This window comes from Hyperolius riggenbachi, chromosome 1 (genome assembly GCF_040937935.1).
Source record: "Hyperolius riggenbachi isolate aHypRig1 chromosome 1, aHypRig1.pri, whole genome shotgun sequence".
Taxonomy (NCBI): domain Eukaryota; kingdom Metazoa; phylum Chordata; class Amphibia; order Anura; family Hyperoliidae; genus Hyperolius; species Hyperolius riggenbachi.
This window is the reverse complement of record NC_090646.1, coordinates 500,872,894-501,161,251: the sequence shown is the minus strand read 5'-3', so window position 1 is coordinate 501,161,251 and position 288,358 is coordinate 500,872,894. Positions and strand designations below refer to the sequence as shown.

Genomic DNA, 288,358 nt, shown 5'->3' with positions numbered 1-288,358 from the left:
CATCCATAACCCCCTACCCCATCCTTCCCCCAGCACCAGATCTATATACAAACAGCTATACATAGAGAGCCTGCCTCAGTGAGTGGCTTAGGTGTGCATGCAATGCAATACTGGCTTTTACTGTTTTAATAATTGTTGATTTTAATAATTGTCTGTATATATTAACCCATTCAGGTTCCGTGGTTTTCACGTGAGAAATGTTCACCTCCCATTCATTAGCCTATAACTTTATCACTACTTATCACAATGAACTGATCTATATCTTGTTTTTTCCGCCACCAATTAGGCTTTCTTTGGGGGATACATTTTGCTAAGAGCCACTTTACTGTAAACGCATTTTAACAGGAAGAATAAGAAAAAAATGGAAAAATTCATTATTTCTCAGTTTTCAGCCATTATAGTTTTAAAATAATACATGCCTCCATAATTAAAACTCACGTATTGTATTTGCCCATATGTCCCGGTTATTACACCGTTAAAATTATGTCCCTATCACAATGTATGGCGACAATATTTTATTTGGAAATAAAGGTGCATTTTTTCCATTTTGCATCTATCACTATTAACAAGTTTAAAATACAAAAAATATAGAAATATTTCATCTTTACATTGATATTTCAAAAGTTTAGACCCTTAGGTAAATATTTACATGTTTTTTTTTTTTTATTGTAATGTTTTGTTTTTTTTTTTATAGTAAACATTTTATTTGGGTAGTTTTGGGAGGGTGGGGGTAAACAATAGATTTATAATGTAAATGTCTGTTCATTTTAATTTATTTTTATTTTCAGTTGTAGTATTACTTTTTGGCCACAAGATGGCGGCCATGAGCTTGTTTACATGACGTCACTCTAAGCGTAACACACGCTTAGAGTGGCGCATCGGGGAGGGAACGGCCAGAAAAGGCGCAGCTTCCGAGAGAAGCTGTCGCTTTTTCAGCGGGGGAGAGGAATCAGTGATCGGGCACCATAGCCCAATACATTGATTCCCTGGCTACCGAATCCGCGGCCGGGAGTGCGCGTGCACGCGCGCAATCGGCCGCCGGGGCGCGCGGTACCACGCATGGTTCCTGGACGTAGTTTCTACGTCCAGGAACCAAAATAGGTTAATTATTTATATTGCGTGAATAAAAGACTTTATCAAAGTCATTCACTGTCCGCTACCCTGCTTATCAGCCGCACAACTGAAACAGACCTCAGAAGAGACGCTACTGTTTGTTTGTTGTTGGCTAGACAGAATACAGCGTGTTTTAACCGTTCTTATTCGCAGGATCAGTCAGGCAGTCGGGTCCACGGGCCCCTACCCGTGGTGGTGGCAGTTATACCCTAGAATCATGTGTAAGTTGTAATCACCCATATCTCACAGGCTCCCTTCTGGTTTGTCTGCGGCTAATTCCCAACGGTTCCTGCGCATTGACTGTGACCAGAGTTCGCACGATCTGTGCGCTGGCACCGTTTAGAAGGCCACTTGCAGTCTGACCACGAGGGCTCCTGTGACAGTTGGACTGCTGACATTCAAATCCCTGCACAATCTGGGCCCTGGATACATGGAGGACTTGCTGAAGCTGCACCACACCTCTCACAACCTCAGATCAGCTAGTTCTATAAACTTGGTCACTCCCAGAGTGCACCTCAAAAAATCTGGAGATAGAGCCTTCTGTCATGCTGCCCCTACTCTTTGGAACTCCCTGCCACACCCAGTAAAGACAGCACCATCCCTGGAGCTATGCAAATCCAGACTGAAAAGCCACCTGTTTAGCCTGGCATTTCCGGACTTATAAAATTCTTCCTCTGTACCACAATGGTCTGAGCCATGCTTATGCGCTTTGAGTCCTATGGGAGAAAAGCGCTCTACAAATGTTATTTGTTGTTGTTGTTGTTGTCACATCATATGCTGCTGCTGCATGGATGGCCAATCACTGGCTACTGAAGCTATTATTATTATTATTTAGTAATTATACAGCGCCGACATCTTCCGCAGTGCTGTACAGGGTATATTGTCTTGTCACTTATCTGTCCCTCAGAGGGGCTCACAATTTATTCCCTGCCATAGTCATATGTCTATGTATGTATAAAAATCTATGGTCAATTTAGAGGAAGCCAATTAACTTATCTGTATGTTTTTGGCATGTGGGAGGAAACTAGAGTGCCCGGAGGAAACACGCAGCCACGGGGAGAACATACAAACTCTGTGCAGATAGTGCCCTGGCGGGGATTTGAACCGGGGACACAAAGCACTGAATACTACAGCACTGTGCTGTCCCACTTTTGGCAGGAAGGTGTTTATTGCTATACTATAAAAACAAGGGGGAAGGAGAATGCTGCTCAATCAAAAAAGAGCACTCAATACAAAGCGTTGTACATATCCGTAGCTCACTGTACCACCATAAAATGTTTATTGCTAGTGTAAGCATAGTTAAGGGCTTTGCCTCTGACACAGGAGACCTGGGTTTAAATGTTGTTTTTTCCGGTTTCATAAGCCAGCATCTATTCAGCAAGGAGTCCTTGGGCTAGACTCCTTAACACTGCTACTGCCGACTGAGTGCACCCTAGTGGCTGCCGCTCAAGTGCTTTGAGTTTGTCATGAGAAAAGCGCTATATAAATGTCTCTGCTATTATGGAGGTATTTGTGGGGACTTTGTGCACTTTTCACAAAATGAGGTTGAGCAATGATTTGAAGAATTGGGATTGATTATATATTCACATCAGCAACCTGAAATTACTACCGGTAACCTGTGATGATGTTGTATTTTAGTGTATCTATAGCTTTTCTTGTACAGGATTGTACCAGGTTTGTCGTAAGGAAAGTCCTAAGGCTTTTTTTCTCTGGTCTTAAAATCTGTTAAGTTATTTTTGAAGTGAAGGTTGAGCAATGACTTGGGGAATTGTAATAAATAAATAACAATTAAAGTGTCATCTCCCCAATTATGTGTATTCCTGGTGATGTGCATTAAATTAGCTATAAAAGTTTTAGTGTTATGATGTTCCAGGGTCAAACAATAACACTGAGACTGCTACTTTCATTGCTCACTGTCGTTTAGAGAAAGGGAACGTTAACAAATAGCTGTCAGCACATTAAGTTGTCACTTATTTTAATCCGGATGATATAGTATTTATTTAAAATAGCCTGATCTTGGCTTTACAAAGGGGATATTTAAAATCAAGATAATAGACACTAAAACGGGAATATATATTTGTCTTTAATCACTTGACAATTTAAACAGACTTCATTAAAGTGCAGGGCAGCCAAATACCAGTTATCCTGTAGATAGACATCAACATAGAAAAGGTTCTGAAAATGGAAGAAATGTAAAGTGCACAAGGTGACCCTATTCCATAGTACAGTAAAATCCCTGTTATCCAGAACCAGTTAACCAGAAGTCTCAAACAGCTAGAAAAACAATTCTGGCCTTGCAGGATGCATAAATCTACTTATACACCTTATACAGTAATAAACTTCTGTTACATTAAAGTAATCCCAAGCCAAAGCCCGGATTCAAAATGGTGCATTACCCAGAAGAGAGGAAAGCCTCAGGAGCCTATTGAGGCTTTCCTCTGTAGTCTGAAGCCCCCCGTTGCTGAATGCAGCCTCCCTCCACACCGGGGCTGCGCAGTAGCCACACGAGCCCGTCCATGCATGCGCAGTAGCATGGAGCCCATGGCTCAGGCTTACTGCACATGGGCAGGGGCCGGCTCGCATGGCTGTGTTGCAGGAAGATGAGCTGCGCAACCCTGATATGATTAGCAACAATGCCTTGTCGCTAATCTTCTGGTGGGGGGGGGGCACTCAGCAACGGGAGACATCAGAGCAGCGAGGGAAACCTCAATAGGATCCTGATGCTTCCCTCTCTTTAGGTAAGTATCTCATTTTGTACCTAAGCTTCAGCTCGGGTACACTTTAAATTAACAAAAACCAAGATATGGGGAGCACAAGGCAGGTAAAAAGGTATACATTTAAATATGGCATCTTCAACCGTAATGTGCAAATAGACAGACAATACAGATATAACATATACCCTCCCATAAAAACACTGAGGGAACCAGCGCATGCCCAGTGGCGTAGCAATAGGGGTTGCAGAGGTAACAACCGCATTAGGGCCCTTGGGTCAGAGGGGCCCCAAGACACTGTGGAAATCCTGGGCAGGTTTTGGTGCACGGTATCACTTGTTATTCATAGAGTGCTTGGGGGGCCCCATGTAAAACTTGCACCGGGGCCCATAGCTCCTTAGCTACGGCACTGCGCATGGAGCAAAACAACATCCTTTCTTGGAGTGCACTCCTATTTGATGAACGTATGCATACAAAAATTTCTTCAGGCCCATATGACACACAGCTGTCCCAAGAATCATCCAGAGGAAACCGCTTGATAGCACAGTAGACTCATCCCGTGTGTATATACAATACACGCCTCTGCTGCATAGAGTTTACACCCTCATTACAGACACTAATCAGTGTCTAACCTCTACCCCAATAAAACTCTGCATACACGTTGTATCACTCATGTGGCCTAGACTTGCCAACACTTGGCCAGGTGAATGTGGCGGTGCGGCATCCCCCGCATCCATTCTACATGTAGATCCCAAAGCAGATGGTTTTGACGGTGCGTGGATGGTGCGTTCACGCGCCCATATGACGAGGAAGAGTGGCGGAGGAAGAGTGAGGGAGGAAGAATGGTGGAGGCACGGAAGAGGATGCTTCCTGCGGACTTCCGGATGAACAGCACCTCACGTGAAGCGTTTCATCACAACCCACGTGACTTCTTCAGACGTGACATAGGTAGGGCAGGGACTTCTCTTATGTGCATAGAGTAACGACCCTAAGGGCTGGGTTAATGCAAATTAAAAGCCTTATTGTAAAAGTCCTGTCTCATTGCCATCTACTGGACATTAAGGAAACTGCTTGCAGGAAAACAGAAGGCTTTACAAGAATGATTTAATGTTCATGTCTCGATTGAGGCCCTGTGGATATAGACTTCTACACTCATAAATCCACATAGACTTTTTCCATAAGAGTTGTTTGTCAAAATCTCCCCGACGGGGACAAATATTCAATTTATAAATTCCCATAAATCTCACGCCATTAACATTGGAGTTGTGTGCTGTTTTAAAGTGTAGGGCAAGTGGGTTCATTTTTTTCATATCAATAGTAGTGCTCTTAATGTTGTTCACATGTTCACCTATGCGCACAGTTAGGGGTCTGTGAGTCTTGCAAATATAAATCAAATCGCATGGACATCTAATCTGATAGACCATTCTCGAAGTATTACATGCAATATAGTCATTAATGAGGAACAATTTTGATCTATCATGATTAAAGTGTTGACAAGTCTACAGGTCACGAGTGATACAACCTGTATGCTGAGTTTTATTGGGGTAGAGGTTAGACACTGATTAGTGTCTGTGATGAGGGTGTAAGCTCTATGCAGCAGAGGCATGTATTGTATATACACATGGGATGAGCCTACTGTGCTATCAAGCGGTTTCCTCTGGATGATTCTTGGAAGTTGGGCAGCTGTGTGTCATATGGGCCTGCAGAAATTTTTGTATGCATACGTTCATCAAATAGGAATGCACTCCAAGAAAGGATGTTGTTTTGCTCTAGGCATGCGCTAGTTCCCTCAGTGTTTTTATGGGAGGGTATATGCTATGTCTATAATTGTCTGTCTATTTGCACAGTTGAAGATGCCATATTAAAATTTATACCTGTTTACCTGCCTTGTGCTCCCCATATCTTGGTTTTTGTGAGTTGCAATATATACATGGGTGAAACAGGCTTAATTGGTAGATATCCTGTATTTTTTCTTTATGGAATTTGACACTTTAAATTAAGTCTGTCCTTTGTCCTAATTTGTTTTCAATTACTGTATTTTAACATTATTACAGAATTTATGGTAAGTAAACAGAGTGGAGTATTGTACTGTTTTTTTAGTAGCTAGGCCTATTTTTAATATTGACTCTCAAGCAACCAGAAACTACACTTATCCAGCCTCAGCCAATCCCCATTGGTGCCGGATAATGAGGGTTTTACTGTATTTGCTTTGAATCCTTATCCTTTTCCTGCAGCCACTTAATTGAAATTAAAGGTTCCATAAAATGATCAACCTTGGCAAACTTTTCTGAGAAAAAGTAGCAGCCTCCTGTGCCGAATAAGTTGGCACTGTTTATGTTTGTAGAAGATGTCAGCATCTTAGGTAACATCAACATGATTGCTCAGGTGTTCAGAGAGGGGAGGTTAATGGAATGAGCATTTAGTGAATTCCCAGGTGCAATTCTCCCTATCTAAGCATGATCTCAGTGAGTTTACCCTGAGCAGGGAAGTCGTTTCTGTCTAATATCTTCTGTTTATTGCTGTGATTGTCCCTCAGAGTAAGCTTGTCGCAATGTGGTGTTGTGTAATGTCTGTGAAACATGAGGGATAATAAAGCTAGAACTCTTTCCTGAAACACATGCAAGTTCTCATGTAATTTAACTGATTCCAGATCTGTTATCAATTACAGCAAGGTTTTGCTTGGTTACAGACTAATTCTTTCTGCTGCATACCCAGACCTTTTGGGGCCGGTTCACACTGGCATTAAAAACAGTCCTTTACAAGGCCGGATTAATACTTATTGTACCCCTTGGCCAAGTATATTGTGGCTCCCATTTCTTGTGCAGCAGCGCCCCTCCCATTCCCGGTGCAGTTCCCTCTTCCATGTACAGCAGCCACATTCTTTAACCTCTTGAGGACCACAGTGTTAAACCCCCCTTAAGACCAGGCCATTTTTTTTTTTAAAATGGGCCACTGCAGCATTAAGGCCAAGCTGCAGGGCCGCACAACTCAGCACACAAGTGATTCCCCCCCCTTTTCTCCCCACTAACAGAGCTCTCTGTTGGTGGGGTCTGATCACTCACCCTGTGTTTATTTTATTTATAAATATTTTTGTTATTTATTTTGTAATAAATATAGCTATTTATTATTTTTCCTCCCTGCAGCTGGCCAATTGTGGCGATCAGCTGTCATAGGCTTCTGCCTATGAGAGCCGATCGCTCTCTAGTGTCCCAGGGGGACAGCCGTGTACCCAGTACAGCGCTGCTGCAGATCGCAGCACTGTCCAATGTAATTAGACTGTGGTTTCGCCATCTAACAGTGTCTCCAGAGCGAAACGATAAAGAAAGACACGGCACTCTGGAGCTGTATGCAGCAACAAGCTGTATTGGAGCAGGCGATAACACTACATGTTTCGGGCGGAGGAAGGGCTCCGCCCGAAACATGTAGTGTTATCGCCTGCTCCAATACAGCTTGTTGCTGCATACAGCTCCAGAGTGCCGTGTCTTTCTTTATCGTTTTGTCCATGGTTGTGCAGGAGTGGTGTATCTGCTAGATGCTGAGCACCGGCTGGACGATCAGACAGATACTAACAGACATTCACCAGATTGCAGATTAGTTCTCTCAGAGGAGCTGGCAAGGAGCTAGCTTAACTGGCAGCCAGAAGCTACCCCAGGCCTTTCCAGTGGAACTGGAAAGGTGACACAAGTGACTTAGACCGCTTTGGTTAAACCTTCCAGAGGAGCTGAGAAGGTACCATCAATCACTAAGCTCTACCTCACCAGTGGAGCAGGTGAGGATGGTAAATACATAACAGGTACTCATCAGTGGAGCTGATGAGCCTCAGACACCACGCAGACTAGGCCCCTACAGAGAAGCAGGCTGGCACTAGCTGAAACTAATAAAGGCTAGACCTCTACAGAGGTGCTGGCTGGGACCAGCTACACTGCCCTGTTAAATACGGCCAGACCTCCGGGGCCCTCAGAGAACATACTAACAGATATGATAACAGTATAGTTTGGCAAGGCCTCACCAGAGATGCTGGTGAGGTACTAAAGATACACAAAAAAAGTGGGATCAGCGCATCACCAGGCCGCCTCTGAATGGCCTCAGCTCAGAGATGCGCTGAGCCCCCCCAGAAACTGCAAACGCACCTTGAACCCAAACAGAGGCTCTGCATATACACCAAAGGAAAACTATTAAGTGGGAGCAGCTGACCAGAAATAAATGGGGGGGCTCAGCGCATCTCTGAGCTGAGGCCATTCAGAGGCGGCCTGGTGATGCGCTGATCCCACTTTTTTTGCGCAATTCTCAATTTTACTGGTAGCGCGCCCAGGCTATGCATATGCATAGGTAGAATTTAGTTAGTGTTAGGTCCCCTCCCATGGAGGAAAGACTTCTTCGACAGTGGGAGGGACGAGTACCTAACAAATTGCAAATTGTTAGTGGAAACTAACATCCTCCAAGTGGTAGACAGGTCATGTGTATGCTCATTGTGTATTTGAATCCCATGAGTGGGGTGTGCACTTTTTTGCAGGTAAGCACTCATCTGTTTTTAAGTAGCGCTGTTCATTTCTTTGCTATACTAAAGATACACAGGCCGTCCGTATAATAAAATACAAACCCCAGCAAGCTGGGGAGACCGAAACTGAGATTGAATCTCCCGAGGAGCAGGTGATTCAGACTGTACTGCAGCCTAGGAGCAGGAGATACAAATAGTACTGCATTATTGAATAACTTCACCAGAGGTATCAAACGCAGATAGAACAGAGGCGCCAAAAAGAGTAAAAACACTATTACTTAAAAACAGTAAAAAGAGGGAAGGTAAGGTGGACTTACCTCCCTCTAGCAGTGGACAACAAGACTCTGAGGTAGAGTAGAATGCATTTATTAAACAGTGTAACTCCTAAAGATGCAACGCGTTTCGCGGGCCACAGCACCGCTTCCTCAGGCTATACAGGAGTTCAAAAAAGCTGTATCCAATCCAAATATTGAATGAGCGCCTCAATATTTGGATTGGATACAGCTTTTTTGAACTCCTGTATAGCCTGAGGAAGCGGTGCTGTGGCACGCGAAACGCGTTGCATCTTTAGGAGTTACACTGTTTAATAAATGCATTCTACTCTACCTCAGAGTCTTGTTGTCCACTGCTAGAGGGAGGTAAGTCCACCTTACCTTCCCTCTTTTTACTGTTTTTAAGTAATAGTGTTTTACTCTTTTTGGCGCCTCTGTTCTATCTGCGTTTGATACATATTACTTATCCATCCTTGGTGGAGGGGTACGCCCCCTTTTTTCCTATCTACAGAGAGTGACTTTTATACCCGAGTGGGGTCGGGTACCAATTCTCCCCACCTGCCTTTCAAGTGGTTGCCTGCTGGTGACCCTTTTTTGTGAGTATAATTCTGCACGAACTATCTAGACAGATTTTCTTTGTTAAAACTATATTGCACTATTGGGCTCTCGGTGCCCTGTTTTCTTCTTTTGTTTTACAAGTAACTTCACCAGAGGAGCTGGTGAAGTTATCAACTCACCAGTGGCGAGGGCCCACTGGTGAGTAGGGTGGTCTGACAGGCAAGGTTCGGCAACAGGGAGGCAAGTATCGGTACAGAATCGTGAGACAAAAGAGCAATCGGTAATCAAGCAGAGGTTCAGCAACTAGAAGACAGATAGGCGGAAGCACAGGATCAGAAAGCAGGATCAGAGTCAGAGTAGTTAGCTAAGAGTCATACACAGAAATCCATACAATACAATATCCTAGTCTAGGTGTGAAATCCTTAGCATCACACCTGGGATCTAATCTGACAGATAACAGAAGCAATAGCAATATCCTAGTCTAGGTGTGAAATCCTTAGCATCACACCTGGGATCTAGTCTGACAGATAACAGAAGCAATAGCAATACCCTAGTCTAGGTGTGAAATCCTTATCACACCTGAGATCTAATCTGACAGATAACAGAAGCAATAGCAATATCCTAGTCTAGGTGCGAAATCCTTAGCATCACACCTGGGATCTAATCTCACAGATAACAGAAGCAATAGCAATATCCTAGTCTAGGTGTGAAATCCTTAGCATCACACCTGGGATCTAGTCTAAAGGTCTGAACGCTGACACACAAGCATTCACGACAACAGACAAGGACAGAGTAACAACTCCAGGTTTAAATACTGAAGGCAGATTCAAGCAGCCCCGCCAGAGAGGCTGAACCAACCTGCAAGGTAGATTGGCAGGTAGAAGTCAGCTGACCACAATGTCAGCTGATCTGTCTCCTACGCCCATAAAGGTCCTTTTGCTCCATGCGCAGGCGTGTGGACCTAAGCTGCTGTGCAACAGAAACCCCTGTCCCACCTGAGTCGGGAAGCAATACCCAGGATGGCGTGGCCACAGAGGTGACATCAGGTGTGAAAGCAGCTGCGCTGCTTTCCACCACAGAGGTAACATCTTTGATCGTTACAGACCTAATCCTAACAGATGTGAATGGATCCTATGTTAATCAATAGCATCCATTTACATTGCATTGTTCAAATGGATCAGTTTTTGAAGTTCTGCAGAATGGAGCACAAGTTTGAGGCGGCTGGGAAAAATCCAGATCCATGGATGTTTCACATATATTGCGTGCTAAGGGAACAGAGGGTCACGGATGAAAAACTGATGCTCAATAAAAACACATTGGATCAGTTTTTACATGGATCAGTTTTTGATCTGTGCAGTGTGAACTGGCCCATGGTTACTAGCAAAACTCGCCTGCTGCTTCCCCTGCTCCTGCCTCTGAATTACAATAGTTTGTTTTGTGCCTCTGTCTCTTATCAGCTGCCACTGGTGAGACAAGCCTCAGTCATCACTTACTGCTTGCTGTAAGCACAGAAGATCAACACTAGTTTCAAAACAGCATATTCATACAGATTACAGCATCATAAAGTGACTCATATATATTATAAAAAGTCTCATTATAAAATTCTCTGCAGGCTAATTAACTTGCTATGATCTTTCAGGATTGCTTAAAGAGGAACTGTAACGACAAAACGGCCCCTGGGGGGTACTCACCTCGGGTGGGGGAAGCCTCAGGATCCTAATGAGGCTTCCCACGCCGTCCTGCGTCCCTCGGGGGTCTCGCTGTAGCCCTCCGTACAGCCGTGACGCAATATTTACCTTCCTGGCTCCTGCGCAGGCGCTCTGATGCCTCTCGGCGCCGAAGTAGGCGGAAATACCCGATCACCGTCGGGTCTGCTCTACTGCGCAGGCGCAAGTTTCCGGCGCCTGCGCAGTAGAGCGGACCCGACAGAGATCGGGTATTTCCGTCTATTTCCGTGCAGAAAGTCGCCACAGCGCCCCCGCTGGAGCCAGCAAAGGTAAATATTGAACTGACAGTCGGCACAGTCGCCGGCTGTTCGGAGGGCTGCGGCGAGACCCCCGTGGGACAGAGGACGGCGTGGGAAGCCTCATTAGGATCCGGAGGCTTCCCCCACCCGAGGTGAGTACCCCCCAGGGGATCTTTTTAATGTTACAGAGTCTCTTTAAGGTGCCAGTCAGAAATCTGTACTAAAATCTAGAAATCCTCTACAGAAGACCTTGATTGAGCAATGAGTCCGGTTGGAAATTCTCAGACAGCTGCAGTGGAAAAGCCCCTGTCCTCTCTACTCAAACCTCCATTGCACTGTTCATACAGGACAAAGGTACACACCAATATGGGAATCGCTGTACAGGCTTAAAGGGAACCAGAGATGAACGTTTCACACAAAATAAACATATCAGTCAATAGTTTGTAAAGAATAAATGCTCTACCTGATAATTTTGCCGCTCTTGTGTGCCTTTTTGAGTTTTTTTATCCATTATTGCTCCAGGAAAAATCCGATATGGCCACCGGCACATATCCCTTCTGCTTCCGGGTTATGAGCTGTTCTGGATGTGCTGTCTAGACTCTATGAGACTATAGACAAGCAGAGCTGCAGCAGGCTTTCATCTGTATGCTTTTATTATTCTGTTATGCTATGTGGCTGCCTGTAGGAAGTGTCTCTCATAGGAATGAAACTGCACAGATAATAATAATGATGACTGCACAGTGCACACAGACCACACAGCAGCCACACTTGTCTGTTGTTTCAGAGCTTCTTTCTCAGCAGAGCAGCCCCTCCCATGTCATCAGAGCTCTGAGTATGCAAAGCAGGAAAGCTGAGCCAGGAGGGGGCGGGCTTGAGCTTGAAAAGACTCCACAGAAGACTGACTCAGCTATAATGATTCCAGGTCAAACCTAGACTGAATTCTCAGTTGAGGATTCTTATCAGAGCTGTTAACAGGCAGAATGAGCAGAGAAAGATGAAACTAAAAGCAGGGTAGGTGTTTACTGTCATGTTCCCACTGATAAATGTTGTACAATACATGAGGGTGCTTCGTCTCTGGTTCTTTTTAAAGAGGCACTGTAGTGACACAGAGTAGAATGCAGTAAATTATTCACGATACCCACTTTTATGGTAATTTTCCTGGTTTCAGCATCACAAATACTTCCTATATCTATATATTGCTGTATATTGGTTTGTAGCCCTTCTAGTGATGCTTAGCCAAGACTGTTTAGATATGCTGAATTCTACTCTCAGTGCATTCTGGGAGACCAGGACTAAAGATGTCGCCATCTGTGTTAAATTTCTTTATGTACATCAGGGTGAGGAAAGATTTTACAATGGGCACACACACACTTGATAAATCATTTATACATATTTACTTTCACTGTAGTTCAGATCATGCTAAATTATCATCTTAAGTATTTACACAGCTTAAAGCGGGATTGTCAGCTATGAAATCAAATTCCATTTACCCACTTCTCTGTGTTTATTATGTAGTCCATATCCGGACCCTGCATTGCAAGCATTCCAATATAATCATAAATGTTTCTGCTGTAGTGACTCGTATCTCAGTCAGCCTGGCTCTATTCTGGTACATTGCCGGGGAGAGGGAAGGTTGTTATCTCCCCTCCCACATTCCTGCTCCTTACTGATTGGTTGAGGGCAGTTCAGTGTGACACGAGACTGAGAAGGGAGATACACCTCACACCTCTGTAGAAGCTGCTGAAATACGATCTGTGCTTTGCTCACATGTGTTTACAAAGCAAGCTAGATATGACAGAGCAAATTTCTACAGAGCTCAGTAGAGAGAAGGGCTGGTAATGAACACACCATTTTAGGCAGTAGGAAAAAGAGTAAGGGAGGAAATTACATCAAGATTGGCTTCAGTCACAGACAATAAAAATGGAAAATGCCTGGAACAGTTTTCTTTTTATTTACTATATAAAATTCACTGAAATCAAAACATGAATAGTACAATACATATGTTAGTAGAACAAGTATTTATCTACTTATATATGTGTTTTTTTTCCTGGGATAGTATGGCTGTCACTGCCACTTACCATATTGTATAAATTCTCCCAATGGTGTTATTACATCAAACATGTCTGCAGAAATACTGACAATGGTTTGAATGTATCTGAAACCTAGCACACACCTTTCATTTTGATTGGCTTATCAATGTTACCACTTCCATGTAGTATGAGTGTTTGCCTACACAATCTACTCACAGTATTTAAAAACTGTTGACTCTTACACTAAATGGAGGTGGTAATATTGGCCAATCATTGGACAATATAAATTGAAGGTGTGCACTATGCTTAAGTCTGTCAGTAAGGTTACAACATTACATTCTAAAGCCTGGTACATTTTCAATTATGATTGGCCAATCCCTGACCAATTTTACCACCTCCATGTAGTATAAGGTTTTACCTACACAATCTGCTCAGAGTATTCAATATCTGTTGACCCCATACTACATGGAGGTGGTACAATTGGTCAATGATTGGCCAATCGTTTAGGTGGCCAGGTGTGCTTTAAGAATACTTCTGGTCTTAAAAGTATATTTGAAAGGTAGAAAATGAAGCTGACAGGAATGTGTGGGGTTGGGGTATAGCATATACTCACCTCCTTTCCAAAAGGATGAATGCTTGCAGATCCCTGGATGTTCCCATTCCCCACAGGGACTATATAGTGGCTTTTCTACAGGATCCAGCAAATTTCAGGGACCTGGGACCGCGGCATCCAAAGACGTGTGAGAATTCACACTTTCAACTTTGGTTTGAAGTGAGTATACCATATTTTGAGGTTAATAAGTTAGTATTTTTCTACTTGAAATTAAACTTAAAAAGGAGTACAGTCAGTGGTGCGATTACATCTTAGATTCCTGCAATAAGGCGTCCAAGTGAGATTAAAGCAAAATCTCCTGCCAGTGATGATACAGCATCTAATTCTGCCAGTGACGTTAATGCATCCAAGTCTGCCAGTGATGCGAATCCATCTAAGAAGCCTCCAAAAGAGGACGACAGAAATGTCACCTCATCTAATTTTATCAGTGATGCCACTGCATCTAATTTCTACAGTGATGTTACTACATCTTTTTCTGCCAGTTAGGTAAAGGTATCTAATTCTGCCAATGCTGTCCATGCATCTCAGATGCCTGAAAAGAAGACTACAAATGATGTTACTGAATCTTAATCACTACAGCCAGAAAGTTTGGAATACGGATGATATCATGTATTGGCTAACTTTAAAAGATTTAAAGAGTAAGCTTTCAGTATATAGAGACACCATCTTTATACTGTAACATCCTGTGCACTGTACATACATTAAAAAAATGCATAAAGAGGAACTGTGGTGAAAATAATGTAATGAATTCAATTACTCAATTTTTTTTACAATATTCATGGTGGCCTAATGGCTGCCGGAGGAGAGCCCGACGCAGGAAGAGGTAAGCCCCGACACTACCGCTGCGCTAATCTGGGGGTCGTTAAAGCAGGAGGGACAGCCATACTATCCCAGGAAAAAAAACATATATAAGTAAATACTTGTTCTACTTACATAACATATGTGTTGTACTGTCCACGTTTTGATTTCGGTGAATTTTATATAGTAAATAAAGAGAAGTCTGTTCCTGACATTTTCCATCTTGGTTTCCTCTGACTGAAGCCAATCCGAATGTCATTTCCTCCTTTCATTTTTTTCTCTCCTAGAAGCTGCACTGTCATAGCTAGCTAGCTTTGTAAACACATGTGAGCAGCATAGATCAGATTTCAGCAGCTCACTTAACTGCCCTCAGCTAATCATTGAGGAGCAGGAATGTGGGAATGTGCGGTGATGACAAGCTTCCTTCTCGTTGGCAATGGCAAAAATAGAGCCAGGCTGACTGAGGTAAGATTTATTACAACAGAAACATTTCTGAATAGATTGTAGTGCTTGCACTGCAGGGTGAGGTTCCAGGCTGCATATTAAACACAGAGCAGTGGGTAAATGGAATTTGATTTTGTGGCTGACAATTCTTCTTTAAAGCGAGATGACAGTCAGGGGAGCACACTCGGATGGTGGAGGAGGGAAGGAAGAAGTATGAGTCCCCCACTCTGTTGGCTGATCAGATGTCTATTGTTGTTCCATGAAAGTTTTTGCAGGGAGGCACTGTGATGTGTATTTACACCCCTGAACATCAGGTATATATCAGTTCTTTACCACATGGCTAACTAAATGAATGGGTTAGGCATAGGCTACACTCTGGAGACTAGTTAGCCTGAAATGTACTCTGGGGAGCTGTAAAAGAATGAAAGAATTTGAGCTGGTTAAACTGGTGAAGGGGACAGAGAGCACACAACAGGGGCTGTAGGGAGTCAAAGGCAGGATACATTAAAGAGAACCCGAGGTGGTTTCTAAGAATGATATCCGCACACAGAGGCTGGGTCTGCCTATACAGCCCAGCCTCTGTTGCTATGTAGTGTCCCCCAGAGTCCAATCAGCGGGGAGGGAAGGGACGCGGCTGGGGACCGGAATTATGCAGGAGGCGGGGGGAGCGGCGAAAGTGACACTACATAGGTAAAAACAGCCGGCTGTGACACGCTGCGTGTCAACAGCGCGGCTGCGATTTATGGGGACATAGCAGAGCGCAGGGGGGGCTGGGGGGACACTACATAGCAAAAGAGACTGGGCTGTATAGGCAGACCCAGCCTCTGTGTGCAGATATCATTCTTAGAAACCACCTCAGGTTCTCTTTAATTGTAAATTGTCAACCGCGAGAAAGGAGAACTATCATCTGTAACTGGAGGGGAGGAGGTGCCCCCAAAAATGGCATTGGATGAATAACAAATAATCAAAGATAACTGTTATACCTCAAAAGAAGGGGCAACATCAATATTCAGAATTATATTTAATAATCATCAGACACTTGACACAAGAATTCCTACACTGTTTTATTACTTCAGACACTGTTTTTCATTATCTGAATAAACATACTGCGTTCCACGAAATGCCTTATCATTCAAGTGTCTGTTGATTATTAAATATATTTCTGAATATTGGCATTGCCCCTTCTTTTAAGGTAAGCCGGGTATCTTTGATCATTTGTTATTCACCCAGTACTATTTTTGGGGGTTGTCTCCTTCCTTCCAGTTATAGCTTCTACAGCTTCCAGTGTTTGGGGGGGGGTTGTTCTTTTGTTGTTCTTGTGAACTCCAACAATTGTCTTTTTTTCTGGAGCGCGACCACACGATCAAAGAATAGAGAACCTGAGTGAGGACGGGATTTCCTTAACTGCCTCATACTGTGTTGCAGGTTTGCAACCCACCTTTGCGAGTACCTCTACTACTCGACGAATAGGAATGCACGGCTCACACTAACAGGATCACGGACAGTGCCTGACCACAGACAGCCAGTCCACTAAACAGTATAGTAGAAGATGGACCGCACTTAGCCTAGAATGTCGAAATATTATATAATATGTCCACAATAAAGTTTTCCATTTGGACATTCTGGGCTAAGTGCGGATCTTCTTCTACTGTACCTTTACTACTCCTTATAATTCTGAGCCATTTTTCTGACATACTAAACCATAAGGGTCTCCTGGAGTCTCTGTGTTTTTTTTTTCTTGCTTACTGGCAGGTCCCTGGACTCCTCTGGCCATCACACACACCCTAACTATCATCTGTGTCCAACTCTAGATAGGCATCATACAAGCAGATCTGTCATATCTCCCATGACCAGAGACACTGGAATCCCCCTAGACCATCTCCAGGAGGATACACTTTATTCTACCTGACACAACCAACATACTCATGCAGCACACATCTAATAAAATGATTGTTCCTTTTCAACAATTAAAAAGAAAGCCATTAGCAGCATTCATATGTTATAAATCTCTGTGGGAGATAATGAGCCCTCATTATAACTTCTCTGATGATTTATCATGGCTCTGTTGCAGTAAGTGATGCTTGAATGTATTGCATTGCATGCTATTGCTTTTTTATCCTTTGTGTTGCTTTATTGTATATTCCAGATTAATGTAATTATATCTGAAAAGAATGACTCTGCACATCGATAAGTGTTCCTTTGATATTGAAAAAGGGGGAGATGCAAATGTTGGTGACCCTCCTTAGGGGTCCGGCTTTGGATTAAAGTGGAAAATTGTAAGTTATTATTACTCATTATTATTAACATAATCAAAATCACAACCATTTAAAGTATTGTAATAGTGAATGGATATATTTATTTGTGTCAAAGAATTTGCCTTATTGTAGAGAGGTATAAATGAGCTTTGGATGGAAATCAGTGCTTTAATCTCCCATCATTCATGCTTAGAGAATGCACATTATGGGCTTGATTCACTAAAGGGTGCATAGTACAGTTAGCACGCCTAAAAGCTTTGGACATGCAAACTAGGGTGCTAAGAAGTTTGCACGTCTAAAGCTGTTACTGATCACGCGCAAAGTTTAGCGCGGTGCGCGCAAATTGTCACACCGTTCCTGTGTTAAATAGCTTATCAGGCTATTTACCACACGGACGATGCAACGTTTTATGCGCACCGGTACGACGTTTCGCGCGCAGCTAATACGCATGCAAAGTGCCTTTGCATGTGCTAAGACGCTTTTCACTGGCGTGCTAACACTTAGCACCCATTAGTGAATCAAGCCCTATACATGCATGTGAAATGGAGATTGGGCAACAAAGGGAATTGTTGTCTGCATACAAAGATGGCATTTATAGTATTTAAAAGACCACTATTGGTGAAAACTGTAAAATTGATGTAAACACATACAATAAGAAGTACATTTCTTCCAGAGTAAAATGAGCCATAACTTACTTTTCACCTGTCTTGCTGTCTTTTTTAGTAGGTAGTAGAAATCTGACAAAGCCTATTGCCAAAAAAGTGTAAAGCGTGCAGGGAGGCAGGCCACCATCTTTATATAAATCCTTTTCAAGCAGTGTCTTTATAAAGAATAAAGCTCATGCTGAGACTCCCCTATGAAGAGATGGACTAGACCAAAACTTGTTGGTTCTCTTAGATTTCTACTACCTACTGTAAGTGACAGCAAGATGGGAGAAAAGTAATGTATGGCTGATTTTAATCTAGAAGAAACAGTACTTATTTATATGTGTTTACATGTATTTACATTTTTAATTTTTTCACAACAGTGGCCATTTAAATCTATACAGGGTTTTTAATATTTTATGGAGAACTCATAAACATTGTTAGTTTGGTTAAGAAAAGACTCCTGTCCACCAAGTTCAAACAGCAAGTTCAACCACAGCTAGTGTGTGTGTGTGTGCGTGTGTGCGTGTGTGTGTGTGTGTGTGTGTGTGTGTGTGTGCGTGCGTGTGTGTGCGTGTGTGTGTGTGTGCGTGCGTGATCAGTTTGATCAAGTCATAGATTTATAGGCCTCTAATTTGCTTTGCATCTTGATGTGTTGCGTCTGTTTCCTGTGTCATGTAATGCAAGAAATGATTACAGCAAATTGGAGATTGGAAAAATCAACTGATAAAAATGATCACTACGCAAAAACAACTAAACCACCGTCTCTACATGTGCTTGTGCCGCCACACTCATACAATATTGTTGATGGCCATTAGATGTACTCAAGTGCTATAACTGTATTTCCCAATTACACTGAAACTTTATGTCCGCTATATTCAATTATGTTGCTTCAGAGCTTCATGCACTGATACTCCAAACGGTTCCCCAATGGAAGTATGTGGCTCAATGTTGATCACCACCATACGGTTTGCAAAGTCCATTGAATCAGTACACTTGATGCATGACTTACAGCAGCCTTTGTCTTCGCTCCCCTGGTACTATCAGCATAACACCATTGGCTTGGCAGCCAAACACGTAATGAGGTTAGAGGTGTCTCCTCCCTACTTACGGCACCTCGGATGTCTTCACCTTTCCATGAGGAAGCTTTGCTCAGGGCATGTAGTTCCACCTTATTTGATAAAAATGATCACATTAGTCTTCATGAGTTCTGCAACACAAAAGCAATTATACTTATAAATACACTCAAATGTTACATAGAAGTATGAACACTAAATAAACAGACACGTGGAAAAGAAAAAGTGCACCTCTTTCAGTTCTAAGGTATTGCATATCAAGACATAACACTTAAAGACATAAGACTTAAAATCAGGAAATCATAATCTCAGCTGAACAATAACACATGGCATATTATACCATGTTATTACTTATTTAACAAAGACTAAATGAAAATGCCAAAGCAGTGCGTGAAAAATTAAGTACATATTTTTCCCTTCCATAGGAATTAAGAGAGTAAGTAGCAGCCGAGTGTTGCTAATTAAATCCATTTGATTAACTGATCATCAGCAAGTAAGGCCAAATCTATAAAAGCAAAGGTTTTTAGGTGTGTGTCAACACAATGCAAAGGAGGAAAGACAACCGAAACAAGCTCAGAAAAGTGGGTAGTGGGTGTCAGGACACCTTCTGAAAAAAAAGCCAAGGGAGGCTCCCTTGGCTAAATATTCCATTTAGTTTGGCACTTGTATTGGCCTGAGGAAGCGGGCTTGGACCCGCGAAACGCGTTGCCTGTGCTATAGTAAATCTTTTGTTTATTACAAAGATTTGTCGTCATTGAGGTAAGCTACCTCACGTTTTTGTCAATTTTAAACTGTTTTTAGATGCTTTTATCTAAGATTAGGGCATTTCTTTACAATTGTCTAAAGCTCAGAAAAGCAACTTTTGCTGCCCATCAATCATTCTACAAAGAGAAAAGTTATTCACAAGTGGTAATCATTCAAAGAGAAATTGAAAAAAAAAAACAATAACTGCATCCCGTTGCCAGGAGAAAGCCTCTTCTTTCTAAAAAAGAATACGACAGCACAGTTTATGTTTGCAAAATTGCTTCTGATAAAACCACAAGATGTCTGGAACAATGTCTTTAGACAGGCAAGACTAAAGTGGAGAGATTAGGCATAAGGCACACTCCTACAATGGATAAAAACCCCACACCTCGGGGTCGATTCACTAACTGGTGCTAACCTAGTTAGCACGCCTAGAGGGTTCGGGCGTGCTAACTAGGGTGCTCACCAGTTTGCATGACCACAGATCACGCAATCTGGTTTGCCCTGAAAACGTCACGCGGTGCGATGTTAACGTCGCACCCTCCCCGCGGTAACAGCTTCACGTGAAATGTATCCATCAGTTCCCTAAACGGCACATAGGATGCACCCTAAACGGTGCATTGGGCGCATCCTATGTGCCGTTTTCGTCGCACCGGGGCCTATATGCAATTACCTTTTTCACCCAAGTTTTCTCCTAGGAGATCATTTTTCATCTTCTATTTAAAATAACTGTCCAGCACTTTTCAACTGAAAAAGTACCAAAAAGTGATGAAAAAGTACTATCAAAATTATTTTTAGTACTTTCTTGCTTTCTGGTGGCTTAAAATGCATTTTATTGACAAGTTTAAAATTATCACCTAGGATAAAACTCAAGAGAAAAAGTTAATTGCATATGGGCCCAGGTGCGACGTTTACAGGGCACTGATGGATACATTTCATGTGAAGATTTTACCGCGCGGAGGGTGCGACGTTAACGTCGCACCGCATGACGTTTCAGGGCACACCAGATCGCGTGATCTGTTACTTTACACATGTACGTTTACATGTGTTGTAGGGCTTTTCACAAGCGTGCTAAGACTTAGCACTGCTTTGTGAATCAAGCCCCTCATACCAGTTTTCAATCATGGTGGCAGGGGGGGTCATTATTTGGGCTTGTTTTGCAGCCACAGGACCTGGGCACCATGCAGTCATTCAGGCAGTCATAAATACCTCCGTATACCAAAGTACTGTAGAAACAAATGAAGCAGCCAAGATTGCTCAAGATTTGGTCATGCAACCAGATGATCTCATCAGCAAATCTACAGAAGAATGACTAAAAAACAAAGCATCAAGGTGTTGCTGTGGCCCAGTTAAAGAGAACCCGAGGTGGGTTTGAAGAATATTATCTGCATACAGAGGCTGGATCTGCCTATACAGCCCAGCCTCTGTTGCTATCCCAAACCCCCCTAAGGTCCCCCTGCACACTGCAATCCCTCATAAATCACAGCTACGCTGCTGACAAACAGCTTGTCAGAGCTGGCTGTGTTTATCTCTGTAGTGTCAGTCTGCTGCTCTCCCTGCCTCCTGCAGAACTCCGATCCCCGCCTGCATCCCTTCCCTCCCTGCTGATTGGAGGGAAGGGACGGGGGCAGGGACCGGAGCTATGCAGGAGGCGGGGGAGCAGCTGAGACTGACACTACAGATGTAAACACAGCCTCACAGCACGGCTGTGATTTATGAGGGATTGCAGAGTGCAAGGGGACCTTAGTGGGGTTTGGGATAGCAACAGAGGCTGGGCTGTATAGGCAGATCCAGCCTCTGTATGCAGATAACATTCTTTAAACACACCTCGGGTTCTCTTTAACCTAATGCAAAATGCTTTGGTGGGTGTTTGTTAGAGCTGTGCATAACTGTATGGTCAAACATTGATTACCTGAAGCAATGTAGTAACGATAAGTGGCACAAAATTCCGCCACAATGATGTGAAAAACTGATAAAGTCATATACAAAACAATTACTTCAAGTTATTGCTGCTGAAGTTGTTGCTACAAGCTACTGAATCATAAGTAGTCTTAGTTGTCACACGTGGCTTCCCTATTTTTGGTTTGTTTTTGTAAATAAGTAATGGCACAGTGGAGTTTGTTGCGTGTTGTTCTACACCTGAGGATAGATGTAAATATTTTTACAAGCAGCTAAGGATCCATTGATTTTTTTATTATGTCTTGATGCCTAAAACCTTAGAAATGAAATAGCGTATACTTTCTTTCTCTCATAACTGTATGCTATTGAATACTGGCTGTGACCATGTAACTGTGTGGAAATAAAACTGTTTTGTTTCCTCAATAAATATTAGGCACAAAAGTGTTGAAGTGCTGAAAATAATACATCTCACGTGCATTCATCATTATGGTCCTAACAATCCAAAAGGAGTCAATACTATGTAGTGAAAGTGGAAGGAACAGCAAACAAATCAGCAAGGGAATCTGTAGCCTGTCTAGATAAAGGGAGTCTGTAGCACATGCCCATCCAGCTTTGCCATGAACAACTGGCTTTCTCAGAGGCATTTAACCCTTCCATACCTACCAAATAGCATACATGCAAAAAGGGCGCCCAGTAATTTGGAGGCCCGAATTATCGGCTAGTATAATAGTGGCTAACGAACGAGATAGAGACTGTAGGTTCGTTCTTAACCTGAATCTGTTCTTAAGTCGGAACAATGTGCTATCTCTGTCCCCTGTACCTTCTCTGTGCCTCCAGTGTTCCCCTCTGTGTCACATTTACCCTCTGTGCCTGCTTATACAAGTTTAGAAGCCATTTTTTCTTTTAATTTTTTAAAATCGATTTTCTCAAAAACTACAAGTCATTTTTGAAAAAAATATTTTGCCTTGTGCCCATGGAAACAATCCGAATCCATGCCATTCGTATCGACGGGTCATTCGTAAGTCTGGTAATCGTAAGTCGGGGACTACCTGTATCGGTGTTTTACTATAGTTACCCTCCCTGGCATTCAATTTCTCCAGGATTTCAGTGCAAAAAGTGATCCAATTAAGTTTCATTACCTTTTTTTCCTGCAAGTTACCAAAATGTGTCAAGCAAGGGTCTAATTAACAGTGCAGGGGCATATTGACGTGTATGCATGTCAATACCGTTCGCATCATTTTTTGTATTGACGTGCATACCGCCAGGGAGTTTAAACCTAACCCTCCCTTTACCCTTCCTCTACCTATGCCCAACCCAGACCACCACCCCTGCTGATTTCTAACCCTAACCACCCCCCTCCAACACCTAACCCTCCCCCCCCCCCCAACCACCAGATGCCTAACCCTAATCAACTTACCACCAAGGCCTAACCTTAACCTCCCCCCAGGAAAAAAACTAAATATTGTTTATAGAAAAACCGTTAAATATCCATTATAGCAAAAGGGCTAAATATTGGGTGCTGCCCTAGGCACTCATGCAAATATTGTTTATAGCAGGAAGTTTGGGCGCACTCAAATTTCCAACTAAGAACGATATGTGTAGGGGGCATACGGCAGGGTCAAACTTCTGCGGCTCTCCGGGCGCCCACATTTCCTGTTTCAACCAAATGTACCTTTTTCTGGATGGCCTGTCTCTCTTTTAAAGCCAATGCTCCATCCATCTCTTCTCCTTCTTTTCTCTCTTCTTTTTTTATGTGAACATCTGGACAATTAAATGTGCTATTTAACTTATAAAAATATGAAAACTTAAGGAGTACCTGTCATGACAGGCTCTATCCTAATGATGGAGGATTGGGGGTTGTTAGCCTTAAATACTTACCTGTTCTGACGTCATCCCTCTAGGCAGGTGATTGCTTTGCCCCTTCTGATCTTTTTTCAAAATCACAACAGAGGCCATCCCCATCTGCATTGCTGTAGCCCACCCCCAACTCGGCAGCCAATGCTTAATTGGTGGCTGGAAAGCTGTGGATCCAGCCACAGCAATGCAGGCAGAGGTTTCCAAAGGACTTCGGCAGTGTTTGGAAATATGGCCGCAACTGCATTCCCGGGGCAGCGTTGCCCGTGACCTGATGACTTCGGATCAGGCAAGTATTTAAGCCTGAGGCCAACCCATTCCCCCCCCCCCCGCCCTCATTCTTCATAATTAAACCTGTCATATAATTGTAAATATGGCCCTCTCTGACACTGCATACCTAACAATGGACATGGAGCACCAAGACCTACAAAGGACAGCTGCAGTGTCACAGAGCTGTATTCAATGGGGTGTTAAAAGTTTGATCAAAAGGTGATCATTAGTAGCATGCCACCAATGAAGAGCAGTTGATGGAGGGTCCCACCTGGGCCCCTATGCTCCAGGGGCCCTAGTGCAGTCACAACCTCTGCATTCCCTATAGCTACACCACTACCTATGTGGTTAGCCCTAATCATGGTCCCCTACAGACTGGCACCCTTCTGAAAAAATTAGTCTAGTTTTGCTCAGAGCATTTGTGAAGCCTACACCCGGTTCTGCTAAGAGGAAACTTCAATTCTTATACTTTTATTATTGCTATTATGTTATCTACTGATGTCAGTAATATTTTTTCCAATCTGAAGAAAACTAGACAATATTAATAATTTATTGCTAATTCTGCAGCCTAATGGCTAGTTTACTTTGTACTGAACTCCATCTGTCTTCACAAGCAATGTACCCACGGGCAGATGGATCATGAATGTTCGACAAAAAATCATTCCCCAATTCTTCAGGCTGAATCAGCAAGCATCATTGCAAGCCAACGTAAACGAATGATTGTTTAAATGATCATTTACACAATTGCGGTTAAACCTGCGAAAGTCAATGAGGATTGTAACGAGCCTCCGCAATTCAATCCAGCATGGTGGTCGTTCAAAAACGAATGATTGCCTTCAGTTGTGTGTGACGTGAAACATCATTTAACACATTTTTGTTTAAAGGTGTGGCACAATACAGCAGAAAAAAAATCTTTCATCGCAAAAATCGCTCTGAAAAATCGCATTGTGGGTATATTCCCAATCTCACTGCATTGAGCAAATATAGTGCCAGTCTCCATAGTTTCTAGAATTACTTTATAATTGGTCATTAGAATATGCAAGACAACACACCTTACTGAACAACTGGCATGTGCTTCCATTGAACTCGAAATTGGGATATCCTTCCCCATTATCCTAATCACAGTCAATCGATAAGAGCTATTGAATAAAGGATTAGCAGTAACACAGTGTTTCTCGTGAACACTATCTATGAGCTACAGTAAAATTTCCTATCCCTCCAAGATGTTGATTGGCTTACCCTGGTTTGACAGTTCAATTTTCTATACAACACATCTTTTCTTTTTTGCAAAACAGATACAGGTAAGGCTGTGTTTTACCAGTAACATTACCAGTACATTACATAAAATTACCAATTTTTGCTAAATTATGGTAAATCTGAACACTATCTGGAATTAGTGAATTTAGAATGTACTGTATAGCAATACAGTATTTGGCCTACTAGATTTGAAGGGCCTGTTCATTCAAGAGTTTGCCTGCTTTTTTGGACCAGAACTCACTATGAAAATTGAAAATAAAGGCATATAAAAGTGGCCATACACTAGACGATATTATTTGTTGATATATGGAAGACTTGATTGAGCCTATATCGATTGATTTGGTCGATCGTACCAGGATTTCTCTCGATCGGCAGTGGGTCAGGAACGTGTCACTAGCTGGTCAGAATGGCCTGCATGCATAGCGGCCCTGCCGGTCACAAACAGTGTTATCCAGCTATCTAAAACACCTGGAGTATTGCACAATAGTGCCAGTGTGATTCCAGCACAAGTGAGGAATGGTGCTATCTATGAAAAAAAAAAATCAATACGCACAGCACAAGTGAGTCCTTTGAAATACTGATCAATTTGGTGTGTTGATAAAAAAACAGGGGGTGTGACCAAAAAACAGGGGTGTGGTCAAAGGGGGCGTGTCTATGCACTGGAAAGTGGGCGTGAATAGGTAAAAAAGTTGCCCCAGTATAGGTAGTATAGTTCCCCAGTATAAGTAGTATAGCTGCTCCAGCATGGGTAGCATAGCTGCCCCAGTATGGGTAGTATAGATGCCCCAGCATAGGTAGTATAGCTGCCCCAGTGTAGGTAGTGTAACTGCCCCAGTGTAGGTAGTGTAGCTGCCCCAGTGTAGGTAGTATAGCTGCCCCAGTGTAGGTTTTATAGCTGCCCCAGTGTAGGTAGTGTAGCTGCCCCAGTGTAGGTAGTGTAGCTGCCCCAGTGTAGGTAGTGTAGCTGCCCCAGTGTAGGTAGTGTAGCTGCCCCAGTGTAGGTAGTATAGCTGCCCCAGTGTAGGTAGTGTAGCTGCCCAAATTTAGGTAGTGTAGCTGCCCCAGTGTAGGTAGTGTAGCTGCCCCAGTGTAGTTAGTGTAGCTGCCCCAGTGTAGGTAGTGTAGCTGCCCCAGTGTAGGTAGTGTAGCTGCCCCAGTGTAGGTAGTGTAGCTGCCCCAGTGTAGGTAGTGTAGCTGCCCAAATTTAGGTAGTGTAGCTGCCCCAGTGTAGGTAGTATAGCTGCCCCAGTATAGGTAATATAGCTGCCCCAGTATAGGTAAGTAGCTGCCCCAGTATAGGTAGTATAGCTGCCCCTTCGCGGCCGCCGCTCGTATCCTTCTGAGCTGGCGGCCGCTACCTCTATGCGTGTTCCCGCCGCCGCCTCCTCTCCTGCCGTCTTCTCTGCATCTACCCGCCTCTTCTCCCTCTGTAATGCTGCAAGAAAATGCCCGCCGATGTCCGCATTTGTGGTCAGGGGTGCTTTGAATATTTTTGGGGGTGCTTCAGCATCCTAAAGCACCCCCTGGTGGCACCCATGCACTAGCATGATCTTAGTGAATTGTGGCCAGTGTAGTATAAACAGAATATTGTAATATTTACTGTTCCTAAAGTCTGCAGCCAAACCTGCAGCTAATTTGAATGATGTCATTCACAAGCAACACTAAAGTTTCGAAAGCTTGCAAAGGAATATTGTACAGTTAGTCATTAAAGGTATCACCTAAACAACTTTTGTTGTTATGTCATCGGATTCTCTCCATGACTAATACCGGACCACATGCAACAAGCAACACTTTGTCTACTGTATCTCTGCAGTGGTCCTGCAAAGAGACGAATTGGATTGATCATAGCAATGGAGCCACTGTATCATACTGCCATCTCCACTACATAAGGAAAATAAATGATTATTTGTAAAATGCACAAGGAGATAGGATAGGATTCTATGTAAGATGAAGATACAATAAACCAGCACAGATGAGTAGAAAGATGCCTGACTGGTCACAGTGTACTCTTTTCGGAAGATCTGCACAGAATCACAAAACAGAGGCCATACTTAAACACTGCATAATGCTAATACAAGTATTCTAAATGGCAAACATTCTACTATACAAACATCTGGACTCTGGAAGAATTTACATTCAATAATTTGCCATCTGTCTCCACTGTTTTTTGTAGGCTTTGTTGCTATTTTTTTTAAGTATAGCTGTGTTCAGTCAACTAATTCACATGCATTTTATATCTAAAAGGCAAACACATTTTAATACGCTCAGCTGCACGAGGAGTTAGCAATAGCAACACACAATATAATACATCAATTCATTTGGAACACAGTAAAAATTCTCACTTAGATGTTGCTTCTTTACATATATTTTGTGAGATAGAACAAAATATTGCTAATGTACTGTAGACTACTTGGTAAAAAAATGTTTTATCTTGCTGGGATGTGTACCACATTGCTTCACTTGGGTACTAGAGCTAGCATTAAATAGGAACAAGGATTGAACTGCATTCCAATCAGTAGCTGATACCCCTTTTCCCTTTAGAATTCTTAACCTTTTCCCGATTGCATCATCAGAGGGGTCTGTATAGCTGATATTGAGGTGAAACTCCCACCGTTTGATGTCAGGACCTAGGTCCTGATAGTTTCCTGTCTGTGAACCTTGTTGCTTTGTGGGAGATAATGGCTGTTTCCAACTGCCCAGCAACCAGTATCTCCCCCTGTGCATATGTATATCTATAAAAGAACAACCTTTTAGCCTATCACATTGTTAGGGGGTGTGGTTATAGATCAGGATTTCTCAACCATGGTTCTCTGGAACCCCAAGGATCCTTGAGTACTCTGCATGGGTTCCTTGGCATTTCCCCCCATCATGAGGGAAGTATAATAGAGCACATTATAATAGGAGTACTGTAAAAAGAAGCACTAAAGTGGGGGTCAGAATGATAATGAGCACATTAATGAAAAGCACTAGAATAAGGAGACAGTATAATGAGTGGCACCTGGGCACTGTAACAGCCACACCTACTTTTAAAGACCATGCCTCCTGCAAAATTAATGCAGGAGTTCCTCAAGATCCAAAAATTATTTGAAGGGGTTCCTTGAGATCCAAAAATTATTTGTAGGGTTCTTCCAGGGTAAAAAGGTTGAGAAAGGCTGTTATAGATAATGGCAGTTGGTGCTGTCTGTTTTTTTATGTCTGCCAGTAGTAAAGATGATGACATGCAGGCTGATTGTGGATCAAACAATATGAACAAATTACTGTACTTGACGAATATCAATCATTTCTTGTTCTCTGTTCTATTTTTTTTACTTCTCACTTTTCAATGTATAGATTTAGTTTTTTCCGCTTTTCGCTAAAGTTCCTCTTTAACTACCTTAAAGGGAAGGTCCAAGCAAAAAAAAAAAATGAGTTTTACTTACCTGGGGCTTCTACCAGCCCCATGTAGCCATCCTGTGCCCTTGTAGTCACTCACTGCTGCTCCAGTCCCCCGCTGGCAGCTTTCTGACCTCGGAGGTCTGGGCCACATTGCATAAATTTTTACGCATTCCAGCTAGTGCAGGAACAAAAATTTACGCGTTGCACCACTAACGCGTAAAAATGTATGCGTTAATGTTCCTGCACTAGCGGGAATGTGTAAAAATGTACGCAATTCGGCCCTGACCTCCGAGGTCAGAAAGCTGCCAGCGGGGGACTGGAGCAGCAGTGAGTGACTACGAGGGCACAGGATGGCTGCATGGGGTTGGTAGAAGCCCCAGGTAAGTGAAACTCATTTTTTTTTTTTTGCTTGAACCTTCCCTTTAAGACCGCTCCACGCCCATGGGCGTGGCCGCAGCCCCAGGACCGCCTAACGCCAATTGGCGTCAAGTCCTGGAGCTGCAGTTTGCAGGAGATCGCGCGCAGGCTGCACGTGCATCTCCTGCTTGGGGGGCGGAGCTCCGCCCCCTCTTCAGTCTCCAAGTGGCGATCGCCAATTGGAAGACTGTTAGACGGCGTAATCGCCGTCTATTTACATGTACAGCGCTGCGATCGGCAGCAACGCTTTACTGGGGACAGCCATGTGACACGGCTGTCCCCTCCTGAGGCTGGGGAGTGATCGGCTGTCATAGGCTGAAGCCTATGACAGCTGATCACCCTGATTGGTTGGCAGGGGGAGGGAGGGAGGGAGCAGGGGAATGAAAATTAAAAAAAAGCCATTTTTATTCAAAAATAAATAAAATAAATATTTTTTTTTTTTTAAAAATAAACAACTGTGGAGTGATCAGACCCCCCCAACAGAGAGCTCTGTTGGTGTCGGGAAAAGGGGGGGGGGATTACTTGTGTGCTGTGTTGCATGGCCCTGCAGCTTGGCCTTAAAGCTGCAGTGGCCAATTAATAAAAAAACAGCCTGGTCTTTAGGGGGGTTTAGCACTGTGGTCCTGAAGTGGTTAATCCTAGGAAAACTCCCGAGAAAAAAGGATAGTTTATGTAAGGAAAATCAGCTTCTTTGTTTGGCAGAGAATAATCCACTAATATACTTGTATCATTCATGTAAAAATATAATTGCCGACTTAGTTGCTTAGTCAGCCAATGATCCAAATTGTGAAATCGGACTAGACGCAACTCAACTTGATCACTTAAAGTTCTATTGAGTCTACATAATCACTTAAAAAGAACCTTTGCATCAATATAACCAGTGCCAGGAACTTTATATCAGACAAAACTGCTGTGAGAGGGGCACAATTTGGGAGAGGCCACACTTGTGTCCGCAAAAAACACGGGAGCTTTCGATTGGATGATCTTTCGCATTCCTTATGTGTTTTTCACAAGTGTGTGTTGTCCACTATAAACAGTCAGCCAGCACCTGCTAGCAGTCTTTGGAAATCGAGCATGTGTTGTGATTTTATGCGGCAGGAAATCAGTTTTTTATGCATGCAAATAAGGGCCGGAAAACTAACAAACACCATCACCACTGAAAAGCATTATGTGCGATTTCGTATTGCACGAAATCACGCACTTTTCAGCAAAGCTTTGCTACTTGGTTTTATGAATGGTCAAGTATGGTATAAGCCAGGGGTCACACTTGCAAGGGTGTTTTTCCATGTGATTCCCGCATCTCTGCCACAGTGCGTTCGCTTTTCTGAGCGCGTTTTCCACTAGCGTTTTGTTACGTTTTTCCATTTATGGCATGATACAATATAATTGCAAATGCACATGTCATACCTGAAGAAGCCGAAAAATGTACGAAAAAATGCACTGACAATCACAAACACAAATGGTAAGGACGTGAGGCTATTCACTTCGATAGCCTGTGCAGTCATGTGCGTTTTGCCGTCTGCGGCAAAAGGTGCACAATCTCACCAAGTGTGCACGCTGATTGGTTCAGGGACCCATAATCCCTTGCACCAATCAATACTACCTGGCTGCCTGCTGCCTAGTTTTTATCAATGATCGCTATTACTAGCAGTAATAGAGATCACTGAGGGACTGGGTGAACACTGCTTGGGAAAGGGATCACATGATCCCTTGGACCAATCACTGCAGCCATAGGGGTCAAGGGGTCACATGATCCCTTTGACCAATCACTGCAGCGTTACTGGGCAAATGCACAATCAGACCAGAAAGCTCTGGTAAGTATGTTGTGTGTGTTTTTCAATGATCACTGTTACTTGTAGTAACAGTAATCATTAAGGGTTACTGCAGTGCCGATTAGGTTCAGGGACCATATGATCCCTTGCACCGATCCGTGTTGCGGCAAGCACGTGAGGTGATGGTTTTCATCTTGCATGTAGGTTCTACGTCCTGGTGACATGAGCCGCCACTTTACAAGACGAGGGACCTACGTTCACGCAGAACAACTGGTTAATAATGCTTTGTTAAAAATTATCTTTCCATTTCATTTTGAAACCAGCTATAAATTTATGCATAAATTCATAACTTTGGCAACACTATTTAAAATGCAAATCTAAGAGAAATTTCGATTAGCATCACCGAGCAGAAGCCCTTAGCAAATCAAATCAAATCAAATCAAAGTCAAATCAAAGATAGCTTTATTGGCATGACCAATATTCATTACAGGTATTGCCAAAGCAAGGGGAAATAGGGGACATGGGAGGGGGTGGGGTAGGGGGACAATGGCTAAGCAGTCTGTGGACATTTTTTAGGTTTACAGTTCCGTTATGCTCCTCTCAGTCTGTGGCATGCTGTGACATAGTGTGCAGCGATTGTCACTGTGGATTCCTCTTCTCCCAGTACGATATATGTTTTTCTCTCATCTTCTAGTGTGAGAAAGTCTGGGAATAGTTCCAACAATTTCTTAAAGTAAGTGTCCCTGGTTGCAGTATACTTGGGGCAGTGCAGCAGGAAGTAGCTTTCATCCTCAAGGGTCTTCTGCTCACAGTGTTGGCATAGTCTCTCCTCCCTGGGTTTGTATGTCTGTCTGTGTCTCCCAGACTCTATTTTGAAGTTGTGAGCAATCTGTAGACACTCGGGATTTTCCTCTCTTTGCACACCTCAATTAATGGAGTGATTGGCAGCAGGCTGCGGTAGTGTTGTCTGTCAATGTCTGCTAGGAACACTGTAGGTATGGCTGTGTTCTATATGCATGTAAAATAATCCAAGCAAGCCATTTGCCATTAATCCTGAATTGAAGGGTTTCCCCTTTTTTGCCTTTTCTTAACAAAAGAGAAATGTCCCTTTAAAATTACCCAGTATTATTTCTTTCCCATTTTCATTTACACGCACAGTCAATTCAATAATTAGCACAATTCAATTATATGGTATTTTTATACTAAGTATAGGAACACTACATGTTGAAATGCATAAGAGATAACGATCTGCCTTTGATTTGTTTTATATACACAGAAGCAAGTGATCACCAGGCTCAAGACGTGATAGCCAGTAAACACTGTGATCAAAAGCCACTAGGTACATGTAAAAAACATGAGAACACATTCTCCTGGGGTTTAAACTGCAGACTCTTAATAAGTGGTCTAGTTTCCAATATACAGTCCCTCGGGTGTCTATAGGCTTAACAGAACTGCAGTCTTCCACCTTCAGGAGGCAGTTCATCGATACAGATTAACCTTATTCAATCAGCCATACTCTTTGAGCATCCCACGCTTAAGGTGAACATATTCAAACGGTAAGGTACACACATATGGGTACTGCAAACTGTCACATTACTAGAGAGGAATCTGCTGCTTAGTAGTTTAGAAGCAAACTGTTCTAGAGCTACGAGTGCAACCTGGGCTTTATAGGGGACTAGGTTATGCACCTCACAGTTGCCAGTGAACTGTAATTGTCAGTTAATACAGACTCAGATAAATGGTGGAACTGTATTGCCATAAGACTTGCATCAATATCATGACTTGTGCAATTCAGACAAGTAGGGTCTAAGATCAATTTAATAACAAAAAAACTGAGTTTTGTCTATGATTTGTAAATACTACTGAACCCTGCTAAAGTATTTCTCTTTGAACCTTTTTAATTTCTGCAATATTAGAATCTAAAACTAACTGAATTTCAATTAAATGTTTACCAGTTGAACTATGTAACATTCTTATAGGGCAGTTCCATGAGAACATTTTATTTTACTAATCTCTTCTTCCTTCATACTCAACTTTGAGATCTTTCCAAACAGCCCCATCATTCTGATTGCGCTGTCCTGACTACACCCCCTTCCATGACTCCTTTTCACTCATCCTAAAAACTGCCAACTTGATATCACTGCCTCTTCCTGTTTCCCTGCATTTCATTCCCATAGCCACACCGCAACTACACTGGAAGGGAGATGCAACCCGGCCACTTCTCTCCTGCAATCGGCAATGAAGGTAGTGGGTGAATGGAGTGAACAACAAACCCTTTCCCAGAAAGGACAGTAACTGAAGATCTGTTACCAGAAGCCAATAAAGACCTGTTACCAGAAGCGAAGGAAGACCTACTATCAGAAGCCAATAAAGACCTGTTACCAGAAGCCAAGGAAGACCTACTATCAGAAGCCGATAAAGACCTGCTACCAGAAGTTGATGAAGAACTGCTTCCAGAAGCCTATGAAGACCTGCTACCAGAAGCTCATGGAAATCTGCTACCAGAAGCTGATGAAGACCTACTATCAGAAGCCAATGAAGATCTGCTACCAGAAGCTGATAAACACCTGCTACCAGAAGCTAATGGAAATCTGCTAGCAGAAGCTGATGAAGAGCTTCTGTCGGAAGCCAATGAAGACCTGCTACCAGAAGCTGATGAAAACCTGCTACCTGAAGCCAATGAAGACCTGCTACCAGAAGCTGACGAAGACCTGCTTCCAGAAGCCAATGAAGACCTGCTACCAGAAGCGGATAAACACCTGCTACCAGGAGCTCATGGAAATCTGCTAGCAGAAGCTGATGAAGAGCTTCTGTCAGAAGCCAATGAAGACCTGCTACCAGAAGCTGATGAAAACCTGCTACCTGAAGCAAATGAAGACCTGCTACCAGAAGCTGATGAAGACCTGCTACCTTAAGCCAATAAAGACCTGCTACCAGAAGCTTATGAAGACCTGCTACCAGAAGCTGATGATGACCTGCTACCAGAAGGCAATAAAGACCTGCTACCAGAAGCTCACAGAAATCTGCTACCAGAAGCTGATGAAAAGCTACTATCAGAAGCCAATTAAGACCTGCTACCAGAAGCTGATGAAAACCTGCTACCTAAAGCCAATAAAGACCTGCTTCCAGAAGCTAATGGAGACCTGCTACCAGAAATTGATGAACACCTGCTACCAGAAGCTCATGTAAATCTGCTACCAGAAGCTGATGAAGAGCTTCTATCGGAAACCAATGAAGACCTGCTACCAGAAGCTCATGAAAACCTGCTACCTGAATCCAATGAAGACCTGCTACCAGAAGCTGATAAAGACTGCTACCAGAAGTGGATGAAGACCTGCTACCAGAAGCTGATGAAGACTGCTACCAGAAGCTGATGAAGACTGCTACCAGAAGATTATGAAGACCTGCTACCAGAAGCTGATGACAACTTGCTACCAGAAGGCAATGAAGACTTGCTACCAGAAGTCGATGAAGAATGCTACCAAAAGTTCATGGAGACCTGGACAAAAGTCTAAGCTTGATGTCATCACTGGTGCTCTGGGGGTTTGTGTGATTGTAATTTGGGAGGAGAGAAGGAGCATTCTAAGTGTTAGATGGTCAGGATTGAGAGGGTAAAATAATAATAAAGTGTATATATTGGCTTTAACATTTTTTAAAACACAAAACCTTTCTATTATTGAGGAAAAACTGTTAAACGGAAAAACTGGTTTTTGCTTGTTGCACAAGTATTTATTACCTGGGTGTAAGGTATGGATGAAGAATGAGCTATACTATAAATTCAAGGTGACTCAGACAATGCGGAAAGTAAGTTGACTGTCTGTCCTGTATGCTTTTAAAAACACACGATTGGTTCACACGATGGCCAGGGGCCCCGGACCTCTCTCACTGGCCGGGGCCCCAAGGCCAACACGCGATACCTGGAGGGGAGTGCAGGTGGGCCTGGACCTCTCATACCCAGGCTCTGGACCTCTCACATCCAGAAAACCCACCAACACTGCCTCCATACTGAATGCTAAATTCAACACACACAAGCAATAGAACACAGCAGTACATGCATCCAGCTACATTTGAAATTGGTCAGCAGGTGCTCGTCAGCCAATCAGGATGCACTATCATACACCCTTTACCTGCCATACCACATCTAGCAGCCATTAGCATTCAGGTGGGAGGCTTCAGTTGGACGCCATCGCAAGATTGCGTCGCTAGCAGGACCGCCCCGTGCAGGCATCCCTCCCACAGGGGTCCCTCCCTAACCGCTCACCTGTCCGCCATGTCCTAGAGCTGAAAGAAAACGTTTAAAAACACACGATTGGTTCACACGATGGCCAGGGGCCCCGGACCTCTCTCACTGGCCGGGGCCCCAAGGCCAACACGCGATACCTGGAGGGGAGTGCAGGTGGGCCTGGACCTCTCACACCCAGGCTCTGGACCCCTCACATCCAGAAAACCCACCAACACTGCCTCCATACTGAATGCTAAATTCAACACACACAAGCAATAGAACACAGCAGTACATGCATCCAGCTACATTTGAAATTGGTCAGCAGGTGCTCGTCAGCCAATCAGGATGCACTATCATACACCCTTTACCTGCCATACCACATCTAGCAGCCATTAGCATTCAGGTGGGAGGCTTCAATTGGACGCCATCGCAAGATTGCGTCGCTAGCAGGACCGCCCCGTGCAGGCATCCCTCCCACAGGGGTCCCTCCCTAACCGCTCACCTGTCCGCCATGTCCTAGAGCTGAAAGAAAACGTTTAAAAACACACGATTGGTTCACACGATGGCCAGGGGCCCCGGACCTCTCTCACTGGCCGGGGCCCCAAGGCCAACACACGATACCTGGAGGGGAGTGCAGGTGGGCCTGGACCTCTCACACCCAGGCTCTGGACCTCTCACATCCAGAAAACCCACCAACACTGCCTCCATACTGAATGCTAAATTCAACACACACAAGCAATAGAACACAGCAGTACATGCATCCAGCCAGTGGCGGACATACGGCCGTGCAGGCCGTGCCGCTGCACGAGGGCCCCTGAAGTTCCGTTTTCTTCAGGGGCCCATTAAGTTTTTTTTTTTTTTTTTTTTATAATTTTCTCCCCCCGGGGGGCCCCGACTTCTATCCTCCCTCCCTCCCTCACCTCGGGGGGCCCCCCTCCCGATATGCGCGGCGGGAGAGCGAGCGAGCGACAAATGCAGGAAGTCTTCAGGGCTCTCCAGGCATCCGCTAGAGGGCTCAGCCGCTTGGTCTCCGATATGTTTCCAGTTGGAGACATATTGGAGACTAAGGGGCTGGGCCTCTAGCGTCTGCCTGGAGAGCCCTGAAGACTTCCTGCATTTGCCGCTTGCTCTCCCGCCGCGCATATCGGGAGGGGGCCCCCCGAGGTGAGGAAGGGAGGGAGGGAGGAAGGATAGGAGTCGGGCCCCCCACCCGGATAGCTACCCACCCGGCTACCTAACCACCTACCCACCCACCAGGCTTCCTACCTACCCACCCGACTACCTAACCACCCACCAGGCTTCCTACCTACCTACCCACCCGGCTACCTACCCACCCACCAGGCTTCCTACCTAACCACCCACCCGACTACCTACCCACCCGGCTACCTACCTACCTACCCGGCTACCTACCTACCCACCCGGCTACCTACCTAATGACCCACCTGGCTACCTACCGGGCTAGTTACCAACCCACCCACCAGGCTACCTACCCACCCACCCGGCTACCTACCTACCTACCTACCTACCCACCCACCCACCAGGCTACCCACCCACCAGGCTTCCTACCTACCTACCCACCTGGCTACCTACCTAACCACCCACCCGGCTACCTACCTAACCACCCACCCGGCTACCTACCGGCTAGTTACCAACCCACCCACCAGGCTACCTACCCACCCACCCGGCTACCCACCCACCCACCAGGCTACCTACCTACCTACCTACCTACCCACCCGGCTACCTACCTAACCACCCACCCGGCTACCTACCTAACCACCCACCCGGCTACCTACCTAACCACCCACCCGGCTACCTACCGGGCTAGTTACCAACCCACCCACCAGGCTACCTACCCACCCACCAGGCTACCTACCTAACCACCCACCCGGGTACCTACCGGGCTAGTTACCAACCCACCCACCAGGCTACCTACCTACCCACCCACCAGGCTACCTACCCACCCACCAGGCTACCTACCTAACCACCCACCCGGCTACCTACCGGGCTAGTTACCAACCCACCCACCAGGCTACCTACCTACCTACCCACCCACCCACCCACCAGGCTACCTACCTACCTACCTACCGAGCTAGTTACCCACCCACCAGGCTACCTACCCACCAGGCTACCAACCCACCCACCCACCAGGCTACCAACCCACCCACCCACCAGGCTACCTATCCACCCAACCACCCATGGGAGCTGCGCGCCGGATGGAGGCTGGGACAGGAGGTCTGCTGCTGCAGGTGAGTAAATGTTTTTGTTTTTTTATTTATATTAGCAGGTGTATGTTCTGGGCAGGTCTGCCACATGATTGCATGTATTTTCTGCGCAAATCTGCCGTCATGATTGCATGTATTTTCTGGGCATATCTGCCGACATGATTGCACGTATTTTCTGGGCATATCTGCCGACTTGTTTGCATGTTTTTTCTGGGCATATTTGCCGACTTGTTTGCACGTATTTTCTGGGCATATCTGCCGACTTGATTGCACGTATTTTCTGGGCATATCTGCCGACTTGTTTGCACGTATTTTCTGGGCATATCTGCCGACTTGTTTGCACGTATTTTCTGGGCATATCTGCCGACTTGATTGCACGTATTTTCTGGGCATATCTGCCGACTTGATTGCACGTATTTTCTGGGCATATCTGCCGACTTGATTGCACGTATTTTCTGGGCATATCTGCTGACTTGATTGCACGTATTTTCTGGGCATATCTGCCGACTTGATTGCACGTATTTTCTGGGCATATCTGCCGACATGATTGCACGTATTTTCTGGGCATATCTGCCGACATGATTGCACGTATTTTCTGGGCATATCTGCCTACATGATTGCACGTATTTTCTCGGCATATCTGCCGACTTGATTGCACATATTTTCTGGGCATATCTGCCGACATGATTGCACGTATTTTTTGGGCATATCTGCCGACATGATGTGTATTTTCTTGAGAAAACCTGCACAATTATGTGAATTTTCTGGGGAAAGGGTCACCAAAACTTGGGCCCACTGTCTTTGTGTTGCACTTTTCAAGGGAACCTGAGGTGAGAATAATATTGAGGCTGCCATATTTCTCTCCTTTTAAGCAATACCAGTTGCCTGGCTGCCGTGCTGGTCCTCTGCCTCTTATTCTTTCAACCATAGACCCTGAACAAGCATGCAGCAGGTCAGGGGTTTCTGACAATATTGTCAGAACTGAGAAGATTAGCTGCATGCTTGTTGCTGGTGTAATTCAGTTTATTACTGCAGCCAAATAGATCAGCAGGGCCGCCAGGCAACTAGTATTGTTTAAAAGGAAATAAACCCTCAGTCCGAGTTCGCTTTAAGTTACAGTTAGCTCCGCCCTCATCCGGTCATTGCCACGCCCATTTTTTTGCCGCGGCTCTGTCCACTATTTTGTAGCCACGCCCATATTTTGCCGCCGCGCTACGCGCGCCGCAGGTCGTACGGGGCCCACAATTACAATTTTGCACAGGGGCCCACTGCTGGCTGTGTCCGCCACTGCATCCAGCTACATTTGAAATTGGTCAGCAGGTGCTCGTCAGCCAATCAGGATGCACTATCATACACCCTTTACCTGCCATACCACATCTAGCAGCCATTAGCATTCAGGTGGGAGGCTTCAATTGGACGCCATCGCAAGATTGCGTCGCTAGCAGGACCGCCCCGTGCAGGCATCCCTCCCACAGGGGTCCCTCCCTAACCGCTCACCTGTCCGCCATGTCCTAGAGCTGAAAGAAAACGTTTAAAAACACACGATTGGTTCACACGATGGCCAGGGGCCCCGGACCTCTCTCACTGGCCGGGGCCCCAAGGCCAACACGCGATACCTGGAGGGGAGTGCAGGTGGGCCTGGACCTCTCAGCTCAGTTTTCTTTCAGCTCTAGGACATGGCGGACAGGTGAGCGGTTAGGGAGGGACCCCTGTGGGAGGGATGCCTGCACGGGGCGGTCCTGCTAGTGACGCAATCTTGCGATGGCGTCCAACTGAAGCCTCCCACCTGAATGCTAATGGCTGCTAGATGTGGTATGGCAGGTAAAGGGTGTATGATAGTGCATCCTGATTGGCTGACGAGCACCTGCTGACCAATTTCAAATGTAGCTGGATGCATGTACTGCTGTGTTCTATTGCTTGTGTGTGTTGAATTTAGCATTCAGTATGGAGGCAGTGTTGGTGGGTTTTCTGGATGTGAGAGGTCCAGAGCCTGGGTGTGAGAGGTCCAGGCCCACCTGCACTCCCCTCCAGGTATCGCGTGTTGGCCTTGGGGCCCCGGCCAGTGAGAGAGGTCCGGGGCCCCTGGCCATCGTGTGAACCAATCGTGTGTTTTTAAACGTTTTCTTTCAGCTCTAGGACATGGCAGACAGGTGAGCGGTTAGGGAGGGACCCCTGTGGGAGGGATGCCTGCACGGGGCGGTCCTGCTAGCGACGCAATCTTGCGATGGCGTCCAACTGAAGCCTCCCACCTGAATGCTAATGGCTGCTAGATGTGGTATGGCAGGTAAAGGGTGTATGATAGTGCATCCTGATTGGCTGACGAGCACCTGCTGACCAATTTCAAATGTAGCTGGATGCATGTACTGCTGTGTTCTATTGCTTGTGTGTGTTGAATTTAGCATTCAGTATGGAGGCAGTGTTGGTGGGTTTTCTGGATGTGAGAGGTCCAGAGCCTGGGTGTGAGAGGTCCAGGCCCACCTGCACTCCCCTCCAGGTATCGCGTGTTGGCCTTGGGGCCCCGGCCAGTGAGAGACATCCGGGGCCCCTGGCCATCGTGTGAACCAATCGTGTGTTTCAAAACGTTTTCTTTCAGCTCTAGGACATGGCGGACAGATGAGCGGTTAGGGAGGGACCCCTGTGGGAGGGATGCCTGCACGGGGCGGTCCTGCTAGCGACGCAATCGTGCGATGGCGTCCAACTGAAGCCTCCCACCTGAATGCTAATGGCTGCTAGATGTGGTATGGCAGGTAAAGGGTGTATGATAGTGCATCCTGATTGGCTGACGAGCACCTGCTGACCAATTTCAAATGTAGCTGGATGCATGTACTGCTGTGTTCTATTGCTTGTGTGTGTTGAATTTAGCATTCAGTATGGAGGCAGTGTTGGTGGGTTTTCTGTATGTGAGAGGTCCAGAGCCTGGGTGTGAGAGGTCCAGGCCCACCTGCACTCCCCTCCAGGCAGGGGCGTCTCTAGCCATTTTGTCACTCCAGGCGAGAAATCCTGTGGCACCCCCCCCCCCCCCCCCCCCGTGATTGCCCCCAGTCCCATACCCCGCACCCCTCATGGTGAACACCACTCCTGTGGTGAACCCCACCCCCAAGACCCCCGAAAATCATAATGCAGCAGCGTTTCACCAGAAAATGTACTTATTGCGGCATGGGTTCACCAGAAAATAGTTGTTATGCAGCAGAGCGTTTCACCATAAAATATACTTATTGCGGCATGCACTCACACACACCACACACAGTACACACACACACACTATACACACACACACACACACAGTGTACACACACACACACACACAGTACACACACTGCACACAACATACACACTATACACAGTACACACACACACACACTCTAGACATGCACAGCACAGTACACACACTATACACACACACACACACTGCACACAACATACACACACACACACAGTACACACACTGCACACAACATACACACTATACACAGTACACACACACACACTTTAGACACGCACAGCACAGTACACACACTACACACACACACAGTACACACACTGCACACAACATACACACACACACACACACAGTACACACACTGCACACAACACACACTGCACGCACGCACGCACGCACACACACACACACACACACACACACAGAGCACACTATACACAGCACACAGTAGACATACACTATACACATACAGAGATAGGAGGAGTGGAGTGAGACTGAGAATAGCCTGAGATGGAGCAGTTTATCTGTATTGCAGTCCCACATTACACAGAGACTAGTTGCTGGTAATAGGACTGCTGTCCCTGCCAATCTCTTACACAAGTCAGCAAGCAGCCCTCCTGGAGTCTAGGGACTGTCAAAACTTTTCAACCTGTTTAAGACCTTATCTACACATGCAGTCATTATAACAATGGGGAGAGACCAGACAGATTTTTTCCCACTGACCCTCCAGACGAGTTCTACATCATGCTGTGTATATTTACCAGCTAGCCTGCCCTCTAATTGCACTTTTATCAGCTAGCCTAGTATTTTACATTGCCTTACATCAACAAACCTGAATACAGCAGACACAGGACCAACCCTAAATCATTGACTGAAAGGCGGCCTGGGGGGAAGTCAATGCCTGGCTGCTACACAGTCTCTACATCCACGCAGTTAGCAGTAGCAGAGAGAGAGGGACTGAATTCTCAGGAGTCGGACTCAGGAGCTGATGATGCTGTACTCCTCGGATCCCTGACTAGGATGAGTGCCTTCTCTCACTGACTCATTCATTACTGTGGTTCTTTGAATCATTGAGCTGAAGTCCAGTCAGCCCCGCTGCTGCTGCTGCTGTGTAAACTGACACCTGAGTCAGCTGAGAGGCATTTCTTCTCTCACTACTCAGTGCAGAAGCGCCCTTGCCTCTTCCTGTCACCTTAGGCGAAAATTTATAGCTGCCTAATGGCTCGGACGCCTCTGCCTCCAGGTATCGCGTGTTGGCCTTGGGGCCCCGGCCAGTGAGAGAGCTCCGGGGCCCCTGGCCATCGTGTGAACCAATCGTGTGTTTTTAAACGTTTTCTTTCAGCTCTAGGACATGGTGGACAGGTGAGCGGTTAGCGAGGGACCCCTGTGGGAGGGATGCCTGCACGGGGCGGTCCTGCTAGCGACGCAATCTTGCGATGGCGTCCAACTGAAGCCTCCCACCTGAATGCTAATGGCTGCTAGATGTGGTATGGCAGGTAAAGGGTGTATGATAGTGCATCCTGATTGGCTGACGAGCACCTGCTGACCGATTTCAAATGTAGCTGGATGCATGTACTGCTGTGTTCTATTGCTTGTGTGTGTTGAATTTAGCATTCAGTATGGAGGCAGTGTTGGTGGGTTTTCTGGATGTGAGAGGTCCAGAGCCTGGGTGTGAGAGGTCCAGGCCCACCTGCACTCCCCTCCAGGTATCGCGTGTTGGCCTTGGGGCCCCGGCCAGTGAGAGAGGTCCGGGGCCCCTGGCCATCGTGTGAACCAATCGTGTGTTTTTAAACGTTTTCTTTCAGCTCTAGGACATGGCGGACAGGTGAGCGGTTAGGGAGGGACCCCTGTGGGAGGGATGCCTGCACGGGGCAGTCCTGCTAGTGACGCAATCTTGCGATGGCGTCCAACTGAAGCCTCCCACCTAAATGCTAATGGCTGCTAGATGTGGTATGGCAGGTAAAGGGTGTATGATAGTGCATCCTGATTGGCTGACGAGCACCTGCTGACCAATTTCAAATGTAGCTGGATGCATGTACTGCTGTGTTCTATTGCTTGTGTGTGTTGAATTTAGCATTCAGTATGGAGGCAGTGTTGGTGGGTTTTCTGGATGTGAGAGGTCCAGAGCCTGGGTGTGAGAGGTCCAGGCCCACCTGCACTCCCCTCCAGGTATCGCGTGTTGGCCTTGGGGCCCCGGCCAGTGAGAGACGTCCGGGGCCCCTGGCCATAGTGTGAACCAATCGTGTGTTTCTAAACGTTTTCTTTCAGCTCTAGGACATGGCGGATAGGTGAGCGGTTAGGGAGGGACCCCTGTGGGAGGGATGCCTGCACGGGGCAGTCCTGCTAGCGACGCAATCGTGCGATGGCGTCCAACTGAAGCCTCCCACCTGAATGCTAATGGCTGCTAGATGTGGTATGGCAGGTAAAGGGTGTATGATAGTGCATCCTGATTGGCTGACGAGCACCTGCTGACCAATTTCAAATGTAGCTGGATGCATGTACTGCTGTGTTCTATTGCTTGTGTGTGTTGAATTTAGCATTCAGTATGGAGGCAGTGTTGGTGGGTTTTCTGTATGTGAGAGGTCCAGAGCCTGGGTGTGAGAGGTCCAGGCCCACCTGCACTCCCCTCCAGGTATCGCGTGCTGGCCTTGGGGCCCCGGCCAGTGAGAGAGGTCCGGGGCCCCTGGCCATCGTGTGAACCAATCGTGTGTTTTTAAACGTTTTCTTTCAGCTCTAGGACATGGCGGACAGGTGAGCGGTTAGCGAGGGACCCCTGTGGGAGGGATGCAGCGGTTAGCGAGGGACCCCTGTGGGAGGGATGCCTGCACGGGGCGGTCCTGCTAGCGACGCAATCTTGCGATGGCGTCCAACTGAAGCCTCCCACCTGAATGCTAATGGCTGCTAGATGTGGTATGGCAGGTAAAGGGTGTATGATAGTGCATCCTGATTGGCTGACGAGCACCTGCTGACCAATTTCAAATGTAGCTGGATGCATGTACTGCTGTGTTCTATTGCTTGTGTGTGTTGAATTTAGCATTCAGTATGGAGGCAGTGTTGGTGGGTTTTCTGGATGTGAGAGGTCCAGAGCCTGGGTGTGAGAGGTCCAGGCCCACCTGCACTCCCCTCCAGGTATCACGTGTTGGCCTTGGGGCCCCGGCCAGTGAGAGAGGTCCGGGGCCCCTGGCCATCGTGTGAACCAATCGTGTGTTTTTAAACGTTTTCTTTCAGCTCTAGGACATGGCGGACAGGTGAGCGGTTAGCGAGGGACCCCTGTGGGAGGGATGCCTGCACGGGGCGGTCCTGCTAGCGACGCAATCTTGCGATGGCGTCCAACTGAAGCCTCCCACCTGAATGCTAATGGCTGCTAGATGTGGTATGGCAGGTAAAGGGTGTATGATAGTGCATCCTGATTGGCTGACGAGCACCTGCTGACCAATTTCAAATGTAGCTGGATGCATGTACTGCTGTGTTCTATTGCTTGTGTGTGTTGAATTTAGCATTCAGTATGGAGGCAGTGTTGGTGGGTTTTCTGGATGTGAGAGGTCCAGAGCCTGGGTGTGAGAGGTCCAGGCCCACCTGCACTCCCCTCCAGGTATCGCGTGTTGGCCTTGGGGCCCCGGCCAGTGAGAGAGGTCCGGGGCCCCTGGCCATCGTGTGAACCAATCGTGTGTTTTTAAACGTTTTCTTTCAGCTCTAGGACATGGCAGACAGGTGAGCGGTTAGGGAGGGACCCCTGTGGGAGGGATGCCTGCACGGGGCGGTCCTGCTAGCGACGCAATCTTGCGATGGCGTCCAACTGAAGCCTCCCACCTGAATGCTAATGGCTGCTAGATGTGGTATGGCAGGTAAAGGGTGTATGATAGTGCATCCTGATTGGCTGACGAGCACCTGCTGACCAATTTCAAATGTAGCTGGATGCATGTACTGCTGTGTTCTATTGCTTGTGTGTACTGTATGCTTTTAAACTAGAGTGGATAATTAGAAAGATTGAATTAAATTAAGGTCGGACATCACTAAAATGAACATCACAATTCTTATGATTCAGACTTGTTAAGCAGGACTCAGGAACACTGAAGCTCTGGTCAAAAGCCTTAATCAACCAGACAAAGCTAAGTTATGAATTAAGGTTAAAAAAACTAAATATATGGTAATGACATATTTCAATGATGCACAACAAGAACCTCTTGTAAATAATGTATGAAAGAGTATGAAAGAGTAGCAAGCTTCAAATACTGAGATCTATCATCACAGAATGAAATGAGGTTAGCAAAGAGATAAAAGCATGTAAAAGCTTTGGTAACAGAAGCTATTTTAGCCTACAGGAGCTTCTACGATCAGGTCTCCTGTCAAGATGAACCACAGTAGGTATACACAAAACCATTATTTGTATAGTTGTCAGTTAAGTCAGCAAATTGTGGGTTGTGAAGAGTAGGGATTTGCAAAATCATCGCTGGCAGTTTCACAAGATTTTCATTGAACTTCCCATTGGTCCACGAGAATCTCATAAATAAGCTATGTGAAACTGGCACAATGGATTAGTAATAACAATCATAAATAAAAGTACTGGTTGTAAATCAAAATGAAATGATTAATCAATCACAATCAATCTTTTGGTTGCTAATACTAAGGGCTAAATATCAATCAAAAGATTGCACTAACATTCTACTCCTATTTATGATACATTTTCTTCTATTTACTATTGTTTTTATGAAAATAGCCCTATGGCGTATTTGCCACAGAGATCCATGTTGTATACAGTACAGTCTTATTGCATCTGTACAGCGATCTCTGGCAAAGGCATTGACATTTTCTCTAGGAAACCCCTGCGGCAAAAGCCCAGCAAATTCACTGCTTTTTCAGGGGATATATATGTTATGCTCAAAGCCAGAGTTGTGGCCACTCCAGTTCCCAAATTGACCAGCCAATGTGGGAAGTGGCCAGGAGATGTGGCCAAGATCAGATGTAAGTACCTTGGCTAGTGAGGTGACAAAAAAAAAAAGTTTCTTTTGAATGTGCGACCTGCAGGCCTATGCCTAACACTAACTTTAGTGTCTAACCCTAATCTCCCATCTCCTCTGCCTAACACTAAACTCCTCTCTCCTCTGCTTAAAATTAACCTCCCCTCTCCTGTGCCTAACATTAACCTAATCTCTTCTGTGCTTATCACTAACCTCCCCCTCTCCTCTGCCTAACCCTAACTTTCTCAACTCTCCAGATTCTATCACATCCAAATAGTTAAATGCAAAAGCCATTTTGCACATTGACCAGCCAATATTAGACTTTGAATGGTAATGTTACAACTAAATTGTTCATTTTGAAAAAATGGTCCCACTTTGTCCGACTTCTTCCTTTTGCCAGACATATAATACATAACATATAATAATATAACTGCAATACCAATGGGGTACATTTCATTTAACCACATTCAAAATCCACCGGAAATCTTTTGATCACTATTAAGGGCTAAAACAGATCAAAAGATCGTACTAACATTTTTACTTTTATCTACTGTTTTTACAGAGAATCATTCAAAAAAGAAATCGAGCATGATAATCATATCCACATTAAATAGTACTGATAATCTGCCAATATATGGGGGATATGAAGACTTAGAGGAATGGGTCATCAACCCACAAAGCAACACTGTATTAAGGAAAGAAAACAGATTACGCTACCGTGGCAAGAAAAAAAATAACATCAATAACACAAGAATGTCATCAAATAATCGGTTTATCGAAACACAACAACAACAACTAAAAAATCTATTAAAACCAAGATGTGACCACAGGATGCTCCCTCTGAGATAACTGGTTTATGAACTGGGAAAACAAGTACAGTAACTACAAGTAAAAAGATTGTGCCTCACTGGCCAAAATAAAATATACACTGTTCCTGGTCAATTAATAAGATCAGGAGTGATCGTTACCATGGTTGGACAGTGTATGCGGTACAAGTCTGGTACTAATACATGAAAAGATGTATTTTGCACATGAAATTAAGGTAATAATTGCACTGCACTGGTTAACGTGAAATGGATGCTGCCCCAACATGATCATTTTTATTGGAGAAAACAATACACTGTAGCTGGTCAGAGTATACAATGCAAATCACGCAACATGATTAATATGCATAAATGAATATACATCTAAGGCCAGCAGCAGACTTAAATAAAATGCAAGTGAAAAAAACAATGTATGACGATCATAAGATATAAACAACACAAGATTGGAAATGGGCCCATATGCAATTTGTTTTTTCTCCTGAGTTTTTTCTTGTAAATAACTTGTAAACTTGTAAATAAAATGCCTGAAATTTGTTAATAAAATGCCTTTTAAACTCCCAGCAAGCAAGAAAATATTTAAACTAGTTGTGATAGTACTCTTTTACCTAATTATTGGTACCTTTTCAATTGCTAAGTGCTGGAAAGTTAATTTAATAGAAAATGAAAAATTATCTCCTAAGAGAAAACTCAGGTGAAAAAGTTAATTGTACAGTATATGGGCCAGGATGTTAGTTCAAAAACAATAAAGTGCAAATGCTAATTTGCAAAACAATGCAAGAACCTATCCATTAAGGACCAATACTGGGAAAGTGCAAGTGCATGATCACTGACTCTACCTCTAGCCAACAAACTTGCATGGAGGAACAAAAGGTTAATAATGTTTAGGGATAGGGAGTCATACCCGAGCACGCGCAATTCCATATTAATTTCAGCTGGTTGTACATGAATCCAGGGAAATCCATGATTTCTGAACATCTTGGCCTGGACAGAATGTGCTTGCATTCTGTCCAGCTATCACATCCAAAGCAGATGTAGTAATACAAAAATATTGCAAGTCTCAGTCCATCAGCTTAGTAAATCGTGCCAATTGTTTAGTCCATGGAGAAATGGCTATACAGACAAGCATGCTCAGCTTGACCAGGTGGCATGTATTGAGCTACAGGGAGTGGAATGAGAAGAGAATAAGTGGTTGTCTTACCGCAAAGGCATAAAGTAACAACCGATTGATAAAGAAGCAGCCAAAAGTTTCAGCTTTTCTGAGAGAAAATTCCTATCTTCAGCAAAACAATGCATGCAGTAGAATAATACTTTCACTTGTCTATGTTTATACATTACAATTTGGAGAATCTGTGAACATCTGCTGAGATTCTGGCTTCCTGCCTTTTGCCTCAGCTTTCAGAAAGTGAGTGGAATCCAGTGCTCGTTCTGCAATTTAAACAACCCTAGAACATTTTTTTTTATTCTGAATAGTGTGGAAAATGGTTTTCCCTCAGGAGTTTTTGCTGCTGTCTGAGTCCCCAGTTTGGAATCATGTCACTCATTTATTGTCTAATAAACCTCCATGATTTTCATGGAATAACGATGATCCCAAAGACAGAAAAGGAGGAATCCAACTACTGCCTTCTCAAAAAATAGGTAGTATTTTTTAGCTGTCCTATTTACTTATTTCCTGTCAGGACAGAAAGTGAAAGAAATTCTTCCAAATTGTAATATACGAGGCAGCTGCGGCGAACAGCACCGCCGCCGCAGTTGCCTCCATGCGGCCATCCGTCCGTTCAGAATCAGAATCAGAATCAATTTATTTTGCTATTATGCTTTCTTGACAATAGTGGCACTGTTGTTGTCCCATTTTAAGTCGTTTGAGATCGTGGACCCAAGAAACTTGAATGACTCTACTTGGGTTATTGTGGATCCATTTATGGTTAAGGGGAGGTGCTGGGGGGGAGATCTCCTAAAGTCTATTATCATCTCCATAGTTTTGAGAGCATTTAGTTCCAAGTTGTTGCTGCTGCACCAGGAGGAAAGCTGTCCCACCACATGCCTGTATGCAGACTCATCCCCGTTTTGAATGAGACCAACAACTGTTGTGTTGTCTGCAAACTTCAGAACCTTAACAGATGGATCTGTGAAGGTACAGTCATTGGTGTAAAGTGAGTACAGCAGTGGGGAAAGCACACAGCCCTGGCGCGCAGGACGCCGAGGACGGAACGTTCTCCTGTGCAGGGGGCTGCCATAGCGCTCGGGCGCGCGCATAGATGGGAGCTTTATGCGGGGAGGAAGCCCGTCAGCTGACCTGCCGGTCGGCTGACATCATGGGAGACTCACGGCACCCAGGATTGGCTGATGAGAGGGGGGCGTGCCAGTGAGGTCTCCTCTGCTTCATAAGTCTCCGGGCTGCATTGCTACTCTGTCTGTTGTCGTGAATACTTGCGTGTGAGCGCGCAGACCTTAGGTAGTTCCCTGGTGTTGATGCTACGGATTTCACACCAAGCTTAGGAATTTTGCAGTCTTGTTATTGTTATTTTGTTAGACTAGTTCCGGGGTGTTGTTGCCAAGGATTTCACACCCAGGATAGGATATTATTATTTGTATTGATCTCCTGTGTACGACTCTGGCTAGCACTCTGACTTTGAATCTGTTTTCTGATCCTGTACTTCTGCCCATCTGTCTACCTGTTGCTGAACCTCTGCCTGATTACCGATTACTCTCTTGCCTCACGATTCTATACCGATACGTACCTTCCTGTTGCTGAACCTCTGCCTGATTACTGATTACTCTCTTGTCTCACGATTTTGTATTTACTTACCTCTCTGTTGCCGAACCTTGCCTGCCTGACCATTCTACTCACCAGTGGGCCCTCGCCACTGGTGAGGTACTAGTTACACCAGCCCCTCTGGTGGAACCGTTCTGTTAAAGCTGTAGTTCAGCCCCAATTACCTGCGCTTATAGGGTATCTGTCATTGTAGTATTATTGTATCTCCTAGGTTACTGTTCAGTCTGGGTCACCCGCCCCACTGGTGTTCTCGTGCCTGCAGTACTATCTGAATCACCCGCTCCCCGGGAGATTCAGCCTCTTCATTATTGTACTCTCCAGCCTGCTGGAACTTGTACGCTAGTGCACGTTTAGTGTACTGATAGTACCTCACCAGCCCCTCTGGTGAGGTCTGGTCAAACTATTAAAGTTACTGTTGCACCCAAACACTTACACTTTGCTAGGTGTCCAGAGGTTAGTCCTACTTGATTATTGGTGATTTTGCAGATCATTAATAATCAGGTATACGTCTGTATTGTTGGTGATACTGCGGATCACCAATAATCAGATACTCTCTGTGTGCTGACACCAACCGTTACACAAATAGAGCACTGACAGCAATAAAAAAACCTCAAGAGATGCTTACTCCTTTACACACTTTTCAACACTAAAAAAAACAAACCTTTTTTCCTTGAAATGAAATGACAGATTGGGTTACGTGTTGTGACCTCGGTACACTTATGGGCACCCACCATATTTCATTATTAATGAGGAATTATAGTAGGATAGAAAAGTCTGCCTTCTAAAACTACATAGACACACTAGGTTACACTTAGCCAAAGTGGGCAATAAAGACCGCCTCAGACGAGAATCAAGGGTGCATCTAGTTTGTGTACTGTGGCCGCCAGACATCGCTTAAAGATCTAGCATGCCAGATCCTTAGCAATGCCTGATGCCCAAGCTACTGCCAAGTGCATTGTTCCCCCACTCCCCCCATCCATGGGAAGCCATTCCATTGTGCACGTTATTCGTCCTTCTGCCTCCCTCCATAGTAGTGATGGGCGAACACCTGGATGTTCGGGTTCGGGAAAGTTCGCCGAACATGGCCGAGATGTTCGGCATGTTCGGGCCGAACCCCGAACTTCCCGAACATCCCTATTTTGGGGGCCCTATGGGGTCGCAGGCATAAGGGGGGAGCATGCCCCGATCGCGGGGGGGGGGTCGGAAATTCCCCCCACCCCCTCCGCTAGCGCTCCCCCCTCTGCCCGCTTCCCCATTCAAAAGTTTCAAGAAGTACCTGTATAGCGGATGGCCTGGCAGTGGCACTGTGGAGTGAGGAGGAGGAGGAGTCCGGAGAGTGACGAGTTGAGGGAGGCCGGGCAGCGGGCGTGAGGTCAGAGAAAGGGCGGAACTCGCCCTTTCTCTGACCTCACGCCCGCTGCCCGGCCTCCCTCAACTCGTCACTCTCCGGACTCCTCCTCCTCCTCACTCCACAGTGCCACTGCCAGGCCATCCGCTATACAGGTACTTCTTGAAACTTTTGAATGGGGAAGCGGGCAGAGGGGGGAGCGCTAGCGGAGGGGGTGGGGGGAATTTCCGCCCCCCCCCCCCCCCGCGATCGGGGCATGCTCCCCCCTTATGCCTGCGACCCCATAGGGGGGCCGTATTGCGGCCTGTTCGGCCGAACAGGGCCCTGTTCGCCCGAACAGGGGCCCTGTTCGGCCCTGTTCGGGGGCATACAGAAGTTCGGGGCGAACCCGAACTTAAAAGGCCGAACACCATGAGGTGTTCGGCCGAACTCGAACATCACCCGAACAGGGTGATGTTCTGCAGAACCCGAACAGTGGCGAACACTGTTCGCCCAACACTACTCCATAGCAACAAACCTGTTGCTAGCCTGTAGACTAGCAAGTAGCGATACATTTGTATAGTACTCAGCCACAAACTGTCTCCTGAGGGACTAAGCCCCACTCCATGCCAGGTGACAGAAATTGAATGTGTGTAAGCAAAAAGCTTTGAGTCAGGATGACACCATTTATTGGCTAACTTAAAAGAATAAGAGTAGGCAAGCTTTCGCTGTGCAGCCTTCATTCCTGTTTGCTAACTAAAAAAATACCAGTTGCCTGGTATCCTGTTGATCTATTTGGCTGCAGTAGTGTCTGAATCACACAACTGAGACAAGTATGCAGCTAATCCAGTCAGACTTCAGTCAGAGCACCTGATCTGCATGCTTCTTCGGGGTCTATGGTTAAAGGGACTCAGAGCTGAAAGAATAAAAAGATTTTATACATATCTGGGGCTTCCTCCAGCCCAAACAAACCGAATGGGAGTACAGGTAATATTTACTTCCTCCAGCCCCCTCTGCCTGGATCGCTCCCACGCTGCCGGCCTCTGCTGCCTGCAGCTTTGGGACCAGGTCCCCGCACTTCTGTCATCGTGGCCAGTCTATGCAAGAGAAGTGCGCCAACTATGTATCTCTTCAGCAGCTGCAGGATAGATACGTAAACAGCGCACTTCTCTTCCGACTGACGGAAGTGGGGGGACCTGGTACCGGAGCTGCAGACATCAGAGGACAGCGGGATGGGAGCGATCCAGGCGGATGGGGCTGGAGGAAGCCCCAGGTATGTATAGAATCTTTTTATTTTTGAACGCTGGTACACTTTAAGGCCTCTCAAAACGTACCCCTAACGCAACACCTGGTGGTGTTGGAGGTGGACGCCAGAGTGAGCCGCGTTGTGCGGCTATTAGTGCGCCTTTTTTGTCTGATACTCTGCGGGGACCACGTGATCGGAACACTCCGCATCACGTGGTCCCGCCAGCCAATCAGTGGCCACTCCAGGAAGTAAACACTGCATTAGTGATGGGAAGTCCGGCTCTTTTCAATGAATCAATTCATTGAAAAGAGCCGGACTTCCTATCTCTACTGTTCAGAATCGATTCAGAGGCAGAGCAGCAGGACTGAACCTAGTTATGGGAAGTCCGGCTATTTTCAATGAATCGATTCTGAACAGTAGCGATAGGAAGTCCGGCTCTTTTCAATGAATCGATTGAATGAATCGAGCCGAACTTCCCATCACTACACTGAAGTGCAGTGAACATTAATTAGCCATGTGGCTAACAATAGCGGACTCTCCCCTCCTCCTCTCCTACTCAAAAAAAGAAAAAAAAACACAATACTGAGCATGTGCAAACAGTCTAACTTACAACGCACAGCATGCTGCACTTTCAAATAACGTGCAGCGTTACACTGTAACGCAACATGGGCACTGTGAACAGCCCATTGATTTTTCATTACTGTGCGTTGGGCTGCGTTACAGTCTGCACTAACGTGCGCCTGTAAGTCCCACTGTGAAAGCAGCCTAAAAGTAATATGCTGGGAATACATTATGCGATTTTTTAGCAGATTTACTGTCCAATCGATTTTCAGATCGATTTTCTGATTGTTTTTCTGATCGATTTCCACTCACTTCTATGAGAAATCGATCAGAAAAACAATTGGAAAATCAAATCGGACATGTCGGAAATTATTTATCGAACCATATATCTGCCGAAAAATCTCATGGTGTATTCCTAGCATTAGAGGCAGGTGATCAACTGTAAATGTGTAAATGGAATAAGTATGAAAGTCTCCATATCCCTATCACTTCAGCTGTGCTTTAACCTTTTGACCCTGTTATTCTTGAAATTAGAATCCACACTGGATCTCATTCACTTTGAAAGCAGGTGATTAACTTATAAATGAAATTGTCTGTTGTATGGGGAGATTGTGATTTTTGTGTCTCAGATGCCTAGATAAAGCGACAGACTCACACTCCTGCATGAGTAGTGCACACACATCCAATGCCTTGAAATACATTATTTCCACTTTCATAGGTCTGTGCTTCAGCTACTGCTTTACTTTGTTGTTTTAATAGATTTATAGGAAATGACTGTAAAGCAACTTGCATGCCGAAATGCAGTAATGTATAAAAAGCCTCCCACATTTCTGGAGCACAAAGTGGGACACCCACCCACTCAATAATTTGTGTTTTTATAACAGCTACAAGACGCAATCACTCCACTAGCATTTACACTTTACATTTATTAAAATTCAGAAACTAAAATAACTATAGCATGAGTGACAGTTGGTGTGTGTTATCAACAAGAAGCTTTTGAAAAGCAGCCCTCTGTGATCTCTGAAGCAGCCAAAATTGAATAAGCAAGTGAAAGATTGGCCCTGCGATCCTTGCCTGAGTTAGTATATTGTACATGCAAAAAGAGCAATTCTCCGAGGCTCTGAAGATCAAATTAGATCTTTTCAGACTTGAAGGATTTTGTTGTTGCTTAATCAGAAGAAACATAACTGCGACAACTTTCTGCTATTTGCAGTTACTGTTTTGAGTCTGCAGGAAATCAGTGGTGACAGTAAGCATAATGATCTTGGTGCATTTATGTTTTTCATTGGGAGAATCCTTTGACACCCTTATATATCAGTTATTTGGCACCTGTGACAAGCACAGTGCTGAGAATGTAGTTTATCTACAGCTGTTTCAATTTACCTGAAAATACTTTGCTTCCTTTTTGCTGTTTTGGAATGTGCACACAAGAAGTCTAAAGCTCCGTACACATGCCAGATGAAACTTGGGCAAGGCAGCTCAAAACGACTACCACTGCCGAGAATCCAGTGTGTTTACGGCAGCCCCTGTCCCCTCTTGACCACTTGGCTAGCGGTCCATCCTGGCAGTTCACTTCAGCAGAGCACTATTTTCCCCACTTACCCCGCCTGCCGCGTGACATCAATCACGTGCTGTTCTGACCCCCCACCCCCCCCCACCCCAGTGGAACAGGAGCAAGGAACACAGAGCAGGATTAAAGTGCACCAGACCTCCCAAAAAGAAAAAGTTTGATACATAGCTAGGGCTTCCTCCAGCCCCATAAACTCGGTCACTCCCACGCCGCTGTCCTCCGCTGTCTGCAGCTTTAGTATCGGGTCCCATCACTTCAGCCAGTCTACGCAGGAGAAGTGCGCCCTCTTTGTATCTCTCCAGCGGCTGCTGCAGAGATATGCAAATAGCGCACTTCTTTTATGTCAGACTGGCCGCGACTGACAGAAGTGACGGGACCTGATACCGAAGCTGCAGACATCGGAGAACGGCGGCGTGGGAGTGATCCAAGCTTATGGGGCTAGCTAGAGGAAGTCCCAGGTATGTATAAAACTTTTTTCTTTTTAGGAGCTCTGGTTTCCTTTAAAGCCAAATGGGGCAGTGAGCACAATATCAGATTTGGTAGTGATCGGAGCTGAACGGCTGTATACATGAAGGAGAGCGGTAAGGTTCGGCGTTGGATCGGGCCATGCGAGTATTGCAGAAAGGGGGCCACAGAGGCGGAGAACAAGGCACAGCAGCTAGGTTACCAGGGCTGGACTACCTACTGATTGGGCCCCTTAGACTCTGACGGGGACCCAATCAGCTGCTTGGAATGCTTAGGATAATCATCTGCACAGCCTTTTCCCTGCAATGTCCCCCAAGGGATCGGGTCCAGGAGACATGGAATAAGCATGTGCACGGTCTTAAAGTAACGTACATACATGAGATAAAAGTCTATGGAAAACGAATGATCAATGATCTGCTGATAATCATTATAACATTGCTTGCAAAAGCCTCCAAAGATATTTGTCTCTCAACCTTTCAAATCCATCCTGGCAGATATGGTCTGCCGAGGACTCTTTGTTAAAGGAGGCGTGTACTAGATCTTTCAGATCATCTCGGGGAAAGACCGCACATATGGAGAAATGGGAACTTTTTCAACTGGCTGTGCATTCACATTCAAAGATAATATCTGTGGTTTTGGCTTAAAAAATAATACTTGGTGTGTGTACGCCATCGTTTAAAGGATCGGTCATTGAAACCTTCCTGACGAGCCTATGCGTTAGATTGATTCCTAAGTCTGCAAAGATTTTTTTCTGATGTCAGCATAGGCCTTGTACACACTTTCAGTTATGATTATCCAATCACTAACTAATTTTACCACCTCACTGTAGTATAAGGGTAAACAGATATTGAATACTATGAACAGATTGTGTAGGTAAAACCTTATACCACATGGAGATGGTAAAATTGATCAGTGATTGGCCAATCATAATTGCAAGTGTGTACTAGGCTTTAAAGTTGCAGCCACACACACCCAATAACTGTGGTCCCAAAGAGGTGCATACACACATCCAATTTTGATTGGCCAGTCACTGTTCAATTTTACCACCTCCCTATAGTATGAGTGCCAACAGATTTTGAACACTATGAACAGATTGCATAGGGAAGACCATGTGGAATTAGTAAAACTGGCCAGTCATAATGCAGAACATTGCACTGCAATGTAAAACCTATGTAACATTCACAGTGCGTCCAGTGCAGTGCACTCTAGTGTGTCTACAGAAGCAACCAAGCATTGCCTAAAGACCCAGAGCACCGGAACTGCGATGACAACAACAAACATCTGATTCCCGACCTCACTGTAATGGGTTATAGGGTGGTGTACAGATTGTAGGAATACAATAAGGCAGTTGGGTTCGCATATTTAAATGTTGTCTTGGCTCTGTTTGATAGATAAGCCAATAATTTAAAATGTAGTATTGGAGGCTTACTAACTCCACAAACCATTGTGTCGCCTTTCCTAATGTCTCCACCCCTCTACCCTCGAGATCAGCCTTTTTCAACCCTTTTACAAACACACGATTGGTTCACACGATGGCCAGGGGCCCCAGGACAGCTCTAGGACATGGCGGACAGGTGAGCGGTTAGGGAGGGACCCCTGTGGCAGGGATGCCTGCACGGGGCGGTCCTGCTAGCGACGCAATCTTGCGATGGTGTCCAACTGAAGCCTCCCACCTGAATGCTAATGGCTGCTAGATGTGGTATGGCAGGTAAAGGGTGTATGACAGTGCATCCTGATTGGCTGACGAGCACCTGCTGACCACTTAAATGTAGCTGGATGCATGTACTGCTGTGTTCTATTGCTTGTGTGTGTTGAATTCAACCTTTTTACGCTGGATGAACCCTGCAAATAACTTTTGGATCTCAATAAACCCCTGCAAGTAATTTTTTTGATCTTGAGGAAGCCCTGCATTTATTTTGCAGGTGGCAACTGCCACTACCTCCTATTACACTGCCACTCATTATACTGTCTCCTTATTCTAGTACTTTTTATTCATGTGCTCATAATTATTCTGACCTCCAATTTAGTGCTTCTTTTTCAGTACCCCTATTATAATGTGCTCCATCGTACAGTATTTCCTCCACAATGGGGGAAAATGCCAAGGAACCCCTGCAGAGTCCTCAAGGAACCTTGGGGTTCCTGGCAACCTTAGTTGAGAAAGCCTGCTCTAGATTGTAAGCTCAGAGGGGCAGGGAGCTCCTCCTATTCTTTCTTTTTCTGGTGTAATTTATCATATGAACATGTACCAATTCTAGTGATGTCTCAAACCCCTCATCAACAATGTCTGTATTTGTATTGCTGGATGTCCTGATTGTACAGTCTTTGGAACTTCTCTGTAGCTATGTTCCCCAATATTTGTTATGTACTATGTACAGCACTACGAGAGATGTTGAATCTATATAAAGAACAATAATTATGCCAGTAACACCCACAGGTCTATTAAAGTTTGAGTTAACCTACGTTTGCGCTAATCTACAAGGCACAGGAGGTTGTGCTAGGTATGGCCGCCAACTTTTTGTTATGGCTATAAAAATGGATTCATATGTATTACATCAACATGAATGTTTTTATGAGGTGAAATAGCTTTTTGCCAGTACAATAAAGAGTGTGATATTTATCCTGAATTTGAACTGTATGTTGCGACCCACATGATGTTCATTCCATTACAAAATACCTCTAGCTCCATTAGTGAAAATATACTGTAGTAAGAGAATGTGTGTCATTGTAAGATGCATATTATACCACATTTAGTTGAAGTCTACAGGTAATGGCAGTGAACAGAGAAATGGCAATGAACTTTCACGGTGATCCGGTTGAACATTTAGTAATTTGCAGATGAATTTACAAACCACTGTAACTCTGAACAGCACTGCATAATGAAATGATCACAGACATGTCACTGCTGTTCACAATTTGTCTCCATTATAAAATCACCCCCAATAAAACGGATTGATCAGTAACGGGAGCAGTAAAACCCTGTTCTGATTGTCTGAATATGAGCAAAATGTTGGCCCCTATTTAATTCACTTTTCCGCTTACGTTTTCAGGGTCGAACTCAGGCTTTTCAAGGGGGGATTTCTGATAAAGTTCTCCATGCACAATACAGTATAATAATATGGTAGGACATCATGGTGGGTGCACATAATGCAATTTCCCATCCCACTGACAGGATCTGACAATTATTTCCCAAATGTTCGATCTGCTCCCGATCAATCGATCAGGAGCAGTTTTGGATACAAATAATAATGAGGACAGCCGACATCGCTAATGAAGGAAAAAATGAAGTATTAACACAGCAGGGCACAGGGCTGTGCTCATACCTGGCTCTGTTAAGTTCCCCAGAGCTGCTCCATGCTCTGTACACACGCTGCTGCTCCATCCAAAGACATCGGTAGCCAGGAAAGAAAGGGAGCGGGACGGCACATAGTGCAGGCAGCAGCACGGTGCTGTGAGCTGCAGGATACCTGCAGATACTCTGGTGTCTCCACATGTGGCTGTCCCCAGACACTGCACCAGCCCTGGTCTGAGGGGGGATTCTGGGCAGCTGTAACACCCCCCCCCCCCCCCCCTGCGTTTTCCTATGGTTTTCTCCTAAGTGATATTTTCACACTTTATCAATAAAATGCTTTTAAAGAGAACCCGACCCGGTAGTAAACATACTAACATACTACCTGATCCAGGGGCCAGCCGGATCAGGTAGCGTCCATCACCACCGCCTGTAATGGCTTACTTTCACTTTCAGGGGTCACAATGCTGCATACAAAGCTCTGTGCTCTCATCTGAGATGAATAGAGCTCAGAAAGGCGGGAGCAGGCTGGGTACAGGCGGTGAAAGGCCATTGAGAGGAGGGAGTGGGTGTTCATGAGGCCCAGAAGGGGTGTTTTGCAGGAGTGCCTCTCCTGCAAGAGAAGCCTCTTTCCCGTGAGGTGGTCGACAAGCTGCACATTGGCATTTTTTTTTGGGGGGGGGGGGGGGGGGTCGCGGGAGGGGGGCTGAGAGCAACATGGAGGGGACACAGAGGCATGAAGTGAGCTGAAGTGAGACAATAGCCAGAATACCCCAAGCTATACTTACTGTGCTGGTGTTCATTACGGATGGTCAATGAGTTGATGCAGGATTATGTAAATTTGGCAGGTAAATATATACTACATACAATTGTCAAATATGCATGATCTTGCATCCACATCAAGTTTGTATCACTGTCAGTAGTACATGTTGATATGTGCGTTGTTTTTTTTTTTAGCATAGGGTTAATAGTGATATGTGTGTAATTTGAGCACACTTCTTAGCACCTGTGCCTGTCTATGTTGGGTCTCTGCCGGAAGAGCACAACTCCATTTGTTTGTGGTTTGCAGAGGACCTAGTACAGTATTTGCATCCTGCTGATTTTATCTTCGTATGACGTTGTTTGTAATATGAAAATGATTGCATATGCAGGTGCCCTGGGCGACATCTTAGGATTTGGAAATTTGAGAGCAATGATGATGCCTCTCGGGCTGTGCCCACAGGCTTTACTCTCTGTATTTTCTCTCCAACCACGTCTCCTGCAGGGCTCAACTCTGCCCTCTGTCGTCAGCTATGTATTCTGCAGCCTACAAGCATCAGCCTCGTCTGCTGCCTTTGGATTCAGACGAAATATGAATTAGATCCCCCTCCTTTTCTGCAAGCCTCTCCCAGCTGCCGGCCACTTGGAACTTATAGGTTGCCGAGATTCCCTTCCCACACTCAGCTCCTCCTTCACCCTCCTCAACTCCGCACACTCCCAGCCCAGAATGCACTCCAGCCTGGCAGAGCTCGGGCGATCGAGCAGCCAGTCGATTCAGAACTGAGCTGTGGGGTCACTTGGGCTGGAACATCAGCTCCTGTGAATGATAACAGGCTTCGTGCGCTCTGCATTATCCTGTAGCCTTTCCACGTGTTAGGAACTGTCCGAGGTGCTGAAAGCTGCCACTCTGACCTGTTGTGCGGTATCTCCCAAACTTCCCTGGATGTGGCTGCTGTTGATGGATAGGTGATGGCATACCGATGTACTCCCAGCAGCAGAGCCTGGATTGTGTATGTGAGCTGCTGATGGTGCAGAGGAGATGTGAAGAGGGTGCACATATGAATGTCTCCTTCATTCGCTCAGGGCTGAGGAGGAAGACGAGGGATGTTGTGGATTTCCTCCAAAGAGAGTTGTTGGCCCCGGGAGATGTTTCTGATCGGTCTTTTGATTGCTTTGCGGGAATCTGTTGCAGCACCAACCCCTACAGCTGAGGATATAAATCGTGGAGTTGTAAGTGTGACCAGCTGACATCTGCTTGTAGAATGTCATTGGCATATGGTAGTTTTGATTATTTATTAAGTGTTAATGGTCCTTAAAACTGGTGAGGGTCACTGTAGTGTGTCTTTCCTAGAGGAAACAGTACTCAATGCATCCATTGTGTGCGCTCTGGTGCAAGACTGGCAGCAGTATTTATATAACAATACTCAGGAGAGTATCAGACATAAGTTATAAATTGTCGAATTCCAGCAGAGAACTAGGTAATTGCATGCTAAATGCTCCCTAACCAGTAAACAGTAAAATGACTGGCATTTAGTGGTGTGGAGAAATGATCCTGCATTGGGTAGATGGCAGATGGAAATGGAGGCAGAGGACACACTGGTGAAGTCAGCCCAACTCACTATGACAAGCTGTCGGCTGCAAGTGGCAGTGAGGTTTGGCAGAACACCAAGCGAAGAGCAGAATGTGTTAAACACATGACTACTAATCTGAAGAACCACACAAGGGAAAATATGCCACAATATTGGCTGCTGTTTCTGACACCATTACTATCTAGATTAAAAAAAACTCACTTGACCAGTGAAGCAGTAATGGTAATGATACAACCTTTTATTGTCCACTCTTACCAAATCTAAGTAGTAGTCAGGGGCAAATATACTTTAACTGGATATTTTACTTTAAGTACTCCCTTATATTGCATAGAAATTGTAAGATTGGACAAAAAAGATTGTATCATTAGTGGCCACCTTAAATAACAGTGATATGCAGTTCCCTATGGCAACCAATCAGATGTGAGCTTTTATCAGCTTAGAAGACTTAAAACTACGAATGCCTTAGTGTCAGCAAACAATTGAGCTCTCCTTAGCTTATTTAATAAAACTATCAGCCTTCAGACGTTGCTCTATCGTAATAGATATGAGGAAGCAAATATTACATTCATGCCTGTTGTATATTTAAAGTAAAACTCCATTTTGTGAGCTCTACAGCTGAAGACCATGGTTTGGTGTAGGTGATGCATCGGACATGGGGATATCTGCAGCAGCCCTCGTCCATTAGATACAGTGTGCATTTAAAAGGAAACCTGCATGCTCGTGCAGCATGAAAGGGGTTAACCACGGCATACCAGCATCGGGTGCTCTGGAATGAGTTGCACAGGCTGCCTTGATGCATGTGACTGTGTATTTGATGCAGTAACCCCTTAAAGGATAACTTATGAATATTATTTTTACTCCCATTCTGCGACATATTAGTTAATATTATGATGATTTTACCTCTCCCTTGCATCTGTGGGATTAACTAGAGTGTTTCCAGGTTGTTGGAAAAAAAAACACATTTAGCACTGTCGATTGCTTGGCAACGCGTCTATCATATCCACAGTGTCATTGGTGTGAGGGGGTTAATCTAATGTCTACTGTGAGGTTGTAGATGGGTCAGAATTCCACCTATCAATAAGGAAATCTCTGGGGGTTAATGGACTCTTCCTCTGCTCAGGCGGTCACTGAATCATAAGATGACATACAAGTCATGAAATGCTTGGTAAATAGACCAAGCTAGAGTGCACATTGCTTAAAAAAAGAAATAAAAATGACTGCATCTTTCCCTTTTTTAGTAAATCAGCCTGCCAATAATTGTTTCTTAGTAATTAATCTGCAGCACATTACAAAGGCAGCCTGACTGACTAACAGTGACAGTTAAGGTCAGAAATAGGATGAAGACTTTGAAGGGTCTGGTATGGGGTAGGCAGCCATAGACATAAGATAGAGCGGTTGGGCAATCCCTCTGACCACTGCCTGATCTCTGGTCTGCTAAAGTGCTACCTAAACATCTGTTGTTTGACATAATAATCATGTCTGTCTATCCACTCTGCACACACCCCACCATTTTATTTGGGGGAGGGAAACAAGGTTGCTGTCTGAAAGTCAACCATCCTTTTGGTCCAACCAGCTCTGCTAAGGGTGTCTGCTTTAGTCATCCGTACCCTGTAGACATCTTGACATTTGTCTAATCTGTAGATCTGCAGTTGTCTGTAGAATTTGGCAGGGCCAGGTGAAAGTCATCTAATGTTTCTGTATAGATTTAAAGTGAAACTTTCACTCACACAGAAGAAAGTCAATCCAAGCACAGAATTTATTAGCCTGCCTTCAGTCCCCATATTAACATTTTCAGGGGCTTTGGGGCTTTCGTGATAGATGGACCACATGATAAACATTGATAGGAGAGGACTAAGATTTATACACCTGTCTTTTTCTGAATAAACAATTTTATCTGTCTTATCTGATCAGACCTAGTAAGCTAAAGCTGAGAAAAGTGCTTGTTCAGTTGACTATAGCTAGACTGCTCTTTACTCATTAGTTGACCCTAACTTCTGGCTGCACATTTTGACATGGGAACTGCAGTAAAGGTAAAATACATATCCTGTTTTACAAATCAGAGTGCAGTTCAATAAGTGTAACGTGGTGAAAAGTTCACTTCAAGCAGTTTCTAGAACTCCATCAGTTGTCTTAATATATGATTAACTATTTTGTCTGCCAGCTAAAGGCATGATCTTATGGTTTGCAACTGAGCCAGAAAGCTACATGCTGTTTAGCTGTGCTGCTTGTCACTGCATGCGTCAAACTGAATTAGAGAAAAAAGTATGTTTGATTTATTGTTATCTGACTCATGCATAGGAGGACTGCTTGCACCGAAAGAGAGCTTGAATGTCACTTTATATTCATATTGTTTCATCATTATCTTTTTTTTAAAACTTTTTTTGTTTGTTTTCCATTTTATTATTGGTACTTGTAAAGCTGACTATGAAGGAAGAGCATATTTGTTTGGATTATTTTTACTAGCAGACAGTATTGCAGTATTTTGAGATACAGGTGTTTATAGCACCTTGAGCAGAAAACTCAAAACAGGAGACCATACCTGGGACTGTATGTTATAGACTAAAATGAATTGGCTTTATACATTTCCTAGAGCATGTAATAAGATTATCGATACCCCCTTGCTTAAATTACTTTTCTATGCCCTCTGTTGTGCCAGCCTTCTTCTGTGGTACACAGCAGTGATTCTGGGCATCATTTTAGTGTGTGCCTCCTGCTATAGGTAAGATTATCTCAAGTACTTCTTATATATTTATTAGTAGCACACCTTAAAGCTAAGTACACACATGTGGTAAAACTCATTGTATACGAACATTTCATGACAGTGATTGGCCAGTGATTTGGCACATACCGGTTCTAAACATAACACAACACAAATGTTTTGGAACGCATGTGTACTAAGGTCGATGTTTATTTGTGATGTAATGTTGTTTACATACTCAGTCCGCTACGCATGCATGGTTGTAAAAACATCATGCATGCTGGAACTATATGTGTACACACAGTTTTGCGTGAACAATAATTGCCTGAATGAATCCGGCATGGTGGATCACGCTATATGCCCAAAAAGCATCATGCTTCATCATCTTTTCATGTTGCTTGGCACCTTTTCAATGATAAATTATAATTAATGATAATTGCCCGATTAATTGGAAATCATTTGCTTTGAATGATTTTAATCTAATGCCCCCTTTATTTGTTTTGCTCTCTGTTCCGCCATTCTCCTCCGATCCCTGCAGCAGCTGTGAGCCTCTGAAAGCTACATGTGTGACCCCTAGGTTGTGCACCTCCTCTATCCTGCTCATGTGCGCTGGATGCTCTGAGCTTGTGCAGTCTGTTAAAATTGCAACTGCGCATGCGCCAAATGCTCCAGGCCACAGGAGCAGAATCAAGGAGGTGAGTGGCTGGAGGCGTGCATGTGCAGTAGCCAGCAACTGGCTGAGTCGGATAGCTTTTGGATGAGCGTGGCCGCAGCAAGGATAAGAGCAGAATGACAGTGAGGGACCAGAATGACTACAGGGAGCTAGAAAAAGACCCAAGTAAATTAAACTGGGAAAAATATTTTCACTTAAAGTAATCCTGAGATGGGCTAATAAAAAGATTTGATACTTTCCCTGGGCTTTCTCCAGCCCCATGAGCAGCAATGCATCCCTCACCGTCCTCCTGAGTGCCTCCGTTCTCCTGGTATCAGTCCCTGTAATCAGGCTCAGTCGAGCCAGTCAGCTCTTCTGCGCATGCTTAGCCCCTCCGCGATTGAGCCAGATTACCAGGATCCATACCAGCAATGCATCCCTCGCCATCCTACTGAGTGCCACCGTTCTCCTGGTATCGGTCTGATAACTTGGCTCAGTAGTTACAGTTGGCTCCTCTGTGCATGTTCAGCCCCTCCATGCATGCGCAGAAGAGTGGACTGGCGAGCCAGATTACTGAGACTGACACCAGGAGAATGGAGGCATTTAGGAGGACGGTGAGGGACACATCGCTGCTCATTGGGCTGGAGTAAGCCCCGGGTAAGTATCAATTCTTTTTATTAGCCCATCTCAGGTACACTTTAAGTAACCCTTTAGGCTGCATTTACACTTACCACATTGAGATGTGCTGTGCCGCCTCCACATAACGCACCTCACAGCAGTAGCCATTAAAACCAATAGGACATTACACACTTCCTGCGATGTGGCGGAAGTGCTCTAGCTGACACAGAAGTTGCAGTGCATTGTCATGCATCGCAATCGGCACTGGAAGCAGTTAAAGTCAATGGTAATGGACACATTTTTAATTTGTGGCGCAGATACAGATTTTCAGATGACTTGCTTCCTGTCTAGCAGTATACACATGACTGAAGGGTACGACTCTTTGAAGGTAGGTTGACAACAATATCCTTGTCAACACAATCTGCTGCATATGTTAAAATGTCTGCAATGGTGCAGTACGATGTGGTGTGGTTGCAATTTTAACGTGCACAGAGTGAATTACACCAAGTGTAAAAGCATCCTTATCCACTTCACCCCCCCCCGATAGGTGTCGGAAAGTGGTTGTGCGCGCGTGCACCCAGGGCTGCATACTGATCCTCTGCCCTGCAAAACAGTTTGTTTTAAAACGTCGGTTTTGTACTAGACAGTGCAAAAAACAAATGTTTTAACAAACAAACAAACACAGAACATTTATATAGCGCTTTTCTCCTGGCGGACTCAAAGCGCCAGAGCTGCAGCCACTAGGACGCGCTCTATAGGCAGTAGCAGTGTTAGGTCTCCTACTGAATAGGTGCTGGCTTACTGAACAGGCAGAGCCGAGATTCGAACCCAGGTCTCCTGTGTCAGAGGCAGAGCCCTTAACACTATCCAGCCACCTTTTAAAAGTCAATTTTGCAGGAACTGGTTAATTGTGCATTGTGTATAAGTTCCAAGCATTCCCTATTGCTTTTAATTAACCAAAATACTTAGTTTTAGTTTTGCATGGTAAAGACATTTATACACAGTTTTAACATTTCTAATATTGTGAATGTATTATACTTACTGTAATTAATTTTGCCAAGTCCAAGGATCCCGAAACCAATCAGTATCCCCTAGGGTACCAATACTACCTGTTGAGGATCTATGCCCCATAATAAATCTACTATAATGCTTTTTTTCTTGGACCAAGGCTAAGAAATTGCTTTACCTTATGAGTAAATTAGTCACTGTCTGGCAGGCTGTAGGGTACACACAATCCTGTGTGATGTTGTCAGAATAGAAGGCATGGTTCAGTATTAGCACCCTTGTAGTGAGGTTGCCTCAAGCTATGATTGACTATTTGTCCATGTAGTCTGGCCACAACAGTGTAATGTAGGTCAAGACAAATGTCACCCATGCTGTGGACATGTTCACAGTCCCAGTGTTCATTAATCATTCATCACCTGAGGGACTTGTAGCATACAGAGAACTGGAGCAGCTTCTGACAGCCAGTTTCTTACTCTGTGGTACTATATATCTGTGTTTGTCTACTAGGACATTCAGCTTTTTGAAAAGCCAGCTTTCTGAGTTTGGGGAGATGTATGCATACTGTGGTAGTCTGTGTCATTATCTATGCCGTATGGACCTCTACTGCCATTTTAAAGGGTTCAACTCTTCATTTTGGAGTGTTATGCTTAGTTTACATCATGGAAATGCAGCAAGGAAAGCTAGAAATACATCACCTATAGTATGGGGCCAGCAGGAGAGTAACATGAACCTGGCAGGAGAAAAATATGGATGATGCCATTGCTGAGTTTCTGTGGCATTTCTTGTACAGAATCAAAATCAGAATCACTTTATTTCGCCAAGTATAGCAGAGCTATACTCGGAATTGCTTATGGTACACATCGCATAGACATAGTATAAGAGAACAGACGCACAACACATACAATTTAACACTATATACAGGTTACGAACTGCAGTAGTGTAGATATGGCCTTCTCATATAGCAGTCCCAATGCATCAGTTAGTTCAATAGTGCTGCTATTGTTAATAGTAAGGATGGTGATAATAATGGTGATAAAAACAATGACAATGACAACCCTCCAGACCCTGAGCAGTGGGGGCCAGGGCAGGCAAGTGGCGAGAGCTGGTTGACCGGCCCCGCTAGGGCATGCTAGAAGGCGGCCTTGATGGGGGAAGAAGGAGTTCACCCGCCTGGTGGTTTTGGATGGTAAGGTCCTGTAGCGGCGGCCCAACGGAAGGAGCTCGAAGTAGCGACTGCCTGGGTGGGAGGGGTCCCGGGAGATCATGGTGGCTCTCTTCATCATCCTAGTGGAGTGGAAGAGATCAAGAGGTGGAAGAGGAAACCCGATGATCTTCTCTGCGTCAGTTATGACTCTCTGCAGTTTGTGTTTGTCGCTGGCCGTTGCTCCCGCGTACCAGACAATGACTGAGGAGCAGAGGATGGATTCTATGGTGGCAGTATAGAAGCTGGTTAGCAGTACATCGGGGGAATATCAGTTTTGAATAAGCAGAAAAAGCTAATTAGGAAAGTATAGAACTTACCCAGTTTTAAGCAGAGTGAAGAAAACAGCCAACCATGTATGTATGTCCCACCAGTAACAATATTTAAAGTCTTATCTCTTAAAATGTCACAAATGTATAGCTATTACAGAGCAGTGGGGTTTAATGCATACCTAGTTTACTTTTCTTTCATTTGTACTGCAATGAGATAGGGGGATAGTCAGCAGCATGTAAGCAGAGCTAGACAATCTGGTCTCAGACCAGTATAAGTGCAGCTGGAGTAAAGGTAGAGCAGTTGCCTAGCTCATACACATGCGGAAATCTGCACGATTTTTGATAGATTTTGGTCAGTTGGACAACAATCAGGTGTGTATACGCTTGCCAAACGACTAGATGAGGCCACTGATAACAAGCGGTCTGCCCAATTCATCTGGAAGATTAGCTCACATGATTCTTGGGCTCATATCGTGCAGCAGGCCATATGTGTACAAGTCGTTTGAGCAACATGCGCTTGTTTGAATGCAGCCATATCGTGCGGTCCGTCATTCCACTTGCGCACACAGTATGTATGTCATTTAGTTGGTTTGGCAGTGTGGAAATACAGGCCGTGTCAACAGGTTGTCGTGCGGTTCTTCATGCCCTCGTGTCGGTCGTGCGTTTTGTGTTGGTTGTGCGAAACCTCTCCTCGTGTTGGTCATGCGAAACCTGATTGGTTCTTTTGAGCAACTGCTCAAACTATGAACCAGTTTTCTTTGCACTGGTCACTAAAAAAATCTGCCTTGTTGTGTAGTGTAAAAAAATGACCAAATATCTGAGCATTTTAAAGGGAGGTTTTTCATCACAACACTGTTCACTGCAGTAGGCTCCTCTATGGACAGCAGCTACAAGGTGATGGTATTAGAAATTGTAACTATGGTGAATTTGCTTGCGTACATTTTATTTGACTTGCTTTAAATTTGTGCTCTAAAGCAAAGAGAGAGGTGCCACGTCGATGTAACTCTCACAGCTATGCTAAGTAGTGCTTGAGAACACTTGAGAAGCTTTTGAAGGGCTAGACTGAGGACCTCTAGGTTTAGCCATGATAAATTGCTGTTATGACGCTACTTGTTTGTCTTAGCTATCACCGCTGCAGGAAGGAGTTTCTCCACCAAATGAAAAGTACCGTAATCTTATTTTTCATGTTATGCACAAAGTACAAACTGACCCTGTAACTATAATCTTGGAGAAAAAAGAGGGGGTGTGCTCAGACCAAGTATCCCCTGACATATACTGGATGCCTCATATCTTCTGACTAATTACAATGGCATAACAATTGCAAATTGTATCTGCTTGCCAGAATATGCCAGATCTAAAGCTACCTCACTGTTGTATCCTGCAGGAGCAAAGCAGAGAAACGCAGACAGCACCCCCATCCCCACCCTCGAACGTGACCAATGTCCGGGGCACCATCCACTTTGCTCCCCCCCCCCCCCCCTCCCAAAGCATAGGTTCCTTACCTTTAATGAATTATGCTCCATTGCAAGATTATGTAAATGTACGTCCTGGGAGTGACAACACCATAAAGTGGGGCGGGAGGGGGAGGAGAGTGAAAAAAGACTGGCCCTGTAACTATGTATTTAAATTCAGCTTGTGGAGAGGGGGATGCAGAAGCTGTCACATTTTTCCCATTTTTCAGATGGTGGATATAAGCATTAAACATTACCACCAAAACGAAATATATTCTTTTTGTTTCACATGCATAATGTTTTTTGCAATTAAATATTTTCATTGTGATGTGTCACATTTTATCGCATGCACTGCGCAACATACATTGTGTGGAAGTAGCCTAATACTTTAAGTTATAGACCCATTAGAAGATCACGCCACATGCTTACTTGAGTTGTGTTTACAAAATACTGCTGAAGCAAAAGAATCAGCTGGACTACCAGGCAATTGGCACTGTTTCCAAGCAAATAAATAAGACAATCAACATATTCCTCTCACTACAGGGTCACTTTAAGGAATAAAGCTGGAAATTTTGCAGATATAAGAATTTTGTGCCTATTGTCACTGGAAAGTGACCCAAGCATAACCCTAGATCTGGTAAGAGTTGGCGATGTGACAGTTTTGGTCACTGTTTGATTACGCATGGGGATATTTTCTTCTTACATAAGTGATAATCATAATGCAGATCATAACACATAAACCAGATGCCTGCTTTTTAGCAGTGTGGCACTCAGTGCTGGAGCATCGGGTCACAGCTGGCATAAGCCATTGCGGTTTTTTATGAAGCTGCTTGGCAGAAACCATTGATAGCTTACATCGTAGTGGTAAGACTTGTAAAATTGATGAGTTTTTCCTTCTCCAGAGCTGGGAGGAAAAAAAAACGATAAGCAGGTGACACATCACCGTGCAACATCACACCACCAACTAACAAAAAGTGTCTTTCAGAGTTGTAAAAACTGACAAAATAAGAGGGGCACAGCTGGGCTAAATCAGGACCCCAGTAAATAGGACACTGAAATATTGTTCTGGCAGATTTGGTGACCACACGTTGCTGGAGGCACCTGCTTCCTTCTGTCTTCTGCCAATTGACAGAAAGGGCAGCATGAAAAACACATTCTGCCTGTATTGTACAGCAGCGTTTCCTATGGAGTCTCGGTATCAAGCTGACTCTATCAATACCATGCAGAGCTTCCATGATTTGCTTTTCAGTAACAGATGGGAGTTCATTTTGACAGTGATCAGAGGAAGGCTAGACCTGGTGGGTTCTATCTGATAAAGTGGGGACAGGCAAAAAGATCAACCAAACAAACTGATCTGGCTTTGCAAATCAATCACGGCCCCTGGTAGGCTAAACCGTTAACTCTTAGGATTCAATAAAGATCAGCCGTGGAGTCTAATCCTCATCAGATACAGATGCACAAGGCAGGGGAGGTGTTCTTTGCTATTGTGATCAGCAGGTAGATGGAAACATAATCTTGTTGATGGGGAATCTCAGCTTGTGAAGTGTATAAAGCTGCCTGCATGCCACTGCTCCGCAATGTTCTAAGGCGTGGAAATGATAGCGGTTTCAGGGATTTTCTTAGCGGTGTTTTTATCTTCAGAGCAAATTCCATCAATTCAGAAATCAGTTGTTTTAAGTTAAGACACACTGAGTGTGTATTATGAGCTGGCAGCACCCACGGCTTCTCCCATTCACCTTCAGTTGAGGATGATTTCCTGCCTAGCTGGGTAGCGGCACTTGGCAGGGGCGTATAGATGTCCTGCCGTGTGCTTTAAAGAAATGTGGTGGAATTGGGAGGTACAATCCTCTTTGCAAAAGCTCTTTTCTAATCAGTATCCTATCATGCCCTGATAACAGCTGGTTAAGGCTGCACAGCAGTCCTTCAGTTGTCTTCCAGCTCCTTCTGATATCAATCGCAGTTCATTAAACTCTATTGAAGCCCAAGGGAACGGAGACACATTGGCATCTACTGAAATTATGGGTTTTCTTGTTGCAAAGGGGTTAAATCATTATTATCTTGCAGCGGGAATAATGAAAAAGTACTCACCCACGCAACCCATTCTTTAACACATAATGAGGCAATAATGAAAATTCCAACTTTCAGCCATTTTCTGAGAAGCATGAAAATATACTACTAACATGAAATATCACTGGTATTTATATCTTCCCGAGCAGAACGGCATTCAGAATGAAACACTTTAATAGGCTGACATATAAAAACTGTAGCATCAGTGGAGTAGTTTCCCAATGCAGCAAATTATTATCATTATTATGTATTTGTATAGCACTGACATCTTCCCTAGATCTACAGAGTCTGTAGGTATGTCACTTACTGTCCCTCAGGAGCTCACAATCTAATCCCTACCATAGTCAGAGTCTGCTCTACCTATCATAGTGTTAAGCCAGTTTTTTGGGAGAACCAACTGACTTATCTATATGGTTTTAAGATGTCAGAGGAAACCAGAGTGCCCAGAGGAAATTCACACAAACAGGGGTAGAACATATAAACCCCATGACCTGGCCAAGATTTGACTCAGGGACCCTATTGCCTGAATTTTTTTTATAGTGTTTGCTTGGAGTTCTACTTTAATAACCTTGCAACTCTTCACTAAGGAGTCTATAGCATATAATACAAATGAGAGGTTAATAGTATGCATCCAAAAGGAATTCAAAGGTGAATTAAAGGTGATCCAAAGGTTTTCAAACAGCCCTCGGCACTTGACTTCCTCTGATGCCCAATCAGAATGTAGAAGCATTGTTAGAAACACTTGGAGCTCTCTGTACATGAACATCTTATAAATAGGTATAATTTTCCCGTCTTTTCTCCAGTATGCATGTTTTTTATTAGATATCTGGCAGGATTTTTCTATCATATTTAAATTTTTGAACCATGACTCATACATCATGAGGACTACTACAGAACCAAACCCAGTGGCTGCTGGTTATTTACCTAGCTGCCACATAATTATTATTTTTATTTTTTATTGTGGTGTAGTGAATAGCACTCATGCCTTGCAGCGCTGGGCCCTTGGTTTGTATCCCTGCCAGGGCACTATCTGCAAGGAGTTTGTATGTCCTCCCTGTGTTTGTGTGGTTTTCCTTACCCATCCCAAAAACAGTTAATCGGCTTTCCCCTAAATTGGCTCTAGACCATGATGGACAGTTAGTGACAAAATGTACTCATAACGAATAATAACATGGTAAAAAAACATACAATAATGTAGAGCACAGATACAGTTCAATTCAGCACACTGTACAATCAGGACAATCAGTGACACAAGTACAAATACATACAATTGATGTGTAGTTTGAAAACATCACCAATACTGGTGCATTGACATTTGATAAAATACACAGAAACAGGAAACACAAGAGGGAGGCCCCTTCCCTTGCGAGCTAACAATCAAGAGTAATGGGGTAGAGACATTACGGCAGTAGACAATGGAGTTAGTAGATGAAGCAGTAAGCCTCAACTTTTAGCTATAACAAATTATGAGCTTTTCTGAATAGGTTTGTCTTGAGGGTACGTTTGAAAATTTCTAGGCTTGGAGCATGAGGGACAGGCTGTGCGAGAGAGTTCCAAAGGAGAGGTAACACTCATGAGAAGTCCTGGATGTGAGACTGAGAGGAGGTGACCAAGCTGGACGACAAGAGGGTCTCGTGTGAGTAGTGAAGGTTCTGGGAGGGATGGTATCTGTAAATTAATTAAGAAATGTATGGATGAGATAACTTCTGTAGAGCGTTGTATGATACCGTTTTAAACAAGATGCTTTGGGTAATTGGCAGCCAAAAGAGATATTGGCAGAGGGTGGCTGCATCAGAGGAGCAAGACCAGCTAATTGGTGTGCAGCTGCAGTGTTTGATTAGCTCAGTTTCACTTTCTCAGTCCATGAAAATGTGCATGCTAATTAGCAACGTCAAGCTCATCCCAGGCATCTACAACTCATTAAGCTTACAGAAACCTCAATTTAGGAGCAACATTCTGATTGGCTCTCGTTTTTTACTGTAAACCACTAATTTTGCAACAACATGTGCTCAAGAGTTCAGGTAATTTTACTTAACTGTGCTTAAAATGTCTTTAAAGGGATACTTAAAGAGTACCTAAATTATAAATTACAGTTTGCTTTAAAGAGAATCTGTACTCTAATATTCTTACACTAAAAAGCATACCATTCTATTCCTTATTTTCTCCTGTGCCCCTCTGTGCTGTTTCTGCCACTCTCTGCTGCAATCCTGGCTTGTAATTAACAGTTTTAGGCAATGTTTACAAACAAACTAACCAGCTTCTAATAGGCTCACATAAGCATAGTGTGTGAGTATGCAGGGGGCCTGCAGAGGGTGTGTATCGCTTCTACCAATCACAAGCAGCCCTGCACATTCCACACAATCAATCCTTAGCCCGACAAACAGGACAGAGGAAAGATACATTGATTTATTACAGAGACAGTGTAATTAGGAAGAGCTGCAGTAAGCCCCAGCACATTAGAACAGGCATAGGAACTCATAGGATAGAAGAACTAAGGCTGAAAAAATTGTTACAGAGTCTCTTTAAACCTAGTAAGTTGCCAAGATATATCAAATCACACATGATAAAGTGTGATTTTCTCACCCCCAGGGTCTGTATTCCACATATAGTCTTGAAATCCCTGTCCCTAGTATGAAATTGGGGCCTTGCATTTTTTTTTCTTTCCAAATTATAGGTGCAAAGGATGCTGGGGGATTGATGTCATAACTCCACCTTTTATGTCCATGTGATCTAATCTAGGCAGGCAGACAGACATGCTAAGACAGTCTACAGCAGTTCTCCTGTGTCTCCTCTCTCCTACTCACTGTGAAAAGAGAAGTAATTTGATCCAGGCAGGCGGAGAGCAGGGGAGGAAGGGGCAGGAGAGGGAAAGAGGCTGGAGGGGGAGACACAAAGCTTCAGCATTAGGAGAAATATGGAAGTGCTGCTACAGATATAAATGTGTGGTTGTTCTATCCACTATGATGTACCAGAGGTAAACTTTATATGTTCATTTAACTGTACATAGTGCATAGACCACATACAGTATATGTATTGCCAGTCAGACCTTTTTTTGGATGGAGGTGGTCTTTTTCACGCTCCCGTCGCCGGGAGTGTCCTGCGCAGGCGCAGCATGAGAAAATCTCTACTGCGTCTGCGCAGAATGCTCCCGGAATGAGGACACAGTAGTTGGCGGCAGGCTCAGTCACCGAAACCGAGCCGCAGCGGGGGACCAGAGGATCCTAGCGTACCGGCGCGGGCACAGGGCAACTGCAGGGGGCCCCAGGTAAGTAAAAATGCATTTTTTAACCTGGCATAAATATCCCTTTAAGGCTCTGATTAATCACAGTATACTTACATTATTGGTTTTAGCCCAATTTTAAAACACTGACATGTGCACACCACAAAAGCTGTGCTGATACTGATAGTTTTAAAAGTTTTAACATTTTCCCACTGCTTCTAAAAGGTTTCCTTTCTACTCCCGATTATAAATTGCCCTGTGGTTAGCATCCCTGCCCTGTGCTGATCTGTATCTGCACTTCAGCAAACACTAAGCATGCCAGCGTGGACTAGTCAGGAACCAGTTTGTACTGAAAACAATAGAAGCGACATGTCACTATTTTAAAATAGAGCAAAAAAAAATCAATAAGAAAGTATATTGCATTATCGATCACAGCCTTTCCTTAGACATTTCAATCATAAGAACACTAACACTTTAAATAATATCCATGTGTTTTTGGTAGATATATGCCACTAGCGCTGAGTTGATATACTAATGTAAGTGAAGTATTGCATTTGGAGACATTAAATTATCACAGAAGGATGGCATGTTCTGTTCTGCATGGTAACTGTCAGATAGGAGAAGAAGCATTGTAATAGAGAGCACTTCAATACTGAATGGGTGACACTGTATGTCATTATTTAATATAAGTGATTAGGAGTCTGCCTGGCGCAAACAATGGGCATGAGATTTTTTTCCCAGAGCCCATATGCAGCCATCTATTCACCAAACCGAGCTCTATATCCACTTGTAAACTGCTGTCAATAGTTACACTTAATGACTATTAATAGGAATATGTGGCTGAAAACAAATTAGTGAGATTGTGAAGATGGAAATAGCTCAAATCTGTTGTCAGGGAGAGTTTTGAATTTGAGCAAAAGTGTTTGCGTATTGTAGTCATGTCATTGTCCTGGTCCTGCATTAAACAATACACAGCATGCATTTTGTTCGCTCATAATTTATTTCAGTGCTGTTGATATGGCCTCTTCGAAGCAGAAATTGATTCAAACAAGAGTTAAAATCCACTCTCTATGCAGAGATTTCTTCTCCACTATTTAATGGCTGCACTCAGTGAAGTACAATAGGACATCAGGGCTGGGAACAGTAAAGCCAGTGTTGTTATGATGATATGAAAAGGAAATGTATGCAGTACATACAAATAAGGTCACATTCAACAACAGACTCTTGAGGGATGACTAACATGAATTTAATCAGACACATTTAGAAAAGTAAATAAGGAGCATGTGTTTGTTGTTGTTGTTGTTTTTTCCATTTTGAGATACATAGTGCAAAATGGATCCATAATTGCTAAAGATATACAGATGCAGTTTCAATGCTGTCCTTATTTCTTAACCTGCTTTTATTGAAAAAAAAACTATGCTTACAGGTATTTATGCTTTTCTTACAAGACTAGGCTTATAGTCATTTATCATATTCTTCTCTTTGTTAAAAATAATTGTTGGACCCCCCCCCACCCAAACAAAAACAAAAAAAGCACATGAGATGTGGGCCAGAACTAAGCCAGAGATATGGGCTAAGTTCACATGGATGATTGGTGGGCTTTCCAGTTACCTGTGTAACCACCAGACAGTTGTTGGCAGCCACATTTGGGAATGGTGGTGTGACTCCTGCATGCTCATCTGATTATCTTTCCTGAGCTGCCTGCAGTTAGTGTTGGGCGAACAGTGTTCGCCACTGTTTGGGTTCTGCAGAACATCACCCTGTTCGGGTGATGTTCGAGTTCGGCCGAACACCTGATGGTGCTCGGCCAAACCGTTCGGCCGCATGGCCGAACTAAGAGCGCATGGCCGAACGTTCCCCGAACGTTCGGCTAGCGCTGTGATTGGCCGAACGGGTCACGTGGTTCGGACCCGAACGCGCTCTGATTGGCCGAACAGTCACGTGGTTCGGGTAAATAAATACCCGAACCACGTCATATCTCCGCCATTTCTCTGTGGGTTTAGCTTTGGGTAGGCAGGCAGGGTAGTTCGCTCTCCAGCCACGCTAGCCAGGGTCCCCCACAGTCATTGTGTGTCGCTGCTGGGAACAGTAGTACACCGCTCGCTCAGCCACACTATATATAGCATTGTTTACTGCCACTGTGTACCTCGCTCAGCCACACTATATAGCATTGTTTACTGCCACTCTGTGTACACCGCTCAGCCAGACTATATAGCATTGTGTGTACTGCCACTGTGTACCTCGCTCAGCCAGACTATATACCATTGTTTACTGCCACTCTGTGTACACCGCTCAGCCAGACTATATAGCATTGTGTGTACTGCCACTCTGTGTACACCGCTCAGCCAGACTATATAGCATTGTTTACTGCCACTCTGTGTACACGGCTCAGCCAGACTATATAGCATTGTGTGTACTGCCACTCTGTGTACACCGCTCAGCCAGACTATATAGCATTGTGTGTACTGCCACTCTGTGTACACCGCTCAGCCAGACTATATAGCATTGTGTGTACTGCCACTCTGTGTACACCGCTCAGCCAGACTATATAGCATTGTTTACTGCCACTCTGTGTACACGGCTCAGCCACACTATATAGCATTGTTTACTGCCACTCTGTGTACACCGCTCAGCCAGACTATATAGCATTGTGTGTACTGCCACTGAGTACCTCGCTCAGCCAGACTATATACCATTGTTTACTGCCACTCTGTGTACACCGCTCAGCCAGACTATATAGCATTGTGTGTACTGCCACTCTGTGTACACCGCTCAGCCAGACTATATAGCATTGTTTACTGCCACTCTGTGTACACGGCTCAGCCAGACTATATAGCATTGTGTGTACTGCCACTGTGTACCTCGCTCAGCCAGACTATATAGCATTGTTTACTGCCACTTTGTGTACACGGCTCAGCCAGACTATATAGCATTGTGTGTACTGCCACTCTGTGTACACCGCTCAGCCAGACTATATAGCATTGTGTGTACTGCCACTCTGTGTACACCGCTCAGCCAGACTATATAGCATTGTGTGTACTGCCACTCTGTGTACACCGCTCAGCCAGACTATATAGCATTGTTTACTGCCACTCTGTGTACACGGCTCAGCCACACTATATAGCATTGTTTACTGCCACTCTGTGTACACCGCTCAGCCAGACTATATAGCATTGTGTGTACTGCCACTGTGTACCTCGCTCAGCCAGACTATATACCATTGTTTACTGCCACTCTGTGTACACCGCTCAGCCAGACTATATAGCATTGTGTGTACTGCCACTCTGTGTACACCGCTCAGCCAGACTATATAGCATTGTTTACTGCCACTCTGTGTACACGGCTCAGCCAGACTATATAGCATTGTGTGTACTGCCACTGTGTACCTCGCTCAGCCAGACTATATAGCATTGTTTACTGCCACTCTGTGTACACCGCTCAGCCAGACTACATAGCATTGTGTGTACTGCCACTGTGTACCTCGCTCAGCCAGACTATATAGCATTGTTTACTGCCACTCTGTGTACACCGCTCAGCCAGACTATATAGCATTGTGTGTACTGCCACTCTGTGTACACCGCTCAGCCAGACTATATAGCATTGTGTGTACTGCCACTCTGTGTCTGCTGGGAACAGTAGTACACCGCTCACCCGCCACTGTATATCATTGTGCTCTGTGTCGCTGCTGGCAATAGTGGTACACCGCTCACCCACCACTGTATAGCATTTCTGTACTGCCACTGTACTGCTGCCAGTCAGCGTGTACTGTAAGGATAAGTGAAATGAGGAAGAAATCCGGTGAAAGAGAGAGGGGCAAGGGAAGAGGTGTTTCCCCTGACGGTTCACGTACAGGCCACAGGGGAGCACCCAAGAAAACCCACTCAATACCGCCCATGTTGTCCAGGACAACAACCCTCACAGATCCAAAAGAACAGGACCAGATAATTACTTGGATGACCTCTCAAGCGTCCAGCAGTGGGTTAAGCAGCACCAGCACATCACGCACGAGGTCCGAGTCCTCAGCCAGTTACAAGGAGCCAGTGGGCACAAAGCTGACACAACCGGCAGCGACACCACGCACACAACTGCCAGATAACCAGTCCAATGAATTACCTCAGGACACAATGGGGTATTCGCAGGAGCTATTCCCAGCCCAACAAACTTCCACCTTTCAAAGGTCAATGGAGGAACAGCCAGAAATGTTGTGCCCGGATTCACAACCATTAACTGTGGGAAATGCACCGCGCACTGAAATACAAGGCGAGTCCGAGGAGGACTCGGAAACCCAAATCCCAGAGCAAGTTGGGCAGGAGGGGTTGCAATTGCAGGAGGTCGGCCGACAAGATCTGGAAGACGACGTTGGAGTGAGCTGCGCAGAGGTTGTTCTGGGGAGCTCTACTCCACGGCGGCGGCCCCCCACAATGACATATGACGAGTTTCAGGAGATGGAAGAGGAGGGTATGGACAATGTGGACATAGACCCAGATTTTGTTTGTGAACGAGAACATTGCCGTCGTAGCAGCAGCACAGATGAGTCTGTTGAAGAACCCACTGCTGCACGAGTTCGCCTTGTGCCACAAGGTAGGCGGTGCGCAATTTCAGGCACCACAAGCGTGGAAGTTCAAGTGAGAGGCAAAAGAGGAGCAAACAGAAATCGCCAGCAAGGCAGGTGCTCCAAAGTCTGGGCTTTCTTTGAAGACTGCACTGAGGATGTTACCATGGCGATTTGCAAGGTGTGCAAGACCCGCCTGAGCAGGGGGAAAAGTATTAACAACCTCTCCACCACCAGCATGAGCCGCCACATGCTATCCAAACATCCCACTCTGTGGGCAAACGCGTCAGGACAGGGTACCAGCAACACTGCCTCCCTTGGGTTCACCAGACTCACCACCAGACCCGCCTCAGCAGCAGCAGTAGCCCAGCCATTGCGTGGTTCACAACATTCACAAACATCAGACGACGCTGACACTGTCACTTTCCGGAGTAGTGCTCTTGAGGTCTCCCAGTGTTCATCAAACACAACAACCAACAGCCCTTCCGTGTGCAGCGCTACGGTTCAGTTGTCTGTGTCGGAGATGTTTGAGCGCAAGAGGAAATTGCCAGCAAATGACCCCCGGGCCGTGGCAGTAACAGCCAGCATAGCCAAGCTTCTGGCCTGCGAAATGCTGCCATATCGAGTGGTGGAGACAAACAGCTTCATGGGCATGATGTCAGTGGCCATTCCACGTTACGTGGTTCCCAGCCGCTACCACTTTGCGCGCTCTGCAGTGCCTGAGTTGCATGAGCACGTGGTCAGCAAAATAACCCGAAGCTTGAAGAATGCCGTTGCCTGCAAGGTTCACCTCACCACTGACACCTGGACGAGTGCGTTCGGCCAGGGTCGATACATCTCCCTTACCGCACACTGGGTGAACCTTGTGGAGCCTGGCAGCGATTCCTCACCTGCTACGGCGCGGGTGTTGCCCACGCCGCAAACAGCTGCACCGCCGTCCCTCCCACTGGATAACAACAGCAGCACCTACCTCTCTGACTCCTTCTCCTCCAACGCATCTCAAAGCTGTACCTCATCCGGAAACACTAACCCAGCACCAGCAGCAGTAGGATCGTGGAAGCAGTGCAGCACAGCTGTTGGCATGCGTCAGCAAGCGTTGCTGAAGCTGATCTGCCTTGGGGATAAGCAGCACACAGGGGAGGAAATTTGGAAGGGAATAAAGGAACAGACGGATTTGTGGCTGGCACCGCTGGACCTGAAACCGGGCATGGTTGTGTGTGATAATGGGAGTAATCTCATTCGCGCTTTAAGGTTGGCTAAGCTGACACACATCCCTTGCCTGGCGCACGTGATGAACCTAGTAGTTCAGCGGTTCCTGAGGACATAGGGCCGATCTTCTGTTGAAGGTGCGTCGAGTGGTCAAACATTGTAGAAATTCCACCAATTACTGGGTTTATACCCTTCTGGTTCCACGGTACAAACACAATGTTCCAAAACTGCTTGAAGAAAGAGTCAGACAGGTCAAAATGGCCCTTGTGGAGACTTTAGAGAGGAGATTGACATCCTCCCTCTCCTCTAGCCAGTTGTACGCCGACAGACTGACTTCCGCAAACCCAGGACGACCAGGAGGGCAGCAAACAACGCAAGCCGCAGCTAGTGCCCAAAAGGGAATGGTATCGGCAGTGTCCTTGGAGTGGGAAAATTTTCTGACACCCATGCAGCAGCAGCCCACTGAACAGCAAGCGTGCAGATCCACCTCCAACACCGATCGCCTGGAGAAGATGGTCAAGGACTACATGTCAGATGACGTAGCTGTGTCGAACAATCCATCTGCACCCTTCAACTATTGGGTATCGAAGCTAGACACCTGGCACGAACTGGCAATGTACGCAATAGAGGTGCTGGCTTGCTCGGCAGCCAGCGTTATGTCGGAACGCTGTTTCAATGCTGCCGGAGGCATCGTCACAGATCGGCGTATCCGCCTCTCCACAGAAAATGCAGACCGTCTGACTCAAATTTAAATGAATCAATCCTGGATTGGAAATGACTACGCAACACTCCAGGACCCCAACCAAGTAACATGACCAATGAACATCTGGGATGGTTTAGCGTTTCCGGTCCCTGTTTATTGAACCTCTCATCTGTATTACATTTATGACTGCATGGCGGCAAAAAGCATTGCTGCTATATCCGCACGCTTTTTGTCCTCATGCAAGGCCTGGGTTGTTGTGTCTCAAAAAGCATGGCCTTCTCCTCCTGCGCCTGCTCCTGTTCCATCACGTCTGCTGCTGCTGGGTTAGCGTTGCCGCGTGGTCCCTGTTTATTAAACCACTTATCTTTATTACATTTATGACTGCATGGCGGTACAAAGCATGCTATCCGCACGCTTTTTGTCCTCATGCAAGGCCTGGGTTGTTGTGTCTCACAAAGCGTGGCCTTCTCCTCCTGCGCCTCCTCCTGTTCCATCACGTCTGCTGCTGCTGGGTTAGCGTTGCCGCGTGGTCCCTGTTTATTGAACCACTTATCTTTATTACATTTATGACTGCATGGCGGTACAAAGCATGCTATCCGCACGCTTTTTGTCCTCATGCAAGGCCTGGGTTGTTGTGTCTCAAAAAGCATGGCCTTCTCCTCCTGCGCCTGCTCCTGTTCCATCACGTGTGCTGCTGCTGGGTTAGCGTTGCCGCGTGGTCCCTGTTTATTGAACCACTTATCTTTATTACATTTATGACTGCATGGCAGCAAAAAGCATTGCTGCTATATCCGCACGCTTTTTGTCCTAATGCAAGGCCTGGGTTGTTGTGTCTCAAAAAGCATGGCCTTCTCCTCCTGCGCCTGCTCCTGTTCCATCACGTCTGCTGCTGCTGGGTTAGCGTTACCGCGTTGTCCCTGTTTATTGAACCACTTATCTTTATTACATTTATGACTGCATGGCGGTACAAAGCATGCTATCCGCACGCTTTTTGTCCTCATGCAAGGCCTGGGTTGTTGTGTCTCACAAAGCGTGGCCTTCTCCTCCTGCGCCTCCTCCTGTTCCATCACGTCTGCTGCTGCTGGGTTAGCGTTGCCGTGTGGTCCCTGTTTATTGAACCACTTATCTTTATTACATTTATGACTGCATGGCGGTACAAAGCATGCTATCCGCACGCTTCTTGTCCTCATGCAAGGCCTGGGTTGTTGTGTCTCAAAGCGTGGCCTTCTCCTCCTGCGCCTCCTCCTGTTCCATCACGTGTGCTGCTGCTGCTGCTGCTGCTGGGTTAGCGTTGCCAGTCCCTGTTTATGGAACCTCTTATCTTTATTACATTTATGACTGCATGGCGGTACAAAGCATGCTATCCGCACGCTTCTTGTCCTCATGCAAGGCCTGGGTTGTTGTGTCTCACAAAGCGTGGCCTTCTCCTCCTGCGCCTCCTCCTGTTCCATCACGTCTGCTGCTGCTGGGTTAGCGTTGCCGCGTGGTCCCTGTTTATTGAACCACTTATCTTTATTACATTTATGACTGCATGGCGGTACAAAGCATGCTATCTGCATGCTTCTTGTCCTCATGCAAGGCCTGGGTTGTTGTGTCTCACAAAGCGTGGCCTTCTCCTCCTGCGCCTCCTCCTGTTCCATCACGTCTGCTGCTGCTGGGTTAGCGTTGCTGCGTGGTCCCTGTTTATTGAACCACCTATCTTTATTACATTTATGACTGCATGGCGGTACAAAGCATGCTATCCGCACGCTTCTTGTCCTCATGCAAGGCCTGGGTTGTTGTGTCTCAAAGCGTGGCCTTCTACTCCTGCGCCTCCTCCTGTTCCATCACGTGTGCTGCTGATGGTGCTGGGTTAGCGTTACCGGTCCCTTTTCCTGGAACCTCTTCTCTGTATTACATTTATGACTGCATGGCGACAAAAAGCATGTTACCTGTGCAAAGAAACATGACATTTTCCACATTTAAAAGACAGTTTTTCCTTTGAAACTTTACAATCAATTTTCTCAAAAACTATAAGCTCTTTTTCAAATATTTTTTTTCCTCTTGTACCCACTCCCAAGGTGCACATACCCTGCTAATTTGGGGTATTTAGCATGTAAGGAAGCTTTACAAAGCACGAAAGTTCGGGTCCCCATTGACTTCCATTATGTTCGGAGTTCAGCGCGAACACCCGAACATCGCGGCGATGTTGGGCGAACGTTTGCGAACCCGAACATCTAGGTGTTCGCCCAACACTACCTGCAGTGTCTATCTTCTGCTCGCCAACTGCACTGCTACTGGCTTCAAATGCTATTCATTTGCTATAAATGCCTCATTCAGATGCATTGAGCAGCAGAAATAGCAGCAGATCCCAGTAGAATGATGTCAACTACACAGTTTTGCTTGGTAACCATGTGTGGTAGTGGCTGGATAGTGTACTGGTTAAGGGCTCTGCCTCTGACACATGAGACCTGGGTTTGAATCTTGGCTCTTCCTGATCAGTAAGGAGTCATTGGGCTAGACTCCCTAACACTGCTACTGCCCATAGAGTGCGTCCTAGTGGCTGCAGTTCAAGCGCTTTAAGTCTGCCAGGATAAAAGCGAGATATAAATGTTATTTGTCTTGAATGACCTAAAGATTTGATTCTGATACTTTGTATACACAACTTGACCAAAAACATGCGGACACAAACATCAGAACATGTAATTTGAAAACCGTACGTCTTGGCTTTGGTGCCCTCTTTTTTCCTATGTTTCTGTGTTAGCGTACTTACGTTAAGTGTGCTAAACCTTAAAATGGCTTAAGATAAAGCTCTGATCTGATCGATGATGAGCTCTGCGTCGTACTTGTATTGCTGATTTGAATTCTGCCCTACAACTTAAGCTTGTCACTGTCAATGTTTATGTTACTAAAATGAGTCATTAGCAGCCCTATTCTATGCTCAGTGTTTGCTGGAGATAATAGCACTTCGGTAGAGAAAGGATAAAAAGCATAAAAGTAAAGCTTAAGTACAACTATAGAAAGAGTAGGAACAGTTTTAAAAATACATTTTTAAAGAAGGGATCTACACAAATTGCAGTTTGTTCAGTTTTAATATAAGCATAGAGCTTCAGCTTAAATTATACATATACTGACATGCCTGTATCTAACAAAAAGGGATCAATAAAGAGCCTATGTACTGTATGTATGATATGTATTTGCACAATTGGTGGGTTCTATCCACATCAGGATAATTAACTCCTAGCCGATACCTCTAATCAAAAATATACAGTGTTGTGAAAAACTATTTGCCCCCTTCCTGAATTTCTTATTCTTTTGCATGTTTGTCACACTTAAATGTTTCTGCTCATCAAAAACCGTTAGCTATTAGTCAAAGATAACATAATTGAACACAAAATGCAGTTTTAAATGATGGTTTTTATTATTTAGTGAGAAAAAAAACTCCAAATCTACATGGCTCTGTGTGAAAAAGTGATTGCCCCCCCTTGTTAAAAGATAACTTAACTGTGGTTTATCACACCTGAGTTCAATTTCTGTAGTCACCCCCAGGCCTGATTACTGCCACACCTGTTTCAATCAAAAAATCACTTAAATAGGCGCTATCTGACACAGAGAAGTAGACCAAAAACACCTCAAAAGCTAGACATCATGCTAAGATCCAAAGAAATTCAGGAACAAATGAGAACAAAAGTACAGTAATTGAGATCTATCAGTCTGGTAAAGGTCATAAAGCCGTTTCTAAAGCTTTGGGACTCCAGTGAACCACAGTGAGAGCCATTATCCACAAATGGCAAAAACATGGAACAGTGATGGACCTTCCCAGGAGTGGCCGGCCGACCAAAATTACCCCAAGAGCGCAGAGAAAACTCATCCGAGAGGCCACAAAAGACCCCAGGACAACATCTAAAGAACTGCAGGCCTCACTTGCCTCAATTAAGGTCATTGTTCACGACTCCACCATAAGAAAGAGACTGGGCAAAAACGGCCTGCATGGCAGATATCCAAGGCGCAAACCACTTTTAAGCAAAAAGAACATTAGGCTCGTCTCAATTTTGCTAAAAAAACATCTCAATGATTGCCAAGACTTTTGGGAAAATACCTTGTGGACCGATGAGACAAAAGTCGAACTTTTTGGAAGGTGCGTGTCCCGTTACTAGAGATGAGCGTAATGGCGTAATTACGATTTCGCGAAATTTTGCGTAATTAGTGGAATTACGTTTATGGCCGTAAGTACATAATCGTAATAAAGAAGGATTTCGCGAAATTTCGCGTAAGCGTAATTTTCACATTGCAACGGGTATTACGAAATTAATGCGTATGGCCATGCTCCCGAAGAGGAAAAGTTGACGCATGGATCAATGTTAGGTAGCCGCCGACTTTAAGGGTTAATAGCAAAGCCCCCTTAAATGCTAAGAGCCTCAAATTTGGAGAATATATTAAGGAGATCAGAAGGAATAAGAGGAAAAAATTTTTTTTCAAAAAGACCTTATAGTTTTTGAGAAAATCGATGTTAAAGTTTCAAAGGAAAAATGTAAACATTTAAAAACCCGCCGACTTTAACGGTTAATAGCAAAGCCTGCTTAAAGTTTAGGAACACCAAATTCCCAGGGTATATTAAGGGGATCAGTGGGAATAAGAGGAAAATTTTTTTTTCAAAAAGACCTTATAGTTTTTGAGAAAATCGATTTTTAAGTTTCAAGGGCGAAAATGTCTTTTAAATGCGGAAAATGTCAGTTTTTTTTGCACAGGTAACAATAGTGTATTATTTTCATAGATTCCCCCAAGTGGGAAGAGTTTTACTTACTTCGTTCTGAGTGTGGGAAATATAAAAAAAAAACGACGTGGGGTCCCCCCTCCCAGACCTCTTTAACCCCTTGTCCCCCATGCAGGCTGGGATAGCCAGAATGCGGAGCACCGGCCGCGTGGGGCTCCGCACCCTGACTATACCAGCCCGCATGGTCCATGGATTGGGGGGTCTCGGAAGGGGAGGGGCAGCCAAGCTTTCCCCTCCCCCTTCAAGCCCTTGTCCAATCCAAGGACAAGGGGCTCTTCTCCACCTCCGATGGGCGGTGGAGGTGGAGGCCGCGATTTCCTGGGGGGGGGGGGTTCATGGTGGAATCTGGGAGTCCCCTTTAAAAAGGGGTCCCCCAGATGCCCACCCCCCCTCCCAGGAGAAATGAGTATAGAGGTACTTGTACCCCTTACCCATTTCCTTTAAGAGTTAAAAGTAAATAAACACACAAACACTTAGAAAAAGTATTTTAATTGAACAAAAAACATAACCATGAAAAAAGTCCTTTAATATTCTTAATTAACCATTAATACTTACCTGTCCCTTTAAATAAATGATCCCTCGAAATAGCCTCGGAAATGTTCTATCAGTTACAATGTAACAAAGTTATTACAATGTAACAACTTTGTTACATTGTAAGTACGCGGCACCCGACTAATTATTTGACCAAATAAATGACTGATTCTTGAAGGACTAACTTTCCTTCGATCAGATCCTGAGCATATGGAGTAAACTTTCCAACATTTACATAATATAAGAACACATTATGAATGTGAGGATGTAAATAGGGGGGAGTAGAGAGAAAAGGTCAGGTAAGGGAGGATCAGGAGCAATGGAGGCAGAATCACAGAATCATAATAATGTCAACAAAATAGTTCTGCAGGATGCTAAGGTCAACACTGAGTCCTGTCTGTCTTGTAATAAGCAAGATTATCACCCTCCGGTTCAAAATTCCTCCTAAAAATGTGTTTGATGGCGTTGAAGTATAAGCTGTGTAAGGGTCAGTCAATTTCCTCCAGCACACTCGGTAAACCATTCCTTTATGAGCCTCTTTAGAATCTTAGAACAAAGCTGGAAACACACTGTTCTCTCACTTCACTGAAATGAAATGTAGCACCATCATGTCTGTGGACAGGTAGCATTCTCCCAGCATTGCAGAGGAATGGTAGTCCACTCAATCAAGCTGATAACTAACAGGTGAGGAACTCCAGGAGCTAGGTACAAGTATACAGATCAACATTTAAAGGGACCTCAGCTTGAACTCAGCACTGTCTACACCCAGCTTTGCCACATCATACTGTCTGATGGTAAAGCATCACTCCAAGAAAACATATGTTTTATTCTGTGAGCTTTACTCACCCACTGTTTTATAAATGAGCTGTTCTTCCTACTAAGCCTTTCCACCTCAAAGCAACATAGCCAATGGGTGAACGTGGGAGATCTAGTAAGACCGAAGTGTAACAAACTGAGATGTAGCATCCTATGACATTGCCTTGCTAAATCACTGAACACTTCAATATACCCTATTTTGACCTCCTTCACACCAGAGCGTTTTACTAGTGATTTCAGCTTATCTGTTAATCCCTACCACTTGATAAAGCTCTATGACAATGCAAATCATTGGTAGTGAACACACTGTAATGAACACCAACGATCAGCGATTTGCTAAAATCACAAGCATGGTGCTTGCAGAAGTTTTTAGCCATTTTGGAGCTATTGCATTTCAGTGTTAAAGAATCACAAAAACGTATTCACTCCAGAATTGCTTTCCTGTACAGTAAAAAATCATAGGAAAATAGCTTTGCATAACGCCAGTGATTTTGTAAGCATTTTGCGATTCCTAGTGTAAATGGGGCCAAACTTTGTTTACAGAAACTGCATGGCTGTATGCATGACTTTATGCACGCCGAATACATTAATTAGAACTGTAGTTAATACACTGCTGGCCATGTACTGTTTGCATACACATGTACAGTTTACTAAAATGACAACACAGATATTACATTGATAAGCATTGAATGACAATCGCTAATTAATCAACTGAGCATAAGATGTTGGGATTAATGGTGCAGATTCTGTGTGACATCTCCTACCAATCACTCAGGGTAGGGCTAGGTGAAAGGCTATCAATAGGTCAATTTTTGGTTAACATAGGTCTAACAGTTATTGTTAGGAAAAGTACTAAGTCAGCCTGAAAATATTAATAGATTGTGAGATTGCTTAGGGATTGCTTAACCACTTGATGACCCACCCTTTACCCTCCCCCCCCCCCCCCCTTAACGACCAGCGCTGTTTTTAGTGATCTGTGCTGGGTGGGCTCTGCAGCCCCCAGCACAGATCAGGGTGCAGGCAGAGCGACCAGATCGCCCCCCTTTTCCCCCTACTATGGGGATGATGTGCAGGGGGGGTCTGGTCGCTCCTGCCTGCCTGAGGTTTGCGAGGGGGCACCTCAAAGCCCCCCTCCGCAGCGAAATTCCCCCCCTCCCTCTCCTACCTTTCCCCCCTGGTGATCGGGGCTGCACAGGACGCTATCCGTCCTGTGCAGCCAGTGACAGGCTGTCCTCTGTCCGCTGATTGGCCGGGGATCGCCGATCTGCCTTATGGCGCTGCTGCGCAGCAGCACCGTACAATGTAAACAAAGGAGACATATGTCTCCTACGTTTACATTTAGTCTGCGAGCCGCAATCAGCGGCTCGCAGGCTATTCACGGAGACCCGCTCCGTGATCTAACAGGAAACGGCCGCTCGCGCGAGCGGCCTTTCCTGATTAATTAGGGAGGCACCTGGCGACACAGATGTGCATCGCTGGTCCTCCAGCTACCACTTTGCCGCCGCACGGTATGAGTGTGCGGTCGACAAGTGGTTAAAAGCGTAGAAATAAGTAATAGTTTAATTGAGTTTAGCCTATTCCTAATGTAAGCATATCATTCATTGTCACAAAGCACAACATTACTTTGCTCCTGCCCACTCACCCCATCATTCAACCTGACCTTTATACTTCATGTTGTTTTACTAAAGTTGAAATTCTGAAACTGATGCTAGCCAAATCAAATCTATCTGATTTTTCAGTATAGCTGAAATGACAGTTCCTGGACCACAAACAACTTGGACAAACAAGCAAAGGGCCACCTCTTTGATATTGATCTGGGATGGATGGATGGCATGATAGGAAGCTTCAAGTCTCATTTCTAACTGCCAGGCTCTGCTGACTCTTGGCTGTTATAGGAATTACTAGTATTAGTAGGGTTACAGATTACCCAGCCAGCTCATAGTGAGTCAAAACTCCTAGGAGTGTGTAAGGGGATACAAGAGACCAGAAAGCCTCCTTACTAAAATGCTATGCAAAACAAAACAGACTCACAATGCATCACTACTAAATGTGCAAATCGTCTCTTTGTTGTCCCTGATAGCAAAACACATCTCCAGAACCACTGGAATTCAATGATGTGCCAGCTTGTTAATATTACAGAACCAAACTAATCCAACATGCATACAGACTGTTTCGGATTGGTTGATCCTTAGTGTATGGCATGGATTAATATGGCTCTGTCAGGTGGGACTTGAAACAGCGAGAGTTACAGATTGCTCTGCAAGCTCATGGTGGATCAAAACACCTAGGAGTGTGAGTATTATTAGTAGGGACAGTCTAAGAATGGATTGTTTCACAGACATTACTTTCTGCCGCATGTTGGGAGCTGGCTAAATGGGGGGAGGTGTACTAGAGAAAGAAGCCTCCCTTCCATGTTCCCTAGTAACTTTATAATGCCCCACTACAAACTATGGTGGTGTTTCATATGGTTGAGAAGACCAATCATTCCCAAATGATCCCCCTACAGCCCTCTACTGATCCACAGGCCACACCGCAAATTTCTGCAAAACATATAAATAACCAGGCTGTTTTACTTGTATTTTGCTGCCTGAAAGAGTTAATTTTTAGGCATGGAAGTGACAGCGTCTGTCTGGTTGGTACCTTGTCAGGAATATAGTAAACCTCACTGATAAGCAGGTTACAGCTATAAAAGTTTTCCTGGCAGAATACAACTTCTGAGAGCAGAAGGAGATTAAAAAAAGGTCAATAGTTCATTTTTTTTTACATTTAATAGATGGCCACTGAGCAGAGGCAACAAAACATTCAATCTAATTTGTAAATGTAAACCATGTGATAGATACAAAATGTAGTAGGGTAAATACAATTGTCTATCTTATAAGTTTCACATCGGTTTCACTTTAAATTCAGAGCTTACAAAACAACATGGATTAGTTAGCACGGGCTATTTGAAAAGCATTTGGAATCACTTATAAATAGCATACAGTATGCATCAGTAGATACAAGCGACAAATGCTCTCATTTGCAGGGGTGTTAGTTACTGCAGTCAAAGGCTACATAACACAATAAGGCAGAGAAGCGCTGATCTAGGGCAATCCAGTACAGCTGGTCTTTGTCTGTTTCAGTTGTGTAACTTTGAGTACAGCAGTAGCAGCGTCTGCTGAGCTGTAAATTAGTACATGCTATGCAGTCTCAGGCCTGCTTGTTTATTTCTCATTCAGTCTAACCGCTGATGCACCTGAACGACCTGTTCAGCAGTAACAGGGGACTCTTTAAAGTTTGCCAGTGCTGCACAGTCTCCATTATTTTTATTTATCAGCCAGGAGAAGAGACCGGAGTAAAGCTTGAAAGCTATGTAAAATAGAATCAGGTCATGGACTAATGAAACCACTAATCCACCGCAGGGATTGTTCCGCCACTTTGTTGATGCTTGTTTTCCTTTTCTTTTTCAACTTATTTTACCTTACCTGTTTTCCCTTTTAGCAGTTTTTCACGTACTTGATAATACTTTTGTAGTATGGCGGTTGAAGCAGACCTAAATTGGCGAGATCCAAAATAAAAGGGGGGGCCGGGGGGGGGGATGGGGGTGGACGGAAGAGGAAGGAAAATAGTCCCTAGTTGCCAAAATATCTGCTCCCTTTCCTTCATGATCTAAAAACTACCTAACAAGTCTCACCATACGTTCTTGTAAAGGTGCGTTCACGCCTTTTATGCTGTAGGAGGTATTTCATTACCCTTACAATCAACTATTTCAGTTCAGATGAGGTGAAGGAAATACCCAGTTATTTTAAGACCGTCTTTTAAAAGAACTGAGTAAAGATCATAATGTACCGTAGTATTCTCTGTTGATAATAAAAGGATGTCAAAGTCCATGGCTCAGCATAGAGCTACATTTCTGGAAGGGGCATTGTCTTAAAGATGGCGAGGTGCTCAGAGACGAAATGTTTTTGTTTTTTTTCTTTTAATTAGTATTTATATAGTGCTGACCATAGCCATATGTCCATCATAGTCTAATGGTGCCAATACATGGTACATTAAAAACATTCAATTCACCATGGCTCATGTTCACCAAATGAACATGAGCCAGTGAAACCCAGCGGCTGCTGTTCAGTCAGCTGGCAGCTGGTTAATTAACCAGCAGATAGAGCCTCTACGTGGCTCTTGTTAATTTCCGCTGCATGTTAATATTTGGTGCTTGACTGTGCCTTATCCGATCCAGCAGCAGTAGCCACTCCAGTATGTGTGCAACAAACCTCTGTAATAACTTACAAAGTCTCCTAGTGCGCAAAGCACTATGAATTAAAGTGGACCCAAACTCTTGCACAGTACACAATAAAAAGTATTTTATTCCACATATAGTTTCTGAAGAAATTCACCTCTCTGTGTTCTGTGTTTAGGCAGATAAACCTGTCCAATTAGTTCTTATCAGCAACTGTCAATTGACTGCAGGAGAACTCTGCCAAGGCAGCTCTGGCATACAGGAAACACTGAGGATTAACTCTTTCAGTGCAAAATTGAAACCAAGTAAAACTTCAGTTTTTTAAGGATTTCCATAAACTGTAATAACTATTTTTCCTATTAAAGTGAACCTAAAGGCAAGTAAAAAAAATGAGATCAACTCACCTGGGGCTTCCCTCAGCCCCCTGCAGCCGATCGGTGCCCTCGCAGCTCCGCTCCGATGGTCCAGGACCCGCCGGTGAACCCTTCTGGTTTGGCCGTCACCGGCCGACAGGCATGGGAACGCGAGTGATTCTTCGCGTTCCCAGCCTGTATATCGCCCCCTATGCTGCTATTGCGGCCTCCTGGCCGCAATAGCAGCATAGGGGCGATGTTGTATAAATATTAAAATAATGATAATCTTTGGCATCCAACTGTGAGAACGGCACCATAGTTGCTAAGTGGCTAGCACTCTTGCCTTGCAGCACTAGAGTCTGAGCATCAGTTTATGGCCAGGACAGCTCCTGCATAAAGCTTGCATGCTCTCCCCAAGTTTGTGTAGGATTCCTCTAGGCACTCCAGTTTCCTACCTTCTACAAAAAAAATGTTGGCTAATTAAGTTTTTCCCAAATTTTACCTAGACAACGACATTTGACTATGATAATGGCAGCGCTATTTGATTGTGAGGTCCTCTAAGGGACAGTTATTGACATTAATCATTTAGTGTACTCTGTGAAGTGCTGTGGAGAATGTCAGAGCTATAAAAATGCATAATGATAGTAAAATGAATCTGCTTTACTTCTCTCAGGGGCAGGCTGAGGTTATTCCCTAGCATAGCTCGCCATTTAGGTAAATTCCACCATACTTTGTTCTCACCAATAATTTCCTTGGCCTGGTTCCAGAGCTACTAGATAACTCCTGCATTTAACACATGGGATGTTTGCCCTAGACCTACCCGTGTCTTACAATGGCCGTGGGCCATAATGGTGGTAGAAACACTGGTTTGTCATTTCTCACACAAAAGGACAGCTCCCAGTGGTGTGTCCTGCAAGCTTTAAATAACATCCAGCATCCCTGACCTGTGTTATCGGTGGCACGGCACACTCATTTATTATGCAGTCATGCTTGCCTCGCTAAACTCCCATTGTCCATCTGGGAGAAGATGCTCTTTCCAAACAGGTGCCAGATGTATTGGCTTCCTCTTTGTGTAATTAAATTCATCTGTCAGGCGTTAGTGATGTCTCCTACAGGAGTCACTTCCAATGCAGAGAAACCGAGGCTGGATATTTCATTGTCTCTCGCAGCCAAGGTTGAATGCATTTTTGCTGGCATCATGTCCTCGCACGAGAGAAGGGCAAGACCCAGAGTGTGTTGGGTTTTACAAGCCGGCTGTTGTCCAATTGCGTGATCCTTTCTACGCAGGCAGGGCTTGTTCGGTAACTGCTGATAAACATCCAGAAGGCATTAGCAAGTTGCAACAGCAGTAAACTGGCATGTAATGAGCTCCATCCGGTCAGTTATTCAGCAAAATCCTGGATTGGGAGGAATTGCGCATGTAAGGATTTGCCAGCGTTACTAGTCAATCCAAACCCCAGGGCCGTTGCTTCTCTTGTGTGACTGCAATGATAACATAGCATCTGAGTGAGCGGAATATGCAGTCTGCAGTCCAAGTCTGATTAATGGAAGCATTTATTTTATGAAAGAAAACTCACAGTAATACCAGCGCAAATAGCAGATGGCAGATTTCAGTGCCGTGCCAGCCCTGGTATTGACCTCTTGCCACCTGTGGATGATGGATTTACAAAATCATTATTCACGATTATTTCTCTGTAGATGTTACATTGTCAAGCAATTGCAGGAAGAATTAGACATCTCGGCAATTAAATTATATGCGTAAACACAATTAGTTCAACTCAATTACAGTTAAAGTTGTCTGATACAAGTTGTAGGTTTTATCATCACCTATGTGATTGGGCTCTCAAAGAAGCAGCCATTTCACAAATCGTGGGTCTAATAACAATGATCTCAAAGGAAACCTGTACTGATTAAATACAGAAGCTGACAATTTTTTTTCCCAATCTAAAAATGCTAATTACATGGCCGTCATGACGATCCCAATAGACAGAGGAGCAGTATAGCAACTGACATATCTTGAAAGGGAATGAAAATGTACTGTGCCGTGACGACATCCTCTCCAGTGACCTACCATGTAATGTCTATTGTAGATGTCATAGCAGGACACCTCCTACTTGCCCCTCCCCCCCTTTCTTTTGCATAGAACAGATCAGGGCTGCAATTCCTCTACAATAATCAATGCCAAACTGTCACCTGAAGTGACCATAAACTATTGTTTTGGTTGACAGTGATTTAGTCTGTGTACATAGGGTTACATTTTAAGAATTAATGTTTTTACTGGAAATCTCACCAGCAATATGGTGCACACGTGCAGCAGGCTGACACGTGCTGGTATGGTGGGTTGGCACACGCGGTAGAATGGTGCAATTTCCAGAGTGCTGGCGCACGCATTTCTGCCCTGGGCAACATAGCGCCCTCCACCAACTTGTATGTATATATTACATCATAACTTTGAATAGCTTCAAGTAATTTGACACAGATTTTCACATTTAAAATCAAGTCAGGGTTAAACATATATCATTTGTTTGGTTAGTAAATAGACTATTATTATTTAGTATTTATATAGTGCCAACATCTTCCGCAGCGCTTTACAGAGTATATAGTCTTGTCACTAACTGTCCCTTTGGGTAGCTCACAATCTAATCCGTACCATGGTCCATAGTCATATGTTTGTTTTAGTCTTGGGTCAATTTTTAGGGGAAGACAATTCACTTGGCCATATGTTTTTGGGATATGGGAGGAGACCAGACTGCACGAAGGAAACCCATACAGACATGGGGAGAACATACAATCTCCATGCAGATAGTGCCCTGGCTAGGATTCATACTGGGGACCCAGCAAGACGAGAATACTAGTATCCACTACGCCACCATGGTTCCCCAGAGTACCAAAACACCATGCTGCCCTAGAGTACCAAAACATTACTTCTTTTGTATACTCCCAACAACTAAATTTCTTGAGTTTCAATTGGGCTTTAAATTGTCATTTAACTTTGGTCCTAAGGGCTCTTTTCCACTATGAAATGCGATCGCGATTGCGATCGCGATTACAATCGCGATCGCAATCGCGTTTCAATTTCCACCATGCGATTGCGATTGAGCTACTATACTCATTATAGTCCAGCTTAATCGCATACAAAACGCAGCAGGACGACGATTGCGCTTTGACCAAAATCGCATCGCAATCGGATCGCACTAATGGAAATTGCTGCTGTAGTTTCCATTAGTTTAATGTACCTTGCGATTTGCGATCAGAAGCAAATCGCAAATCGCAGGGTAGTGGAAAAAGGCCCTAAAACTGATTAGTTTAATAAAATTATTGAAATGAAAACACTGGAACTCAGAGATAAGACAGCAGCCACTCTGGGCTCAGAGACCAGGGAAGTGTAACGTGTGGAAACCCGAAATAGGAGTGTCTCTGTAAGTTGACAATTAAGAGATTTCCTCACACCAGGGCTGCTACAACCAGACTCAACTGAAAATAGGAAAGGCGGCAAAAAGGAACGAACATTGCAATTGCCTGTTGCCTAGTGGATAGGTCTCACCTGATGTGGTTTGCTATTTTGCACAAACAGCCATTAACGCTTGCATCAGGGGCAGGGGTCGAGTGGGGCGTGGACACGGGTGGACGACGTCCACCTGCTATTTTCAGAGGGTGGACAACGTCCACCCTAGCATGTGTGGAGGGAGAGAGCGCAGTGAAGAGGGATCGGTGGGCACAGTGGGGAAGGGGGGACGTTCCCCCACCCTCACCTTGGGGCTCCCCCTTCCTCACTCTCTCCCCCCAGAACTAAAATTTGCGGGCGGCTGGCAGAGGGCGGGAGTCAGGACTTATCTCCATCTCTCTTCCAGGCGCTGGGTAAGTAGTAATGTCTGGTTCATTTGAGCCGGTTCTTTCCTTTGAGCAGGGCCGGATTTGTACTTTTTACCGCCCAAGGCCAACTATACGTATCGTTGTTATCTCTATGTGCCCGAGAATTCTACTTACTTTCCATCATTGGATGTCACAGATAATAACCATTTCAGTAATACGCGTAGAGATTATAAGTTATGTTTTCCTTAAGAACTTTTATGATTGCCATCTCGCTAATGATGGACCCATTGAGTCACCATGAGAGTTAGGCTGAAGTATAACTGCAGGATAGAGCTTACAGGTCTTGCAGGGACAACACAAGTACAGGACAGAGAGTTTAAAGGTTAAAGCTGTCCTTGTAGATAGGGATGGCTGCATAGAACAGCTTTACATCCCCTCACTGAGCCGCCCCCAAATTTTTGGTGCCCTAGGCCATGGCCTACGTGGCCTTGCCAGAAATCCGGCCCTGCCTTTGAGTTGAATGATCCGGCTCATCACACTGAACCGAATCAATTCAGTGGATGAGACAGGAACTGCAGCTGAACACAGTCTGCAGCTGCAGTTCCTGTCTCATCCACTCAACTGATTCGGTTCAGTGTGATGAGCCGGATCACTCAAGTCACAGGACAGAACCGGCTCAAATGAACCGGACATCGCTACTTACTCAACGCTTGGAAGAAGGTAAGTCCTGCCGCTGCCAGCCACCTGCAAACTTTAGTTCTGGAGGGGGAGAGGGAGGAAGGGGGAGCCCTGAGGGGGGAGGAGACGTTCCCCGCTGTGCCCACCAATCCCTCTTCTCTGCGCTGCCTCCCCTCCTTGTGGGGACATCTGGCTACCTATTCTGGGGGCACCTATAGACCTGGCTATACTGGGGGCACCTATAGATCTGGCTATACTGGGGGAACCTATAGACCTGGCTACATTTACTGGGGACACCAATACACCTAGCTACATATACTGAGCACATCTATACACCTGGCCACCTTTTCTGGGGACTTTATACACCTGGCTACCTATTCTAGGGACAACTATACTCATGGCTAATTATACTGGGGACACCTATAGGCCTGGCTACCTATGCTGGGGGTACCTATTTTGGGGGAACTGCTGTCAGATTACCTGTATTTTTGAGGAACCGCTGTTAACAGATTACGTGTATTTTGGGGAACCGCTGCCAGATTATGTGTATGTTAGGGGGAACGACTGCTGCCAGATTTTGGGGAACTGCTGCCAGATTGTGTATGTTTGGGGGACCACTGCTGCCAGATTATATGTATTTTGAGTGTTACGTGTATTTTGGGTGATCCGTTGCCAGGTTTCGCATATTTTGGGGAACTGCTTCCAGATTGTGTGTATGTTGGGGGAACTGCTGCTGCCACATTATCTATTTTGGGGAACCACTTCCATATTATCTGTATTTTGGAGAAACTTCTGCCAGATTATGTGTCTTTTTGTTGAAATGCTGTCAGATAACATCTAATTTTGGGGGATACACTACGGCAGAGCTCAAACTTCCCCGACAGACCTTTTACATCACTGCTAAGGTCATGTATATTTGGCCCCACCCATGTCCTCGCTCACAATATGCTTGACCACGCCCATTTTTTGGCGTGCCGCGCATTTTCGGGTGAGTCCACTCACCTCTTTTCCCAGGACTAGACCCCTGATCAGGGGTGTAACTTAGCAAAACTTTGATGGGGCCCCCTCAATGTTCACAACATTTCCCTTGCCTCCCCTTGGTGAGCCTCACAGCCTGGGGGTCCATCATACAGGGTCATTAAACAAGTGTGACCATATGGATCTTCACACCCATAACATACGTTGCTACAAAAACACCTGATCTGAAGTATCAGAGAAAGGGAAGGTTAGTAGTTGGGGCCCTCACACACCTCTGGGCCCCCATACACTTGGTGAGGCTTCTACCTCCTAGTTACGTCCCTAGCTTGCATTCCACTCGGGGTCCAAGCTTGCAAGGATCAGTCAGAATTCTGTGGAGCATTGCTGCAGATGGACATTCTTCTGATCTGAGGTCAGCAAAGGGCATCACTGCGGGCTACTCACACTTCCACTATGCATAGATGCAGGTGAGAACGGGGGACCTATGAAGGCTCACAGGCAACCAACTTTATTAATACCCCAACATAAATCATAAGACAGTCTTACTGTTAGAGCTGCTTGTTGTATAAATGCTAATTTGATATTGAAGAGTTTAGACCCCTTGCCGATGACTGTAATTGTATACAATGTGGCCTCTTGTAGGAACTCTTGTTTGTGAATGTTTCCTGTTGACACTGTCATGCTCTATTTGTAACCCTCTGATACTAGGCCTGTGTTTTACATTTGACTCAGTTTCTACGTGTCTACCCTTCTTTCCTATACCACTGTATGAATGGACTCTGATTGACATATGCAGTCATAATGAATGACTGGCGTTCTATTCTATGGCACTCAATCACACTGCTTTGTGTTCTATTGATAGTGCCGGCAGAAATTCCCAGAGACAACCACACTATGAAAGGGAGATTGTAGTTGTGAGTCCACTGGCTGTGTTTTGGCATTAAATTATATTAATGGCTTACTAGAGGATCGTGAATCACCAGTAGGCCACAGAAAAGCATTATGCTGAATACATACTATTATAGAAACCTCCTACATCCCTCCAGTTCCTCTGGTTGACCTCATGAGCTCATTTTTCCTGAACCCTTTGCAAAGTTTGAACAGCTGTACTGAAAGGAAGGCGCAGGGTGGAATGTGAGCCTATGAATTGATATGTGTAGAGGCTGCCATAGTAAGGCTGCCATAGTAACTTGACTATACTTTTATTCAAACTTTCTGTTATTAGGGAATATTCTGATCTATTTATAATCTTTAAAAGGAACAGAACATAAGACGTCTTTAAAAGAACTGTCTAGGATTTTGGAGCGGAATTCTTGAAAACGCAACATTCATATAGCATCTGGCACTGCAAGCAGACATGTCTCGCTCACATCCTTGTTTTAAGCTTTCTCTCATTTCTGTTTTAATATTATCCTATGGGCCTGATGAAGATGTCAGACTCGCCAGTGTTAAATGCTGGTGAGTGCGATAATCAGGCGATTCAATTGCACTGAGCCCTAGGCAGTGTGTGCCCTATCCTATTGCACTTTTCATGCTGCCGGAAAGCAATGCTTCCGTACAGACATGAACGTCAGCTTAGACCTGAAAAAAGAAAAACGTCTAAACACGTTAACGCACATCTTCCGCCGCTGCATCTGGGAGTCTTCTTTAACAAGGGGACCCCCAGAGCTCCCCATCAGTTTGCCCGTGCAGTACCAACCCCCTCACAGCTGAGCCAGGCATCCCTGGCCCTGCCCCTCTCTGCAACTCCCGTAACTGTACTTGACTTTGAGCCCCGGAAAAACATATTTAAACCTCCCGCCGAGGCTCCCCATTGGTCTAAAACAATTTGGTCCAGACAGGGGACCAATGGGGAGCCCTGGTGGGAGATCAAAGATGGTTTGCTGGAGCTCAAAGGCAATTACAGCAATGAGTTGCTGCAAGAGGTGGCAGATGTTCGTGGGTAAGTGCAGGCTCTCGCAATGGGTGCGCATGCATCTCCTGTGGTAGTGAGGCAGCAGTGCCGTGGTGCTGAAGAACAGCACCACAGCGCAAAACCTTGCTTCCCATCGCCTGGCATATGGAAGTATGTTAAGTTAGCATTCAGAAGTAGGTTTCGTTTGCCAAGTACGTTTACTCTTATGATTTGATTTGGCAGTTGCTCGACAAGCACATATCATTTATCAAACAGTAGTAAAGTAATAGTTAACAGCAGGGCTGGATTTCTGGAAAGGCCAGGGGCTTGGGTGGCTGCTTCCCAAAGGGGGGCTCGCCATGGAAACTGAGTTTCTGAATATGGAAGAGAAGCCTGCAAAGGGAAAAGGGAGGCTGCAAATGTGGAGCAACTGATGGAAGAGGAGTACTGCTGTGCAAGAGAGTTGTACATGAAAGAGGGGGCTGCTGTGCATAGATGTCGCACACGGAAGAGGGGATTACACTTAGAAAGGGAGGGGTGCTGTAGCACATGGATAGGGAGCACCTAGGGGTGCTCCCTATCCATGTGGAAAAACTAGAAATCCAGCCTTGGTTAACAGTTTGTAAAGTGTTCATTTAAAGTGTCCAGCTCTGTTGTGTACTGCGGAGTATTCCAGGAGTTGCAGCATTACTGTCCCCGGTTTCCCAGGTTGTGCTGTGAACCAGGACTTGTTATTGTCATACCAGATGCTTGTTTTGGTGGAGATGCAGATATTTGAACAATTTGTAAATATTTGATGTCACAGCCTCCATATAGTCATTCTGGTTGTTTCCTTAAAGCTAACCTGTGAGGTTTGCAGCTTAACATGTTTGATACCTACCTTGGGAAGGGGAAGGTTTTGATTCTAAAGAGGCTTGCAGCTGTCCTCCTCAGTCCGGCCAATCCAGCGATGAGACCCCGAAGCACGGGCACACTCAGCCTAGGCAGTAGCATGGACCTACTCCTGCATGAAAAGCAGATCCCGATCGGGTCCATGCTACTGGTTCGAGCATGCACGGACCCTATCGGGGTTGGCTTTTTTCCTCTGGAGCCTAAGCAGGTCCACGCTACTTTGCAGGCGTGGGATGGGGAAGCCTCTGGATCCTAAAGAGGCTTCCCCTGTCCTCCTCCGCAGGTCCCAGCACTGTAACAGACCTGCGGAGGACGGGCAAGCCTCTGTAGGATCCAGAGGCTTCCCCCTCCCGCGACTGCACAGTAGCTCAGACCCGCTCAGGCTCTGATCGGGTTCATGCTAATGTGCATGGGTAGATCATCTGCGCCTGCCCAGTAGCATGGACACCCCTCCATAGATGAGTACCCCTAAAGGGAACTTTTTTCCTTCCGATACACTTTAATTACAACAAAGTCTGTTGTGTCAAGGGAGCTCTGTAGCATTTCTACCTCCTAACTCATCCATTGCCTATTTGTAATCAGTACAGGTACAGGTTTGTCTAATTTTTGTCTTGGTGGGATACGGTAAGTTTGATTACAGATTCTCAAAGCTGCTGTGTAGGCAGAGTGGTATGAATGCTTAATTGAAGGGACCATTAGTAAGGAATCAGCATTTCATTGATTTGTTTAGTGATTTTCTGGAGTGCAGATTGCATGCAGGTTTAGGCTGCACGATTTCAGGAAAAAATGTATTTAGATTTGATTCATGATTTTCTTCAAAACAAACTGTAGCACTACATTTACAATGCGCCCAGTATAGTTGCACCAGTATAGGTTAGGCAGGTAGGTTCATCCAGTATAGGTAGCTAGTATATTTGCCCCTGTATAGGCTAGCCTGGTAGGTGCCTCCAGTATAGGTAACCAGTATAGTTGCCCCAGTGTAGGTTAGCTAGGCAGGTGCCTCCAGTGTAGGTAGCCTTAGCCAGTAAAGTTGCCCCCAGTATAGGTTAGCCAGGTGGGTGCCTCCAGTGTAGGTAGCCACAGCCAGTATAGTTGCCACCAGTATAGTTTAGGTAGGTAGGTGCCTCCAGTATAGGTAGCCAGGCAGCATAGGAGTAGCGGCGGGGGAGAGCGGGCATAGTAACAACTTACCACAACTTACCTTCCAGGAACACTCTGGCAGCTTCTATCTTCTTCCTTCTTCTACTCCCAGCTGTCCATGTGGTTACATCATCACAGGGGGCGTGTTACCAATGTGACTGATGCCTGGGAGAGGAAATAGAAAGAGGCTGCAGGGGATCCCGGAAGGTGAGTTGTGCTATAATTATACGCGTAGAACACAGCGGGTTACGGCGGAATGCAGAAAAATATATGTGTTAAAAAATCGCCCTTATCGCAATGATGTAATCGTTTTGCCCCACATCACAATCTCTATTTTTAAATGATTTATCGTGCAGCCCTAGGTGGAGTACACAGCAGCCAGCCATAATAGATGGGATAGGGATGACTTAAAGGGAACCTTAACTGAGAGGGATATTGATGTTTCCTTTTGAACAATACCAGTTGCCTGGCTATCCTGCTGATCTCTGTGGTTGCAGTAGTGGCTGAATCACATACCTGAAACAAGCATGCATCTAATCCAGTCTGACTTCAGTCAGAGCACCTGATCTGCATGCTTGTTGAGGGGCTGTTGGCGAAACGTATTAGAGACCAGGGCTGTGGAGTCGGAGTCGTGGAGTCGGAGTTGGAGCAATTTTGGGTGCCTGGAGTCGGAGTCGGAGTTGGGAAAAACTCTGACTCCTAATGAATTTGTAAGAAGTTTTGAATCAGGATGATACCATTTATTGGCTAACTTAGAGTTGGATAAACAGCTTTCGACTTATAAAAAGCCTTCGTCGGACTGGTTCCTGACCAAAACTGAAAAACACAGCTTATATACACTGACATACAGAGGAGAAACATTCTTTAGCAAACATAAATGTAATTAGATGTCGTAACTGTTACTGAGGAGGCTTTCCCAGGCATCCTATCTAAACTGATAAGATCAATAGAATCCTCAACATGACATAAAGCAGACTCTGGTGATGGGGAGACATCGTAAATTCCGAATTCAAATGGTAACTGGCCTGGTTACATGCACCATTAATTCTAAGCTTAAGAGAATTGTGGCATTTAAAGCCAGCACCTGAAAGCAAATAAAATGAATAGTGACAGTGAATTCCATCTTACACAGCATATGGCACAAAAATAAATGAAAAGATAGAAAAATTTAAATTAAAAGAATTGTGGCATTTAAAACCCATCGTACTAGCACAAGAAGTTAGAGTCCTTGTTTAAACCATCTTCTACAGTTTTGAAGCAATGTATAAACTTAGTTTCTTGTGTTAGTCTCATGTTTCCCGATTTGAAGCCACCCATTAATACAGTGACGCGAAAATCACTTAAACTGTGTCCAGGTAAACAAAAGTGTGTTGGTATTGGGAGATCAGTATATTTTGCAATATCCTTTTTCCTGCTGTTAATAGTAGATCTGTGGTGTGTCATGCGATCACGCAGTGGTTGACTTGTTTCTCCCACATAAATTCCTTTGGAGCATTTTGCACACATGATCAGGTATACCACATTAGATGAGTCGCAGGAAAAGGTGCCTTGTACTTTGTATTCCTGTTGTGTACCTGGTATTAGTATCCTGTCAGTGAAATGGATGTGTTTACAGGTCCCACACTTTTTCCTTCGGCAGGGGAATGTTCCATTCTGTTCTTGCCTATTTAAGGCACTCCTCACTATCATCTGCTTAAGCTTGGGTGGCTGTCGGAACGCTAGGAGGGGAGGTTTAGGGAATATCTTTTTCAGTCTCTGATCCTTGTGTAGAACAGGATGAAGTTCTTTTGCAATCTTTCTTAAGATTTCCAGGCATGGGTTGTAGGTTACTACCAGTGGGACACGGCTCTCTTCCTGGCTCTGCTTGTACTCCAGGAGCTGAGTCCTAGGGATGTTGTTAGCTTTCTTGATTTGGGTCTCGGCCATTAGAGGATTGTATCCCTGTTTTATGAAATTCTTCTTCAGGTAATCCAGGTGTTTGTCTTTGTCATCCTTGTCAGAACAGATCCGATTGCATCTTATTGCCTGGCTGTAAATTATGGAATTCTTTATATGTTTGGGGTGGAAACTGTCATACCTGAGGTATGTGGGACAATCCGTCGGTTTGCGGTACATGGACGTTTGTAAGCTGTTCTCTCTGATGTATATGGTGGTGTCAAGAAAGTTAATCTCCCTGTGAGAGTAGCTAAATTTCAGTTTGATTGTGGGATGGAAGGCATTGAAGTTCCTGTGAAATTGGATAAGATCCTCCTTACTTGCAGACCAGATGATCAAGATGTCGTCGATAAAACGGAAGTAGGCCATGGGTTTTATATGACAAGTATTCAGGTATTCTTCTTCAATCTTCGCCATGAAGAGATTTGCGTACTGCGGTGCAAACCGTGAGCCCATTGCCACTCCCATTTGCTGTAAATAGAGGTCCTCCCCAAAAGTGAAATAATTGTGGGTGAGAACGAATCTCATTAGTCCAGCAATTGAGTTTATAGGTGTGCCCAAACCTTGAAGATATTTGCGACAGGCCGCAATACCATCGTTGTGGGGAATGTTGGTGTACAGAGATTCTACATCCATAGTGGCAAGAATGGTGCCTCCAGGCACTGGGCCAATGGCTGCCAGTTGGTTCAGGAGGTGTGTAGTATCCTTTATGTAGCTGGGTCTTTTACAGACTAGAGGCTTCAAAATGTTTTCCAACCACCCTGAGATATTCTCTGTGAGAGTTCCATTCCCTGAGATTATGGGCCTGCCTGGGTTCCCCTCTTTGTGGACTTTGGGAAGCATGTAAAAGCAGGCGGTTCTCGGCTTTTCCGGGATAAGAGTCTGTACATGAAGCTTGGTGTTTACGGGCAATTTCTTTACCATCCTATTGAGTGCCATCCTGTACCTTTTTGTTGGGTCCTCCTGTAATTTGGCATAGTGCATGGTGTTAGACAACTGTCTTTGTGCCTCCTGGATATAGTCACTGGTGTTCATGATGACTATGGCACCCCCTTTATCCGCTGGTTTAATAATAATGTCCTTATTCTCCTTAAGGGATGTGATAGCTTGTTGCTCTTGCAATGTTATGTTATGAGCCAGTGTTTTTCTTTTATTCAGAACCCTGTCAGAGATTTGGCGTCTAAATGTGTTGATGTATTTGTCCAGGGTAGGATTTTTTCCAGCTACAGGGGTCCATCCGCATTTTTTTGTGGATCTGGTGTGTGTTGGCTCATTATCAGTAGTGTTGCAAGATTCCTTGTCATAGTAGTGTTCCTTGAGACGTAGCTTCCTGAAGAATTGTTCCATATCACCACAGAGTGCAATCTTGTCTATGGGCTTTGCAGGGCAAAATGACAGGCCTTTGGACAGTACTGCCATTTCAGCTTCAGTGGCCTGATAAGAGGAAAGGTTAATGACACCTGTGGGTTGCTCTTTCTCTGCTGCTGCGGTATCCAAGTGTCCACTCTTTATTTTGAGTCTCTGAAGTTTTTTCTTCTTGTTTTTAATTAAGATCCTCTGCAATTTCCTATAAAAGGTCTGTAGCTGTTCCCATGCTCCTCTGGGGTCATCAGTTAAAGATGATTTCAGACTTTGTATATGGTCCTTTACAATCCTCTTCAAGTTATAGCAGACTTTTATTAGGTTGTTTCGTACTCTCTCTGAGCTCCTCCTGCAGATTTGTTCTGCAAACCTGCTATTGTATGTATGCAGGGTGGGATTCTGTATCCTCAGTCCTTGTGGTATAAGGTTCTCCTTTTTGCATGTAGTCAAGAAAAAGATGTCGCTGTCCAGCTGTGCAAGTTTCTTTAGGTCTTTTTTCAGTTCCAGGAATGTGCGGTACATTGCGGTATCTTTCAGCATAGTAGAAGCAGTAGAGTGTTGTACCGTGTTAGCCATGAGTAAAAGCAAGAAGTTTTGAATCAGGATGATACCATTTATTGGCTAACTTAGAGATGGATAAACAGTGAGCTTTCGACTTATAAAAAGCCTTCGTCGGACTGGTTCCTGACCAAAACTGAAAAACACAGCTTATATACACTGACATACAGAGGAGAAACATTCTTTAGCAAACATAAATGTAATTAGATGCCGTAACTGTTACTGAGGAGGCTTTCCCAGGCATCCTATCTAAACTGATAAGATCAATAGAATCCTCAACATGACATAAAGCAGACTCTGGTGATGGGGAGACATCGTAAATTCCGAATTCAAATGGTAACTGGCCTGGTTACATGCACCATTAATTCTAAGCTTAAGAGAATTGTGGCATTTAAAGCCAGCACCTGAAAGCAAATAAAATGAATAGTGACAGTGAATTCCATCTTACACAGCATATGGCACAAAAATAAATGAAAAGATAGAAAAATTTAAATTAAAAGAATTGTGGCATTTAAAACCCATCGTACCAGCACAAGAAGTTAGAGTCCTTGTTTAAACCATCTTCTACAGTTTTGAACCAATGTATAAACTTAGTTTCTTGTGTTAGTCTCATGTTTCCCGATTTGAAGCCACCCATTAATACAGTGACGCGAAAATCACTTAAACTGTGTCCAGGTAAACAAAAGTGTATTGGTATTGGGAGATCAGTATATTTTGCAATATCCTTTTTCCTGCTGTTAATAGTGGATCTGTGGTGTGTCATGCGATCACGCAGTGGTTGACTTGTTTCTCCCACATAAATTCCTTTGGGGCATTTTGCACACATGATCAGGTATACCACATTAGATCAGTCGCAGGAAAAGGTGCCTTGTACTTTGTATTCCTGTTGTGTACCTGGTATTAGTATCCTGTCAGTGGAATGGATGTGTTTACAGGTCCCACACTTTTTCCCTCGGCAGGGGAATGTTCCATTCTGTTCTTGCCTATTTAAGGCACTCCTCACTACCATCTGCTTAAGATTGGGTGGCTGTCGGAACGCTAGGAGGGGAGGTTTAGGGAATATCTTTTTCAGTCTCTGATCCTTGTGTAGAACAGGATGAAGTTCTTTTGCAATCTTTCTTAAGATTTCCAGGCGTGGGTTGTAGGTTACTACCAGTGGGACACGGCTCTCTTCCTGGCTCTGCTTGTACTCCAGGAGCTGAGTCCTAGGGATGTTGTTAGCTTTCTTGATTTGGGTCTCGGCCATTAGAGGATTGTATCCCTGTTTTATGAAATTCTTCTTCAGGTAATCCAGGTGTTTGTCTTTGTCATCCTTGTCAGAACAGATCCGATTGCATCTTATTGCCTGGCTGTAAATTATGGAATTCTTTATATGTTTGGGGTGGAAACTGTCATACCTGAGGTATGTGGGACGATTCGTCGGTTTGCGGTACATGGACGTTTGTAAGCTGTTCTCTCTGATGTATATGGTGGTGTCAAGAAAGTTAATCTCCCTGTGAGAGTAGCTCAATTTCAGTTTGATTGTGGGATGGAAGGCATTGAAGTTCCTGTGAAATTGGATAAGATCCTCCTCACTTGCAGACCAGATGATCAAGATGTCGTCGATATTCAGAACCCTGTCAGAGATTTGGCGTCTAAATGTGTTGATGTATTTGTCCAGGGTAGGATTTTTTCCAGCTACAGGGGTCCATCCGCGTTTTTTGTGGATTTGGTGTGTGTTGGCTCATTATCAGTAGTATTGCAAGATTCCTTGTCATAGTAGTGTTCCTTGAGACGTAGCTTCCTGAAGAATTGTTCCATATCACCACAGAGTGCAATCTTGTCTATGGGCTTTGCCTAATGAATTTGTAACTGTAATTAAAATAGAAAATAGTCATTAAAAATAATGTATATATGCAGTATATATACAGAAATAGCTGTGCTCAGTCCACAAAAATGAAATAAACCAATCAAAATTAGTTACTTGTGCTGCTTCAATAAAGCAGTCCCCGTATTTTTAAAGTCAGATATACATTTCTGATTGTGACTGTATATATGATATGTACACAGGATTCTCTTATATATACTAAATAACATCTATGCTGTAAGAATAAAGCCTGATGTGTAGCCATGTCAGTAATAGAGATGTTCAATGAGATGGAAATAATTCTGCATTGATGCTGATTTATGCAAATGTACTCTTTGCTCATGAAATCAAATAATTTGATATGTTGTTAAAATTTGGTTTGGTGACTACAAATTAAAGGGTACCTGAGACGGATGAAAAGTAAAGTTTTATACATACCTGGGGCTTCTTTCAGCCCCCTTCAGGCCAATCAGTCCCTCGCTGTCCTCCACCATCTGGATCTTCTGCTGTGAGTCCTGGTAATTCAGCCAGTCAGCGCAGTCCGGCCGTGTGCCACTCCTACAGCCAGGAACATTCTGCAACTGCACAGGTGTAGTATGCTCCTGGCGGCGGAGTGTGTGCATGTGCACTACGCCCGACTGGCTCAAGTACCTGGACTCATAGCAGAAGATCTAGGTGGTGGAGGAGGACAACGAGGGACTGATTATCCTGAAGGGGGCTGGAGGAAGCCCCAGGTATGTATAAAACTTTAATTTCATCTGTCTCAGGTTTACTTTGTTACACAGTAGTACTATACTCTACATATGCACGCCTTACAGAGCTGCAGGGAATCCACTGAGAATGTTGTGCACATTGAACACAGAGGTGTTTATCACCCATAAACCTGGTTCAGATTGTGCATGAAGAATGTGTAATAGAGGAAGAATCTCCTCATTCCCCTGCAGAGTACCTGCACATCACTCTTACATGCACCCACACTTACATTGCCTAGGGCCTGATAGATGTTCTTTGTTCCGGTTTGTACATTTTACAAGTACTCTTACCAAGGACTAGTTTTAGTCTAAAGGGAATAAATATAGCAGGCTACATATCCTCTTATTTCAGTTGTCTTGTAAAATCCCTAAGCGTTGGCAGTTAAGAGACGAATTTCACGTTACATACTTTTAATCAACAAAATTGTAATATGCAGATTAGAGGAGTCGGAGTCGGTGAAATCCTAAACTGAGGAGTCGGAGTCGGTGGATTTTCGGACCGACTCCACAGCCCTGTTATAGACACAGGATCAGCAAGAAAGTCAGGGAACTGGTATTATTTTAAAAGGAACAATCAATATCCTTCTCAGTTTAGGTTCCCTTTAAGGGAGGAATAGAAGGCACTGCAGTTTATAAACAATGGACTATATTCAATAAACTCTATAAAATGTACTGTTACTTCCACAGTCTACATCGTGTGTGTTGTGCAATTAGCACAACCCATGTTACCTGGGTAATGCATACACTACCTTAGCAATGGGAGTGTTGCTCAGGTAATGTGGGTTGCGCTAATTGCGCAGTGCGCACTACATCCTCTGCGGAGGTAAATGGATTAGAGTTTACTGTATATGGCCCAATATTTCCATCTCAGAGGGGCATTTTTAACTAAGCGCTGTAACATCCTTGCACCATTTTTGCATGAATATAGAAACAAGCCCCCCTGCCTTTGTTTTTACCTAAAAGAAGTTGGTACCGATGATTTCTGCAGAGAATAGATCCCCTTAGTTGTGGTGCCCATGTGAGATAACCAGCTTTCTGAGAAGCAAAGAGCAGCTGAGAGATAGTAGTCATTTTTTGTCCCAATCAACAGCTACAGCTCATCCAGTTTGGTGTAGATTGATTTGACATGAGAGAGTATATAACTCATGTTCCTGGCGAGGCGAAGTCTTCACTACATCTTCATTTCAGGCTCTCCCCTGTATTCACCACACCAGAACAGCTATTCTTTTGATATATCACAGGGCACTATCTATCTTTGGCTAAATTGGTGTCCTGTTTTGTGTATACGAGAGGATGCTCACATTTTCTTTTGGTTCAGTCATACTGGCTGACAGTTTCCTTTGGGAAAATACTGTTGTTTTACTATACATATCTAGCATATTCTAGTGATAGACATGTGGTTGTGTTATTGCAATACAGGTATTGTCACTGCTGATTTTTGCTGACATTCTGACTGAGCACAGTCTTACATTCAGTATCATGCTAACATTTATTGCTTACATCGCATACATTACTCATCTTGCTTACAAACATCTGTTTTACATGCAATGATTTATCTGCCTGTGTTCGTTTTTTATGCTTTCTTATTGATTGTGTCAGTGTAATGGACTTGGTTGATTATGTATTTAGAACAGCTTATCATGTGACAGATATACTGCAGGCTCTGCGCACTGCTTTTATACGTGTGTATCGTTAGAATGCACTTTTCATACTTTACTCTCATTTAGTTCAGCATGGGATCAACATTCATGAGTGCTTACGTGTGTTACATGCGCAATGCTCCATACCCAGCGCCAATCACTTGTACTATTATTATGATGCCTTATAGTGGCTGGATGGTGTACTGGTCAAGGGCACTGCCTTTGACATGGGAGACCAGGGTTTAAATCCTGGCTAGGGTCAATACCTATTCAGTAAGGAGTTCAAGGCAAGACTCCCTAACACTGCAGGGTGGTCTCCTAAGCACGTCCCAGTGGCTGCTGCTCTAGTCTTAAGAGCTTTGAGTCCGACAGGAGAAAAGCGCTATACAAATGTTCAGATTATTATATAATAATGTTGTTCCGTATTTTCCTCATAACAATGTCAGGGTTACAAATTTATCTTTGTGAGATAATTTTTTTTTCATGGAAAAAAAAAATAATATACTATATATTTTTTTGCTCTCACATATACTGTACTTGCACTACATTTTCTCTTACACTAAAGCATCTTAAATTTTCCATATATGCATATATATTGTTTCATATTAAAGTGGTATGAAACTCAGCATCTCTTCTCTGCACTAAAATATTAATTGCAGCATAAGACCTACTAGGAGAACAAAATTGAGAGGAGAACAGTATTTAAACAGTTAAACACAGCACTTTCTTCTTCAGTGGGAAGCAAGCAACCTATGCCAAGAAAGTGATTACACTCCCTCTATTTCCATCACAATTCGTAAACATTCCTGGCAGTGCTTTATCTCCAGTGCATGCTTCACATAAGCCGAAAAGTAGAGAAATGGTCACAAGATACTTTTTAATATATAAATATAACAGCTATGGCAATAAAATGCAATGGCAGCTTTCAGAGCAGATAAACTGTATTTTGGGAACTTATTTGTGCACAGAGGAAATTAGTTGTGCAAGCAAATTTGAAAACTGTATGGGTAATACTGTAGAAAGTAGGAAAACACATTTTTATTGAATGTTATGTCAGGTTAGAAGTGTTGCCGAAATTTACCTTCATGCCTCGACATCCGCTATCGGTCACCTCCGGGCGCCAAAACATTACTGGCTTTTCAACAAGGGTAGGTTAAGGTTGGGGGGGGGGGGATTGGTTAAGTGTATAGGTAGAAGGAGGTCTTAGGGTTAGGCATCGGTACAGGGAGGTTTTAAGATTAGGGTTCAGTAGAGGGAGGTCTTAGGATTAGCCATCGGTAGAGGGAGGACTTAGGGTTAGGCATCATTAGAGGGAGGTCTTAGGGCTGGACAAAGATAGAGGGAGTGTGTAAGAAGATTGTGGGTGGGCACACCAGCGTTCAGTAGTCAGGTGCTTAATACTGTGGCATAGGTGATGTCACAAACAATCCAGCAATCAAATGTATTAGCACACCGTTGTTGCAGAAATCAAAGCCCCCTTACTAAAATGCTATGAAAAACAAAAGTTTGCTTTCTTGAGACAGAATGAATTTGCGATAATTCAGGTTGGGGTGAGCTCCGAGATGTCTCACACAATGCATCACTGCTGAATATATGCAAATTAACCATTGTTGCCCTTGGAAGCTAAACACACCTCCAGATCCGCTGGAATGCAATGATGTGTCAGCTTGTAATTAGTACAGAGCCATAATAATTCAACATGCATACAAACTGTTTCGGATTGGTTGATCCTCATCAGTGCATGGCATGGATTCATTTGGCTCTATGGAGTAGGACTTGAAACAGCCAGAGGTACAGACTAACCAACAAGCTCATGGCGAACCAGAACTCATTGGAGTGTGTAAGGGGCTACAATGGTTTTCCATAACATTTTAGTAAGGGGGCTTTTAGGACCATTGTAGCCCCTTACACACTCCAATGAGTTCTGGTACACCATGAGCTTGCTGGGTAGTCTGTACCTCTGGGTGTTTCAAGTTCTACTCCATAGAGCCAAATTAATCCATGCCATGCACTGATGAGGATTAACCAATCCGAAACAGTCTGTATGCATGTTGGATTATTATGGCTCTGTACAAATAACAAGGTGTGTTTAGCTTCCAAGGACGACAATGGTTAATTTGCATATATTCAGCAGTGATGCATTGTGGGAGACATCTCGGAGCTCACGCCAACCTGAATTATTGCAAATACTTTACTGTTTTAAGAAAGAAAACTTTTGTTTCCCATAACATTTTAGTAAGGGGGCTTTTTGGACCATTGTAGACCCTTACACACTCCAGTGAGTTCTGGTTCACCATAAACTTGCTGGTTAGCGAAGTAAGAAAATACATTAAAAATGAAAGATGGAGATTGTCACATTTACTTTTTACTCAAGCAAAGTATGTATTTAATTTTAAATACAAACATCGTCCTACTCACTACTGCCCATTTTGTCAAAAATGTAAGAAGGCTAATGCTGACTTAATACATTGTATGTGGTATTACCCAATGATTTGAGATTTTTACGTCAGAGTTATGGAGCTGGGCTGGCAAATGTATTATGTGGAAAACAAATAAGGAAACATAAATATGTACTGTATGTTTATTTAACTATTTTGTTCCACAAGAGGGGGATTGTCCGCTCTTTATCATATTATTTTATTAACAGCAAGAAAGGGTATTTTTTTGTCAGTGGCTCAAGTTTGAACCTTCAGAGGAAATGGTCGATAATTTTTTCAGTATGTGGGGAAAAAAATATCTAGGAGATTCACAAAAGAATAGATTAGGGTACTTATAGGAGACTCAAAGAGGAACTCTAGTGAAAATAATGTAATACAAAAAGTGCTTCATTTTTACAATAATTATGTATAAATGATTTGGTTAGTGTTTGCTCATTGTAAAATCTTTCCTCTCCCCGATTTACATTCTGACATTTATTACATGGTGACATTTTTACTGTGGGCAGGTTATGTAGCTGCTGCAGTTGTAACAAACTGCCAAAAGTACTGCGGTTCTAGAGCTTCTTGTGGGAGGTCAAAATCAGTCATACAGCGCCCCCTGATGGTCTGTTTTTGAAAAGCAATATATTTCTCATGTAAAAGGGGGTATCGGCTACTGATTGGGATAAAGTTCAATTCTTGTTTGGAGTTTCTCTTTAATGCTCACCACCTGGTATGCTATGGAGCAGCAGGAGGGTACATTAGGTCCTTTACTGTGGTTATGTGGTGGTATTGGAGTGATGGCTGTGAAGTCATTTGCCTATTCTAAACTCTTAAGCACTAGCACGAGATGACAATATTGGAGTCATCCCAGCACAGAAGGATTGGAAGGGTAAATGGGGGGAGGGGGAGTACTAAAAGTTAATAAGTAATATGTAATGTTTACAATGTTTAGGTGAATATGATTAAACTTGTTGTACTGATGAAAAAAAATTCCAATAAAAATGATTTGGGGGGGGAAAAAAGAAAAATTTGAAGACAGGAAAAGGCAGGCTTGTGGCAATGTTCCCTTCTATCCCCCTACCATTCTTTCTTCTTCTCCCGCCCCATTCACTCCCTTTAAGTAGGGTGATAAGAGGCAACATCATGGCAAGGCTTCCTCTTCCTGTCTGAAATGTTGACTGTTGTGCGAAAGTCAAATTTGACAAATAACGCAGAGAAATTAGTGAGTCCAACATGAACATACCTCTGTGCTTTTTTGTACAACAACTGTTCCTATACCTCTGTGCTCACCTTAGGTACAGTAGCTCAGTGTTCTCCCCAGAGCCTTTTAACTGGGCGGAGCGCCCGGCTGGTGGTCAGTCCCCGCCCGGCTGCTGTGATCACTATCACTAATCCCTGTCTACGGCATATTTGCCGTCCTCCACACTCATTCAGCACAAGTGCGCAGCGGCTGTGGCATTGGAGCTGGCCGCTGTCACTCTGATACAATCTCCGCCCTCCTCCTCAGCTCCTGACATTACAAGCCAGACCGCGGGAGCTTTGAAGAGGTTGGGTGCACACAGAGAAAGAGCCGAGAGAACGTGGGCTTGCTGTATTCCCTCTGAGTCACTGATCTGCCTGAGTAGTGCAGAGAACGGCTCTCCTCGGCCTCCTATCTTCCCATCATGCAGGACATTTCCCAGCACGTGCCCCAGCCTCCCCCGATCAGAGGACCAGAGCACATAGAGAACAGTGTGTTGCAGCGGCAGCGCTCGTTCATGCCGGGGAGAGCAGCAGCAGGGCAGATGGTTATCTGATAGCAGTAAAGGTGCCCCAGCAATGGAATCCTTGTGACTCAGCTGCCGTCTCTCAAGACAGGTATTAGTAAACTTTACAGCTACTACTGTTTCCCTTCCCCCACTGCTCTGGCCGGAGAGGTTACATACAGTAGCTAGCTGTCCTGGGCATCAGTCTGCAGACTTCCTGCAGTGTGCTGTGCAGTGTGCACTCACATTTTCTTTTCTGCATTAGTCTGTTTCTCACTCTCCCTCTTTACACATTTCCCTCTGTCTCTCTCACACACTTTCTCCCTCTTTTTTTTTCTTTCCCAGTTTTCACACACACTCTCTCTGTCCCTCAAAGACAATCTATCTTCCTCCCAGACTCACACCTATTCCTCTTCCCTTCAGTTTGTATTCACCTTTTTCTACTCAACCCCCCTCTGTCCTCTATATACTGTATTTCCTGTATACAGTATGTATGTCTGCTTACCAGTACTTGATTTTGTTTAAGGGTAGAAGCCACAGCAGAATCCCCCAAGCACTTTTATGTTCCTTTGTAGTGCATGCTGTTTAGCATGGACAAACAACAAGCATGTCTACACTGGGTTTACTACTATGTCAGCCAAAATTATTGTGAGACTTTTTGAATGAATTAACAAAACAGTCTGTAGGGATGTGTGGTTTTGGCCCTAAATTAGTCACCCTGTCCACAGCCCCTTTCTGGTATTAATCCGGCTTTGGCAGCACTTTATCTGATTGCCCATCAAAACAGCACCACTCAGTGCAAGATGCCTCTTTCTCCATTAGCATCATTTAGTGTAATCCTCTACCCCTATCAGCAGTGGCTAGCATGACTACCTCACCAGGTAACAACCAGCGTGCCCCACCTACTCTTCTCCCCAGCAAGCAGCACCCAGCATGATCCTCCCTCTCCATTCTCACCTAGTAGTAGCAGACAACATCACCCTCCTTCCCCACCCATGGTGACCTTAAAGGGAACCAGAGAGGAAGGATAGGGAAAAATAGGAAAAGGTTTTATACATACCTGGGGCTTCCTCCAGCCCCATAAGCCTGGATCGCTCCCACGCCGCAATCCTCCGCTTCCTGTATCGCCGGTACCGGGCCCCGTCACTTCCGGCAGACGCGACCAATTGTCCGCATCACAGGGGCTCCCTCCATACCCTTACGCATGCGGCTGCGCAGTTTGCAGCCGCACGCGTAGGTATATGGAGTGACCCCCTGTGATGCAGACAATTGGCCGCGTCCGCCGGCCGACTCGCGGAAATGACAAGACCCGGTACCGGCAGATCCAGGTAGCGGAGGATGTGGCGTGCAAGCGATCCAGGCTTATGGGGCTGGAGGAAGCCCCAGGTATTGTATAAAACCTTTCCCCCAACGTCTCTGGTTCCCTTTAATTTCCCACCCGGCTACTTTTTCATGCCACCCGGCTGGAAAAAAATCCTGGGGAGAACACTGTAGCTTTGCCTCCGGTGGAGTATTGTTTTGGTAACATATTACCGAAGTGCATCAATAAAATTGCCAATGATTGTGTACTTGTTACCATAGTCTTTGCTTGTAGAAATTGTACAACATCACACATAACGAATCCAAAGCACAGTAATGCTGGGAATACACGGTTCGTTTCTGACGCTCGATTCTCCTCTCCATCGTTTTTGCCGCTCGATTCTGCAATCGATTCTCTTATCTTCCGCTCGTTTTTCTTATCTTTTTCCATTCACTTCTATCAGAAATCGAGTGTCGAAAGGATCGAAAGGGAGATCGGACATGTCAGAAATTATCTCTCGAAACATCTAATCACCTCAAAAACGAACCGTGTATTCCCAGCATAAGAACAGCAAGTACGTGTTGCTTTGTTAGAAGCAGTACAATACATATCTGCTCTCTTGAGATTTCACTGTAGCAATTATGTAATTTTTTTCAATGCTAGTGTATTATGAAGCCAATGACACATGGAACACATTGAACATACATTGAAATTAAAGGGAGCCATTTAACATCTCACATGTAAGGAATTAAACCATGGTAAAATATGAACTGGATTTCTAGATAGATGTATCAGATGGGAAAGGAGATCAAATGTCCATAGAACTGTCTTTAACTGTGGAAAACTGCCTATTTTCGAAAAGTGTTTGTTATCATTAACTGTGTAGAAATTCCTCCTCTCCTGTGCCTCTGTAAAAGCCAATCTCTTTATCTGGGCAGCCACTGAATATTTTACCATCGAGATTGCATCCAGGCTAAAAGAAAATGTTTCACAAATGTTGGTTTATTTCTCAATGTGTGAAGAGTCTGAAGATTCAGTTTACATGCATTGTTATTTCCAGCCAGTAAAAGTATTTTGTCTGGAAATAAGCTCATGAAATGTGTGCATTGCACGCTATCAGAGCGTACGGGCAGCACGGTGGCATAGACAGGCGTTATCACTCTTGCCGTGCAGCACTGGGTCCACTGGGTGAATCCCAGCCAGGGCACTATCTGCACATTTTGTATGTTTTCCCCGTGCCTGTGTGGGTTTCCTCTGGACTTTCCAATTTCCTCCCACATCTCAAAAACATACTGGCAAGTTTATTGGCTTCCCCCTAAGTTGGCCTTAGACTATGATACATACATAGACATATGACTATGGTAGGGACAGTTAAGTGACAAGACAATATACTCTGCACAGCTTTTCGGAAGATGTCAGTGCTATTATAAATAATAATAAAAAATAATAATATGTGGTGGGCGGGGCATCTCTGTGGACCAATAACACTGTACACCACTGCATCCTGTTTTTTGTCAAACTCTCTGATGGGGGTGATGCACGGGTGGATTACCCTTCTGTCGTTGCTGCCTTGTCATATCAGCGTACAGGGACTTTGCGCAGGTTGTGTTGTTCCTCGCAGAGGAGAGTTACAGAACAGGAAATGCATGCAGTGCTCTGTATGCTGGGCCACATAAATCACAAGGCTGCTTATATGTAATGATACATTTGGCATGTTTGGTACTCAGCTTTAACCCTATCCTACCGATGCAGTGCAAATTAACCTTTCTGCAGAACATCCCTGCAGGAACATTCATTTAATGGTGAATGTCAATGGTGAGAGGTGTAGAGAGGACAAGTGGCGTAGCTAAGGAGCTATGGGCCCCGGTGCAAGTTTTACATTGGGCCCCTCAAGCATTCTATACATAGCAATTGATACGGCGCACCAAAACCTGCCAAGGATTTCTACAGTGTCAGGGATGCAAGAAGGGGATGGGGAGCAATTTGTTAATGATTACTACTATTTAAAGCAGGGGTCCCGAAACGTTTTGGGTAGAGGGCCAGGTCAACATACTTCAGACTGCTGGGGGGCCAGAGTATACATAAAATAATGTAAAAGTCTCAGCGAGCCAGACAGTGAAGCATACCCAGGTGACTACCTGCAGTCCAATTGGACAGCAATGTCACCTGATGTGGAATTTGATTGGAAACCAGCAAATTACTGCTTTCTGGCTTCCGTGTGGATGGGTGGTAGGGCCTTAGTTTGAGGACCACTGATTTAAAGCATCTATAGAAGTGATTATTACCAGCACAGGACCAATAGAGAGCTAATATTGTGCTTGAAGAAGTGCCCCTTGGGGCCCCTCTGGCCCAAGGGCCCCAATGCGGTCGCTACCTCTGCAACCCCTATTGCTACCACACTGGAGAGGACAGGACGGTAAAGGAGTGAGTAGCATCGGGCAGGGCAGGTTAATACAATCACAGTGGGCTTTTTTTTATCACTCATAATTTTTCAATCCACCATAGCAATACATTCTCAGCCAAGGTGGTGCCGAGCTACAGTCTCAGCCAAAGATCATCTAGCGACTAGAGTGTATACCAAGCTTTAGATTTTAGGGCTGCAATGGCAACAGGTGAAAGACTAACGCCAAGAAGTATTTATTCTAGTTTTGAACCTTCTGGAGAGGTGTTCAAAACTCTTTTTGACTTTCACCACTGCGTGCCCTTTAAAGAGAAACTCCGACCAAGAATTGAACTTTATCACAATCAGTAGCTGATACCCACTTTTACATGAGAAAAATAATGATTTTCACAAACAGACCATCAGGGGGCGCTGTATGACTGATTTTGTGCTGAAACCCCTCCCACAAGAGGCTCTGGTACCGTACGGTACTCTGGGCAAACTGTCACAATGTAACAATGTTCAGACAGGAAATAGCTGTCTGTTAAAGCCAGACCAGCTAGAAACAGCTCCATAATCTGCCCACAGTAACAATGTCACCATGTAATACATGTCAGAATGTGAATCTGGGAGAGGAAAGATTTTACAATGAGCAAACACTGACTAAATCATTTATACATAATTATGGTAAAAATGAAGCACTTTTTTTATTACATTATTTTCACTGGAGTTCCTCTTTAAGGCTCTTTCACACAACAGTACACTTTTCTGCCTTTTATTTGAGTGCTTGCAGTCGGTTGCAACTGTCCAGAGATGAAACACACTGCTAAAAAAATGTTTCAATTTGTCACTGTCTGTCTTTGTTGGAGAAGGGAACACAGACAGCAATACACATCAGAACAAGGGATAAACCCTTCCCAATAACTAACATAAACTGCTTCCAGGAATTGGGTTTAAATTTGGGCTTAAACATTCCTTTGTGGCTGTATTGGCCCGCTTCATCATACGCAGTGAGGACAGCCATCCTGACATTGCAGAGAGTGCCTGGGATGTAGATTGTAATAGTGTTCAATATGTACAGTATATATTTCTTCATCTTGTTTCATACAGATGGCTTTCCATTGGCATAGAAATAGAGGATGCAGAGGCTCCAACTGCACCAGGGCCCCTGGACCTGAGGGGTACACATGGGGCCCTCCCCTAGTCACTGCATTAGTTCTTTACTGCTGCTATAGTGGCAATGCTCACCTCTATATGTGCTTTGAATAGTTATCATTAGCAAATCCATTCCTTTTCCTTTGCTCACCACACCTCTGTCACACTATTTTTGGTGGTCTGTATCTGCGTGTATTAATTACTATGCTTACAGTGCTGAGGGGGGAGAGTTGTCCGTGTAACATTTACACTGGGGCCCATAGATCTATAGCTGTGCCACTGTGGCTTATATTATGTACCCTGGAATGCATCTAAGAATTAAAAACAAATTTGTATTTTGCCTGTTACATATGTACCTTGTACATGCACTGGTTTGTCTTCATTCCCAGCATTTCAGAATGATCAGGGGATCATTGTCCCTCGAGAGCTTTCCAGCAGCAGACTGTCAGCAGAGACTAGCTACAGTAAATGTGAGTTTAACTCTTTTAGTAACAAGGCATGTTTGAGCTTGTTTGATATTTGAAATAAATCTGAAGTGAGGAAAGTCACCATACATACCGTTGTAGAGGGAAGGCTCTGGATACCGTAGAGCAGTGTTCCCCAACCCTGTCCTCAAGGCCCACCAACAGTGCATGTTCTGTGGAAACCACAGAGGTAGTTAATCATCTCTGCTGAGACACTAATTACCCCATGTGTGAATGTTTGTGGTTTTCTGCAAAACATGTACTGTTGGTGGGCCTTGAGGATAGAGTTGGGGAACTATGCCATAGAGCCTTCCTGGTCCTCGGTCTGTCTCACCGTTCCAGCTTCCCCATTGAAGTACTCGTGTTCCCAAGTGCTGCTGAAGACAGGCGCATCCGTACTACGCATGCAGGAGATGGACTTGTGCGTGTGTAGAAGTAATTCTTCAGAAGTACTCGGGGATGTGAGCACTTTTGAAGGCTGCCCGAGTTATGCCAAAAAGATATTCGACCTAGTAGGTGTTCTTTTAGTTGAAGGTAAGCTGACAAGATTATATATGTGTATCAGTATTTAAAGGACAACTGTAGTGAGAGGGTTATGGAGGCTGCCATATTTATTTATTTTTAAAGAGAGCCTGAGGTGGGCTAAAAAAAATGAAAAAAAAGTAGGCTACCTGAACCGGGGGGTGAGTGGATCAGGTAGTCGCAAAAAACGCCGCTCCTGTAGGCCACACTGGCCCACTTTCACTGACCTATATGTCACGACGCTGAAAGGAGAGACTTATTCTCTCACCAGCAAGCAGGGAGGCGGGGGGTGTGGCCAGGGAGAGAGAGCTGCCCAATGGCAGCTCCGGAAACCCTGCAGGAATGCCCCTGGTGGGCGTTTTGAACAGGGAATCCCTCTCCCTGTGTTTACCTCTGAGATAGTGACAGATAATGTTGCTAATCTCGGGGGGCTATAGCGCAGCGGTGTGTGGACACAGAGGCGTGTCATGAGGCAGAGACCGTGCCTCATGACACGCCTCTGTGTCATGACACGTGCCTCATGACACGCCTCTTTTTTAGCCTGAGGTGGGCTAAAAAAAATGAAAAAAAAAGTAGGCTACCTGAACCGGGGGGTGAGTGGATCAGGTAGTCGCAAAAAACGCCGCTCCTGTAGGCCACACTGGCCCACTTTCACTTTGGTGACCTATATGTCACGACGCTGAAAGGAGAGACTTATTCTCTCACCAGCAAGCAGGGAGGCGGGGGGTGTGGCCAGGGAGAGAGAGCTGCCCAATGGCAGCTCCGGAAACCCTGCAGGAATGCCCCTGGTGGGCGTTTTGAACAGGGAATCCCTCTCCCTGTGTTTACCTCTGAGATAGTGACAGATAATGTTGCTAATCTCGGGGGGCTATAGCGCGGCGGTGTGTGGACACAGAGGCGTGTCATGAGGCAGAGAACGTGCCTCTGTCCCCCATCTTCCCACCTCGGGTTCTCTTTAAGCAATACCAGTTGTTTGGCTATCCTGCTGATGGCTCTCATAATTTTAGCCATAGGCCCTGAACAAGCATATGCAGATCAGGTGTTTCTGACAGTATTGTCAGATCTGACAAGATTAGCTGCATACTTGTTTCTGGTGTTATTCAGACACTACTGCAGCCAAATAGATCAGCAGGGCTGCCAGGCAACAGGCATTGTTTAAAAGCAAATAAATATGGCAGCCTCCATATTCTTCTCACTGCAAGTTCCCTTTAAAGGGATGGTTTGGCAAACCTGAGCTGTACATGAAAGAGAGGTGTTGCTGTACATGGATCTTACTAGTGAAAGAGGGGGCTGCATATGAAATAGGAGGGGGCTGCCACACAAGCAAAGGGAGGTAGCTACATACAGTATAAAGGAGAAGACAGTACATAGAAGGGGAGCCATGTGAGGAGGAAACCATATGAAGTTGTACAGATGAAATACAAATAGTTCAAGCTTGCATTCAAATTTAATGCCAACTATACTTCCCTTTTTATTGAGTCGAACAAGTAAACTTTCTGCTGAATTTTATTCAGAATCACAATAGTTTTTTTCCTGCCTGGAATTGGATATGTCACGTACACGGCTCAAGTAAAAGATAGGGTACACAGTATATACCATATAAAATACAATAGGCAGAAACAGAAGCAGCAGTGGACCAATAGACGGATCAGTTACAGTCTTGCAGACAGTTTGATCATAACTAGCAAATACTTTGCAAACCTAAGGAAGGGGGGAAGTACTGGTGGGGAGGAGCCTGTGGAGGGAGTTCAATAGGTGGGTGGGACATATTGGGCCATTCCCAAACCACGTGCAAGTTACATTAAATTTACACGCAAAACAGAGTTATTTGCATGCATTGACCATCTCTGCTTGCCAGTGATGTCACTAATATCCTACACTATGCTGCTGAATTGTATAAACCAATGTAAATCATCCAATGCTAGGTATACAAATATGTGAGGTCATAGTTACATAGTTATTTTGGTTGAAAAAAGACATACGTCCATTGAGTTCAACCAGTATAAAGTACAACACCAGCCTGCTCCCTCACATATCCCTGTTGATCCAGAGGAAGGCGAAAAAACCCTTACAAGGCATGGTCCAATTAGCCCCTAAAGGGAAAAATTCCTTCCCGACTCCAGATGGCAATCAGATAAAATCCCTGGATCAACATCATTAGGCATTACCTAGTAATTGTAGCCATGGATGTCTTTCAACACAAGGAAAGCATCTAAGCCCCCTTTCAATGCAGGTATAGAGTTTGCCATAACGACTTCCTGTGGCAATGCATTCCACAGGTCATTTGTTTTATTCTGTTTATTATTATTGTTATTATCTTTATTATTATTACTGCTTCATAAATCCCTGAAATTAATGCTATTGCTAACAGCTAGTAAACTCAACACATATATATAATCTTTATAGAAAATATCTTGCTTTATAAAAATGATAAAAACACACACAATTATAAACACATTTGCAACTCCAGGCTTGTAATGGAAGAACAGTTAAAATACAATCATGATGCTTTGATGTTGTGAAATGCAGCGGGTTTCATGTCAGTCCAGCTATAGAGCATCCTTGGAAGTTATGCTCTGATATGACAGATCTAAGCTGTGTGTGCGGCATCTTTACAATACCAAGCGCTCTGTACAGCGGAGGCTACAGTTAGTTTTCCAGTATTATATTATGCTCTTCAGCCACAATTCATGCTTAAAATGTGCATTTTTACAGCTCTGCCCAGGATATAGATTAATGCTGCAGCGTGTACTGGCTCCAAATCAACCATGCAGATGTATTAAAATGGATGGATTCCAGCACAGCCATGCCATATTGGATCAAAGCCGCTCTTGCAGATTTAAAGGGGACCCGAGGCGAGAGACATATGTGTTTCCTTTTGAATAATGCAGATTGCCCGGCTGTCCTGCTTTTCCATTGCCTCTGATACTTTTAGCAATAGGCCCTGAACAAGCATGCAGATCAGATGTTTCTGACAAAAAATCGGACAAGAATAGCTGCAAGATTTTTTCAGATGTGTGATATAGGGCTGGTACTATACTACACCAAAATGCTCCTAAAAACGCTAGGCATGTGTAGAAAATTGCTCTGCACATACCTAGAATTGCTCTGAAAGAAAATCTTAGCATATGCAGATACGCTAGCGGTTTTTGGTGTGCACTGGCCCTTTGACACTACTGGCCCAAAACATCAACTTCATGGCAACTGGTAGTGTTTACAAGAAAGTAAATAAGGGCCGCCTCCATATCTCTTTCACCTTGGGTTCCTTTTAAAGGATACCCGAAGTGACATGTGACATGATGAGATAGACATGTGTATGCACAGTTCCTAGCACACAAATAACTATACTGGGTTCCTTTTTTTTATTTCTCTGCCTGAAAGAGTTAAATATCAGGTATGTAAGTGGCTGACTAAGTCCTGACTCAGACAGGAAGTGACTACAGTGTGACCCTCACTGATAAGAAATTCCAACTATAAAACACTTTCCTAGCAGAAAATGGCTTCTAAGAGCTAGAAAGAGATAACAAGGGGAATTTGTTATCAGTGAGGGTCACACTGTAGTCACTTCCTGTCTGAGTCAGGACTGAGTCAGCCACTTACATACCTGATATTTAACTCTTTCAGGCAGAGAAAGAAAAAAAGGAACACAGCATGGTTATTTGTGTGCTAGGCACTGTACATACTCATGTCTATCTCATCATGTCACGTCACTTCGGGTATCCTTTAAAAAAGCTTCTGAAAATAACATCTAGCTGAAATATAGTTACCGTATGTACTCACTACAATTTAAAAATAAGTTTATATACTACCAATTAAAGCTGGTCAATGAGATGCAAATCATTTTGAGTTGATGCAGAATTATGGAAATGTTTTGTGCAAATTTATGTGAGTTGAAAACAGACCAGCCCAATCCCACCTTCGCTTCATTCAAAATGCCATTTTCAAGCTTTCACACCGCATCCATTGCATTGCAGTTACTGTACATTCCAATGGCCCAGGGCTCGCTACATGATAGCTGCTGAGCAGCGGCATCCCCCCGCCCCCACTCCGATCGCCTCCGGCGATCAGAGTAAGCAGGAAATCCCGTTCAGAACGGGATTTCCTGCTGGGCTTCCCCGGTCGCCATGGCGACGGGGTGGAATGACTTCATGGACATCGGGACGTCAGAGGGAATCCCGATCCACCCCTCAGCGCTGCCTGGCTCTGATTGGCCAGGCTGCGCAGGGGTCGGGGGGGGGGGGGGGGCGGCTCGGCACGGTGGGTAGCAACGAATCGGCGGCGATCGTAATATGCACGCAGCTAGCAAAGTGCATAGACCAGCCCAATCCCACCTTCGCTTCATTCAAAATGCCATTTTCAAGCTTTCACACCGCATCCATTGCATTGCAGTTACTGTACATTCCAATGGCCCAGGGCTCACTACATGATAGCCGCTGAGCAGCGGCATCCCCCCGCCCCCACTCCGATCGCCTCCGGCGATCAGAGTAAGCAGGAAATCCCGTTCAGAACGGGATTTCCTGCTGGGCTTCCCCGGTCGCCATGGCGACGGGGTGGGATGACTTCATGGACATCGGGACGTCAGAGGGAATCCCGATCCACCCCTCAGCGCTGCCTGGCTCTGATTGGCCAGGCTGCGCAGGGGTCGGGGGGGCGGCTCGGCACGGTGGGTAGCAACGAATCGGCGGCGATCGTAATATGCACGCAGCTAGCAAAGTGCTAGCTGCGTGCAATAAAAAGAAATTATGCAAATTGGCCCAGCTGGGCCTGAGAAATCCTCCTGCGCAGGTTACCCCGAGCTGAGCTCGGGATAACCGGTAAGGAGGTTAACAGCTGCAGCAGGGAAGCACATGCTTTACTGTACGATCCATATGCAATTAACTTTTTTTCCTAAGTTACCTCCTCGGACAGGGGCGTAGCAATAGGGGGTGCAGAGGTAGCGACTGCATCGGGGCCCTTGGGCCAGAGGGGCCCCAAAGGGCCCTCCCTCAACTTCAGTATTAGTATTGGTCCTATTATTGACTATTGGTCCTGTGCTCATAATAATCACTTCTATAGATACTTTGAATAGTGATAATCATTAACAAACTGCTCCCCATCCCCTTCTTGCACCTCTGACACTGTAGTTGCCATTGGCAGGTTTTAGTGCGCCGTATCAATTGTTATGTATAGAGCACTAGGGGGGCCCCATTGTAAAACTTACCTCGGGGCCCACAGCTCCTTAGCTTCGCCACTGTCCTCGAAGATAATTTTCATCTTCTCTTTAAAATAACTTTTTGGCATTTTACAATTGCAAAAGTACCCGAATGTTGGTGAAAAAGTTCCATTAAAGTTATTCTGAGTATTGCCTTGCTTGCTGGTGGTTTTAAAAAGCATTATATTGACAAGGTGTGAACATATCAGGAGAAAACGTGAATTGCATATGGGCCTATGTGTCACATCGCTCTCGTAAGTTTTCATCGCCAGTGAGATTCTATTTTTCAGCCTGCAGCAGTGCCGCACTGGCCTAAACACATACATGCTAATCAGAGCCGGATCATCCACAAGGCAATCCTAGGCAATTGCCTAGGTCCTGGAGAGAGTTTAGGGTGTACCTATGAATCGGCCGCTGGGAAACTTGGGCACAGGATAAAGCCGATATATAGCTTACTCTGCTCATGCACAAGTCCCGGCGGTGTTTATTACTATTCCCCCTCCAGGTCAACGTGGATGGTGGAGAATGATGTAATTCGGCTTCCAGCTATCGCTGGTGGCCAAATTACAGTGTTTTAAAAGTAACGTAAGCTCTGTCTTCTGACAGCATCAAAGGTACGCATTATGCGCTGCTATAGCCGTAATTCCTATTACAGCTTATGGTGGCGCCGGCTGCGCCCAAATCTGCTTTAACAGCACTCAAGACTAAGGGCCTGGTGGATGCTTGCCCTCACCAAATCTTACTAAAAAAGCCAGATGACCATCAGTCAAAAACTGCTATCTTGCCTAGGGCCCCATTTTTGATGATATAACTTCACAAATCGGCATGGATCAGTAATGGGAATGTCAGAGATTGCTTTCTATACAATATCTGATGTCCTTGCAGCAGTGGCGTAGCTAGACATTATGGGGCACCATAGCAATATGTTTTGTGAGGCCATCATGTCTAGGCACTCTTGAGCATTGCTACGTACCCTATGAATGTGAGTTGATTGGTCAATGTACATTCTCAATGCACACTGTGTATAGACCATGAGCACTGAGACAAAGTCAGAGGGTGGAGCAACAAATCAAAGATAATAGTGAACATGTCAAGTACCATCAGGGCCCCCTCTTCGCCAGGGCCCCATAGCAGTTGCTATGGCTGTTATGGCTATTGCTATGCCCATGCCTTGCAGATCACTCCACTGTGGAAATGATCCCTAAATCATTTGAAAGACATTTCTCATATCCTGCATTTGAAGTGTGTATTTTACCCAAAGTTCAGCCGTAAGAGCTCTGCAATCAACAGGTAACTGGCAGTTTAATTTTGTTCTGTCCACAGAAAGTATGTGTATTGTATAGGGAATTACAAATGTCAGCTACCACAAAGCATGCAGGTTAAATCAGGATTTCAAACGCCAATGCCATTTTTACTTTTTCCTTGTCATTCGGAATTATATGCCTGGTCTATACCATTCTTTATGTTTGAATTCTTTTCCATTCTTAATTATTTGTTTGATCCAGTAATTTGTGACCTTCATTGACTAAACAGCCGCATTTGCTTTCAAATTCAATAAACACTACCAGAGCTCCCTCTAGTGGATTTAAAATATTCATATCAAAGTCATTTCCTTGCATCAATCCGTTCTATTTTAGATTATATTCCCAACACATCTGCCTTGAAGCCAGGATCTTTTATTTCTGTCTCTTGAGCTGTCACTGTTACTAAGGTTGTAAAGCACAGGAAGCGCTTTGTATAATGAGTGTTTGGCCTCTTGTTCACAGAATTTCAAGTAGGTCTTTAAGGCTGGTATGCAAGATAGCCTGAGAGTGTGACATTCAGATGTGTGCAGTTAGCATCATGCAATTAAATCCTATGTCCATAAACGGATAATGTTCACATAAATAAGGATGGTCATTGTCCTGTCGTGTGACTCATAGCCTAACAAGGTTTGTAACGTGAGAGAAGTGGCCAATATTTAATGCTATGCTAGCTAATTGTAATGCATATTCAGGAGAGAAAGAGAGAGAGAGAGGAAGAGACCACCTATTGTAAGGGTCAATAGACATCGATTACATAATCCAACAATTTGTGGACATCAATTCCGAGATCTTCTTGTCCAGATGCATTGTTTTGTTTTTTGTTTTGGGGTTTTTATTGTTTGTTTTTGCATTACTGCCAGATGGAAGAATCACCTGTTAATATCTTGCACCTCTCAAAGGATATGGTGGCAAAATATTTGTGCAAGGCGTGCTCAATGCAACATGTGTGTCCCTGTGCCACTCAGAACAAGCCAGCAGTGGTGGAACTACAGATCATGGGGCCCTCAGCAAAACCTTGATGCCCCCCCCCCCCCCAATGTTAACACCCCTTCCCTCCCCTTGGTGGTCTTCACAGCCTTGGGGACCATATCTCAAGGGTCACAAAACAAGTTTGGCCATCGTGATCTTCACACCCATAACAAGCATAGCCACAAAAACACCTGATCTGAAGAATGGACCCCTTTATTGGAGGGAGTGAAATAGTAGTTATGGCCCCCTTAAAGCTCTGGGGCCCCCTGCAGTCACAGGGGCTGCTCGCCTGTAGTTACGCTCCTGAAAGTATGGCTAGCTGCTTTATGACTGGTATAGGAGTATACATGTGCTGCACCCCATAAGGCATACATTTCTTGTACAAGTTGTAGTGCATTAGCTGCATTGGGAAAGCAAATCCAACATGCACAAATTTAAGTCAATTGGTTGTTCATGGCGGTCCACATTTCATGCAAGATGCATTTGTGTTGCATGCACAATTCATATTTGGGCAGCCAGCAGCAGATTCTTGGACATTGAGACATTGGAGCTTTTTATAATACATATCATTTCATATATAATAACGAATCCTTATCTGTATTCCCTTGAGGGAGGTAAGTCCACCGCTTCCCCCTTTTAAACTGATTTTAGACGTTTTTACTCTATATTGGTGCCTCTGTTCAAAAAAATGTCAGCATTATCTAGTCCACCCCAGGTGGAGGGGTGTTACCCCATCTTCTTCCTATCTACAGAGAGCGGCTTCTTAAACCTGAGTGGGGTTAGGTCATAATTCTCCCCACCTGCAATTACAGTGGTTGCCTTTGTGGTGACCCAGACTTGTGAGTATAATTTCAAATACTGTATAATTTACATCTGAATACCAGAATTACTACACTATATTGGGCTCTCGGTCTACACCTTCTCTTCTTTTACAACTCATCAGGACATTGAGTGTTTTTCCTATATTTTCTATTGTGCTTCTGTGGACTGAGCATTATTTTCACACATGAATGAGCATGGTGTCCAAAAAGTGCATGCAATTTCAGAGCACTCCAGTGTGAACCTAATGCCAGGCATACACGCCATAGATTATGTGCCGGATCGAGCTGCTGGCTCGATGCCGGCGCATCCCTGCTCGTGCATGCGGAATGATCCCTGCTCGTCCCCGCGGGCGGCTGCTAATCAGCAGCTCGTTTCTCCCATTGTTCTCCCCGCCGGTATCGAGCACAGTATCGATACGGCGGGGTATTGGACAGGTTGGATTTTATCAATCGAGCCATCAGACTCGATTGATAAGCCTACCTCCTGTCCGTGTATGCCCAGCATAAGAGGATCTACAGATCATTCACAGCAAACCAATTTATCCCACGGAGGAGCACAGTATTTTAGAATAGGATACCAAGGCTTAAAAGATACCTGACCCGAGGCAAAGCTACTTAAGGTAAGCACAGAGGTATGTTCATGCAGGATCCACATTCCTGTGTGTGTTGTCTGTTCTTCTCTTTGCTCCTCCAATCCCCATAAAAATTCCTTGAAAAATATGACTTTTAGCTACAGTCAAATTTTCAGACAGGAATGGGCAGGCTTGCAGTACTCTTCCATTTCCTCCTCTTAATGAGAGTGATTGGAGTGGGGAAGAGGAGGGAATGGGAGGGTGATAGGAGGGAACACCACAGCAAGCCCGCCTCTTCCTGTCTGAAAATTTTGACTTAAAGAGAACCAGAGATGAAGCAACCTCATGTATTTTACCTTATAAATCAGTGGGAACATGACAGTAAACACCTAATCTGCTCTTTGTTACATTGTTCTCTGTTTAATTTGCCTGTTATCACCTCTAAGATAAGAATCCCGACTAAGCAGTCGGTCTGGCTTTGCTACAGAATAATTATAGCTGAGACTGTGTTCTTTGCTGTCTTCAAGTCCAAGCCTGCTCCCTGCTGGCTTTGCTCAGGAATCATTATAGCTGAGTCATTATAGCAAAGCCAGAATCAATGCTCAGTCCGGGATTCTTATCTCAGCTAGATAACAGACACTTTTAGCAGTGAGGATGGAACAGAGAGCATGGTAAATGTTTTCTCTAATGTTCCCACTGATTTCTATGGTAAAATACACAAGGGTGCTTCGTCTCTGGTTCACTTTAAGCTCAAAGTCAAATTTTTCAAGGAGTGATTATGGAGACAGAGCAGAACAAGGAGAGGAATGAACAATGCACAGAGGTATGTGGATGCAGCAAGACCATATCTCTGTGTTAAAGGTACCTTAGGTAGCTTTGCTTTTGGTCAGGTAACCTGCCACATCATTTATATAATTTTGTTTTTAGTTACAGAAATCATTATCCTTGCTGATTTGCCATGGGTGATTCATATGTTGTTTTGGGGACTATGGGCTTTGTTTAAAAAATGTTACAATGTATGTTTGAGATGTTTCCTCCCACTGGCAGTAACCCAAAACCGGAATATTCATTTTGGTTAGAGTAACCTTTTGAGTAAAATGTTTACAGCTTTTTCCCATTTCAGTAAGTGCTGGAGTGTGTTTAGAAAGATAACGTTCCATTTACATCTTTTCTAAGTGATGGGTGGTAAATATATTCCAAATTTTACTGACCAGAACAATATTCATTAAAATGGCATACACAGTTGACAGAGTAAATATTTTTCATGTATTTGGGAAGGTTTTGTGAACCATGTTGAATTTGCATACCGATTTTGCTATGTATGATTTCCTGCTATGAAACTCATTAGTATACTTAGCTCTCCAGTTAAAATGTGTTTGTTTTCCATCATTGCAGTGGATCAGTATTGTTACAGCAAACAGACATGCACCTATCTACACAGACACTCATTCCAACCTTCTGAAATGTAACTGCACATTGCAAATAGGCTCGTTAGCTTATAGTCATGCTGAGCGATTAATATTATTATTTATTGTATTTATAAAGCGACAACATATTACGCAGTATACAATGATACAAGGATGACAGACATAACAAGGTTATGCAAAATAGAACAAAGTTATACAAGGCAAACGGTACAAGATACATGATCATGCTATTATGGGCTGGTTACAAATAGTACAGGATGTCATAGGAAAGGAGCACACAATCATGCAGACTACACTAGGGTAGGGAGGACCCTGCCAGAGGCTTACAATCTAAGGGAGGGGGGAGGTGGATACACTAGGTAGGGCTGTGGAATAAATATTCAGTAGAGAGTTACTGTGTAGCCTGGGGTGAGTAGGCCATCTTAAAGAGGTGGGTTTTGAGGGCTTGCTTGAATGTGTTGAAGGAGGGAGCAAGTCTGATGAGTGGTGAAAGGGAGTTCCAGAAGGTTTGGGCGACTCTTAAGAAACCCTGCAGGCGTGCATGGGAGTGGGAAATGCACGAGGTGGTGAGGGCGAAGGTCTTTGGAGGACCGGTGGGGATGACCTGGTGTATACCTGTGAACAAGCTCCGAGATGTAGGTAGGGCAGGTTTTTTGCACAGATTTATACGCCAGGCAATTCCTCTGACCAGAAATGCAGGGATTTGCAATCCCTGTATATTCTCTTGTGACTAGTTCACTATTGGAGATGGCTGCTCTACATCAGGGATTTTGAATTCCATTCCTCCAGGGCTGAGATCCTCACCCATTTTTGGCACGGATAAAATTATTTGATGGGACTGAATCAGGAAAGGTGTGGTTCATCAACTAGAACACATTTCTCAGTCCATCCGAAACACTGGCATAGATATAGCTCTTGAGGACTGGAGTCCAACATACCTGCTCTGCATGATTTCTCCTGACAGGAAAGCAATTTAGGTTATACAGTAGAATCCTTTATAGTAATCTTCAAAGGACCAGGAAAAGTGGTTTACTATGTCAGAAGTTCACTATATCAGAAATTGTCATACTCAAGCACATAAAGTGAACTATAGAACTGGATCTTAATTCATTAAAAAATTTGGAGTCATTTTTTTCTGTTCAATATTCAGCAAACGAGCACAGACAATGTTTAAGCTAGATCAAAATGCACAGTGTTCAAAATGCAGGGATTTGCATTCAATAATCACGCAACAGCTTGCTCAGGAAGCATAGGTTTCACCTGTTATTGCAGGTACAGTACTTATAGGTGTTCCTCTGTCCACATTTCTGTGCAGCCTGGATGATGTTGTAGCGTTGCAGCCATGCACACGCAAGTCACAGATGACAGGCAATTCCCTCAGTGATCAGGCCGCAGCTTACACAGGAAGCATAGGTCTCACCAGCTAGTGCTTTTGAGGTAATCCATGCAGGCCCAGAGTAGTGTGTAGATAGCGAGCAGGCTACAAGCGGCTGCCAGCCCACCCACTGACCACGGCTCATTGGTCTCTGACATATGTGCCCACCTACTTTCCACTATAGCTGGGTACAGAATGCCACAGGGGCCAAAAAACAAGTTTACTATAACAGAAGTTCTATTTTGTCAGGTGTTACTATACCAAGCCTTACTCCCATATACTTATAATGATGCTTGGCCAGGACCTGGACATTTAGTTTTCTATACCCAAATGTTAACTATAGCAGAGTTTACTGTAAAGAGATTATATTGTACCAGAATTTCCAGAATAAGGATGATACTAGAACAAGAGCAAGCTTTTGACATAACGTGTCATCTTCAGATTCTGTGGACTAGACTAAATGTTAAAAGTACAACTGAGGTATGTTTGAACATCAGAAAGAGGCACACATATTGTTTTGCAAATTCAAATGTGCTTCTAGTAAGACTATCTAAACTAAATGGCGACAGCTGGAAACATCAGACTTGGAGAGGGACTTGGGAATACTGGTGACAGCAATTTAGCCACTGTATATAGAAAATGTAATTCTAGGATGCATAAAATGAGAAAGAATAGCATGAGATCCTAGTATACTACTCCACCTGTATAAATCACTTGTGAAGCCACTTCAGGAGTGTGGGATCCAGTATTGGGAAGGACATTGAAAATGGACAATTAAGTTAATTAAGGGTATCAAAGGTCTTACTGACCAAGAAATATGGGTTATACTGTACAGTTTGGAAAAGAGATGACTTATGCTTTGTATACATACTAGCTGACACGTGGCCGAGGTGGCTGTTCAGGATGGTCTTGGTCAAGAAACGAATGTGTATACAGGTGTCCCCTACATCACTAGATCCAGCACACCGGATTTTTAGTAACAGCATTTCATGTCCTTGCTTTGAAAGCCATCTACAGCTATGATTGCTAGGTGTGGGTAGAGCGATACCCTCATCCAGTCATATATTTCCTGCATTTGTAAGGGTCTGGTTGGTTGCAATCATACGTAGGAATGCTCATTCAGATTCTGCGGGATTGAGACTTCTGCATTTCCGATTGGAAAACAGAATTCTGCGGAAATACCGCATTACTGCAACTCAGTAATTTTAGTCCAATCACAGAACTTGGAAGCATTGGACCAATCAGAGAAAGCAGAATTTTTATGTGAAAATCGAACTGCTGCGTGTGAGAATCCGCTCAGCTGCCTGCGCAGGCAGGCAGCCTTTTGACCATTGTTTAGGTTTGCATGCTGCAGGACTCTGGAACAGAGACCTGTTTTTCCATTGCAAGTTCTGGTCTGTTCTCTTGCTGGGGAATTTGCATACATTCGTTATGCAAATCCCCTACCTGCCTTCTTTGATGACTGGCACTATAAGAGCTTTATGTTTCCCAGAAGGCTTGGCTGGTCATTCCCCTTCCATGGTCTGTTCCTGATGGACACCAGCTGGAGTGTCAGCCATTGCTATCTAGTATAGTTAATTCCTGGGGGTTGCTTTAGGCTCCCCTTCTAGCCCAGTCAGGTTGTATTATCTGTATTGCCTGTTCTGTCTTGTCTTGCCTGTTGCCATTGTCCTGTCCCAACGGTGGTTGACAGGAAATGGTTCTGATCTCTGTTCTTGGAGTATAGCTGGTGCAGCGGTTGCTACCAGCTATCTCTTCTGTTCTGTCTCCTGGGATCGCGCTAGCTACTTTTCGCTAGCGCTGGGGATCCTTCTGTTCTGTCTTCTGGGATCGCGCTAGCTACTTTTCGCTAGCGCTGGGGATCCTTCTGTTCTGTCTTCTGGGATCACGCTAGCTACTTTTCGCTAGCGCTGGGGATCCTTCTGTTTTGTCTTCTGGGATCGCGCTAGCCCCTTTTCGCTAGTGCTGGGGATCCTTCTGTTCTGCTACTCTGTACCTGGATCGCGCTAGCCACTTTTCGCTAGTGCTGTGGATCCTATCTCTCGCTTGTCCCTGTTTTCGTGTGTCTGTCTTGTCCGCTACGCTTGCTGGAGGCTCGGTGAGGTAACCGTTAAGCAAGCGCTCGCGTCCTCTGTTTCATGTTTGTCTGTTAATGGTTAGTTAGGCGTGCTTGTCTCTATTGTGCTTATCACGTGGAGATCGCGCATAACCGCGTGCACTGTTGCGAATGAGTGCGGTGTTCGCGGTTAGCTAGCGTTTGTTATTTTCCGTATCTCCTTATTGTATTATTTGCTGTGCCTTTGCTACCCTCGTATTCTATTCTGATCTGCCTTGTGTCACGTCTGGCGATCGCACCTCTCGCGATCGCGTTCCTATTTCATATCTGCTGTTGTGTGTGCGCGGTCGCGGGGTGGCAACTGGATTGGCTCACACATATACAACCTGTCCCTTTGCTCAATCTCATTCGCAATCGCCTCTCTTGCGATTGCGTTCTGTGCTTCGTACAATTCCTGTGGAGGAACTTGTGGAGGTACAGAGGATTGGTTCCTCTGCACTCCCCAGCACCATCTGCCGACAGGAATTTCCCTCTACAGGTGCGTAGCACCTTTTGCTGGGTGCCTGCAAATATACGCTTGTGGAGGATTTCCGCTGTGTCAGCGCACGCGTTGTGCGCTGATCACGGAGAAAGTTCCACAATCGTTACACTGCGGTAATTTTAGACTAATCACAAGAGTCGGATAGTACAGAGTATTTCTGAGTTTTGTGATTGGCCTAAAATTTCTGTGGTACTACGATTATTATGGTACAATTCTGCCGACTCTGAATGGTCCAATACTTCTGCGTCAACTCAGAAGTATTTGGCCAATCAGAGAATGTAAAATAAATGACAAAAAAAAAAGACTCATCGGAAAACGGAGTTCCCTGGAATTGGTTATCAGCATTGGTGGAAATCGGAATTTCCGCTGAATCGGAAATCGCATTTCCAATCATCCCTAAACATAACATCCTGTCTCATTCCACTTCCTGTTTTATGCTTGAAGAATTCCCTTCATCTCTGGCCATCTCTGGTCTGTGCCCCAGACAGCAACTCAGTTTTTATTAATACCACTTATATAACTGCATTAAATGTAAGAATCAGGCCATATCTCAAGCTCTGCAATGTATTATCATGATCGCACGATAGCTGTGCTTGTTTTTATCCTCTGTGTCTGCAGGAATATCGCCCCGCTCGCCCTGCTGTTTCTGAGCTTCCCATTGCAGCATTATACTATAGGGCTATTTATATTTTACTACTATTTGTAACAGAGTCAGCCATTAGGTCAGGGGCCTCGGGTCCTTTGCGGGCTGTACCCGCGTGGAGCCCCCCCTGGCTTTGGCTGTATCTTCGATGGATTCATGCCCTGCTTTTTTGTCACCACAAAAGTTTCTTAGCAATTTTCTTTATTTTGGAATATTACAAGCTCTTTGCTAGCATTTGTATTATATTATATACTTATTAAATAAAAGGGGTTCTAAAATTACCCCCTCCATTTCAAATCCATAGAATATATGGTTGCTGCCTCCTTGTTTCGGTCCGCCCTCCCCATTGGCGTTACCTTGGCAACATCACTCTTGAACGTGCACGTTATGTGCGTATCTCCATTACACAGGATTCTCCTGTTCACTCTTCCATTTGGTTTCCGTTTTTCTGTTGCTTCGGCGTGTCATGTAATGGGAGGGGTAGACCGCAACACACAGGCACCAGTGTGATTGGCTGGTGCGCGTGTATTTAGTGCAGGGCAGCCGCTTCCGATCTTCAGCCACGCCCCCTCGAAAAATCCGGAAGTTGCCGGCGAAACATGTCGGTAACCCCCGGCGTGCCTGAATCTTAACCCCGCTGTGTGCGGCCTCACCACCTTCCCCCCCTTGGGCAAGCGTGTCTCCATTCGGGATCAGCTGGAGCCCCTGCTGGGCGCAACTGGCGCTAGGCGTCACTGGACACTCCATTTGAGTGCCTGCCAGCACTTTACCACCGCCGAGGAGATTCACGCTGTGGGGACTGTCACCACCCTGCCACTTGCCTGCGCACCTTCATGCATGGACCCGGACACTGCTGTGACAGGACTGTGACCTACAGATCTGTATCAGCCTTATGCATCGTGGATTGGACTGGTACAGTATGAGATCTGAGCTTGCAGCAGCTTTTAGGCCTTCTCCTGTATACCTGTCTATGTGAATTGCTGTATAAACTCTGCCTGCTTCTGCTCATCTATACACAGCTTGCTTTACCAGCTTTGATGCATGCAATGTGATTTTCTTATGTACCATTTCTGAGTGATTTTTGGAGTTTGCCAAACTTTGCTACATGCTGCAAATCTACATACTATTCTTGGAGTGCCCGCTGGAGCCTATTATCCTGGTTATATGCTGTGAATTAATACATACTGTATGGTTTGTTGTGCCTGGCACTTCATTTTCCATTAAGGACATGCAGTGGAACTAAATCTGGCCAATCTCAGCTAAACACTTGTGCCATGTACATGGGCCCAGGATCACATTAGGTGATCAACATTAGGTGTGCATGTTTGTGTGCGAAGTGGTTTCGATGTGGTGGACGGCCGCTCCACATGGGTTGTGTTTTTAGTGATTATTGATTGTTTGCAGATTAATTAAATACATTTTGATACTTTTATAAATTAACATTACTGTAATGTTCATTGATGCACACACCTGGCTCTTTTCCTTCTCCTAACATTACGTAGTTTTGTTTTTATCCTAAGCTTTCATATGCAGCCTATTCACATTCTGATGCTTCCTCCCTTTGTGTGTGTCAACCTCATACACATTCATTGTCACGCTAATTTGATCAAAGGGGATTTGAGCAGGATGGACATGTAGCAGGCAGTAATAATGCGCACAGTAATCAAGTTGCTTGGCAATCAGAAGTGAACCCAGTGGCATTTACCGTCTGCTGTAACTTTTACTGTATTCCTCACTCGGCTTCCCATCAGAATTGTACCTGCTCTGTGTTATCTGTGTAATAAATTACATTGGAGATTTGACTGTTTTCTCTGAGGAGTGTGGAGAAGTTAGGGCTTCCAGTTCACTGAATGAACCGGCTATTTTACATTACCTACTCCCCTGGGCTCCCCACCAAGGCTTTTAGATTTCTAGAACAGAAGACTAAGCCGGCCTATTTTGGAGCTTGGCAGTAGGACAGAATATAATGCGGATTCCCAGTAGGAAGAAGCTTCCTGGCTGTAGTGCTTCACTTCCACCGATACCAGCACTGGGACACGATGCAGATGGAGCTCAGAAGGAAGGACGCCACAAAGCCCCATGAAAAGTGTCAATTATTCATCCCTTATGCAGTCCAAAGAAAGTCTCCCGACTAAATTGATTTCCTTTATATAGAATTTATGCTGGTGGATTTTAACATCAATATTAATTTTCAGTCATTAAGAATCAGAATAAGGCTACTGGGAGCCTCACGGTCACGGCAGCGATGTGTTTATTTAGAAGATAGAATTTGTTGAAACTAACTGAGTGATTACCATCTGCACCTAATCCCTGGAACGCATTAGGTTTATCTGATGCTATTTATTGACCACTGTGCGTCATTGTAGCTCTTGTGCTAGGCTGTATCCACGTCACCACTATGAATCTGTGCTCACATAGAGCAAGGCTTACCATGTACGAGGACTGCTTATGTGCCTTTACTTCTCAGAATTTTATATACCTGGACATGTTTACAACGCAACTCTTCGCACAGATCTACAGCTGAAACTCGAAAAATTAGAATATCGCGCAAAAGTCCATTTATTTTAGTAATTCAACGTATGGTAAAAGGAGAAACTAATATATGAAATAGACTCATTACATGCAAAGCGAGATAGTTCAAGCCTTTATTTGTTGTAATTTTGATGATGATGGCTTATAGCTTATGAAAACTCCAAAATCAAAGTCTCAGACCATTAGAATATCGTGAAAATGTTCAATATTCCAGGCTCAAGGCGTCAGACTATAAACTGCTTATTAATCCAAAGCACCTGCAAAAGGGTTCCTATTTCATATATTAGTTTCACCTTTTTTAGTTGAATTACTGAAATAAATGGACTTTTGCACAATATTCTAATTTTTTGAGTTTCACCTGTAAATGTATAATTTACTAGTTTAGTAAGAGGTGTGCTAAGGCTAAGTTCACACTGTGTTGTGTAATGTCTGCGCTATAAAACAGGCATAGGACAATGCACATTACAACATGCACGTAACAGCATAAGCAATTACTATGTACCCTCTGTGTTTTCACACTCATTATCCAGATACATATTATTAGAAAGTGCGTTTGGATAACATGGTCCGTTATGTAGAGATGTGAGAATGCCCATACAGTACAATTGTATGGACAGTGCGTTCACATGCAGCAATGCAGTGTGCAGCACCGCAGCATGCAGCAAAACACATAGGCCTGTATTCAATTCACTTTTTTCTCCTGAGTTTTCTCCTGAGTGATATTTTCACAATTTGTCAATAAAATGTCTTTTAAACCACCAGCAAGCACATTCACTAAAAATATGGGACTCCATTAAATACAGGGGAAAACGTATATACCAGCGCTTGAGAATCCTAAGGTCTTTGATTGGTGGAAGTCTCATGAATTGCATCTGGTGTTTGATCTCCTGACAGACACTGGTATGAAATCATTTAAAACCTTACAGGATAAGCGTCACTTACCATCTGTCATCGCAATCCACTAGGCCCAGGCTCCATCACTTTAATTTACAATAACATAATCTCCCCTGTACCTCCCATTAAACCAAACTGCATTAAAAGATGGGAGTTAGAATTGAACCTCGAGCTCGATTTGGAAGACCTTCAAACAGTTTGGTCAAATATTCCCAGAAGCTCCCTTTGTTCTAATGTAATTGAAATTAACTATAAAGTTCTGTTGAGATTGTACCTCACACCTGATAAAATAATAATAATTTAACTCTCAATAGAATGATAAATGCTTCCGTGGATGCGGGCAAAAAGGCACATGCTTACACATTTGGTTGGAATTCCCAAAAGTACGTAAAATTTGGCATAGGGTATACCAAATGATATATACTGTTTCGGGTTTGCAGGTCCCCAAAACCCCAAAATACGCCCTTCTCAACCTGAAACCTCTGCAACTTAATAAATCGCAATACCAACTGACCTTACACATATTTACGGCAACCAAACTTGCTATAGCATGTGCCTGGGGCTTCCCATTTTTAAGCTTTGAAATTGTTAAACAAAAATTAGGATATTATATGTTTTATGACAAAATGAAGGACATTTTAGAAGACAAGAGACAGCTTTTTGAAAATAGATGGTCACCTCTGTACAATAATTATTATTTCATGTTATCTCCTACTTTCTTATCATAAGGTTCTTCTTAGTCTATTTAGTACCTTTGCTGATATAGCACAGACTTAATGTCCTTCCTTGCTCTTGACATCGAGAAATGACTTCAGTGTTCTCCCCAGGCTCTTTTAGCTGGGTGCTCCACCCGGCTAATTTTGGTGAGCACCCGGCTGTTATCGGCTAGCCTCCTCATTATTTTCCTATGCTGTAAGCAGAGTTGCACTGGCCCTGCATTCCCCCGGTAGCGCCCCACCCGGCTACTTTTGCATGCCACCCAGCTGGAAAAAAATTCTGGGGAGAACACTGGACTTGGCTCTTATCTTCCACAGTAATTTATGTAACCTCATTACTCCCCTCCATTTTTCCTTCTCTCTTCTTTTTCTAATCTTTTCCTCTCTGTTCCTTTTCTTTTTTTCTCCTTTCATCTTGGCCGTGACCAAAGGGAGATTTGGAATTTTGGAAACCGAACTCCTATATTTCTCTAGATTTTTTATATAATCTACAGGTTAACACAGTTACTGGCCCTACGGAAGTGTTTTCCTCCCTTTAGGCTGAGGTTTTCTTCTCTTTCCCCCTTAAGGTTCAACTTTTCCTGATTTTGCATCTTCTAATAGCTTATGCTTACTGTTATGTACTGCTATGTATACCGTATAGAAAATTGACACTTTATTAGCTAATCACACATTTGGTATTGACGCTTGTTCTACTTTGAAGTTGGACTCCCTTTATTTTTATGTACCATTTATCTTATGTTAATTGTCACTCAAAATTGTATTGATGATGAGTTTTGCTGTTATTTACTCCTAAAAAAGACAAAAATCAATAAAATCTAATAATAAACAAACCACCAGAAAGCAACAAACTATTCAAAATAATTTTAATCGTAGTTTTCATCTACTTTCTGGCTCATTTTCAATTGCAAAGTACTGAAAAACTAATTTAAAATACTTCTAAAAATTATCTCCTAGGAGAAAACTTAGGAGAAAAAGTTAATTGCATATCGGCCTCAGACCGAAGACTGGCATATGTACTGATTCTAAGCTTTACAATACTGCTGTTCTTACTATATTACCCTTTGAACAGGACATGAAATAGCCATGCAATGGCTGCTGCCTACTGTTAATTGGGAAGTGAAGGGATTGTGTTGTTTACAGTGATGACATTATTTTGCAACAAAGGCAGATAGGACAACTAAATATCCAATAAGGACATGGGAGACAGGATTAAGTTTTATGCAAAGCCAAACTGTATTTCTGCTTTAAGTGAATTTGCTGTCTTCACTTGGGTCACAGAAAATCATGGCAAGGATTGTTGCAGTGTATTTAAATTAGCGGCCATGTGATTGTAATTGCATCAACAGCAAGAGTATTCTTTATGAATGCAGGACACTAATCTCATTACCATTTCAGGAATCATCACAATCTTGCAATGTGACCTGGATGAGGTTTTTTTTAAATAAAAATTTGAATTCAGGTTTGATAAAACACTAAGGCTAGGTTCAAACTGTGCGCGTACAATGTGTGTGAACTGCAATCGAGACTGAACATAGATGTTAATTCAAAACCTGCATGCAGTGAGTTTGAATAACAGCACACCTGTTACAATGCAGAGATGTGAACAGGCCCATAGAAGGCAGTGAATTGATATGCAGAATTGTTCTGCAGCGCTGCTGATGCAGAGTAAATGCAGCATTATAACTCTACTGGAAATACTTGGAGATCTCTCAAGATGCCTGAATAAATAAGGTCAAATGTTACTAATCTAGAAATGTATCACTGTATCAGTGATATGCCATTTATACTGTGCATAATACACTAAAAACAGATAAATGTTGGTTTATTTTCTTATTTTGCTGTCTGGATTGAGTGACACACAGTAATGACTCATTTAGAGAAAGGAACAGCAAGATGAGAGAATAAACTACCTTTCTACTTCTTAGATCTGTGTGGCCTGCCAGCTGGTCTTTAAAGTGAAAATGAATGTTATCATTTGCCTGCAGCATTGGTTGTACCATAGCTGTGAGCTTTGAACATTCAATAACTAAGTCCAAACAGAGAGCATCACCTGTAGTGAAAAGATTTTATCGACCAGTAAGTACGCTTTCAGTCAAAGGAGGTAACTCGTCTCTTAATGAAAAGGTTTAGACACAAAAAAAACCTATCTTAACTAGAAGGTTGTCACTGATGGGAAGAATAGACCGAGTGACTTAAATAGTGCAGTCCCTGCAACAAAGCTTCTGATTCACACCAAGAGAGGTGTTCAGCTATTTTCCAATAACTAGAGTTTTGAAAAGCGCTTGGTTAATGTAATCAAATGGGCGGTTTCACTCTTGATTGTTTGTTTTTTTGTTTTTTTTTTAAATCGCAAATGTGCTGCTTTTAGCATTTTTGTTTTAGCATTTTTGCAGGGATTGTGATTCTGTAGATGGTATAGAAAAGCAACAGCACTGTGATAATCGCAGTTTCACACCAAAAAGTGCTAGGAATTAGCAAATTTTGAGTGATTTTATAGCAATTTTTCAAAAGCAGAAGGATGCCCATGACATACCTATAGGTAAAACCTGCATAATTCATTGCTGATGGGAGGGGGGACCCTTGCAAGCACATCCCTCTGACCTTGTGCTGAATAGCAGTTCTGAGGGCTCCACCAGGGTCGGCACAGGAATGATAGGGGATGGACTGAGGACTGGGAAGGCTCTATGAGATCCAGAGCCTTCCTTCTACATAGCTATGTATGAAACCTGAAGTGAGTTTCCTCACTTCCACCGGCGTACCTGCCGGGATGCGACCCCCTCAGCCGCAGGGGGGCCCGGGGCTGCTCTGGGGCCCGCTCACTGTGTGGGGCAGGTCATTCCCCGCAGCCCCGCTCCAGCAGCCCGCATAGTCTCCGGCAGGCAGTACAGGGCTACGGCAAGATGGCCGCCGAAGCCCTGTACTGGAGACTATTTGTGTCTCCAGTACAGGGCTTCGGCAGCCATCTTGCCGTAGCCCTGCACAGTGCCTGTCAGCGCGGGAGATGTGCTGCAGTGCACAGGAGGATCGTCTGGGAGCTGAGAGGCCTGGAGAGACTCCTGACAGGTAAGGAATGTTTTTTTGCAGGGGCATTTTTTTTCTGGTGTCTGCTGCCCACATTACGATATTCTGGTGACTGACTGCTGCCCACATTAGGATTTTCTGGTGTCTGCTGCCCACATTAGGATTTTCTGGTGACTGCTGCCCACATTACGATTTTCTGGTGTCTGCTGCCCACATTACGATTTTCTGATGTCTGCTGCCCACATTACGATTTTCTGGTGACTGCTGCCCACATTACGATTTTCTGGTGACTGCTGCCCACATTGTGATTTTCTGGTGAACTCTGCCCACATTACGATTTTCTGGCCCACATTACGATTTTCTGGTGAACACTGCCCACGTTACGATTGTCTGGTGAATGCTGTCCACGTTACGATTTTCTGGTGAACTCTGTCCACATTACGATTTTCTGGCCCACATTACGATATTCTGGTGAACGCAGTGCCCACATTACGATTGTCTGGTGACTGGTGTCCACGTTACAATTTTCTGGTGACTGCTGCCCACGTTACAATTTTCTGGTGACTGCTGCCCACGTTACAATTTTCTGGTGAACTCTGCCCACATTATGATTTTCTGGCCCACATTACGATTTTCTGGTGAACTCTGCCCACATTACGATTGTCTGGTAAAATGCTGCCCACTTTATAATTAATTTACAGTGAAACGCTGCCCCATTACGATTATTTGGCACCTATGGGGGGGCCCCATCCAAATATTCGCAGGGGGGCCCAGTGATTTCTAGTTACGCCCCTGCTCACTTCAGATTTGCTTTTTAACGTTTTCAGAATATATGTACAGTACTTGGGTTTCCACACCCAGACCTATGAGCAGTGGCGTAGCTAAGGATCTATGGGCCCTGGTACAAGTTTTACATTGGGCCCCCCCCCCCAAGCACATAGCAATTGATACAGCGCGTTAAACCCACCTAGGAAAACCACAGTATTACTATTTAAATAATAGTAATATTATAATACTGCATTCGAGAAAGGACCCTCTGGCCCAAGGGCTCTGGAGAGGTTGCAACATCTGCACCCCCTATTGCTTTGCCACTGCCTATGAGAACCACTTGGAGCCAGCCCAGCAATGCATATTATTTCCATAGGAAGGGAGGATTATGAGGAAAAAAAAACCCTTTCCAGGCAGTTTAAACTATTTAAAGAAGAATTGGTTAAATATTTGTTTTAGTCCCATTTTATGTATATAAACTAAATATATGTTTGAACTGCAGAGATCAAACTGAGCATTTTAAAAACTCAACAGCTTTTGTACAACAGAAAAGTAAGCAATGTCCACGTGCTCTAGGCTTGTATTCTCAGATTTCAACTTAAAGTCCACACACAGTAGTACAACATTAACGCTATAGCTTCACCTGATACATTTATGTCACAGGTGAGACTTATGTGAAAGTCAGTGCCTTCGAGGTCTGCAGTATATGGGCATCAGGGAAGTAGTAATGTAAACCTGATGTAAAAAAAAACGTATACGTTTCTGCATCTGTAGGAGACCTCATATGCTCATTCCAACCTGAAAAATCATAAATAACTTCTGTTTTAGGATGGCAGATTTCTGTTTTTAGCCCCATACACACTCCTATGAGTTCTGGTTCACCATGAGCTAGCTGGGCAATCTGTAACTGTAGGAGTAATCCATATTTTTATTTTGGGTTTAAGTGCTGAAAATATCAGTTTGAAGTCTGAGCTACTTTTAACATCACACTTATATTGCTGCTGTTCCATAAGCCCCCACTCAAAGAAATTTGAATGCTTCATCATCTCTGTCTTGCTATCTTTTAAGTGTTTGCACAGCCACACAATGGTTTTATGGCCTCTGTTAGTTTTCAGTGGAACATGCGGTGCACTTTCACTGCTCTGACTGCAAAGGTAAAGCATTGACTTATTAACCGATGCAATGAAAAAAAGTGAACTCAGACAAGTTCTTAGTAGGGTTGGTACTGTATTTTCACATCTTAATTTCATCATGTCACTTCAGGTACCTTTTAAATCAGGGGTGCCCATTGCGTAGATCATGATCACTGTTCTATTTGGCTTACTGAGAAGGACTCTATGATATGCATCTAATTGACTGGTGGCTTTTGGTAATAACAGATGGACCGCCGTTGTGCATGTGCTGCTAATGTGGCTGCATCTGTAGGTAGATTTTACCTGGTAGATCATTTCAAGTCATAATTTGCAAAGTAGTTTGCAAGCTGAAAGTAAACCTCAAGTGATGGCCACCTCTGCTTTAAAGTGAGTGTAAAGTAAAAAAAAGGTTAGATACTTACCTATGGACAGGAAAGGCTCTGGATCCTATAGAGACTTTCCTGTCCTCTCTTGTACCCCTCGTTCCAGCCCTCATGTAATTTGCTGCCTCAGTCGAGTTTCGGAAGCACTTTTGCACACAACGGTGGAACAGGGAAGCAAGAGAAGATATGGAAGGTTTTAGAACCCAGAGCCTTCCCTGTCCATAGGTAAGTATCTGACTCTTTTTCTGCCTTTAACCTTCCTGGCGGTAACCCCAAACGTAGTTCGGGGTAAGCCGCGCAGGAGGTTTTCTCAGGCCCTGCTCGGCCGATTTACTTAATTTTTTTTTTTTGCTGGACGCAGCTAGCACTTTGCTAGCTGCGCCAGCACACCGATCGCCGCCGCCCCGCGCCCGATCGCCGCTATCCGTCGTGGTGCGCGCCCCCCCCCAGACCCCGTGTGCTGCCTGGCCAATCAGTGCCAGGCAGCGTCGAGGGGTGGATCGGGACTCCCAATGACGTCACGACGTCGCCATGGCGACGGGGGAAGCCCTCCAGGAAATCCCATTCTTTGAACGGGATTTCCTGATCGGAGATCGCCGAAGGCGATCGAAGCGGGCGGGGGGATGCCGCTGAGCAGCGGCTATCATGTAGCGAGCCCTGGGCTCGCTACATGATATTAAAAAAAAAAAAAAAAACTGCTGCGCTGCCTCCTGGCGGAATTTTTCATACCGCCAGGAGGGTTAAGCCTCATCTACAATCGAACAAACGGAGACAGCACACAAATGGCTTCAGTCAAATAACTGTATTGAATAGCATGCAGAGGCACACATACGACATGTTTCGGGCGGAGCCCTTCCTCAGGTGTGCCACACCCATCATCAGTAACACCTAAATACCCACCCAACAGGAAGTCATGTGACTAACACAATCACATGACCTTAAAGTGCAATTACAATATAATAACATAATACAATATCCTTCTGGGGAACTACACAAACCAGTGTCTACCCCAGCTAACTGAGGAATAGATCACCCAGATGCTGTCATAATAAATATGAGCATATTACATATAAGCAAAATCACATTATTGCATTTCATCTCATAACGATACCAATCTTGCAAAAAGTCCTGTTTCAGATTCACTATGCGGACAGTTTCACCCTAAGAGAGGAAGACATCACAGAAAACATCTTAGGCTCAGGTTTTCATTTAAACCATGGGGGCATACACAATTGAATTTCCTTATCCATTTAGCTTCGCATTGGAGCAACAATTTCTTCCTATTACCACCTCTAGCTAGTTTAGGTACATCTTCAATCACAAACCATCTAAGTTGACTTGCTCTATGGCGAGTTTGCAAAAAATGTCGTGAGACCGATGTTTCATATTCTTTCTTGCCTAGTGCCAAGTTTGTGATATCTCTCTTATGTTCTTGTATTCTTTCTTTTACCTGTCTTTCAGTTTTACCAATGTACACATACCCACAGGGGCACTTGAGCCCGTACACCACATACGTGCTCAAGCAAGTGAACCTGCCCCTAATGGGCATGCTAGCACCAGTAGAGGGATGAGAAATGTTGCTACCCTTTATAATTGCACCACAGCAGTTACAATTTAGGCAAGGAAACGTACCTTTCTTTGTACTAAAAGAGACACCTCTCTTATGGATAGCAATGTCGGACCTGCATACCCAATCCTTTATTGTTTTACCCCTCCGGTATGCAAATACGGGGGGGTCAACAAATAGTTTACCAAACTGTTTATCTTGTTTTAATACAGGCCAAAGTCTCCGTACCACAGATCGAATCTGTTCAGACATGTACCCATAATTGCACACAAAAGGTAATCGATTTGACTCTCGCTTAACCTTTGGTGCCAGCAGTTCCTTCCTAGTAAGGGATCTCACTTCCCCACTCACCCTTTGAAGAGCATGCCTATCATAACCCTTATCAACCATTTTCTGAATCAGACCTTCGGCTGCTTCATCATAATCCGAAATATCCGACGATATCCGACGAGCCCTTAAAAATTGGCCTTTAGGGATGCCTTTTTTAACCGTAGCGGCATGAAAACTATCAGTGCGCAATAAATTATTACGCTCCGTAGGTTTCTGGTACAAACTTGTACTCAATCTGCCATTTTTGTTACTAATGGTTACATCCAGGTAATGGATACAACTGGTCGACCATTCGGCCGTAAATTTAATCGTAGGGTGCGCCAAATTCGCATCCTCAACCATTTTCTCAAAAAGCTCTACCGGGCCATCCCATAGTAACAAAATATCGTCGACAAAACGAAAAAAACGAAAAATATGTTTTCCATACGTTTCATGATTGATAAACATACTCTTCTCAAGGTTTGTGAGGAACAAGTTAGCAAAAGAAGGAGCTGCTGGCGAACCCATACTCGTGCCTTGACACTGAACGTAAAAGCTCTCGAGAAATCGAAAATAATTAGAACGCAAAATTAGTTCCAATGCATCCATAATAAAGAAAATCTTGGAGTTTGGAAGTGTGGTCTCTAATAATTTCTCCTCGATTCGCTGCATGCCCTCCTCATGCGGAATCGAGGTAAACAAGCTCTGTACGTCCAGTGTGCAAAGCAAAAGGCCCTCGGGGATGGTGTTCAATCCCTCTAGTTTACACAACAGATCTTTCGTATCCAACAAACACGTATCTATATTTTTCACCAAATCCTGCAAAAAGAAATCAACATATTTCGCCAAGGGGTACAGAACTGACCCCAGGCCAGACACAATCGGCCTGCCTGGCGGCATGTCCAGGCACTTGTGTATCTTAGGTAGAAGATACAGGATAGGTGTTTGTGGATTGTCTACTGTCAGGAATGCAGCTTTTTGTTTATCCAAAATGCCATCTTCAATACCCTGCTGAATCAAAATATCAACCTTCTTCTTAATCTCAACTGTGGGGTCACAATCACACAATCTGTAATGACCCTCCAAACTCAACTGACGCTGTGCTTCCTGAACATATTGGCATCTGTCCTCATCTACATGGTACAATTTTCCATCAGATAGACCTGTGATCTGATAAGAAATTGCATCGTGTGTAGACATCCAAACTATTTTAGACCAATTTTGCATTGATAAGTACCCAAAATCTATTGCAAAATATATCGCAATCCGATTGGGCTGGTTGGAAATTATCTAATAGATCAGTCTAAAAGTGGCTATTAACGATACAATTTCTAGCAAAAAATCGTTCGAGCGATCAGATAATTCTGAAAAATTGTTCACTACACCATTAACAAACCAATCTTTGCTTCCTATCTATCACAACCAACAAGGAAATCCACATTTTGGTTTGCTGAAAATCCAATCGGATGACTATTTTTATAATCGTTCGTAATAAATTGTACCCATCAATGGAGATTATTTACAAGCAATCTGATTAGAATTTCGGATCCCTTAAACGATTTTTCACTAGAGATTGGACCGTTAGTGGCCACCTTAATAGATCCGATCTGACGGAAAATTGTACCGTGTAGATGTGGCTTTAAACTCACTTTAAATAGGGCTTACGGGCTCTTTCCACTAGCAGTCGCTAGCGTTCACACTGAACGCTAGCGATTGCGATTCAGCAAATGTACAAAATTTCGCTGAGATTTCCCGACATTTGCGATCGCGATTTTGCTTTACTATGCACTGCATAGCAAAATCGCGGCAAAAATCGTTCCGCGGCACGATCGCGATTGAGTAAAATAACGAATCGGGGTTGTGGAAATTACCTACCGCGATTCCTATGTTAAAAAGCAAACTGTAGCGATTTTAAAATCACTAGCAGTTTGCAGTTTTGCGTTTAAGCAATCGCAAACGCTCTAGTGGAAAAGGGCCCTACATGTATCCTTTCATGCATTAATTTTCTTCAGTTTTGTTATTAGTTTGAATATTATATTTTTAGCATGCTTGCTTTACATGGTGAGTCTGACATAACTAAACGTTTGATCCCTCCTTGTAGGTTTTTTAGATTGCCTACCACCTTTTTTCAAAGGCAGCAGAGATAGCAGATGGATGACAGACGGAACAGATCTATGTCAACACTCTGCAGAGGATCACAGACGCTGTCTGTCATCTGAATATGGCATCGCAGCAGGGTCATTTCTGGCCACTACACTAAACACCAAGAACACCACAGCACTGGGACGCTGCTTTAATATACTATATGGAAATACTCTATCCTCTCTATGTCAATGCTCAGACAGCCACGGAGAACCACCACACAGCTTAGCAGCATGGCACATCTCTGTGACGGGACAAAAGTGATTGGCAGCTACATAGCACAATGTTGAGACATGCTCTACTGTAGAAGGGGAGGAATAGCAAAGTGTGTTTGTTAGGGTTCAAGGTTTGGCTCTGACAATACTGGGGGAGGGGTAGACTAAGAGCACTAGCAGTACAAGTAGGGGGAAAAGGGTGATTCTTGTGTAATCTATTTGTTTTGCTCTTGAGATGCAAGTCTAGCCCTGGGTAAATAGATCCCTGTTTTTAGCTAGGTAGATTACAGCAGAACTCATTAATTAAAGAGGAACTGTAACCCAGGATTGAACTTCATCCCAATCAGTAGCTGATACCCCCCTTCCCATGAGAAATCTTTACCTTTTCTCCAATAGATCATCAGGGGGTTCTGCATGGCTGATATTGTTGTGAAACCCCTCCCACAGTGTGATGTCAGTACCTAGGTCCTGACAGTTTCCTGTCTGTGAACCTTGCTGCACTGTGGGAAATAACAGCTGTTTCTAACAGTATCTCTATCTGTACATATGTGTATCTATAAAAAAAAAAAAAACCTTTTAGCCCATTTTAGTGGGTGTGGTTATAAATGATGGCAGTTGGTGCTGTCTAGTTTTTTTATTGTCTGCCAGTAGTAAAGATGACGACATGCAGGCTGATTGTGGAACAATATAAACAAATTACGTGACGAATATCAATCATTTCTTGATCTCTTTCTCACTTTGAAATGTATTGATTTATGTCCCCTTTTCACTAAAGTTCCTATTTAAAACTGGGGTAGATGTCGAGCAGTTGGCCAGAGCAGCTAACCATATTTCAGTTGTTCAATTTAGCAAAGAATCTGAATTTTCTGGTTATTCCGTCCGAGCCACTACTCCAATTTTATTCCAGTTGACCTTGCACAGGTCTTGATAAATTAGCCTTTCTCTATCTCGGCAAGATCCTGCATATAATTATACAGCTTATCACACCCTATGAGAAGCAGAGTGGTTTCATTGCTACCCAGGACACTGCAAGAGTGTGATAGGGATAATATGACTTTGCATTGTAAGCACCCTGGAGGGACAGTGAGCAGTGTAAACTGTTCAGTGTACCTTGTAAAGATGTCATTGCAATAAATGCAGGGAATTGTGAATATGATACCCGTTTTTCCCCCGAAAATAAGACACTGTTTTATATACATTTTTGCTCCAACAGATGTGCTAGGGCTTATTTTCAGAGGATGTCTTATTTTTGGGGGAAAACACTGGTAGTTTCCTATACAAAATGTATATATTGCATGCCATGCTGAAACACAAGCAGCATGCACAGAGCCTGTGGTTTGCAGATATTGGCTCTCACTTACAAGAAATTGATTCTGCTGATCATGTGGGTTAAGGATCCATTCACACTAGAAGCGCTTTTTTGAGCATTTTGCGATTAATAAGCGTTTTTTAAAATAGCTCCCATTCACTTTCGCCGCGATTTTGCAGCGATTTTTCCACAATTTTTTTACCGCGATTTTAATCAAAGGGAATGGGATGGGATTAAAAAAATGCTAATCAATCGCAAAACGCTCAAAAAAGCGCTTCTAGTGTGAATGGGCTCTAAGAGTCTATTTCTTGCAGGCAGAGAAATCTGTCAGGCTCCCCAGAGCTATGATAGGATAAGCTGTGTGTCCTGGGAAAAGGTGAAGAGGTGAAGTGCTGCTGATGCTTATCAGGACATATCAGGAGGGCTGGCTCCAACAAAAACACACATTTCCTGATACATATACAGGACTGTAGAACTCACATTATACTGCTGCTCTCCTGTATCCAGGCTTTGTATTCAGCATGACTTGCTGGTGACATGTGGGCTGCTGCTAGAGTTTATATTCGGGGGATGTCTTATATTTCAAGCATGCTAGGAATTCCTGCTAGGGCTTATTCTCAGGGGATGTCTTACTAAAGCCCCATCTACACGGAGGGACATTGTAGCGATCCGGCGGCTCGATTAGTCGCCGGATCGCCTCTTCCGCGTGCCCGCCGCGTCCCCGCTCGCCGCGCGTGCGCCGCATTCGATTCCCCGCTCGTGCCCGCTCGTCCCCGCCGGCGCCGCTTATCTCCCGCACGATTCCCTGCCATTGTCCCCTCGCGGGGATCGAGCAGGGAATCGGCGGTGCGAAGATCCGTCCTGCCGGATCTTATCAATGGAGCCGCATCAGCGGCTCGATTGATAAGGAGCATCGCGGCCGCATCTACGCGTGTAGATGCGGCTTTAAGGGGAAACACGGTAGATACTTTACTGGCAGCCTGTCTGCAGAAAGGGAGGGGAAAGCAGAATCCATGAGAAGAAACAAGAGGGTGACAGTCAGCATGGTTAGGCTGCAGATATAGATTCAAATTATCTAAATACAAACTGTAATTTTATTTTTATGGGCGAGTAACAGTTTTATTAGTAGCTGGACCACACGTGATACTGAGCTGTGGTCTTGTTTATTATCCATCATGATACGGCAAACAACCAATGCCACTTTTCTCTTGATGGAGAACATTGCCTTCAGTGCAGTACTATTCAGGGACTTTTTTAACTATTCACTTTTAAAAATATTAAAATCCTTTCTTCTGAGCAGCGACATAAGTTATAAGGCACAAAGTCCAACACCTGCTATTAACTTTGGTCAGCCTGTAACCCTAAATAGTCTATTTGCATTACTGGTCAGTGTCATCCCTTCCAACTGAATTAGACCCATGCCGCCTTACAATTCTCTATTTACTTTGGTAGTTAGGGTACCCCCACTTAAGACAATATTTGCACTGGTGAGCAATGTATCCACCTATCATATCAAATTTTCAATTTGGAGTACAGTATATCAACCACCCTTACAGTAAAGACCCCAATTACATTGGTGATAATTGTGTTCCTCCCAACAAGCCCCACCAACATTAGAATCTGGGAACTCTATTCCAAATAAAAGTTCCCATTTATTGATCATTGATGATCACTGTGCCCCACCAATAAAGTATCCACCTTCAACCATAGCCACGGTGTCCTACCAAATAAGTCTTCATCTACAGTGATGGTCAGTGTACCTCCACTAATAAAATCCACCTGTATTAGTGTCAGCCTGCCTCCTTCCCTGCACAAGCCTCCAATTACACTGATGATTAATAAAGTCCCAACTACGTTATTGTCAGGATGTCACACTATACAATAAAAGTTTCATGTACATTGGTGGTCAGTGTGTTCCTTCACTAGAACCATTTGCATTAATGGTCAGTGTGCTCAGCCTATTAAAGTAACTTGCATAAGTGCCCATTGTATTCCCTCATCAGCTTCCATATGCCATCAGTGTCACCCTACAAAGTTCATTTTGGCCATTGGTTAAGATAAATACGTGCTGTTAATGTAAGCGTTTTCTCCTAAGGCTATCCAGCACAAATATGCCTGTTCCCTATACGGTCTTTAGGCTGGCATATGAGCAGTGAGATCATCCTTTATATCATGAGGACCACATGGGGAAGATCAGTGCCATGTGGCCCTAGACAGTATCCAGTCCTAAAAGAAGATGAATGTGCCTTGTCCGGGTCTATATTGTAATTATTATTATTTTCGCAAACATCAGCAATAGCATAGCTAGTCTTATCCTTTGAAATTGGCTTCATCAGCATGCTCTTTTTAGAGGCAGATTGTTTGCATCATAGTTTACTCAAATATCAATTTTTATTCTAAGTATTGCAGCAGAAAGATAAATATGTGAAGACGTGAGCAAAAGAGACAACAAAAGAGGTAAGGATAAAAGGAAAAGTTTGCCCTTTAAGAATTAGTTTGCCAATGTAGTTCCCAAAAACGAATTACAGCTGTAAAGAAGGTAGGATCAGGAACCTTAGTGCCAGAAAAGCACTCACAGGACACCCTGGAGCCTCTTTTTTCCCATTTTTCAGCAACTAGTTTTTTAGCTACTAATGAAATGATAGTTGTGAAGTTATTTACAAGGCTATCACCTGCAAACACTACCAATCCCAAATAGGGCCTAGATTGGCAGCATGGTGGCGTTGTGGTTAGCACTCTTGCCTTTCAGGGCTGGGTCCCCAGTTCAAATCCCAGTCAGGGCACTATTCATCTTTAGCCAGAAAGTCTGGATAACTGGGCAGGACCACCAGATGTGGAGATAATAATTAGATACTTCAGCACTACATCTCCAACATCTGATGTCTGACATTACTGTATATCCTAACTTTTTCCTGGGTGTTTTATACTATCGCATTATAAATTTATAGTGAAGTGATTGATGCCATTTGTTGTTCAGAATATTGGTCCATTGGCTGTCGTCAATTGGGGTCTACAGCTGCTCCTCCCACCTAGAACATACCTAGAATCTATATGTCCAAGAGAGTGTTTGATGGGGTCTAGTTTCAGCAAACGCATGTTGTTCATATTTATATAGAGTTTTTTTAAGTGGATTATATTTACCTTTATGTAACTATACTCCTTCACGGGGGCTTGGGTAGAGCTTGGTTTGGACATAGAGATTCTGCCTTCTATATAACAAGCAGAATTGTCTCATCTTCATGCCGTACACGTACATCTGCCAAGCCAAACAAATTGTGACATGCCCTAATGATTGTGGTGAATCCTCCACCACCCATTGTCCGAAGACAGGATCTGCATATATGTGGCCACCCTGCAGCTTGTCAAACCCTGTCATGTAACAACATGTTCAGCAAAATCATATAATATTCACAAGCAGCTGCTGGAGTATGTTGTGTCAAAATAAATAAAACATCTTTTTTTACAACTACTTCTATGTGTCACTTTCCAACTGAACTTTCACACCGCTTCCTTGTGCCTCTTCCTATTACTGTCCTCTTCACTGGCTTGTCTGCTGTCTTATTTTTCTGCTTGTTAGCCCATGCTCTGTGTTATTTCCCGGACCCTCGTTCTCAGCTCTTCCTTCTTTTTCTCTTTTACCAATCACTTCTCATCAGTCACCCTGTCTTCTCTTTCTCCCTTTCTGTATCATAATATAATGAGCTTTATTCTGATTTCTCAGTGCCATAGATCCCCCTCCCCCCCCTCCTTATTGACCTGTAATCGTGCTTCTTTTCTTGGGATTCTCTCTTTCTTGGCTGCTACATGAAGCACTGTACATGTCTCTTCTTCACCACCTACCGGCTCAGTCTCCCTGGATGTCATCCAGGATTCCTTATTAGCTTTGTTGGACTTTCTTCTGTCTGGGGTGATCAAAGACCTAAAACAATGGTTTGAAACAATGGGACGGTTTTTAATGCTGCCATGAGAATAATCCCACTGCCGTCTGTATATGGCAGACTGTTTTATGTGCAGAAATGTAAATCCAGATAATACTTGAGTTTTCTGACTGATTTGGATTATCCAGATCTGACAGCAAAATGAAAAGATGAAAATTGGAAGGAGTTATATGTTGAGTGAGCGGCGGCTGCTAAATCATCCTCTCACAGCCGGACACCAGCTGCTTTCATCTTGGTTACTGATCTCACAGTCTTAGAACCCTTTGTTCTTAATATCTTTAAGTTCCAGTGGTTGTCAAACTCCTTGCCTAGTGTTCCCATATTGGAACCGTGTGCAGCAAGTAGAACAGCAAATATAGCGATGCTTAAAAAAGAGAAGCACAGAGTGGAATGTCAAAAATTAGAAGGCAGCTATAACTTCATAAAGTAAAACTGCACAGGAAAAAAATGTAATGTTCACCTATGGAGAGGCAAGGCTCTGGAGCCTCTCCATTACTCTCAGAGTCCCCTCATTCGGGTATCCTGTGAAGCTCACCTATGGAGAGGCAAGGCACTGGAGCCTTTCCATTCCTCTCACGGTCCCCTAATTCGCGTATCCTCTGAAGCCCACCTATGGAGAGGCAAGGCTCTGGAGCCTCTCCATTCCTCTCCCGGTCCCCTCATTCGGTATCCTCTGAAGCTCACCTATGGAGAGGCAAGGCTCTGGAGCCTTTCCATTCCTCTCACGGTCCCTTTGTTCAGGGAACCTCTGAAGCACTCATGCCCCTGAGTGCTTCCTATGATGGGCTGCTCCGTCCTGTGCATGCACAAGCACACAGTCACGCTCACTTGCACAAGTGCAGTATGGAGCTGCCCATCTTTGGCAGTACTCAGAGACTCCAGTGCTTCCAAAGCCTTCCGAGGGCTCCCAGAGGGAAAATGTGAACCTAGGTACAGCACTTGGATGAGGAGATGGAGAGGGGACAGTGAGATGAGATCCAGATCCTTCCCTCTCCATAGGTAAGTATCTGAATTCCAATTACAGGAAAAATCTACAGGGGCACAAACAGCACTTACTGACCTCCTTCCAGGATCTTTGACTTTTGGCAGGTTCTCCCAATAAACAGATATCACATCACTCTCTCAGTCTCCACTAGTGATACTGATCTGGTCCCTGGCTCCTGCACCATAGTCCTGTACAGATCCATAATGTAAGTAACTGTAATAATTGAAGTCACAAATTTTCCATCTTCTCTTTAAAATAATTTTTGAGCATTCCACAATTTTAAAAAAATACAGAAAATACAGAAAGTAGTAGAAAAGTACAGTCCTGGCCAAAAGTTTTGAGACTGTCAAAAATATTAGCTTTCACAACGTTTGCTGCTAAACTGCTTTTAGATCTTTGTTTCAGTTGTTTGTGATGTACTGAAATATAATTATAAGCACTTCATACTTTTCAAAGGCTTTTATTGACAATTACATGAGATTTTTGCAGAGTCAGTATTTGCAGTGTTGGCCCTTTTTTTCAGGACCTCTGCAATTCGACTGGTCATGCTCTCAATCAACTTCTGGGCCAAATCCTGACTGATAGCAACCCATTCTTTCATAATCACTTCTTTGAGTTTCTCAGAATTAGTTGGTTTTTGTTTGTCCACCCGCCTCTTGAGGAATGACCACAAGTTCTCAGTGGGAGTAAGATCTGGGGAGTTTCCAGGCCATGGACCCAAAATTTCAACGTTTTGGTCCCCGAGCCACTTAGTTAAATCACTTTTGCCTTATGACACGGTGCTCCATCGTGCTGGAAAATGCATTGTTCTTCACCAAACTGTGTTTGGACTATGCAATTCATCTGAACACTCTTCATAACATTCTGGAGTATATGCAAATAGCTATTATAAAAACTTAAAGAGGAACTCCAGTGAAAATAATGTAATAAAATGCTTCATTTTTACAATAATTATGTATAAATGATTTAGTCAGTGTTTGCCCATTGTAAAATATTTTAAATCCCTGATTTATATTATGACATTTATCACATGGTGTCATTTTTACTGCTGGCAAGTGATGTAGCTGCTGCTTGCTGTTTTGGCAGTTGGAAAAAGCTGTAAACAACTATTTCCCACAATGCAACAGGGTTCACAGATAGGAAACTGCCAAGAGTACGTACTCAGATTTTCTTTGTGGAAGGGGTTTCACCACAATATCAGCCATACAGCGCCCCCTGATGGTCTGTTTGTGAAAAGGAATAGATTTCTCATGTAAAAGGGGGTATCAGCTACTGATTGGGATAAAGTTCAATTCTTGGTCGGAGTTTCTCTTTAAGCACCAACTTTTCTAATTTCCAATATTTTTGACAGTCTCAAAACCTTTGGCCAGGACTGTACTATCCGAATGCTTCTGTATATTTTCTTTCTTGCTGGGGGTATCAAAGGCATTTTACTGATAATGTGTGAAAATATCAACTTGTAGAAAATTAAGGAGAAAAATAGTGAATTGCATATGGGCCAAAGTGTGAAAATACAAAGGCGCAGAATCGATTTTACCATCAATATATTAATTCTAATACGGATCTGCACTTGCAAGTTTAAAAATATCACCAAGGAGAAAATTCAGGAGAAAAAACGAATTGCATATGGGCCATGGTGTGTTCAGACCATCATGCTCTTGTCTGTCCTTCCAATGATCATACACTAGTGACACTTTCAAGATTTTAAGCAGTGCTAGTTTGCCTTGTTAAACATGTTGGATTAATACTAATGAGGCTGAAGAGTGACCAGTGTGTAGATGAGATAGTGGGCGGGGGGATTTTCCATTTATATTTATACCTATAGCTGCATTTTTTCAACCTCTGCCCCCCTTTTATTTCCCACCTCATTTGGGAAAGCCAAACGTGAAATGGACTTGAGCTCAATATTCTTGAACCTTCAATTAATGCATCTATCCTAGCAACTAGTTTCAAAATCTTATCCAGATGGCGTGAAGCACCAGAGTTCACCAACAATAGCAAACCAAAGCACTACTGAAGATGTGAACACTGAACAGCACTTGGGAACACGTATGAACTCTGTGGACCCCATCTAATTCACTTTTTCTCCTAACTTTTCTCCTAGGTGATATTTTCACATCTTATCAATAAAATGCCTTTAACCACTTCACTACTGAGGGGTTTTACCCCTTGAACACCAGAGCAATTTTCACCTTTCAGCGCTCCATCCATTCATTCGTCTATAACTTTATTATTACTTATCGCAATGAAATGAACTATATCTTGTTTTTTTCGCCACCAATTAGGCTTTCTTTAGGTGGGACATTATGCCAAGAATTATTTTATTCTAAATGTGTTTTAATGGGAAAATAGGAAAAAATGTGGGAAAAAAATATTATTTTTTAGTTTTCGGCCATTATAGTTTTTAAATAATGCATGCTACTGTAATTAAAACCCATGAAATGTATTTGCCCATTTGTCCCGGTTATAAAACCGTTTAAATTATGTCCCTATCACAATGTTTGGCGCCAATATTTTATTTGGAAATAAAGGTGCATTTTTTCAGTTTTGCGTGCATCCCTAATTACAAGCCCGTAGTTTAAGTAACAGTGTTATACCCTCTTGACATAAATATTTAAAAAGTTCAGTCCCTAAGGTAACTATTTATGTTTTTTTTTATTGTATTTTTTTTTTAAATTACAAAAAAAATATAATTGGGGAGTGTGGGAGGTAATGAGTTAATTTATTGTGTAAAACAATGTATTTGTATGTGTAAAATGCTTTAGGGTGTAGTTTACTATTTGGACACAAGATGGCCACAGTGAGACTGTTTACATGCGACCTGTAAGCGTCCGGAAAGACGCTTACAGGAAGCAGTAGGAGGCTGGGAGAATCACAATGATCGCGCTGTTTCTAATAGAAGCAGCGGATCATTGCGGGGGCTTAGATCAACGAACGGGAGTGGATTTTTCCCATTCATTGATCTCCGGGCGAGCGGGCGGCGGTGTGCACGAGCGGCGGGAGCGCGGACAGCGGCGGTAGCGCGGAAGGTTTGGATTTCTCTGTCCCTGGTTTTTTAGGGGGACAAAAGGGACGGAGAAATTCGTATCGCCGGGGGTAGAGTGGTTAAGCCACCAGCAAGCATGAAAATACTCAAACATTTTGATGGTACTTGTTTACTTTTTCAATTTCAGTGTGCTCAAACGTTATTTAAACATAACCTTAAAAAAAACCTCTTAGGAGAAAAGGTAAATTGGATTGGGCCCTATGTGTCATTTGTGACAAATGTAAATAATGCACTGGAGAGGTGTTCAGGTGGGGTCTGAGGGTGTGGCCTTTCATTGAGTCTTTTGGCAGCAGGTACACGCTACAACAATGGAAATACAAGGGAAAGCATAGGGATTTACTCAATTCTACTTATTGTTCCATCTAAGATGCCAGTTAAAATTTTTAAAAGAGAATTAAACACCCCTACGATAAACTTTACATACCCGTATGATAAACATCACTTGAAGTGGGATTCCCAGTGACGGGAGGACAGCGTGCAATGTAATTAAGGCGTTGGGAAATTGGTGCACAGGCAAAGCCAAAAAAAGGCTCACCCTGCTCCTGCAAAAGTCCTGGCAGCACTAATTACTACTTCCCCTCCAGGCCGCCTTGGACTTAGGGGTAAGACATCATTCAAATTACTCAGTTTGTATAGTACCGTAATTTGGGCTCCGTCTTTTGACGGCACCCAAATTACTATCTGGGCGCTGCTATTGACGTAATTCACATTGCAGCTTGTGGTACGCCCAAATATCCTGCGCCGCTTTTGCCTGTGTCAGAGAGGACAACCTCTGCACTGGGAGTTGGTGAATGGCTACACGGAGCAGGCTATGCATGTAAAAGGAAGGAATTAATGGCCAGATCACAAGAAAACTTCAAAAATATATGAGCACATGGCTACCATGGATTAAATTTAGGAATGCTCAAAAATATAAACATCTAATTCTTGTATCTTAAACTATTTAAAGAAAATGCATATAATTATATATAATTGCACATAAGACTAATTAAATAACTGTATAGGAAGTGATGGAGTTATGGCTATGACAATGGGAGATAGTTCATATGACATTAGCTAGTCCATTGAGGCACTTGGAGATCTAGAGTTACTCCTTACATCAAACACATGTATCTGTAGTCCTACTCGTAAACACAATTTATCTTAAATCCCACAGTCTTGTTTTGTTTTTGTTTTTTAATGCCAAAAACATAAAATTGTCCTAATAATAAATATTACCGCTGTTTAATGGTTTACAGCAGTCATCTTGAATTGATGACCTTTTTATCTATTCCCTGCACTAAGAAATGTATCACTGTCATGATACGTAATAATAATAATAACCGTAGTTACGAATGACAGATTTTAGAACTATACTATATCCAAATAAACCCTCCCCAAACCTGCCTAAATGGAACTTGAGTGGATACATGCTATTTTGTATCATCTTTTTTGAAATAATGGTGAAAGTAAGGTTTGTTCTTGTTGTGGTTTTTTTTTGTTTTTTTGTTTAACATTTAAATATAGATGTTGACTAAATGGAGTCTAATATATAGCATATTGAATCTGTGGCTTTGGAATTCAGCAGTAAGTAGTGCTGATGCTCACCCTGCCACTGCTGGGATTGTTGTCTAGCAACCGGCAACGCTGTTGAGCTAAGCAGTGGAAGAAGCAGAAATAGGAGGCAGCAGCTTCCAGGCTGCTGGAAAGGACCTGCTGGCCTGATAAATCTTAACTACATATGCATGTTATGCTCCCCACTGACACATAAATTAGTATATAAATGTCTTTCATCTGAAGAAACTAGCAATTAGCTAGTGCTATGCACAGTAGAAGTAGACTATAGGAAGAAATGAACTGAGAAGCATTGAACTCTTCTTCTATAATAAAATGTCCTAAATATTTTTGCAACATTAGTTTACTCTTTATTGCAGTATTCTGTTACTTTGACCAATCCATATAGACTGCTAACATGCTTTTCATAGCAATATCCTATAATCATCCCCCTAAAGAGCTCACCCACCGGCTCATGGAGTATAGCTGTCACTCAAACACCTCCTGCCTCAGGCCTGAGCTCCATTCCCTTTGTACCAAGAGAGCACCGCCTGAAGCTAGACACTTAAAATAGGATCTTGAGTGTACATTATTGTAACTTTGGCTGACAGAGGTGGGCAAGCAAGGTTAAAAACCTCTCATCTTTCTTTGTGTTTCCATCCTTTGCTCACCTGGATGTCATTTAACCTTGGACTTTAGCTCTCATGTGACGTTTACATGTTCATAACAAGAGTGAACTGATTGTAAAGTAAGAGCACTGAATAGCCAAGCAAGGCCATTTACTTTAGTAGTACACAGTGGATAACATTGTCCTCTATGTAACAGCCCCAGAAGAACTGCTGTTGTATCGTCCATAATAACTCAAGACTACACTCAAGGAGGTGGATGTCAGATGGCGGATGGTCGTATGTCCGTGAACACACCGTGATATTTTGGCCAACATAAGAGAAGAATATGGCTTTTTGATTTTCTTCAAGGCTATCACTGTTGACTCCCTTCACCGTCAGTCCATTTTTGTGCAGTCATTGTTTTACTGAATAATGTAGGCTTCATAGGTTGGTCCTAAACACAGCCAAAACTGTTGAGATGATCATCAAAGTATGCCCCCAACCCACCTCCAAACTATATTTATGGCATTGATGTCGAAAGAGTATCCTGTGTCCGCCTCCTGAGCACTACCATCTCCAATGACCTGAGCTTCAAGCCTCTACCTAGAAGAAAGCTCAGCAGAGGCTTTTTTTCTTTCACCATCTAAAGAAGTTTGGTATGGCCCAGGAACTTCTAAGGTCCTTCTACTCCACCACTATTGAATCTGTCATTTGTTCATCGATGTTGGTTTGGTACGCCAGCTTTTCCCCTAGCAATGGATAGAAACTACAGAGCGTCATCAGATCAGCAGAGAGGATCATTTGGAAAATCCCTCCCCTGGTAGACCTTCCTTCACAACTCCAAACTTCACTCCAGAGAGATGAGCATTGGCAACGACCCCTCACACCCAAGCCTCCGCTTCTTCAGTCAGCTCCCATCAGGCTGGAGGGTTCCGCACCACCTCCACCAGGACCTCAAGGCATATCACTAAATGCATACCCTCCACTATCAATCTCCTGAACTCTCTCCATGCTCTCCCACCTCCAGCATTCATCCCTCCCCCCTTAAGGTTGCCGCTGCTAGTGTTGTGACCAATGAACTGTCTAGTGAAACACTGTCTCTTGCCGAAACAATGTTTCTTGCTTACACAGCTGTTTATTGTGTGTCTTACCTACTATTTTGAGTCCTGCATGTTTCCTATATGAGCCAAAAACTATTCTCAGCACAACCCACTTGTGTTTTGCGAATAAATCTGATTCTGGTTCTTAATATATTTTTTTTACATTTGACCCCCACAAAATTCATACGTATCTGAAAAGAGACCTCATCAAACTTTTACCCAAGTACTCAGAAGAATAGTAAGATCTAATTTTTGGCAAAAATCCACTATAATAATGCTTAAAGAACACCTGTAAGGAAAATAAAGTGCCCCTGGGAGGTACTTACCTCAGAAGGGGGAAGCTTCTGGGTCCTAATGAGATTTCCCCCATCCTCCTTGTCCAGTGCAATCCTGTGCTGGAACCCTCGGACAAAAAAAAAAAAGATCTCAGTTGCCACTGTGCACAGGCCCAGTAGCGGCTTCCCACTCGGGCTGTGGTGGAAATAGCCAACCCGGATCGGGTCCGCTATACTGCACAGGCTGTTTACGCCGGAGCCGGAGTGGGAAGCCACTATGGCGGCTGACAAAAAGCTCTTCGGAGGTCCCAGCCCTTGATCCTTTCTATTGCTAAGGGCGGAGTAAGCCTCTTTAGGATCCAGAGGCTTTCCCCTACCAAGGTAAGTACACCCTACTGGCACTTTTTTCACAACAGGTTCACTTTAAGGTATTATAACATGGTGTGTGTAACGATTCTTGAGCAGGTTGGCATCACACTATATATATATATATATATATAGAGCAGTGGCGTAGCTAGAAACCTCTGGGCCCCGATGCGGAATCTGGATGTGGGCCCACCTCCCGGCAACAACAGCCCCCCCCCCCTCGCAACACCCGAAGCACACACATATCCAAATCCCTATAGCTGTGCATGGCATGGATATATCAATTCCTCTTTCCAGCAGCATGGCTGCCACGTTCAATTCGCAAACATATGCAGCACCCAGAGGAAATAGGGCAATTAGTAGCAAGATGCCAGTCTGAAGGAAAATAATCGTTATGTGCGCAGCATTCACCTGATAATAATTATTATGTGCGCAACATTCATCAGAAAATCGTTATGTGCGCAGCATTCACCAGAAAATCGTTATGTGCACAGCATTCACCAGAAAATAATTGTTATGTGCGCAGCATTCACCAGAAAATAATCGCAATGTGGGAGCATTCACCAGAAAATAATCGCAATGTGGGAGCATTCACCAGAAAATAATCGCAATATGGGGAGCAGTCACCAGAAAAAAATCATTATGTGGGAGCTTTCACCAGAAAATAAACGCAATGTGGGGGAATTCACCAGAAAATAAACGCAATGTGGGGGAATTCACCAGAAAATAAACGCAATGTGGGGGAATTCACCAGAAAATAAACGAAATGTGGGGGCATTCACCAGAAAATAAACGCAATTGGGGGGGAATTCAGCAGAAAATAAACGCAATGTGGGCGCATTCACCAGAAAATAAACGCAATGTGGGAGCTTTCACCAGAAAATAATCGCAATGTGGGAGCATTCACCAGAAAATAATCGTTATGTGCGCAGCATTCACCAGAAAATAAACGCAATGTGGGAGCATTCACCAGAAAATAAACGCAATGTTGGGAGCTTTCACCAGAAAATAAACACAATGTGGGAGCTTTCACCAGAAAATAAACGCAATGTGGGGGAATTCACCAGAAAATAAACGTAATGTGGGGGCATTCACCAGAAAATAAACGCAATGTGGGGGAATTCACCAGAAAATAAACGCAATGTGGGCGCATTCACCAGAAAATAAACGCAATGTGGGAGCTTTCACCAGAAAATAAACGCAATGTGGGAGCATTCACCAGAAAATAAACGCAATGTGGGAGCATTCACCAGAAAATAATCGCTATGTGGGGGCAGTCACCAGAAAATAATCGTTATGTGGGGAGCATTCACCAGAAAATAATCGTTATGTGGGGGCAGTCACCAGAAAATAATCGTTATGTGGGGGCAGTCACCAGAAAATAATCGTTATGTGGGGGCAGTCACCAGAAAATAATCGCTATGTGGGGGCAGTCACCAGAAAATAATCGTTATGTGGGGGCAGTCACCAGAAAATAATCGTTATGTGGGGGCAGTCACCAGAAAATAATTGTTATGTGGGGGCAGTCACCAGAAAATAATCGTTATGTGTGGGCAGTCACCAGAAAATAATCGTTATGTGGGGGCAGTCACCAGAAAATAATCGTTATGTGGGGGCAGTTACCAGAAAATAATCGTTATGTGGGGGCAGTCACCAAAAAATAATCGTTATGTGGGGGCAGTCACCAGAAAATAATCGTTATGTGGGGGCAGTCGCCAAAAAATAATCGTTATATGTGGGGGCAGTCACCAGAAAATAATCGTTATGTGGGGAGCAGTCACCAGAAAAAATCGTTATGTGGGGGCAGTCACCAGAAAATAATCGTTATGTGGGGGCAGTCACCAGAAAATAATCGTTGTGTGGGGAGCAGTCACCAGAAAATAAACCTGTTCAAATAAAAAAAAAATTCACTCACCTGGCCAGCCTCTGATGTGAGCTCCCCGACGTGCAACCAGCCTCCCTCGTGCAGCTCCTCCAGCGACGATCCTGCAGCGGAGCAGCCAGTTTCTCCCTCCCTGACAGGCAGAGTGCAGGGCTACGGCAAGATGGCGCCCAAAGCCCTGTACTGGAGACACAAATAGTTTCTAGTGCAGGGCTTCGGCAGCCATCTTGCCGTAGCCCTGCTCTGCCTCCGGGAGCCAGTCCCCGCAGTGCGCTGCGGAGATTTCAACACCTGGGGGGTCCAGGCCCCCGGGCCCCTCCCCCGCCTCTTTAGGAGGCGGGCCCGGTCGCCATGGCGACCCCTGCGACCGCGGGCCCTACGCCCATGATATAGAGCTGTGTGGCGTTTAAAAAAACTTTCCACTAATTGGCAGACTACCAATGACTTCAGTTTCAGCAGGCCATCAGGATTAGATCTACCAGTAATAAAAACTAGGTGGCTGATTCTCGGGAAGATAAATATTAATATAGACTTTCCTTGCTTTCAAAGACTTCGTGGGAAGTCTTAATTTGTCTGAAGTTTTTTAGATTTTCTTAAGGGAACTTGGTAGCTGCCTACATTAAAGAGGAACTGTAGAGAAGATAACAGAATGAATAAAATTACTTATTTTTTAACATTACGTTATAAATGACTTAGTCAATGTCTGCCCATTGTGAAATCTTTCCTCACCCCGATTTGCTTTCTGAAATTTAACCTTTTCACCTCCTCCAGCACGAGTATCTACATATAAACAAATACAAACACTTGGCTCTGTTTCTATTTTTAGAACGCACTAACTCTGTATCTCCATCTTGTGGTCAAAAAGTAAAACCACATCCAAATACCCTATTATACACCTTCCCATAGAAAAATGAAATACATTTTCATTATTTGTAAAAACCCTTCAAGGTGAAATGGTTAACCCAGGTGGTGACATCTTTAGTCCTGTCAGGTGATCTCAGCAGAATTTTTGTTTACTGAATGTCCCAAAGCCAGTAGAAAATATACCTCGCCTCCCAGAATGCACATGGAGAATTTGGCATAGCTAAACAGCCTAGGCTAAGCATCAATGGGAGGGCAGGGGTTACATACCTATATACACCAGAATATAGATATAGGAAGTGTTTCTGATGCTGTTTACCGTACCTGAATCATTTACTGCATTCTAATATATGTCACTACAGTGCCTCTTTAAAGTCAGCTATGTGTATTTCAGATGCCTGTATATAGTACCTACACCTTTAAAGGATTTTAAAATGAATACAAAACTGAAACTAACCTTGGGAGGGGAAATCCTAATGAGGCATCCCCCGGCCTCCTCCAGCTGCTCAATTCAGTGCAGAGACCTCTGAGCTTCCAGACAACAATAACATACTGTAACACACATAACAACAATTCTTTTTTCTCTGGTCTATAGTGAGATTATCTACAGACATGGAACACTAGTGGTATGGAACCTGAAGTGAGAAGAATATGGAGGCTGCAATGTTTATTTCCCTTTAAAAAATACCAGTAGTCTGGCAGTCCTTGCTGATCGTTCTCGTTTCAGTACTGCCTGAATCAGACGCCTGAAACAAGCAACAAGCGGCTAATCGTGTCAGATGTGTGTCAGAAACGTCTGATATACATGCTTGTTCAAGGTCTATGGCTAAAAGCTTTGAAGGCAAGAGATCACAGGACAGCCAGGCAAATTGCACTGTTTACAAATAAATATGTCAGCCTCCATATCCCTCTCACTTCAGGCAAACTACCTACACTGGGGGCAAGCTACCTACAGGGGGGGGGGGGCAAACTACCTACACTGGTGGCAAACTACCTACACTGGGGGCAAACTACCTACACTGGGGGCATACTGGGGGCAAACTACCTACACTGGTGGCAAGCTACCTACACTGGTGGCAAACTACCTACACTGGGAGCAACCTACCTACACTGGGGGCAAACTACCTACACCGGGGGCATACTATCTACATTGGGGGCAAACTACCTACACTGGGAGCAACCTACCTACACTGGGGGCAAACTACCTACACTGGGGGCATACTACCTACACTGGGGGCAAACTACCTACACTGGGGGCATACTGGGGGCAAACTACCTACACTGGGGGCAAACTACCTACACTGGTGGCAAACTACCTACACTGGGAGCAACCTACCTACACTGGGGTCAAACTACCTACATTGGGGGCATACTACCTACATTGGGGGCAAACTACCTACACTGGGGGCATACTACCTACACTGGGGGCAAACTACCTACACTGGGGGCATACTACCTACACTGGGGGCATACTGGGGCATACTACCTACACTGGGGGCAACCATGCTACTCTCACTTCAGGTTCCCTTTTAGATTTTTGGTAACAACATTTGTTGTTGCTCAGCATGAACTAATAGCATGGCTGTGATAGGATAATTATAGTGAGGGCAGTAGTTCACCATAAAACTGGGACTGTTCTAAAATGCTGGAATTATGGTGCAAAAAGCACACTGACTTAACCTTCAAACTTTTACACAATATAAACACATTCCGCCTCTTGATGCAAATCAACCATAAAAGCTTGTACACAAGGAGATTTAAGGAGGGGATTAGAGAATTGATGAAGAGAACAGACATAATGCTTAGGATACACCATGAGATGTTTTGGCAGATAGATGGTTCGATAGATAATTTCCGACAGGTCCAATCTGATTTTTAATCGTTTGTCTGATTGATTTCTCATAGAAGTGAATAAAAAAACGATCAGAAAATTGATTGGAAAAACGATAGGAAAATCGATCGGACAGTAAATAGGCTTAGAAGCTGCTCTTACAGATAAACTGCTCTCTGAAGCATACATTCTAAATACACATGTCTACCTAATGCAACTCTTAGTAACTATAAATTGATTGTTATGGTAACATTTCGGTGCCCTTCATATAAACTCCATGGCTATAGCCAAGCAGCTTGTATTGTTCAATAGAAAGTGAAGAAGGGACAACAGATGCCATACCAGCAAGTGCTGTCCAGCAGGATGGTGCAAGTTGCAAGGCGAAGTACTCACTAATGTGTTCACTAAATGACATTGGAAGGATACTGTATACACAATAGTTTTTCGGCCAAGATGGTGCCAGATGACCGCCTTGACCAAGATTGTATAACAAGACTTAAGGGTAGATTTATACGTATCCTGCTTATTTACCTTTGTTGGCAGGTAAGCAGGATGTTTCTAGCTAAACCTCATTAAACCTATGGAAAAAAATGCATAAATGTACAATAGTCACCGAATGGGGTGCCGGGTGACATAGCTAGTAGACTATCGGCAATAACGTTCATATTCTACCTAGACTTCTACCTCCTCCTAGCTTTAATGTTCCCCCTAGCTACTCCTAAAACTAGACCCTACTGTAAACCCTACACGTTACACTACCCATCTCTTCGGGCTCCACCTACTGTATGTCCAGCATCCAAATGTTATACCGGTCGTCACTGTAGCAGCAATTAACATCTACTGACCAAATTACTAGGAGAAAAGGGGAGCTATGGAAGCCCCTGAAGCAATGCAATACTAAGTTCACAATGATGTAATTTCCTGACAGATCGATGGGTAACCTGACAAGAAGTAGCATCATGTGTACATGTCCAAACTGCTCCTGATAAATAACAGGATCGATTTTCAGCTAATCAGACAACTTGGAAATCATCGGTGTTACCGTGGTGGGAACGAGTGTATCTAGCATTAGTGATAGTAGGTGGAGGTTGGTAACAGTACGGCTGCTCAGGTGCTGTCAGGTACTGTTACTCAGAGGAGGTGGAAGAGGGTGAGAACACCGGACCTTAACTCATAACTTCTTCCTCTCTACTCTAAAAAATATGCAACAGTAAAATAACATTTCTTTGTTACAGCTGATACAAATCCTGCAATAAATCTGCAGTGTGTTTACTTCCTGCTTTCACTGAAGCAGACATACAGCTGAGAGATCAAATTACAACAATTAAACTCCTTACATACAAAGGGTGCATTTCTCTGTTCTGTGCAAGAGTTCAGGTACACTTAAAAATTCCTTTTGTAGCGACTTTTATCCAAATGTTTCTCTAGTTTCTAGCACAAAAGAAAATAGGTTTCTACCTGAAGGTTTCTACCTTGGCTATGTCATGACCTGGACAAATGAAAACTTTTACAGAGAGTTTCTCTGTAAAGTTTTCATTTGTCCAGGACTCCAGGTCATGACATAGCCAAGGTAGAAACCTTCAGGTAGAAACCTTTTTTCTTTTGTGTGTACAACTTTTTTTCCAGCGGCTTCAGAACATTGTAAGAGCCTTTGTTCTTTTTGTTTAGCTACCTTGAAGAGTATTACTTGTATGTACCACAATCAGGAAAGATGTAAACAGCTATTCACTAGACTTGTTTTCAATAACATTTTTATGTAAGATTAGTTAATCTCCCAAACCCCATTTGAACTTTGAGAGGCATTATTATAGATCCAATTATGTTGGTGATTAATTCAAATACCATTAGGCCTATTTGTAAGTATTAATTTACAGATTAATTTGCCATTAGTCGCCCTAGTAAAGGATAATTATATTCAAATGCTAACTAATAAAACTCCTTACACTAGCGTGTGTATATATAAAAATGCCAATCGTGCCCATTTTATTTTCTTGCTCAGTTCAAATGGATCTCTGCTGTTAGGACAACCTGCGGTTCCATAGGAAAATAGTACAGGGACCTCTGTGATGTTACAGTCACGTAGTCAACCTCGTTTGCCCAGCAGATCCTGGCCGCGCCTCCTAATACGCTCCTATTTTGGTCTGACCACATGCTTGAGTTGCAATCATTTGATAGCATGGTCTACTACAGTATGCAAAATCGATCAAAAATGATTAAGTGCAATCCAATCATTGAATCAAATGGAAGCACTAGAAATTTAGATGTAAATAAATCAAATGGATTCTTTGTTAAAACGTCATCAAATACTTGATCACATATTCAAATAATTGTTTTAGATTTTTTGTAATAATTTAAAAATTAATAGATTATATTGAAATCTATACATGTGTGGCCAGTGTTAAACCCCATACACACTTGCAACGAAAGGTGTGTACACACATCCAACTTTGGTTGGACAATGTTTGGCCAATTATACCACTTCTATGTAGTATGAAGGCTTACATACACAATCTGTTCATGGTATTCAATTATTAACCAATCAAATCACACCCTTAAGCCCAATCTACACGATACGATTATTTATACAATTTGATTATGATTCTATTTACGATCAGATTAAATCTGACATGTCCGATCAGGATTCAATTCGATTCAATTTGATTTGCCATTGTTTTGCAACGTTCTACATGGAGACACTGAGGAAGTGGGTTGGTCCCTGTGAAAAACATTCTCTGGTGTATTTTTTTTTTTAAATAAATGAATTTCACCCATATACAGTCTTGGTTAATCTGCACTGATGCTGAATAAGTGTGGTTTTTGGTTGCTTGATACTCAATGTTAAAAATAGATCTGGCTAACATAGTACTATACCCCACTCTATATACATACTATTAACTCTGTATTAAATGTTAAAATACATTAATTGATAGTATATTAACTATGGGAGAGCCATTGAACCCAGTCTTTAAGTACAGCAGAGCCCACAAACAGCTTAAGAAGTTGGTTGCACCACTGTGAGTACTCCCAGTGATTTGTGCTAGTTGGTTGAGACTTTTGGTTATTTGAGTTCCGGATAACCGGGACTCTACTGTATGTAGTTTCCTCTCATAGGTAAGTTAACTTACCTTTTGAACTGTTTTCAATTGTTTATTTTATTTTATTTTTTTTGGGGGGGTGCTTCATTCCCAGTGCTATTACCCACCAACCACCACAGAAATTGTTTTCAATCTGGACAATTGTTCTTGCATTTCCTCATCTATATCCTTTTGTGAAGAGCGACCTAACACTCATGGAAGTAGTGCGCGGCATTCTGCAACCCACTTGCAATGGCGATATGAAGTTTTACAAACCTGCAATTACAGTACACACTCCCAATGAATCGGTGCTGTAAATCTAATAGACTCAGTTTGATGCTTAGTGGCGTTTCGCTGCAGTCTGTGTGTTTTGTAGCTTCCAAGTTGTGAAGTCATTCTCTTCATGCTTGTGAGCTCCTGTTTGCCATTACTGGAAATGTAAATATAATTCTCATATTTGGCATCTACTTGGGTGTGCATAGAAGTGCCGTGTTGTGCTTTCCTGATCAAAAATAAACATTAATAGAAGAACTTATAATGGAACTGGAGATTAGATTCCCCCGGTGATTAATTCTAATTTGTAAACATCTTGATATCTTCTTCTCGCATGCCAACAGATCTGTTTTTTTCACCGCCCCAGAGAGATGTCAATATATTCACAGCTTTGCAAAATGTTTACACGAGATATTCCTTGTGGACTAATGCTCCGTGAATCAGTCTGTGAGGACCAACATACCATTACCAAGATATACTGCTGCTGATAACCAGCATCAGAAGCAGGCGATGGGTCGCGCAGGTTTGTGACCAAGAGAATGTCACCATCTGCCAGCACGCAAACGTCACCTGAAAAAGTGTCAGCTACTCTGGTGACAGGTTTAAGCGTCAGCTACTCTGGTGACAGGTTTAACAGCTTCAACCCGTCTCCTCTCCCCTTCTGTTGTGACGTCACTTGGGCAACCACGGCTTGGTAATTGAAGTGAGCCTGCAAGATTTTAACTACTGCATAAAAGTACTGTCTCTATACTTCTATCCAAGTGAGCCTGCAAAACTATAACCACTGCTACAAAAGCACTGACTTTTTACATCAGCAAGTACCCCTGCATTATACGATATCAGGATAATATCATTCACAGGAGGGAATCCACATTAACCCTGTCAGACAGTTACTATATCAAGTGAATGCATTAACTCAATTTTACAATATTGTTTTATTTTGTTTTTATGGACTTTTTATTGAGGACAATATCCTCAAAAGGCATTAGCACTTTTATTCATTAAATTTATCAGTCATTTGTAAACCAAGCGCAGTCTGTTGAATATACATACTTTAGATACTCAATATAAGGAGGTGGGATCCCTTTCAAACAGCACTTGCAGCACACCAATTTGGGCGCATCACTATTTGACGATTAATATATTTTCTCACTATCTCCTACTTACCTAGCATCTGTGTTTTATTGCTGCCTGAGTCTCCATCAGAGAGATTTATCTTGACTTCCTGTGGTGTCACCTGTAAACAAGTATTAAGACGCTGTCAGCTGGGATATACTGTAGACGGTAATGAAGACTTTATTTATTGGTAGGGAAAGTGTGTCTGTAAGACTGGGCACACACCCAACTAGAATGCCCAATGTTGTGCACAATCGAAATCCACCCAATCATTATCCTGATCAGGAAACAGTGATCAAGGCAAAATCAAGAGATGGTGTTTCCCGGTGTTTCCAAGGATTTATTGGGGAACAAAAACTGACCAGGAGCCTATGGTTCAGTATGTCTGGTTAAATTGACATAGAGGATAAAGGCACTCATATTTGCTGACCCTGGTGGAAAGGCACTGTTTGTACACTGACCAGATGAAGTGGGCAGAGACCCGCAAAACGCATTGTCCTTATTAGTGCTTCAATAAATTATTATCCAGTCAGTCTCGTCCTCTTATTCTTCAGCACAAAACAGCTAAAAAATTGATTATTGAAGCAGGTATCTCAGAACAAGCTTGTTGTATACTGATCAATATATATATATATATATATATATATATATATATATATATATATATATATATATATATATAAACAAGCTTGTTCTGAGCTTAAGATCTTTCCAAATAGCTGTTTGTGTAGAGGTGCTGCCAAATACAGCGCAAAGAAACGTCTCTGTGTCTGACCCCACTGGTGATAAATTGTTAATTACTGCAGCTTCTAATCACAGTTCCTGTCAGATTTCCCCCTTAACCTTCATTTTATGGTAAGCAGAATATTATTGCTGTGTTATGAGTTGGAAGCATTGCCATGTGTGTGGGCCTGCCTTACGTTTTCAGTGCTTTGATCACTGAAGATACTCACTTTCTCTCAAGTCACAAGGGAAATCCCTGCCACAAGGCACAGACAGCAATAACAATCTCACACTGGTTCTAATCCTTACTTCATCTATAACAAACAAAAATGATTAACGTTAGTGAAAAATTGGGCTTTAAAATGCTTTTGATGTCTCGTAGGAAAACACAGTCTTATTCATGCCTTGTTTATCATTACATTTGCTTTTTTTATTTTTTTTTTATTGCTCACACACTTCAAAATCACAAATGCGCACTATAGCATATCTCTTATTTATAATGCTTACATTAATATTATTCTTATACATTACATTACATTATCTTTGAGAATATTGCATATTTATTCTAAAGCCCTACATGTACAAAGCTAAAGAAATAAAATCTATCTCAGCATTGCCCTGCAACCGCTACCACATCATCACCCCAGGTGGCCTTCACTAGTTACTTGTTCAGTCAGGGTTCTGTACGGCTGTGTTCACATTATAAATCGTCCAGCGCTATCGCAAGCGATGAGCGATTTATACTTTGATTTATACAGTGCTTTTCTCATGTTTTCCTGCTTAGAAAAGCACTTTTCTAAGCGCTTTTGCTCAGCAATGATTTTTTTTTCACCTCCTGACATCAGTCAGGAACTGAACTCTGTAACCTGGAAATGAGTAAAGTGCTCAGGAAATCGCTATACACAGCGCTTTTTCAATCGCTTTGCGATTTTCCTATACCTTCCATTGAGCCGAAGTGCTCAGAAAATGGTACATGTAGCGCGTTTGCGATTTCAATAAAATCTAAACGCTTACATGTGAACACTGTCACAGGAAATCATTACACAAGTGCTTTTAGGGCGATTTGCAAAATCGCCAGCGCTTAAAAAAATCAGCAAACGCTGATAGGGTGAACAGGCCCAATGGGTTGAGAGAATTGCTCAACTAGTCAGCTCTAGATTTTTTTTTCTTTTTATTATTTATTGACTTATATATTTATTTTAGTTTAACCACTTGAGGACCCACCCTTTACCCCCCCTTAAGGACCAGCGCTGTTTTTTGTGATCTGTGCTGGGTGGGCTCTGCAGCCCCCAGCACAGATCAGGGTGTATGCTGAGCGATCAGATCGCCCCCTTTTCTCCCCCCTATGGGGATGATGTGCAGGGGGGGTCTGATCGCTCCTGCTGGCTGTATTGTTGCGGGGGGGGGCACCTCAAAGCCCCCCTCCACGGCGAAATTCCGCTTCTCCCTCTCCTACCTTGCCCCCTGGTGATCGGGGCTGCACAGTAAGCTATCCGTCCTGTGCAGCCTGTGACAGGACGTCCCCTGTCACATGGCGGCGATCCCCGGCAGCTGATTGGCCGGGGATCGCCGATCTGCCTTACGGCGCCGCTGCGCAGCAGCGCCGTACAATGTAAACAAAGGAGACATACGTCTCCTACGTTTACATTTAGTCTGCGAGCCGCAATCAGCGGCTCGCAGGCTATCCACAGAGACCCGCTCCGTGATCTGACAGGAAATGGCCGCTCGCGCAAGCGGCCTTTCCTGATTAATTAGGGAGGCACCTGGCGATGCAGAACTGCGTCGCTGGTCCTCCAGCTACCACTTTGCCGCCGCACGGTATGAGTGTGCGGTCGGCAAGTGGTTAACACACCAATTTACAAAGTATACAAAGACATATTATGGTAGCCTAATGCTTTATAAATAAATCTCTGATATTTATATTTAATAAATGTGATAATCAAGTACAGTTCTAAAAGTTTAAAATGTGCACAATAAGTATTTTTAGTAATACAATGTATTGTATTTTTAAATTATTTAAACTTGATTGTTAAATTAATTAAAGCTTGCAGCAGTTTCAAAATGTACCTTTAAAAAAATAGCTGTTATTAGGTGTAAGTTTACAAGTCATATCAGACCATAGCAGACATTTGCAAACACATTGGGAATTACCTGTTGCTTGAATTACCGTACTCACACAGAGCCAAGCACAATGTATAAGGGTCATCCTATGCGTAAAAACGTCGCGAAATGTGTTAGGGTTCAGGCTGCTAACTGTGTGCGCTTGCTTTACAAGAAATCTGTAAACAGCAAACCTACTGGTGTGCAGATTAAGCTTCATTGGAGTCCTTTTGTGGGGTGGGTAGCTTTGGATGTATGCACCTGGAATGGTGAGGATTGGTCCTGATGGGCAAAGTGAGTGACTGACTACTTTCCTTCATCTGTACAGCAACAGCCATTTAATCAATTAAGAACAAATTGTGTTTGTTTTATTTTCGACACACTGTATCTTTCAACTTCTCCACACAACCACTACCTTTAGTTAAACATCTATAATGTTGTTTTACAAGGTTTTCAATCCCTTTTTTGTAGTAGCATCACACTTCTCACCTATGGGATAGAGCAGAGTTCAGTACATATTTTGCAGGAGACCACACACAATCACAGGTCGAGAAATAAGTGCTGCAGCAGAGCTGATAAACTACCTCTGTGGCTTCATACAAAACATGCCGTGGGCCTCGAGGACAGGGTTGGGGAACACTGGGTTAGAGGACATGAGGGGAGCATGTTAATGCCGCTGAACAAACAGTTACCAATGTTTTGCATTCACATGATAAGCAGTGCAGGGAGAGGAGGTTGGCCTGACAGGTGTAAGTTACACAGAAAGAGTATCTCGTTTAGTGGATAAAAGCAAATGGACGACCCTTGTAAGGTGATCCAAGCACTGGCGGAACTACCGCCCCTGCAAGCCATGCAGATGCAGGGGGGCTCGGAGGGGGAGAAACCTTAGATGGGGCCCGTGGCTCTGGTGCTCACCGCCCGCCTGTATGTCTTAATGAGCGGACAGATGCACAAGACTAAAAAATAATTTGCTTCAGAGCAAGCTGTTGCTCTAGAGTGCGGGAGGCGGGCACTAGGACCTGGAGGCATGCATCTTTCCCCCTCCTAAACCTCCTGCCTGGAAGTTTCCTTGGGTCCCCCCTTCTCCCCTCAAGCACCCTGGATGGACACAGGCTCATGTTATACAGGCCAAGAAGGAGATGTCACGCTGCCGCTGCTAAATGTAAGACACACAGCCTGTCTGCAATGTGTAGTGTATGAGATGTGTGTATGTGAGAGATGTGTGTGAGACATGTGTTTGTGTGTGAGATGTGTAGTGTGTGTGATGTGGCTTCCCCTCCAAGCTTTTTCACTGTTTTATTATTTTTATTCTAACTATACATGCCAAGCAATGCCTTGCTGTCCAAAGCATAAGTGTGTGTGTATTGTAGAGCTGTGTGTGTATTGTACAGCTGTGTGTGTGTTTATTGTAGAGGTGTGAGTGTGTGTGTGTGTGTGTGTGTGTGTGTGTGTGTGTGTGTGTGTGTGTGTGTGTGTGTGTGTGTGTGTGTGTGTGTGTGTGTGTGTGTGTGTGTGTGTGTGTTGTAGAGCTGTGTATGTGTGTATTGTAGAGCTGTGTGTATGTGTGCGTATTGTAGAGCTGTGTGTATGTGTGCGTATTGTAGAGCTGTGTGTGTGTGTATTATAGAGCTGTGTGTGTGTGTATTGTCGAGCTGTGTGTATATGTGCGTATTGCAGAGCTGTGTGTGTATATTGTAGAGCTGTGTGTGTATGTCTGTTTAACTCTCTAGTAAGGCCACATCTGGAATATGGAATTCAGTTCTGGGCACCACATTACAAAAAAGATATTGCAGTTTTAGAGCAGGTGCAGAGACGAGCAACAAAATTGATACGTGGGATGGAAGGTCTCACTTACCAAGAAAGGTTAGATAAACTGGGTTTATTTAGTCTAGAGAAAAGACGCCTTAGAGGAGATCTAATTAACATGTATAAATACATCAGAGGGCAATATAATAGCTTGGCGGATGAGCTTTTTGTCCCTAGGCCTTCTCAAAGGACTAGAGGACATGATCTGCGCATGGAGGAAAAACGTTTTAGCCATTTATTTAGGAAAGGGTTCTTTACAGTAAGAGTGATTAAGATGTGGAATGCATTGCCACAGGAAGTCGTTATGGCAAACTCTATACCTGCATTTAAAGGGGGCTTAGATGCTTTCCTTGCGTTGAATGACATCCATGGCTACAATTACTAGGTAATGCCAATGATGTTGATCCAGGGATTTTATCTGATTGCCATCTGGAGTCGGGAAGGAATTTTTACCTTGTAAGGGTTTTTTCGCCTTCCTCTGGATCAACAGGGATATGTGAGGGAGCAGGGTGGAGTTGTACTTTGTACTGGTTGAACTCGATGGACGTATGTCTTTTTTCAACCAAAGTAACTATGTAACTATGTAACTATGTGTATGTGTGTGTATTGTAGAGCTATGTGTGTGTGTGTGTGTGTATTGTGTGTATTGTAGAGCTGTGTGTATGTGTGTGTGTATTGTAGAGCTGTGTGTGTGTATTGCAGAGCTGTGTGTGTGTATTGAAGAGCTGTGTGTGTGTGTCTGTGTGTGTGTGTGTTTTAGAGCTGTGTGGGTGTGTGTATTGTAGAGCTGTGTCTGCGTATTGTAGAGCTGTGTATGTGTGTGTACTGTAGAGGTGTATATGTGTGTATTGTAGAGCTGTGTGTGTGTGTGTGTATTGTAGAGCTGTGTGTATGTGTGTGTATTGTAGAGCTGTGTGTGTGTATTGAAGAGCTGTGTGTGTGTGTGTCTGTGTGTGTGTGTGTTTTAGAGCTGTGTGGGTGTGTGTATTGTAGAGCTGTGTCTGCGTATTGTAGAGCTGTGTATGTGTGTGTACTGTAGAGGTGTATATGTGTGTATTGTAGAGCTGTGTGTGTGTGTGTGTGTATTGTAGAGCTGTGTGTATGTGTGTGTATTGTAGAGTTGTGTGTGTGTGTGTGTGTGTGTGTGTGTGTGTGTGTGTGTGTGTGTGTGTGTATTGTAGAGCTGTGTCTGCGTATTGTAGAGCTGTGTATGTGTGTGTACTGTAGAGGTGTATATGTGTGTATTGTAGAGCTGTGTGTGTGTGTGTATTGTAGAGCTGTGTGTATGTGTGTGTATTGTAGAGCTGTGTGTGTGTATTGAAGAGCTGTGTGTGTGTGTGTCTGTGTGTGTGTGTTTTAGAGCTGTGTGGGTGTGTGTATTGTAGAGCTGTGTCTGCGTATTGTAGAGCTGTGTATGTGTGTGTACTGTAGAGGTGTATATGTGTGTATTGTAGAGCTGTGTGTGTGTGTGTGTGTATTGTAGAGCTGTGTGTATGTGTGTGTATTGTAGAGTTGTGTGTGTGTGTGTGTGTGTGTGTGTGTGTGTGTGTGTGTGTGTGTGTGTGTGTGTGTGTGTGTGTGTGTGTGTTGTAGAGCTGTGTGTATTGTGGAGCTGTGTGTGTGTGTGTGTGTGTGTGTGTATTGTAGAGCTGTGTGTGTATTGTAGAGCTGTGTGTACGTGTGCGTATTGTAGAGCTGTGTGTGCGTATTGTAGAGCTGTGTGTGAGTATTGTAGAGCTGTGTGTGTGTGTGTATTGCAGAGCTGTATGTGTGTGAGTGTGTATTGTAGAGCTGTGTGTATGTGTGCGTATTGTAGAGCTGTGTGTGTATATTGTAGAGTTGTGTGTGTGTGTGTGTGTGTGTGTGTGTATTGTAGAGCTGTGTGTGCATGTGTCTGTATTGTAGAGCTGTGTGTGTGTATTGTAGAGCTGTGTGTGTATTGTAGAGCTGTGTGCAGGGTCGGACTGGGAGACTGGGGGCCCACCAAAGAAATTTCAACCTGGGGCCCACACATCCCATGATTGCGGTGAAAGTTGGGCGTGGTCATGATGTATTATGGACAGGGCCAAATGTACATGATCTTAGCAACATTGTAATTCAGAGACACTGCTGCCCAGCAAAACTTTGCATAGAGTTCCCTCCTTCAATATAAAGTAATGTCCTACTTTGCAGAGGTTGTGACCGCAGAGGTTGCAGAGGTTGTGACCGCATCAGGGCCCTTGGGTCAAAGGGGCCCCGAAGGGCCCTCCCTCAACTACAGTATTACCTCTCTATTGGTCCTTTGCTTATAATAATCACTTCTATTGATACTTTGAACACTGGTAATCATTAAAAAGCTATTTTCCATCCCCTTCTTGCACCTCTGACACTGTAGTTGCCATTGGCAGGTTTTGGTGCGTCGTATCAATTGTGTATAGAGTGCTTGGGGGGCCCCACTGTAAAATTTGCATCGAGGCCTACAGCTCCTTAGCTATGCCACTGCTCTCAGCATGAGTGATTACAGCACTGAGAAGAGAATTTTTGTGCTGCAGGCAGCAATTGGAGCTCTGTCAGACAAGGAGGGGGGGGGGGGCACCAGAGACCTGGAGGGGGGGCCCCCCGAGGGAAAAAACTGTACAACTGTGGCCCAGTCCGACCCTGGCTGTGTGTGTGTGTGTGTGTGTGTGTATTGTAGAGCTGTGTGTGCGTATTGGAGAGCTGTGTGTGTGTGTGTGTATTGCAGAGCTGTGTGAGTGTGTGTGTGTGTGTGTGTGTGTTGTAGAGCTGTGTGTGTGTGTGTGTGTGTTGAAGAGCTGTGTGTATGTGTGTGTGTGTATTGTGTGTATTGTAGAGCTGTGTGTGTGTGTGTATTGTAGAGCTGTGTGTATGTGTGTGTATTGTAGAGTTGTGTGTGTGTGTGTGTGTGTGTGTGTGTGTGTGTGTGTGTGTGTGTGTGTGTGTGTGTGTGTGTGTGTGTGTAATGTAGAGCTGTGTGTGTGTGTGTATTGTAGAGCTGTGTGTGTGTTTATTGTAGAGCTGCGTGTGTGTGTATTGTAGAGCTGTGTGTGTGTGTGTATTGTAGAGCTGTGTGTGTGTGTATTGTAGAGCTGTGTGTGTGTGTGTGTGTGTGTGTATTGTAGAGCTGTGTGTGTGTGTATTGTAGAGCTGTGTGTGTATGAGTGTGTGTGTATTGTAGAGCTGCGTGTGTTTGTGTATTGTAAAGCTGTGTGTGTGTGTATTGTAGAGCTGTGTGTGTGTGTGTTGTGGAGCTGTGTGTGTGTGTTTTGTAGAGCTGTGTGTGTGTATTGTAGAGCTGTGTGTGTGTATTGTAGAGCTGTGTGTGTGTGTGTGTGTGTGTGTGTGTGTGTGTGTGTGTGTGTGTGTGTGTGTGTGTGTGTGTGTGTGTTGTAGAGCTGTGTGTGTGTGTGTGTGTGTATTGTAGAGCTGTGTTTGTGTGTGTGTGTGTATTGTAGAGCTGTATGTGTGTGTATTGTAGAGCTGTGTGTATGTGTATTGTAGAGCTGTGTGTGTGTGTGTGTGTGTGTGTGTGTGTTTGTGTGTGTGTGTGTGTGTGTGTGTGTTTTGTAGAGCTGTGTGTGTGTGTGTGTGTGTGTGTATTGTAGAGCTCTGTGTGTGTGTGTGTGTGTGTGTGTGTGTGTGTGTGTGTGTGTGTGTTGTAGAGCTGTGTGTGTGTATTGTAGAGCTGTGTTTGTGTGTGTGTATTGTAGAGCTGTATGTGTGTGTATTGTAGAGCTGTGTGTATGTGTATTGTAGAGCTGTGTGTGTGTACACGGTTGGGGGGGGGGGAATGGGGGGCTTTACCCTGAGCCTCAGGTGTATCTTTTTTTTTTAATATCTATTTATCCTGCCTGATTTATTTTTGGAGGGAGGGGCGGTTGTTGCTGAGGGGGGGGGGGGGGCCTCCAAAGTTTCGCATTGGGGGGTCCAGTGGTTTCTAGTTACGCCCCTGGATCCAAGGTCTGATTTTGAAGCCTTTGTCTGGCTCACAATCAATCTAGTAGCCATACATAAATGTATGAAATGAAGTTTCAACCCAGACCTATGCACATGCCAATTAAGCATGATGGCTTCCCTTTGTGATCTACTGCCTTTGGTGTGGACAGTTTAATTTCCCGGCAGACTTTGTGGATAAGAGAACCAAGCCGAAAATCACAAATTACTTTTTAGAACTTTTTCGCTGGATGCCTATAGCATTGATTGACGCTTTGTTCTATTAATATGTATAGCCACAGCCATAAAAGTACATTATGATGAAGATGTTAATGTGCACAATAGAGCTTTGTATCTGACAGCGGATAAATGTACAGTAGCAAATATTCTTTAGGCCTAATGTCCCTAAAGGTCCATTGAGTGAGATGGTATTGTTCTGTGAACAACCTGCTGGGACCCATTTCCCTTCAGCTGGAGATTCTGAGTGGAGTCTTCATTGATATGGATGGGTCGGGTATTACTCAGCATTATCCTAGTCAATGTGTTTATGAAACAGACTATAAAATTCATTAGTCACAGAGCTTGACGCTTGCTGATGTAACCGAAAGCTGTAAAGCGTGCAGACATACTAAAAAAAAAAAATCAATATTCTATACATCTCATGCTGGGGCTTGCTTAAATCTCCCAAGTGTCAGGATGAAACACTCATTTCATAAATAATAATAGTGGATTCCCCCAGAGATGGCCCCATGCTGCTTATTGCCATTTTAAGATGATGATGTGAATCTATGGCTCACATGTTTCCAATGATCGCTATCTAACAGCCTCACAATGTACTATCGCTCGCGGTGGCGCAACAGGGGTTAAGACACCCGCCGTCACTGCGTTATTTGGAATGTGTCTCATAAGCTCCGCTTGAGTTGATACACTTGGATACTGACATATACCATTTTATTGGCGTCTTCACAATGGATTTGCTATATGGCCTTTTCGGGTGTTCTCGAACTGTTATAATGGATTATAAAAGATTAAAGATCGCTTGTGTGACATCTCTGGTGGGCGATGTCATTTTTTAAAACCAGGACCCATTGCTGAGCTGCCACTGCTCAGAATGAAATTATATTTGGGGAAGATTTTTCCCCCCTTATCTACATTAAATTGCAATGCCAGTAAGAAATATTGCTTGCAGTAGAAACGGAAAAGCTGCATTCATTTGTATCATGATTCCTGGTCCTGAAACACCAAATGAGGTGTGTAATAGAGCTGTTGGATGGCCATTTCTGGCACACAGCACAATCCCATATAGCCGCTTATCTATACCGAGTAATGTGATCCGCACATATTCCTAAAGCAGGACATCCAAAAGTCTATCTATTTATACATTATAGCTAAAGAAAGAATTATATTTACAACTAATATGACTAATATCTCCATGTCTCCAGACAGCTATGACATAGGCAGGGAGCACACATAGCAGAATTGCATGGCTTTTCCACTATATGCTATGGGGAAAACGCATGCAATTCTGCTAAGTTGCTCCCTGCCTTACAGAAGTATTAAATATGCCATATATCATAATATACAGTACTACAATAAAATATATGAGATGAAAGTATGAGATGATGTGTAAATTACTGTTGCTCTGATCATCACTGAACTGAGAGCAGAATGGTCAGCAGTAGACTTCAGTACAGACATTTTGTGGTCAAACATTTTAAACGATGCCTGTGGTGAAAGAGATTCCATTTTAAACAATGCAGATGGCCTGGCTGTCCTGCTGATCCCCTGCCTCTAATATTGTTAGCCATAGACTCAGAACTAGTATGCAGATCAGGTGAAGTGTGACTAGAGTAGCTGCATGCTTGTTTCAGGTGGGTGGTTCAGATAGTACTGATACCAAAAAGATCAGCAGGACGCCAGATAACTGGTATTGTTTAAAAAGAAATTTATATGGCAGCCTCCATCTCCTTTTTACTTCAGGTTCCCTACGTGTGTTTTGCGGAAGTGCAAAGTGACCGTGATTTGCCTAATCGCTGGAATTGATTGCCTGGACCGATTTCCCAGATCAAATGTGATTTGGCTACTGAAGCTAGTGATTCATTTGCTCCGGTATCGCTACCAAACTGCTGCAAGCAGTGGTTTGTGATCGCTCTGCGATCAGCAAGCATTGCCAAGGAGTGCCTAGAGTTTCCCTGCCCTAAAAATGACTTTCAGGCAAATATGAAAAACATCTGGTGATGTTGTCAAAACAAATAATTTTAAGCTTAATAGTACAGAGAAAAAAAACATAAAAGAAAAATAAAAAAAAGTCACACGCCCCATGCTGAAGTCGTGCCCTAGTGACTAGCCAAGATGGAGTTCAGTGTTTGCAGCACTGGTTCTGTTTCTACCTCATAGACTAACAGTAGGTGGCATGCACTGTAATGTTGGGCTATAAAATCCTTGATTGGTCAGCACATCATATTAAAATTAAACTCATTGTTCATGTAAGGTTAAAAAAACTCAAGACAGTTGTTTTTGGCCTACAGTGTCCTTCTTCTTCAATGTATGCAGGACGAAGGGGGCCCAATAAGGTCCCAAAACAACTGTTGGTTGATGAGTGCATATAAATAAAAAACAGTGACTTTACCTTAATTGTGTTATGGTGAGCATTCCAGGATTTCTTTATTTCTTTGGTGGCAGCCAGCCACTATGGTCAGGCATCCAACTGATAAATGTATTGGTTGTGTTCCAGTTCATTCATTATTGTACAGACATTTAATGTTGGTCTTGTGGGTTTTCAGTTCTGGAAGAAAAAGATAACCAACTCATCATGGGCTCTATCTTTGCCTGCTGTGACATACATGCCACTACCAATAGAAAAAATGTGCTGTAAACAGTAAGAGTTATGGGTAGTGTTGACCAGGACAGCTCAGTGAGGATGATTTTCTTGAATGCGTACCCGAAGTGACATGTGACATGATGAGATAAACAAAAGCACATATAATACTGGAACTAGTAAGAAATTCTATGAAGTTCCTTTCTGTTTTTTAGTACAGCAAGTTGAGAAATGTTTCAAGAGTTGTTATCTATGCTAAATAGCTTGTTGACAGCTTGTTAAAAGTAATCCAGTTTCCTGAAAATTAAATAGATGCTAAAACAGCATCTATTTAACAGTGAGATAAGGATTTTAATGAGGTTTCACTGGAGGAAAGTTCAAAGGGTCTCTAGTTTTGTATCCTTTTCGGCTAACCAAAGTAGAGTGTGGATTCTAAACAGCAGCAGTGACAGTCTGATGTTATCTGAAAAATGAAGTCAGTAAACTGACCATCAGTGTTCTCCACAGGCTCTTTCATCCGGTTGCTCCACCTGGATAGTTTTGGTGAGCACCCGGCTGTTATCAGCTCACCTCCTCCTATGCTATAAGCAGAGTTGAGCAGAGAAGTGCCGGCACTGCATTCTCTCATCTTGCCCCCACCCGGCTACTTTTCATGCCACCTGGCTACGTTTTCATGCCACCCGGCTGGGAAAAAATTCTGGGGAGGACACTGGACCATAATAATATTATACTCATTTCTATTCTTATATTTATCATCAGTGCTAAACATACAATTAATTACCTCATGAGTTTATTTTCACTTTAAATATTTAAATAATCTTAATTACAGTAGTGGCAGTACTAAAGGAAGGGACTGCTTAGTAAATTAGACTCAAAGTAGTTTGTATTCTGTTGCTATTACGTGAATGGCTATAAAGGTAGTAGAGTGTCAAATGTTCCTAAGTAGTGGTCCTTTAAAGATCATCTTATAGCTTTTTATTGCTCAGCAGCAAGATAGTTTAATTGCTAAGGATGCCAGTGTATATTGTGTAAATAACATTAGGGAGTGTATAAAGCCATCAAGCTCTGAGACAAGCCACTAGGAAATTATGGTCACCATTATGTCCATTTTAAAGCATTTCTGTAGAGTAAAATGGCAAACAGCAATGTCATTGAGGCTCCAGCGATAAACTGATTAAGAACCTTGAAGTATGTTGAAATTCCACACACCAGATGTGCTAAGCTTGCTAATGAACCTTTTTCAGTGATTCATTTGTCCTCATGAAACTAATGAGAGGAAAGGAAATTGCTGCTAATATTGAAACTAATGTCTGCAATTTACCTGCTATTTGACAAACATTTACTTTAAAAGACTGAAACCAGCTAAACTTTAAGATTAGATTGGCCTCACATTGGATAAGCCACGTGCATGAAATAAAGGCACAAGGAAAAAAGGGCATGGGTGGATAACAAAATCGTAATAAACGATAAAGATCATGTTCAACTGGTTATGAAGTGAGACTGAAAACATGTAAACTATAAGTATTGTTGTAAAACAGGAAATGAAAATGAAAAGATATTTATTTTAAACATAGTTTCATTATTCAATAATACAGCTTAACCTAACCCTACTCTCACACAAAACCCTCCCCGGCAGTGCCTAACCCTAAGACCCCCTCCCCTCAGTAGTGCCTTACAATAAGACCCTAAACCTAAGACCCCCCTCGGTACCTAACCCTAAGACTTCCCCCCCGTCCCCGTCCCCCCCCCGGTGGTGCCTAACCCTAAAGCACCCTTTAAATGTAGAAATGATAACATATGTGATAACGTAAAATTTGTACATACAAACAAAATAATATGAGAAAAACTTTAACATGCAAGTTTCAAAACCGTAACATATTTCAAATACTTGAACAATATTTGCATTAGCGCCCATGGCGGCGCCCAAATCATCCACTAGCCACCGACGGCCTTTTTTTCCTGCTTATGACAAGCCTGGAGTTTTCTGCTTTGCATAGTTCCAGGCATTCGGACTGATATTTTGTATGCTTTAGCTGCTATCCAGGACGTTTACCTGCTGGCAGCAATTGTGAACATGAACTGGGCATACATAAGGAGGCAATTGGAAGAGATTGAATTTGGCTGTTGAGCCTCCTGGATGGTTCAGCTTCATTGTTCGGGTAATGAATCATCTGATAATGGATTAGTTATCACAGTGTGCAGATATGAGATCTTCAACCTGTCCCTGTAAGCAAAGTCATTATCCGGCTGCAAATTAATTACTGTAACGCGAGCGGTGGATTAGTGGTTAGCACTGTTATCTTGCATCACTGCCGCTCTGAGATCTATTCCCAGTAGGAGACTATCTGCTAGCAGTACATGTTCTTTTTGGATTTATGTGGATTTAGTTTTGGCCATTTAATTCCTTTTTTTTTTTATCTGACTCTATAAAACTTGGTGTTATTTAATTGGCTGGTGCCCAAAGAATCTCAAGCATCTTTCGCTATCACAACGGGTACATTGGATTATAGCCGCCTCTGGGACAGGTGAATGGCTCAGTGGTCACTGGAAAATTGTGCTGAATAAGTCATGTGTCAGCACTATGGAATGGTTAATTACTTTACAAGGCTCTTTCAAGACAATGTTGGGAGGCGGCTTTCTGCTGGAAATGGCTTCTCTTGCAATGCATTAACAGGAGGTGAATACATTCCACCCTAAATTAACTTAACACTGAAAGTGAGCAGAGCAGGTTGTCTCATCCATAACAACATTTAAAGGGACACTCTGCTTTTGTAGCGAAGGCAAATCATCATATCAGTTTACCTCTATAGATTGTCAGAGTTTAGAAAAGTTTAGTGTTCTTTCCTTGACTTATCTCCATAGTCATAAACTGATAAGAGCTTCCTAGCAGAAAGTATAAAGTGAAGGTGCCATAGCATACTGCAGTCATATGATAAATCAGAGCAAAACAGAGTAACAAGGATTCCTGTTCTGTGCAGCTAATTTCTAATGCAAAAAACACCGGGGCTGTGGAGTCGGAGTCAAGGAGTCAGAGTCAAAGCAATTTTGGGTACCTGGAGTTGGAGTCGGAGTCGTGGTTTCAATAAATTGAGGAGTCGGATGATTTTTGAACCAAATCCATAGCCTTTGTAAAATTAAGACTAAGGAGTCAAGAAGGCGGAGCAATTTTGTGGAACCTGGAGTCAGAGTTGGTGATTTCATAAACTGAGGAGTCGGATGATTTTTGTACTGACTCCACAGCCCTGAATAACACTAGCCTTTACGGACTGGAAAATTGGAACACATTTGTAGGGGAAAAACAGAAGAGTTAATTTTAGGTTTGCCTGTTTCCTGAATACTACATGCTGATAATACTACCATACTACCATGGTGATAACTCTAGGAACGTTATTAAGGACAGGAGAATTGAGGCCATTGGCCTCAATTCACTAAGATCATGCTGGAGATAATAAGGCAAGAGATAACTTGCCACCACACAGTGAGAGAGTTATCTTATCTCTTCATTCCTTAAGTTACCTCCTCTGTAGTTAAGTTACCTCCTCTGTTGTTAAGTTACCTCCTCTGTAGTTATTTTCACACGCAGTTAATTAACAGCCTGAATTCTGGCGTTATTTTAAGGATTGAAGAGTTAACTTTAGAGATCTCTCCTTAACTTAAAGACAGAAGAGTTAACTTTAGGTTTGCCTGAGGTAAAATGTTTCCTGAATACTACATGCCTTATCACCATAGTGATAACTCTAAAAACGTTATTAAAGACAGGAGATAAGCTTAGGGCCTGTTTCCACTACATGCAGATTGGATGCAGAAAAACTGACTTCAATAAATGCCTATGGGAAAATCTGCAACACAAAAATTGCGTTTAGTGAAAACAGGCCCATAGGCATTCATTGGAGTCTGTTTTTCTGCATCCATTCTGCATCCAATCTGCGTGTAGTGGAAACAGGCCCTTAGTGAATTGAGGCCAGGTCTGTTTTCACCTTAACTACTGCCCATATTGCAATTAAAGTGGATCCGGGGTGAACTTTTACTCATTGCATAATTGTGTTCCTTTCCTATTGTTTATAGGACATTCCTCAAGCCAAATACTTTTGTTTTTGTTTTAATACTCTAATTCACTATAAACTAAATAAACCACACCCACAGGTTTTCAGAGAGCCTTGGCAGTAGCAAGGACTCATGGGAGCTCAGTCTGGGCAGGAGGAGGAGGAGGTGTTACTAGCCAGAGATTTCAGAGGCAGAGGGGAGGAGGGAGGAGGAGGGGGGATTAGTTTTTCTTCACAGGCTTAGTGCTTAAAGAGTAACTGTCAGGCTGCAGAAGCTAATTTAAACCTCTATTCTCCTGTGTTAAACAGTTTAGAAGGAAGCCATAAAGCAATTAGTGAAGATAAAAATCTCAGTTACCTTTGATGTGTGCTTATCAGAAAGGCTGTTATAGAACCATAAGGACGCAAGCCGCATACTAAACTGCAAAGCATTCTGGGGCCCTCCCCTCGGCTGCTAATGAGACGGTACAGGAGCTTCTAATCAGTCCAGCGCGTAGCACTGATAAATATCCGGGCAGAGTACACTGCAGGAGTCAGCTATTGTTCCTAGCCACATGGCTCATTAATATTCACTGCACACTGTGTTGTTCAAGTAGGAGCTTATCTGTGATCAGGAAGCAGGCAGGACATGACGACACATTTGACAGAAAAACATGGAGCCTGCCATGAGCTGTCAGGAGCATCTATCTCTGCATATACTATATACAAATTCTGTGAAATCCAAACGTGGACAGTGAAATGCATATGTAATGTAAGTACAGCCAATCTTTAGCTACTGATATATGTGTTTATTTTCTCTGAGACCTTATACCTAACAGCTCCTCTTTAAGATACAGATAAGCTTGCCTCTGTGTAATGTTTACAAACAACATGGCTGCTGTCATTGTATCACAGGAAGAAATAATCATTTTCTATTAAGCTGTTTGCAGCTAGATTTGCTGTGTCTAAACTTTCGATAAGTTATATAGACAAGTTACTTGTTATAGTTTTTCATCTCGGATCCGCTTTACCATTCAAGCCCACTATTCACAGTCAGTTTTCCCCATCATAAACAAGTGAAGTGAATGTGGGGAAATTGCAAACGTTTGCTATTTACATCAAAGTGTTCTCCATGCATTTTGATGAGATTTTCATGCGATTGTTCATTTTGAAAGTGCAACTATGTTTACATTTTCCTGTCAGTTTATAAAAAATAACTGTAAATTGCATTGCACCATGTATGTTATTTCAGTTTCTTGCACTCCCATTGACTTTAATGCAAATGCAGGAAAAATACAATATGCACTACATTTACATTTGTGGTAAAATCAGATTGCATGAATGAAAACCTGTTACTGCGGTTCACATGTAGCATGGTGGCATAGTGGATATCACTCTCACCATTCAGCACTGAGTCCCTATTTAGAATCTTAGCCAGGTCACTATCTGTATGGATTTTGTATGTTCTCCCAGTGCCTGCATGGGTTTCCTGCAGGCACTCTGGTTTCCTCCCACATCCCCCAAAAACATAAAGATAAGTTGATTGGCCCTAGACTTCATTAGATATATTACTATAGTAGGGGTTGGATTGTAAGCTCCACTGATCAATAGTTAGGGTGTGTTACCACCACAGCAGATGCAAAATAGACACGGTAAGCAGATGCCCTCTGTCCATTTTGTATCTGCTCTGCGCTGTCCGCTCCACATCCACCCGTTGTTCAAATCAATCGCCGATCACCTGTCTCTCCACCGATTGCTGCAGCTCGTTCCCTCTATATTCAACCGACAGGAGCATGGGGCTCTGTCTCCATAGGCTGCATTAGGCCAATTCTCCTTAGCAACAGGTAGAATTTTCATTGGTTCACTATGAACCAATGAGAATATTCCCTGTTGCTGAGGATTCCCATTGGTCTTTTGCAGCCCAATGGGGATTCCTATGCATCTTCCCTGTGTACAGGAAACGAGTGGTGGCAATTGGTGGCGAAACGCGTAGCCAGGGGCCGAAGCAGACACATCTGACAGGCCCGGATTATCGCAGACTGCACAGAAGTGTGGTCCTCGCTCTGCATAAGAGCCGTTCACTGTCTGTTTAGTGATGAATGGAGAACAGACGAAAAATGTCAATTCTCCGCTTCTAGTTCTAGTGGGAACACAGCCTTATTGACATGAATATGTATTCTGTAAAGCACTGCGGAAGATGTTGGCGCTTTATAAATAATAATAATAATAATGGTGTTCTATTGGCTTGCTAGTGGATCATGATCTAAAAAACAAGAAAAAGCATGTACAGTGGAAAAAAAGCTGAAAACCTTACAGCTCTGACTACACGTTCCTCAATAGTAAATAACTATAGATAAACAAAGAAATGTGTCTGTTTGTGTTTGCGTCCATTTAATAAAATAAAAAATAATTAAATAAATTGACTTCCAGGCTGATGATATTCACAACATTCTCACTTAATTGCTCGTCATTAGTAATTAGGACAGTCCTCTATGGCTTGTCTCAGAGTGATACAATGAGTCTCTCAGATTCTTTGTACCTCCTCACTAATTTGTTACTTCAGTTAAAGTGTGTCTTTACGTCTTCGTTTGAATGATTGCTTATCATGCAGTGCATTGTGTAACAAAGGCTTTCAGCCAAGACCATTCATCGGTATTCGGTAATGAGGTTAGCCCAATGGCTCATTCACAGTTCAGGCGAAGTCCTTGTGTTCATTGTTAGGTGCAGCAAGTGCTCAGGAAATATTTCCCAAACGAAGTTGGGACAGCTGAAGAATGCAGTGGGAATAGTAAAAATAATAATAATAATTCAGTGAGAAGACTATTGCAGAAGGTGGAAATGACTAAACAAGAAGACTCTCAACGAACGAAGAATCTCAAAATCACGAAGAGGGAAGCCGTGACAATTTTACAGAAAGCGCAATAATACCTTGCAAGCAAAAATACACAATATAGAGGAAAGGAGAACCTGACAGGGAAGTGAAGGACAATATAGATAACATTTCTTCTCTAATTTATAGAGCCGTCATCCATTCCATGAAAGTGTGCTGAGGAAGAACAATTCCCATGACCTCCAGCATTCAGTCATATTCCCTTCTTGTTCTTCTCCTGCCTTGGAAACAAACCAGCTGCTATGGGCAGCGAGATCACAGCTCTCTTCACACCGGTTTATGCATGAGCTGTGGCTGTTTGGGACCTTCTTGCGGTTTCCTGAAAATAGGTCAAGTACTTCATAGTTATCTGTAGTATGAAACAGTTTTCAGATTGGACAGGTAAGATGAATCGAGTGGTAGGGTGAAGTGTGTTACTCCACCATATGCATCATGCAGAAGATACTTTAGATCTAGATCTGTACTGGCTTTTAGTTGCAAAGATTGCTTTTGTAGATTAGCATACATCAAATAAATCACTTGTAAAGTGCATAGTCAGGAAACCAAACAGTGTGACCACCATGGCAAACCATCTGTGCTACAGGCTGCAGTCTTCATGGATAAATTCAAACCCTCCTGTCCCCCTTTTGCAATCTGAAATCAGTTGCAGCAGCCACAGATTACTGAAACAAATATCACCCACAAAAAGCCTAATAAGTGACAAAAAGACAAGATATAGATCATTTAGGTGTAATAAGCAGTGATAAAGTTATGGCCAAATGAACGGGAGGAGCGCTGAAAGGTGAAAAAGGCTGTTGTCGAGAAGGATAAAACAGCCTATGGTGTGAAGTGGTGAAAACACACCTATTGAGAGCTATGGAGGCTATCTTGATCCCTTTCAAGAAGAACAACCTTGGCTCTATAGGGAACCAGAGACGAAGCACCCTCATGTATTTTACCATATATATCAGTGGGAACAGTAGAGAAACGCCTACCTTGCTTTCTGTTTCATTCTGCACCGCACAGCTTGCTTCTAATCAGCCCTGATAAAATCCAAGACTGAGCATTCAGTCTGGCTTTGTTCAGGAATATTTATAGCTCAGTCTTTGTTCTCTCATGTCTTTTCAAGTCCAAGCCTTCCCCCTGCTGGCTCTGCTCAGGAATCATTATAGCTGAGTCATTATAGCAAAGCCAGACTGAATGCTCAGTCGGGGATTTTATCAGGGCTGATTAGAAGCAAGCTGTGCAGTGCAGAATGAAACAGAAAGCATGGTAGGTGTTTTCTCTAATGTTCCCACTGATCTATATGGTAAAATACATGAGGGTGCTTCGTCTCTGGTTCACTTAATTAAGACTTTCTGGCTTTAAATCTTTAACTTTAAAAATGTAACAGTTCAGGAGGTTCTTAATTACCGGTGGATGAAATCAAATAAGACACCTTTAATGAACCTACCTTGCAGGACAGACTTCCTTATAATGCAATCTATAATTCTATTAGGAGGCCCTGCCTTAAAGCCCGTACTCACTGGAAAATGGATCGGGGAACCCACAGCGATGCGACCTGATGAATGATTGTTCCCTGATACACCTTTCTACCCATGGGAACATGTGATGGCACACACAGGCGCATTTGAAAGTTCAAATGATCCCGGCACTTTGCACGTGAGTCGTTGGGGATCTTGAAGATCCGATCCGCCATGCGTAATTGTTGCCATCACAAAATGTCATTTGTTTAATCACATACACATACCCAGGTCTCGAAATTGTGGAAACAATTGGTTGTCGCACAAAAAAACTGTGGTCATGGGAAAAAATCGCTTGAAAAATTCTTGATCAATTTCAGCATGAAATCCCTCGTGAATCGGCCGAGTCCACTACAGCCATCACCTCACCGCTGCCCCCAGTATATAAATGTGCCCCGTGTATGCATTTATACAGTATTTATCCTATGTCACCTACTGCACGGTGCCCATCCATCTTCGGAATCCCACTGCTCCAGTAGTGAAAGACATGCTTAGCGCATGGCAGGTGTGAAAAGGGTAATTGCAGGGGTAATGCACATTATGCTACCTGCATAGTATGCATAGTATGCGTTACACTGACAATGGCCCAAATTTACTAAGCTTTACCACATTCGATAATGCAGAAAACAGCTGATTTATGGATCACTTTGCCAAATGCCAATTCACTAAACCTATTACCATATTAAAAAGTAAAACTACCAATTAGTGAGGTAAATTACAGACTTGGGTGGTAAATACCTCAAGAAATGTCAAGAAATTGCAATTCACAAATTAAAGAAAAAGAGTTCGGAATTTACCTCCAGCTCTGGTCAGTGGTAACTCACACTCTCCATGCGGTAACATTGACAGATGTAGCAGACAGCCAATAGGGAGAGCCAGGCAGCCAATAGGGAAAGCCACAGAGCCCTGCTTCTCACCCAATTTGGTCCGATACTCTGGAGGGCAGGACTTCAGAACGCAGAGCAGGGGAAGGAGACATTTTAAAAGGCTTTCCTGTATCCCTTTAAATGTGCATAGCTATATACTGGATTACAGACGAGCTCCCTCTGGTGGCTTCAGCACATCTAAAGGGATGCTAAGGATTAACTGGACAGAAAAACCCTAACTCATGCACACCACTTGTGGGAAGACTCACAGCTTACCGCCTGACCTGCTCCACAGCTGGTGAGACTTACCGAGCAGGACTTAGTGAATTGAAGCATGTTTGTTCGGTAAATTACTGAACTTCTACTGTATACAGGAAATCTTAGTGAATTTGGAAACAAAGTGTAAAATACCGAATGCAGTTTTTTACCAACCTAAATAATTTTACGTAACTGTGAATTGAGACCATAGTGTGCATTACATGGGTAAAGCAGGTTGCGCGCGCTATTTGTGTAACTCACGCTATATAACTGGTATAAGTAACAGCAATATTCAGTCAATATGCAACATTATGTGAACAGGGCCTGAGTTATTAGATAGAATATTTAAAATAAGGCCGGTGGTTTTTGCAAGCCTATCTATACATATATCGACTAAAACTGATTTAACTTTATATTACGTACAGTACATGTGGTACTATACTACACAGTTTCCCATTGAAAGGAATCGGTTTATTGATATGGATGGCTACAGATGCCCTGATTGTTATTTCAGTCACACACGCACATACAGACACACATCAGAATTAAAGACACTATGCAAAGACACTGGACAGGCCTCCCGCCCCTCTCTAATGACCTTGCTGTTGAACCTATTTTAAATTCCATACATGCTGACACTGACATTATTTCTCTCTGGCTAGTCTCACAAGGCTCTAATGTGTGTCTGAGCGCACACAGTTTGGTCTTAATACTTTGCTATCCCTTTTATATCAGATCCCTAATGAATATGTTTTTTTAATGCATTTCAAACATTCTGGCCTTTTGACTGTTGCTGTACAAAATAGACTATAGGTCAAGTTATGACCCCTTTTATATGATCTGTTAAACATTTATTTCCCTGAACAATCAAATCCATGAAGAAGGTGAAGAGGTTGACAATTGTAGACTATTTCCTGAGTTTTTCATTGCAGTTGGGTAGGCTTGGGACTCTTTACACACAAATTCTAGCCAGTAATCTGTGCCTATTGTGCAGAGGATTTTACTACTGAATAAAATCAGTTTGCAAAGTTTTAATGTGTGATACCATTGTATTTCACCCACATTTCTCATAATTCCTATTGGAAGTCAACCCATGTTTATTCCAACTGTTTGCTTGTTATAAATTGACAGCTATTGCCAACATTAAGTGCATTGCTTGACAATAACATCTCTGGCACTGAAATAACCAGAGTGAAGCGGGCAGTGCTAAACTAACCTGTGCAACAGCAGGGGTTGGTACATCACAAGAATATTCTAAGGTCTGGATCACATGGGCTTCTGCCTGGCGTCTCATTTAGCTACCATACAGAAAGCGTTTTGAGCCCCTAGGGGGACATGGAACCACAGCCGACGCTGGATGCTACATGTAGTGTCTAAGATGAGCTGATGGGATCTACCGCGATGTTGACTCAACACCAACTGCTGTCTCCGTCATTTAAGAAATTCTTGCATTAATTTGAATGGAACTGCAGTAGATCCCTTTTACATGACGTTTCATCGGCCACCAAAAACCTTGTGTTTACCACCCATGTGAACTAGCCCTTACTTTTAAGACTGGTACATGGATGGGAAACGCAACAAACGCGCTTTTTTAAAAGAGCTCTACCACCATTACATTCAAATTCACATGAATGGAAGTGTTTTTCAGACGGTGACAGCAGTTGGCTTAATCCGTATAAATGTCACGTAGATCTCATCGTACGTAACATCTTGGATGCTACATGTAGTGTCCAGCGTCGGCTACATTTCCCATTCTGTGTCTCCCTAGGGCAGGGGTGGCCAAACGTTTTAGGCCAAGGCCAATATCGCCGTTCTTGAGAGTGCTGGGAGGCCAAACTAGCAAAACTAAACACCATTTTTGCTGATTGCCGTTAGGTACACTATGCCTGTGACATTTTGTCTAAACATTTCCACGGCAAATAACCCATATAGCCTGTACAGTTAGCACAGTGGTAGCTGCTAATCAGTGGCTGTTACTGCTGCTGGCTCCTGCATGCACCACAGCATGCACCACAGCTGCGGGCCACATGGAATTAACAACTGTAGACAGCTTTGGGGGCCAACAGAAATGGCTCCACAGGCTGCATTTGGCCCCCAGAGTGGATTTTGGACATGCTTGCCCTAGGGGCCCAAAACGTGATGACCGAACAACAAGAACTGATGCGAACTGATGCCAAACGCTTTTCTGCATGGTAACAGAAAAGCATTTAGCATTGGCTAGAGGAGACGCTAAGCAGAAGCCATGTGAAGCAGCACTTAATAAGGCTAACACTGAAGGATGCATGCATAATTGAATAAGAGCCTTTGCATAATATCAACTGTTCTTTGTACCTGTGATCTGTCATATCTGTGATCTGTATAATATTTTTTAAAGGGTCTTTATTTAAAACATTTTTCAGTGACAGAGATATAGCATTAAAAAGGCAGAGGGAGAGAGAGAACACAATACAGATACTTGTGTCTAACATGCCCTCATATACAAGTGAGTGGGCCACGTAATAGGTGGGATAGGTATCTTTCTCTATCATCCTCATTCTAATGGAGAATTGCCCCAGGGAGAAGAAAAAAACAACTTGCACTGATGTAAAACGAGAAGTAACAAGGGAAGTCGGTTGAGGATTTTGCAGCATTCCTGAGAGCTGTGTAAGATATTTTACCGTCTCTCGTACAGCAGTGTTATTCCGTTGTCACTCCTGTGACGCTAATGCCATGTAGCCAGACAGGGACAGAAGAGCACTTTATAGAAGGAAGAGGTATGTGTGGGCACTGCAGAATCACTGCTTTTAGTTTGTTAGATTTCTTCCTGGTAAAGATGACAGGTTTACTTTAGAAACACAATCTTCCCCAGCCTTGAAAGCATTTAGCAGTATGCGCCACAGCAGCGAGAAACCAAGGAAATGGCCGGCTGAGCTCGGAAATAGGTATGCAGTCTTCTCACATGATTATTATTTTTCTTTTTTAGATTAGTTGTAACAGAACTGCTGCACATGTTTCTGTAATGTGGAATAAACAGATGGGACACAGCATGGATCCATACCATGCATGGCAGATCCTGGGCCGATGAACATGCCTGAGTAAACGGCCTACACGATGCCTTCTTATCCCCGCCACTTGTTTACATTGAGCGCCATGTACAGTAGAATTGCTCATATCATATTTGCATACTTGAACAACAGCAGGTTTACTAGGAAGCTAAGGAATCTTATCAAAACCTCGGATGTTTACCCACAACAAGTACAGACACAGCATCTGACCACAGACAATGCAGAATGCTCAATCCCAGGGCCGGGCCGAGGCATAGGCTGGAGAGGCTCCAGCCTCAGGGCGCAGTGTAGGAGGGGGCGCACAATTTATTCAGTTGTCATTCCTAATTGTGTATGGAGCAGAAAGAAATAAGAAAAGGGGATACATAGCAGTGACCGCAAGCCAGATAACTAGATATTAAGGTGTTGGGGAGGTTGTGGGCCCTGTGGCCCTCTTAGTCTAATAGCAATCAGTGTGTGACAGCTGGGGTGGGAGGGATGGAGGGGCGCACTTTGGTGTCTCAGCCTTGGGTGCTGGAGGACCTTGTCCCTGCTCTGCTCAATCCCCTCATAATTTACACATAAAAACCTACTTCTGCAAGGTCCAAAACAAGTACACAGCATAAAAGACAAGTAAGCAAGTACACAGCATAACAGACAAAGTAGTTACAGTATAAAGACTGTTTAAACTGTGCTGTGACATTTCAGATTTCACGGTGTTGTAACTGGATCAGTGCAGCATTGTGATGCTCAAGAGGTTTGGTTCCCATGGTTAATATTGATCCTGTGCTCTTATATCATAATCCTTCATATACATTTGTTTTGGGTAACTGCACAATCGCCTCAGAGGAGTGGGGTCCTGCTATAGATGACTACAGTCCCATGTGACATTGGGTTCATGACTTGAGTTCCGTTAGATGTTGGTGGTTATATGCAGTCTCTCTATGTTCCAGTATATGAGTTACTGTATTTTATGTTTCATACTTTGTTTTATAACATGTATGCATACAAAAAATTATAAATGAGCTTTTTGATTCGGCTAGGACTCAGAAAGGGATGTTCCTCACATGTCAGTTAGGCTGCGTTTCTACTTGATGCGATCCGATAAAAAAGCTGATCGCTGGCGTTTTGCCGATCGCAACATTAACATGTAAAACGAAGTGTTCCTTTTTCATCAGCGCCTTTTGATTTTTTCACAAATACAATTGTCTGCCTGCACACTTGTCAGTGCAATTGCGCTTTGATGGAAAAGATAGGACCACTGTTCCAACATTTCAGCATACCCAACAGAATAGCATACAAATGCTACTGAGCATGTGCAAAGTCATGCAGGTCATAAATTAACCCCATAATGCCTATCACCGGACCGCAGTGAAAAGCGCTTTTGTGTGCATGATCATTCATGGGCATTATAAGGGGCAGCTCTGGGTTAAAGCTCTGTGGAAATCAGACTTCAGAGGAAGCAGCAGGCTAGGCCAGGAGGCAGAAAGAACTTGGGACATTTGGGGCCACCTCTAAGTGGGGGCAGTGACAAAGGGTTCAGGGCCACATTGGTTGCAGAGATGGGGAAGCACTTTTAGCACTTACCCAATTGCTACCATATAACTACTCTATCTTTCCTTCCTGCTTTCTATGTTCTCTGTGAGAGAGCACATGGCTTCTTCCACCTTATTATCAAATGACTGAGGATAACACAACACCCATTATAATTTGCAGAGCAGGCTGGGGTTATTAGGGGAAGCCATATAGTGTGCATCCATGAAGAAAGGAGTGTTGTGTGACAGGGCCTGTTAGGACTAACTGCGTCAAGTAATATATACGTATAAGCACAGCTGTCATACACATAAACAGGTGCAGTTGGTATTGGCTGCATCTGTAATGGTAGAGGAATTTCAACATGCTAAAAAAAATGTCCCTGTCTGGTTTAATTGTCATTTCACGTGAAATAGTTCAGAAATTATACCATCAATTGTCATTGCATATATACAGATTATTTTGTGATTATTATGGACTTTACCAAATTAAGCTGTTTAAATGATACAATAATTTTAGCCATTAAGCACAGAATGCGTATGATGTAGAGTGAAAAAAATCATAATAATATAACATTTTAAAGGTAAAAAATGGAATGTGTTGCTCATTACCTATGAGAATTGGTGAAAGATAAATAGTTGAATATGTAACAGCAGTCTATCATTTAGCTGCAGTTCCTGGAAGCTGACAACTAACTGCTATCAAGGGACAATGGACAGAATGAGATTATATATGGCAGATATTTTACTGCAAAAGAATTGCCATGAAGGAGATTCATTTATCATCAGGAAAAATGAAAACAGTTTATTTCATCTTCATCATCAGAATTTTACGCTAAGAAATTGCAAAGAGCAGTGATTATTTCCAAAGTGCAGAAATTCATACTAACCAATTAGGTACAATCTCTTAAATGATCTGAACACAGGCAAGTGAATCTGATTGGCTGTAGTAAATTACTGCATTTTCTGACCTTTGTTCATTTTCAGAAAGTTGGCTGTGCACTAAAAACAAGCAATGCAACAGATGTGAGATTTAATTGCATTACCTGGGGCATCGTGGGCAGGTAAAGGAAAAGAAAATTCATTTTGGATATGTGAAATTATTACATATTTGGCCTGTATCTATTGTCTGATGGCAAAGCATATTCTACTCTTCTCCAAGCAACCAATTAGCTTCTACCATTACTGCTATTTTTTCAAGTTAGTAGCTGGATAGGTGGTGGCTGGATAGTGTAATGGTTAAGGGGTCTGCCTCTGACACAGGAGACCTGGGTTCGAATCTCAGCTCTGTCTGTTCAGTAAGCCAGCACCTATTCAGTAGGAGACCTTGGGCAAGACTCCCTAACACTGCTACTGCCTATAGAGCGCGTCCCAGTGACTGCAGCTCTGACACTTTGAGTCCGCAAGGAGAAAAGCGTGTTTGTTGTTTATTTGTTTGTAAGTAAGTAGATACTGTGCTAGGGTGCTAGAGTACTGTAAAAAGTGTTAGACACTTAATACATGATCTACAATCTTAATACATGATTTTAGAATGTGACTTTCGAAATCCTGCAAAATCTCATTCTAGTGCTACTCATTAACAGAACTGGGAAGACGGCAATAGTGGATCTGGGTGGAATGCTAATCACGTGGATTGGCATATGTCTCATTCTGCATTATTCACTGAAACATCTGTTCATCTATGATCACATGACCACATGACATTGAGCTGGCAACCAGATGATTTTTTTTCACTACAGTTTCATTCAGAGCATCGTGCTTGACAGGTTCATTTAAAATAAAATGTACAGTAGCTAAACACTTGTGTCAGAATAGGGTCCTATGGAAACAGCCAGAATGTAAGACTTGTGATTTGTAGGCAGCATCCTAGTTCTAGTTTACTGAATCTTAATCTGTTCAGCTTTACTGCAGGTAATGTATCTCTCCAGGAAATGGAATTCTGACTGAGATTCAGAGAATAGCTTTCTCCATATAAAGTGTACCTGAAGTGACTTAGAAAGTAATAAGCTGAGGACGACCCCATGCAGAGCAGAGATTGTATTCACAGTCAGTGTTTTCTTTCCTCTTGCTTATTAGTGTAGTGCTATAATCTCATCTTCCAAACTACAGGCAAACTTGACTGCCCCTGCGGACACCCAGGGATCAATCCAGCTGTTCTATGGAGAGAGCAGTCCAGTACACTTGTATGGAGAGAGAAGTCAGGCACTATTCTATGGAGAGAGTAGTTAGGTAATGTTGTATGGAGAGAGAAGTCAGACACGCTTTCATGGAGAGAGCAGTCAGGTCGTTTTGTATGGAGAGAGAAGTCAAACACTATTCTATGGAGAGACAGTCAGGTGCTCTTGTATGGAGAGAGAAGTCAGACACTCTTCTATGGAGAGAGCAGTCGGGTAGTTTTTTATGGAGAGAGAAGTCAGACAATATTCTATGGAGAAACAGTCAGGTGCTCTTGTAAGGAGAGAGAAGTCAGACACTATTCTATGGAGAGACTAATCAGGTGCTCTTGTATGGAGAGAGAAGTCAGACACTCTTCTATGGAGAAACAGTCAGGTGCTCTTGTAAGGAGAGAGAAGTCAGACACTATTCTATGGAGAGACTAATCAGGTGCTCTTGTATGGAGAGAGAAGTCAGACACTCTTCTATGGAGAGAGCAGTCAGGTAGTTTTGTATGGAGAGAGAAGTCCAGTGCTGTTCTATGGAGGGAGCAGTCTGTCACCCATCCATGGAGAGAGAGAAGTCAGGCACTATTCTATGGAGACAGTAGTCAGCTACTCTTGTATGGAGGCAACAGCACAGTATTTTTCTATGGACAGAGCAGTCTAGCACTCACATGGAAAGAGTATTCCAGAACCTTTCGATGAAGAGAGTAATCAGGCATTCTTGGAAATAGCAGCCTAGCACTCTTCTATAGAGAACAGTTAAGTACTATTCTACAGGAAAATAAGTCAGGCACTCATCTATGGAAAGAACAGCCCAGTACTCTTATAGAGATCAGTCTGGTACACTTGTATGGAGAGAGCGGTCAAATACTCTTCTATGGAGAGAGTAGTCTGGCACTCTCGTATGGAGAGAGTAGTTAGGCACACTTCTATAGATAAAGAAGTTAGGTTCTCTTCTCTAGAGAGAGTAGTCAGACACTCTTCTACAGAGAGAGTAGTTAGGACTTTAGTATAGAGAGAGAAGTTAGGCACTCTTCAATAGAGAGAGAGAAGTCGTGCACTCTTCTATAGAGAGAGAAGTTATGCACTCTTCTATAGAGAGAGTAGTCGGGCACTCTCCTATAGAGAGAGAAGTCAGGCACTCTCCTATAGAGAGAGAAGTCAGGCAGATTTCTATAGAGAGAAGTCGGGCACTCTTACATGGAAAGCCATTGAAAAGGTATTACATTTTAAGCAGTGCTCTGGAGATTTTAAGCAATGCTTCATACAGACAAAACATTGTTATAGAATGGCTGTAGTAAGCACTACATTGTAAAACAGCTTTGAAAACACTGCAAGACTAGATAGGCTGTTAGATTCTAATCTGCCATCAAAGGTAATGCAAATGTGAAAATTATTGTAATGCATTAAATTAACATTTGGTTTATCCGAAGAGCCAGCTGCTTTGAGACTTGTGATAACAAAATAACTTGTTTCAAATATTTCCTGCTACCCTGTGTAGCTTCTAATTACAAAACACTGTGTAACAATATCTGCTAGGAAAAGGTATATTTGATTCATTACATATTCTTCATTCACATGAGAATGGAAGTGCATACTAAAAAATAAAATCAATTGCCAACCCAAATCTCTCACGCTGTGCCTTCCACCACTTAATAACATTCTTCCTATGCTCTTTCAGACTCCTATTACTTCTGTTATTGTAGTGTTGTGTGTGTTGTATATGAGATCCTTTGTATGGTGCAGCTTCCCACAATGCATACCACCCCATCTAGGCTTCAAGGAACATTCAGCTTCACTGGCAAGGCTGAAATTCTGTTAGTCATCTATAATGCATTATTCTCCAACCAAACCTAACAAAGTTTTCAAGATTATTGTGCCCTGAATCCACCCAGAAAAAATATACATCTTGATTGCTCACAATATGAATCTGTGTGGGTGTGACTTTAATTTATTTCTGTACAATGTATTTGGCCGTAAGATAAATAGGGTTTGAATTGCAAAACTCTCACTATCTGTCTTATCTCATGAACTATCTCTTCTTGACCCCTATTCAATTAACGATGAGTTTTCTTACACAAGGAGGTGTATTCAGCAAACGGTGGTAAGATTGCTGTGCACAGGCAGTGCACAACGTGTCATGTGTTGTGCGAATAGCACAACCCAAATGATGTGCACAAAGCACGCATTGCTCGTATAGCTCATGTCATGCAAATGTCTGTGCAGCAGATACTACATCACTTTCAGGGGCGTAGCTGGGGGAGGGTAGCAGACCCTTTGACTGCCGGGGGGCGCAGAGGTGTGGAAGCCCCAACTACTAACCTTCCTTTTTTCTAATACTCCAGATCAGGTTGTTTTGCGGCTACGTTTGTTGTGGCTGTGAAGATCCTCATGGCCACACTTGTTTTATGGCCCTTGTATGATAAACCCCCATGTTGTGAGGGTCACCAAGGGAGGCAAGGGAAGGTTGCGAACATTAAAGTATACCCGAGGTGACATGTGACATAATGAGATAGACATGTGTATGTACAGTGCCAAGCACACACGTAACTATGCTGTGTTCCTTTTTTTCTTTCTCTGCCTGAAAGAGTTAAACATCAGGTATGCAAGTTTCTGGTACCGGATCAGACTGGGTCAGACGATAGCATAACCCTCCCTTATAAGTAATTACAGCCATAAAATACTTTTCTGTCAGTAAATGGCTTCCTGGAGCAGGAAAGAATGAAGGTGCCATTGAGCAGAGACAATGAAACAGTAAACGCTTAAAAACTAGATTTAAATATAAAATAAAACTGTGGGAAACGGTGGGATAGCTAAAAAAAAAGTCATTTGTTTTAGGAGAAGGAGGATAGATACAATTGTTTTCTCATCAGTTTATTTTCACCTCGGATGTCCTTTAAGGGGGTGCAATCAAAGTTTTGCTGGCAGGCCCCATGATTTGTAGTTATGTCCCTGATCAATTTTGTGAGTACTGACAATTTTACCGATGTTTTCTGACCAGAACACAAGATGTTTTCACACCTGCCACATCAATAAAACATTTTTTTTTTATTTTGTTTATTTTGTTTTGAATTGCTGAGGGTTTCATGAATCCCTTTGCCAGCATAAGCCATATCTTCCCTGATCTTGAAGTAGAAACTGGTGATCGTCTGGATTCTGGTATTTGCCTCCATATGATCTTCCATCTGTGTTAAAGCGAACCTGAACTCAGAACTTCCATCTGCTGTAAAGGATAAGCAACAGCATAATAACCTTTAAAGAAAAACATTTCCTTTTTACAGTTTATAGAACTCCTACTGAGATTCCTGCAGAGTACCTAATTCCAGGTATACTAGGAGCACAGAAAGGGTTAACCTCCTGTGTTTACATATTATCTCAGAATTGTCAAATAGCTGCCCTCTCTAATTACACTAGCTCATTACTTGCTGATAAGGGAGAATAGGCTGTTCTCTATAAACACACACAGAGTGGATACGGGGTGGATTTCTCTGTGTTCTCTACGTCTCCTGTGCTAGAGTTCAGGTCTGGTTTAGTTGCTCTCTGAATCAACAGGGATATGTGAGGGAGCAGGCTGGTGTTGTACTTGTTCTCTGGTTGAACTCGATGGACGTGTGTCTTTTTTCAACCCAAATAACTATGTAACTATGCTTGTATACCTACAGATAAGTGTCTGCAAGGAAGTGTCAATCCTCTCTGCAGTCAGATTATGGTGATCACAGAAGATCATAGGACCTTGATTAGCCCTGGGAATGTTTCCAAAATGTAGGGACATTCATAGATTAGTAGAGTTCAGAATGCTGAGAGGATTGAAGCAAGTAATGGAATCAGTAGCTGCGTTGCGTTACAGTGACAGGCACCATTATTTGTGCCCTTTTCACGACAGTAACTACTGAAACGTCCTTGGTTATAATAATGAAAATAGGCACTTCTTATTCAGCCCAAAAGCCATGCATGTAAATGTGAAGTATTCAGGGAGGGCCATTATCAGAGGAGCACAGCTTTCAAAGTTTTGATCAGGAGTCTTAATTGCGGCAGTAAGCTGATGAGTCACATTGAGGTAGCGAAGACAGTGAAAAACCGACTTTGCCGAACACACATCTGTTGCTTAGGGAACAACACAAACCTTCAGTGATCCTGTGGTCCTTCACTGTTATTTCCTTCATCAAACGAGTACAAATCCTGCTGCGCTCTATGGTAGTTAGAATTTTAAAAGCTCAACCCAAAAAACTGTAATTGAAACCATTTGCATATGCATTAAAATAATTATACCGCTATGAAGTTTTCTGTACAAGTAGTATATGTAGCAGAACTTGTCTCAATTCATCCTCGCCTAACCTTGTTGAGACCAGGAGTGGGAAGAGCAGTACAGAGCTGCCTGTCCTGTAACTTTCCTTATAGGAAGTCTGTTAGGTCCACTGCCATAGTTCCACTCTGAGCCAGGCCTCCGTTGTCCCCTCTAGAAGATCACAACCCCCGCCCAGGTCGGGATCTTATGTGCAGGCACAAGGTGTGCCTCTCGTAATCGTGCTCTTGGCGATAAAAGAAGCCCCAGATGAGTTAAAGTTTTTTTTGTTACTGGATGTATCCTTTAGCGGGCTGCCATATTTATTTCCTTTTAAACAATACTAGTTGCCTGGCAGTCCTAATGAACCTGGGTCTCTATACTTTTAGCCATAGACCCTGAAGAAGCATGCAGCAGATCAGGTACTCTGACTCAGCTGACACAGGTTTTACTGGATTAGCCATATATGCATGTTGGAGGGTTTTGACTTAGACACTACTTATGCCAGAAAATCAACAGGGCTGCCAAGTAACTGGCATTGTTTATAGGGAAATATATATGGCAACCTCCATATCCCTCTCACCTCGGGTTCCCTTTAAAGTATGTATACACTTGCATTGTATATTGCCCATGATGATCATTCCTGGTGCCTTCAGACGCATTTTCAAACTAGGTATGGGTGTCTCCCTGACACCTGCCAACTGCTAATAAGTAGCAACGATCATGTCTAGGAGAACTCATGGAGAAGCATGTGATCAGTTTGGTCTGCTCATAGATATGTAAATCTCCTATTTGCTAGTCATGATCGTGTGCTAAAACAGGATGCGATCACAGCAAATCGAAACTTTGCAAATCTGATCAAACAAATAACATGCTCTTCCATGAGTTCTCCTAGACATGACCATCACTACTCATTACAAGTCAGGCACACTAGAAAATACACATGATCGTTATTATTGTTTCTTGCTTTAGCAGCCCTCCCTTCTGCTTATCCCTTCTGCTTATCTTTATAGATAGAGCTGCCATAAAGGCTTCTTTAACATTACAGGATTGCAAACGGACGATAACATCCCTTGGTATTTTCTCGGGGAGGAAGCCTGTTTTAGGCAGTTGATACGTTCGCTGAATGACAAGTTCATGTGAAGGCATGGTGGGGAAGACAGCTTTAATGATATTGAGGATGTAAGCGTTTGGGCCTTCATTAGAAACCGTTTCAGGGACTCCTATGATTTTAACGTTATTGCATTTGTTTTTGTCCACGGCATCTGTCAGCTTTTTATTTTAACCATTTCATTTCCTCTGTTAGTCCATCATGGGCATCAACAAGTTAATTGTGGGCCTCTGTGTAATCTATTAGCTTAGTTTCAATGTGGAATACTCTTGCATTTGTAGCTGCAAATAGAGTGCAGTATTGGTCAGAAAATGCTCTGGTGTCTGTATATAGTGCCTCTCTGAAGGAAAGCATAAAGTCTTTCTGGAAAGCTTGTGAGATAGGCTGTTCTGTGGCAGGAAAGACTGTCAGGAGGACCTGTCAGGTTGTGCTGCTAGGGCCTCTCCTACGTGCTCCGAGCTGGCTCCGTTCTCTGCTTGGACTTGGCTGGTCTGCTAGATGTGGGTGTGCTGGGAGAGGAGACTCCATTGATGGTCCTGTGCTGGCAGGCTGAGCGGGAAGAGGAGTGTATGCTGACTTTCTAGTGTGAGTCACATGGGCTGCTGGCATCGTTTTGGAAATCAGAGGACTGCCGCAGAAAAAAGTCTGTACGTTTTCGCAGTTGCCCACCGTGGTAGTTGCAGGAAAGGTTCCCAAGCCAGATGAGCCCAATAGCAAGCAAAAATGAGGCAGTGGTCATGCTGTGGGTTTAGAGCCAGGACAGGAGAGAGTAAGGCGTCCGTCACCATCGGCTTCTAGCCACACACACACACCACCACCACCACTACTATAATTTGGTAACGTTCCTCTTTAAAATATATTGAGGCGAAATATCATAAAGGTCATGCTTCATAAATCTATGGGCATGGGGAAGGTTGTTCTTGCTGTACATAGAGTGAAGATCAGCCATGTCTGCATTATGTGAAGATGCTGAGACAATAGAGGAAGCAAGGATGTTGGTTGCATAACATTAATAATCCAGAAATCACCTGCCGTATCCTCGTGTCCTCTGCGAGCTTTCTAAAAGGCAGACGGGCATAAATAGAATTCATTTGGGACTGGAGGAAGTTTTACTGCAGACAGTAGAAGGACAAAATCAAATAACCAAATTGAATGGGATATTTTCTGCGAGATGAAAGATTATTCAAAAGCTTTCTGTAATACAAATTTATGGGGAGTTTATTAAAAGAGAAGAATCAAAAGGACCACAGGAGACTGCAGATCTTTCCCATGTCAACCGTACTAAAAATAAAACAAGGATTTACAGTTGAACTGCAATGACATAAAAATCTTCTTCCACTTGGTTATCAGTTACTAAGAAACAGCAACAGGCTGGCATTGCAGTGTTCTGAGCTGTTGAGCACCAACATCTGTATCATTTTAATGAGACTGTGTCTATTAGTAATTTCTGCAGCTGTGTGAGATGTCCTCACTTTCATGTAGAGTCTAGAGTGAGCCTTGTCATCTCTACACCCCACCCAGTGGCGCACGGAGGGGGTTGTTCTGAGTGTCTAGAACACCCCCCTGCACCGGGACCGGAAGTGGGGCTGCCGCATGGCCCGGCCGGCTGGTGAGAGAAGACAGAAGAAAATGATGGAGGCGCCAGCCGCGCTAATAAGGGATGCGGGAGCCGGCTTTATTCCTCGCTCCCTCCCTCTGAATGCCCCTCACCTGCGGTGAATGTCTGCCCGGCTTCCCCATGAGTGTGTGCGCAGCGGAGCGGTAGGTCCTCTTACCGCAGATCAGGCGCACCAGCAACTGGAGTCTCATGCTTCCTGTTTACCATGACGTCACAGGAAGCATGAGACTCCAGTTGCTGGTGCGCCTGATCTGCGGTAAGAGGACCTACCACTCCGCTGCGCACACACTCATGGGGGAGCCGGCACACATTCACCGCAGGTGGGGGCATTCAGAGGGAGGGAGGGAGCGAGGAATAAAGCCGGTTCCCGCATCCCTTATTAGCGCGGCTGGCGCCTCCATCATTTTATTCTGTCTTCTCCCCCGGGCAATCTTCTCCCCACACAGGGGGCGGGCACCTTCCTTCACCTATCTTATACTGGGGGGCATATACCTATCTAATCTATCCTGGGGGGCATATACCTATCTAACCTATACTGGGGGGCATATACCTATCTAATCTATACTGGGGGGCATATACCTATCTAACCTATACTGGGGGCATATACCTATCTAATCTATCCTGGGGGGCATATACCTATCTAACCTATACTGGGGGGCATATACCTATCTAACCTATACTGGGGGGCATATACCTATCTAACCTATACTGGGGGGCATATACCTATCTAACCTATACTGGGGAGCATATACCTATCTAACCTATACTGGGGGGCATATACCTATCTAATCTATACTGGGGGGCATATACCTATCTAACCTATACTGGGGGGCATATACCTATCTAACCTATACTGGGGGGCATATACCTATCTAATCTATACTGGGGGGCATATACCTATCTAACCTATACTGGGGGCAACTATATGGGCTACCTATATTGGGGGGGACCTATAGCTGGCTACCTATACTGCGGGCACCTATACCTGTCTCCACGTTGGGGGCGCATTTTACGCCCTCACCCTGGGTGCAATTTAGCCTAGAAACTGCTAGTATTTGGCTCCACCCACACCATATTTTGGCCACGCCCACACGCCACTTTCAGGAACCCCCCCCCCTTGGAAATCCTGGATTTGCCCCTGCCACCTGCTGTTCACCTGATCTTGTCCTCTTCAGCTTTTATACATTTGTTTTATTGAAGGTTTTGTTGAAAAGTAATCAATATGGAACCACGATTCTAAGCAAAGTGGCATGTAATATTTTCACTGTTTTCTTGCTGGAGGTTTTATCAACATCTGTAAAGTCTAACACAGTAATTTAATGATGCATTTTACAGATTTATTTGTTCAGTATCTTTATAATGTAGACGCCATCTGTTTTCAAGCGAAAAACAATGTCAAATAAAATAAAAGTCAACCTTAAAGCAAACCTGAATTAAACTTTCCTTTACATGAGCCCCAGTGGTGTAGCTTAGGACATCTGGGGCCCCGTGCGAGTTTTACATTAGGCCCCCTCAAAGAGGAACTGTAGTGAAAAAAAAAACAATGAATAACGTTGCTTATTTTTTTACAATACAGTATTAATTTATAGATGTCAGTTAGTCCAGTGTTAGTGTTAGTCTTTGATTCTAGAATTCTAGAATGTATCACTGGTGGTGACATCTTTAGTTCTGCCAGGTGATCTGTACAGAATGTTCATTACTGAAAGTACTATGCACAGAGGGAGATATTGCTTGCTTGGCAATTGGAAAAATCCATTATTTGCCACAATGCAAGCAGGTTCACAGACAGCAAACTTTCAGGACCATGGTCCTGACATCACACCGTGGGAGGGGTTTCACCACAATATCAGCCACACAGACCCCCCTAAAAATCTATTTGAGAAAAGGTAAAGATTTTTCATGGAAAAGGGGGTATCAGCTACTGATTGGAATGAAGTTCAATCCTTGCTTTAAGTTCCTCTTTAAGCATTTCATAAATAATGATTGACATGGAGTAATTAAGCTATGCACACATGCTAGACTGTCATCACAGATACATTTGGGTGAAGATCTACCATGAGCACAGGTTTTCCTTGATGTTGGTGGTCTCTGCTTTAGTGAACTGCTATGTTGAATTATTTTCTAGTAACCACTAGTGCATGCCTTGCAGTGGGATACCTCCTTCTCATCCTCCTCACCCCTAGGACAAAAGTGAACTAGTGTGGCTACACTTCTTTATTGATAGCCAAACCATGAATTCAGAAAAGTAAATCATTTAAAGTTAATACCATTATTATTATTAGGCCCATTTCACATGGGCAGTTGCAGGGAGGGCATTTTCAGCCTGTCAGCTGCTCCCGTACACCAGTCAGGTGCTTGGTAGCGTTTGGTAGGATGGTGGAGAGATGTCCGTCATGTAGCGTCACCTCTAAGCATGGCTGCAGCCACACTCACTTATGGAATGATGCCATGTAAAGTCACATCTAAGCATGGCTGCAGCCACACTCACTTATGGAATGATGCCATGTAAAGTCACATCTAAGCATGGCTGCAGCCACACTCACTTATGGAATGATGCCATGTAAAGTCACATCTAAGCATGGCTGCAGCCACACTCACTTGTGGAATGATGCCATGTAAAGTTACATCTAAGCATGGCTGCAGCCACACTCACTTATGGAATGATGCCATGTAAAGTCACATCTAAGCATGGCTGCAGCCACACTCACTTATGGAATGATGCCATGTAAAGTCACATCTAAGCATGGCTGCAGCCACACTCACTTGTGGAATGATGCCATGTAAAGTTACATCTAAGCATGGCTGCAGCCACACTCACTTATGGAATGATGCCATGTAAAGTCACATCTAAGCATGGCTGCAGCCACACTCACTTGTGGAATGATGCCATGTAAAGTCACCTCTAAGCATGGCTGCAGCCACACTCACTTATGGAATGATGCCATGTAAAGTCACATCTAAGCATGGCTGCAGCCACACTCACTTGTGGAATGATGCCATGTAAAGTTACATCTAAGCATGGCTGCAGCCCAGCCACACTCACTTGTGGAATGATGCCATGTAAAGTCACATCTAAGCATGGCTGCAGCCACACTCACTTGTGGAATGATGCCATGTAAAGTCACATCTAAGCATGGCTGCAGCCACACTCACTTATGGAATGATGCCATGTAAAGTCGCATCTAAGCATGGCTGCAGCCACACTCACTTGTGGAATGATGCAGTTTTGTCCTGCCAAGGAAACCGTACAGTGTGTCAAATGCTTAAACATGTTAGGTCACAAATGTCTGGGTTGTGGCATTGTTAATGTATAGGCTAAGGAGTGGCTCTGTCCATCTATTTGTCACCTGTCTGACTGCCTGAGTGTGGGATGATCTATTGAATGTTTGATAATAGTCATTTTCATCTTTGTACATAAAACGTGTGGGTACCAACTTCTAGACAGTAGAGTGGTGTTTAGGCGCACTAGTGATGAGAGGGAATCTTGTCTGCAGTATATTGATGCAAATGTGTCAGTACTAGTTCATTTATGATAAATGTGCTGTTAGGTTGAATTTGAATTGAAGTGTGTGTGATGATCGTGCACGAGAATTCCTATCAGCCATTTATTCATTATGTGTCATAGAATAGTTATTATCATCATTTTTGAGTTAAGAAAAATGAGGCTTGTTTGAAAAAGGACTGTGGCTTCGCATATATGTAGATGCATCCTAAAGGAAAAAGTTTTGATGATCTGTCTGAATTGACAAAAACGAGGTACTGAATGGGTTAAAAGTTCCCTGAAAATGGCTGCTGGAACGCATAAGATCAGGAAATAGCCCAGAGCGAGGCTCGGCTGTATGAATGAAAAGGAGGAGGATACACCCCAGCAAGCTACCATTGCATGATCACACTGACGAAGCTCACGTGCTAGTGGGCGTAACATATGTGGGCGGGGCTTGGAGACGTCAGGCCGGAGGAGTAGCCGGGACCGCTACATGCCGCATCTCCTAACGGCGCACTGGTTGGCAGACAGCGAGCCCTTGCCAGTTGCAGGTACCTGCTGGCCGCGGGACGCCGCGGCGAACTGCTTGGATCTAGGCGAATAAAAGGTAATCCTTTCCGTTGTTCCATCTGGAAAGCTTTGAGCATTCAAAGAACTTTGGACTAATGTGATTTTCCATTGGAGGGAGCACACTGTCTGGGAAAGTTAGCTTCAAAGGAATGCTTCTGTTTGACATAATGCAGAGACTGTAACTCTACATATTGGAGGAGCCAATTGTGGCAGCCCATTTAAAGTGAAGAGTCCTGCAGAGACTGTCTCATGTATCCAGTGCAATTAAAGTTAGGTGACACACGCGCATAAGACAAGGATCGGCCGATCCGGATCTGAGTGTGGATGTGTGAAGAGTGGTGGCATGTATGTATGTGTCCAGGAGTACTCCTTGAATGGAAAGCCCACGTCTTGTTTTTAAGGGTTCATTTTTAGGGGGATGGTTTTTCACAATATTCTCAATAAAATATTTTTACATATAGTTTTTTGACTGGCGGTTGTTTAATGTGTTCTCAGGTTACAAATGCTGCCATTCAGACAGTTGCATGAAACTTCAGCTGGAAGACGCTCAATGGTCAGCAGATCAGAGGCTGAATGCCAGCCGTGTGAAATAGACCTTGCTTTGCTTATTTTGGATCTATATATCATCAGCATTTTCTGTGGAGCAGGTTTGTTTCTGCTAATTAATATACTTGTTTGTCTTGTCTTTTTACCAACAGGATTGGCTGACAAGATTTGGCTACTTGCCCCCACCTGATCCAGTTACAGGACAGTTGCAGACACAAGAAGAGTTGTCCAAAGCAATCAAAGCAATGCAAGAGTTTGGAGGGCTCAAAGCTACTGGAGTTCTTGGTAAGTCAAAATCGAGACACTGAAGTGAAGTAAAGCCTTAAGGTAGCCATGGATTTAAAAATGTTTGATTGCAGATACAATTCTGGAAAGCACATCCTACTAGCCCATGATCTGCAGAGGAGCCCCTAGCCAATGTACAAAAGTGTCCTTTCTACTGTCGTTCAGCGAACAAAGTTTAGCTTGCAGTATGTCCATGTAGCAGTAAAGGGTGTTTCTCCACTCACTACTGGGAAGGGTGCCATGGTTACATAACACTCTCCCAAGGAAGAGGAAGATTAAGTCTGATAATGAAAGCTCTTTTGTGTAGTGGATGGTTGACCAAAACAGATTACATCAGACTGCTCAGTCAACCAAAATATGACATCTATGTGTACATGACCACTGTGGGTGTTTGAGACATACAACTTATGAATTAACAATCATCAAGCCATTTTCAATTTATTTTTTTCTCATAAGTTTTCTCCTAGGAGATAATTTTTCATTTTATCTTTAAAATAACTTTTCAGAAGTCTGTAGTTGAAAAAGTACCAAATTGAAGGCAAAAAGTATTGTCTGAATTTTTCTTGCTTGTTTGAGGCTTGGCTTAAAGTGTACCCAAGGTGGTTTTCAACTTAAAAAGAGGGACACAGAGGCATGCTCCCATTGTGGACATGCCTCAGTGTGCCCTCTGAGCCACTGACAGCCTCCCCTGTGCTGTGCCAGCCCCCTCCCCCCCCCCCCCCTGCATCTGTCGACAAGAAACTTGTACGCAGAGTAACAGAGGAGGGACGTCCATTGCAGGAGAGGAATTCCTACATAACGCCCCTCCCCATCTCTATGAGCCTCTCACTGGCTCTCCTCTGCCTGCTCCCAGCCTTTACCCCACCCCTGCATTCCAGTCTCCACACTGTGCTTTCGGAGGAAAGCATGGAGCTGCTTCTGCAGCGTTGTGACCCCAAAGGTCTCAGAAGTGAAACGAAAGGATAGCAGGAGATAGGAGAGGCGGCAATGGACACTACCGGATCCAGACACCCTCCTGAATCAGGTAGTATGCTTTTTTATTTTATGTCTGGCCTGGTTTCTCTTTAACCAGTTTACATCCCGCATACAGTATAATCACGTCATTGCAAGTGGCTCCTGAAAGCCACATGACGTGATTATAAGTTGCTGTCATTTAATGAGCACAGCGGGCGTGCTAGCACGCTCCTGGGCTCATTAACCCCCCTCCCCCTAACTACACTACACTAGCATCCCTTCCCGGGTCTCCGATCCTCCCACCCCCCGCCCGATCCTCTGTAATACCCCCCTTCCCCCTCCATGCTGCGATCGGGCAGCATGGAGGATTACAATGTAACAATATTTACCTGACCTTGTTCCAGCGCCGATCACGATCCTCTCCCTGTAGTCCCACTGTCAGCCTCACTATGCTGAGTGAACCGGGTCCCGGCTTGATGACGTCATCAAGCCGGGACCCGATCCGGTCAGCATAGTGAGGCTGCCAGCGGTACTGCAGGGAGGAGATCGTGATCGCCGGTGGAACAAGGTCAGGTGAGAGATTCTTACTCCCAATGCTTCCCTACACCTAGCTCTGCAGAGGGGGTGGAGGGGACACCTGGCATTTGGGGAAATAAAATATCTTAAAGGGCCAACACCTGGCTATCCATGGGGGAGGGGGGGATACAAATTAAAAGGGGCACAGCTGACTATAAATGGGGGAGGGGGAGGCATAAAGGGCATACACCTGGCTATGAATGGGGGGAGGGGGGTAATAAAAAAAACACCTGGCTATGAATGGGGGGAGGGGGGTAATAAAAAAACATCTGGCTAACTATGGGGGGGGGAGGAATTAAACAGGCACGTCTGGTTTACTGAAGTGGGGGGGGGGGGGTTTACAGAGGCACATCAGGGGCTGGGGAAGGGTAACGGGGCACATCTGGCCAAGTATGGGGGAGGGGGGTATAAAGGAGCACATCTTGCTAACTATGGAGCGGGGAGGATTAAAAAGTGCCACAACAATTTAAAGAAAAATACAAAGCCGCAAAATGGAAAAAAATGCACCTTTATTTCCAAATAATATATTGTCGCCATACATTGTACTAGGATCATACTTTAAACCCTGTAATAACCAGGACAGACGGGCAGATCAAATGTGTAGGTTTAATCTATGGTACCACTTATTATTTTCAAATTATAATTGCTGAAAACTGAGAAATAATTCCTTTTTTCCCCATTATTACCATTAAAATCTGTTCAAAATTAAATAATTCTAAATGTACCACCGAAAAAAAGCCTAATTGGTGGCGAAAAAAACAAGGTATAGATCATGTATGTGTGATAAGTAGTGATAAAGTTATTGGCTAATGAATGGGAAGAGTGTGAAATGTAGAAAACTGTTCTGGTTTTTTAGGGGGAAAACCCCAGGGACGCGAAGTGGTTAAAAGGTTTTTTATGGATGAGGTGTAAAAATATCACCTAGGAGAACACTTAGGAGAAAAAATGAATTGAATAAGGGCCCACCATGTCCGATTATCATGTGGATTTGCAGCTTGCTGTAGTGTAGCACTTTAACAATGCTGTAGTGAGTGGAACATTAACCCAGTAAGTCTTCTGAGTATATCTCAGATACAAGATTGAAGGAATGATTAAATCAGAGAAGAATCACAAAATGACTGTACCTAACTAAAGATAGGACTGTACAATGTTTTTAATAGATTTGTTTAAATCTGACCATTTAATCTAAAATAAATCTATTAATATTTAGTACATTCTCCATCAATATTTTGCTGTATAAGCAAGATGTCCAGAGCACTGGTGGAATATGTCCAGGACTAATATCAGATAGAAATCAATATTTACTTAGCCTTGATGGAATAGTGTGTACCTACCATTACTGGGGTATTTACAAATATTTGATCAGTTCTCACAGATTTAACTTCCCATATTTACTGATTTCCCTGAAAGCATATGGCTGTATTCACAAAGGCACCAGAGGAGGTTGTGTGGAAAGACATGTCAGTGAATGCAAATTAGCTTGATGACTGTGCAGAAAATGTGTGAACTATCTTTGGTGGTGAATTGGGAGCTGAAAATTACAGAGAAATATAAAAAGAGACCTCAAAAAGATCTTTGTTGTGAATAACTGAAAAGAGATTTTATTAGAGAATCTTTCAAAAAGGTAACATTGTTGCTTTCGTATTATTGTGACTTTTGCAAAAGAAGTATTTACTGTTGCAAGTAGAACATATCCATTTCTTGGGTTAATCTGGAATGTTCAAAATTGTCAGCAAATAATGATGAAGAGTATACGCTATTAATTAAGGCATTTTTTCCAGTGGTAGATAGTGGGCTTGATTCACAAAGCGGTGCAAACAGTTTAGCACGGGTGTGCTAAACAGTTAGCACGTGAAGTGCTGTTCGCGGACTTTTGCACGTGCAAAGTGACGCGATTCGCACGATCGCGGACTTTTGTGCGCGCAATTGCGAATCGTGGCAAATTGCGCGCGCAAAAGTCCTCGATCGCGCAAATTGCGGCACTTTGCGCGCGCAAAAGTCCGCGAACGGCACTTCACGTGCTAACTGTTTAGCACACCCGTGCTAAACAGTTTGCACCGCTTTGCGAATCAAGCCCAGTGAGAGAAGCTCATGTGTTCTACAGTGGCTCCTAGACCCAATTACTGCCGTAACTGATTGGTCTGTTTATGCTTACATGTGCATAATATTTGCATCTTATTAACCATCCATAGTCATTACATATCTAACAAGCCCATTGATTTATATGGGCTGTTAGTAGGGATGAGCAGGTGTCATTCGTTAAGTTAAATTTGCAGCAAATCCAACAAATCTGCGTAAGGTAATATTTTTGCAAACCTGCAGTCTAAATTTGCCAGGAAGCGAATTTTGGGTGGGAGTTAGCTATATCCTTTTTTACATGTATTGGGAAGGACCATGTAGAGCTTGCCCCTAGTAACCAACAGGAAATCCTCATGCCTTTATAAAGGATATAGTGGGAGTGTGTTTCCTCATTCAGTTTCTTGCTGTAGGGAGAGAGATACAGGGAGAGTTATTATTATTATTATTATTTAGTATTTATATAGCGCCGACATCTTACGCATATAATACAGTATATATATATTGTCTTGTCACTAACTGTCCCTCAAAGGAGCTCACAATCTAATCCCTACTATTATCATATGTCTATGTATGTATATTATGTAGTGTAAGTACTGTAGTCTAGGGCCAATTTAGGAGTGAGCCAATTAACTTATCTGTATGTTTTTGGGATGTGGGAGGAAACCGGAGTACCCGGAGGAAACCCACGCAGACACAGGGAGAACATACAAACTCCTTGCAGATGGTGCCCTGGCTGGGATTTGAACCAGGGACCCAGCGCTGCAAGGCGAGAGCGCTAACCACTACGCCACCGTGCTGTCCCAAGTTGTACTGGATTAACAGGGTCATTTAGTATAAAGGGACAGTAATGATAGATTTTTGGCTGTACCGTGTATAAGGATTAGGCAGCAGCTGCTCTGCAGAATTCCCCTTCTGAACAATTCCCTTCAGAATGAAACTCTCTGAATAATTAATTATAAGTTTACACTTGCAGAGTTGCCTTTTGATGTCTGCTGGAGAACACATCAGTTTCCTGACTGCTTCGCCATTCCTGGCAACATAAAAAAAAATGCAATATTTCAGAAGACCTTCCATTATCTGGGGTGTCCCTCACACATTTTTCTGTAGGTTTAAGTGGCTGTATAAGCAGAAATGTAGAGGCAGTGTTTCTTTCCCAGTTCTGTGACCATCCAATGGAGAGATGAATATGTATCAAGTTGTCCCCACTTATCATTACTTATTAATATTCCTTCCTTCATATTTCCATCTCTCCACTAACCCACCCTCCCAACTCACCCACTTCTCCAAGCCTCACTTTCTATCCCTGTGGGGTGACAGTATCTGCTGATTTCTTTGTGATGCTACTTCCAGGTATGGCTCAGAGGTCTGTGATTGTATCTTAAAGGACACACGAGGTGACATGTGACATGTTGAGATAGACATGTGTATGAACAGTGCCAAGCACAAAAATAACTAGGTTATTTTCCTTTTTTACTTTTACTACCTGAAAGAGTAAAAAATCAGGTATGCAAGTGACCGTTTCTTCCCGGGTCGGGACCAGGTTGGACCATAGTGTAACACTCACGGATTAGGAATTGCAGCCATAAAACATGTATGTAACACATTCCTGGCAGAAAATGGCTTCTGAGAGCAGAAAAGAGATAAAAAGGGCCAATAGCTCAAAGATTTTAGCTCTGGCATACTTCAATGAATGTGTAATTGAGAAGAGGCCATGAAACAGTAAAAACTTAAAAAATAGATTTAAATATGAAATAAAACCGTGGGATAGCTAAAAAAAAGTAATTTTTAGGAGAAGGAGGATAGGTACAATTGCTTATCTCATTCTCATAATTTTTTTTTTCACCTCGGATGTCCTTTAAAGCACACCTGAAGTCAGAGGAATATGGAGGCTGACATGTTTATTCCAATGTAAACAATGCATATTGCCTGGCTATCCTGTTGATCATTCTCATCTTATAGTTTTAGCCCAGAATGCTTTGATACCAGCCTTTAGCTCATCTGCATTTTTGGATCTGTTGTCTCTCATCTACCTCTTTACAATACTCTGTATATTCTCCATGGAGTTTAGATCCGGCGAGTTTAATGGCCATTGCCCAATAAAGCGCAGTGATAACTTAGTCATTAAACTAGCTATTGGGACTTTTAGCAGTGTGGGCAAGTGCCAAGACCAGCTGGAAAAAAATAAATCAGCATCTCCATCAAGCTTGTCAGCAAAGGAAAAATGAAGTGCATTTAGATTTCCTGGTAGATGGCTGCTCTAATTTTGGACTTTATAAGACAAAGTGGACCAACACCAGCAAATGATATGGCTCCTCAAATTATCACTGACTGTGCAAACTTTACGTTGAGCCTCAAGCAACATAGATTTCATGCTTCTCCACACTACCTCCTGACTTTGGGACCTTAATTAAAAAAAAATCAAAAACAAATGTAAAGTTCACTTTCTTCTCAAAAGAGACATTTGGATCTCTAAGCAGTCCAGTTTTCTACTTAACTCAGGTGAAATGCTTCTGGCATTGTTTCTGGTTCAGGAGTCGCTTGACAAAAGGAATGAAACAGCTGTAGCCCATGTCCTGGATATGTCTGTGTGTGGTGGTTCTTGAAGCACTGACCACAGCTGCCTCTCCTTGTGAATCTACTCCAAATTTTTGAATGAGCTCTGCTTCAAAAACCTCTGAAGGCTCTGGGTATCGCTGTTGCTTGTGAACTTTTTTTATGACACATTTTTCCTTCCACTCAACTGTCCATTAATATGCTTGTATACAGAACTCTGTGAATAGCCAGTTTCTTTTGCAATGACCTTTCATGGTTTGCTCTCCTTATGGAGGAGGATGTCAAGGATGTCTTCTGTACAACTGTCAAGTCGGCAGCTTTCCCTACGATAGTGTGGCCTGATGAACCAGACTGAGAGATTGTTTAACAGTTTGGGACTCCTTAGCAGGTGTTTTTGGGTTAATTGTGCGTAATCAAGTACCAAGGCCAATATTCACTTTTTTCCCCTAAGTTTTGTCCTTGGTGCAATTTTTATATCTTATCAATAAATTACCATCTAAGCCACCAGAAAGCAAGAAAACACTCAGAACACTTTTGACAGTACTTTTTCACCAATATTGTGTGGCATTGTTACAATTACAGAGTGATGAAAAGTTATTTAAACAGAAAAATGTACTCCTAAGAGAAAAAGTTGGAGAAAAAGTGAATTGAATGAAGGCCAATGAGCCTATAATACAGTATTCGATTTTTTTGATAAACTGAATCTTGGGTTTTCATTAGCTATAAGCGGTAATTAGTGAAATGATGGCAAAATGAAATAAATCAACTCTTGAAATATATCACTCTGTGTGTATCAAATCTATATAATATATAGGTTTCACTTTTCTAAGTTTAGTTACTGAAATAAATTATCTTTTCGATGATATTCTAATTTATTGAGATTCACCTGTGGAGGCTGCAGTGTCGGACTGGGAGGTGGAAAAACTGAGGAAATCTACCTGCCGGCCAAGCAACAGAAACCCTGTGTTATCACTCCCAATAGAAACCTGCAGCGAGTCTTCACTGTGAGCAGCAACACCTGATTACTGCTGCTTGGCCAGCAAGTGCATTTCCTCAGCTTTACCAGCTCCCAGTACGACACTGGCCAGCTGTCATCTTGCTAATAACAACTAGTCTTCCCAAGATTTTCCAGTGATGCATTACATTGCACTGAATGGAAAACATGCCCTTGCATACAGTATTTGTGCTTTTTTACTATGTGAAGGGACCTTGGCCACCTGTCTCATTTATAAGTATTCAGATGTGATTACATTCCCATTTGTTTACAATGCTTGTGAAGCACTTTGAAAGCTCATTGTTGTGAACAAGTCTCAAATCTTTTGTTCTGCCTATTTTCTGAGAAAATAAATGCATGCAATTCACTGCCACCTTCTTGCCTTCTTAGTCACTTCAGGCTAGGCAGCTCAGTAATAATGCATTAGCAGCCATTCAAATTGTCTAAAATTCATGATCCAACTTTCTTTCTTTTCTCAGAACCCCTGGAGGATAATATGCAAATGAGCAAGTCTTCTCACACATGGTGTCATGTACAGCAGTAAATATCTCTCCCTTTCTAGAACTTTGACTGACAGTCAAATGTTGCGTTTGTTGCAAACACTAGTAAGTCAGCTGGGAGCGCTTATAGCTCAGAGCCAGTCTATCAGCTGCTGGGAATTACACAGTACCATTTATGCAGCTACTTTTAGCAGATAGCAATTCGGAATGGAGTTCTTTAAAAATATATTTATTAAAAAAAAATTACAAAGAGGTGATCTCAGTTCAAGTGAACCCAAGGTGAAAATAATCTCATGAGATAACAATTGCATCTATCCTCCCACTTCTAAAAAATACTTTTTTTTAGATATTGCATGACTTTAACATTTACAAAATAGATTTTATGTTTTACTGTCTCTGCTCAATGGCAGTCTATAAACTGTCCCAGAGCTAAAATATAAAATATATGAACTTTTGACTTTTTATCAATCCCCTGTACTCAGAAGTTGTTCTCTGCATGAAAAGGTTTTATGACTGTAATACCTTATTAGTGAAGGTTATGCTATAATCTGACAGGGATTTGACAAGACAGGAACTGTTACTTGCATGCCTGAAGGTAGACCCTTTTAGGTAGAAAAAAAGAAGAAAGAAGCATAACCTAATTATTAATATGATTGCCCCTGTACCTACACATGTTTATCTCATCATGTCACCTCGGGTACACTTTAAATTTGGCTAGAACAGTCAGAGTATTTGATTTACAGGAACTGCTTAAAATAACGTGTTATGCAGGTGTATAGAGGAAGATAAAATGTGCGGAGAAGATATAATACACAAGGCAAGAAGATTGGGTCTTATTTAATTACAGGTGTTAAATTCTCTGGGAGCGAGTATACTATCATCTAGTATCACACAGAGGCTAATTCAATTGTCAAATTACATCTTGTGAAGCCGGGTGATTTCTAACACGCCTGATGCAGTAAAATAATCGGCATGAGCATAACAATGCTGTTTTTCATCATATTTTTGAGCAATTTCTATTGCTTTTGCCTCTGTTAATGGGGGAATTCCAGATATCTGTGACTCCTAGGGTTTGAATATAGACCTTGCCTTGCACCTTAAAACACTTTATTTTAAGAAAAAAAATATTTTAATGCAAACAATCTTTTATTGTTCCTTACCATAATCCTCACCAAATTCCTTATCCTAAATAAGGTAATCCTCGTGGTCTTATTAAAATCCTAAGTAAAGACTCCTCCTCTACTCAATGTGACAGTCTACAACCATTGCCATACTGAACTGAGCTATGGCTCAAGCCTTTTTAAATAGTTCATATGCTCACCATTGGTCCATTAATCTGGGACTATGAATTCTCCCTGAGGAGGATACTCATCGATCAGTGGATTCACTGGAAGCCCAGGCTGGAACTTCAAAGGTGCTTAATCCTTAGGGCACTCTCCTAGTTGAATCATGCTGTTATATTAACCATTCAAGGAACTCCAGCAAAAGCATCTTTGAATCTTCCACTGAGCTTTCCCCTCAAATAGACCAATAAGAAACTCCATTGAGATAAAAAGTTGCATTGCTAGATGTTTAGTATAGTGACAAGATGCTGTGAGAAGGGAACACTGGCATAAAGCTTTCTGAACTTAGCATTGGGGCTTCTCACTGATGCACTGATATGACCACAGAGAACCCTCTTCGGACCAGTGCGGAGCTACAACAGAACAACTAAAATGTTGGGCTCTTCTTAGGTCAATTTTTTAGGCTAAGCAGAGTCAAGACATTTGAGGATTACAGCTTTTTGGGTGTAAATCTGAATGATTGAGTGATGATTTTGGTGAAGGACAATACAAAGTATTTCTTGTTTTGGTTTAAAGGAATATTTTTTTCTTTTAGTTTTAAGGTGTCAGGTATTTTTTTTTTTTTTTGGGGGGGGGGGGGGGGTGAGTAAGGGTTATGTCAATGTACCCAGGGTCAACTGGACAGCATTCTGGTTAAGGCTGTTGCTTTTGATGTACAGTGTAACCTAGTGTAATCTACAGTGTGATCTATATTGCCAAACGATTTATTATGAGCAGGTCCATTCCATTAACTACAGCAGACATTCCATTCACTACAATCGAAATTCCATTGATTACAACAGACATTCCATTCACTACAATAGAAATACAATATATTGTGCAACTCATGCAACATCTGAATTGCATTCAGCCATAATAAAAGAAATAAGGACATCTTATGAAAGCCTGTGAGTTTTTGTAACATTCTTGGACATACCGTATGGATATATAATCTGAATTTTAGCAATCCTGGGATATCCAAGTAATATAACCAAACAATTAATTTGGAAGAAAAGACTTTTCGAAATCTTTTGTAAATGTAATTCTACCAAAAATTCTATTTCAGGTAAGGAATAAATCAGACTCCCCCACATTTATTCCCACTTAAAATGGCTCAAATAACACACAGGTTAATCATCACATCAGGTGCACATACGGTAATTAGAAGAAGGATTTTGAAGAAGGTTTGCCCTATTTGAACCTCAGACATTTCGTTTGGTGTGCTCCTGACTGTTGATGTGATGGTGAATGCCACTGTGAGATCAAAGGAGCTGTCTAAGTCCTTCAGAAAGAAGATTGTACCTGCTTATAAGTCTGGTAAGGGATTTAAAAAGATCTCAAAAGAATTTAAAATTTGCCCTTCCACTGTCCATAAAATAGTGTACATGTGGAGGACTTCCAAAACGATTGCCACTACGCCTAGGTTTGGCCATCCAAGCAGGTTCACCTAGAGTTGAGCTGAAATTTTCGTAATTTCGCATTACTATAATTACGCATGCGAAATTTGCGATTACGATGCGAAATTAGCGTAGCGAAATTGCCATTAAAATCGTAATTGAAAATACCGTAAGCGTAATTTTCAACGCGAAATTTCGCGTTTCGTTCATGCCGTAATTTCGCATTAAACGCTACCGTAATTTCGCATTAAACCGTAACGCTCCGTATAATATAAAAAAGCCGCCGACTTTAAGGGTTAATAGCAAAGCCCCCTTAAATGCTAAGAGCCTCAAATTTGGAGAATATATTAAGGAGATCAGGAGGAATAAGAGGAAAAAATTTTTTTCAAAAACACCTTATAGTTTTTGAGAAAATCGATGTTAAAGTTTCAAAGGAAAAATGTATACATTTAAAAACCCGCCGATTTTAACGGTTAATAGCAAAGCCTGCTTAAAGTTTAGGAACACCAAATTCCTAGGGTATATTAAGGGGATCAGTGGGAATAAGAGGAAAATTTTTTTTTTCAAAAACACCTTATAGTTTTTGAGAAAATCGATTTTTAAGTTTCAAGGGCAAAAATGTCTTTTAAATGCGGAAAATGTCAGTTTTTTTTGCACAGGTAACAATAGTGTATTATTTTCATAGATTCCCCCAAGTGGGAAGAGTTTTACTTACTTCGTTCTGAGTGTGGGAAATATAAAAAAAAAACGACGTGGGGTCCCCCCTCCCAGACCTCTTTAACCCCTTGTCCCCCATGCAGGCTGGGATAGCCAGAATGCGGAGCACCGGCCGCGTGGGGCTCCGCACCCTGACTATACCAGCCCGCATGGTCCATGGATTGGGGGGTCTCGGAAGGGGAGGGGCAGCCAAGCTTTCCCCTCCCCCTCCGAGCCCTTGTCCAATCCAAGGACAAGGGGCTCTTCTCCACCTCCGATGGGCGGTGGAGGTGGAGGCCGCGATTTCTTGGGTGGGGGGTTCATGGTGGAATCTGGGAGTCCCCTTTAAAAAGGGGTCCCCCAGATGCCCACCCCCCTCCCAGGAGAAATGAGTATAGAGGTACTTGTAGTACCCCTTACCCATTTCCTTTAAGAGTTAAAAGTAAATAAACACACAAACACATAGAAAAAGTATTTTAATTGAACAAAAAACATAACCACGAAAAAAGTCCTTTAATATTCTTAATTAACCATTAATACTTACCTGTCCCTTTAAATAAATGATCCCACGCAATATCCTCGGAAATGTTCTATCAGTTACAATGTAACAAAGTTATTACAATATAACAACTTTGTTACATTGTAACTACGCCGCACCCGACGTCACTCACCGCCGCGCCGCCACCGCGTCTGCGCTGCAGGACCCGACAGAGCTCTGAGCTATATAGCTCAGAGCTCTCAAAAGCATCTTTGTATTTGGGCTCCAAGGAGCCCCATTGGTCCTTAGCAGACCAATGGGGTTCCTTCTGATTTGAAGGAACCCCATTGGTCTGCTAAGGACCAATGGGGCTCCTTGGAGCCCAAATACAAAGATGCTTCTCAGAGCTCTGAGCTATATAGCTCAGAGCTCTGTCGGGTCCGTGCAGGACGCTAAGTCCCCGCCGGCTCCGCTGCCCTCCCCGCCTCTCCCACATGTCACCCACATGTCACCCACATGTGGGTGACATGTGGGTGACAGATGTGGGCGGGGTGGACAGCGGGAGCTGCGGGGACTTAGCATCCTGCACGGACGCGTATGCGGCGGCTGAGCGGCGAGTGGCGTCGGGTGCGGCGTAGTTACAATGTAACAAAGTTGTTATATTGTAATAACTTTGTTACATTGTAACTGATAGAACATTTCCGAGGATATTGCGTGGGATCATTTATTTAAAGGGACAGGTAAGTATTAATGGTTAATTAAGAATATTAAAGGACTTTTTTCGTGGTTATGTTTTTTGTTCAATTAAAATACTTTTTCTATGTGTTTGTGTGTTTATTTACTTTTAACTCTTAAAGGAAATGGGTAAGGGGTACTACAAGTACCTCTATACTCATTTCTCCTGGGAGGGGGGTGGGCATCTGGGGGACCCCTTTTTAAAGGGGACTCCCAGATTTCACCATGAACCCCCCACCCAGGAAATCGCGGCCTCCACCTCCACCGCCCATCGGAGGTGGAGAAGAGCCCCTTGTCCTTGGATTGGACAAGGGCTCGGAGGGGGAGGGGAAAGCTTGGCTGCCCCTCCCCTTCCGAGACCCCCCAATCCATGGACCATGCGGGCTGGTATAGTCAGGGTGCGGAGCCCCACGCGGCCGGTGCTCCGCATTCTGGCTATCCCAGCCTGCATGGGGGACAAGGGGTTAAAGAGGTCTGGGAGGGGGGACCCCACGTCGTTTTTTTTTTATATTTCCCACACTCAGAACGAAGTAAGTAAAACTCTTCCCACTTGGGGGAATCTATGAAAATAATACACTATTGTTACCTGTGCAAAAAAAACTGACATTTTCCGCATTTAAAAGACATTTTCGCCCTTGAAACTTAAAAATCGATTTTCTCAAAAACTATAAGGTCTTTTTGAAAAAATTTTTTTTCCTCTTATTCCCACTGATCCCCTTAATATACCCTGGGAATTTGGTGTTCCTAAACTTTAAGCAGGCTTTGCTATTAACCGTTAAAGTCGGCGGGTTTTTAAATGTTTACATTTTTCCTTTGAAACTTTAACATCGATTTTCTCAAAAACTATAAGGTCTTTTTGAAAAAAAATTTTTTCCTCTTATTCCTCCTGATCTCCTTAATATATTCTCCAAATTTGAGGCTCTTAGCATTTAAGGGGGCTTTGCTATTAACCCTTAAAGTCGGCGGCTTTTTTATATTATACGGAGCGTTACGGTTTAACGCGAAATTACGGTAGCATTTAATGCAAAATTACGGCATGATACGACTGTAATGCGAAAATTACGCGAAAAATTACGCTTACGCGAAATTTTGCGAAATCCTTCTTCATTACGATTATGTACTTACGGCCATAATCGTAATTACACTAATTACGCGAAATTTCGCAAAATCGTAATTAGGTCATTACGCTCATCTCTAGGTTCACCCCAAGAGTGAACAGACTGAAAAATGCTAAAAAAAAAAAAGGCTTCAAAAACCCTAATATCTTTTCCAGATATAAATGAAAACGAATTAAGACATCATTATGTGAACACTTCCGGTTCACGTTAATTGAAATCTATGCCCTGATTAGAAGCTGTTATCCCTGCCATGCGAGGTGTAGATTTCAACTTCTAATTGGCTCACATTGATCACAGGGTCAGGAGCCAGTGAAATCTGCTCCTGACTGTCTCACAGAGCTCTGCCGTCATAGCGACAGCAGAGCAAGTGAGATTAAGTGATAGGAGAGTGGCATGATCGGCGGTAGCAGAGAATCCGTATGAAGTGATGTCCCTTAAGGGGCCAGAGACCACTGGTAACAAAGCGGTAAATAATTAACCAAATATTTAATGAAGTTTTCTGATTTTTTTACACGACTGTATGTAACAAACACGGAAGAAACGGCTGCGGTGAACAGCGATACCACAGCAGCCATCTCCATTTCTCTGCCTAACTTTCTATCCGGTCCTCGGGCGTCTAGCACGCCGAGGACGGGTTTGTCAGCAGCACATAGGGTTGCATTGTCGCGTGCGTACACGCATAGACGAGACCTTTATGCGGGGAGGAGGCGCGTCAGCTGACCGGCCAGTCGGCTGACGTCAGAGTAGCCGCTCACGGCTCCTCAATGGTTGATGAGAGGGGGCGTACCGGAGGGGTCTCCTCTGCTTCTTAAGCTTTCCTGAATCATTCGCAACTTGTCTGCTGTTGCGAATACTTCATGTTAGTGCTCAGACCTTAGTTAGATCGGTGTGCTTTGATCCGGGAGTAAACCGGGGATTTCACACAGTGATAGGATTGTTTGATAGCCATAATTATAACTGAATATTGTATTATCTGTGTATGACTCTTGCTCGTTCTGACTATTCTTACTCTCAGTGATTCTGTACTTCTGCCCATCTGATCTTGTTGCCGACTCTGCCTGTTAAAACCTTCCTGCCTTTGCCTTCTGACTTTGTACCGTATCTGCCAGCCTGTTGCCAACTCGTTTAGTCTGACCACTCACCAGAGAGCCCTAGTCTCTGGTGAGGGGTTTTGTACTGTTAGTGCCCTCCAGCTCCTCTGGTGTGGCATAGCTAAACCTGTCAGTACTACTGTTGCACCAAGCACCATACTTTGCTATCACATTAGCTGTTGGTATACCTGTATTATTGGTGATTCTGCAGATCATCATATAATCAGGTATATATCTGCATTATAGGTGATACTGCAGATCACCTAATAATCAGAATCCAGTTCTTGCTGACACCAATCGTTACACTGTACATGTTTTTAAACTGAGAGCCATCTCTACTGATACTTGTTTTGAAAAGTTACAGTACTTATTTAATTTACACTTGTAATTATGTTAAAGGTATATGCGTATGGAACACAGTTATGTAATTTACCAATGCCGCAGCAACGGGATGGAAAGGCTGCTACCACATCTGCTACCACCACCTTAGCTGCTGGCTTAGCCCTTCACCAGTGCTAGTAGCACTGATTACCTTTTATATGTACTCTGATTACCTTTTATATGTACTTAGAACAAACATTTCCGCTTCCCCAGTTTAAACCTCTTACTCTTTGGTCATCCTTTAAAGAGGAGCTGTCAACCATACTATATCAGGAAAAAATATATATATAAGTAGATAAATACTTGCTCTACTTACATAACATATGTATTGAACTGTCCGCGTTATGATTCCTGTGAATTTTATAAAGGAAAAAGTAGAGAATCCTATTCTAGACAGTTTCCATATTAACTGTGGCTATTTTGAAGTTAGTTGTGATGTAATATCCGCCCTTAGTCTCCTCTGCCTGATTTGCCTGCCCTTCACTATAGAAAGTGCATTGTTTCAGCCTGAGAAATTTTGGCCAATCAGAGAGTAACAGAGGTGTGGGAGGGGAAAACAGGAGGGAAAGAGGATTCAGCCAATCAGGCTGCATTAGTTAAGTCTGAGGGGAAGTAAATAAGCAAAAAAAAAAAGACAACCCAGCATGCCCTGCAACTTCTCTTTTGTGTACCAAATTTTCGGTGTACCAAATAAGAGTCATGTAAACTGGGGAATGATAATTTATCAACAAGAAAAGTAATAGTGATTTTAACTTTTGGATTGCCTGATTAGCATCCTTATTACTTGTTTACCAGATAAAAATAAAGAATTGATTTTTGATTTTATGCCCGACAGTTACTCTTTAAACCAGGTTTGATGCTCCATAGCATATGTTATTCAGGGACCAACAAGCTCTGGGCCCTTTAACCTCCTTGCCGGTTTTCCCGACCTGAGCTCGGGGTAGAAAAAAGCAGCTGCTATCGGTGATCCCGAGCTCAGGTCGGGGTAGGCATTGCAGAGCTTTACCTGTAGTTGTGGAGTCCCGCGCGCGATCTCGCTGCGCAGCGGGACTCCAGCCTCTCTCCCCGGCAGTGTGGGGTCTTTCCCTGGCCGCCGGGATCCCCCATGTCCCCGCTATTCTTCCGGGGACCCGGCAGCCAGTTGGAGCAGCGCAGCCGTGGTGGTGGCAGCAGAGCGGTGGTGGCAGCGTGATGTCATCGGGGGCGGGGCTAACATTGAAAACGAACTTCTCTATATTAGAGAAATATAGAGAAGTTCGTTTATATGTATATTAGCGCCATCTTGTGGGCAAAGAGAAAACTGCAGCCCAGGAGCCCAGGAAGGTAAAAAAAAAATTTATTTTGCTGCAGATCTCCCTGCCAGAATGATTTTTTTCAGGTTTTAGGGTCTGAAAGAGTGAAAAAAAATTGCACCGCTTTTAGACCCTAAAATCTGGAAAGAATCAGACCGCCAAGGAGGTTAAGGAATGGAGCCTTTTCTTTCCTTTTTACACTTCCTGATCACTGTGATTGGCTCACAGTCATAAGGAGGTCAGGAGCCAATGAAAACGGCTCCCAACCTATGTATGGAACTCAGCTGTCTTTAGACAGTGGAGATCTGTGACGGTGGGGACCTGCGATTTTGTCCCATGCATGGGAGCCGCCGGCATTAAAACTATACCACATCAGGCTTAAGGGGCCCATACACCAGCGGCAGTGGCAGCTCCACAGATTGTGAATCGGTTTCATATTGAAATCGATTCAAAATCTGTTTGCAGTGTAGGCAGCCAGTAGATCCCCCTTTGATCAGATTCGATCACAGAGGAATCTATCTGCTGGTCGATCTGGTGGCAATCGACCAGTGTATGGCAGCCTTTAGGCAGCCACAAAAGCGGTGTAGATTTAACCATTGGTGGTTCCGAACCAGTTAAACAATACAGTTGCCTGGCAGCCCTGCTCATCTTTCTGGTCAGTAGTGTCTAAATCACACTTGAAACAAACATGTAGTCAGCTTTCTGTCAGAAACACCTGATCTGCATACTTGTTCAGGGTCTGTGGTTAAAAGAATTAGAGGCAGTGGGTCCGCATGACAGTTAGGCAATGTACATTGTTTAAAATTCTCACCTCAGATTCCCTTTTAAGGTGTGTACACATCTTTTGATTTTATGTCGCCTGTCAGGGATCGGGACCTGATCAGCTAGGACAATATCGCTGGCTGGCCTGTTCAGACGCGTGTCAGCTATATAGCTGACGACGTGTTCTGTTGCTATGCGGGGGGAGGGGACGATAAAGTGGCACATGCATGATGCCACGCCGGAGATCGGTGCAGGCAGTGCAATTGGCCGTCACGGGGGTCAGTTGATCCACCAAGCGGATCGCTGGTAGGTCAGGGGGCTGCCGGCCACTGTACACACGCCTGACTATCAGCTCAGGCGGTCGCCATCGGCCGCCTTAGTCACGCATGTGTACCGGCCCTAAGAAATATTACACCACCTAAAGCAGAGCTGAAGAAGTTGAAAGCAGGCTTTGCGGAAGAGGGTTGCAGCTTTGCAAAGACTTTGTGAAGACAAATTGTGTCACATGCATTATACATACAATGTATATGTTGCTTGCGTAATGCATGTTACTGGCTGACCTGGTCAGCTAAAGCACATTATACCCACAATGTATACATAGCATGTATAACATGAGTCATGCTATTTGCATGTCACACAGCTTGCGTAAAGCCAGCTAATCTTTACATGCCCTCCCAGTGCACTGTAAAGATTACAGAATATACCCAAAAGAAATAATTAAACAGTGAATTATTTACCATAATATCAACATCATGAAGGAGCTTATAAATATTTAAAAAAGAAACTGTGCCACCGAGGGCCTACACAGGCCTAGGATATTACGGTAATTGTGCCACACGTTATTTTTTTTAGAATTAATTGCCCAACTTTATTAGTTAACAAGTTGGGGGCACCAACCGTTTAATTAAAGAGAACATATATGGTCAGGCATTGTAGCAATTGAATTCACAGGCTTACTCAGCTAATCAGCTTAGTTTAGTGGTGTATAATGTTGTTCCCCTGAGTGCTTTTCTGTTTATAAACCGTAAAAACATGCTAGGGCTTAAAAATTACATTCATTACATGCAAGATCTCCTTTGTATGTTTGCACTGACATTTTCCCACAATTCCTGCTTAATTTGTGATTTGTAAACCCACGCAGAAGGAAACAAAGAGAAAAGGAAGTTCCTGCATCTCCTTTTACCCTGAGTGTTCTATAATAAGCACTTTTTTTTTTTTTTACAAATACTTGAACAAGAACTAACGAAAGGGGATTAAATAATGAAAGAAAGTTTTGTCCTTCACAACACAGATGAGGCCACCTTGGAACTAATGAAAACCCCTCGTTGTTCCCTGCCTGACCTGTCCCAATCAGAGGCCACAAGGAGGAAGCGGACTGTTCAGCTGGTAACCAAGTGGAACAAAAGGAATTTGTCCTGGAGGTAAGAAACATTACTCTCATCCGTATTGTATCATTGTCCTGTATGAGAGTGACGCATGTATATGTAAGGGAAAAAAAGAGTGAGTAGCAAACCCAGAAATGTTTTTGTCCTAAAGTAGTTTTTTATGTGTGCAAGTGCAGCCGGTATTTCTTCTTAATTATCAAGTGCAACCATTAACTTTGCTGGGTAGGCTTATATTTGAGTCAATTAAAAAATTCCAGCTTAAGAGGGACAGATATTGATTTATACATGAGGTTGACTTGTATTTGAGTATATACGGTGGATGGACCAGCACACCAAAATTCAGTTAGCAATAGATTTGTATTGAAAGACACACAAAAATGTAAGTAACATACAAAAGCATAAGTCGCACAATATGAACACACGATGAAACCCTGATATACAGACAGGTTATGCAGTTATCACGCAGCTATAACATGCAATGGCTGTTTAAGTACAGATACATAAGAAATGGAGCAATGCTGCACAATGCAAGTAAATCAATGCAGGAAGAGCATAACACAGCGGAGAATTGTGGTAGGGTGACAACATGTCAAAAGTCAATTACCCTGACAGGGCTGTTTCAGACCTGCGTCCTTCGTCAAAGGGTATTGAGGAAATGGTCCGTTCAGGCTGCTGCCATCTATGAACAATAATGATGTCATCTCCTGTCTACCCAAAGAAGCAAGAAGGCAGACATGAGGCAAGGCTTCTGGTGAATATATCTTTTAGTAAAGAAATATTTTTTTTCCAATTTTTTAGCCAAGAATGTTACTGTAGGGAAAGCAGCCCTTGCAACCACAAAGGGACCCACAGGTATGAGGGCCCCAGCTACTTGGCCTCAAGGGTTCATCCTCCAGATTTGTTGTTTTTGTGCTATACTTGTTATGAGTGGGAGTATCCTGATGTTCCCCCTTTTTTACATGATGCTGGCAGACTGTGGGGGTCACCAAGGGTAGACAGACAGGGAAAGAAGTGTGAATCTTGGGGGACATCAGAGTTTTGGTGGGGGGTTCATATGATGTGTAGTTATGCCCCTGATACAACCACAGACGGCCAATGCAGAGTCACAGACATTGGGCAATTATCGCAGCTGCAGTACGTGGGTAATGTGAGTGTTGTTATAGCATTACTGTAACAACGCTAGCGTTACCTACAGTATGTACCGCATGTCACGCTTATTGCGCAATGTCCAGTGCTCTACAAAAGGTAATATTGCCATTCACTGCCTACACATGGTAATATTACCAGCAGTATGTGAATCAGGCCGAGTGGCTGCTAGTTCCAAATCATTTCTCATTGATTTTAAATAATCATCTGTTAAAGTAAAAACTAGAATTTGTTAGATACTTTACTTTTCAACCGAAAGAGACATTTATAGTACCGCGTCACTGTATGTGTACAAGCTTATTAGCAGACGTCAAACAAATCACCTGTCGCCTGGCCAGGAGCCTCTGCTCCAGCCATTTCTTGTATTATTATTTAGTATCTATATAGCTCCAACATCTTCCGCAGCGCTGTACAGAGTATATTGTTTTGTCACTTAATTGTCCCTCAGAGGGGCTCACAATCTAATCCCTACCATAGCCATATGTCTATGTTTATATCATAAAGTGTATATATATCGTAGTTGAGGGCCAATTTAGAGGGAAGCCAATTAACGTATCTGTGTGTTCTTCGGGTGTGGGAGGAAACCAGAGTGCCCAGGGGAAACCCACGCAGACACAGGGAGAACGTACAAACTCCTTGCAGATAGTGCCCCGGCTGGAATTTGAACCGGGACCCAGTGCTACAAGGCGAGAGCGCTAACCACTACGCCAGACTGCTTCGTGTCACATAATTACATTTTTAAAATGGTATTTAAAAGAAAAAAAGTCTTCTATGAGGATCATTTGGGCTGTGTACTTAGCTGTCAGATGATGTATTGAGAGCTGTGTCTAGAGATGAACTTTAGGTAATCTTCCTGAGTTTTACTCTTTATACCAAACTTAATTACTTTTCCAATAGCTTTTTTTTCTCTCCGACTGAAATTATAGGCCTATTAAATAAGACAGTAGCCTAAAATAATGGGAATTTAATTAGATTCCATACAGAGTACCTGGTTGTACATCCCAGTGTGGCATTTACTGCATTTTAGCCAAAAGTGTTTTGTAATTAAAGGAAGATCAATCTAGGCATTGTAAAATTCCTGTGCCTTCTGCATCAGTGCAATTAATAGCTTCAGCGTTTATGTACCTGTAAAAATCTGATGAGTAATTTAATGATTTTCTTCATACTATGTGTAAATTATATATACATAGACCTGTACCTATCTGTGAGCGATCCCATAATGCAGTCCATTCGTTTTGGGAAGATGGAAAATGTGCAGAGAAGAAAAAGTATTCCGTGTGTATTTATAGGATAAAAGTGCCCCCTAGAGACAACTGCCAGTAATACACTGACAGCAGGCATTCACATTTCTATTGATGCTAAGAGAAATGTATATAGTGCTAAGACACTTACTTGCAGGAATAACTTAAAAAGTACATACAAATTGAAGGAAGAAAGATTAAAGTGAGTTTGGCATGCTGTCTAGCACTGAACTCTAGATTGTCAGGCCCTATGAGGGACAGTTAATGATGACAGGAATTGTTCTAAAGCTCTTCGGAAAATGTGTCAGTGCTAAATATATGCATAGAGATGGTGATGATAGATCTAAATGTGCTGCTCTTAAAGCTGCATCTTCTCTCACACAATGAAGTAAATGCAAATTATTAACGCAACACATTTGTTTGGGGTTGCCACTCTAAACCAATAGTCTTCTCCAGAAGCAAGGGGTTAAGGTGGCTATACATCAGGCAACTTGGTGGCTTATTGATAATTTGATTATTCTAATCAAATCAAACAAAAATTGGTGCTGCCAATGGCATGCCCAATCGACCATGCAACCAATTTAGGGTCCTTTTTTTTACTGCAAAAAGTTTTTGACCAATTTTGATGTGCGTTTTTTGTGCGTTTGCGTTTTTCTGATTGGCAAGTGTTGTCTTGATTTTTGAAAATAGATACTAGTGGTTAAATCAATACAAAATTCAAACGCATTTCTATGCGTTTTTCATGCGTTCCTATACTTTATATTGAAACGCAAAACACATCATAATCACACAGACATGCGTTTGCGTTTTTTTTAAAATCGGAACGCAGCAGTGGAAAAGGCCACCCCTGACTCTTATTTTAAACAGGCTGCACTTAAGAATCAGCAAATGCATGCGTTTTGCGTTTTTGGCAAAAATCGCAGCTAGTGGAAAAGGGCCCTTAGGGCCAAGCATGTTGAACGGACATGCTGCAAGATATCGGGCCATCGTGGTCGATCAGGTGCATGGCAGTAACGGCGAGCGATATCGAGAGGAGCGATGAATGCAGCAAAACCACCACCGCTGTTCCCCCAATATATAAATGTGCATATAGATGTGAGCATTGATACATTACCTGTCCTGTGTCACGGTGCCCATCTGTCTCCCGGATCCGCCACTCTTCCATTATAGCGGTATACACACCGTCGGCGCATAGCACGTGGTGTTCAGATTCGCTCAAAGAGACATTTGTCTCTTGGTCAAATCTGCCCACCTGATGTATGATTGTTTTAAAATTCTAAGCTGAATAGACTTCTTCGGACTTATCACTATGCAAACAAACAATTTTTCCTGCTTTCTCTCAAATGTTTGTTTGGCAAAAGCCAACAACCATCACATAAGGGAGAAGTCTGTGTGACACCTACTGACATATCTGGTCAGAAAGTGGCTCCATCTCAAGAATGACACATTGATTTGAAAAGAGGAGTACATCTATACCAATCTAACATTTTCTATTTAACCATGTGAACTGGGCAGCACGGTGGTGTAGTGGTTAGCGCTCTCACATTGCAGCGCCGGTTTAAATCCCAGCCAGGTGAACATCTGCAAGGAGTTTGTATGTTCTCCCTGTGTCTGTGTGGGTTTCCCCTGGGCACTCCAGTTTCCTCCCACATCCCAAAACACATACAGATAAGTTAATTGGCTTCCCCCTAAAATTGACCCTAGACTGTGATACATGCATTACATCAGGGCTGCCCAATGTGTCGATCGCGATCTACCAGTAGATCGCGAAGGACTGCTGAGTAGATCGCGTCGGCATTTTAAATTAGTACAGCAGACGCTTACTATGAAGCGCCCGGTGTACCATCAAATTGTGCAGCTCTGCTGCCCTACGCAGAGCAGCGCACAGCCAATTAGAAGCGGCAAAGGGGAGGGGGCGGCACGCGAGAGCCTCGTCCTGCCCACCCCCTTCCTTCCCTGCCCACCTTCTTCCTCCCCGGCCCACCCCTCTTCCTTTCAGTTCGCCGCTCTCATCCTCCACTGTCGGGATCTTCCTCGCTGACCTTGCATGCCCGGAGGGACCTTTGATTAGCGGCGATCTGCAGTGGAGAGGAGAGCAGAGGGTAACGGCGTTTATACAGGACGTGCTTTTCCTGTATACACGCTATTACCCTCCGCTCTCCTCTCCACTGCTGGTCTCCTCTAATCTGTGGTCTCCCTCCGGGCATGCAGAGTCAGTGAAGGGGGGTGAAAATTTGGAGAAGTGTGGCAGTTGGTGGAGAGAAGGGGCACCTATGCCTAGTATGTGGGAGACTCCTAAGCTTAAAGGGAAGGTCCAAGCAAAAAAAAAAAAAATGAGTTTCACTTACTTGGGGCTTCTACCAGCCCCATGTAGCCATCCTGTGCCCTCGTAGTCACTCACTGCTGCTCCAGTCCCCCGCTGGCAGCTTTCTGACCTCGGAGGTCAGGGCCACATTGCATACATTTTTACGCATTCTAGCTAGTGCAGGAACAAAAATGTACGCGTTGCACCACTAACACGTAAAAATGTATGTGTTAATGTTCCTGCACTAGCGGGAATGTGTAAAAATGTACACAATTCGGCCCTGACCTCCGAGGTCAGAAAGCTGCCAGCGGGGGACTGGAGCAGCAGTGAGTGACTACGAGGGCACAGGATGGCTGCATAGGGCTGGTAGAAGCCCCAGGTAAGTGAAACTCATTTTTTTTTTTGCTTGGACCTTCCCTTTAAGGGCACCTATGCCTAGCTATATGCGAGGGGCACCTATGCCTAGCTATATGCGAGGGGCACCTATGCCTAGCTATATGCGAGGGGCACCTATGCCTAGCTATATGCGAGGGGCACCTATGCCTAGCTATATGCAAGGGGCACCTATGCCTAGCTATCTATGTGAGGGGCACCTATGCCTAGCTATATGTGAGGGGCACCTATGCCTAGCTATATGTGAGGGGCACCTATGCCTAGCTATATGTGAGGGGCACCTATGCCTAGCTATATCCGAGGGGCACCTATGCCTAGCTATATGCGAGGGGCACCTATGCCTAGCTATATGCGAGGGGCACCTATGCCTAGCTATATGTGAGGGGCACCTATGCCTAGCTATCTATGTGAGGGGCACCTATGCCTAGCTATATGCGAGGGGCACCTATGCCTAGCTATATGCGAGGGGCACCTATGCCTAGCTATCTATGTGACGGGCATCTATGCCTAGCTATATGTGAGGGGCACCTATGCCTAGCTATATGTGAGGGGCACCTATGCCTAGCTATATGTGAGGGGCACCTATGCCTAGCTATATGTGAGGGGCACCTATGCCTAGCTATATGTGAGGGGCACCTATGCCTAGCTATATGTGAGGGGCACCTATGCCTAGCTATATGTGAGGGGCACCTATGCCTAGCTATATGTGAGGGGCACCTATGCCTAGCTATATGTGAGGGGCACCTATGCCTAGCTATATGCGAGGGGCACCTATGCCTAGCTATCTATGTGACGGGCATCTATGCCTAGCTATATGTGAGGGGCACCTATGCCTAGCTATATGTGAGGGGCACCTATGCCTAGCTATATGTGAGGGGCACCTATGCCTAGCTATATGTGAGGGGCACCTATGCCTAGCTATATGCGAGGGGCACCTATGCCTAGCTATATGTGAGGGGCACCTATGTCTAGCTATCTATATGGGGGCAGCAATGCCTAGCTATCTATACAGGGGGAACTTATGCCTAGCTATCTATATGTGAGGGCACAAATGCCTACCTATCTGTATGGGGGCACCTATGCCTAGCTACCTATATTGTGGGGCACCTATATCTGGCTATTTTAAATGTTGGTAGATCTCACAAGCACGGGAGTTTTCAAAGTAGCTCGCGAGTCAGAAAAGTGTGTGCACCCCTGCATTACATGATACACATACATAGACATGTGACTATGGTAGGGACTAGATTGTGAGCCCCTCTGAGGGACAGTTAGTGACAAGGCAATATACTCTGTGCAGCGCTGTGTAAAATGTTGGCACTATATAAATACTTAAATAAATAAAACTGCAGTCCTTGATGTGGAAAAAGTGACAGAGCTCCTTTAAGCCACTTTGTGTCTCAGTTTCTCTTACTATTGATGCAGTATTTTGTATATCGAGGTTCCATATTGTTATCTGCATAATATGAATGCATGGAAATGATTTAGCCCATAGTTAAATATTCATTATTTTGGGGATAATGCGTCTTCATCTGCATCAGATAAATAAATGGAAATCATTTCAATGTTATTAAATATTCATAATATATGGTGTAATGCAACCCCCACTGTGAAATATGAGTGTATTAGTAAGCGCTGAGGACTCCCTTGCCCACATAAAAGCATTAGGCCTCAGGCCCAGTGCTTTCATACAGGACACGGAACTCCAAGGTGATTTCCAATGCCCTTGAATTTGGCAGTGGGCGAGCATTACTCTTTCCGCTTCGTGACAAACGTGAGGACATTCTTAACTCATTTATTGCATTAAATGTGTTTACTTCTTTCTGTGTCTTATTTAGAATGAGTTGGGAAGTCTGTACTTTGTCAACAAGAGAAGGAAATCAGTCATAAGATTCCTGACAGGACTTCATGCTGCTCATTGTAAGCCAGCATAAAGAGCAGTGATGCAATGCAGTAAGCTAAAACACATGGGTGATTCGAGATTTCTATGCCCCCCCCCCCCCCCCCAAAAAAAAAAAATTATGGTAACTCATTTTCTTCATACTATTTCTGGTTGCTGCACACAATGTTTAGTATTTTTGTAGTGCCAACATCTACCACAGCACTGTACAGAGTTTCTTGTTTCTTGTCTTGCCACTTAACTGTCCCTCAGAGGGGCTCACAGTCTAATCCAATCCAATCCAAAAAAGCTTTATTGGCAGGACCAAATACATTTAGCATTGCCAAAGCAAAACAAAACATTAACATAGTCATATGTCTATATTTTGTAGTGTATGTACCATAGTTGAGGACCAAAATACAAACTCCATGCAGATAGTGCCCTGGCTGGGATTCAAACTAGGGACCCACCACTGCAAGGCCAGAAAGCTAACCACTGCTCCACCTTGATGCCCATCACATAACATCTGCTCTTTGCACTTTTGTATTCAGTAGACACAAAAGTGTGACATCTACAATGAGAGCAGCATATCCAGATAATCAAGGTGGCACAGGTGAGATTGGCAGGGTGGTCAGGGTCAGATGGAGATGGTGGCACAGGTGAGATTGGCAGGGTGGTCAGGGTCAGATGGAGATGGTGGCACAGGTGAGATTGGCAGGGTGGTCAGGGTCAGATGGAGATGGTGGCACAGGTGAGATTGGCAGGGTGGTCAGGGTCAGATGGAGATGGTGGCATAGGTGAGATTGGCAGGGTGGTCAGGGTCAGATGGAGATAGTGGCACAGGTGAGATTGGCAGGGTGGTCAGGGTCAGATGGAGATGGTGGCACAGGTGAGATTGGCAGGGTGGTCAGGGTCAGATGGAGATAGTGGCACAGGTGAGATTGGCAGGGTGGTTAGGGTCAGATGGAGATGGTGGCACAGGTGAGATTGGCAGGGTGGTCAGGGTCAGATGGAGATGGTGGCACAGGTGAGATTGGCAGGGTGGTCAGGGTCAGATGGAGATGGTGGCACAGGTGAGATTGGCAGGGTGGTCAGGGTCAGATGGAGATGATGGCACAGGTGAGATTGGCAGGGTGGTCAGGGTCAGATGGAGATGGTGGCACAGGTGAGATTGGCAGGGTGGCCGGGGTCAGATGGAGATGGAGGCACAGGTCAGATGGGGTTAGAAGTTATGGAACACTAAATAGAAGTTTAAAACAAAATTGTTGCGCTCAGTAGGAAAATGATTTATTATAAATGACAAATCCACAGATAAAAAATGATCCACATAATCAGAAAGCAATAAAACATAAAATAGTTATACCCTCTGCACACCTTATACTAGTTACACTCTCATGCTCACATGGAGTTTCCCTTTAAGAGTAAAAAAAAAGCCAAAAAATATAGTTTCAGCATTCCAATCAATGAGAGTGTGGTTAATATAAGGTGTGCAGATGGTGCAGCTATTTTATGTTTTATTGATTTCTGATTGTGTAGTGTGGATCCCTTTTTATCTGTGGATTTGTCATCCTATACAACAACTGACAGCCGTTGGGACAGGACGCATGTGCGCAAGCGTCGGGTGGCGGGTGCACGCGCGCACTGACTGCCGGTGGCGGCGTGAAGAAACCAAGAGCCCATTTTTAAACAAGCTTAGGTCAACTAGTCCTATATAATAATCCCTAAGGACCTATTTCCACTACACGCAGATTGGATGCAGAATTGATGCAGAATGGATACAGAAAAACTGACTGCAATGAATGCCTATGGGAAAATCTGACTCCGAAGAATGCCTATGGGAAAATCTGCATCCGAAAAATCGCGTTTAGTGGAAACAGGCCCATAGGCATTCACTGGAGTCAGTTTTTCTGCATCTATTCTGCATCCAATCTGCATGTAGTGGAAATAGGCCCTAAGTGTCCCTGCGTCATCCAGTCCCTGTGTCCGTGTGTTTGCACTACTGCGCATGTGCAGCACGGACAGCCGTTGGGACAGGAGGATGGGGCCTAGGAGCTGGGCAGACAGATGCACGGCGGATGGGTGCGCGCACGTGGAGGACAGGTGCGCACGCATTCCCACTGACCGGCAGTGGTGGCGGTGTTGAAGAGACCTAGAGCCCGTTTTTAAACGGACTTAGGTCAACTAGTTTATAATAAATAATTTTCTTACTGAACGCAATCATTTCGTTTGGGATATTTTAGATGTTTAGTGGGTAGCATTGCAATTGGTTTGCAGCTTGTGGGGTATAAACTGTACAGTAGTGCTTTATTAGCGCCCTCTATTGTTTATTTCTTTCTGTTTTTACTAAGTAGAAGTTGTTACAAACCAAGGTCTATTTATAAAGTAGCACTGATCTGATTACAGATTGCTCCTTCTCTGTTCTCCTACAGATCTCTCCACTGGGACTATCTTGCTTAAGAAGAAACGATAGATTATGCTGGCAATCAGTACTTTCATTGCCTTCTATAATTACTCTAAAGTGGTGATTTGAGGTTCTGTTTACTTAAATTGAACTTTGGATCACATGCAAATGCCATTAGTGCTGCACTTCTATAAGTGTGCTTGTGATTGAGACTGATCAGGGATGAAGGACACTGCCCATAGGGTGCTAATCACTGGGGCAGAAGGGAAGGGAAGACACCTCACTGAGGGAATGGGTTGTGCAGAGAAAACAGGCAATACACAGAAGATACAGGAGCAAGGTGGCAGACTCTATGTATGACCTGAAGTGTAGAGGGTAGACAGTGTGCAAAGCTTGAAGGATATGTGGGGCAAAGGGAGTGGCACTATACAGTGCCTGATAGGAAAAGGAATGAACATATTGCCATGCCTAGAGTTGAGGGGGCACTCACTATATAGCACCTGGCAGTAAGAGGATGGACAGTGTGCAAGGCTGGAATAGAGGAACCAATCACTTTACAGCACCTGAAGGTGGAGGGGAGAGCCAGTTTGCAAGTCAGACACTAGACAGGGGCTGGGTGGGGAGGGGGCAGAGGAGGCGATCAAGCTGCATATGGCAGGAGATCAAAATTCTGCACTCTCTGATTGGTCCAATGCTTCCGAGTTCTGTGATTGGGCTAAAATTACCGAGTTGCAGTAAATGGATTTTCACGAAATTCCAATTTCCGATTTCCAAATTGGGGAACTGGGGAAATTTCAATTCCGCAGAATACGAATGAGCATCCCTAATCAAAATGATGGTATCTAAGAGCTTTTCAACTCATGTATTAAGCATGGCTAGAGGGAGTTGGAGGGAAGGAGTAATTTAACTTTTTGGGGATCGACTTCCCCTTAAGGACCGGGCCATTTTACATGCGGGGGGGGGCACATTTGGGGGGGTTAGGCGCCTGGATCCCCAGTGTAGATAGCTAGGTGTGGTGTCCACAGTGTAGCCAGGTGTCCTCCAAATTGCCAGCAGCCTTTACTCACCTTCCTGGGTCCTGCGATGAGCAGCTCTAGCCCCCCTGCTCACACTGACTCTCATTTCCGGGTCGCGGCTTGATGATGTCATCAAACCCGGGACCCAACTGTGATGATTTGCTCAGCTGCCTGTGCAGGCAGGCAGCCTTTTGACCATTGTGTAGGTTTGCATGCTGCAGGACTCTGGAAAGAAGAGCTTCTGTCAGTTTTGCAGCTTGTGCTTGCAGAGGAATTTGCATACGTTGTCATGCAAATTGCCTGGCCACATTCATTGGAGGCGTGTACTATAAGTACTATGTCTTTCCCACAATGCTTCGCTGGTCATAAGGATTTCGTCCTATGTAACACTCCTGGTCGGGTGTCAGCCTTACTCTCTGTTTGAAGATCAGCTTAGAGTAATTCCTGGAAACTGTGCTAGGCAGATTTCCCTAGTGCAGTTAGGATTGTTTATCTGTTTTGTTTGTCTGTTGCGATTGTCCTGTCCCAGCGGTGGTCGATAGGAAGTCGTTCTGATCTCTGTTCTTGGAGCATAGCTGGTGCAGCGGTTGCTACCAGCTATCTCTTCTGTTCTGCCTCTCTGGATCGCGCTAGACACTTTTTGCTAGCGCTGTGGATCCTTCTGTTCTGTCTCCTGGGATCGCGCTAGCCACTTTTCGCTAGCGCTGGGGATCCTTCTGTTCTGTCTCCTGGGATCGCGCTAGCCACTTTTCGCTAGTGCTGTGGATCCTTCTGTTCTGCTACTCTGTGCCTGGATCGCGCTAGCCACTTTTCGCTAGTGCTGTGGATCCTATCTCTCGCTTGTCCCTGTTTTCGTGTGTCTGTCTTGTCTGCTACGACCGCTTGCTGGAGGCTCGGTGAGGTAACCGTTAAGCAAGCGTTCGCGTCCTCTGTTTCATGTTTGTCTGTCGATGGTTAGTTAGGCGTGCTTGTCTCTATTGTGCTTATCACGTGGAGACCGCGCATAACTGCGTGCACTGTTGCGAATGAGTGCGGTGTTCGCGGTTAGCTAGCATTTTTTATTTTCCGCATCTTCTCATTGTATTATTTGCTGTGCCTTTGCTACCCTCGTATTCTGTTCTGATCTGCCTTGTGTCATGTCTGGCGATCGCACCTCTCGCGATCGCGTTCCTATTTCATATCTGCTGTTGTGTGTGCGCGGTCGCGGGGCGGCGACTGGATTGGCGCACACACATACAACCTGTCCCTTTGCTCGTTCTCATTCGCAATCGCCTCTCTTGCAATTGCGTTCTGCGCTTCGTACAATTCCTGTCTGGCATTTGTGGAGGTACAGAGGATTGGTTCCTCTGCACTCCCCAGCGCCATCTGCCGACAGGAATTTCCCTCTACAGGTGCGTAGCACCTTTTGCTGGGTGCCTGCAATTACACGCTTGTGGAGGATTTCCGCCGTGTCAGCGCACACGTTGTGCGCTGATCACGGAGAAAGTTCCACAATCGTTACACCAACACTTAAGTCAGAGTGAGCTATAGGCACAGATATCCTGGCACCTTAGACTTTTCCTTCCATGAGCCTACAAACCCCCACTGAACTGCACCCCAAGTGTGCTTGCTGTTCAATAAAGCTTATCCTGATATGATTAAAGGAGTCATCAGTCACTATGCGCTACCCCATGAAATACTTACCCAGGGCTTCCTCCAGCCCCTTGCAGCCGACATGTCTCACGCAGCATCTTCACTTGCAGCCCCGGCCCGGAGTCCCCGCCGGTTCAGAGGCCAACCTCGGGGTTGTCCTTACTGAGCCTGCATGAAGTGCTGCTGTCAATCAAGTCCAAGTTGTGCGCAATACACTGCGCACAACGTGGACTTGATTGACAACTGCGCTCGCGCAGGCGCAGTAGAGGAAGTCGGCATCTGCACTGGTGGGGACCCCGGACCGGTGGCTACGAGCGGAGATTCTGCGTGGGACATGTCAGCTGCAAGGGGCTGGAGGAAGAACCGGGTAAGTATTTAATGAAGTAGCACGTAGTGACTGATCACTCCTTAAAGGATGATCCCTGAGCAGTGTTGTACAATGTACAGTGTATTTTGATTGCAGACTGAAGGGAGATCTCGTCAGTGGAATGCAGAGAGCTGGATGAGTAACATCTCATTTACACTCTCATCAGGACTCTGCATAGGGAAGGAGGGAGAGAGGCACTTAGGGAGGGGAGTGAGCCGCCTTCCCATCATCAGGCGCCTGAAGGGACATGCCTACAGTGTCTTATGGTAAATCCAGCCCTGTGTATATGTGACAATGTTTCTTGGAACGAGTGTGTGGACAGCTTTCCACTGTCCATTAAGGCTACCTAATCTGTCTTATCATGTCCATTGGATTTTAATATTGAAGTCACAAGGCTCCTTTACCAATCCAACAAGTGTGCCAATGCCAGACTGATTCCTGATGGTGCAGATTGCGTGGTCTGATGCACATCCTGTTTACGCAGACTAATCGATTCATCACTTTATTTGTGATTGATAATTCCAAATGCGGTTTAATGTCTAATGAAGCTATGAGGAGTCGTACTATGCAAAGAAAAAAAACTCACCATCTAGCTGGCTGGCAGTAAACATAAAAAATAGATTTGTTTAATATGCTATCAGCAGTCTGTATTATTTATCCTTTCACTGGACACTATTGCTTTATGTATATTTTATGTTTTCCAGTAATAATGGGGAAATGCTTTGCAGTTATTACAGGAATCACATTATGTTCAGTTTGGCCTAAGTATGTTCTTATGGTACATTATTTGTCTTTACAGGGTATACATTATTTATTACGGTGCTTTACTGTAATTCTTGGTTATATTTTTTGGACCAGGAAACTAAATTTGAAACTGAATCTTGTTCCATTAAAATAAATGTGTGATATAAATATTTAAAGGATGAGTATAGTTTTCCTGAATGTTGCTCGTAGTCCTCTCCCAGAAGCTCCTGTTTACCCCTATGAGTATCAGGGACCGAACATTCACAGTGTCCACCACAGTTTACTCCCATACCCTCTTCCTGCTCCTTTAATAAAAAGAACAGGGGTTTTAAAGAGAACCCGAGGTGTGTTTAAAGAATGTTATCTGCATACAAAGGCTGGATCTGCCTATACAGCCCAGCCTCTGTTGCTATCCCAAACCCCACTAAGGTCCCCCTGCACTCTGCAATCCCTCATAAATCACAGCCGTGCTGTGAGGCTGTGTTTACATCTGTAGTGTCAGTCTCAGCTGCTCCCCGCCTCCTGCATAGCTCCGGTCCCTGCCCCCGTCCCTTCCCTCCAATCAGCAGGGAGGGAAGGGATGCAGGCGGGGACTGGAGTTCTGCAGGAGGCAGGGAGAGCAGCAGACTGACACTATAGAGATAAACACAGCCAGCTCTGACAAGCTGTTTGTCAGCAGCGTGGCTGTGATTTATGAGGGATTGCAGAGTGCAGGGGGACCTTAGGGGGGTTTGGGATAGCAACAGAGGCTGGGCTGTATAGGCAGATCCAGCCTCTGTATGCAGATAATATTCTTCAAACCCACCTCGGGTTCTCGGTTTTAAGGATCAGAAATTATTTAGTGTGAAAATCTGCAGTAATTGACAAACTCGGGAAGGAAAAAGCACTTTAAAGTGTACCCAAGATAAACTTTTATTCAATGCATAGCTGTGTTCCTTTCATATAGTTTATAGAGCATTCCTCAAGCCAAATCCTTTTTTTTTTTGTTTTAATACTCTAATTCCCTATAAACTAAACAAGCCTCGCCCACAGCTCCTTTAGTGCCTTGGCACTCTGAGAGCCATGTAGCAAGGGCTTATGGGAGCTTAGTCTGGGCAAGAGAAGGAGGTGTTGCTCGCCAGCGATTTCAGAGGCAGAGGGGAGGAGGAGAGGGAAGTAAAGTTTTCACAGGCTGAGGGGTGGAGATGCAGGCAATCTTGTCTGTGTGTAATGTGACAAACAGAACATGGTCATATCACAGAAAGAAATAATCATACACTGTTGACGCTGTTTGCAGCTAGATTTGCTACAACACCTAAATTGTGATTGATAATTCCAAATACGGTTCCATGTCTTATGAAGCTATGAGGAGCCGTACTATGCAAAGTAAACAAAAAAAACTCACCCTCTATCTGGCTGGCAGTAAACATAAAAATACATTTGGTTAATATGCTATCAGCAGGTGGAAAAGCAGAAATTCAATGCAACGGATTGGGACAGTGGCGCCACATATTATGCTCTTGTTGCATTGGGTACAGTGAAGCAGATAGTCATTGAAAATGATGCTTCACCTCTACTGTTAATGCACACGTTTACTGGTAACGCATTGCATGCATTGCGTTACCATACTGCAACCTGTTATATACCCCAATGCACCCTTTGCACTGTGATTGTTGCATAGGTGGTGCATTGCAGTGCAGTTAGCTGCATTATAGAGCAGCCGTTACTTCGCACCAAAAACGCACCACTGTAAACATGGCTTAAGACTATGTTCACATAGCAACTTCTCACTGCAGGACCCCTGCATGAGACTGAACACACTCAAACTCACTAGCTGTGTCTTTTGCCAGTGTTTTGCAAGCGTTTTGAAAACGCTCTACCATTCACTTGAATGAGAATCGCAGTAAAGTGACATTTCTTTAAATGACCCATCCAGGATTGCTGAACCACTTGAGACCTCCTCAATGGAAAAGTCTTAAGGCAGCCATACACTGGTCGATGTGCCATCAGATCGACCAGCTGACAGATCCCTATCTGATCGAATCTGATCAGAGAGGGATCGTATGGCTGCCTTTACTGCAAACAGATTGTGAATCGATTTCAGCCTGAAACCGATCACAATCTGTTCAGCTGCTCCTGCCGCCTGTCCCCCCGCCGGGATGGAGCGGGTGCAGCGCTGAGAAGATGCGGAGAAGACGCCCGGGAGCCCGCATCAGGTAATGTATTTTTCATCGGATCGGCCGCCGCTAGCGACGCGCACTTTACCCGCGGGCGATCGAGGGTAATTTCCCGCACGGCGCGATCGACGGACCGATCCGATTTCGGGAGGAAATCGGATCGTCGGCGGCGTTTACCACGAACGATTGGCAGCAGATTTGATCCCAGGATCGAATCTGCTGTCGAAACGGCCGGGAATTGGGCCAGTGTATGGCCACCTTTAAGCCTGGTACACACATCCAATTTTAATTGGTCATTTTTACCACTTCCATGGAGTATGAGGGCCAACAGTTTTTGAATACTATGGTCAGATTATATAGGTAAGCTCTCGTGCTACATGGAAGTGGTAAAACTGCGCAATCATAATTGGTTGTGTGTACTGGCCCTGAGTATAACTAAGAAGATGCATAAGGGGCAGTTCACACTTATTAGAATTTGTGTGCGTTTTTGTAAAATTGTGTTCATCACATGTCTAATGCTAAGTACACACGATGCAATTTCCTGTCAGATCGATGGGTTAAACCGATAATTTTTGACATGTCCGAAATATTCCCAATCAATAATGGGATCAATGTTCTGCAGTAGTGATCTTACAGATCTGGTTATCTATCGAGAGCAGATCGGACATGTCGGAAATGATCGGTTTGACCCGGCAATCTGATGGGAAATTGCATCGTATGTACCTAGCACAACATACCTCAATAGCATCACATTTTATCTGCATTTTCTTCTTTTTTCACTTTTGCAATTTTTCTGCGTTTTAAAAGAAGGCAGCACATCTCCTTTTATTTTGTGTGCGATTCATGTTTAATACAAGTTAATGGCAATGCATAAAAATAGCGTTTTGTGCGAAAAATCACATGCGATTTTGAAGTTAGCAGGATACATTATGCAAGGAAAAATTACACACATCAGAGAAGAAAAACCCCAAAACTAAGGATTATTTAAAAAATAAAAGAAAAACTGAACGGGCCTGAAAAATCACAAATACAGATTTGTACATGAGGGACACTGCTTGCAGAAAATACTAGGACAAATGTGAATGGCCCCCTGGTAACCCTTTCATGTAACCCCATCTGCCAGGTCCCTGGCAACGAGAGCACTTAACGTATATCACCATGAAGTTATTTTACAAGCACTGCAAATATTTCTACTGAGGATGTTAAATACGTTCCAGATAAATCTATGTGGTATTTCCCTGGGCTATTAGCATTGCAGCAATCAGCACTTCAGCTTAAAGATATGGGGAAAAGGTTGAGTAAAATATGAGCATCACCTTTACTTGGACACATCCACTAAAGTGAAATTCCATCTGTCATTAAACATATTGCCATAAACCTATATCAGAGCTCTGCAAGTCTTTTTTGTCATTTAATGTCATTCAAATATGTTTTTCTATTTTAGTTTGCAGCTAACAATTTCTAACCTGACAGTAATCTGTACAGTGAGAGAGCTCTGTAACACAGACTGACCACAAATTGCCATCTTGCTATGGCTGGTTCTGGTAACACCTGACAGACCCACCCTTCCCTAAAACAGTATTAGGGGACTTTGTTGCTGTCCAAATCACCGCTGAGCTGGCTTCTGCCCACCCCCAGGTCACCCTCCTACATAACTGTGCTTCCTGGAGCACATGTGTGCTGGCAGGCCCTACTGTCACTTCTCCCTTTCTTCCCTTGCCTGTTATAGGTAGCTACAGGTGCCCCTTAATATTAGGTAGCCAGACGTACCCTCCGTATTAAGTAGCTAGTGGTGGCCCTGACTGAAGGGAGATCTCATCAGCGGAATACCGAGAGCTGGGTGAGTAACCTGTCATTTACACTCTCATCAGGACTCTGCATAGACAAGGGGGGAGGGAGGCACTAGGCAGGAGAGGGAGCCGCCCTTCTATCACCAGGTGCCTGTAGGCACGTGTCTACAGTGCCTTATGGTAAATCTGGCCCTGGCTCTGGGACAAACTTTCATTCTCTTAATTTTTGGAACATTAAGGAATAGGTCAGCAACACAACTTGATTAACTCCCAAAAATTTTGTAGAATGCTGGCCTATGGAGTATAGTATATAATGTGATATATCTGAAACTATGCATAGAGATTTTATAAAGCAAGGTGGTAAATTTAACATTGCTTGTGGATTATTGTTCCTTAGGGTTAGAACATTCCCTAAAGAGTCGTCCTTGGGCCATGACACCGTGAGGGCTCTCATGTATTATGCTCTGAAAGTGTGGAGTGACATTACACCACTGAACTTCCATGAAGTTGCTGGGAACAATGCAGACATTCAAATCGACTTCTCCAGAGCAGACCACAATGACGGCTATCCGTTTGATGGACCAGGTGGTACAGTAGCTCACGCTTTTTTCCCTGGAGATCATTACACTTCTGGTGATACACATTTCGATGATGAAGAATCATGGACATTCCGATCATCAGGTATGTCAGGGTAAGACAATATACAATTAAGTAAACAGTTTTTGTACAGCAGGTCCATTTGCGGTCAGCAGGTAGACTTACTCTTCACAGAGACTGAATTGTTTCCTAAAACATTGCATGTGATATCTTGTATTTTGCCATTTGCCACTATTTGAAAGATTAAAACTTTACAAAGCCATTGTAATGTATGTGGGTAGCTAAGTCCTTCCTGCTCCTGTGCATTAACCATATAGCAGCCAATTTATTTATCGGCTTGTAAGAGCTACAGGCCAATTTATTTTAGCACATTTTTTATTTCCTATTTGTTACATTTCCATGCTACTAATTAGTACTGATGTAATGTGTGTTTATGGCCACTTGTCACTAGGGGCAGCGTGAGACAATAACAGAGGACTTCAGCTTTCAGTTTCTATATCCCATCCATGCTAGCAGAGAGACATCAAAGCATTCCAAGAATTTACAGCACAACTTCAGCCCGCTGAGTTCAAAAGTAGTGCACTTATCTCAAACGAGATAATGCCTTTCAAGCTACTAATGGGTTAAAGTGATGTTCTTGCATCACATACCCTGTGCATGTTACTTTACTGACCTCATCCTCTTTGGCATGCCTCCTTGCATGCAGCTATATTCTCAGTTGTGCTGTGGCTTGTAGCCTGGGCTCTCTGGGAACAATCAGAGACAAATCCATGTGGTCTGATCACATGACCCCTGAAACACCATTGATTAGAGGACAAGTTAATTTGGAGAAACAGCTCACTAGGCATTTAAATGTATGCCAATGCATGGTGGCAATGGGTTAACCTACTCATCAGTTCACTACGTAGAATATCCATAACACTGGAATAAGACACCAATTTGCTGTCATGAGATGGGTGGCACAGCTGGCACCATAAAGTGTATGCTGTTGCTGTTACTTATAATTAATGGTTTTATCAATGTCACCATTTCCGACATGTGGATGTTAATTCAGTAAAATGAGCTTTCAGGAATTGACCTATGTGTACACCCTCAAAACATGACTGATCACTCTCATACTGACTGACAGTTAGGCGCATGACCTGTCACACAAAAATAGAAAGAGGTACAGCCGGTGACAGCAGTGGAGAACATTGATTTATAAGCGTGACCTTATGACTATGACTCTGTCACCCATTGGCAACCTCATTTTCTTTGCAATACGCTTCAGGTATTAAGAGTCTCTTGGCCCTTATTCAATTATCTTTCCTCCTGAGTTTTCTCTTAAGAGACGTTTTCACCTTATCAATAAAATACCCTTTTTAGCTGGTATAAAGCAAGAAAATACTCAAATTAAGTTTGATATAGCTTTTGTACCTACATTTTAGTACTTTTTTAATTGGTTTGCGCTGAAGTTATTTTGTAGATAAGATGAAAAATTATCTCCTAACTCAGGAGAAAAGTTATTGGAATAGTGCCCCTTAAGAGAAGGACACTGAGCTGTAGATCTGTGATCTATACTAGCTATACTATCAACTTCTATCAGTACTACCGTACGTGGAATGTGAACTTGTTATTTGGAGTGTTAGCAAAGGATTAAGCAGCCAATATTATTCTTACAAATAAAGTAACCTAGGTGCCTGGATTTTGGCCATACAGATATGGTGCTTTATAAGTACAATAAATAATATTAATACAGATATTACAGATAATATGTTCAGCATCAGCAGTATGATGAGTCTGATCTGGCAGCTGTCAAATTAAATGTAAAAAGTTGTATCAAAAACAATAGATGCATCAAAAAAATTAGACATTGGGGAAAAATACAAGTGATCAGTAGAGAGTTTATGTGTTATTAAACGATTGTTTAATCCAGGGGTGTCAACCCCAATCACGTAAGGGGCCAAAATCTACAACATTGCATCGTGGGCCAAAATTGTTTATTAAAGGAGAACTGTAGTGAGAGGTATATGGAGGCTGCCATATTTATTTCCTTTTAAGCAATACCAGTTGCCTGGCTATTCAGCTAATCCTCTGCCTCTAATACTTTCAGCCATAGGCCCTGAACAAGCATGCAGCAGATCAGGTGTTTCTGACAAATTTAGACAGATATGACAAGATTAGCTGCATGCTGGTTTCTGGTGTGATTCAGACACTTCTTTAGCAAATAGACCATCAGGGCTGCCAGGCAACTGGTATAGCTTAAAGGGAAATAAATATGGCAGCCTCCATATCCCTCTCACTACAGTTCTCCTTTAAGATTTAACATTTATTGAACAATCTCAAACTGACAATGTTTTAGTCAGAATCACCGGTGTGTTCCTCTGAGTGGGAAGGCAATGTGCTGCCTTTCTTTTGCTGTTTACAATGATGGACATTGGAAACTCTTGAGGGCCACATACAATAGCAGGGAAGGCCACATTCAGCCGGCGGGCCTTATGTTTGACACCTGTGGTTTAATCAATAATTTCTACCAAGATTAATAAAATGGGATAGGTGTGAAATATTTTCTCATAATGACAAATATAGACCAATGACAGGTATACAATTTAAAGTAAACTAGTGTCTACCAGATTGTTTTATTATATTGATATATGTCCAGCAAACATCATCCCCTGTGATATATTGGGAATGATAGAGTATGATTTATATGGCAATTAAATGTGTCAGAAACATGGGTTTTTAAAAGCTCATACAAATGGGTATAGTGTAAAAGAGCTCTAACTCAGGGAGGGCAGGCTGATGACATAAGTCAGTAGGCGAGGCAGTAAAAAAAGGGCGCATATGGGTAGTGGACAAAAAGGCCGTGGCCATAGACTGCAATGCAAAATATCGGCTATTGAGCGCCCGACAGGAATTGTGGGTGCCCGAGAAATAGCGGTTGCAGGGATCGTGTTAACAAAAGTTTTAGTTTACAGAATAAAGTTTATTACAAATTATCATTTACAAGTTCATTTTAACTTTGTGGTTTACTTATTTTTTCGTTTTTAAAATTCGCTTATAGGAGCTTTTACTTATTTTTTCCGTTTTTAAATTTCGCTTTCAGGGCTGTAACAAGTAAATTTTCGTTTACACTTAATTTATCATTTAAAATTAGTTTTCCTACATATAATGCTTAAATATCGTTTTCAACCTTGTTCTATTAGAAATACATCGCTTTTGGTATTGACTTTGATTTTTACACTTATAATGGGTTGATTATAGTTTTATTAACTTACTAATATATCGCTTTTAATATTACCGTTATTTTAAGATTTTTAATGCCTTCGTGATTGTAAGGCTATCTATTCTATTATATATATATATATATATATATATATATACCTTTTTCTCTTTATAATAGTATTAATGTGTACGTGATTTTAAGGCTATTTATTCTATTACAAATATATAAATTATTCTATTCATGTTATTTATAGTAAAGTATTTTAAGGATAAATAAATTATTGTTTATATGCGTGTATGGGTGTTTGTACAGTGGGGATGGTTAGGGTTAGGCACCACCAGGGGGATGGTTATGGTTGGGCACCCCCAGGGGAGATTTAGGGTTAGGCACCACCAGGGGGTGGTTAGGGTTAGGCTCCTCCAGGTGGGTTTTAGGGTTAGGCACCACCAGTTGGGTCTTAGGGTTAGGCACCACCAGTTGGGTCTTAGGGTTAGGCAGCACCAGGATGTGGTTAGGTTTAGGCACCACCAGGGGGGTGGTTAGGGTTAGGCACAACCAGGGGGGTGGTTAGGGTTAGGCACCACCAGGGGAGTCTTATGGTTAGGCACCACCAGGGAAGTCTTAAGGTTAGGCACCACCAGGGGAGTCTTAGAGTTAGGCACCACCAGGGGAGTCTTATGGTTAGGCACCACCAGGGGGGGTCTAGGGGTTAGGGATAGGTACAGGGAGGGTTCAGTGTGAGAGTAGGGTTAGGTATAGTTACAGTACAATATACACCACCAGGGGGTGGTTAGGGTTAGGTACCACCAGGGGGGTCTAGAGGTTAGGGATAGGTACAGGGAGGGTTCTGTGTTAGATGGGGGTTAGGGATAGTTACAGCACAATATATGTAATATATACAAGTTATTAAATTATGTATATTTACACAAAGGGGGGCCTAGGGGTTAGGTATACAGTAGGGATAGGGATAGATCTGTATGAGCCTACAGTTAGGTATAATTGCAGTAAAATAATTGTAAAATCTACCATTGTATTACTATGCTTAATACAAGTGTAAATATCGTTTTTTGTTATAGACGCTATTTGATGTTTCATTTCAGAATTCGTTTGTTGTTATAGACGGTATTTTGCCATTTAATTTCCGTTTATCCAACCTATTTAGCACTACCTTTTCATTTACAAGCTATAAACAAAAAATATTGTTTTACATTACAACTGATATTTTCGGCTATATTCCGCGCCCTTTTTTCTAGGTGCCCTTATTTGATACACGCATCAGTAGGTGTGTGGGTGGTACTAAGTAAAGGGAACCCTCACAGTCAAGAACTCTGCATTGCTTCTATATGTAAACTAATATCTCCCCAACCTGTTATTTTTAAAGTATCACTAAATTACTTTGGCTTGCCTAAAAAGGCCACCAGCAGTAAGCAGAACGTAGCTGCTGTCTCACTCAGTGGGGCAGCGTGTATTGCCTTGTAGCGGACTGACTGATTTGTATTTTCATGTAAAATGTTGAATCTACAATCGGTTACATACTTTAGCTAAAGAGGGAACAATGTGAGGTAGTTCTGCAATTCGAAACTCTAGCCATAGCCAAAGTGAAAGATTGTTAGTTGTGCCACCGTAGTGATGATGCCACTGCTACTTAAAAAGCAGATTGCCGATAGCAAGACTCTTTTTCTAAGATTTGTTTTATATGAGCAGAAATCATCTGGAATTATATGGTTCAATTTACAGCATGAATTATAATTATACTTTAAATGCTTGGTTTCACATAAACTAACCACGTGAGAACTCACATCTTCCTGTTTAATCTTTGTCTCCAGATGTCAATGGAATGGACCTGTTTGCAGTAGCGGTACATGAGTTTGGCCATGCCATTGGCCTGACGCACATTTCGGATATGGAGTCAATAATGAGACCTTACTATCAGGGACCAGTGGGTGACCCCTTGAAGTACAATCTGCCTTTCGATGACAAAGTTAGAATATGGCAGCTCTATGGTGAGTTTTCTTTTCATAGTACTTTCTTGACTGTTGTTTTTGCTAGTGTTGCTGCACATTAGCAGAATAATTAATTGCAGAATCAGAATCATTTATTTTTCCAAGTACAAATGGAAGGTTGTACCTGTAATTGGTTTTGGCTCATACAAATGTTTCCATTGTTTTGAACCTTTAGTAAGGCAATGAGCTAGATGCAAAATGCAGTAGCCAGTAGCATGGGAAAATCATTTATTGGTGGAATATATAAAGCAATTGCTGTTACCAAAAGTTGCTTGTTGATTTTACTGATTGTTCTATAGTAAAAAAAAAAAGAGAAAATGCTTCTTAGGATTCTCCATTTTAACTGTGTCTATCTTGAAGCCAATCCTGATTTAATTTCCTCCCTTACTTTCCTCTGCCTGATTGTGTATGCATTGCTTGCCCTCCCCCAAGTCTTCAGGCACTCCCACCCAGCTCTGCAATAGTGCATTGTCTCAGCATGAGAAATATTGGCCAATCAGAGAGGAACAGAGATGGAGGGGAAAACAGGAGGGAAAGAGGCTTCAGCCAATCAGGCTGCATTAGAGGAAAGTAAAGAAGCAAAAAAGACAACCCAGCATGCCCTGCAACTTCCTTTGTGCGGCAATGTACCGAATAAGTGTCAAGTAAACTGGGGAATGATCATTTATCAACAACAAAAGTAATAGTGATTTTTAACTTTTGGATTGCCTAGTTAGCATCTTTATTACTTGTTTACCAGATAAAAATAAAGAATTGATTTTTGATTTTATGCCCAACAGTTACACTTTAAAGGGAAATTCTGTTTTAAAACAAATTATCTGCTATTGTGACGCCAAAGTGGCACACGATCTCCAAACTACCAATTGCAGTATGAATCCATGTGGATTATTATTATTATTTATTGTATTTTTAAAGTGCCAACATATTAGGCAGCGCTGGACATTAACCCCCTTGGCGGTAATCCCGAGCTGAGCTCGGGGTATGCCGCCGGAGGTCGCCGCTCAGGCCCTGCTGGGCCGATTTTCATTCTGTAAAGAGCAGCACACGCAGCCGGCACTTTGCCAGCCGCGTGTGCTGCCCGATCGCCGCCGCTCCGCGGCGATCCGCCGCGTGCAGCGGCGAAAGAGGGTCCCCCCAGCCGCCCGAGCCCAGTGCAGCCGGAACAAACAGTTCCGGCCGGCGCTAGGGGCTGGATCGGGCGGCTCTGACGTCAGGACGTCGACTGACGTCCATGACGTCACTCCGCTCGTCGCCATGGCGACGAGGAAAGCAAAACAAGATAGGCCGCTCGTTGCGGCCTATCTTGTTACTTTCGATTGCCGGAGGCGATCGAAAGTGCGGATCCGGAGCGCCCTCTAGTGGGCTTTCATGCAGCCAACTTTCAGTTGGCTGCATGAAATAGTTTTTTTTTAATTTAAAAAAAACCCTCCGGCAGCCTCCCTGGCGATTTTAATAGAACGCCAGGGAGGTTAAATACATACAATGATACGAAGGATTACATTAGCATAACGTAACAAGGTTATAAAACATATGACAAAACTGTACAAGGCAAACAGTACAAAATACATGATCATGTTATTTTGGGCTGGTTAGGTGGGCCCAGTAATACAAGTCATATTACCTTGTATTACTATAGTACTACAAGGATTCAGTGGTAATATGTAGATCATGCATGCGGCTGACAGCCACAGGCTGTGGATAAAATTATCGAAATCAGGTTGGGTGAAAGTGTGACACGTTTTTCTCCTTTTGGTGTTGGCATTTTTGGGGGAGAGGGGTTGTTCTTGTATCCATTTGTTTGGTGGAGGTTTTTTTGGGGGAAACTGGACTATCTGTTGGATATTATAAAATAGCTCAGCTGGATAACATACTGTTTTCCATTGATGTGGGATTTGAGCCCTTTGACACAGTAAAAGGTAAGGAGTCTTTGGGCAAGGCTCCCTAATGATCCTGGTCGCCCATGGAGCGTCCTTAAGTGGCTGCAGCTCTGACGCTTTGAGTCCGTCTGGAGAAAAGCACAATATAAATGTTATGTGTCTTGTCGAAGGTTACTAGAGTTTGTATACACAAATTCACATGTAATTTATGATTAAGCATCATCTACATTTGCAGTAATATCTGCAGTCCGTCTGATATAGCAGTTTGCTTTGATCCCAATCCTTTTCAGATGAAAGTCAGAAGATGCACGCAAGGTCAGCTTCTTAACCGGAGAACATTGTTCTAGGAAATCCAATTACTGTGTGAAATTATTAGCTTTTCTTTTTATGTCTGGGTGCAGTGTTTGTGAAATTAGTTTTTGAGGAAGACGCTGTGTTTTATTTTCTGTTCCAGTGTCCCACATGGCCTCTAATCCTTCACCCTCTCTTACCTCAGGAGTCCGCGAGTCTGTGTCCCCTACAGCAAAGCCAGAAGCCTCCGGAGCTGAAGATCATCCATTTCTGCCTGATCTGCCGGAGAACCGTTCTACCATCCAGTAAGATGTCTCTTGTTAAACACAGATGGCTTCCTGCCTGTTGCTGTACACCAACAGCTTCTTATAGCTTCTCCTAGCAAAAGGCAAAGAGGAATGAGCAAAGTTCAGTAACCCACAGCAACCAGATAAATCGCTTTCATTGGCCTGCTGTTTGCTGACTGCATATACAGTAAAAGGGCCCATTCACACAGTGGATCGTAAAATACTATTGAAACGAAATTGCTATTGTTTTGCGATAGGGATTTTTTTTTTGTGTTCTTAGCATATTTTTACTAGATTTTTGAGCCATTACGATTCACAGTTTTAGAACATTTCAATTGTGATCGCTTTAAGATTGCGAAAAACACTGCATGCACCTCATTTTCGTTTATCGCGAATCGCGATCACTGTTATATACTTTTAATTACATTAGCACTTTGCAAATCACTAGTGATCAACAACGATTCGGCGAGTGGCAGTAAACACCTGCAAATCGCCCCAGTGTGAATGGGCCCTAATAGGGTTAATGCACTCTGTGCACATTCCATTTTACTTATTTACATCTGTTTTTAGATTTAATATACTGCTTTTATGTTTGTTCCCCGAAGCGGCTAAGTTTGTTGTAATTCATATGGCGTGGTTACAATGAAAACAGCAGGCCCATGGTGCATTTTTTAATCAAAGGACTTCTCATATCTGATTAGTAAGCAAGGGTTCCATTGAGAATGTTATTTCAATTATCATAGCTTTACCAGTGCATAAGTATTAGGGTTTTAAATTACAGATAAACAAAATGGATGAAGAAAGAGGAACCCTGATTTGTATTGGCAGAATATAGTATAGCATACCTCCCAACTTTTTGAGATGAGAAAAAGGGACACTTAAGCCACGCCCCTGTCACACCCCTGGCCACACCCCCACCACGCCTATAGTCACGCATACCATAAAAATTTCATAAGGAAAATATATTGTTTTATAATTCAAACCACACTGGTCCTTTCTATTCTGGTTAATTTTCCTTCATAATAACATTTTAAAATTAGTAATATATCAATTTAAAGGCTGGGAATAACGTTTAGAGTCAATCAAACACATTTTTAGTATAGAAATGTATATATGTATATAGAAAGAGGGACAAAGTCCTGAAAGAGGGACAAATCATGGTGAAAGAGGGACAGAGGGACAGGGCTTCAAAAAAGGGACTGTCCCTCCGAAAAAGGGACAGTTGGGAGCTATGGTATAGGCCCATAAACAAGAAAGCAAAGTGGTTGATAAAAGCACTGTTAACTGTTCAGATATGCAAGCTGCATAGGAGACAGTGAGTGAGCGCCCAATTACACCGAGTGACAGACAAGATACACAGACACTTCCCTATTACACTCCACTGCTGCTTCTCTTATTGTGACATCATTTAAACCTTCCTGTGGATTAAGGCTGAATGTGGTTCTAGGTAAGGTGCCAGCTTACACTCCCATGCCTACCACCAAAGTTTTTTTGGTAAGAGACAAGTGAGAAGCCGTGACAGCCATGCCATTCTTACTTACTATGCCCCAGGCATCAGCCTTAGTTGCATTGTGGATAATCTGTCTCTGACTCCCAAGAGATGGAAAAACTTGATATGAGCACACAAAAAAAAACCTTCTATGAAGTGTCCTTCCCCAGGCAAACTAAAATGAGCAGGTGCTTTGTGCAATTTCTAGGTATGGGCCACCTAGGCATGTGCCTTTGCCACCCCTTAGTGGTGAGAAAGGGCATTGCAGCTGTTTATTTTTTGTTGCTACTGTCTGCACAAGACCTAAACAATAGTCCGCATTTCATGTATACATGTATGCCAATGTGTGAGTACGTATTGGCAGATGTGATTGCATGTGTGTCTGTAAAATAGACATTATATATATATATATATATATATATATATATATATATATATATATATATATATGTGAGTGCAAGTGTACACATTCAGAAATTTGTATGCAGTTGCATAGCTACAGAGCCATGGGCCCCAGCTAAAATTCTACACAGCAAAAAGCAGAAATAAAAGAAAGAAAAATCAGAATTCCTCATGAGGAGATGAACTAGCCTAAAACCTGTCAGCATGAGGTTCAGAGCCATCAGATTAAAATACCTACTGTATTGCCTCCTAGACCATACTCGATCCCTCAAGTGACAGCGTGAGGCTGTACAGATGCGCTGCTAGACTCAAGGCTAGCGACGTATTTTGTTGCCATTAGGGGCGAGGTTGTCTGTGGAAGCAACGTACAAGAAGCATCATGGATTGGACGGGGTGAGCAGGAAGACCAATGATCTTGGCCAGCACTTGGTCGAGTGGATCCACTGAGTTGATTGCGGAGGCATCAGAGGCTGCTTTTCTCACGTTAGAATCTCTGCAGAGGCGATAGTTATCGGCAGCCTCGGCTGAGTTTCATCTAGCGTCTTGAGTTTCATCCTCTCTCTTATAATGGATTATTTTGTTGACACCGTGGTGGACAATTTATTTTAGAGTGTGAATTACTGTTTGCCTCTGTTTCTATACAGCAGTCCTTCATGAGATTATTTCTCAGTCTCACTGGTATGCCTGCAGAATTCCCCATAAATTGACCTGCGCGTTGTTGCACAGGGAATCTTTTATCTGTAGTCCGTCTTGTATAAGGTTCATTTTCTTGCATCTTTGCAGAAGAGAAATGTCACGATTGAGCCATGTTTTCTTGTTTGTCAGCTTGTCCTTGGGTGGCTATATGTATAGTCTTCCATTATAAGGTAGCCAAGTTCCTTCCACTTGTAGCATCAAAATAGGGGCCTGAGTTCAAGATATGATGCTCTTTTGATTTGCACAAACAGTAGTTTCAAGTACCACTAGGGAGACTACAAAGGCGAATCATAAGGAGAAAGCAAAATAAACTGCAGAAGCTGTACCAAGAAAACATCAATTTATGGATGCAAACAGAAGAAAGTAAAACTCCCACTCCATCTACCACCTGCGACCTCAATGTCAGACCAGAATCAGAACAAAACCTACGCCATCATAGAAAGAATACTGGCAGTGGAAAGACAACACTTCATCTAGGACTAGGAGTAATCAATATTTTTTGAACGCAGACCTTCCTAACCTGACATATCTTCTGTTCAAAGGCTTGTCCTTCTACCCAGACACCAAAATGGATCATATACAACCCTCCTTAGATATAGAAGTTTGCAGACTAAAATAATTTTCATACAGGAGGGAGAGCTACCCAATAGTGATAAAATGTGACAAAAAGAATTGCAAACGCACATCTCTGTCAGGACAAAACTGCAAACTGGACATCTGCCAAAAGTACATCAGGCAGACCCATTTTAACAGACAAGACAAGACAAATAAAATGTATATTGCGCTTTTCTCCTGGCGGACTCAAAGCGCCAGAGCAGCAGCCACTAGGATGCGCTCTATAGGCAGTAGCAGTGTTAGGATGGTCTCCTACTGAATAGGTGCTGGCTTACTGAACAGGCAGAGCCGAGATTCGAACAGGTATGAATGCTTTATGATTGTCTTGTTGCTCCCCTTCTATGTACTGCAGACCTCCTCCCTTTGAGCCGGATCATGCACAAGGCAAACCTAGGCAGTTGCCTAAGGCCTGGAGAAAGTCTAAGGGCCCACTAAATCTTACTAAAAAGCCAGGTGACCATCAGTGGTTGGTAAACACTGCAATCTTGCCTAGGGCCCCATTGTATCTTATTGCTCCCCCCCCCCCCCCCATTCCATGAGCAGGTTCTTCCTTTCATGTGTACCCATGTACAGAAGTCCTTCTCCTATATGTACTGCTCACCTGGATAGCAGCACCCCTCCTCCATGTGTTTCTCTACAATTACAGCCTCCTCTTTCGATTTATACATGCATTGGGAGAGGAAGAGCAAGCGCTACCTCTAAATATATCAGTTTTTGCAGTGAACTTCTGAACACCATTCTTTCTTGCTTGTAAACTGCTTTGAACGATTATTATATCAATCTTTTTAGCTTCTGTAAAGACTGTCACGGTTAGTGCTGAAATTTAATTTTAGTGTATTTCTACACCTCACATTGGGCTAAGTCTAATTCACTTTTTCTAAGTTTTCTCTAGGTGATATTTTCACATATCAATAAAATGCCTTTCAAGGTACCAGCAAGTAGGACACTATAATAGCTTTGGGAGCAGGGGCGTAACTAGAAATCACTGGGTCCCCCTGCAAAACTTTGTATGGGCCCCCCTCCCCCTGCACACTGAATAGGGACTGTCTACAAATCTTTGTATGACTCATTAGCAGTGGCTGAGCAGATGCAGTCATTAGAACAATTGTGCAGAGAGCAGAAAGTTTTTTTTCCTTGCCCTTAGTTGTCAGTCTCTCAGAACTGGGCCCCCTGTGGCTTCCGGGCCCCCTGCGGCTGCATCCCTTGCAGGGTCTATTGTTGCGCCCCTGTTTGGGAGTATCTTTTCACCCCAACTTTCTGGTACTTTTTCAATTGCAGAGTGCTGAAAAGTGATTTTAAACAGAAGATAAACAATTATCTCCTAGGAGAAAACGTAGAAGGGAAAAGTGAGTTAAATCAGGCCCACTGTTTTAATGATAATGAACATACCATCTCTTAAAAGTGATTTTTTTAATATTAACCAAATTATAATTATGTACAGCTCTTTTTTGTAAGATTTTTTTTATTGATTTTAAGGCATAAAAATGGTACAACAGCTCCTTCCACACACAGGTGGAGTAGTGATAATAGAGATGACACCCCAATGGACATCCTCGCAGCCCTCACCACATCCCACCCTCCTCCCAACCCTCAGCCGTCACCCCCTCCTCATTAACAATCATAACAGTGTAAAAAAAAAGTAAAGCTTACATGATGGTACATTTGTTTTAGATATTGCACATTTAACTGGTTCTCAGCTTACACAGCTCTTTATATTGAACTTTAAAATTATATATCGTCACCTATTTCTTATGGGGTTCATCAACTAAAAATCACACCAAAATCTAAGGTCAATTGGAAAGCAGAGCCAGTTAACATTCCAGAATGGTTTGGATTGTGCAGAGGAATTACATCCAAGGAGGACTTACATGTCCCCACATACACTAAACCGGTTGGAATTCTGGGAGAGCACTAATGCCGGCTCGATTATGCCGCTGGATCGATTCCCACTCGGGCGATTCTCTTATCTTCTGCTCGTTTTCCTTATCTTTTTCCATTGTCCCACCTGCGGTATCGATTGCGGAATCGATCTGGTGGGTGATCGGACATGTCGGAAATTATCAATTAAGCCATCTAATGGCTCAATCGAGTTTGCACCGTGTATCCCCAGCATTCACTGGCGTAGGAGCAGGGGTCGCAGCAGTCGCACTGGCGACGGGGCCCGCGATCTCCTAGGGCCCGTACCGGCCCCTGCTCCCCGCATTCTCCTCTGTCCCCAGGCCCTCCGTGACAGACGCTTAGCTCCGCCCCCAAATCGCAGGTAGCTCCGCCCCCAAATCGCGGGTAGCTCCGCCTCTCACAGGATCGTTCCTGTGAGTTGCTTGATTCTTTCACCGAGCCCTGCCCCTGCAAATCCCATTGGCTGGCACAGCAAGGACAGAGCATGGGAGAAGATGGAGATGAGCCAAGAGCTCCCTTCCCCCAGGCAAACAGAGCGGGAGGTATGAGAGCTGAGTGCTGTCTCCCTCTTTATTTCCCTGTCACTGCTTATCAGCCTTTACTGTATCCAGAGCCCGCAACAGTGCTCACTAACCTTCCTCCACCAGACCCCTAGTAATTTCCTGTCTTTCTATCCACCCCCCAGAATTCTCACTAGCCCCCCCTCAACCTCTCTCCCCCAGACTCCTAATAACCTCCCTCACTCCCCCCTCAATATTCTTCACCCTCCCTTTCCCAGACTCCTAACTGCTCTCCCTTCTTACTCCCCCGACCCCTAATAACCCCCCTGTCTCTCCTCACTTCCCCCTCAATATTCTTCACTGTCCCCCGACCCCTAATAATAGCTCCCCTCTCTCGCCTCACTCCTCCCTCAATATTCCTCATCCTCCCTTTCCCAGACTCCTAATAACCCCCCTGTCTCTCCTCACTCACCCCCCCTAATAACCCCCCTTTTTCTCTTCATTCCCCCCTCAATATTCCCCACCCTCCCTTTCCCAGACCCCTAATAATCCCGCTCTCTCTTCTCACTACCCCCTCAATATTCCTTACCATCCCTCCCCCAGATCCAATGCTACCGGCGTCACATGGTGCACACGCCTGTTTGCTGAGGACACTGGCCTGCAGTGACAGCTATATTGGCCTGCAGGTGACAGCTATATTGCTGTCTGCTTCCACATCACTTGAAAGAATACATAGGGCACTGGCAGAGTAAGTATGGGGGGGGGGGGGGGGGCATGTCCAAATTCTGCATCGGGGCCCTGAGGTCTGTAGCTACGCCACTGCCAGCATTAGACTGTCTTCCACTCTGTTCTATAGTTTCTTAGTTATCTTTCTGACTCATTGAAGAAGCCTCAATAGAACAAGAGAGTTGAGAAATATTAAAACTTTTCCTGCTGTTATTTTTTTGTAGTGTTTAAAAGGAATACATTACAAATGCTATTCTTATGCAATAGTCAGGCCAATGAAACTTCAGAAAGTCCTCCTGTAATCATAAGCTTGCAGAACAAGACCCATTGTCACCAGCGACTATTGTCGGCGTCTTCGCGATAGCAGTTGGAGTCGATGAGTCTTTAGATCCTGACGGTTTTGAACACACACACAGTAATCATTCCCTTTTATCAGCAGAAAGGAAATCATTGTCGAACTGAATGGCTAAATGGCTGGTCGCAAAGCCTTGACAGCAAGCTGGGAAATCTTTGTGGCCATTGCCGTAGATTGGTATCATTTGTAAATTCTCATGTTCAGCCCGTTTCCCAGCCACCGCGCTAGATCTTTATCTGAAGTGTTTGCTGAATTCTGGAGTGTGCGGCAATTTCAGAACTAATAGGAAAAAAAATAAAGATGGCCACAATGGTCACAACCATAATAGGATTAGATGATAAGTAAACATCCACACGCCGGCTGTCAGGCAAGGCGGTTCCGATTATGTTTGTCAGTCTCAAATACAATTCACACTTCTCATCAATTTTGCAAACATTTTCATGCTTGATGGGAAGCGCTGCGCGGGTGATGCTTCCGTCTTGCGCGTTTATCTGCCCTCTTGGTGACTCAGATGAGATAATGAACACAGAGAGCGCACAATGGCTGCAATTGAAAATAAGTACTTGCATTGTGCGGACCCAAGCTGGACTTGCTTTCATGTGTGATTGCACCTGGGTGCACAGCTGTCACAGTGGAGAGACTCCAAGAATTTTAAGTAAATGTTCCCATCACTGTCAGAAAATATTGACATTCCTCTGTTTTATATTGTATTTCTTTTCTCTCTCTTTCTTTCTTATCAAACAGACTAAGAAAGGATGAGCCTGACAGGTGTAACACGCATTTTGACGCAGTGGCTCAGATCCGAGGAGAAGCCTTCTTCTTTAAAGGTAGGATGTTATGTGATTTGTTTGCACAGTAGTAAGAGATAATATCTCAGTGTTGTGGGGTTGTAGAGTGATATGCCTGATATATGAGTGACTACTTTTCAGGCTTTGGCTCAGCTCTCACTTTTCTTCTTGTTATCTTCACAGTATGTTTACACTTTTACCTTCCTGCTTCTAATGCTCTTTCATTTTTCTATACTATTAAGCATTAACCCTCAGCAAATGTAGTGTTTGCTTGCTGACTGGTGTGGGTAGAGTAGGGACCCTTTCTATAACGAGAAACCTCATCGCTGGTGAAAGGCTCTAGCACACAATCCTCTTACATGCAATCCATTTTGCAAGCTAATGTCCTCTGTCTACAACTGCATCATTTTGCAACCTATTTGTTTTAATCAAAATTATACAGAAAAAAGTTGTGCGCTCCAACCATATGTGATAATAGTAGTAATGATGTTGTTAATCAGTCTCACCCACACTTCTTATTTATGAATCTGGATCGCTAAATACCAGAAGGAGCTTTGTGTGGCTCCCCAGATGAATATATAGTATACAAGTTAGTATAGCGCTCAACAGATATAATCACATATAGACTCCTAGAAATGATTATAATAAACATAAGTCCATTTCACAGTTCAGGAACAGTCCTATATTATTTTCTGATCGTATAAGCTTCACTCAGATGGTGCACCTCCTCAGATCCACTTTAGTATTTTTAAAACATATACGCTCACTGGAAAATTTGCTGGCTAGGCCAGAGGTGTACATGCTGATTGGACTTGGTCAGCTGCATTTTCCAGTGAGCGTATATGTTTTAATGATACTAAAGTGGATCTGAGGAAGTGTACAATCTGAGTGACGCGTATGCGATCAGAAAATAATATAGGACTGTTCCTGAACTCAGGGCTGGATTTGTACTCTTTATCGCCCAAGGCCACTGTCACCAGCTGCCCCCCTTCAGTTTAGGTAGCAAGATGACCTCTTCCCTCCAGTATAGGTAGCCAGAAGACCCCTCCCCTCCTTCCCTCTAGTATAGGTAGCCTGATGACCCCCCAGTATAGGTAGCCAGATGACTCCTCCCCCTTTTTTCCAGTATAGGTAGCCAGATGACTCCTCCCCCTTTCCTTCCAGTATAGGTAGCCAGATGACTACATGAATCCCTCCCCCCCCCCCCCTTTCAGTATAGGTAGTCAGCTCGCCTTCACACTGCAGCAGCCATCAGTGTCACTCATTTCTCCACTAGTCTCCAGTGCAGAAGCTTCCTCTTCCTTTCCATCTCCAAAGCTGCCCAAGTCCATAGCCGGCCGTCACAATGCAAAGGTGCACAGAGAGCAAGGTGGCTGCTGCACGGGCAGCAGAGTACCGCAGTCAGGCGCTCGCCTGATCTCCCTGCATTGCAGCATCTGCTGCTTTGGTGCCCTTCCTCCTATGGTGCCCTAGGCCATGGCCTAGGCAGCGCTGTACTGGGGACAGCCGTGTGACACAGCTGTCCCCCTGGTTAACACAGAAGCGATCGGTGGTGATAGGCTGAAGCCTATCACAGCTGATCGCAGTGATTGGCTGACTGAGGGATGGAGGGAGGGAAAACATTTAAAGAAATAGGTTTTTTTATTTAAAAAATAATAATAATAAAAATATTTACATAAAAAAATAAACATAGGTGGAGCGATCAGACCCCACCAACAGAGAGCTCTGTTGGTGGGGGGGAAAGGGGGAGGAATCACTTGTGTGCTGTGTTGTGCGGCACTGCAGCTTTGCCTTAAAGCTGCAGTGGCCCAATTAAGTAAAAATGGCCTGGTCACTAGGGGGGTTTAACACCGCAGTCCTCAAGTGGTTAAAAAAGACAGTTGACTTATCACCACCATGTACCTGAGTGAAATGTTTTACAATTTTAGAAATGTTGGCAGTGGTACACAAAGGACCACAATAATCAGGGCCAGCCTTAGGTTTCACAAAAACTGAGCAAAACCTGATTTTTGTGGCCCCATCATCCTCTTCCCGCATGTGTTACACTTAAAAATGAAGGCTAGAACCTTTCAGGAATATTAATAAAAACAATCAGTGGGACAGTTAGCCTCCCCCTCCCCCCCCCTCCCCCATTTAGAATGATAGCACAGCACTGACAATTTGCACCACTCATTATAGCCGCAGTGCGCCTCCCCAAAAAAATGCCCACAGACTCAGTATAGGTAGGTAGCCAGGTATAGGTGCCCCCAGTATAGGATCTTATGTGTAGGTGCCCTCAATATAGGTTGCCAAGCATAGGTGCCCCCAGTATAGGAAATCAGATGAAGGACTCTCCATCCCCGCCATAGGTAGCCAGGCGTAGGTGCCTCCAATATAGGTAGCCAGGTGTTGGTGCCCTCAGTAAAGGTAGCCAGCTATAGGTACCCCCAGTATAGGAAATAAGGTGTAGGTGCCCTCAGTATAGGCAACCAGCTATAGGCGTCCCCTTAGAAGCCGCTCGCTCAGGTCAAAGGCCGGCTATGACAATAATGCTCCGTTCCGCAATGAGGCGAAGTGGCATTAGGGCCGGTTTCCACTATTCCAGTAGCCGTCTTGCGAGACACACATCGGCACTTGCACTGATGCAATTAGTCATGCACAGATTTAGGAATTTGGGTGTGTGCTACCAAAAACTGCTGCATGCTGTTCAGAATCACACTGGCATGGGCAGCGTTTCCCCTTCTGGCTCGAATCTGGGGGACCGCTGCGTATCCGCACCTAGTGGAAACGTGTCCATATAGTACAGCCTAGATATTGTACCCAGCATGCAGTGCACAAAATCACATACACCATGTTAGATGTTACAACTGATAAACTGTGAGGTGGGATAAGTGGTAGCAGTATAAAGGAACACCAACACCTCCCCGCCTTACTCAATACAGTAGAACCCCCCACCCTCTGTTCAAGTCAGGTCAGGTGCACTACCTCACCTTTAACCCACCCTGTGTCTTCAGCCAGGTACAATACGGCCATGACTGCTGTGTTAGTTGATTACAGAATTCACTGGCTGTTGAACATGCAGTCACTCTCTGACTACTCATGCTGCTCTGTCTTCTCACCACTCAGTTGATAACAAAAATGAACAATGAGGAGGCCCAAGGGTTTGTGTTTACACTGAGATGATGAGGGTAGGAAGAAGTGATTGGCAAGTAAAAACTGCATGTGCCAGGGGTAGCAGAAGCAATTAGATGAGTTATTATAGCCTGTCTGGTTGCTATTTCCTGTAGATTTATCGCGATGCCAGTGCCTATGGGTATAAGATGTTGTTAGCCAGTTTGGAAGCACTCATCTGATGCCTGAGGGTCTCTTTAAAGTGGATCACTCTAAACTTTCTAAACTTTCCCCTTGTTTATTTATACATGGCTCATCTGCTGTGCGGGAGAAATGCTTGTGAGTCAGCGGCAGCTTTCCCTTTGTAAGCTGTAGCCAACATAACATAACCTTCTGCCGCTTTTTGCTTCACTTCATGAACGTAAGTGAAGTTAAATTATTACAACAGTGTAATTCACTTGAAAGGAGCTTCTTGGGTACCATAAAATCAATCTGGGATTTGTGGCATGGAAGAATCACTGAATTGGAGATAATATTTCTAGCTTTCTATAATTCCCCAAAGAGAAAGTTACTTTTAGGCCATCTGTTCCTTGTTTATGTCGGCTTTCCTTATATGAGCTCTAACATACTGCAAATTGCCTTGTAAACGTTTCTATTTTTGGTGTATCTCGCCACTGAGAAACACCTTTATAGTTTTGCCCGTTAGGTAACAGTTAGATAATCTTCTGAGTTCACATATTTTGTAGAGCGAGAGAGAGCTGCTCATTACCCAGAAGGCCTCAGGATTTGGTGCAAAATGTAAGAACTCCACTAAAAACCATTTGTGTCTACACCGATAACACAACTACAATCTTTGCATATATGCAAGGATTGTATGCAAGGTATGCATATGCATTGTATGCACATGTGCAAGGATTAAAAATATCTTGTGCACAACTACTTTTCCACATTCAAATTTTATAGTGTTTATTCCGATTAACCACAAAGCAGGGAACCCAAAGACAATAAACTTTTTTCTTTTCAACCATTTTAGGAAAAATTATTGACATCCTTTATTTCTGAGGTGACAACATATTGTGGCATTGCTGTGTTCTATAAACCCAATAGTGCAAATCATATAAACTTTCACACATACGCTGATTAGTGATGGACAATGGCATGCAAATAATTCTGAGCTGATGCAAATGTGTATGCTACTTTTATGTAAATTTAGGCAGCATGAAAATGTATCAATCACATGCTGCTGTGGTTAATTTTCAAGCTTATTGATGATCCATAGAAGTGAACTCTCAAGTTTCCGACTTGATCAGTAAAGCCATCCATCACTTAGCATAGATGGGGAGGCTTGCAAGGTCAAAAGGGAGAGACTTCCTCCTCACACTGGCAAATTTCCTCCTGACATTACATTCTTAGTAACAACAATAGTACTTCTCCTGGGTATATGAACAATCATTGTGTAAAAAATAATTTCTCCTTGCATTCAAATTTCATGTATATGTTATGCAGCTCGAACTTGGGCACATAAACATGGACAAGAAGTTATTCTGATTTCCAGTATCAACCTGCATATAATTTACATGAAATTTGAATGCTAGAATTTATTTTCATTCATTTTCATTTCATCGATCATCCATACATATATCTGTGCTGTAATCCACTGCTTATTGCTTTGTGCTGTGAGGCTTAATCTATCAGTAGTTGTCTGGGGTTATGGGAGGAAGCTGGAACACCCAGGAAAAAACCCCATACAAACGTGAGGAGAACATACAAACTCCATGCAGACCCACCCTGCTGTACATCTGCAACTGTGGTACAGATACATCTATTTCATCCAGTCATTTCCTGTTTTGTCCACATTGTCACTTGTCAGCCTTGTACAATGATGATAATACTGTGTTAATTATATATATTTTTCCCATATACTGGATCAGTAATTATTCTCTACTTCGACTAACATAATGTGTCCCATCCATTTTCACCTTATCTTCCCAGATATCATTGCTATCTACCCTTCATGACACTTGCACAGGTTATGGCGTGACACAAGTGTGCTGTATACTGTAACGATCAGCTTATACATAGATATGATAGTCATTTAATGTGTATTTTACCTTCTAGGTAAATATTTCTGGAGGCTTACTCGAAATAAGCATTTGGTCTCCCTCCAGCCTGCTCAGATCCATCGTTTCTGGAGAGGGCTTCCTCTAAATATGGACAGTGTTGATGCAATTTATGAAAGGACCACAGACCACAAAATTGTATTCTTCAAGGGTAAGTGGAATGGTCTGCAGTGTACTTCATGCAAAGGCAGCAAAATAACAGAGTTTGTAGTTTTTGTCAGCAGTCAGAGGCTGGAGCAGAGGTGTGCATAAAATAGGAGCACGATGAAACATGGGTGCGGGTGAAGCTGATATAAGTGTAAATGATAAATACTGTTGTGAATTGGGAGCCAAATGAAAACGATAAATATTAACAGTAATAATAACTAGAGTAAAACATTGGCAAATGTTACTGATATTTTACTACAGCTTAACCTAACTCTACTCTCACACAGAACTCTCCCCCTTTCCGATGACTAACCCTACCTGATGCCTAACCCTAAAACCCCCTTTCCTGATGCCTAATCTTAGAACTACCCTTCCTAACCACTTACTATTTAAAATTATAGATTTCAAAACAATAATTTTCAAAAAAGAAAAGTTTGTAAATGCAAAACACAATTTCAATATGATAATTTTCAAAAACAAATAATTTGTAAATACAAAACATAAATCATTTCAAAAGCTATAACGTTTGAATTTTTAAAACATGACAAATTTCAAAAATTATAACATTGTAATTTTCAAAACGATAATTATCGAGCTCCCAAATTTCTCCTTTGGGTACCCAGTAGCCTAAATTTGCACTACCGTCTATGGGACACCCAAATTGTCCATTAGCTGCAGAGCGCCCAAATTTCCAGAGACCATACCAGTAGCTTTGGTCCTTAACCACTTGAGGATCGCAGTGGTAAACCCCCTTAAAGACCAGGCTGTGTTTTGTGTAATTGGCCACTGCAGCTTTAAGGCCAAGCTGCAGGGCCGCACAACACAGCACACGAGTGATCCCCCCCCCTTTTTCTGCCCACCAACAGAGCTCTCTGTTGGTGGGGTCTGATCGCCCCCCCTTGTGTTTATTTATGTTTTAATAAATATTTATGTTACTTCTTTTAATGTTTTTTTTTTACGAATTCTTCTTTTTCTTGTTTCTAAGAAATCCTCTCCCCCCAGCCGGCGGCTGCCCGATCCCCCCCCCCCCCCCCATGTGGCATGTAGTGATCCCCAGCAGCGCGTCTCCCGGCTGCTGTCTGTGATGCGGAAGGAAGCAGGAGAGCGGTTTCCATAGTAACGGCGATACACATCGCTGCTACAGGAAGCCTCTCTCTCTCCTGCTTCCTTCCGCATCACAGACAGCAGCCGGGAGACGCGCTGCTGGGATCACTACACGCCACGGCATGTGAGGGGAATATAAGGAAGCGGCCGCCAGCCAAGGTAATAGCAGCGGCGGCAGCGGGGGTAGGGGGTCGAATCGGGCGGGGGGCACTGTACTACCCATACTAGGGCGCTATACTGGGCACTATGCTAGCTATACTGGGCACTATACTAGCTATACTGGGCACTATACTAGCTATACTAGGCACTATACTAGGGCTATACTGGGCACTATACTAGCTATACTGAGCACTATCCTAGCCATACTGAGCACTATACTAGCCATACTGGGCACTATACTAGCTATATTGGGGCACTACCTACCCATACTGGGCACTATATTAGCTATACTGGGCACTATACTAGCTATACCGGGCACTATACTAGCTATACTGGGCACTATACTAGCTATACTGGGCACTATACTAGCCATACTGGGCACTATACTAGCCATACTGGGCACTTTACTAGCTATATTGGGGCACTACCTACCCATACTGGGACTATACTAGCTATACTGGCCACTATACTAGCTATACTGGAGCACTATGCTAGCTATACTGGGGTAACTATACTAGCCATACTGGGGCAACTATGCTAGCTGTGCCGCCGCACCCTTCGACCCGTTCCCCCCCCCCCCCCCCCCTTAACCCGCGGTGCACGACGCTGTCCACTAGGACGTGCCAAAAGGCCAACACCCCATCCCACAACCCCCCCCCCCCCCCACAGAAAGTGGTCCCCGGGCCAGAAAAGGTTGGGGACCCCTGATCTATAGGATACTCATCAAAGATGACCATTATAACCAATCCCTCCAATCACTGGTTCTTCCACTCTGTAGTCTGCAGCAATCCAAGAAGTTAGTTTGTTTAACAGAACCAGGAAAGAATGGGATGATCATTCTATAGTACACATTCTATACCTTTTACAGTGTACAGCAGGGAATGGGATCCCCAAACTTTTTTTTAGTCAAGGGCTGCTGGGGGGCCGGAGTGTACATAAAATGATGTAAAAAAACATTGCATTGAACCTAGGTAGTGTAAACAGCGCCTGAAACACAGTCCCCCACACGCAAAGCAATCAGTGTTCAAAATACTTACTGTATTTTCAAAAGTCCCCCCAAAACAACTCCCTTTCCCCAGTAATTGCAAGGACTTCAAATTATCCACCCCTACACACACTCGCGCACACACTGCTTTTATTTTACCTCTAACCACCCCACCACTACCACAATGTTTTTGCGCAATAGACAGTGAAGCATACCCAGATGACAACCTGCCATACAATTGGATAGCAGTGGCACCTAATGCGGAATTGGATTGGTAGCCAGAGTATTACTTCTTGCTGGCTTCCATGTTGAAATGTGGTGCCAGCACTGCTACCGCATCTATAAGTAATGCATTTTGTGTTTGGGGGGCCGGTAAAAAAGCCTCAGGGGGCCGCATTCGGCCCGCGGGCCTTAGTTTGAGGACCACTGGTGTACAGGTTAATGTTTTGTTTTGTTTTTTTGTTTTGTTTTTTTTCTTTTTTTTATAGATCTGTTCATAATTCTTTAAATAATTAGTTTCACCCCTTATCTCCCAACTCTTTTAGGAGATCGTTACTGGGTGTTCAAGGATAACAATGTGGAAGAAGGATACCCTCGTCCCATCACAGATTTCGGATTGCCCCCAGGGGGTGTGGATGCTGCCTTCTCTTGGTCCCACAATGATAAGACCTATTTCTTCAAGGACAGCCTCTTCTGGTGTTACAGCGAGCGTGAGCACAGAATGGATGAGGGCTACCCTATGGAGACTGCTCTGTGGAAGGGGATTCCCACTACTCTGGATGATGTTATGGCCTGGTCAGATGGTGAGTACCAGTCACTGTTAGGCTGGAACCACACTTGTCTGTGTGAGAACCGTGCCATTTCTCCAGATGTGATTTTACACACACGCTGCACAGTTCTGTGTGTTTAAGCACGCACATTCTTAACTACTTTACGACCGCCTCACACCAATGGGCGTGACCGCGGCGGCAGCCCCAGGACCGCCTAACGCCATTTGGCGTCAAGTCCTGGGGCTGCAGTTTCCCAGGGAACGGCCGCGCGCATGCGCACGGAGTTCCGTGAATAGCCTGCTAGCCGCCGATCTCGGCTAGCAGGCTGCTTTTAAATGTAAGGGGAAAGAACTCCCCTTTGTTTACAAGCATACAGCGCTGCCGGGGGCCGCAGCGCTGTACAGATCGGCGATCCCCAGCCTCTGATTGGCCGGGGAGCGCCCTCCTCTCCTAGGCTGATGTCTATGAGAGGCGGAACAGGACGAATCGCCGTCCTGTTCAAATCCTAGTTTCACGGAGGGGAGGAGGGAAGGGAAGGGAGGGGGACGGGGAGAGAGAGAGCCTCGCTGAGGCATGCGAAAAAAATAAATAAACAAAGCCTGCAGTGATCGGACCCCTCCGGCGGCAGGTCCCCTAAGGAACAAAAAAAGGAGGTGAGTCCGATCGCTGGGCTCAATAGCTAGGCTGTGCAGAAGGCTGAAAAGCCTGCACAGCCCGGCAATGCAAAAATGAGGCCGGTCTTTAGGGGGGTTACCACTGCGGTCGTCAAGTGGTTAACTCCCTTGCCGTTACAATTCTGGCGGCAAGGGGGCAGCGCAGCACTTTTTTTAAAAAAAAATTTAAATCATGTAGCGAGCATGAACGGTCAGAACGGGATTTCCTGCTGGGCTTCCCCGGTCGCCATGGCGTCCGGGCGGGATGACGTCACCGACGTCATGGACGTCGGGACGTCAGAGGGAGTCCCGATCCACCCCTCAGCGCTGCCTGGCACTGATTGGCCAGGCTGCGCAAGGGGTCTGGAGGGGGTGGGGCGGCGCGGCGGGTAGTGGCGAATCGGCAGCGAGCGGAAACTGCACGCAGCTAGCAAAGTGCTAGCTGCGTGCAGGGAAAAAAATTGTGAAAATCGGTTCAGCGGGGCCTGAGAAATCCTGCTACGCAGGTTACCCCGAGCTGAGCTCGGGATAACCGGCAAGGAGGTTAAACAGCAGCTGATGATTTTCAATGGAAAAATATATGCAATATTTTGAAACAAAAAGCAAGTTTTTTTTTCCAGCATGAAAAATCGCATTCGACTGTGAACTATCCCAATGACTAACATTGTCTTTCATTTGAAATGCGATTTAGCATACGGAAAAAGCGTATGATTTTGTAGTGTGGTCTCAGCCTTAGTGACAACAACAGAATGCTGACATCTAGCTAATAGATGATACAATTAATTTCCCACAGATAGATAAACACATCAGAACTCATTATTGTATATATAGATAATGGAATGCTGTTCAATCATATCCTAACTAAAATCTAAAATAGTATAAAACACAGGAGATAGTGGGGGAATTTAGAAAAGTCAAAAATGGGTAAAAAAAAAAAAAAGTAGCAATTAGAATCTTTCATTTGTTAGAACGGTGCCACTATCAGCAAAGCAATTGACATTTAGCTGCCAGTAATGGAGCAGTTCATTAGCAAATAAAAGTTTATGCTCCACTCACAGTCCCGGCGCTGAAAGGAGAATTGCCGATATGGCACGGGCCTAAAGGAAATCAGAGTACCTCATTTAACTTTTCTTTGAAACTGTGTTAAAACTTTTCTTTGAAGCTGTTAAAAAAGGTATTTGATGTTTTACATTGTAAACCATTTTGGCCACATCATCATTAAAAATGTGTTCATTATATGCGACAAAATATTTTTGATGGCATATTATATGCAATGTTTGTACTTTACAAGAGTAATTATGCAAACACCTTGAACGTGCTGAGCCCCAGAAAAATCAAGGTTGTTGCATAATTTTGGACCTTCACTAGATGATGGCATTTACTTCATTAATACTGGTAAATTACAGTTTGAAAAAAAATAGCTGTGATGAGCTTGTGTCTTGCAGCAAGTTTGGTGTATGTGCTTACATGGGTACATGCACAATAATGTAAAACTGGGACTTACAAGTTTTTTGACATTATCATGCCAGAAGGTTGAATAACATTTTCTTCTCTGCTTAACAGTTATGTCAGGCTACAAGTTTACTGCAAGAAAGCATTTACCGTAACAGTAATTTCTTTCTTCACTGTTTAAAAAACTTTATTTTAAAATGTAACAATATAGAGTGTCCACTGGGCCGGTTCACACCGACGCGTGGTGGGCGTTTACCGCCAGCGTCCAGAACTCAATGGTAAACACTCCCTTTCAAATGAATGGGAGCGTTTGTATCGGGCGGCATGTATAGTTTACCAGCTTTTGCGCAAATGCGGTGTTCCGACCCCGATTTTCCCCGTCATTCAGGGTCGATTACCGCCGTGTTTTTGTGTCTCCCTGCTGAGCCAGAAGCATTCCATTATCTATATATACGGGAAGCCACCAAAAACCTGAACAAGCCCCCAAATGGGACGCTACAGAATGCTAGAAGCCCATGGGTACTGGCCCACAGTATCTTATCTACATCTAAACGCACACAAATACAGTATGTGTTTTTTAACCTCTCGATGACCGCTGTCTTAAACCCCCCTAGTGACCAGGTCATAGGGTACTGCAGCTGTAAGGGCTCGCTGCAGGGTCAAACATCTCAGCACACAAGTGATTCCCACCCATTTTCTGTGATCGCTCCCAGGATGGTTTTATATATATATATATATATATATATATATATATATATATATATATATATATTATTTAAATAATAAATTTGCTCATTTTTTATTTATTTTTTTATTTCTCCCTCTCTTCCACCCCCAGCCAGCCAATCAGCGGGATCGGCTGTTATAGGCTTCAGCCTATGACAGCTGGTCACTTCCCTGCCTACAGAGGGGACAGCCGTGTCACACAACGCAGTGCTGTACAGAGTTATTAGACTGCGTTTTTATTAGACGCGGTTTTTGCCGTCCAACAGTCTTCAAGTGGCGATCGCCGCTGGGTGACTGATGGCAGGGCGGAGCTCCGTCATCTATGCAGAGATGCGCGCGTGATCTCCTGCAAGCCCCATTCCCAGCCATTCATGCCAATTGGCATGGAGTGATCCCCTGGGGCTGCTGCCGCGTTCACACCAATTGTCGTGGAGCGCTCGGCAAGAAGTTAAAGTCATTTTTTAAAATAACTAATGCTTGCCATACACTGGTCGATTACAGTACGATTGATCAACCAAACGATAAATGGATTTGACTCATAATAAATGAATCGATCGAACAATAATCAATTTGTTGGCCATACACTAGGGACAATTTTTTCTTTAATTTCTGCCATTCATTCGATCGGTTTCTGTGTTCAATCAAGTATGTCTGAATCCATTCATACAACAACTCTGTTGTGCGGAATTCCTAAATTACTGAAAGCCTATGCATTGAACAATAGTTTGATTAAAGGTAGATCGAACACATCATTGAAACAATTCTAAATAGAAATAACCCAAGCTACTAGATCGATTTATCTTTAAAATTCCACCGAATATCAGCCAATATGAATCGATTGGATATAAAGCTGTGTACTCAATTTTCATCCAATTCAATTATTTCATCTGTTTTAATAATCGATCGCACAAAAAAACCCATCCAGTGTATGTATGTACCTTAAAGTGTACCTGAGATGACAAAAGGAAACATTTTTATACTTACCCGGGGCTTCCTCCAGCCCCATAAGCACCGCTGAGTCCCTCACCGTCCTCCCCAGTGCCTCTGCTCTTCTGCCAGCGGTCCCGGTAATCTCGCTCAGTCGCGCCATCCGGTCTCTTCTGCTCATGCGTGACCCCCTTCACGTATGCGCAGAAGAGCCCGACTGGTGCGGATGAGGAAGTTACCAGGACCGCAAGCAGGAAAACTGAGGCACTCGGGAGGACAGCGAGGGACTCAGCGGTGCTTATAGGTATGGCGGAAGCCACAGGTAAGTATAAAATCTTTTGCTTTCGTCATCTCAGGTTTTCTTTAAGCCTAAAAACCTATGGTTATAAAGGAGCACCACCTACTGTTTGCTGGGGATCACTACACCCACTGGCTAAGGCCCGGTTCAAATTAGCATTTGCCAACGGAACCGGCCGTACGGTTCCGTGGTTCGTTCCGCTGAGCGGATGAAAAAATACTGCAGGACCCAATTTTCCGGACCGTTTCACTCAGCGCAACGGAACCGGAAGGTTTTGCAGCATATAGGAACCAATGAAAATGGATGTTTTACAGCACACTGGCTGTATAACGGACCGGTTTCACCGGATCCAGCTGGCCTGATCCATATGTCTGGTTCCGTAAAAAAACGCTAATGTGAACCATAGGCGTTATCACCCTATAGCAGTGGCTAGAGAACAGTAAGGCTGGGCCACACAGGCAATTTCTGCTGACAACTTTGGGCATTTAGAGCGAGCATCACCGATTATAGACTGTTAACACCTGCACGCAGTCTGTGCAATCGCACGCAGTTTGCGATTTTATGTGTCAGGGACTCCATTTTATAAACATGCGGGAATCACAGTGGAAGAATTGCAAGTTTCTGATTCCGGTGATACCGTTAATGACTAACTGTACATGGTTTATTGTAAGCTTTCCTAAACATTAAGTTTCTTCTTCAGGTGTGAAGAAGAAACAATGTTTGGAAAACTTGCGATAAACCATGTATAGTTAGTCATTAAAGGTATCACCGGAATAAACGTTTGTTGGTTTGATGCCTGCATTTCTGCTCCTCGACTAACACCGAACAACACTTCACAAGTTACTGAGTGAAGGAGCGTGTCTCTATAAAAGAGCATTACGTGGGATTTCGCATTGTGCAAAATCACCCATGATTTTAAACAAGTGTGGTCCCTGCCTTAGCTAATGCATGATGGCAAACTGCATTTTCTGGGGAAATTGGGGGCAGCTGTAGAGTCCCAAGTTCAGTTTGACTCCAGTACACTCCGCACAGAGTTTGTGTGTTATGTAATTACTCCACTTTTTTTCCACATCCTGAATACATACAGGCAGGTAAATTAGCCACTGACTATGGCAAGGACATTAGTCTATTGTTGGGACATTGAGTTGTGAGCTCCTTTGACAGACTATTAGTGATAGAATGTATTCTGTAAAGTGACAGGGAAGAAATGGCAGTGGTGTGTGCGCGCGTGTGTGTATGTGTATGCATGTGCGTGTGTATGTCTGTTTGTTTCATCTGCACTAATCAGAAAACTGACCCATCCTTTTCTCTCTGTACTGGTGGGAAGGCTGAGCTATGCATGGGTCTGTCTCTGAAGGTAATATTTTGAAACAATATTTGAAAATTCTGTGATGTACAGATCTAAACTGAAGGGTTTGCTTTTTTATTTATAAGAGTGGAATATCTACTAAGTGAGGAAGAATGCTTCTCTTCTGTTCATTTCTCATGGAGTGTTCCATGATATGACCAGCAGAGGGTACTGTTGTGCTTCATACCATAAATAATCATCATGTTCAGTATAAGCCGGGTTACAGTGCAGAATATCCCATCATAATTTATTCTGCTTGAGCACTGTAATTTTTTCAGGAAATAAAATGTTTTCATGGAACATTTGATAGAAGCATTTCAAAGAATTATATGTACTGTAATTTTTACCCTAACCATTTGAAGGAATACCATGGAGAGTAATGTAGCATGAAGCATATAAAATATTTTGTTAAAGCTGTCATATCGCTCCCCAATGTAATGTTCCATTGAAGCATTCGTATCATTGCTTTCTGACATCACATGATAAAACTATCATTGAAATTAGAATTACCAGCATACATCAAGCAGCAAGAGGCTCCTCATACTCATTTATATTCAAATCTTCTGTTAGAGGGAGAAAAAAAAGATGCCTCAATAATATTTTACCGTTTGTACTCAACAGTAAGGCAACTTAGACTATAAGTCCACCATCTAACATATGACTCTCTTAAAGTGAACCAAGTACTATTATAGCACCCATGGCATCTCAATAGCACATTTAATATGCATGCCAAGAGTGTGGCTCATTAATAAAAAAAAAACTTCAATTTCACCTTTTCTTTTTACATTTAAAAGTTCAGCTGGGGGTTTTATTAATCTATGTCCGAGGCTTGCCCGACCTCAGAAGTTTCAGGCAGATAAGAAGTAATGGAATTATTTTATTGCACACGTTAGCAGACAGCAAACAAAAAGCTTGCATCAGCAGGCGGGGTGGGAAGATTGGACACTGTGCTTCAAAGAGTTTACAGAAGCCACAGATGCTATCTTCATACCTTATTCTGGATAAATAATGGGCAGTTAGAAGGGGAGGGGGGAACATGGCAGCTCCTATAGCTTTTAGAAACCTGGAAAAAGAAAGTGGTGCTTGATTCCCTTTTTCAGCAAACGTGTAACATTAGGAAACACAAGAGTCAGATACTTAGCTCATGGCCTGCTCGAGACCATCGCAAGGACCCTCCGGAAGTTCATGGCTACACTTTCGTCCATGATTCAGTGCAGCCACACTGCACAGGTGTAGGACACATCGCACCTGCACAGTTACACGGCGCCACTCAGACTCTTTTTGCACCAAGCCTGAGGGGCTCCATGCCACTGCGCAGGCGCGAGGTTTCCTGCGCAGTGCAGCCACACTTGTTCAAGGACAAAAGTGCATCCATGCGCACTCTTCAACAAGCCCTTGTCGGAGGGGCTGGGGGGTACCAGCGCTGGTTTGGCGGAGGAGAGGGGGCGGGGGAGGTCTCTGGATTATCTAGAGGCTTCCCTCTACTGAGGTAAGTACCTAAATGGTAAGAAACTGGGAAAGCTCAAAAATATTGCTATAAAAACAAGCTTTATATTCTCTTTGGCAAAAATCATCATTCATAATCATCTCTGCCAGAAAAGTGTGTACAGCTACCCGTAGACAGCAAGCTGGAACGCACTGGCCTGATTGCCAATGTTATTCTTATTGTATTCCTGCCACAGGGCACCAATATCTCATTCTCCTATTCCTAAACTGCTGCCAATGCCAGTGCGATGTAAGCAGCGGTGGGGTGGGGGGGGGGAGTTAATGTCAAGCATTTTAGGTTGTGTTTTATTGAAATAAATGGAGTCACTTAGGGATGAGTGAGCTACACATTTTCTAAATTAAAATTGAGCATAAAATACTTCTGTGTGTTGGGGGGTGGGGGGTTGTTAATAGCCCCTATTTCCTAAATTTAAATTGGGCATAAAATTATTGTCTTTAATTCCTGTGTATACATATAGAATTCCAGTATATACAGCTGTGTTCAAAATTATTCAACCTCCACTGAAATTGAGTGTTTTGGCAAGTTTGACATTGATTTTGATCATTTCAGTCATCTTGTTTACAAATAAATCAAAGAGGCACTTGTAAGTCAGACAAATATAACATAACATTTATAATGAAATAACCACAAATATAATTTCTGTGCTCACATCATCAGTTTTATTCAACCCCCAAGTGACATTCATTCTTAGTACTTAGTACAACATCCTTTTCCAGTTATAACAGCTTTTAAACGTAAAGCATAGCTTGACACAAGTGTCTTGCAGCGATCTACGGGTATCTTAGCCCATTCTTCATGGGCAAAAGCCTCTAGTTCAGTCACATTCTCAGGCTTGTGCGCTGCAACTGCTTTCTTTAAGTCCCACCAGAGGTTCTCAATCGGATTTAAGTCTGATGACTGCGATGGCCACTCCAAAATGTTCCAGCCTTTAATCTGCAACCATGCTCTAGTGGACTTGGAGGTATGCTTGGGATCATTGTCCTGTTGAAAGGTCCAACGTCTCTCAAGCCTCAGGTTTGTGATGGACTGCATCACATTTTCTTCCAATATCTCCTGGTACTGAAGAGAATTCATGGTACCTTACACACGCTGGAGCTTCCCTGTACCTGCAGAAGCAAAACAGCCCCAAAGCATGATTGACCCCCCGCCATGTTATTGTATTGTATTATTGTATCAATTAATGATATCTCCAAGAGCTAATTGAAGTGAGGGGTTAGCCAGCTAGAGTTCAATAAATGAGATGAGATTGGAGGTGTTAGTTACGGGGGCCCTCGTCCTATAAAAAACATACACACCAGTTTTCGGTTTGCTTTTCCCAAGAAGCATTGCCTGATGTGAATGATGCCTCTCAGAAGACCAGTGCTTAAAGGGAAGGTTCAGGGAAACCTTTAAAAAAATAAAAATCTATATCCACTTACCTGGGGCTTCCTCCAGCCCGTGGCAGGCAGGAGGTGCCCTCGCCGCCACTCCAGAGGCTTCCGGTCGTCTTCTGTGGCCGACCCGACCTGGCCAGGCCGGTTGCCAGGTCGGGCTCTTCTGCGCTCCAAGGACGGGCTCTTCTGCGTCCCAGGTCGGGTCGGGTCGGCTACCGAAGACGACTGGAAGCCTCTGGAGCGGCGGCGAGGGCACCTCCTGCCTGCCACGGGCTGGAGGAAGCCCCAGGTAAGTGGATATGGATTTTTATTTTTTTAAAGGTTTCCCTGAACCTTCCCTTTAAGAATTGTTGACTTGCATGAAGCTGAAAAGGGTTATAAAAGTATCTCCAAAAGCCTTGCAGTTCATCAGTCCATGGTAAGACAAATTGTCTATAAATGGAGAAAGTTCAGTACTGCTGCTACTCTCCCTTGGAGTGGCTGTCCTGTAAAGATGACTGCAAGAGCACAGCGCAGAAGGCTCAATGAGGTGAAGAAGTATCCTAGAGTGTCAGCTAAAGACTTACAAAAGTCTCTGGCATGTGCTAATATCCCTGTTAGCAAATCTTTGATACGTAAAACACCAAACAAGAATGGAGTTCATGGGAGGAGATTACAGAGGAAGACACTGTTGTCCCAAAAAAACATTGCTGCATGTTTTGAGTGTGCAAAAGAGCACCTGGATGTTCCACAGCAGTACTGGCAAAATATTCTGTGGACAGATGAATCCAAAGTTGAGATGTTTGGAAGAAACACACAACACTATGTGTGGAGAAAAAGAGACACCGCACACAAACATCAAAACCTCATCCCAACTGTGAAGTATGGTGGTGGTGGCAGGGCCGGGCCGAGGCATAGGCTGGAGAGGCTCCAGCCTCAGGGCGCAGTGTAGGAGGGGGCGCAGAATTCATTCAGCTGTCATTCCTAATTGTGTTTGAAGCAGAAAGAAATAATACAAGGGGATACATGGCAGTGACTGCAAGCCAGATAACTAGATATTAAGGTGTTGGGGAGGTTGTGGGCCCTGTGGCACCTCTTAGTCAATAGCAATCAGTGTGTGATGGCTGGGGAGGCAGGGATGGAGGGGCGCACTTTGGTGTCTCAGCCTTGGGCGCTGGAGGACCTTGTCCCGGCTCTGGGTGGTGGCATCATGGTTTGGGGCTGCATCAGGGCCTGGTCGGATTGCTAAAATGAAAATGAATTCCCAAGTTTATCAAGACATTTTGCAGGAGAACTTAAGGCCATCTTGTCCACCAGCTGAAGTTCAGCAGAAGATGGGTGTTGCAACAGGACAACGACCCAAAGTATAGAAGTAAATCAAAGACAGAATGGCTTAAAAAGAAGAAAATACGCCTTCTGGAGTGGCCCAGTCAGAGTCCTGACCTCAACCCGATTGAGGTGCTATGGCATGACCTCATCCCAATAATATTGTTGAACTGAAACAGTTCTGTAAAGAGGAATGGTCAAAAATTACTCCTGACCATTGTGCACATCTGATCTGCAACTACAGAAAACATTTGGTTGAACTTATTGCTGCCAAAGGAGGTTCAACCAGTTATTAAATCCTCAACCAGTTATTAAATCCAAGGGTTCACATACCTTTTCCACCTGCACTGTGAATGTTTACATGGTGTGTTCAGTAAAAACATTGAAACATTTAATTAATTGTGTAGTGTTATTTTACGTACACTGTGATTGTCTATTGTTATTGATAGCTCAACACACACCATACAATCTTGGTTGTACAGATTTACCAAATCTATGTAGTATAAGGGCCAACAGATTGAAAATACCTTGGATGATTGATTGCATAAGCTCTTATACTACATGAAAGTGGTAAGATTGAACAACCTAGATCGTATGGTGTGTGTTGAGCCTTAGATGAAGATCAGATCACATTTTATGACCAATTTGTGCAAAAATCTGTATAATTCCAAAGGGTTCACATACTTTTTTTTATTGCTACTGTACATATTCTGTAACTTCATATTATTTTCAGAGAGACAACTGTGCATAATATCCATGTTTTCTTCTTCCATGTTTTTCTTTTAGGCTCAACATACTTCTTCAGGGGAAAAGAATACTGGAAAGTGCTTGACAACAAAATGGAAGCTGAACAAGGTTACCCACAATCCAGTGCACGGGACTGGCTAGTATGCAGTGATATGCAGTCAGATGGACCAAGTGCAGAGAGTAGTAGGACTGGTGCTCACTCCAGGCAGGGTCAGCATGATGAGAGCAGGTCAGAGAATGCATATGAAGTGTGTTCTTGTACATCTTCAGCAGAGTCTTTCAGTATCAGCTTGTCAATTGACATTTCACTGTTCCTGGTGCACCTTTTCACAGCAGCCTTGGTGTCGTTCTTATGATGGGCCTACAAAACAGACTTTGCCAACATACAGCAGACTTAGGGGACAACCCCCGTAACTGGAACAGTGCAGTGCAGTACTGTGGGCCAAACATTCCGAGAAGCTTGGAAGTGAAAGGTACCAAATTCTCCATGAGAAATGAGCTTTTTAAGATAATGTCCAGGAATGTGGTGCTCAAATTATTGGAATACAGAAAGCATGTGCAGGAAAACAGAAGGCTGAAGAGCAACGACAGTAGAAGAGATGTTTGGTGCCTCTAAGTGGTGGATATGGATACATTTGGTGTGAAAACAACCATGTTTTTGTTGCATCTTACAGAAGATCCTGAACATACATGTTCTGCACATTCAACCAAAGTCTATAAATATTAAACATGCCCTTTTATAGCCAGTTCCGTATTGTTTCTTGGCCCAGCCTGCATATCTACAATACACTACTTGTTGTGCATCACAAAAGGGTGCTGTAGTGTTCTCTGTTGGAATCATCAGAACCCCAACAATGTGATTGTTAGATGAGTGAACCAATGTCATTGGGGACATGCTACAATTTCTTGATGTGTATGGCCAGTTTAAAAAAAAAAGTGTACTTTTCAGTTTACTTTTCTAAATCTCCTGATAATTAACCCTGAAGTGAAAAGCATTGTTGATTTGTCCCTCTTCAGCAAATCCAGTAAGGTATTAGGTGCCTTTGTTACATGCAGTGGTTTACTGAATCTGTCATAGATCACCTTCGATATGTAACCATCACTAAAGGTGCCCAGATATCAATTTTCCTGCTCATTTGATTTGATCATTTTTTCAGATCGAGGTAGAATCAGTTATGTTTCATTTTGCTCAATCGATAAGAAGAATTGGCCAATAATCTAGTTGAATTAACCAGTTTAGTAAATTGGGCAAGATGGAAAATATCAATGGATTGTGAAAGAATCAGCTACTGTATAATTTTTATCGATACAGAATTGATTTTTGGTTTCAGAGCATGGAGGCACAACATTGTTAAGCTCAGTTAGTGAAGGAGAATCACATAGGATCTCTAGTGTGGTTGACTAGTCGATAGACTTTTGATTGGCCACACAGTTGTTGATTGCCCAATAAAGTTGATCGCTTAATCGTCTGGTAGAAAATTGGGTACTGTATGGGCATCTTTTGGCTTCATCCTCTGATAACACTTACTGGACTTCTGGCGACGAACACAGTGAATCCAGTCCAGGAGACTTGGGCGCAGCCAGCACCACCATAGGCCGTAATAGGAATTACAACTATAGCAGCGCACAGAGTGTAACTTCGGTGCCGTCAGAAGACGGAGCTGAAGTTACATTTAAAACACTGTAATTCAGAATTACATCATTCCCTACTATCCATGGCGGTCTGGAGGGAGAATAGTAATTAATACGGCCCGGACTTGTGCGGCAACATGATCAGCCATATACCGGCTGTATCCTGCACCCAAGTCTCCCATGCCGATATCTCTCCTACGCTTCTGGCAATCTCTGGACTCAAGGGCATAACTACAAGGGGGCAGGAGGGAGGCAGAGTTTTTAGGGGGACCCAACTACTACTTCACTCCCTCCAATAAAGGGGTTGATGTTTCAGATCAGGTGGTTTTGTGGCTACACTTGTTATGGATGTGAAGTGATGTCCACACTTGTTTTAGGACCCTTGCAAAATGTGCCCTGAGACTGTGAGGGTCACCATGAGTCAGGCAAGGAAAAGGGTGTGAATATTGACGAGGCCCATCAAAGTTTTGCTGGGGGCCCATGATTTGTAGTTATGCCCTATCCTGGGCTGGTTTACTCCAACAAGTCTCGTCCCCTCCAACATTTCCTAGATGTAGGGTCACAGCTTCAGTAGCAAATCCTAAGTCTACAAAAGCAATGCTGTTAGGTGACGGCGCACAACATCTACTGTCTGATATTGGAGACTAAACTCGAATAACATCCCTTATTAGTTATTTCCAGACTGTTTAAAGCCCAAGTTCACCTCATTTTCATAACTGCATTTCAAAGAAGCACAGTTTAATAACAAAATGTGCATTTAAGCTTATACTTCAAAGCAGTTCATTTTTATAATAGGAAAATATAAATTTAGATTTAAAACAGATTATTGGGGCCACTTCTTCACTGTTCACAATTTGGTGCAACCTCCCCCTGGCAGTCTCCTTGGTTCACATGGATGATGGAACCTCATTGTGCATATCAGTAAGAAACATGGACAACTGCAATCCTTGCTGCAGCCAAAGCTCCCTTGTGTGACTGACAACCTAATTATTGTCTGTTTGTCAGTCACTAGTAAGGCCTGGATGCAGTGAGGATCAGAGTTGGCCCTATGCCCCATGACATGGACCTCATTACATCTAATTGTGGAGAAGGAGGAAATGAGAGGGGGCTGCCTGGTAATCCATTGCAGCAGTAAGTTTAGATTTTTATACTACAAGAACAAACCATTTTTGCAATGTAACTATAAAATTCCAGATTTAGTATAGTTGCATCACTACAAAGTGGGGCTTTACAACAGTCCAGAACACCTGACTATCGCCTGAGCAAGAGATCTACTGTCCAAGAAGCTCTACTGATTGGTTTTGCTGCTCAGTTTGGGGTTATATCTACCATAGCATTTTCTGTACTGAAGATTTTCTCTTCTGTTTCCTGAGCTTTTTTCCCATGTCTGTGCGCAAGAATTTGCATGTCAGTTATCATAAAACATGTCCGTAAATGCTGTTTGTGCAGATGTTCAGCTTATACATGTGCATGTTCATGGGGAAAAAAACGTCAAGATCTTACAGGAAAAAACCTCAAATAGCAACAATTCCAGTGATCCTGCGAGTGTGTGCTCTAACAATCCTGATCCTACCGTAGGTCAGATTCTGAACCCTTCTCCTGTGTTTTGGCCTGACTCTGCTAGGCCTAGTCAGCTTGTCACCTGCAGATTCACACCTGTGTAGCCATTACCTTGTCATAGCGGGTACACTGCCCAGCCAACAACCATGGCACTACACCTACCCAAGATCTTGTCTTAGTAGACCATCCACTGTCTGTTCTAACGTGTACTCACTGCTGATTCCAAAAAATCCACGGTCCATAAAATTTACCAGCCATCCAATACACCTGACTGTTTGGAAGATTGTTTAAAAGCTTGTTAGTCCCTTATGCTGTAATCTAGGTACTCTTTCATAGTCGGACAAATAGGTTGTCTGCAGGGGCGTAACTACCATGCATGGGGTCATGTGATAGGGAGCCAGTGAATGGCAGCAGAGAGAGTGTGCTGTGATGCACGGAGGAGACCCGCAGCTCTGGAACAGGTAGCAAGTGTAATATTACCTGCTTCCAGTGTTGCTGATCTCCTCCATGCATCACAGCACGCGTACGTTAAAAAGGGGCGCTGGGAAAAAAGGGCGCCGGGTTTTTAACGATAAGCATGGATAACGTTTAAAAATGTATTGTACTGTATTTCGTTTAAAATTAATGTTTTATAAAGTTATAAATCATTAAATAATGTGCATTAAATCGGCAATTGTAAAAACGTTAATCTTTCGTTTAAATAGCGAAACGTATAATAACGTTTAAAAAAAAATTACTAAGTAACCCTCCCTGTACCTACCCCTAACCCCTAGACCCCCCTGTTAGTGCCTAAACCTAAGACCCCCCTGTTGGTGCCTAAACCTAAGACCCCCCTGTTAGTGCCTAAACCTAAGACCCCCCTGTTGGTGCCTAAACCTAAGACCCCCCTTTTGGTGCCTAAACCTAAGACCCCCTGTTGGTGCCTAAACCTAAGACCCCCCTGTTGGTGCCTAAACCTAAGACCCCCCTGTTGGTGCCTAAACCTAAGACCGCCCTGTTGGTTTTTTCGTTTAAAAATAATGTTAAAAAAAAAAAAAAAAAGTACTGTTTTTCGTTTAAAAATAATGTTTGGAAAAATATTGTACTGTTTTTCGTTTAAAAATAATATTTAAAAATGTATAAATCATTAAATAATGTGTAATCATGAGAAACAGTAATAAAACATTAAGTCTCCGGGCGCCGCTTTTAAAACGTTAGTTTTCTCCGGCGCCCTTTTTTCCTATCGGGCGCCCATTAAACGATATTTATTATAGGAGTGAATGGCGGCGCCCGATTTGTCCACTAGCCTCAGGCGCCCGAATTTACTGTTACCGGGGAAGGGCGGCAGAAAGTGCTACTGCTGTGATGCACGGAGATTCGCAGCGCTGGAAGCAGGTAAATAAAAGGCTCCCTGCAGTGCTCTGCATGGGAATGGGAGCAGAAGGAGGCTCCCTGCAATCGTGTGGGTCATGTGGGATATTGTTACGCCCGTGGTTGCTTGCAGGATAACCAAGGAAGGCCGAGTATAAAGAGGAACAGGTGAACAGGATGATTTGCTGGATGGCTGATACATAATATGGACGCATACTGATGGAACAGAGAAGAACGTCTGTTCAGGTTTAAGTACTGGATGGTTTGTAAAATACAAGGGGCTTGATTCACTAAGACAAATACAGTAGCATGCCTTATCAAAGTTAACACGCCTTATCAGAGTAGCATAGCAAGCGCTACGAACCCACAGGGGCTCAGGACAGGACGAGTGGAGCTCTCGTCATTGCCAAATAGCAGGCATAGGTTCGCTATGCTACTCTGATAAGGCGCGTTAACTTTGATAAGGCGTGTTATCTCTAATAAGGCATGCTATTTGTCTTAGTGAATCAAGCCCAATATAAGCCTACATTGAAGGAACTGGCAAGAAGATCATATCTACAGAAGGCTAATTTACAAGATAGATAGATATTTCTGAGGCAACAGAGAGCACATGATGAAGCTAACAGTAGGTGATTTACACATGCAGTAATAATGCCTGATGCCTTGTTGCAGAAGGGGCACAATCAATAATGCATTATATTTGCAATATTAATAAGGATGCAAATTAGAAATTATTTAGAAAATGTTATAAATACATGTATACTTTAAGGTCACATATCTAATAGAATTATATTGGGCTACGTTGGACAAGTGCTGATTATCCATCTGGGGGACATATTGATATGCACAGACGACATCGGGCTAACCTGAGAGCTGTTAGCATTACACATGCCTAAGCACATAAGGTGGTTTCAACCTGAAGCGAAAAAAACATATTATATAATGATTTGTATGTGTAGTACGGATAATGAATAGAACATTAGCAGCAAAGAAAAGAGTCTCCGTTTTATTTTCAGTTATATAGCTTTTTTATAACATTGCATCATTCTGTTATATTTGCAGTTTAGAGAACCACACACAATGCAGATATAATGACCCTTTGAACTCTCCTGCAGTAAAACCTTATCTCAAGTGGTCTCTCGCTGTTTCTTGGCTGTTTAAGTGCTTCAGAAAACGGGAATGTATTTGACCCTGTGGGTCCAAGAGCTCAGAGAAGTTCTTTTGCATAGATAACCGAAGTTTACTAACTCATCCTGTACAGGAAAACAACATGAGACTCTTTCCTTTGCTACTAATGTTCTATTTCTCAGCTGTACTACACATACGAATTCTTACATCATAAGTTTATTTTTGCTTCAGATTTGCTTTAAGCCAGACCAGTCTAAATTACACTTTCCATGGATCCTCTGCTAATTGAAAGTCATAATTACCTGGTGGGTCTGTTTCCTCTAACTCTCTTCCCAACCCCTGTGTCCGTTGGCTACCAGCACGTAGCCCCACCCCCTACAGCAAAGTGCTTAAGCGCATTCTCTATCTCGCGTAAAGAAATGCCATGGCATCTTGCTGCAAGGGGGTGATGCTATGCGCCAGATGCCTTAGGACATGGGGCTCGAGGAGTGAGTTGGAGGAAAAACACCTGCCAGATAATTATGACTTTCCATTATAAAAGGATCTGTGGAAAGGGTAATTTTGACTGAATAAGCTTAGCATCCTTCTCAGATTGCTTGTGTGAAAAAGCAGGGGTGATCTTTGCAGAGCTCAGCAGGACCCCTCTTGTACTCCGTGTTGTCATCCCTAGTGGCAGACACAGCACACAGCTGAAGTAACCTGGTACAATAGTCCATGGGTATCCGCCCTCTGAGTCTCCTAGCAGTCAGATTGGTGCCAAAGTAAATACTAAATAGTCATTGGGATCATATTTCATCCTGACTTTGCAGCATTGTTTCTGCTAAAATACTTAAAGGGTGACTAGCATAAAAAGTATATATTTTATTATGTTACAATGAAATAAAAAAATGATTTTAACAATATATTTTGTTATATTCCACATAACGCCAATATGTTGTACAGTTTAATTTTGTAAGGAAGTATAAGGGTTGCTATTTCTAACTATATTTGTTTGCAAAACAGAGCTCTATGTCGACCACAGCTTATTGTCCCTCACAAACATTGAGAACTGTGTATATATCTTTTTAAAATATGTCAACAGTAGGACAAAATGAAGATAAAGAGTGATATTTCCAGCTTTAAGTAGATTTTGTTCTGTTTTTGTTTTTTATGTTCACGAATGTGGTGGTCACTTTTGCACTTTTAGTGGTTGTCTGTTATGCAGCCATGGTTGTCAGGTAGAAGCCTTGCCTTGCTTAGGTGGCCTAGTAATTGGAGCACTGCCATGAGTGAAATCTGTTATACTGCTTCTTTGGATTTCTGATGAATAGTTGTACAATAAAGAGGCACATCTTGTTTACACCATGACAGAGATTAGTCCCTGTCCTCTGTTACCACAATATGTAAACAGTGTACCAGTCCGTCTGTGTATTTTGGATTGAGAACTGTGCAGCCCACTCATAGCCAGGACAAGATCCTCCTGCACCCAAGGCTGAGACACCAAAGTGCGCCCCTCCATCCCTCCCACTTCAATCGTCACACACTGATTGCTATTAGACTAAGAGGCACCCAGGGCCCCCAACACCTTAATCTCTAGTTATCTGGCTTGCAGTCACTGCCAAGTATCCCCTTTTCTTATCTGTCTCTGTTTCAAACACAATAGAGGAACGATAGCTGAGTGAGTTGTGGGCCCCCTACACTATGTCCGAGGCTGGAGCCTCTCTCGCCTCTGCCTTGGTCCTGAGTCCACTTATTTTGCACATGTGCTAATGCTACACATTTCTTAGTTTCTTAAAGTACAAAGTAACGTGTCTCTTCCTGTTTGAAAATGTAATTTTAGCCAAAAGTCAGATTTTTCAAGTAGTGATTATATGGACTGGGAAGACAAGGACAGAAATGGACACTGCACATAGGTATGTGGATCCAGCATGAACAGTGCTTACCTTAAAGAGGAACTTTAACCAAGGATTGAACTTGGGGGGTCTGTATGGCTGATATTGGGGGGAAACCCCTCCCACAGTGTGATGTCATGATGAAGGTCCTGACAGTTTGCTGTCTGTGACTCACAGACAGGAACATGGTTTGAGTTGCATTGTGGGAAATAATGGCTTTTTTCCAACTGCCAAGCAACCAGTATCTCCCTCTGTGCATATAACTCTCAGTATACGAACATTACATACAGATCACCTGGCAGAACTAAAGAAGTCACCACCAGTTATGAATTTCAGCATGTAAATCAGGGAGAGGAAAGATTTTACAATGGGTAAACACTGACTAAATAATCTAGAAATGAATATTGTAAACAATAAGCAATTTTATTCATTATAATATCTTCACTACAGCTCCTCTTTAACTAGCTTTGCCTCGGATCTGGTATACTTTAAGCAAAGTAGTTCAGTCATTTTTGCAAATGCTTTAGCTTGCTTAATGGAGTTATTATCAGCTGTCTTAATGCTAATAGGAAAGTATTGTAAATTTTAGGGGTTATTAAGGTCACAAAAGGCAATGGTGAGGGTTACAGGCATTTTAGGAAATCGCCACCGGGAGACCTGGGCGCAGGATACAGACGATATATGGATTACCCTGCTCCTGCACAAGTCCTGGAGGCGATAATTACTATTCCCCCTCCAGGGCCACGTGGATGGTAAGGAATGATGTAATTCGGCTGCCAGCTGTTGCTGGAGGCCGAATTATTGTGTTTTAAAAGTAACTTCAGCTCCGTCTTCTGATGGCACCAAAGTTACTAACTGTGCGCCGCTATAGCTATAATTCTTGTGCGCCCAAATCTCCTGCGCTGGATTACTTGTGTTCATCACAGTGGCATCATTTATTATGCAATAAATGGGGCCCACGGTATTAATAGGTGAGCCGACATCTTTTTTCTCATCCTGCTTCACACTGGTCTTATTGGAAACAAATGCATTGCTGTGAATGGGAAGGCCAGGCTGCAGTAGTGAGGAGGAGGTTCAGATAGGTACGCACATAGGCGGTGCTACACTGGGGCATGCTGGGGCACTGGCCCTCCTGGGAATCACTGTGCCCCCCCCCCCCCCCTGAGTGCATCCCCCAGTAACAAACTGTTTACAGGGTCCAGCAGCATACAGTGAACACGATAGGGTCTGTAAAAAAAACTCACCATGTCAGCTTGAGTCTATGCAGGCGTTAAAGAGACTCTGTAACAAAAATTTCATCCTTTTTTCTACCATCCTACAAGTTCCTAAACCTATTCTAATGTGCTCTGGCTTACTGCAGCACTTTCTACTATCACCGTCTCTGTAATAAATCAATGTATCTTTCCCCTGTCGGACTTGTCGCCCTGTGTCTGGAAGGCTGCCAACTCTTCCGTGCTGATCTGTTATGCACATCCCTCTCCAGACCCCTCTATGCACACTCCAGTGTGTGTGTTATTTACATAAGCCAGCAGCGTCTCTGCTCTCTTATCAGTGAAAGAGAGTTGGATAAAAATCCTCCTCTGTTAGGCTGTGAAAGGAGCTGGCTGACACATACTGAGGAATTACAGACATGGCAGAGCTGTCTGCAGGAAGAAACGATCAGCCTCACAGCCTGGCTGTCACTAGTATTCAGTGGATGAGAGCTGCAGGGGACAGAAGGTAAACACACAAATGATCTCTTGAGATTCAAATGGAAGGCTGTATACAGCCTGCTTGTGTGTGGATGTATTTTCTATGTGTGGACATACTGTACATCAACCTACTTCCTGTTTTGGTGGCCATTTTGTTTGATTATAAACAAACTTTTTAAAACTGTTTTTGACTACTTTTAATGTGGCGGGGAGCGGCGAAATTGTGACAGAGGGTAATAGGAGATGTCCCCTAACGCACTGGTATGTTTACTTTTGTGCGATTTTAACAATACAGATTCTCTTTAAAGTGAACCTCCGGACTAAAAAACTACTCAGCAGAACTGAAAAGGCTTGGTGTTTCTTTAACAGTTTCACAGCATCAGAACTTTGTTTTTCTTACCAACGCATCATTTTTAGCTAAGCTCCACCCATCAAAGAAAACTGCCCGGGCTTTTTTCCCTGATGCTGTGCAAAGCATGATGGGATTTCCTATGTTTTTATTCACGTTGCCTAGCAACTGGGAGGGGTGAACAGCACACAGCACAGTTGGAACTGTGTCTCATGCTCCCTGTCACCTCCTTTCAACCAAAAAGATGGCTGCCCCCATGAAATCAAACATTTGCCTGTTCTTTTAAAACAGTGTGGGTAAGAGATTATATTACCTATCTATTTAAATTGACAAATAATGTAACTGAATGACAGTATGTTTGTTTAGGCTGAAGTTCCTCTTTAAAGAGAATCTGTATTGTTAAAATCGCACAAAAGTAAACATACCAGTGCGTTAGGGGACATCTCCTATTACCCTCTGACACAATTTCGCCGCTCCTCGCCGCATTAAAAGTGGTTAAAAACAGTTTTAAAAAGTTTGTTTATAAACAAACAAAATGGCCACCAAAACAGGAAGTAGGTTGATGTACAGTATGTCCACACATAGAAAATACATCCATACACAAGCAGGCTGTATACAGCCTTCCTTTTGAATCTCAAGAGATCATTTGTGTGTTTCTTTCCCCCTGTTCTCATGCACTGAAGTTTCAGGCTGCTTGTTTCTTCCTGCAAACAGCTTTTTTCTGTAATTCTTCAGTATGTGAAAGCCCAGCCAGCTCAGAGGACGATTTATCCAGCTTGTAAAAGATAAGAGAGAAGAGAGAAGCTGCTCTAATCCTAAATAACACACAGGCAGTGTGCATAGAGGGGCCTGGAAGGGGGAGTTCATAGCAGAACCACAACACTGAAGAACTTGGCAGCCTTCCAGACACAGGCCGACAAGTCTGACAGGGGAAAGATACATTGATTTATTACAGAGACTGTGATAGCAGAAAGTGCTGCAGTAAGCCAGAACACATTAGAATAGCTTTTTGAACTTGTAGGATGATAAAAAACAGGATGCAATTTTTGTTACGGAGTCTCTTTAAAGTGACTCCGAGCTCAACAAAAAAATAAAAGTTGTACTCACCAGGGGCTTTCTCCAGCCCAGTGCTGGTCGGGAGGTCCCACGCCGGTGTCCTGGCTCCTCTCCTTCTCCCCGCTCCGGAATGGCTGACAGGCCGCAGCCCGGGCGACACTCTCCCGAGTGTCGGGCTGCTTCTTCCGCATATGACACGGATTACGTCACACGCCGGC

The 288,358-nt window shown here is 43.5% G+C and overlaps 1 protein-coding gene and 1 long non-coding RNA gene across 5 annotated transcripts; both read left to right on the top strand.

Moving 5' to 3' along the window:
• The first annotated feature begins 34,290 nt into the window (after nucleotides 1–34,290).
• On the top strand, nucleotides 34,291–46,155 carry LOC137555834 (uncharacterized). The gene is made up of 2 exons (XR_011028506.1): nucleotides 34,291–34,370; nucleotides 45,751–46,155. It is a non-coding gene; the product is annotated as an uncharacterized lncRNA (long non-coding RNA).
• A 12,580-nt stretch (nucleotides 46,156–58,735) lies between these two features.
• On the top strand, nucleotides 58,736–284,522 carry MMP17 (matrix metallopeptidase 17). Of its 4 annotated transcripts, none has more exons than XM_068243452.1 (10): nucleotides 58,736–59,229; nucleotides 207,550–207,682; nucleotides 225,902–226,031; nucleotides 243,460–243,743; nucleotides 248,691–248,867; nucleotides 251,241–251,340; nucleotides 258,749–258,831; nucleotides 264,001–264,153; nucleotides 266,943–267,200; nucleotides 277,543–284,522. In XM_068243452.1, exons 1-10 carry the CDS (start codon nucleotides 59,104–59,106, stop codon nucleotides 277,857–277,859), a joined length of 1,761 nt encoding a protein of 586 aa, XP_068099553.1. In that variant the 5' UTR covers nucleotides 58,736–59,103; the 3' UTR covers nucleotides 277,860–284,522. The 4 variants fall into 4 exon arrangements, with proteins under 4 accessions (XP_068099553.1, XP_068099552.1, XP_068099554.1 ...); XM_068243451.1 differs by having other exon boundaries at nucleotides 251,199–251,340; XM_068243453.1 differs by lacking the exons at nucleotides 58,736–59,229; nucleotides 207,550–207,682 and adding an exon at nucleotides 215,330–215,378 and having other exon boundaries at nucleotides 251,199–251,340.
• Nucleotides 284,523–288,358: the final 3,836 nt, after the last annotated feature.

Bases quoted from the DNA above. Each gene is read 5' to 3' on its own strand.
- MMP17 (XM_068243451.1), top strand. From the start codon at position 59,104: ATGTTGTGGATTTCCTCCAAAGAGAGTTGTTGGCCCCGGGAGATGTTT. The intron at 226,032-243,459 runs GTAAGAAACATT...ATTGTTCCTTAG, and splicing joins AAAAGGAATTTGTCCTGGAG to GGTTAGAACATTCCCTAAAG. The intron at 243,744-248,690 runs GTATGTCAGGGT...CTTTGTCTCCAG, and splicing joins ATGGACATTCCGATCATCAG to ATGTCAATGGAATGGACCTG.